Source organism: Manis pentadactyla, chromosome 4 (assembly GCF_030020395.1).
Source record: "Manis pentadactyla isolate mManPen7 chromosome 4, mManPen7.hap1, whole genome shotgun sequence".
Taxonomy (NCBI): Eukaryota; Metazoa; Chordata; class Mammalia; order Pholidota; family Manidae; genus Manis; species Manis pentadactyla.
In genome coordinates this window covers 168,890,466-169,174,348 of record NC_080022.1, presented here as the reverse complement: position 1 = coordinate 169,174,348, position 283,883 = coordinate 168,890,466, and the positions used below count along the sequence as shown (strand labels likewise).

At 47.8% G+C, this 283,883-nt stretch overlaps 8 protein-coding genes and 1 long non-coding RNA gene across 26 annotated transcripts; 4 read left to right on the top strand and 5 right to left on the bottom strand.

The window, feature by feature from the left end:
* The first annotated feature begins 39,171 nt into the window (after nucleotides 1-39,171).
* Nucleotides 39,172-59,765, top strand: TNS4 (tensin 4). Of its 3 annotated transcripts, XM_036930459.2 has the most exons (13): nucleotides 39,172-39,321; nucleotides 42,911-43,437; nucleotides 48,828-49,251; nucleotides 50,384-50,808; nucleotides 52,828-52,914; nucleotides 53,233-53,358; nucleotides 54,446-54,538; nucleotides 54,641-54,718; nucleotides 55,650-55,721; nucleotides 56,504-56,672; nucleotides 57,348-57,416; nucleotides 57,668-57,694; nucleotides 58,200-59,765. In XM_036930459.2, exons 2-13 carry the CDS (start codon nucleotides 43,005-43,007, stop codon nucleotides 58,339-58,341), a joined length of 2,145 nt encoding a protein of 714 aa, XP_036786354.2. In that variant the 5' UTR covers nucleotides 39,172-39,321; nucleotides 42,911-43,004; the 3' UTR covers nucleotides 58,342-59,765. The 3 variants fall into 3 exon arrangements, with proteins under 3 accessions (XP_036786354.2, XP_036786357.2, XP_057357451.1); XM_036930462.2 differs by lacking the exon at nucleotides 55,650-55,721; XM_057501468.1 differs by lacking the exons at nucleotides 57,348-57,416; nucleotides 57,668-57,694; nucleotides 58,200-59,765 and having other exon boundaries at nucleotides 55,855-56,553.
* A 10,684-nt stretch (nucleotides 59,766-70,449) lies between these two features.
* Nucleotides 70,450-81,566, bottom strand: IGFBP4 (insulin like growth factor binding protein 4). The gene is made up of 4 exons (XM_036930358.2): nucleotides 80,961-81,566; nucleotides 73,995-74,149; nucleotides 73,129-73,263; nucleotides 70,450-71,704 (listed from the first exon to the last, which is right to left on the bottom strand). Exons 1-4 carry the CDS (start codon nucleotides 81,307-81,309, stop codon nucleotides 71,570-71,572), a joined length of 774 nt encoding a protein of 257 aa, XP_036786253.1. The 5' UTR covers nucleotides 81,310-81,566; the 3' UTR covers nucleotides 70,450-71,569.
* Nucleotides 81,567-108,479: 26,913 nt separating this feature from the next.
* TOP2A (DNA topoisomerase II alpha) lies at nucleotides 108,480-132,762 on the top strand. 5 transcript variants are annotated; one of them, XM_036930512.2, is made up of 36 exons: nucleotides 108,480-108,603; nucleotides 109,449-109,604; nucleotides 109,827-109,917; nucleotides 110,208-110,271; nucleotides 112,617-112,762; nucleotides 113,004-113,101; nucleotides 113,322-113,534; nucleotides 113,869-114,042; nucleotides 114,227-114,328; nucleotides 114,437-114,574; nucleotides 115,831-115,969; nucleotides 117,020-117,177; nucleotides 117,477-117,602; nucleotides 117,910-118,020; nucleotides 118,145-118,250; nucleotides 118,337-118,446; nucleotides 118,677-118,769; nucleotides 119,169-119,283; nucleotides 119,385-119,506; nucleotides 120,693-120,841; nucleotides 122,105-122,336; nucleotides 122,532-122,666; nucleotides 122,774-122,974; nucleotides 123,158-123,353; nucleotides 124,657-124,748; nucleotides 124,850-125,014; nucleotides 125,135-125,218; nucleotides 125,962-126,144; nucleotides 126,440-126,530; nucleotides 129,733-129,882; nucleotides 130,100-130,226; nucleotides 130,341-130,384; nucleotides 130,796-130,933; nucleotides 131,350-131,549; nucleotides 131,862-131,993; nucleotides 132,505-132,762. In XM_036930512.2, the coding sequence occupies exons 1-35, from the start codon at nucleotides 108,583-108,585 to the stop codon at nucleotides 131,988-131,990; spliced, it is 4,599 nt and encodes a 1,532-aa protein (XP_036786407.2). In that variant the 5' UTR covers nucleotides 108,480-108,582; the 3' UTR covers nucleotides 131,991-131,993; nucleotides 132,505-132,762. The 5 variants fall into 5 exon arrangements, with proteins under 5 accessions (XP_036786407.2, XP_036786408.2, XP_057357449.1 ...); XM_036930513.2 differs by having other exon boundaries at nucleotides 131,862-131,998; XM_057501466.1 differs by having other exon boundaries at nucleotides 130,799-130,933; nucleotides 131,862-132,762.
* An 8,518-nt stretch (nucleotides 132,763-141,280) lies between these two features.
* GJD3 (gap junction protein delta 3) lies at nucleotides 141,281-146,245 on the top strand. Its single transcript, XM_036930366.2, has 2 exons — nucleotides 141,281-141,522; nucleotides 142,274-146,245. Exon 2 carries the CDS (start codon nucleotides 142,278-142,280, stop codon nucleotides 143,169-143,171), a length of 894 nt encoding a protein of 297 aa, XP_036786261.1. The 5' UTR covers nucleotides 141,281-141,522; nucleotides 142,274-142,277; the 3' UTR covers nucleotides 143,172-146,245.
* Nucleotides 146,246-146,908: 663 nt separating this feature from the next.
* Nucleotides 146,909-189,579, bottom strand: RARA (retinoic acid receptor alpha). Of its 7 annotated transcripts, none has more exons than XM_036930360.2 (9): nucleotides 189,443-189,579; nucleotides 168,535-169,087; nucleotides 154,505-154,653; nucleotides 153,145-153,286; nucleotides 150,963-151,123; nucleotides 150,552-150,728; nucleotides 149,963-150,167; nucleotides 149,024-149,182; nucleotides 146,909-148,439 (listed from the first exon to the last, which is right to left on the bottom strand). In XM_036930360.2, the coding sequence occupies exons 2-9, from the start codon at nucleotides 168,710-168,712 to the stop codon at nucleotides 148,222-148,224; spliced, it is 1,389 nt and encodes a 462-aa protein (XP_036786255.1). In that variant the 5' UTR covers nucleotides 168,713-169,087; nucleotides 189,443-189,579; the 3' UTR covers nucleotides 146,909-148,221. The 7 variants fall into 7 exon arrangements, with proteins under 7 accessions (XP_036786255.1, XP_036786254.1, XP_036786257.1 ...); XM_036930359.2 differs by lacking the exon at nucleotides 189,443-189,579 and adding an exon at nucleotides 180,348-180,515; XM_036930362.2 differs by lacking the exons at nucleotides 168,535-169,087; nucleotides 189,443-189,579 and adding an exon at nucleotides 180,348-180,480.
* On the top strand, nucleotides 178,332-193,510 carry LOC118934693 (uncharacterized). 2 transcript variants are annotated; one of them, XR_005033559.2, is made up of 3 exons: nucleotides 178,332-179,260; nucleotides 180,997-181,736; nucleotides 193,337-193,510. It is a non-coding gene; the product is annotated as an uncharacterized LOC118934693 (long non-coding RNA). The 2 variants fall into 2 exon arrangements; XR_008997378.1 differs by lacking the exon at nucleotides 178,332-179,260 and having other exon boundaries at nucleotides 180,669-181,736.
* A 906-nt stretch (nucleotides 193,511-194,416) lies between these two features.
* Nucleotides 194,417-204,083, bottom strand: CDC6 (cell division cycle 6). Of its 2 annotated transcripts, none has more exons than XM_036930541.2 (12): nucleotides 203,858-204,083; nucleotides 202,877-203,067; nucleotides 201,792-202,073; nucleotides 201,468-201,667; nucleotides 201,043-201,218; nucleotides 200,531-200,637; nucleotides 199,932-200,071; nucleotides 199,313-199,413; nucleotides 198,119-198,183; nucleotides 195,965-196,167; nucleotides 195,394-195,534; nucleotides 194,417-195,084 (listed from the first exon to the last, which is right to left on the bottom strand). In XM_036930541.2, exons 2-12 carry the CDS (start codon nucleotides 203,052-203,054, stop codon nucleotides 194,995-194,997), a joined length of 1,683 nt encoding a protein of 560 aa, XP_036786436.1. In that variant the 5' UTR covers nucleotides 203,055-203,067; nucleotides 203,858-204,083; the 3' UTR covers nucleotides 194,417-194,994. The 2 variants fall into 2 exon arrangements, with proteins under 2 accessions (XP_036786436.1, XP_036786435.1); XM_036930540.2 differs by having other exon boundaries at nucleotides 203,855-204,082.
* Nucleotides 204,084-207,849: 3,766 nt separating this feature from the next.
* Nucleotides 207,850-256,351, bottom strand: WIPF2 (WAS/WASL interacting protein family member 2). Of its 3 annotated transcripts, none has more exons than XM_036930401.2 (8): nucleotides 255,784-256,340; nucleotides 237,823-237,954; nucleotides 232,686-232,818; nucleotides 231,881-231,997; nucleotides 230,871-231,527; nucleotides 212,506-212,715; nucleotides 211,695-211,796; nucleotides 207,850-211,446 (listed from the first exon to the last, which is right to left on the bottom strand). In XM_036930401.2, exons 2-8 carry the CDS (start codon nucleotides 237,883-237,885, stop codon nucleotides 211,406-211,408), a joined length of 1,323 nt encoding a protein of 440 aa, XP_036786296.1. In that variant the 5' UTR covers nucleotides 237,886-237,954; nucleotides 255,784-256,340; the 3' UTR covers nucleotides 207,850-211,405. The 3 variants fall into 3 exon arrangements, with proteins under 3 accessions (XP_036786296.1, XP_036786297.1, XP_057357447.1); XM_036930402.2 differs by lacking the exon at nucleotides 255,784-256,340 and adding an exon at nucleotides 255,484-255,608; XM_057501464.1 differs by lacking the exon at nucleotides 231,881-231,997 and having other exon boundaries at nucleotides 255,784-256,351.
* An 11,801-nt stretch (nucleotides 256,352-268,152) lies between these two features.
* On the bottom strand, nucleotides 268,153-281,428 carry RAPGEFL1 (Rap guanine nucleotide exchange factor like 1). 2 transcript variants are annotated; one of them, XM_036930463.2, is made up of 15 exons: nucleotides 280,519-281,427; nucleotides 277,620-277,698; nucleotides 276,593-276,728; nucleotides 276,267-276,364; nucleotides 274,521-274,633; nucleotides 274,102-274,269; nucleotides 273,148-273,245; nucleotides 272,916-273,038; nucleotides 272,179-272,357; nucleotides 271,992-272,082; nucleotides 271,400-271,450; nucleotides 270,960-271,047; nucleotides 270,696-270,760; nucleotides 270,284-270,338; nucleotides 268,153-270,051 (listed from the first exon to the last, which is right to left on the bottom strand). In XM_036930463.2, exons 1-15 carry the CDS (start codon nucleotides 281,036-281,038, stop codon nucleotides 269,927-269,929), a joined length of 1,989 nt encoding a protein of 662 aa, XP_036786358.1. In that variant the 5' UTR covers nucleotides 281,039-281,427; the 3' UTR covers nucleotides 268,153-269,926. The 2 variants fall into 2 exon arrangements, with proteins under 2 accessions (XP_036786358.1, XP_036786359.1); XM_036930464.2 differs by lacking the exon at nucleotides 274,102-274,269 and having other exon boundaries at nucleotides 280,519-281,428.
* Between the last annotated feature and the right edge of the window lie 2,455 nt (nucleotides 281,429-283,883).

Sequence of the window (283,883 nt, the reverse complement as noted above, 5' to 3'; positions counted from 1 at the left end):
GTGAGCCTCCAAGAGGCTCCTTGGAAGAGACTACAGGAATCACAGAGCCTTGGGGTGGAAGAGACCTTGAGGAGGTGGAGGGGAGCTGAGCCCAGGCGGGAAGATGGGCTCACATTCACTGGGTGCCTATGACCAGCCAGGAACGGTGTTAGGTGTATGGCCTCTCACTGGATTCTTATGACAACAGGTGAGGAAACAGGTTTGTGTGACCTACCTGATGTAACACAATTAGCAAGAATAACTACCACATTATTAGGATTTTATGATATACTTCACACTGCACTACATATTGCATCTTACCCCCTTGAATCATCACAGGAACCCTACTACAGTCCCATTTTACAGATGAGGAAACTGAGGCTCACAGAGGTTAAGTAACTTTGCCAAGTCACACAGCTACTACATGATTAAGCTACTAAGAGTTCTGCCCAGTTCTTGCTGGCTTCCAAAGCCCATGCTCTTGCTATTCCATTACACAGGCCAAAGAAATTGCCAAATCTATATGGGTCCCCTAGTTTGTGCCAGGCATTGTGCCAACACTCTCAAAATGTGCTGGCCAACATTTCTCAAAACTTACTGATGCAGTGTCTGACCTGGGAGTAGGGAGAATCAAATAACAAAGACACAGCCCCCCACCCACCAGGAGGAGTGACCCCACAGGGCAGCAACCAAGGCTCTGCTGCTTCCTGAGAGCTTGGTCTCCCCTTCTCTCCTACAGGCCCTTCTTTCCACCCATCCTATGGCTTTCCCCATAGGCCAGCCCTGCCGGGCTGTACGCCCTGGGAGGCAGGGGTCCAGGCTCCGCCACAGACTCACTGGACAACGTGGGTGGGTCCCTTTCCTTCTCTTCCCTAGCTGTGAACGAAGGGAGCTGGGCCAAACATCCTTCCTGCTCTGCTGGGCTGCAGGCACCTTGCTGGGTGGGGTCAGCCAGGCAGGGCTCCAGGCATGTCTGATGCCTGAAAGGGTACAGGGTGAGTGGGTGAGGGGCTGAGGAAGCTGCCCCACCCCCAGCTGTGGTTTCTGGTGAGGCCATGGTGGCAGCAGGTGGAGGGAGGTGTTTGTCACACTGCCAACAAAGGCAATAAAACAAAACCCTCCCAGGGCACCATGGGAGCCGACAGCAAAGGCGCCAAAAATAAAGCACACCTTTCCTTTGATAGGCACCAGCAGCCACAGAGGCGCCTGGCCTGGGGGTTGTGAGGACAGCTCAGATTTCATGCCCGAGTGCACGCACACGCACACCAGTCACACAACCCATGCACACATACACAAAAGTAGCTCACTCACCTACACAACTGACTTCATGGGTCTGAGACCTGTGCGGTCACAAGGGCCTGCTCTCAGAGGGGGCCTCACTTAGTTTAATGCTTGGCTCTGTCTTGAAATTCTTGGTAATTTTTTAACAAGAAGCCCAGCATTTTCATTTTGAGCTGAATCCTGCAAGTTCTGCCGCTGGTCCTGCTGGAATGCATTCCTAAGTACAGATCTTTGCAATATGTTAAGAAACACATGAAGGTGTGTGCACAAGAGTGCATACACTGCACACATACACAGAAGTACAAACATATGCACACACACCCACATACAGCAATAGCCCCTTCATCCCTCATGCACACTCACTGTAGCACACACATGACCCAGAGGACCCCAGATGCTCACAAGTAAAACTCAGACCCCTGCAGCTCACCTGCAGCCCAGTGGCACAGGTGGAAGGACTTAGCATTGGGGGGCAGCGGCACAGAGCACTGGGGAAGGTGCATGGAAACAGATTCACCCCCTCCCGTATCCCTCCATATACTCTACCGCCCCCATATCCCCAACAGCTAGAGAGGCTTCTCTCATCAGCCTGGGACCTGCAGCTGGGAGGTGGAGGGAACCATGGGAAGTGGGCAGGGCATGGGATGGGGAGGGAGAGACAGCAAGAAAGAACGAGAAGCACAGGGACAAAGTTTCCAGGTGAGTCAGCCTGAGCAGTGGTCCCATAGAGTTTAGGTCTTAGACTCAAAGAAAAAAAAAGTAAGAACAATGGGCCATCCTCCCCCAAATGCACAGGACCCCCCACCCTGTCCCTGGAGAGGTGGTCATAACAGCCCCACGTCTGCTTCTTACTAGCTATGTGGCCTTGGGCAAGCCCCTTAAATCCTCAGCCTCAGCTTTCTCCTCTGCAGAATGGGGGTAATAGTATCCACGTGGCAGGGTTGTGGGGTACACTGTGGCCTCACCTTCTGGATCATCCCTAACATTCGCTGTCACGTCTCCTTGTCAGGACTGGCAATCCGATCCTCAGTTCAGAAATTCAGACCCTCTCATTAACTCCAGATGTGTTTATTTTTGGTCTTTTCCTCCCATCCCTTCCCAGCCAGATGTAAACTTGAGAGGTGGACACGGTCTATCACCCACCACCCCTTCGAGGCCCTTCAGGGCCCTGAGGCCCCTTCTGATCCCATCACACACACACCCTCAGGCCAAATGGGACCCCAAGGCCTGGAACCTTTCCTTGCTCCCCTATTTTCTACCCCCAACCCAAACCTTCCCTATTTAAAACTGTTCCAGGCTCTGCCCCTTGCCTGAGGGCCCCATAGTCCATTTGGGAGTACCAGACACTCAGGAGTTCCTCAGGAAACAGATCGGCTCCATGGGGTGTCTATCATGCCGTCAGGCCCAGTCCCCATTACTGCCCCTCACATGGAGAAAGAAATGCCACCTGAGAAACAGCCAACTAAACCTTGGTTTTATTGAGTTCTTACAAGGGCACACGTCACTCAGATCCCTCCCCTCACACACACACACACACCCTTGATGTGCTGAGAAGGAAACTGAGGCACTGAAGAGTGGTATGACCCGGACAAGAGCTGGAGCCTGTGATCTTCCTGACATTCAGCCCCTAGGAGATGAGATACAGAGCCTTCTTCCCCACCCGCCCCATCTCCCCAGCACACAGCGGGTTCCTATTTCCCCAGCCCTTTGGCGGCCAGCCAGGTGGGAGATCTGGTCCCCCGTAGGCCTCTGTGACAGAGGAGGGGGCAAAGCAAGGGATCTGGGACCAGCTTTGCCGTTTGCCATCTGTATGACCTTGACAAGTGCCTTATCGTCCCCAGCCTCAATTTCCCCATCTGAAAATGGGCATGAGGTTATTTCAACAACTTTCTTAGAGCTCCTGGGAGAATACAGTACGTGAGAGAGTGGATGAAGGAGCTCTTTGTAAAGTGATTGAAAATAAAAACTTTTTTATTGGCTTGCTTAATGATATCCAACTGGGGAAAAAACATTTTGGTGGTGACTAGACAAAAAGGCCTCCAGCCTAAATAACATCTTTGGGGAGGGTAACAATAGACACCCTTCCTATGACACCGACTGGAAGAATCCCCTCTGATGTGTGTACCTGCTATGACAGTTTAGGGGTAATTTCTCCCCAGGAGATGTAGGAATTAGCTCCCTTGATGTGTGAGAAGAGAAGTCACTTGCTCTGGCTGCAGCGTGAGGGGAGTGGTCCTGCTGTGTCATGTGGTCCCCAGCAGATTCTCTCCTGTACCTTCCCGACCACAGCTCCTTCCAGGAAGGGAAGCTTCAGCCACCAAACTTAGCAGGTACAGACCAACTCCTGATTGGCTGGCCTGGCCCAGTGCCTGGCACAGAATAGCTCAAAACGTTCATGGAATAAATGTGTCAATGGTGAATTTGGGGTCTTCCCGCACCCTTGACTCATAAGTTTAAAATCTACCCAAAAACCCCTGCATTGTAGAGAGAAGGCCGAGGCAGACAGGTCCCTCTATGCCAAGGGCTGTAAGCCTGGCTAATGGCAAGGGTGTCCTTTCTGATATGCTGTCCTGGAAGAGTCCCAGACAGTAACAGCTGACCTTGCCCTCTGATGCCCACCCCCAGCCCCCCAAGCACAGGTCCAGGCTTTGACTCAGGCTCCTCTGCAAATAGATGTTGTTTCCATGGGAACTGAAACCCCAGTTTGTTTTTCCCTCCAAGGCGTTTCCAGCACAGTGCAACGTCAGCACCACCGTAACCTCACAGCACGCTGCTCCTCGGAGTCTGCATCCCGTGCAGGGCAGCTGAGCTGACCCAGGGTCACAAGCCTCCTGTCCCTCAAGGGCCTCCCGGGGCCACCAGCTCTGTCTGTCTCCCTGCTGCAGCGAGGTGCCTGGCAAAGGGGTGAAGCCAGAGAAGAGTCCTCAGACCTCCACAGGGGGGCCTGGGTGGTGGAGCAGGGGGAGGGGCTCATTTCCCACAAGAAGTGAGAGGGAGGAAAAAGGCCTTTGTCTGGCAGCCTGGGCCCAGTGATGGGCAACAGATGATTTCTGGCTGCATTGTGGGGGAGATTGTGCCCTCGGCAGTCAGATCATCAGCCTCTATTGTCTGAGCCTCTGAAGAAACAGCCACGGAAGCAAAAGCTGAGTGGAGAAGGCCTTGGGGCGCTGGGGAAGGGGTGACTGGTGGACAACGCCACGGTGAGCTGCAAGGGTGGGAGGAGAGGACAGAGGGGCTGCCCGCCCTGGCAGGCGCTCTGCTGTGGCCCGCAGCCCATTAAGCATGGGCCTGCAGAGGCAGGCCCTTCCCCAATCGAGCCCTGAAGTGACAGCAGCCCTCAAGAGACCCAGAGCCGAAGGACCCAGCTCAGTCCCCGTGGCTTCCTGGCCCATGGCGGCCATGGGCTCCGCGTCCCTCCGCCCGCAAGGGCAAGAGGACTCTTCTCCCTGTGGCCCCTGGAGTGGCAGGGCCCAGGTCCTCAGGGGCCCCAGATGGGGAGTGTGAGGCCAGGGCTGGGGTTTGGATGCCTTTGAACTAGGTCCCTGACCTCACTTTCTCTCTGAACACCCTTGTCAGCAGCCTGGGGCATAATAATAACACCCACTCTCGCCCCTTCCAAGGGTACCGTGGGCGAGGTGAGGAAGCTGGTGTGAAAGCGCTGGGCAGCTGGAGCCTCGCTGCTGTTACTGTTACCTGGGGGAGAGTCCCGCTCCGCGGTTTAGCCCCAGAGCCCTCTCCATCCCCAGTCAGCCACTCCCTGCCTTCCTTTCCTTGGGGCCAGTCCCCTGTCACTCAACAGCGCCCAGCAGGCAGGCCTCAGGCCCTAGGGAAAGGGAGAGGAATGCTGAAAGGAAAAGGGATGTGGCCAGCGAGGTCCTCTCCCCAGACTGACAGTGCTGCCACTGCTTTCTGGGGACCCTGGCGCCCAGAGGGCCAAGCGGTGGAGGCCTGAGGGCCCCAGACCCCAGCCCTCGCCCTCCTGCCCGCAGCCATCAGCACCTGGAGGCAATTGCAGTTCAGGCCACATCCCCACAGCACCAGCACCTTGCGGTTAACAACAGCAGTCAAACCATGACCTGATTTCTGCAAAAAAAGGAAAAGATAATAGGGCACTTCCATGTGGGCGGTGGCACACACATACACACTCACACACAGACGCGTGCACCCGCACAATGGAAACTTTCTCTGTCTCTTTGACAGGAACCCAGCCCTAAGAGAAGAGGGAGAGGCTACAGTCTATGCCAGGAGCTTCCTGGGGTACAGCACAGTGTTTACGTGCAGTGGGGGGCCTGAGTTCCTGAGCCTTCTTGCAGAGGTGTGGCCAGTCCCACGTGCCTCCCCTGCAGAGGGACAGCGGCTCTAATGGCACCTGAATCTCTGTGATGTGTCTGCTTTCCCACGGGGGCAATAAGCTCAGGCAGGTGGGGTTGTGTCCTATGTCTCCAAAGACCCCCCGGCTCTGGCCCTGTGCTGGGCCCCGACAAAGGGACTGATTACTAAGGCCCTTGACCCTAACAGGGTCTGAGCAGTGCTGGGTGGAAATGTTTGCCAAATAAGAGTCTCCTGTCTCTCCCACACTTTCTCCAAACCCAGGGTCCCACAGGCATCAAAAATATCTTGGGGCCAGATTTTGCCACATATGAGTGATGAGGCCTCCTCTCAGGAAGTCCTCAGTGGTGGGTAAGTGTTCTTATCATTAACCATCATCAAAGGGCAGCAGCCATCCTCTTCCCACCTGGACAGCACCCATGGGAGCAGCTGGGGGATGCGCTGAGCACTCTGGCTGCCCCAACAGGTGGTGATCTTAGAGACGCAGAGGGTCAGAGCAGGACAGCAGAGGTCACAGGCCAGCCCCTTAGGGATGTGCCTGAGGCCTGGCATGTCCTCAGCCCCCACCCCCAGCTACCCACCCTCGCTCCTGAAGCATGGTCCTGAGCCCCCAGCACCAGCAGCACCTGGGAGCTTTAAGAAATGCAGGTGCTTGGACCCAGAGCTTCAGAATCAGAATCTACATGTTGACAAGCTCTCTGGTCAATTCCTCAGCCCAGGCCTAGGCCTCTAGGAACTATGTTCTGCCCAAAGAGCTGCTCAGCCACGCCTAAGAGAGGCTGCAGCCAGCCCACATCAGTCACAACTGTCTCCTTTCCCCGAAGAGTCAGGCGAGGTTGACATGGTCACGACCTCAGAGGATTCTAGCTGCCTGTGCTGGCGACGGGCAAGATCCATCAGCTCCGTCCTGGGTGTGGAGGAGCTCCATGCCTCTCACCCCACCTCCTCTCCACCTTCCAGACTCTGCCCTTCTTGAGGCAAGAGGCAGTGGTGAGAGGGGCCCCACGCAAGGTCTCATCTGGTCTGACCTAAACTGTTAAGGCCTTCAGGCTCACCCACTCTCTAGCAGCTGATAGCCACAAACGTGACCCATGCTCCAGGTGCTTGTGCCCCCGGTTAGCCCTGGTCAGGCCCCCCTTGGTCAGTTGCCCAACTGCAGACTAGAGGCAAAACTTGAGCCTCCACTCCCTACAGGCAATCAGCACCCAAGCTGAGCCCCAGCCTGCTTCAGGGAGGGGAGCTATGTTGGTAAGAAGACAGTTGGGCTGAACCCAAAAGCCCTGAACAGCAATCAACACCCCTAGGGTGTGACTATCATTGATTCATTTATTGCTATTAACATCTTAATGTGAATTCGCTACCGGCTGTTTTTCAATTGGCTGGCAAAGAGTGGGATGGGACGTCTGGACTGTTGGGTTTTGAGGGGAGATATTGGTCTCAGAAAGGAGAAAGCTTGGGTCCAGCTGTGTCCACCCCGCCTGTCCTGCTCCAGCTGGACACTCCCGCTTAGGGCCAATGTCAAGGGATGCCGGAGGAGCCTTCACCCAAGAGGTCTGCACCTGGGGGTGGAATCGCCGGTTTGCTGTTTTCCCCGGTCTTCTGGTCTGGGATTTTGAGGGGTTCTGGGAGGAGGGGGCTACCTCCACCTACGCACGGGTCTCCTCCATTCCAGAGCTCTGCCTTCAAAGCCACCATAATATTCCTCAGAACGGAAGATTGGGAGGGAGGGAGGCAGGGAGGAGAAATGAGAGGAGGGGAGAATGGAAGAAGTAAGGGGAAAAACTGATATTTAACGTCCCCTGATATGTGTTGTCCACTGTGCTATGTTCCCACAACACTGTGAGTTGGTATTGTCATTATTCCCACTTTACAGGCAAAGAAACTGAGACTGGAAGAGATCAATAATGTGCACAAAGTCACCCAGCTAATGGGTGGCACAGCCAGGATTGGGGCCAAGATCTGTCCGATTCTCCCAGTACTTGCCAGGCCCAGAGAGGTGAGGCCGTGAGTCCACCTCTCCCTCTGAAACCTGCTAACGGAGGCAGGCAGCTCCAACATGTCTCTCCTCATGGACTTGGGACAAAAACAGGCAAAATGAACCTCCATCCTGAAAGTTCTTCCCCACTCTCTCTCCTCCTGGAGAAAGCTAACAATAGGTAAGGGAGATGGCGGAGCCAGCCTGGGTAGCATCTGCTGGTGACCTGGTTTCCTGCCCCTTTCCTGGACCCAGAGGCTGTGCCAGCTTGGGCATAGGGCCCAAAGACCCTGACCCCCAGGGCCCCCTGGGAATTCCTATTCCCAAGAGACTCCAGGCCCTGGCACTACAGAGCTCCTGCTGGCCTGATGTAGTAACGGCCAGAATGGCACAGACCCCAGGGCCCTAACCATCCTACCAGGTAGGGAGGAGGGCAGTTGTGCGTGCCAGCTAGGCCAGGAAAGGGGCGGGATCTCAGCTGCCTGCTTCTTCCCGCAGCCTGGGCAGCACAGGGTGGAAAGGAACAGGAACAGCCTCTGAGCAGTCAGAAGCACTAGGTATCTGATCCTTTCCCCCTCCTATGCTCATGCCAATCCCAGTATTTCAGAACCTAATATCTAGTGAAGTAAGCCAGGGTTTTATCTCATTTTACCATGAGCGGTTATCCCATGTCACTTTCAGGAAACAGGGCCAGAGGGGTTTGCCAATGTGCCCAAAGACCCACAGCTAGTGGCTGCTGAAGCTGAGAGGAAGCCCAGGCCTCTCCACTCTGGCCTGACACTTCCTCGAGGACCTCAGTCCTTTAAAAGGGAGCTTGACTTGATTCTTGAGACCAGAGGCAGAATCTCCTGCTCCCAAGTCCTCTGGCCTCTTGATGTGGTCCATGCCCCTCTGGGCCTGACTCTGCCCTGCCCTGAAGGCCGGGGATCTCACTACAGGGTGAGGGCAGGTGGGGAGGAATGTCCCACAGACAGATCAGCCACCAGTTACCTCATTACCCTTCTGCTCAAAAGCCTCCCGAAGCTCCATGAAACACAAACTTCCCACACCAGAAGCCCCCTAGAAGGTCTCCGTCTAACCCCAGCTGCGCCCCCCACCCCCGGCCCTGGCGCCCCCATGACTTCCTCTCATTCCTTTTTTGTAGCTAAACTGGACTGGCCTGTGTTCCACCAGTGAGGCCTGCATTCCCTTTCCTCTCTACCTCTGCTCCTTCTTCCCCTGAAATCCCCTCCCAGCCGGCTTCACCTGCAGGGTCCCAGGTCTCCCTCATGACCCACTACTAACGGAGGCCACTTCTACGAGTCACGTTTTAATGTGGCCTCTTAGTTCCCCATACACCCAGGTCACAGGGGTTTTCACTCTAAAGAATATCTCATCCCTCCAGTCTTTTGTGAGCTCCTGATGCAGGGGTCTGTCTCGTTTCTCCGTGTGTCTTGCCTGGTGCCTGCACGGGCTACACATGTGGCGGCGCCTGGCAGCCTAGGGAGCTGCCACAGCAACTCTCTGGAGGCAGATCTTGCACCTAGAGGGCTGGGGCGGCTCAGAAAGAGATTCAGATTTCCTGGGGTGCAGGGTGTTCGTGAGCAAAGCTCTACCCGTCTCCAAGGCTGCTTAAAGGTGCCAGCTCTGTCACCAGGAATTATGAGAAATCTGGGAACAGTGAGGAGAGCCAAGGAATGTCCCACCCACGGCATCTGGAACCATTTCCTTCCTGGAAGGAGAACAAAGGAGAAAGCGGAGATAAAACCTCCCCCTGTGTGGAGGGTGTGGAGGGCGGGGCCCCAAGTGGGCAGACCTCCTGGAAAGGAGGCTGCCGGGTGACATCTGGGGCCCCGGGGGACCTAGGGGGCCCAGGAGAAGGAGCGGGTTGGTGCCAGTCAAAGACCCCTTCCCTTTCCCCTCTGCTCTGCTCCTCTGTGAATCCCACTCTCCTCCCTGGCCCCTTCTCTTTCTCTTTCCTTCCCTTGTCCTCCCCCATATCTCACTCCTTCATCTCCATGACCACCTACTCCCCTGGACTACATGCAGTAAGACCACATGTGACTCCAAATTTCCACCTCCTTATCTTGACATTCCAGGCCTTCCCAGCAGGCTGCCAACACACCTCTCCGCCCCTTCCCACCTCCAGCTCCCCGCCTCCCTGAGTTTTCCTGCCTCATGACTGTTCGTGTGATGCCCTCCACCCACATGACCTTCCCATCCTGCCCTCTCCACCTCACCTGTAGAAATCCTGCCTCTCCCGCAAGGTCCCCTCTGATTGCAGTCCCTGACCACCTTCCTCAGGATACATGGTGCCCTTTTCTGGACTCCCACCGTGCTCTCACCTTCCATCCGGTGCTTACCACACTCTGCCCTGGACGGAAATAGCAACAAGAACAGTAATAGAAATCTTCATTTACAGGAGCCCTGCTTCTCCTTCCATAGTGTATAGAGTGGGCATTGGGAAGTGACCGCCCAGAGGAGCACTCTATTTCCCAGCTCCCATGGCATTAAGACGGGGCCCTGTGACTTCTCAGCAATAGAATGTTCTCAACAATAGAATATGAGCAGGTGTGGCCCTCTTGGGCTGAGGCAGTTGAGAAGCTGATGTGCCTTCTCTACACGCTCTTCCCCATCCATTGCCTGGAAGCTAATGGCTGATGATCTTGGAAGACCCTGTGGAAGATGGCAGAAGCGTCAGCAACCCGGTGTCTGAATGAGCCCTGTGGCCAACCTGGTATCTCCTGAGACCAAATAGGAGCAAGAGACAAATTTCTATAATCTCTAATCCAATCCACTACACATTCTTGGGTCTATTTGTTATACTCGTTAGTCTATCCTGACCAATACAAGTAGCTAACACTTTATTGTGCACTTACTATTTGCCAGGAACTATATTAAGTGCTTTTACATTCATTATCTCAGTTAATCCTCACAGCATGTCTATGAGGGAGCTACTGTGGAATACTCACTTTATAGATGAAAAAACTGAGGCTTAGAAAAGTGAAATGACTTGACCGTAATTACCCAGCTGATAAGCTGCTTTCTAACTGGGGCCAGAGTGCAGAGCCACCTCGTGGGAGTTGGTGAGCATCCTCCCCTAGAGAATTGTCACTGGGAAGGTCAGAGTGGTGTTTGAGTCATGCCCCTCCCTTCTGCAGAGACAAGTGCCTGACCCACACTAGATATTTTTTAATGTAATTGCTTTTTAGCTCCCATTTTCCAAAAGCCTGCTAGGTCCCCCACAAAGTCAGAGACATTTCACATATGCCAACTCTGACCACCAGAGAAATCTTGCCAGGTGGGTACTTACTTGGCTGATCCAGAATCCGGCTCTGGAAAGCTAAGTGACCCAAGGGGCAGCGGTAGGAACTGGGTCTGTTGAACCCTCACCTTCATTCCATCCCTCCTTTGTCAGGTCACTTCTGACCCAGGAGTCCACGGGGTTTCCATCAGGACTAGTGAGAATGGAGGGGCACATGCGTGTGTGTGTGCACACATGGCCTACATGAGTTTATCAGTGTTTTACTGCTTTCCGTTACTTGGTCTGGTTTTCATTTCTTTTAGGAGGGAGGTGGGGTATGATAGAAGAGTAAAAGAAAAGACAATTCCTCAAGCTAAGGGAATAAAAGATCAGAAACCATCGAAGTCAATAGGAACTGTAGGTACCGTGGCCAACCCACTGGCTTAACCTAGGAGGCAATAGGCCCAAAGAAAGGGACTTGCTCAGTGAGTTTTGGTAAAAACTATACTTCTAAAACCCTCCCCATGCTCTTTGTACCAAGCCCCCTGCCCCAAAGCTGTGCAGGAACTAGGGCACCCATGGTTTGATGGTGCAGCTCAAGTGTCACCTCCTCCAGGCAGCCTCCCTCTGCATCTGTGCCTCCTGGGACTGCAATGTTTTATTCACTTGTCTGCTCACCCACTAGACTGGGAAAAGGCAGGAAAAGAGTTTGCCTTTGTCACTGTTCTCTCCCCAGACTTCAGGAGACCGACCTGACACTTGATAAATATCCATAGAACTGAATGTCCAAATGAGTAAATGGATAAACTGTGTGATTACATATGCTATTATACATAATAATGGCCTCCTGTCTGCAGAGTACTTCCATTTCTCACCCATGTAATCTCAGCGGAACCCCATGGGACCCATATAATAAGTATACACACACGGACACACGTGCACAAGTACACACATGCAAACCAGCACATGCAGCTCCCATCTGTGCATGTGTAAGTGTGTAGAGACATGGAGACCCAGCCCCTTCCTAGCCAGAGAGGAGGATGCTATAACGTGCTATTTCCTGTTTTATCTGCAGAAACGGAGGCCTCCCCAACCCTGAGACACACAGACACACACACACACACACACACACACACAATCTTGTCCCTCACAACTGCAGAGCGGGCTTTTCTCCTTAGCTGGGGGAGAACAAAAGGAAGCCAGCTGTCCGCAAGGGGGCGTCCAGAGACCATCCGACTCGGTGTCTACGTACTACTTGGCCTCAGAGAGACAAGGAGACTGGCAGGAAACACCGAGCCTTGGTGGGATTCTCCGGCAGAAGCCCAAAGGAAGAGATGGTTAACCACTGGAGAAACAGGACCGAGAGATGGAAACCGAGGCTCAGGCACTAAGTAATAGACGTGGTGATAATGATGGCTCACAATACTGATTCAGCTTTTACCGCATGCTCTCCCACGTGTTGATCTCATCACTTAACACGTAGTAACTCATTGAATCCTCATCTCACTTCTGTGATGTTCAGTTAGACTATAGTTCTTACTTTACAGATGACAAAACAAATGTCTCAAAGAGATTAAGTAACAAAGTCAAAATTTGAACTCAGGACTTGTTATCCACATTTGAAGCTGTTAACTGCTCACGCTGCCCCTTGGCATTAGACCTTCAGACCTCCTCCTTCTCAACCGAGGACTCCACACTGGACTGCACTTGCCTCATCTCCCACCCGTTTCGGGTAGTTTTGGAAGGATCTGGAAGCTGATTTCCTAGGAATGCATAACTGGTTGCCCTGAAGCTACCCCCCTCATATGCTCTAAACTGTTGATGTTGAGTTGGCAGAGCTCCTTTGAAAGCAATAAAGCAATTCTAGCAACACCCATAAAGCTGTTTCTCTCCCTTTGACCCAATAATCTCATTCTTGGGAATTTATTCCAAGGAAATAACTCAAACGGAAGCCAAGAGTTATCTGCATAAATGCATACACTGAAGTCTTTCTTTAAAGGTCAAAAACTGGGAACCAGACTAGGGAAGTGGCTTAGTAAACTGTGACATCAACACAATGGGCAAACAGGCCAGGAAAACCACAGCTGTACGACTGTGATGGGAATTGGGAAAGGCTTTTACTCTACAATGTGTCACCATCATACTCCCCCAACTAGCTAACTCAACTAACCATGCTTATCAGAGGGAGAGAGAAAAACTTCTGTTCGTGTTTAAAATAGAATCTTAGCTTCCACTGCCACCAAAGAAATGGAAAAGAGGCTGAAATGCAACAATATCAAACTAAATAATTCTTTGCTTCTGAGTTACCAAGGCACCAGATCCTGATGATCTACGGGATTTTCTGAGAGTGATTTTGATTATTGGTTATTGGCAATTTTCACCTTTCACACTGTACTGATAAAATTCTTCATATAAAATCCTTTGAAGAGAACTGGTGTGGTTTCTGTTTTCTGACTGGATTCTGATGGACACAAACCTAGACCATGGACCCTGACGTATGACACCTCTCCCATATTAGTAAGTGAAAAAAGAAGACTTTAGAATGAGTGTGCACACCATGATTTCAGCTGATGTGAATATATATGTTAGGATGATGACAGGCACGGCTGGCCTTTTCCACATTATACTTAGATACCTATTGCTGTAGCTTAACCTAAAGTTTAAGGGTGTTAAAACAATGTTTACTATTCCACAGGTGAATTCAGGTGCCACTGAGCTGAGTCCTCTATTAGGTTCTCTTCCCAGCTGCAGCCAAGGTGCTGTCCAGGGCTGTAGTTGGCTCAAGGCTCCACTGGGGAAGGAACCACTTCCAAGCTCCCTCCCGTGGTCGCTGGCAGGATTCAGCTCCTCATGGGCTGTTGGACTGAAGGCCTTGATTTCCTTGCCCCCTGTTGGCCGGAGGTCACCCTTACTCAGTTCCCTTGCCCACAGACCTCTCCGTAGGGCAGCGCCCAACATGGACACTGGCTTCATCAGTGCAAATAAGAGAGAAGAATCATGGAGAGTGAATGCAAGCAAGATGGAAGGCACGTTCTGTAATAGCCTGATTCCAATAGTGACATTCTCTCATTCTTGCCATATTTTATTCATGAAAAGCAAGTCACTGGGTCCAGACCACCCTCAGAGGGGACTACCCAGGATGTGTGGCATGTCTACCACATACTTGAACACTTGTAGCATTTTCTCAATAATAAAGTATTTTGGAATGTTACTTGTCTTAACAGAGATTTTCTAAATCTGTTGGAGAACTCCCACACCCATTTCTCACAAGCCACAGTCCTACTGTCCCCTGCCCCCAAGGAGCTGATGTCCATGGCACCATGGCTTCTTATTTCCACCAGACTTGGCCAGGTGCATGTGCCAGACCAGTGGCAGCTGTGTGAAGATAGGGGCAATGTTGACAGTTGCAGAAGCCAACCGTCAGGGGAGGTAGGCAACCCAGGGCTGACCTTTGGAAAAGGCTCATATAGTCCCTGCCCAGGCTCAACTCACCCCTTTCTTTTCAGCTCTGAGTGCACCACACTGTCTGGTCTCTGACAGGCAAGGCTCTCATCCTCACTACACCAGATTTCCCAGACTCACCTCTGTCCCCAAAGCCTCACCTGCCTAATGCCTACAGAGCATTCAGCATCAGCTTGGACATCACCTCCTTGCAGAGGCGTTCCCCAAGCCTCCAGAACAAGCCATGTCCCCTCCCTGAAGATTTCTGACTCGGACCAGAAATAGCATTTTCAACAAATCTGAGTGATTTTTCAAATAGTGCAGATTTGCAAGCCCCTGCCCACCACTGTCACAAACCCTTACAACATCTTCTGGCCTCATCTCACCCAGCACACTGGGGACTGGTCAGTTGGTTCCCTATGGGCCAGGTTGTCGTCTGCCTTGTCCAGGGGAGGTGAGGAGGAAAGAGAGACGGCAAGCTGGCAGGAGACGGACATGACCTGCCGGTGTGGAGGTGGGGTGGAGCTGTTGCTTCTATGTGGGCAGGACAGAGGTTCAGCTTGGTTCTGGGGCAGGTGGGCACTAGGACATCTAAGTCCTCTGAGAACAATCAGGATGCTGGGGGAGGGTCTTCCAGAGATCCTGCAGGAAATGAGGGTCTCTAGGCTCCTTCAGTTACAGTGTGGGTTGCCCACGGCTCCCCCTTTTGGGAAGTAACTGGGAGCCTGAGATTTAGGGTTGCCAGATTTAGCAAATAAAAATACAGGTGTTGCATTAAACTTGAATTTCAGAAAAGCAACCAACAATATTTTAGAATAGGTATGTTCCCAAATATGACATGGGTGTCTTATATCTTACCAACAACATACCAGCGTATGACCTGAGACTGAGGCATCAAGGCTGGGGTCCGTGATAGTTCAAAGGGGTTTCTGGAGATGAGAACAAATCCTAGGATTCTGCTCTCCAAACAGGCCAGGCCCCAGCCATACTTCTCGGAGAATGGCAACAGTTACCACTACTATACTAGCTCAACATTGGGAGCAGCCCAAATATCCTTCAAGAGGAGTATATTCGCTTCCTAGGGCTTCTGTTACAAATACCACAAACTGGACGGCTTAAAATAACAGAAATTTATTATTTCACAATTCTGGAGGCCAGAAATCCAAAATGAAGGTGTCAGCAGGGCGATGCTTCCTCTGAGACTCTAGGCAGAATCCTCTTTGCCTCTTCCTAGTTTCTCTGGGAGGCCACCAGTCTTTGGTGCTCCGTGGCTTGTAGCTGCATCATACCTTTCTCTGCCCCTTTCGTCACACGGCAGTTCTCCCTGGGTCCCTGTCTCTGGTCTTATAAAGACAACAGTCGTACTGGATGAGGGCCCACACTAATCAAAAATGACCTCATTTGAACTCAATTACATCTGCAAAGATCCTATTTCCAAATAAGGTCACATTCATAGGCAACAGGGATTAGGACTCTACCATATCTTCTGGAGGGATGTAAGTCAACCCATAACAAGGGGAATGGATAAATTAGGAATCAATACATTGGTAGATGTCCATTTTAGACTTTTGAAAATCCAATTTTAAAAAAAAAGCAAGAGGCAAGAAAAAAAAATAGTATGACCCCCTTTTCGCTCTTCTAAAAAAAACTATATAGAAGACTTTATGTACAATTATTACTTATTTATTAATTCATTCAACAAATATTTACTGAACACCCATCAGAGATACTACAGTGAATAAGGCAGGTCCCATCCCTGCCCTCCTGGAGACTATAAGTATTTGGCTCACTGGAAGGATACGTATCTACCCATTGTTTCTATTTCCAAATGAGCTTGGAGGGGGAAGGCAAAAATGTTTTCTCTTTATTTTTTTCTATATTGCTGGAATTTTCAAAACAAACATGTTACTGATTTGTAACTTTTTTTAAATGTTTAACCTTTCTTTAATCTGAAGGGCCAGCCCTTTGGAACCTTCTTTGTTATATCTTCCTGAGCACAGTGGTTCTGACAGAGTTGCATAATTTAGTGGCACCATAATTTAGTGGCTGATGGACTGACTAGCAAGTCTTTTCCTGAGTGTAGGCAAGCAAGATCTAGTAGGAATATTGTACACATCCAGTCATTCATTTATTAAAATGTTATGTATTAAGACAGTGAAATACTTCTAATTATACATTGATTTATGTGTTTATTTGATAGCCTCTCTCTTCTACTAGACTCGAAACCCCAAGATGGCGAGCCATATTAAACATCAGCACAACATTCAACTCATATTAGGTACTCAGTAAAAGTGTGTTGACTGTTTGAAGGAATATCAAAGCTTGGGTTGTCTCCTATCCACCATCTGGTCTAACCCACTCATTTTACAACTGATAAAAGTGAAGCCCAAAAATGTCAAGCCACAGAGCAAGTTGGTGGTAACCAAGCCTAGAAGAATCTTACTGCTCTCAACCCAGCCAGGCTCTTACCTCGAAAAATAACATGAGACGTATTTTATAGTATGATCAAAAGACATATAACCAATTAAGTATAGAGAGGCACTGTCTAATAATTCTCAAAATTTTAAACTATCGTTTTCTTCTCACCATGGCTTTTCCCACTGGGGCTAAGTATTCAACAGATGTTGGGTTTTGCGGGTGCTAGTTAATTACACCCTTCCCTTCTCTAAGTTCTGATCCAGTTGAAAAATAGTCACAGGAGACAAGTAGGGATTAAAATGTCAGCTTTATTGCTGGTCCAGATGGATTAGAGGATGTGGCTTAGACCCAAGGCCCAAATGCGCTTTCTTTTCCTTCTCCCCTGATTTGACCTTACCCACCCACTCACAGCAGAGCAGCTGGACTATTGAAGTCCTCCCTGGCCGTGGCTAGGTCTGCCCTGGTCCTCATAGCCTGGAGGAGGCAGGAGCAGGGAGAGAACATGCTGCTTGTAGTTAGGTCAGTCCCAGAGAGAGAGCCAGGAACAGGCTGAGCAATACATACTTGATACCTTTTTCCAGCCCCACCAACCCAAGAGGTCACTCCTCCTGTCACAGTGCAAAGCCAGAAAGGAGGTGCCAACCAAGTTGAAAGGTTTCTTCCCAATACTTGCAAGATAATGTAAATTCCTATTTTATGGGCTGATAGGAGAATGAGGAGAAGAGAAAATTGCCCCTTGTAATGACAGCCCTCAATTCACTCAACATCTTTTCATAGAATCTAAAAACCCCTGTGTTACAGAAAGCAGTTCTGAGGTTGCAGGTTGTATCAACTGAAGGTGGATTTACTGGAAAAAAAAAAAAAAAACTCAGAAAATTGAACAATTGGCAACTTAAACTAATAAGGGACATATTTTTCTTATGCAACAGGAAGTGCAGAGGTAGGCAGCCCTGGGCTGGTGTGAGGCTCCATGACACCACCCGGAACAAGGCTCCTTCTGTCTTTCTGCTGCACCATCTTTAGCAAGTGGCTTTTGTCCTCATGCTCATGGGATTTCTTCTCCACTTCCAGGCATCCTATCTACATTCCAAGCAGGAGGAAGGGAGAAGGGCAAAGAGACAGCTAAGTCTGTCTCTTTTACCAAGAAAGCAATAGCTTTTCTGAAAACCCCATTCAGTACATGTGTGCTTTCTCATTGGCCAGAAATGTGTCCCATGCCCTACCCCTCTGTAAGGGGACCTATGAAATTTAATTTCTAAGTTGGCAAAATTGAATTATTTCAAATAAAGGAAGAATAAGAATGAATATTGGATGGCCACAAATATCACAATGACGAAAGAAAACAGAAAATATTGTACAGAATAAGAAATACTGCCTAGACAAAGAATTCCTTTTAAAAAAATATATAAAGAAAGAGGGCATTACGATTAGCATGTATAGTGCGTGGGGGGCACGGGGAGGGCTGTGCAACACAGAGAAGACAAGTAGTGATTTTACAGCATCTTACTACGCTGATGGACAGTGACTGTGAAGGAGTATGTGGGGGGGACTTGGTGAAGGGGGGAGCCTAGTACACATAATGTTCTTCATGTAATTGTAGATTAATGATACCAAAATTTTTTTTTAATTTTTTAAATAAATAAATAAATAAATAAAAGTATCTAAATGAGTTGAGCTTTTTTTCAGGGGAGGGGCAAACATTCAAGAAAGAGATTGTTCCCTGTGTAAACACTTTCAGAGCATAAAAAGATAGAAAACTTAGTTCATTTTACAGAGCTGGCATGACCCTGATACCTAAATTTAACAAAGAGAAAACACATATGAAATGAACAAATTAGTGAAGTAGTTTTAGTTAAAACTGCATTCCAAGCTAATTTGCAAGTTGACAGAAATCCCACGTTTTTCCCCTTCTTGGTTTCTCCCTTCTCCCTTGTTCAATTATGCACATCCTCAAATCACTTCCTAAGAAAGAGTATGTGGGAGGTAAACTTTCTTAGTCCTTATGTGTCTACAAATGTCTTTGATCTGCCTTGATATCTAATAGACAGTTTAGCTAGGTGTTGAATTCTAAATTGAAAGTCATTTTTCCTGAGAATTTTGAAGATCTTGCTCCATTGTCTTTTGGCATCCAGCACTGCTGGTGAGAGATCCAGTGACTTTCTGGCTTTCACTCATTTGTAGGTGACTTCTTGCCCTCTCCAGAAACTTTTAGAATATGTCTTCTCATTTTCCTTGGTATTCTGAAATTTCAAAATCCTACGTGCTCTTTATGCTGGGGTCTCAGTAAGCTCTGTTAGTCTGAAGGGTTGAGTCTTTTTGGTCTGGGAAATTCTGTCCTGTTATTTATTTGAAAATCCTCTCCCCTTCTTTCTCTCTTCCTGAAATACTTATTAATCAACCATGACCCTCCTCAAGTGTTGGTTTTGTTTTTTGTTTTTGTCTATCTTTTCCTCTAATAAAATTCTTTCTTTCTTTTCTGCTTTACTTTCTGAGAGATTACTTGACCTTAACTTTCAACATTTCCACTGAATTTTATATTTTTATGTCCAGGGGCTTTTTTGTTCTCTGATTATTCCTTTTTCGTAGAACTACTCCTGTTTATAGATATAGAGTCTTCTTGAATTCCCTTTTTAAGTTCTCTTCTACCTATAAATTGTTTCTGTTTCCTCAGAGGTCTTATTTTCAGCTTGTTATTTTTTAGTCTCTCTATTTCATATTTAAGGTTTCCTGAAATAGCTTCTGGCTTAGGGTTACCCATTCATATTTAAGAATAAAACAGTAGAACAGCCTCCTGGAAGATTTGTGTGTATGGATAAGAGATGAATGGCAAGCTTTGTTTCAGGATGATCTGGTCTTTGTGCTTTGGGACTTCTAAATGTCAGCCCACAATGCACTTTATTCTAGGAAGCCACCTTAAAACCTAGCTCTCCTAGTCTTTCTCAGACTGTTTAATTTCTTTAAAGAAGACCCTCCATTTTAGGGGGGAGGAGCAATAGGGGTGCAGGAGGGCTGAGCACTGCGCATATCTGGTGAAGTACTCTGCAAACAAGAGTCAGGGAAGTTTATTGTCCCATTTGTGGACTTTCAATTAAGCCCCCATTTTCAGCCACATATCCCTTTCCCACCCTCTCTTGCACCCAGCATACCAAGTCCCAGATTTCTTCAGGCTTCTGTGGACAGGTCAGATCCCATCATTGCTGCAGACCCTGCCGTGCACATTTCAGATTGCAGCTTCCTCTGTCCGATTCCTCAGTCCCTACTCCTCCACCAAACCACTCCTCCAAAATGTATTGAGAGTTTTCTTGTCCACAGGTGCCCTTTCCCCAGTTCCTTTCTTTGGAAAGATTTATATGTTTGTTATTTATTTCTAAGACATTTCTGGAGGAAGAAGAGATAATCCCATATGCATTTCGTTAGCCATCATAGACTAAAGACCCATCTGCTTCGTAATGGAGGGTGGGGGACATGAGAGTATATTCTCTTTTACAGTTTTACGCAGACAGACCTGAGCAGACTGTGCAGTCTCTCTAATCAATGACACATTTACAAGAAATTTTTAAAAATCACAGGAATGAAAGGAAAATTTTTTCTTATTATATAACACATTTGAATATGTGTTGATGAAAATATATTTTAACTATGAAACTAAAATCAGACATGTCCCTAAACTACCTCCTCAGAATCCTAAAAGTTTCATAGAATGCACCCAAGAAACCACTAACCTGGTTAAAAAGAGCACGGAATTTGGAGTCAGACAAACATGATCCAGATTATGGCTCAGTCAAGTGTTCTTTTCAAACGTTAGTTCCCTTATCAGTACCTACCTGCTAGATTATGGGAAGATTAAATGAGATGATTAAGTGCAAAGCGCCTAGCATAAAACCTGGTAACTAGTAGGTGTTTAATAAGTGCTGATTACTATTCCTCCTCCCTACTTCATACTGAACTACTCACCAAGCCCCACTTTGTTCATACTATTTCCATCTTCCCCCTTCTCCACCTCTTGAGTGCCTGCTCAGTCTCCAAAGTTCAGATCAGATATTCCTGTGTTTACAAAGTCTTCTCCAACCCTCCAGAAGATCCAGTATTCTGTCTTCAGTGCCCCCTCGTCCATTCACACCTCTGCAGTAGCTCCAGTCTCTCTGCAACAGAGAGAGCTATGCAGACATCTGTCCCTCTGGTGAAGAAGGATTCCTAAAAGGCAGCATCCTGATCTGTTCTTAAGACCGCCCCCCAGCACCCAGTACTGTAGCTGGCACATAGTAGACACTCAGTAAGTGTTGCAATCTAACTGAATTGCAACAAACTAAACTGGATTGCAGAGGGCCTTAAACAAGTACCAGGATGAGATGAAAAAAACAAGCCATGACCCAGACAGACAAATTCTAACTTGTCCACAATGCAAATACCTTGTTCCTTTTTTGCAGGAGTTCCTGAGCTCTTGTCATAATGACCTCCACCCCCAACCCTGCCACACTGCCAAACACAAGTAAACACTTTCAACTGCACAAGACAGAACCTTGCCACTCCCTGTGAGACAGAGTCAGGAGGACCAGACAGAGCTTACCTGGACTTATGGGAACCCACTGGGTGGGGATAGGATTTTTTCATTCTCAAGAACATGTTTAGCTCTGGGGCTGGGCAGGAGCAAGATGTTTTCTCTGTTATTCTTCTCTTTACTGTTTTGGGCAGCACACAGCAGAAGAATACACCTTGAGCCCTGACCTCTCTCCTCCTCCTTCCTCTACATTCACTTTCCACCCAGGCAAGGTCAGGCTGCCAGTCAGGCAAAATAAAGATATGGCACAATCTGTGAACAAGACCCTATTCTGAGACCTCACGCAGAGCCTACGGGTTGGAAGAACACAGCCCACACTGGGAGTCACTAGTCCAATGAAGAATGCAAAGTCCCTGTCCTCAAGGAGTCCCTAGTCCAATGGGGGACAGGGAAGCAGAGTCGAGTCCCAGTCCTTGAAACACTCCCAGGCTGATGTAGTCACACCCACACTCAGGAAACACCTAGTCCAATGTGGGGAGACAGGGCACACAGCTTCACCCAAAATTGAGTGGGTACAGCACTGGTCATGGAGTCTGTTGGGTCTGTACTGTGTTCCAAGCATTTGACACATATCACTTACAAGGTCATTACCCAGGTTGTCCAGCCTCAAAGCTGTGTTATCATCAAAGACGGCAACCAAAAAATAATAATTTCAAAATGATTGCGTTTACTTGAATTCCTTAGCCCTCACACAGGGGTTCGTAGATCACAGCAGGGCTTCGAAATCTCCTTATTTCGCCCGCCCTCCTCCCTCACACGTTGCAGCTACTCTCAAGCCTCCCAACACCCTTAGTTCTTGCCCCTGATCCTTCCTCCTCTCTGTTCCCCCCAAGTCTACACTGTATTTGCCTAAGGATGGTTCTGACAAATCAGCACCAACCTAAGAGGTGGACGGAGGTAAAGACACTGAGTAAGCCAAGCAGGAATTTTCTCTAACAGGCAGGGAAAAGGGAACACCTGGGAAGGAACACTCATGCACTAATAATTTCCATCCTGCCACCCACATATTATCTCATTTAAGCCTCACAACCGCTTTATAAGGTTGACACTATTATCCCTTCTCTATACATGGAAAAACTGAGTGTAGTAAGTAACATGTGATCAATGGCATGTCATTGGTAGGTGGTATAACAGGGACTTGAGCCCATGACTGCTGGCTTCTGGGCACAGGGTGATATGACCACTGCAAGGACAAATATCAGTTAGCAGGGTGCCCAGAGCAAAGGAGCCGGGTGACTCAGGGCTTCGAGGGAATGCTTCGTGAAGAGCATTCTCCAGGGTGTGGCAAATTCCTCCTCAATACCTCAGAATATGTATGTGTTTGTGTCTGTTTGTGTCTGGGGGGTAGACAAGGCGACCACAGGGAGCTCCCCTCAGCCACAGTCCACCTCCTACACCTCACAGTGTGGGAGGACATTCCATGCACAGCCATTCATACTGGGGAGGTTCTGGAAGGATAGTAAGGACTCCCTACAGCGCCTCTCACCGAGGGTCAGAGGTCGCCAAGGGACTCCTGGGGGCCAGGCTGAGAGTATAATTCATTCGGGGTTTCTTGCTACAGAATGTACATGAGGCTTCTCAGGCAGACAGTGCTGCCCCATTTTACAAGGGATGAAACAGGCCCAAAGACGGTTCACCACTATAGGAGTCATGACCAGACTTACAGGCAGCCCTTCTGATGCCCACCCAACCCCGCAGCCAACCTGGGCTGCCAGGGAGGAGGAGACAGCTCTGAACTCCACTCCCGCGTCCCACAGCTCACTCGAAAAACGTGCCATGGATGGGGCTTTCTTTTTTTCTTATTTCTTTTACTTTCTTTTTCTCTTTGCCCTTTTTTTTTTCTCTTTTCTTGGAGCCACCAAGTGACCGTGAACATGAGCTCCTTGGGGCAGGCCCAGGGAACTTGTCCTGCTGGTCTGGCAAGAGAAGGCACTCAGAGAATGGAGGGATGAGGGAGACCATGGCAGACTGTGTAAGGCAAAGAGCCCGGGGCAGGAGCCCTTCGGGGACTGACTGCTTCCGGTTCCCCACCTCGAGCCAACAGCCAGGACAGCCTTCCTTCACTTCCCAGGAGGATGTGGGACCATATCACGCTGCACAGAAGCCTGGGGGACAGGGCAGGAAGTGCAGGAGGACGGAGGGGCCTGAACACTTGGGGTGCTTACCCCTTCCCTCAGTGCCTACCTCCCTTCAACTGGATTAGCTTTGATTTATCTGTTTTATTTGTCTGTACTTACTGGTGAGCTTCTGTGTGAAGAAAGTGTTCTGGCATCCTATGTTCTTTCTGAGGAATATCTTTGTATGAGAGTTGTTTGCAATCCTTCTCTGTTATGTTTAAATCAAGATTCCTCTCTCCCTCTAGGAGGATGTTCCTAGGTGGGGCTTGGGGATGGGCCAGGGGAGTTTTCCCACCTTCACTGTTTGTGCGTTCCCCTGCTATTGACCTACTGACCTCCCCACTTCAGTGCATGAACATTCTGAACCTTCTCTCCCTTTTACCCCCAGTGGTTCTGCCCTGCCTAGTTTGGAGGCTGCCCCAAGAGTTTTTCCCTCAGTCCTTCTAGAAGGGAGTTTGTATGGGATATTTCTGAGGCCCTCAAAAACATATGTGCCTGTAACCTCTGGTTGCCCCACAGCCCCTGGTGCATTTCATCTGAAGACCAAGTGTGCTGGAATAAAGTGGGGCAGAAAGCAGCAGTTATCCTATTCTGCTGAGCACCTCTCTCTGTGATCTGAGGGGCTTGGGTGGATGTACAAAGGTGGTAAGACCAGAGCAGGGACTGGAGGCCATTTCAGTTCACAGCTCACTTTGGAGAGAATCCTTCCCCAGGAGGAAGGCAGGGACCTGGGGTGGGTGACCTTGAGCACTTAGCCGTGGGGACTGAGAGTGGGGCTGCCCAGAGACCCTGGCACTGAGCAGCAGAGTCCCTTCTCCAGCTGACCTTCCAGAAGGCAGCTTTTCCCCACCCTGTGCAGGCTTATTGCCTGGTCTGTGACGCAGTCCCATGAGGCCAGGTGGGGGGCAGAGGAGGGAGGGCGTACTGTCAGCACACCAGGGCAGACAGAAAACCCAGCCCCGAGATCAGAAGCCTGAACCCCACACATTCCCAGCAGCCGCGTGAATCCCAAGCCAATTCCCAGCCACAGCGGGAACTTTATGGATGAAGTGGGCAGAGTGGGGAAGCACCTGGAGGTCTGCAAATGCTGCCCACAGCCCAGGGCCCCAAGCCCTGCTAGAACCACCAACAGTGCAGACCTCTGCACCAGGACATGGGGAGGCAACAGCTGCAGCCCCACAAACCCCACCCCACTCCTTACCCTTCCATACATGGGACGGTTCCAGAGCCTTTTGGGGGGAATGGGGATGATGGGAAGGTTACTGGCAATGAGGCCTCTGGGAGGGAACACTCTTGAAGGCCTTGCAGGAGCCCCAGTTTCAAAGAAAAGAAACATCCCTGCTCTCGGGAAGCTCCCACTTCAAGGGGAGACCTAGGCCTTACTTGGGGGAGGGGGTCAGGCTTGCTCACTGAGGCACCTCAGGGCTCCTCCACGACTCCCTCCCCCAGGGAAGGGCAGGCCAAGGGTGGAAGGTGAGACTGCATGAGTAAGCAGGGTTACAGAGGACTGTACTGCCAAGGAAAGTGAGTCAGGCAGGAAGAAAGAGTGGGAGCCTGGCTGGACAAGCACCCGCACCTGGCCCGGTGGGCTCAGCTGCCCCGGGCACCAGGGTAGACCCCTATGCCCTCCCACACCCACAGGCTCCACTACTCCCCAAAAAGGGCCTTCGCAGGGGAGACAGGGGCCAAGAGTCCTGTAAATGACAGAAGGGTAGGGGAGGAGACCTTCATGGATTCCTCTCCCAGAGCCCTGACTTCTCTTTTCCTGGAGCTCAGCTATTGCTTGCAGGAGAGCACACACTCCAGGTGCCCGTTCTCCCTCTGGACATGTGCCTTGAGGCATGTGCCAGCTGAATCTTCCAGAAGGGCTGATCTGCCTCTAGCTTATAAATCTTAGAAGAGATTTAGAAGCCACCCAAAGGCAGGGCACAGCCTGACTCTGGCCTCCTCTGGGCACTTGGCGCAGAGCAGACTCATGGCAGGTATTTAAAAGCATTGAATGTACAAATGAACCTACTAAGGACAGTATTTCTAAAGCCTGATCCCGTGCCTGCATCTCCACCACCACCAGCCTAAAGCTGCTCACTCTCTGGAACTGGTCTTTGAGCTTCCTCACTTGACTACCACCCTCCTCCTTCAGCCATGCTATAGCCAGAAGGTCTTTCAAAACAGGTGTCACCATACTTCTTCACCTTCCCACTGCTCTAGGGATAAATCCAAAATCTCTAACCTGGCCCCTAGCTTCCACTCCCTCATCGCCATTGTAAGCCCCTCTTTCTTTGTGCATCAGCTGCTCAGAGTTGTCTTTGGCACTTCAAGTGGACCACTGTCCCTCCTACCTCAGGACCTTTGCACTTACAGTTCCCTCCACCTGCCAGTTCTTTCTTTCACTCTCTTTGCCTAGGCTAAACCTTATCATCTTCAGGTCTCAGATTAATTGTCTCTTGGGGAAGCCCTCCCTGATCCCCAGAGGCAAGTTCCCCATTACATATTCTCAACTTTTCTTTCATAGCATTCTGAACGGTTGTAGCTATGCATTTGCATGGTTATTTCATCTATGTCTCTCTCCCCTACCCATCCCCTGCCTGCCCCAAAGACCATCAGCAGGATGTGGACCAATGGCTAGACCCACACTTGACCCAGAAATGCCCCGCACCCCAGGGTGATGATATTTGGGAAGTACTTGACCCGAGAGGCCATCCCCACCCTGTACCAAGGGTGTGGGGAGGAGGAACTGGGGGTGTGAATACTCATTCAGAAAGGGAAAGCTGAGGGATATTTGGCGAGAGAGATAAGGTGGCCAAAAAGCAGGAAATGAGCTGCGGGGCGGTGTTGGCGGAGGCAGGGCAGTTGAGAGTGAAGGCCGCAGATCAAAGCTACAGGAAGCGCGCTGGTTTTTTCAGTAACGGAAGAATCTGATCAAAGCCGCACTTTCCTGTCTGGGTGGGATAAGCAATTCATTCACTTATTCATACATATTTGTAAGTTATCATACGGTCATTCAACAAATACCGATGGGGCACCCTGCTCTTTGCCAGGCCCTGTGCTATAGCCTGGGAATGCGGTGGCGAATATAAGTGGATTTGGCCCCTACTCCTCTGAGTCTATGGGTATCTAGCCTGGTGTCCAGCCCAGTTTTCAAACTGTGAGTCTGCAGTCCATTTAGTGAGTTCCAGCCAGCTTTTTTTTAACTGAAATACAAAATGGGATGGAATGGGATGGAATGGAAAATGTCAGGGCCTCCCATATGGTAAGGGTAAGCACTGTTCCATGTATATATGTATTATGGGAACTGGGTCCCAGCATAAAGTGTATCTCTTACCATGGGGTCCCAAGCAGAAAAATGTGGAAAATACCAGTCTAAACATAATATAAGTAATTCCATAAGATCATACATCATGCCTGCGATGGGGAGCAAGCAGAGGTACAGGGCTGTGGCAGGACAGAGCAGTGGTTCTGTCCGTCGGGTCCGGGCTGGTCCTGGGCAGCTGCCCGTGGGAGGAGATGCCGGAGGGAGGAAGAGGAGGGGAAGGGAGGGCTAATCAGGGCTGTGCTGAGAGGCCCCAGGTGGGACAGAGGAGCAGACAAGGCAGAGAGAAGCGCAGTGCCATCGGAGGAAGGGCACAGAAAAATTAAGGGAAGGAGAAGAGAAGAGGCCTGTAGCTTGAGAGCAGAGGGGAGGGCGGCATGCCATGAGGATGGAGAGGGAGGAAGGAGCCTCGTGGGCTTTGCTGGAGAGTTAGGGCTTGATCTTCAAAGCAGTGAGAAGCTGCTGATGGGTGTCATTCATTCATAGCAGCAGCAGCGGCTTGCTGAGCTCCCCCTGGGCCTGGCTGTCCTGCTGCTGGAGGCACAGAGGTGGAGGCACCTGCAGGCCGCTTCTGGGCCAGCTGAGAGTCAAGACACGCAGGGAGCGGTCAGTGCAGACTCTCCTCCTACTCAGGTCAGCTGGTGCCTTGGGTTGGCTTTCCCAGAACCACACTCTAGGATAAGAATGATCATGCAAGTCATTTACTTGGGAGGTGATCCTAGGAAGCACGGGACGGGAAATGGAAGTGACACGGGGAGGGGGAGGATGCCAAAGGTGGGTACTGAGGAGCACCCCAGGGCAACCTAGCTCCAGCCCACCAGGGACGACTAGGAGGCCATGAGGAACATACTCTTCTAAGGGAGAGGAGTGTGGTGTTCATCATCCTGGTCTCCTCTGCCATTGGCTGAGGCTGCTTCCAGGGATACTACTGGCCCGTCCCATGCACAGGCTGGGCCTGGTCTTGCTGCAGAGAGAGCTCTCTGACAGAAAGACAGGGCTGTAATGCCAAAGGAATGTGGACAGGGCACTGACCACTTCTGCCAAAACCATCCTGTACCACTTCCAGTGCCTTCATCTACATTTGATTTGGAGTGATAACCCCAACATCTCTAACTCCAGTCTTAACTTTTCCTCTGGTCTCCAAATCCTTATGTCAACCAACCATTGCCCAGACCTCGCCCTTTGGATGTCTCATGAGCATCTCAAATCATCAGGTCCTATACTTGATTCATATGAAGCCCCATCCCCACCGTCAAACCTACACGTCCAGTTTCCCTATCAGGATGAAAGCACCTCAGTTACCCAGTCACACAAGCCAGAAACTAATCTGTTCTCCCCACCACCCACAGCCGGCCAACCCCAGTCCTCCATCCTGTCGCTCCTCAGTCCCTCCATCACTGCCCAGCCTGAGAGTGCATCGCCCCCTTTCACCCAGATCAGTGCCGTGGCTCCCTGGTACCTACTCTCCCCACCCACACCAGGCTGCCCCTGATGCAGCCCAGGTGAAACTTACAAAACCCAGATCCGGTGTGTCAGTCCCCTGAGTGAAATTCTCTGTGCCTCCCCACCCTCCTGAGGATGCATCTCAAACACCTCTCGATGGTATAAAGGGCATCACCCCCTAACCATCCTAATGTCCCCACACCATCATTACCACCATCCCACCTCCTATGCTCCAACTATTCTAAATTATTCCTAAGTCCCCTACGCTTATCCATTCCTGTGCACTTGCTGAACCCACTTTCTAAACACAGTAACCTCTGCTTTGTCCATCTGGCCAATAACTCTCCTGGTCTCAGCTCTGCCTTGCATCCACTGGAAAGCCCATCCTGACTTCTCCACACTCCCACCATGCCTTAGATGTCCACCTTTAGAGCAAGGACATCATGAAATAGTCATTGTTTAACCACAGATCTGCCTCCCCACTAGACTGTGAGCTCCTTGAGGGCAGGGACATAATGTCATCTTTGTGTCCCCAGTACCTAGTACATAGACTGCTCCCAGAAAACCCTCCATAAATATTGGCCAACCAAGAAGTCACCCAGCTCAGGTGACACTTCTAGACAGTGCTGAGCTGAGATGGGAAGCCATCAACACAGGTGACACACACCTGTTCAGATGAGACAGCATGGAGTAGCACTTCATTTAGTAGCTCAGCACCTGAATCCTGTTGATAGGGAGTTGTCATGATATGGGGGACAGGGGACACAGAGCCACCCATACTCTCTCAGGACCAGAGGTAGGATGAGGCCAACAGATGCGCTTTGAACCTGGCAGAGCAAGGAGTTTCTATCCCACTGGACGCTACAGAGAGCCTTGGTTTCAGGGACACCAGGCTCTACCCATGGGCCAGGTGGCCAGTGAGCACTGAGGGGTAGAGCTGCTATCGGGTGGGCAACTCTGGACAAGTCTCTTCCCCTCTCTGGGCCACAGGTTCCACAACTGTAAAATGGCAACTTGCATCAGGGCCATTCAGCTCAAAAAAAAAAGAAAAAAAGAGTTCAACTGTAATTCCACCCAGAAAGAAGTCTGAGGGCCAAGGCATGGGCCAGTGACATGGCGTGGACAGGACACCATGTTTGGGGACAGCCGCCCTCTGCCCTTGGCGCCTGCTACTCAAGGTAAGTCCCTTTACCTTCCTCAGTTTCCTTATCTGTAAAAGGACAATGGCAGTCATATCCTAATACTGTTGCAAGGAGAAATGCAATGAACTATGTGACGTGCTTAGAGTACTGCCTGACCCACAGTTAATGTCACAATCAACGTGGCTCCCTTCCCGGATCCTAGAAGGTGCCTCTGATTGTCGGGTGCCTTCCCAGCTCAGCCTGCAGAGCCCCAGACTAGAAAATCCGTCCCTCCCTCACCTCCTCCTGTCCCTGCCTCTCCCCACACCCCATATGTGGCTTCCCTCACTGCCAAGCTCAGCTCCTCACCTGAGTCTGACCGGCAGCCGGGGTGGCCAGGTGAGTCTGGTCAGCCACAGCTGTGACCACGCAAGGTCCCAGACCAGAGCGGCAGAGTCTGTGTTGACACTGAGGCCCTGGAGCTCCAAGCCCAGAGCTCCTGTCACAAAGCAGCAGACCCCGATGTGACACAGGCCCAGAGGCTTGCTGCCCACTTCCACTGTCCAGCCACCCTACCTCTGTCCCCAGGTGACCCCACTGCATTGCTATGGTGTGGGGTTTGCTGGTGTGGCAGGAGGCGACCGAAGTCTTGGCACATGCCCACCGCAAGTGGGGGAGGGGGCTCCAGGGGCCAAATTCTTCTTCAGATGAGATTCCCATGGTTTTCTCAGCTGAGGCGTCTGTAGAACAGAGAACAAACAATGTGGAATTAAATTTCTATGGAAAACAGACTCCACAGATGAAGATCTAAGCATCTCTTCGGGCATGCGGCCAACTTCGCCGGTGCCAGGCTGGCCTCCCACTGCCTTCCAGGCTCGGCAGTTGAGCAACCCCAGCCCTGAGGCCATGCACCCCTCTCCACACCAGCAGCCTTCCCCACCATGCCACCAGAGAAGGGCCCCAGCCTTTCCTGGACTCGGCTGAGGTCCCTGACCAGAGAAAGCTGCGAACCCTGAAGCAGAAGCGTCCTCCTGGGGCTGTCCACACCAGCTGCATCTGATGCTGCCACCACCACTGGTGGGATTTCAGGCTCAGGTTGCAAAGACTAGGGGACATGATGAGACTGGCTGTCTCCCTGGGTGTCCAGGCCCCAGCAGCATGTTCTAGAGTGACAGACCCTAAGAGGCACAGAGCAAAGAACAAAGGAGCAGATTCCCCTAATCTCCAGCCCAGCACCATCTTAGGTCCTGGCAAAAAGGGTCCCCTGCACATGTGGTGTAGCCATGCAATGGAATATCACCCAGTCATAAAAAGGTATGAAATACTGATTCATGCTACAACACGGATGAACTGTGAAGTCACTATGCTAAGTGAAAGAAGCCAGTTGCAAAAGACTACATATTGTGTGATCTCATTTATATCAAATATCCAGAAAAGGTAAATCCATAGAGACAGAACACAGATTGGTGGTTGTCAGGGCCTCAGGGAGGAAAGCAGAGGGAGTGACTCTTTAATGAGCACAGAGTTTGCTTTTTGGGTGAAAATTTTCTGGAACTAGATAGAGTGATGGTTGAATATTGTGAATGTACTAAATATGGCTAATGGTAGGTTTCATGTTATATGTATTTTACCATGTTAAAAGGAAAAAAGAAAGGCCCTTGCCCTGTGTGTCCAGCTGAAGAGGGATCCTGCTCTGGCCACCCCTTGGAATGAGGAGTCCAAAGGTCGAAGGGAATGTTCCCCCCAGAGTCACAGCCTCCCTTCCAGCCCACACTTGGCACACTGAGGACAGCTGCATTCCCTACCTATACACCCTGAGACTTCTCCAGTTTCCTCTTCCCAAAGCAAACCGTACCCTGGGCCCAAGGGGTAGGCAAAGAACAGCAGTTAGCAAGGGAGTGAATGGAATTTAGCTTATCTGGCCTGGGCTTGCAGCCCTTCTGGTGCAGTATGGAGCCAGGAATGAGAAGAGAAGAGGAGTGAGACCAGACACCAGGAACTGGGACCCATGGGCCAGCCCTCTCTGGGCAGCTACCTGCTGGCACAGAATTCTAAGTTGTCAGAGAATTATGAATTTGACCTTGGCCTTCAAGATCATTATGAAGGTATATATGTCAAGATAGATGGATAAAACATATTTGATTAACAGTGCGTAAGCTTGACTTACAGCTTTTGAATATTTAGACTTGTGGCATATGAACCTCTGTATTTCTCTTCTATTGCTGCAAATGACCACAGACTCAGTGGTTTAAAACTATACCCATTTATTAACTCACAGCTACATATATCTGAAGTCCAGGCAGCTCAACTGGGTTGTCTTGTTGAGCTCCCACAAGGACAAAATCAAGGGGTCAGCTGGGCTGGGCTCTTATCTGGAGCTACTGGGAAGCATCCACTCTGCAGACTCATTCAGATTGTTGGCAGAATCCAGTTTTGTGTGGTTGTAGAAATGAGGTCACCATTTCCTTGCTGGCTGTAGCCTGAGGTCACTCTTGAGTCAAGTCCTTCTTATGCTTTGAATCTAACTTCCTATTCTGCTACCAAATGGGAGAAAACTCTCTTCTTATTAAGGGCTCATCTAAATAAGTCAAGCCCATCTAATTAATCTCCATATTTTAAGGCCAACTGACAAGAGTTTATATCTGCAAAATCCCTCCATAGATGGCCTAGATTAATATTTGACTGAGTAAGAGAAGATGGGATCTTAGAGGGGCAGGGGACATCTTCAGAATTCTACTACCACTGCCTCCATTTGTAATCTTTTCCCAGGCCTTGAAAATGTTAGGAGGTGCCTGCTCCAGCCAGGCATGTCCAGTTCTGTCTATCTCAGGACTTAACTTGCGGGAATTTTGCTTAACCTAGGGCAACCATGGCCCACCTCTGTGATCTAAGTGCTACCCTTTCTCTTTCAAGGACCTGCTGAAATGGTACATCTTCCATAAAGCCTTTTGACTGAGCTCCAGGCAAAGGCACTTTGTTTGTAGCCCCTCCTCTATGGAATGTCCCAGCCTGACTTGGATGACAACTGGGAGCTCTGAGTCCTCTCTACCCACTAGACCAAGAGAAACCTGGGGCAGAGGCCATGGGTCATCAGTCACTGTGCCAGGCCCATAAGGGATCCAGAGATGAATCAAATGTCCCTGCCTTGAAGGACCCCAAGTCCAGCAGGACCAATGAACCTAATAATAATTACCATTTATGAATGCCTAGTGTGCGGCAATCTGTACACATACTTTCCAAATACCTGTGGCATACAAACATTTACAAACATGAGAAAACTGAGGCTCAGAGACATTAATCAATTTTCCCAGAGTCATGTGGCCCATCTGTGGGGGAAATTGGGAGTTCAACTACAGAGTCTAAACCTGTAACTCTTACACTATGTTGCCTCTCATAATCTTAAAGAATTCAAGTTCCCTGACTTCTCATCCGGGGCCAGACACCGTGTTAATCAGCCTGTCACTGAGTGGAATGTACCCATTCTGAGGATGTGGCGGCTTCACATACAAAGATTTCTTGCACACACAGGTGCAGTGGGCATGGTCTCTGCTCCTCACAGCTCACTCAGCAGGGACCCTCCCAGCCCACTGTAGTGAGGGCTTTGGCGTCCACTCCTGGGTCCTCCACACCCAGCTGTCAGACAGGGAAGAGTGCCCCAAGGTGGGATTTTCAGGAGTCAGACCAGCACGTGGCATGGTTTATATCCCTTTGTCCACATTCCACTGCTCAGAACTCAGTCCATGGCCCCATCTAACTGCAGGGGAGGCTGGGAAATGTAGTCTCACTATGTGCCAAGAGGAAAACAAATTTAAATCTGAGGAAAAGATAGCATGGCTGCCATAGATGCCACACCTTTTGGCCAATTGAACAGACAGCATGGCCCCAGGTGTGTGGAAAGGGCTGCCTGGTATAGCCAGTGACAACAGAGCTGAGCTCAGGAAGTGAAGATGAGAGTGGGCATGCCATGCCAGTGAGGGGCAGGGAGGTGTGAGAGCGCAGAGGGTCCACTCACTCACTCTCCAGGCTCACAAGAGGCCTGCTCATCAGATGGCTCCCTGTGACCAAGGGCTACACAGGATCACACGGCCTCCTCCTCCTCCGTTACTGAGCTGGCCAGGGACCCTCTCCCCCAGGCCAGGCCCCGAGCAGATGGTCCAGCAGCTTAGGTCATTGCTGCTCCTGGTCAAGAGTAGGGCACAGGCACTGATGTCCCTAGGATGGTCCCTTTTCCTCCTTTCCTCCAGGGACAGTGAGAGGCCGAAGCAGGACAGACCTGAGGATGGGAGTGGTGAGCCCCCAGCCTGGCTGATGTTGGATACAGGTGACTGATTTCCTTTCAGATTTAACTCTGAGGTGTAAGAATCAGCAAATTATGTCCCCCAAAGCCAAGCACAAATTATTTGATTCAAAGAGGACACACAACTCATTCCCAGAATGATCCGACTCTCTGTCATGAGAGAGGAAGGGGTAGGCAAGAAGAAAGGTGTTCTAATAAGAAGCATGCCCACACCTGCTCTTGGGGCCCACCCAGTGCTGCTCCCCAGAAAGCACAGAGTAGGAGGTGCCCAGGTTCCCACCCTGGGGCCCAGAAGACAGGTATTCCTGGAGCCGCAGGACCTTGGGCACTGGGGACGAGGGGCTGCACCCACCAGACGTCTCTGTTAGGATCGGGGAAGGGCCCCAGAACGAAAGGCTCTGAGTGTCCGTCTGGCTCTATCACCACTTGCCATGGGCTCCTAAGCAGCCTCCTCCCCTGTCCCTCTTGAAGCTTCAGCTGTCCCATTGGTCCAGTGAGTTCTGACCCCCAAAGCAGTGTGCACATGTCCAGGGGTAACACAGAGTGACCCGCTGACATGTGGTAAGAAAATTTTTAAATTCAATGTATATGTATTTATACATATTTCTATTCACAAGTAAGAAAGAAATACAGCTCTACTAATATTTAACATACAGATGTTATAATACCCCTACCTGGCCAGTTGTGTCCCCTGTACAGGTCAATGCCTGGAGCAAGGTGCAGATGTCGCTCAAGCAGAGACCGTGAGAAAAAATCAGCAAGCTCACTTTTGCTTTTCAACATAGCGTGACACATTGCTGCTCCCATATGCCCAGTTCAGTGGCATTTGTAGATTGTCATGTTTGATTCGATCAAAATGAACCCTCCTAAAAAAGGGACAAGTGACCTAAAAAGATAGATGGCTGCAAAGAAACAGCAAGAAAATAGCAGTGCTTCCCCCAAATCCTAGGACATGATTTCATCTGATATTTCATAAAGGAAAAACAAGGGTTGTCTGTTGAGTGCTTCCGTAGAGAATTCCAAAAATGAAATCTCTTTTCATCAAGGTAAAGGTGAAGTTTAAAAAGTAACTTTTGGGGAAGGAAAACAGTATGACAGAGCATTTAGAAGTAAAGTTTAAAAGTGTCCCCACTGTTATCTGATTTTGTTGCTAAAAATCTTGTGCATTCCCAAAACCTTTCACATCCACTCCTCAAAAGAAAAAAGGTAATTTTTTAACTTGCTTAAAAATCTTCCAAATGAAGAGCTTGAGTGGGTTAAAAATCCATTTGCTGAAAGTATTAAAATGCAGCATATTCCAATTTCTTTGCAAGAACAACTGATTGACACGAGAGAAGTTGGAAATTTGAAAGTCAATTTTGAACAAAACCTTTGCATAATTGGTGGATGGCATTGAACACTGAGAAATGAATGTCGTGATTTAATGAGCCGATCCCACAATGCACCTCATCCATCTGGACCTAGGTATCTTCATGAGGCCTCCTTTTCAGCCGTGACAGCCTTTAAAACTGAATATTGAAATAAACCGAATTTAGTGCCAAACAGTCAAGTCACTGTTCCACAAAGTGTCAAACCAGGATTTTCAAAAATATGGAAACATATTCAATGGTGCTGCTGTCATTGTGAGAGCAGAAAGGGAGTTTTCATTATTAAATGAAATACCATAAAAATTACTTTAAAACCTTGCTTTTATTACATTTTCATTTCTACTCTCCAGTTTTACAATATACATATTTAATTTATACATATATGCATAATGTACATATTTTATAATGTATATTTTTTGTAATGTACATACTAATATATATATATATGCCCTGTATATAATTTATAAAAATGAAGGCCTGCCCCTCTGCTACCCTATATATAATGTATAAAGTTCTTTGTAAATAATTTATAAATAAACAGTTATCAGGGGTGCCTGCTCAATACTTTTCACTGATGGGATATATGAACAATCAAGTTGGAGTCTGAGGATGTTGCAGTGCCAAGGGCCCCTCCAGCTCAGGTTGAAGCATCATATCAAAGATGTTCCTGGATTGGAACATCCTGGCCTGCAGGTGGAGTTTCAGGCAATCTCACTTGTTGGGAAGGAGCCAGAGTTACAGTAGGGTAATACCTGAGACCCACCACCTCATCGTAAAGTGGGCAGCCCCGTCGTAAAGACCAGAAAGCTCTCCTCTGGATAAGAACCTCCACTCCTCTCCTCCTCACCCTTCCCAACGCAACAGAAGAAGGAAAATGAGCCTTTCCTCCTGCTCAGAGGAAATCCAGAGGCCCAGAGAGGGTAACTCTTTCCTGGATCATCACAGCAGATTGGCAATGAAGACTAAGTGTAAATTCATGCTCTCAGGATTCCAGGTCCAGCCTTTTACCTGCTCTGTAATCTCTGGACCTTATGTGGGGCCTGGTTTTTAGTTACCAAAATTCTCCCAATCCTCTCTGTTGGGAAGTCCTTCCTGCTGTTAACTCCAGTCTTGCATGCTGCAAACAAAGCCTAGACTGTTCGGAAGGCTAACTGCCCAGGTCAGTTCTCTCCAGTTTTAACGTCCTTCATGAACCTGGCTCCCTCAGACATGGGTTACCGTAGCCCAAAGCTGTCCAATAGAAATAGAATGCATGCCACACATGTAATTCTAAATTTTCTAGTAGCCGTATAATAGGTTGAATAATGGCCACCCAAAAATATCAAGTCCTAATACCTGAAACTTTTAAATGTTACCTTACTTGGAAAAAGAATTTTTGCAGATGTAACTGAGTCAAGGATTTTGAGATGAGATTACCCTGGATCATCCTGGTGGGCCCTAAATGCCATCACAAATATCCTTATAAGAGAGAGGCACAAAGAGATGGCACAGACAGAGGAAGAGGCAAAGACAGGGCAGAGACTGGAGTGATACGGCCACAAGCCCAGAATTCCAGGCCAGCCACCAAGAAGCAGAGGAAGCAATGAACAGACTCTCCCCTACAACCCAGGCTTCTAGCTTCCAGACTGTGAGAGATTAAATTTTTGACGTTTTAATCGACCCAGTTTGTGGTCATTTGTTACAGCAGCCTCGGGGAACTAATAAAACACATTTCAAAAAGTGAAAGGAAACAGGTGAATTTGTTTCGATAATATATTTTATTCAACCAAATACCTACAAAATTATTATCATTTCAACATGTAATCAATATAAAAAATTATTGAGATTTTTTTTCATACCAAGTCTTTGAAATCTGGATTGTATCTTACACCATAACACATCTCAATTCAGATGTGCTGCATGTGACTGATGGCTACATGATAGGATGGTGCAATAGGCCTCCAGCCTACGTAGGCCTACAGGCTAGCACCAGCCTGGGATTTAGGAGATTTATTTGCCTCTAAGTCATCCTCTCCTCTAGACTGTGCTCTTCAGGGCCAGGAACTTTGTCCATTCATCTCTGTATCCTGAACACGGGGATGCTCAATAAATGTATTTTGAAATGAATGAGTAATAGAGTCCTCTACAAGAAAAAGCCCTGTCATTTTTTTGTTTGATTTTCCTTCTTCTTTCATGAGAGAAGTAGGATATACATCAAAATATATAGGCTAGGGTAAAAAAAATCTCCTTGGAATTCCTTCCTTTGAAAGGATAAGATGCCTCCATCAGCCAGAGAAATACAGTATTTTGAGGTTGGAAAGAAATGCTACACATAGGCCTGGATCTATTGAAGAAGTTGAATCAGTAATTAATAACCTTCCCAAACTGAAAGTACCATACCCAGGAGGGTCACTGGTGAATTCTACCAAAGATTTAAGGAAGAAATTATACTAATTTTTATAATCTCCTTCAGAAGATAGAAGCAGAGGGAACAGTCTCTAACTCATTGAGACTAGCATCACCCAAGTAGCAAAACCAGACAAGACACTGCAAGAGAACTACAGACCAATATCTCCTATAAGCATAGTTGTAAAAACATTAATAATCAACAAAATACTTAGCAAATTAAGTTCAAGAAAGTATAAACAGGTATACAAGGCTGGTTCAACATTCAAAAATCAATGTCATCTATCACACCAACAGGCTGAAGAAGAAAAATCACACAATCATATAGAGAGATGGAGAAAGAAATGCTGTCTCACCCTTTGGGAAGGCTGATCATGTCAGTGGGAGGGAAGGAGAAGGTGGGTGGAACAGAAGTGGGTGGGGGAAGAGGCAGGAGTTGGGGAGGGGTGGGTGGGCAGAGATTGTGAGGGGGCTAAGGCTGGAATCAGTGTTCCTGGGACTAGCTTAAGGTGAAGGAAGTGGCCTAATGTGAGCCAAAAAGCCAAACCTGCCAAGACCATAACCCTCAGACACAGGGTCATAAGGCTAAGCGCGCCCCCACCCTCTGCTCCCCCACATCTGACCCTGAAGAACTGCAGCAAAGCCCATCCTCTGTGCCAGCCCCAGGGAAGCAGCCAGGGCTGATGCCAGAACAACCGTAATCCTGGGCAAGCACATCACCTCACTGTAACCTGACCCTCCCACCACAGATACTCAGCAGCTGCCCCCCAACCCCATCCCCCAATCCTGAGCTGCAGCCTCATGGGTAAGAGGCCACTGTGTGTGGTGCAACCTGGCTTACATCTGAATCCACCCCCAGTGAGAGGCACCACTTTCTTCATTCAAAGACACAACTGTGCTCCAAGCCATGTGTACCAGCTGAGTTGCATGGACGCCCAGAGACACCTTTTAATGCCACCATCATGATGGCGCACCTTTTATAACTTTGCATAGCTTTGCTCTCTGGCCTCCGACCACTGGTTTGTCATGCCTCCCTGAAACCACAGGGCAGCAAAACCTTTAGGGCAAGAAGCCCTTCCCCTGAGCATCATGGGGGCTCTGAGCAGCTCACCCAGCCAGCCCTGAGATTAACCACTGCTGGGGTCACCAGGAGTCCCTGAGCTGGAGATGGCTGGCCCCCTCACCTCAGACCAACCTGCCCAGACCCGCTTGGCTCTGCCACCAGTGCCTTCCCCCACCGTGGCCGGATGCCCCCTCATGACATTCTGGGGCCCCGGGCACAGAACAGGGAGGGAGTTGGGGGCAGGGAGAGGGAATGCCCCAACTTCTGGTCTTCCTGCCATCACAGCAGCTAGAACTTTCACCCTGGGGCACAGACGAAGCTATACAGAGGGACAGCCTGTGAGTGAATGAATGAAGAGAAGCAAGGCCGTTAGGGACACTCAGAGCCTCCTCCCCTTGGGTAAGAAACTCCATTCCCAGGCTACGAGGAAGAAAAGACAAGATCTGTGCCCAGACTTAGTTCCAATGGGCCCCTCCCGGTGCCTGCCACAATGTGACCCAGCACAGAGAGCTTAGTATGGGGCAATCAGAAGGGTCTTCTGCCCACTGGCATCCTGCTTTCCCAAGGCCAAGGCCCTCACTCTCTGCTGTCTCTACCAAACCAAAGTCCCTCCCCTGGCAGGCACATGGTAAGAGGAGCGCCCACAGCACACCTTGGTCCTAACAAACCCCATGTCCCTAGCATATAGTGGGGGTGGAAGGTGAAGGCAGCAAGCAGGAAGCTTGGGAGACACACACACACACCCCTGCTCCAGGCCAGGCCGCCGAGGCTTGCCCTGCCAGTGCCAGCCCCACCTGAGTTTGTCCAGACACAGGAGGGGTGGGGCGGGGCCTGCAGGCTGTCAGGCCACGTGTAGAGCCCTGAGGGGAGGAGGGAGGGCCAGTGGGCGGGCTGCTCTTAAGGCAGGTCTGGAGGTGAACCCGGCCTCCCCTTACACCTCACCTGGACTCAGTTGTCTTGGTCCCAGGAGCCAGAAGTGAACGCAGCAGCCAGCCTGCCCGCCCTGGACACCAGGTAGGTACTGCTGTTCTCTAAAGGAGACTCAGCACCTTCTCTGACCCTAACTCATTTACCCCTTTGTCCTCAGCTTCTCCACCTCTCCTAGGGGCTTGCAGTGAAGGAGGAGAGAAACAGGGATGAGGCTGTGCATGAGAGGGAGAGGTGGTCCAAGGACCACAGACCCAGTAGTTCAACACTTTACGGGAATGAAATCTGTACCCTTCAGATGAGAGAACCGAGGAGGGGAAAGGCTTGCCCGAAGTCACAGAGACTTGGGAAAAGAATGGGCACTGAACCCAGGCTCCCTATCTCCCAGCCCGGAGAACAAAGCCTGGCCCTGTGCCCCCCAGCAGGGTCCTTCAGAGGCTGCCAGGAATCCAGGGGTGGACGGCTGCAGCTGTTCCAGCTCCTACTCCACTGGGCCTGGGTGGAGGGCGTGGGGCAATCAGAAGCCACTCTTCCAGGCTGGGGGTGAAGCAGGGGCTGAGCTGTTGAGGCAAAGTGCTTTTGGGGAGACTCAGGCTTCACCCTGTGCCACCTCTCTTCACTGACCTAGGCTTGCAGGAGGCAGAGCAAGGCAGAAGAGGATGGCAATGAAGCCGAAGAGGGGATTTTCCAAGGCAGAGGGATCCCTGTGCCTCTGGAGCCCTTGGGAACAAAGAAAGAGATTTAAGTCTGAATCTGAAAGGAGTGGGTGGGAGAAGCCTACAAAGAGAGCGGGAGCTGGCTGGAGCCCTCCCTCCCCACTATACACCCACCCCCACCCCTGTGCACGCGCGCGCGCGCGCACACACACACACACACTCACTCCTGAGCCCCAGGCACTCTCCCCTCCCCATGAAAGCAGGAAAGTAAGAGCTAAAGAATTGTGCTGGGTGGAACAGCAAAGAAAGAGTGCAGAGGAAGAAAGGAGTGAGACCCAGCCACTGCCCTGGGCGGTCTGGGGGCTCAGCTCAGAGGCTGTTGACCGTGAGAGGAGTTTGAAGAAGCCTGAGGGGCCGCCTGCTTGTTGCCCAATCCCTGGCCTCTCCCACTGGGTTCCAGAAGCCCAGAAGGGGCAGAGGTGAAAGCGTCACAAATGTGTAAAAGGGTGGCACAGGGTATATGAACGTGGGACTGTGGAGCCAAGACCACGTGGGTTCAAAACCGGGTCCCACCACTGGGTTCTGTGGGTCGTGTGACCTTGGGCGAATCCCTTCACCTCTCCGGACCCAGAGTAAGAGCACCCTTCTCACAGAACCATTGAGAAAATGAAATGAGTAGGCTTGAAGTGTCTGTTATTATTATATTCCCATTATGCAGATGGAACAACGAGGCCCAGAAAGGAAGGGACACTTGCCCGGGGTGGCACAAAAAGCACTTTCCAAATCAGTAGGCAGACATCCTGAGTCCCGGTCCTGGCGGGAGACCCAGCCGGAGACCCAGCCGCCAGCGGGCTCTGCAAAGTCAGTAACCCCGCCTTCCCTTCAGGGCCCAGCTGAAAACCCGGCAGGGTGTGCTAAGGTCCTGCCCCAACAAACCCAGGCTGCTTAGAGCACACGTGAGGGAAAAGCCACAGTGCCGTGTCCTCGGCTGCCCTCTGCAAGGAGTTCGGAGGTCTATTCCCTCCACTGCCATTTATAGACTCGCTTCCCAAGCTGGGATGCACGGTCCCGCTCCAGGACCCAGCCATGGAGATGTCTGGCAGCGGAGCCTACAGGAGCTGTGGGAGAGAAAAGGGGCCTGGCTTTTCTCATTAGCTTACTGTGCCCCCTTGGGCAAATCCCACCCCCTGTCTGGACATCAGATATCCCTTTGTATTTGAGCTTCATATGGTATAAGAAGTGAAGAATTCAAAATCCTACAGCCTGGGTTTGAATCCCAGCTCTGCCGCTTTTCTGGGTTTGCAGATTTCTTAACCATTCTGAGTCTTGGTTTCTTCATCTGAAATGGGCTGGTAATAGAGGTGAGAGGATTAGAAGAACTACCATGTGCAAAGCATGCAGATCAGTGCCTGGCACATGGCAAGTGCTGAATAAACAGGAGCTATAATTATTATGAAGTTGTTATACTCTATATAAGCCCTTTTTTCTAAGGAGTGTTTAGACTTATCCAACTGCTTTCACAAGCAGCACCTCCTTGATTCCCTCCTTGATTCCTGGGAGGGTACAATGCAGAAATTCTTATTCCCATCTCATAGATGAGGAAACTGAGGGTCAAAGTAACACCTTAAGGAGCTGTTTGAGCTGAGATTCAATTCTGAACCTTCAGACTAGAATTCTCATTCATTTCATTTGGCCCAGGCGGGTCTCAATGCCTTTGCCAACACTGGAGGTCTGACCCTAAAGCAGGCTATGAAGGAGGCATCTTAGAGAAAGGGAGAAGCAGAGCTGAGGTGTGTTGGAGGGAGCACGCAGTGAGGCTTGGCCGGCAGTGGTAGTACAGCCAGCATGCCCCAGTTCCTTGGAGTTTTCTTGGCAGTCTCAGCCCCAGAACCTCTTCCTCCTACCCAGCACACCTGTATGAAATTAATAACATGCTACATTGAGGTTAGACAACAAGAACTTTCTACAGTAAGGGAAATGAGGAAGTTGAGACATCTCTTTCCCTGATGAGCCCCTGGGGAATGAACATCATCTGATGATGTTCATTCTCCAGCTCAAAACTGTTTGTGGCTTCCCATTGCCCTCAGGGCTCAGTTAGCACTACTGAGCCCAGCCTGCAAGGCTCTGTAGAGTCTGGCCAGCTTGCCTCCCCAAACACATCTTTCCTTCCATCCACCCTAGGTGACCTCCGTTTCCCAGATTCTCAATAATGCCTTGTATTTTCCCCTTTCTGTCAGGCCTCTGAACACACCCTCCTCCTCGGCCCTACCTGCCTTATCCAGTTAGCTCCTTCTTCTTATCTCCCTTTTACATGCCCCTTCCTCCAAGAAGTCCTCCCTGACCTCCCCTCCAGTGCCTACAGAGTCTCCTCTGCTTCCACTAGGTCCTGGTGACAGTTTATGGTTGTTCACCTGCTTACTTTGTTTCACCAACTGGCCCACATCGAATAGCAGCCAAGTTCAGGGGCCCTGAAATCAGGCAGCCTGGGGTTCAGTCCTGCTCTGAAACTTGATGGTAGTATGACTATTGGGCAAGTTACTTACCTCTCTGTGTCTATGTTCTCACATTGTAAAATGAAATAATAACATCTTTCACATAGGGTTATTAGGAGGATTTTTAAAGGCTTTATGTGTAGATACAGTGCCTCTGTATGTAGTAATTACTCAGTAGAAAACAGCTTATTTAATAACTAGACTGGGACATAGTAGATATTCAAAACTTCTATCGAAGTTATTTTATTTAACAATCACTTGCCTAATGCTTATTATGTGCCAGGCACTGTTCTAAGCATGTTACAAATATTAACTCATTTCGTAGAAAAGGAAACCGAGGCACAGAGAAGTTAATTAACTTGCCTAAAACACAGCTAGTAAGGAGTGGAGCCAGGATGCAAACCCAGGCAGTCTGACTCCAGCTCCCATGCTTCTAGAGGAAAGAGTAAATATGCCTCTGCTCAGGGAGAGGGAGGCAGGGGCTGCCACTCTGAAAGTTACTCAGTCCCAACCCCTGGCCTCTTTCAGGTCCTGGGAGTTCCTGGTTGGCAAGTGACGTCTCTGGGATGTAAGTAAGGCTGGTTGCAAGTCAGAAGTAAACCGCTGGGTCACTGCCCCCACCATGTCACAGGTGATGTCCAGCCCTCTGTTGTCAGGAGGCCATCCAGTCAGCCTGGCTCCCTGTGAGGAAGCCAGGAGGGCTCTGCATCCAACACCCAGCCCCAGCCTGCCACCTCAGTGTCCTTACTATACCACAGAAGGTTGGGGAGCCCAGGCCCTGCTGGCCCCCATGCCCTGCAAAGGACCCCCCAGTAGGCTCCCACAGGCACCCCCAGCTGGGGGCAAAGACAGCTGCCTCCTACCTGGTGAGCAGTCCTTGGGGGCCCTGGAGGAACTTGACTCCTATGTTGACTTCTCACTGGAGAGCCTCAACCAGATGATTCTGGAACTGGACCCCACCTTCCAGCTGCTCCCATCCGGGGCTGGTGGCCCCTGGGCAGAACCCACCCAGAGCACTACCTCAAGAAGAAAGAAAGAGGAGCCCGAAGCCTTGGGTAAGAACCTGGGGCACAATACCAGGAAGGGGGCTTGGGGACTAGGCCTCATGAGAAAGACAGACTTCCCATCAAAGCAGAGGAGCAGGGTACAATGTCCTGTTGGGAGGTGCTGTGTAGGCCTAAACAAGGTACTTAACCTCTCTGTTTTCTCTGCTATATAAACAAGGATAAATGCAAGTTTCCTCACTACCCAATTCAATTTGTTTCCTAAAGTTTTGAGCAATGCCATAATATAAATAAGAGCTTGATACACGTGGACTCTCTGAACCTCACTGTTCTATGGTGTCTCTCTTTAGGTCCTGAACTGGGCCCCCTGAAATTTTTGTAGGATTGCTATCTGGGCCCCTGTCCTTATTTATAGGAGTATCTTTCTGGAGATGTCCAAGCTGGAAGTAGTGGGGCTGGAGAGACACAGAATTTAGTCTATTTAAGGTGGGAACCCCGTTGTGCTTAAGCAGTGGTGTGCTAGTAAATGTGTAACAACTGGCTCCATGGTTGGGTCAGGAAGAACCCTGATTTGAAGCCAATTTGTCTTCCAATTTCCATGGTGTAAATTCTCCCACCATGGCCACTTTCAAGCTACCAGCATGATGTCACTGAAGAAGGCATTGTTAAGAGATACAAAGTAGCAGGTCATTATATAGTATTTCCATCGTACCAATAAAATAGATGTAAATAACTTCAAGAGTACAGATAATAGTAAAGTAATTAGATGTGATGAACTCTGAGTATTTAGTACTTTTGTTTTGAATGTAAGTTATTTCACTGTAAGTTTATGTAATTTTTAATAATGGCTGAGTTTAGCAACCAACTGGATAAAATCCTAAAAATTTAACAATCAACTCTCACCAGTGAGTTCAAGCCAACTCCAATGTACCACTACAAACAAGGGAATCTAGAAATCCCTATATCTGGCTTCAGGTTCCCAAACAAAGAGTTTCGAATATACTCTGATGACGGTCAATGAACAGCAGGCCCATATACAGACTGGAGACTGAGGCGTCCAGGAGTTTAAACAATCAGCATGAATTAAGGGCTACAATTGGATTGGAAATAGGATCCTTGAGAATTTCTGTTATATTACTCAATATTTCCAGGCACTGTGCTGACTATTTTATAATAGAACCTTTAACCCTTCCAATCCACCCCCATGAGAGATGAATGTTTTATCCCCACTTTACAGATGAAAACACTCAAGTTGATGGACTTGGGTCAGGACCTAGTCTAGCCTAATCAACTGGAGTTGTGCAAGTCTTACATAAGATGATTACTTCATTTCTTTGTCTCACATTCCTCATTTGTGAAATAGAGATGAGTTCTTCCCTCAAAGGGTGTTGCTGAGATTAAAAGAAATAATATTTGTTGGGTGTTTATCACCCATCCTGGCACACTATTAGTCGTTATAAATGGTGGCTGTTTTTATTAAGCACTGGGAAAGCATTTAGGAGCAGCCCAAGGTTAGGTTCAGGCTCTGGGGTGGAGGTGAGTACGGCACCCAGGTCCTGCGGTGCCCAGGTTCCTGGTCTCCCGCCTGCCTTCTGCTCCTCCCACTGAGCATTGCCTGCCAGGCCTGTTAAAATAATCACCTCTATCTCTCAAGTCTTCCTGCTTCATAAGGCCAGTCGTGGGCATATCTCTGCTGGGAAGGTGGCTTGGGCCCAATTACCATTGGCAGGAGCAAGTCCAGGACTTTAATGTTTATGCCCCAAGGCAGGGTTTCCAGACACTTAAGGCCAGCTAGGCCGAGACCAGTCCCTGTGGGGCATCCCCATGTATGGGGTGGGGACGTTGACAACCAGACCCTTACTCCAAGGGGCTGATAGGCAGGAGTCTGTGTTCTTAGAGGCCCTGGGCACAACCTCCCACCGTGATGATGTGTCCACCCAACTTTGGGCAAAACGGAGTGTGGGGGAGTGGCAGGCTCAGAGGGTCCTGGTAAAGATGTCTAGCTCTGCCCTAGTCCCTTCTGGTGGGATTTTTTAAAATCCTCTCCTCTAACCTCTGGACATCTCTAACCTGCCTGGACACCTGCGATACCTGGGAGCTCACTGCCCCAAACCGCCAGTGGGTTGGCTCCCCTTTAGAAAGTGCTCTGCAATCACTGAGACTACCCAGTGCCTGCATGTCGCTGTGGTGGAAGGCATCTTTCCCATGGCATCCCAAGCTCCACCACCACCACCAAACCCAAGTGACAGAGCTCTCACTGTCCCGTGACAGTGTATCTAATCTCGGGCACCGTGTTGAGTATTCATCCAGCCAAATGTATCCAAATGTGCAGGACGTCCCTCCATTTACCTCTCTTCCTTCCTACTTCTGGGGTATTGAAGGGAAAATGTTCTGCAATTGTGGTGGGTGTTCACTATTTCTCTTTGTCCTATCTTGGCAAAATTAAAAGTTAAACATTGGTGATCCAATGTTGATCCCTCCCCTAAATACACGTGGATAGATTTTGTAATACACAATCCTGTGAAGGAAATAATGGTAGCCTCATTTTACAGATGAGGAAAACAGAGGCTCAGGGAGTGGAAGGCCCACGGTCCGTGAGTGAGTAGTAAGCCAGGCCGCAACGCCCAGTCTTACGGGCTTCACAGTCCCTGTTCTTGCCCTCCTGTCTTCCTTGGAGCTAGTTACCTGCCCTCTAGGGCTTCGCAGAATCAATGTCTGGAGGCAGCCTCCAGCCTCCTTTTCTGAGGCCCCATCTCCCCAGTGCTTGCAAACTGCCCCTTGCTTCTCTGCCTCTGCCTCTTAATTACCTTCCTTCAAACTAAGCCTGGTTGGGGTGGGTCCCCGTCACACAGGGAACATGGATCCCAAAAGCAAGCACCATATCCCTTTACCGTCTCTGCCACTGCTCCCCATCTTTGGAACAGGCTCCCACATTTCATTTTCCAGCAATTTCTGCCAGGCAAGGCTGTTTGCCAATCCCAAGGGAAGGGTGTTTAATAACTGTCTCTCCACCCTCACCCACATGCTCTCCCTCCATACGCCTGGCCTGCTGCTGGCACCTGCATCCACCCTGCCCTGCTCAGACTTGCCCTGCGGGCAAGTTTCCTGCCTGTAAACAGTGTAAACAGTGACTGCACCCAGTTGATGGGTGGGAGCCTCCATCTCCCCCAGCCACATCCACCTCGGGGCAGCAGGGAGCTGACTCACAGCTCCAGGACTCCATCTGCCCTTCACACCTACTCTGCTTGCTCAGCCCCCAAGCAAGGCCTTTGGTAGGTGTTTGAATGACCCAGTGAATAGAGGGCTCAGAGCTTCACCAGCCCCAGAGACCCTCCCCAAAGCAGCCAAAACACCTTCTCACAGGGCAAGGCCTTGGGAAAGAGTCCAGAGGAGCCCCTCGTCCTGGAAGAGGCCCCCCAGACAGAGCGTAGGGGCAGGAGTCAGGCTCCTCCACCCGCTAGGTGTGCAGCATCAGACGACTCAGCCTTGCAGAACCTTGATTTCTCATCTTTTATATGGAATTAATAATATTTCCCACTTCAATAAAGTAGTGAGGGTTAAATGTGCTAACACAGGTAACATGTTTGTAACAGTGCTGGCACACAGTACTTGATAAATACCAACCTTTATGAAAAATTGTGCAATAAATGTTAGCTCCACTCCCACATTTCTCTGAGCCTCAGTTTCTTCTGTATAAGAAATGCCTGCTGGAATTGGGCATGAGGGCTGTGTGAGGCTTGAGAGGATTATAGGTATAAACACAATAAGTCCTATAAAAATAGGAGTTGTGCTTGCCAACCTTCCAGAAGAATCTACCCCATTCCAAGACTTTTTCTCTTTCAGAGGCCATAACACATTGTGCCAAATAGTCCCCTCTTGCCCTTAGCAGTGGAACCCCCCCACCTTAGTAGACCCATACTGGCCCCAAAATGCAGACAGGTAGGAGATGCTTCTCAAAGCCCACCATGGGCCAAGCTCCAGGCACCATTAATCAGTGTGTTGCATCATCACCACAACCTTAGGAGGCTGGTTTTAGATCCCCACTTTGCAGATGAGGAAACTGAGAATCAGAGCAATTAGGAAAGTTACCCAGTGCCTCTTGGCAGAAAAGTGGCAAACCCAGGACTCACACCCAGGTTCATCTGACGACAAAGTGAAGCCTATTTCTGCAACTCCCGGAACAGCATGCCCAGGTCAGCCCACTAATTCCCCTCTTCTGATGTAATTCTCCACCCCCACCCTGGCTCCAACAGGCTCAGACAGAGGCAGTAACCATGAGCAGGACCAGAAGGTCCTACCTGGGGCGGGCTGGGGCAGGCAGGGCCTCCACAGTCATGGTGAATAGCGGTTGGTGCATGTGCCAGAGCCCAAGGAGGTGGGAGGCTGGCAGAGGGGAGCTGAGGGTGCAGTTTCTTGGTAACTGTGCCCCAGTTGCCACCCTGGGAAGCCCTCCAGAAGGGAGCAGCTCAGGAACCAACCTGGGGCATGTTTAATAACCAATCTCTGCCACAGCTCAATAATGCAGTAAACCCTGCCCTCGGGGTGCTCCTGTTCTAACAGAGCCCTCAGACTCCAAAGTGCACCCAGAACCCCAGGGCTCTCTCTAAGATGCAGGTTCTGATTCAGCAGGCCTGGGGTGGAGCCTATGATTCTGCACATCTGCCCAGCTGCCAGCTGAGCCAGAAACCACAGTAGTACAGCTCAACGTACCTTGGAAATCACCTGCGGAACTGAATGAATAACCTGAGACCAGGGTCCACCCCAGAGATTCTTATCTATCTGGCATGGGGTGTAGCCTGCGGATTAGGACTTTAAAAAGCTCATCGGTGATTCTAGTGTGCAGCCAAGCCTGAGACCCCCTGGCTTCCTTGTAGGCAGACATAGAACCGGCCTTCACATGCCCTGCGTAATAGAGGCGCTAGAAAGGGTGACCAGCACACTCCGTTACACAGTTGTTTCAACAGGGACCTACACAAAGGAGAGGATTTCCCAGTTTTAAAAGACTTCCTGTGTTCCAGGAGCAGTGCTGTGTTGCCTGCATTCATCCCGTTTCATCCTCACTGTAACACTGAAAGTGGGTGTGGTCACCCAATTTGACAAGGATGGAAGCTGAGGCTGTGGGTGGTGAGTCGTTCGGCTGCGCTCTCCCAGGCAGTAGGAGGCAGAGCCAGATCTGAAACCCAGGTCTTCTGCCTCCAAGGCCTGTGTCATTCCACTGCACTTCCCCCCTGCAAAGGAAGACATCACCAAGAGGGTGACTTTGGAACAGAGCCCGGAAGGTGGAGCCAGGTGCTAATCTGAATCCACTGAGCTTCTCTCTGAGCCTCAGTTTCCTCATCTGTATAAAAGAGGGCCAGATGGTCTTGAGGACACTTCCAGCATTCCCATCCTGGGAGTCCAGGCCCCTGGGTTTAACCAATGCTTTGCTCTTCTCCCCAAAGATATAAAGTACATCGAGGTGACCTCTACCAGATCAAGGTGTCATGATGGCCCCCAGCGCTGCTCCAGCCCGTCCGTCACCCCGCCCTTGGGGTCCCCACGCAGCGGTGGCCTCCTCCTTTCCAGAGACATCCCCAGAGAGACTCGAAGCAGCAGCGAGAGCCTCATCTTCTCTGGGAGCCAGGGAAGGGGGCACCAGCGCCCACCTCCCCACTCAGTGGCCCCCTCCTCGTGTCCCTCACCCTCTCCCAGCATCTCCATCCCTTGCATGGGAAGCAAGGCCTCGAGCCCCCATGGCTTGGGCTCCCCACTGGTGGCATCTCCAGGCTTGGAGAAGGGGCTGGGGGGCCTGACCCCACAGCAAGGCAGCAGGGTCTCCATACTGTCAGCCAGCCCAACATCTGAAGTCAGCTACGTGTTTGGAAGGTAGGTCACTCTCACTCTAGCTTCTGACATAGCCTCCACAGCACATGCACGCACATGCACACATACACACACACAAACAGATCTAAAATCACAGATGGACACCCTGCTCTGTCTGAGCAAACTCTAGGATGCACCAAAAATAAGAGTGAATATTCTCTTTTATACCATCATTTGGGTCTCAAGCTTTCCTCAGCCATTTAAACTATGATTCAATATACAAGAATTTGTATTTATGACTCTCTCTTGGGAAAAGAACTATTGCATTAATGAGGTTCACCTGTATCCTTTCCAGCCCTTATACAACCCATCTCAAGGAAGGTGTTTTTTTAAACCTCAAGACACAGAGGTGTAAATAGAATTTGGTGGAATGGGTGAACCACTTAGGGAAGTAAAGCCTCCTTCCTCTTTGCTGCTGACAAAACTTAGCAGGAGGAAAGCAAACCTCCCTGGGCGTTGTTATTTTATTTTTCATTTTATTTTTATTTTTATTATTGCCCAGCCCGGTTCTCTGCAGCCTCACAGTGGAGCTGCACGCACACACACACATCCTGCCCGGGAAGACCAAACCACGGGGCCTCTGTCCCCCGCCCCTGACTCCAAAGCTGCTGCGCCAAGGCAGCTCCCTGGCAGGGAGGCTGGGGCCTGCAGCCGTGCGTGTTGGTGGGCCTCCGAGCTCAGAGAGAAGTCTGGCTGGAGGCAGAGCTGACCGCCTCCTCTTCCTCCAGCTGGGAATTCTCTCCTCATCAGCCATGGACATGGTCCAGCCTAGGTCCAGCCTGTGTGCCGGGCTCTTGGGGGTTTTCAGGAGCTGGTGTGACAGCTCAGTAACACCTGCCTGGCTGGGGAGGCAGAGGGAACCCTGTCCAGCCTAAGCCCACATGACCTACAGGGGCTCAGCTCATTGACTACTTTAAATGACCAGAGACTCCAATGCAGGGACATTTCTATATCCTTTGGCATTCTTTGGGGATCAGTGGGTATGTCCCTTGCTCTGGGCTGTGGGGGATGGAGTAAACAGTTCTATTTAACCAAAGCAATGGGCACCTAGATAGTAGATTCTAGAGTCTGGCTCTGGCCCCTGAGTGTCCACCCTAACACCCACCTGTCTGGTCTGGCGCTCTCTCCTCTGCAGCAGCCAGTCCCTCCTCCACTCCAGCATTTCCAGCCATCAGTCATCTTCTAGATCTTTGGAAAGCCCAGCCAGCTCTTCCTCCAGCCTCCACAGCCTCAGCCCAGTGTCCCTGTGTACAAGAGCCAGTGACTTCCAGGTCCCCAGAAACCCCATCCCAAGCATGAGCCAGTTCAGAGCAACCCACTCCCCACCACTGGCCGAGGAGCATGCCAGCAGCTGCCCCCCATCAATCGCCAACTCCATGGTGGACATACCCATCGTGCTGATCAACGGCTGCCCGGAACCTGGGTGTCCCCCATCCCCACAGACCGCAGGACACCAGGACTTTGTCCAGCCGGAAATGGCTTCTTCCAGCAACCCATATCCAGCTGCCAGGAGCCAAAGCCAGACCCTGACAGATGCCCCTCTCACCACATCCCCAGAGGGTATGTTGTAATCCCACACCTCAAATATTGGATGGTTTGGCTAGGGGGAAATAGATAAAACACAGTGGGTTTCTGCAAAGGCAGATCAATACATTGAGTGCCAAACACTGTCCCCAGGTCGTAGGTATACAGAGATGTACAAACAGTCTAGAAAGACAGAAACAAGGATCACTATATAGAGTATGATAAACACAGGGGTAAAGAGATGTCCTAAGTGTCATGGGGCAACAGAGGAAGGAATGATCTTTTAGTCTGGAGAACTAGGAAGACTCCTCAGAGGAAGTGACAGCTGAACAGTATCTGGAAAGAGGATCAAAAGTCCAAGGCCAGAGCAGGAAAAGAAGGGCCTTCCCAGGAAGAGTGAGTCTGTAGTCATGAAGGTGTGGAAGGCCACTGAGTGTTTAGGAAATGACTGGGGTATTGGGTGTGGAGTGAGGTCATTAAGAGTAACCTGGGACCAGATTGTGCAAGGCTTTGAACACCAAGCTAAGGAGTAGGTTTTACCCTTTAGGCAATGGGGTGCCATCAGAGTCTCAAACTGGAAATTGATGGGATCAGAGATGCACATTCACTAGTTCAGCCTGGCAGACTGACGGCAGCTGAGTTGCAGTGCCTGGCCTGCGCAGGGGAGCAGTCTTTATTTGGTCTTATGTGGATTTTCATCATTAAGTGGTCAGGGCAAGCTGTAGTGGGGGCCTGAACCAGGGCAGGACAGGGTGGAGGAGGGAGTTCAGAGCCAGGAGACCCTCAGGATACGCAAGCGGCAGGCTTGATGACTGACCCAGAAGAGGGAGAGTCAGTCGTACCTCTGACGTTCGTGAATGACGAGCACACAGAGGGGAGGACAGGGCAACGGAGACAATGCATTCCAGTTCAGACAGTTAAAAACCACAAAACAGCAAACACCCTCCTTCCCGTAGTCTGTGGCTACAGGCGTCCAAAAAGAACAAAAGCAACCAGAACTGAAGCAGTAAACACAGAAGCTGAGCCTTGGCACCCACGGGGAGCACCTCTCCTGGGAGTAGAGCCCCTGCCTACCCTGGCACTTCTCAGAACCTCAGTCAGCCGCAGGCATCAAGGTGACCCTGGAGGGTGTGCAATGTACACTCCAATCCACTGCTCACTCCCGCTCGTGCAGCCATGTCATTATCTGCAAGGGAAAATGGCCTGACCGGTATGCCTTTGAATCTACTCAGATAGTTTTCCTAGGATAAATCATTTGCAGATGTTATTACATTTTTCACAATGAGTTACTCTAAACTGGCCACAACACACCTTTTCAAGATGCCAAAATTGAAGACCACTGCTTTCTGCCTTTGAGACCCAGGAAAATGGCCATTATTGGCTTCTCAAAGAGCACATTGACTTAGCCTGGTGATATTCCCATCCTGGCTATCACTAGTTATAGCCTAGGATCTTATCAAATTCTGCAAAATTTCTCAAATTAATATTCACTTTAATCTCCTGGGCTATTGGGGTGCTATAGACCCTCAGAGGTTTTTTTAGTTCACTCAGTCCCCTCTGGACTTCAGGAATCAGAGTCAAGAACCCTGTCTCCTGATCTCCAAGTGCAGGCGCTACCCAAATCTATGGTGTTCCTTTCCTCCACCTTTTCTCTCATTTTCTTTTCTGAACTGAATATACTCCCAAGGACCTTATAGGATTTTTAAGGGAGAAGAGGGTATGAAATCAAACAAATGATGTATCTCAGAATCCCTTATTTATCCTTTATTTCAGCCCACACCAGGCAACACTGGATTTGAGAAACTGGTTCTCATTAAACTGAGATTTTATCTCCTTGTTTGTGACCCGTTACCAAGGACACAAGGGGAGACTCCTAAGGTCCTAGATGTGCCAAGCTCTGGATTCTTCTATTGGATTTCACCTCTTGCAGTTGAAGATACAATGGGGTCACAGTAGGGTAGATCGGGCTGAATGGGACCTGTGGGTAGAGGAGTAGGAGAGGGTCTCTCGGGTCCCCTCTGTCCAGTCTACGGCATCCCCCTCCTCTGTCTCCAGGTCCCACCAGGGACATCCAGCCTACCATGAAGTTTGTGATGGACACATCTAAGTACTGGTTTAAGCCAAGCATCACCCGGGAACAAGGTAAAAGGAAGCACTGTGTTTCAGGGGATCCGGGACCAGGAATCAAGTTTGGGTCCTGCACCCCACTTTGGGAGATTGGGACCATGGGTCATACATAGTAGAGGAAGGAATGGCAAATGGCAGTCCAAGAGAGGGTGTCCCGCAACCCTCACAACCCAAGGAAATAGGGACTGAGCAGGAATGGTGGAGATTAGACAACAGAAAGGGCTTCCTGGGAACGAAAGGGATTCTGTTCTATGAAGACTGGTGGGGCTAGGGACAAAGAGGGTCCAGGGGACAAAGGGAGGGTAACTGTCTCTGACCCAAGGCTTGTTCCAGCAATTGAGCTGCTGAAGAAGGAGGAGCCAGGGGCTTTCGTCGTGAGGGACAGTTCCTCCTACCGGGGCTCCTTCGGCCTTGCCTTGAAGGTGCAGGAGGCCCCCGGACCTGCCCAGAATCAACCAGGTATGCACCTGTCCCTGTCCACAGGCTGTGGCTGTGGTGGGCTCTAGTCTCAGCTCTTCCACTAGCTTGCAGGGTGACCTTGGGCCAGGCCTGTAGAGACTCCTGGAAGGAGGGTCCAGCTCCGCGCCCTCCCAGCTGCCCTCCAGCACCAGCGCTCGCTGAGATTCTCCTTTCATGGCAAGCATGAGCCGCCTCTGCCTCTGCCTCCCTGAGTCCCCAAACTCCCCATTCTACTGTCACGGTGGGAAGAAGAGGAGGAGGTCCCAGCCCTTCTCCAGGCTGCTGTCATCTGGGTGCCCACCCCTGTCCAGACCAGGTTTATCATGAGAGAGCCTGTGTGTGTTATCTTAATCACATGTGTGTGCTCATTTATCATGTGTGTGCTGGCTTATCTTATCACATGGTTTCCCATGTCTCACACACGCAACACACATCTATCTATAGAGCATCACCCTGCACCAGGGTTCCTCACTGGGACACCTCCCCAGGGAGACAGATGAAAGCACGTCATTACAGTACAAGGTACTTAGGTAATAGCCCACACTAAATTAACAAACAGAGAAGGTAACTGAGCACTACACCTCTCTGTTGAAATAAGCACGTGACCTCTGGGGTGGTGTTGGTTATCAAGGAAACCTTGCCAACAAGCCCAAAGAGAAGCAGAAGCTGTGGGCTGGTGAGAAGGGACAGAGGAGCATTGCTCAGCCTCCCAGGGCCAGCCTGGCTCCAGCAGGAACACTGGTGGGGAATAGCTCCTGGGAAGGAGTGGTTAGGGGGAGAGAGAAATCAAGCTGAAGAGTCGATCAACAGTCGTCAGGAACCATCCCTGGTAGCTCTCAAGACCTAGAGAAAAGTCTCCTGAAAGGAGAATTATTGGGCATGGAAGCCTTGAGCAAAGGCATTGGCACCCCCTTTGTGGGAGGCCTGGAAGATAAGACTCTATCTGCAGCCCCACCCAGAGGCAGCGATACGGACAAGCTAACCGCTGGAGGGACCAAGAGGAGGCGGGTCAGGGAATGAGTTGGTCAGTGTTTCATAACAGGGCTCTGGAACTCCCACATACACTCCTTCTTCTTTCTGTGACCAGCTGAGGACAGCAGTGACCTTATCCGCCACTTCCTCATCGAGTCTTCTGCCAAAGGGGTGCATCTCAAAGGAGCGGATGAGGAGCCCTACTTTGGTGAGCCTCTCGGCCTGCAGGCCCCCGAGGGACCTTGCCTTTCTGGGCTGGGAGGGTGGCCGGGGAAGGCCTTCTCACACAGGGCTGCCTGTCGCCTTGTAGGAAGCCTCTCTGCCTTCGTGTGCCAACATTCCATCATGGCGCTGGCCCTGCCCTGCAAACTCACCATCCCACAGAAAGGTGGGTCTGGGCCCCGAGGAGGCAGCACTGAGGCCCTGGCCCCGTTTGTTCTTATTAGAAAGGTTCCTGGTGGTCACATCTCACCTTATTTATGGATTATTTTGGTGTCACAGTTGAAAGTGCATGCTGTAGGGTCCATCAACATCTCCACTTCCTAGCTGTGAGAATTTAAGAGTGTTGACCTCTGTGAGCCTCAGTTTCTTCATCTGTGAAATGGGGACAGTCATATCATGCAGGATTGGCATGGAGATTAATGGAGAGAGCTAGGCAGGGCTCTTAGCACAATGCCTGTAGGTGTTTGATAAATAATAGCTTTGTCTGGGAGGATGAAAGCTGGTTTGGAGAGGTTTGTTTTTTTCTTCCAGGTTCAGCACTTATTGAGCATTCCCTCCTTTATTCAAACCCACTACAACCCTGAGAAGCAGATGTTGTGGTTGCCCCCTTTCGAAGATAAGACAAGGAGGGTGTGAGGCAATAAGTAATTCACCCACAGGCACTGACAGACCTCGAACCCAGGTCAGGAAGCCCCATTCAGAGCTTATAGCCCAGCTGCACCCCCAGACGGAGCTGGTCATCTCTAGGTGTGCAGGGGGAGTAGCCGCAGAGAGGCGGCCCTTGGAGAGGGGTCAGCGGCAGGGAGGCCCGCAGTGGAGTCTGAAAGAAGCCAGTAGGTCAGGAGCCTCCCAGGACCCGGCCACTGCAACAGCCCAAGGGCTGGAGGAGTGAAGACAGAAAGGAGGGATCAAAAGGCTTGCAAGTTAGGCGTTTGAGCCCTATTTGCCTAGTTACTCACACCTGGTTTCTCAGCCTAGTCACTTCCTGAAGGTGGGGGCGGAGGTGGGAGATGTTCAAAGGGATTAATGTTCCTGTGAGAAGGGTCCATTCACTCTGCTCCTGCCCCTTGGGGGCCTGTTCCTTTGCTTTGGCTCAGAGTTGGGAGGTGGAGATGGGGCCTCAGACCTCTCTACAGACAGCCGAGCCTCCTGCCTGAAGAGTTCTGCAGGTGAGTGGTATGGGGCCGGCTCCACACCCGGCTGGGCCCCGAGGGCACCTCCCAGCCCTGCGGCACACACCCGCACACACAGGTCCACACGTGTTTCCCATCACAGGTTTTTTATTTCTTCATCTTTAACAAGGTGCCACATTCCTCCCCTTCCTGTAAGCCAGGATATGAGAGGCTTCAGGCGGTGGGCCAGGAGGAAGAGGGGCAGGAGAGCAGGGGTGTTGAGGAGGCTTACATCCCATCCCGCAGGCATGCTGGGGTCCATCTAGATCTGGGTCTAAAGTACCTGAATGTGGTCTCTGGGTCTGGGATCCTCTGTTGGGGTGTCAGGTCCAAGTCCTGGGGGTTTCTACAGGAGAAATATCCCCCTTCCTCATGTCCAGAGGCCAGCACAGATCAGCACTTTTCTGAGTGACAGCTCCTACTCCTGAGGACTAGGGCAGCTCCCCATTCTTGTCTTCTCTCTCTTCTCTCACCAATGAACCAGAGCCCCAGGGTGGGTGCAGGTGGAGGCAGCCATGCATCTGGACAGACGAAAGGTTTGCCTGGACGCCCTATAAGGCAACATCCCCTCCCTTGCCTGGCCAGAACAGTGCAAAGCAACAAACGACCCCAAAGTCCTCTGGGATTGGCCTCAGTTGCGGTCACCCACACAGTCCCTGCCTGCCTGGTGGCTCAAAGAGGAGCCCCATTGCCTTCCTGCAGAAGGAGGAGTCCTACCCCCTGACCCCACACACCCGTAGGTCCTGGCAGGGCCCTAGCACAGCATCTCCCTCCCACAGGCTGCCACGCCCTCTACCTGAGCTCCGTGAGTGTGGAGACCCTGACCGGAGCCCTGGCTATGCAGAAGGCCATCTCCACCACCTTGGAGAGGGACGTCCTCCCCACGCCCACTGTGGTCCATTTCAAAGTCACTGAGCAGGGCATCACCCTGACCGACATCCAGAGAAAGTAAGGGACTCCCCTTGTCCTGGATTTTTGGGGCTGGGCAAAGTGAACTGGAGGGGATGGCTGGGCCAGCCGGGGGTCACTGAAGGTAGGGTTCAAGATCCTGGACCCAGCAGGGTTGAAGACATGCTGAGTAAGCCCAAGCAAGTTCTCTGCCTTCTCTGGGCCTATTCCAATGACCTCCTGCCAAAGACCCCCTTCACTGTGACTGATGGAGATGGACTTGACCAGTATTCATTGGGTGCTGATTGAATCTGCACCCACTGATGGCGCATCTGTAGGCCAGACTCTGGCTGGCCAGTGGGACCCAGTGGGATGAGATCCTCCTTCCCAGGGTCAAGGATTCAGTCAGGCAGGAGCCTGGCCCTGGGCTGCAGGAGCTGGAGATAACCAAGACATCATTCCTGTCCTCAAGTAGTTTAAGTGACATGGTTCGGGGGAGTTAGAAAACCCAATACATAGAACACAGGGCAGATGCCTTCCATAAAAATAGGAAAGTGCAAACATGTGCCCCAGGGCCCGGTGGTGGGAAAGGCCACAGCAGGCTGTAAGGGTCTAACTGACGATCTCCTTGGAAGGAAAGGGCATCTGAACTTCAGAGAAGCTGGAGACAATGGAGGTGGAACATGACACGAACGGGCTCTCACCAGCTCCCCTTCTCTTCCCCCTTCCTCACAGGGTGTTTTTCCGGCGCCATTACCCCCTCACCACCCTCCGCTTCTGTGGCACGGACCCCGAACAACAGAAGTAAGTTCAAAGCTGGGCCAGACTAAGAAGGCCATCCCTGGCCTAGCTGCCCACCGAGGCCTCCTGCAGACGCTGGGACTGGGGTCCCAGACAGAGCCTGCGACCTCACGGGGCCAGGAGCAGCAGAATGAGGAGGGCGGGGCATCCGGGGGTGGGGGGCAAAGCTGGCCACTCTCCCCCGCCGCCCAGCCAGAGCCCGTGGACGGAGCAAAGCCCCGGTGCTCACTGCTGCTCTTGGTCCTTTCCCACAGGTGGCAGAAGAACTGCAAGCCCTCCCGGTAAGGCCTTCCTGGCGCAGTCAGGTGCCATCAGAGTCCCCCTGGGGCAACCGCATAAGGAGGGAGCTGGGGAAGGAGGGCCTTTCTGACCTTAAGAGCCTATGGTTTTGATGGGGGAAGCACAGGCCCCCACCCTCAGGGAGCCTCCAGACTGAGAGGGAGACATGGACCTAGGAGACCTCAGTTTTATGTGGGAGGCACAGACTCTAACCCCAAGTAGCCTTAATACTGGGGGCGCCCCAATCAAGGCCCATCCTTGCCCTCAGGAAGCATCTACTCTAATGGAAATACACAGGTCTGTAGGGAGCCCCCTTTCAAAATGAGAAACCCAGATCTTGAACTCATGGCCCTCCCAGCCTGACAGAGGAGGCAGGTCCTACTCCCATCATGAGGTGCTGGAGCCCCTGGGCTGGGGAAGGGGCAGGGAGGAAGGCTGTACAGGCTGAGCTCCCCTCCCAGGCCTCCCCGGGCCCCACTCTTCACTCGGGCTGCCCTGTCCCACCAGGATCTTTGGATTTGTGGCCAAGAACCAGACGGAGGCACAGGAGAATGTATGCCACCTCTTCGCGGAGTATGACGCAGTCCAGCCAGCCTCACAGGTCATCAGCCTGGTGGGCACCCTGCTGCAGGACACAGACAGGATGTAGGGAGGGAGCTGCTCCCTGGGCCCCTTCCCAGACATCCAAGGGGCTGGAGCCCCTGAACAAGGGCTGGTGGCCACATGCATACATTGGACTGGAGGAGAACGGTAAAAAGTTGAAATCTTTGGACTCCTGTGACCTTCAGCAGTGAACTTCATCCAGAACCCCCCCAACCAGGCCTCAGTTTCCTCAACCATAAAAGGGAGCCAATAGACAGGATCAGCTGTTCTCCTCAGACTTTGGTGAGCATCTTAACAAGTTCCCTGTGATTCTGAAGCACACCACATCTGAGGACCCCCACAGGGGACAAGCTGAGGACCCCTGCCTCCATCAGCCTGGACACTACTGGCACAGCAGCCTGAGCTAGAGCCCTGTGACTCTGTATGCCGGGTCAGGACCCACAGGGCCCTGGAACCTGGCCAGCCTGGGCGCACATGGTACCCAAGGAATGAGGAGCAAAGGGGAAACAGACTGACCAGACCTCTCTCCATATCTTCTTTTCCCACATCCCTGACAGCTTCTTAGGCAACTCTTGCCAGGACAAAGTTGTCCTGGGTTCTTTAGGCTGACACGGCCACAGTGGAGGGGGCAGCTTGGCAAAAGGAAACCTGCCCCCATGGTCAGAGACCTCCTACTGTCCTCACGTTCTTGACATCAAATCTCCACCATTACAAATGAGTATAATGAGCCCTATCTTTTCTTTCAATTTTTTGGCAAACAAGTGTCCTTCAGCTGGTGTCACAACTGCCTTAGTGTTACTTGTGGAACCCACACATCAGGAGTAGGGGCAGGAGAGAAGACACAAGGGCCAGATTTCTCTGGTTCTGTCTCAGCTCCAGTCCTGCTAAGTGCGCGCGCACGCACGCGCGCACACACACGCACACACGCCCTGTACAGTGGTGTGGCATCAGCGGGCCCCATAGCCACACGAGGGCAGCAGAGAGTCAAGACTGCAAACAGGCAGCCACCCCAAGAGGCTGGCAGAAGCTGCACGGACTTTCCTCCCCGACCCCCATCAAGACTCCCAAGAAGCTGGAATAGTTTGTCAAGCAAGCCTGGGGTCCTAAGGAAACCACACCATGAGGGTGGAAGAGAAGACTCGGAGAAGAAGCCGACTTCTGCTCGACGAGCAACAAGGGCCTCCCCCTCCCAGCTGTGGGCCTTGCCAGAGCATCATTATCTTTGGCCAGCGATGGGCCTGAGGAGTTATGATTTCAACCCAGAAAATTAAACCGGACTAAAGCGGCCCTGAGCTGGTAGGACCGGCTAAAACCAGCCCACCAGGCCTGTGGTTAGGCCCCACCCCAGAGACTACAGAATGCTAGACAAGGTTCTCAAGGTCATAGCCTGGAGGCTGGCACAGAGCTCCCCTTGTATCCATGGGGGCCTGTGTAGCCCCCGTCACAGAAAATAAAGTGTCTGTCTGCACAGCAGTTGGTTCTGAGGCTTTTGGGGCTGTCCCCTCAGAGATGGAGACCGGAACAGGGACGGGGATCTGAGCAGGCAGGTGACCGACGGCTGGGTCTTAGAGAAGACCAGGTGTGCCGCACCCCCTCCCACACACCTGGCCAAAGCAGTACGATCCCCATTGGCTTTCCGTTGACAAACTGTTGCTCACACTGTTCCATGTCCCCCACGTGGCTGACCCTCCTGTGCTTCTTCTTTATGACCTCTTTCCTGCTACCCTGCCCAGAGGACACAGGGATCTCCCCGGTGTCCCAGAGCCAAAAGTGAGTTATGTGTGCCACCCGTGATGGGTTCCAAGGGCTCACTGAGGTTCCCTGAGGGACTAGAATTGGTGGGTGAAATGTGGGCAGCTCAAGGGGAGTCTGGCAGAGTCCCTGAACCCAGATCAGGCCTAGAGAACTAGACAGTTGCCTCTCATCCCACCCTGGCCTGCTGAGTTCTACCTCTGGCTTCTGCCAGCTGCTCGTCTAAGTCTCGCCAAGTGGTGCAGGAGGAGGCCAAAGGGGCTATCTGCTTTCCTGAAGAGCCTCAGGAAGGGAAGAACTGCTTTGTTTAGGCTGAGCTATGCGGCCCAGGGGCAGGCGCTGCCCTGGAGGGCCTGTGAAAGGGCCCTCCCAGTGACCTTGAACCACTGTTGAGTAGCCCCTGCCTCCTCTCTCACTACCAAACTGCAGCTCCGGCCACCCCACCCTCCAGGCCCACGTTCACCTGGCCACGGACAGAATCCATGGCAGGTAATATCTCTGATGCATTTGCCACAGCTCATCTTTCCTCCAGGAAGACTTAACAGAGAATTTGACTTGGACTTTTGCTGATGGGCAGAGCAGGCATATCAGTAAGGGTAAGAGGGCTGGGGGGCAGAAAGGAGGAGGGGGCAGCCACCGAGCCAGGAGCCAGGAAGGGAGGGGGCTTCACACCCAACAGGGACACCCAGTTTTCTCTCCAAGAGCGTCCAGGCCTCGTAGCCCTTGAAGCCCACCTCCCCAGCACCCTCCCCCAATGTCACTTCTCCCAGATTTCCGTCCCATTCTCCATCCTTCTTTCTATACACATACACTGCCTACCCATCCCTCCCTCACTCCCCTCTCCCAATGTCTCTCCCTCCTTCCTCACCTTTCTCCTCCTCATACCTTCTCGACCCACCCCCCTCAACCCACCTTCTCCGTCTTTACAGAAAAGCCTTCTCTTTCAGTCTTGTCCCATTTAATCCCCTCACCCCTTTGTCCCACGTGACCGGAGCCCAGCTGCTGCTAGAGCTGATGGGAAGGGAGAAGGGCAGCCCCCTGCACTGCCAATCATCTTTCAAGATGCAGATCCCCCTCCCCACAAACCCTGCCTCCTACCTGACCACAGAGCGGCCTCCCCACAAGGGTGATGCACCCTCACCCCAAGCCCCACCTGACTAGCCGCCTCCCCACACTCTTCTCCCGCTGAGGCTGAGGCTGTTCACCTCTGCTCTTTCATCCTTGGCCTCCTGTCCTTAATTCTCATGCCATTCAATAGGCTGAGGGCTTGGAATGAGGACAGCACTGGGGGGTTAAGTGCTCCCAACCCAGAGATAGGTACCTTGATGTGTGCAACAAATGTTTTCTGTCTGTATGCTTTCTCATGTGAGCCAGGAAAACAGATAAATACAATAGCGTTAAAATAGTTTTTTAAGTGCCATGTAGGGCTGGCAAGAAGGGTAGAAACAGGGAAGATAAACTTTACCCATTTGGAGGGAAGAAGGGCAGTGTTACCAAGGAGGTAACATTCAAGTTGGGTCTTCAAGGATGACTAGGAGTTTAGCATGCAAAGAAGGAGGGAAAAGCTATCTATAATGTGAGGCTCCTAGGTGCTAAGTGCAGTGTGAGACATATTATACGTGTTTAATCCCACTTTACAGATTAGAAAACTGAGATTCAGTTAATTTTCCCACATTCACTGAGCTAGTAAATGGCAGAAGAAATAGGATTTTGAATATGTGCCTCAGCATTCTCAAACAAGCAGATGAGTGAATTTTTATGTGAAGCACACAGATATGAGAAGGTACCATGTTCAGTGTGGCTAAAGTATATGATACCTAAGGGAATAGGTAGGAGAGTAAACAGAGGAAAGAGGCAAAAACTGGATTATCAAGAGCCTTGGGAGCTAAACTGAAAATCCTAGGGGATGAATACCTGCTGAATGCATGAATGAATGAACCAACAAACAAATGAGGTTGGACTCAGGACCACTGTGTACAGTTGTGCAGGTTGCACAATGCACAATCATACATGGCAGTCTGCTAGGACTTCATCCTGTAGGTAATGGAGGAGGCAGGGTTTATGGGGAGGGGGATCTGCTTCATCCTGTAGCCAGAGAGTAAGTGACCAGATTTGTACATTAGAAATAGGATTTAGGGGCAGGAGATGGGTCTGAGGTCTGGGTTGGAGAGAAGGATCGGAAGAATGGGAAGAGGAGGCTGTGAGGACTTGGAGCTCAAGTCAGGAAAGGAATAAGAGCCTAAGAAAGGCTCTTGTCTGAGACAAGCTGGGGCAGGAGCCCACTTGATCCAGGCCTGGGTCCTTGGTCTCTCTGAGCTTGCAAGGCCCACATGGGAAAGAGCAGGACCAGGAACCTTCTTCCCCCTTGTACTAGTCTGCTCAGGCTGCCGTAACAAAACACCATAGACTGGGTAGTTAAAACAACAGGCATTTATTTTCTCACAGTTCTGAAGCCTGAAGTCTGGCATCAGAGTGCCAGTGTGGTGAGAGCTCTCCTCTTAGCTTGCAGACGGCCGCCTTCCTGCTCTCCGCGAACACACCTGGAGAGAAAGATCTCTCTCCTCTTCTTACAAAACCGCCAAGCCTACCAGATTAGGACCCCATCCATATGACCTCAGTTAACCTTTATTCCCTCCTAAAAGTCCTATCTCCAACTACAGTCACACTGGGAATTAGTGCTTCAACATGTGAATGTTGGAGGGAACAATTCAATCCATAGCCCCCTCCCTGGAGTCCCCCCAGCACTGGCCAGGTGGGGCACTCAGCCCATCTGCTTCCTAACTGTGCCTTTGGAACCAGCCAGGAGCTTGTATTGAAACTCTCTGTGTCCTAGAAGGCATCTCAGCCTTTACCTCTCTGCAGTCGAATCTTGTCAGGGTAGGCAAGTGGAGCTGGGCCTAGAGCAGGCCTGAGGAACAAAGAGGGAACCAGAGAGAGAATGAGGAAGGGAAGGAGAAGGGAGAATGCCTTGCTTGCTCATTGACTCAGTCTCCAAATATGTGCTGAGCTCCCCCGGGAGCCAAGCAGAATTAGGCACACCAGGATTGGCCAGGGGGTGGGCAGAGGCCTGCATATGCCCCAGGAGAGATGTTCTGTCCTTCACAGCATCAGATTTGACACCCCTGAACACTGAGAAGGGATATATCCTTTCCCTAGTTCACCCTACTCCTACCTACACACACATACAACGTCCCTCCTCTGCAACAGGAGTTAGAAACCTGGATGGTCAGACAGATGTGGGTGGCAGGTCCCCTCTGCCATTGACTAGCCACATCATTCAGGACGAGTTACTTCTCTGGGCATTGAGCTTCTGCCTCACCAACTGTGATACCCACCTCACAAAATTAAGGTTGTGGGAAGCCTGAAAACATACTGGACGCGAATGCCGTCTGTAGCCTGTGAAGTACAAACGGTCATCGTGAGGGCAGCACCCCGAACAGCCTTTCACTGAGCCCTCAGCGCACGCCAGTCACACCACCGCAGCAGGGCCTCTCAGGACAAAACGACCCGTCTTACTCACTGGTGAATCCTCAACAACTGATACAGTGCCTGGCACACATCAGGCCTGCAGTGTTTGTTGGTTGCTTTGCTCTATGTTATCTCAGTTAATCATGAAAACAGTATTAGTAAGTACTAGTATTTATCCTCATTTGATGGATGCAGTTAAACCCATGGATTAGGAGGCTAAGTCGATTCCCAGGGTCCAACCGTAATCAATGGTGAAATGAGATTTGAACCCCAGCAATCTGGATCCAAACGCATGGTGACAATGATAAAAACGATGACCTTTGGAGTTTACTGGGCCAGAGATCATCAAGTCTAATCCCCAGCTTCCATGTACACCGAGATGGGGTTGTCTGTCTCTCCTCCCAGTGTCTCTGCCAGATCTTTCTTCTCCCATCAGGGATTAGGTGCGCCCCACCACCACTCCTAGTCCCTAGCACCAGGCTGCTCAGGATATTGACAAAGTCACGCTTCTCTCTTTCTGCCTGGAAGGTGGCATATCTCCCCCTATAATCTCTAGATTCATCTCCCCCAGAATATTCCATCGGGGCCTCCTTCCTTCCTCCCAGACAATAGCCCTTAGCTTCCCCTTTCTGGTGCTTGAAAAGTCCCTTCCTCTGCAGGTGCCCACAGACCCCCTTCCCCTGGCTCCACGAAGAGATGGTGTGAAAAGAACATTGCCCTGAATTCCAGTACCCTTTGCCAGCAGCTCATTTATGCCTTTGGCAAGTCACAGACCCACCTAGGCCTCAGTTTCCCATCTGTGTGATGGATAAGCTGGAGAACAACTTGAAGGCCGCTACAAGCCCTGGTCTTCCTGGGAGTGGCCTTTCTCAGCCACCAGGCTGGAGCCATTCCCTCTCCCCCAAAAGCACCCCTCTCCAGCCTGAGCGCTACCCTGCCCTCCCCAAAGCTTCCTGTGTGGTCTCACCCTCTCCTGCCTCCCACCCTAGAACTTTGGGATCCGCCTCTTGGCAGCCTCTGCTCCCCGCCCCCAGCTCCAGGCCTGCCCTCCACTTTGGGTTGTGCGGACCCTCCCTGCCTTTGCCAGTGCCCAGAGGCCCCCACAAGGCCACCAGAATCCTCCGCAAGGCCACCGGAATCCCCCGCAAGGCCACCATCTGCAGAGCACAACTGGAGGGGGGGCCCTTTCCCGGCCTGCAAGGCCGGCTCCCCTCACAGTCCCAGGAATATCCTGCTGCAGCTTTTACGAGATGCATTTGCATTTTAAAGGCAACCTCCCCCACCTCTCTCCCAAAAAAGAAAACTTTTCAAAACTCTTAAGGTTGAGTTTATATTTTAATATAAACTCCTCCTCTGGGCCAGTTGCCTAGAATTTAGGACTCACCAGCCCCTAAATTTGAAATTTCTTTTGGGGAGGGTTTTTGTTTTCACTACAGCCCCCACCCCACCCCACCCCTCATTGCAGGGGCTGGGCCTACTCAGGGCTTTTGAAAGTGGGGGTGGTCACATTCGGGCTGGCCTGGCCTGGCCTGACCCCTCACGTGGCCAGTGATCAGGCCAGGGTCACCAAGCAGTCACATGTCACTTTGAATGAGAAGCCTTGAACAGAGGCTGGGAATGAAGCTGAGAAACAGCTCAGCCAAAGGCAATAGGACTTTTTCTTCTTACGTTTTCTTGGGAGGGGGAAATACTCTATTGTCCGACTAACCTTCCATGATGCTGGAAAATTGAATTTATTTCCTGAGTAGTCTGGTCCAATTTCCCCTGAGTGGGGACAAGACCCAGCTTCCCTCCCTACTGCTCCAACTTAGACGCTTCTGGCTTTGCTCAGAGCCCAGGACCCAGAAGGGAGCAGCACCTTACCCCCACCCCCTAAACGCAATCCTTCCTCAAGAAGCCCCCATTCCAGCCCCCACATGTCTGGGATGCTTTTTCTGGAGCCTCGGTTGTCCATTCTTACTCTCTGTGACCTGTGCTGGGCAGCTGTCTTGGCCTATCCCCCACGCACCCAGATCTCCATATGTGCCCTTCTGTGTCCCCCAGCTCCCTGCCTCTGTCTCTAGACTCTCCAACGCAAGCTGATAAAGGTACAGCTGTGAAGCATTTGTGCTGGCCGCCAGGCTGGCAGCAGAGCCATCTGCAGCCAGCCAGGTAGCTGCCAGGCCTACAGTGACGGGAAGACTGGGTCTCAGTCCCAGCCCCAGACTTTCCACCCCAAACCCCAGTGCGGGATCCCCTCTGGCTTCCACGGCCAAGGAGGACAGGGGTGAGGGGAATGACCTTGAGGCCACCCCAGGAGACAGGACAGGCGGCTCAGGCCCTACTTGACAACCTGCAGCTGACCTTTGCTGCAGGGGTGGGGGAAGGGATGCTGCTCCCAGCGGAGGCTGTCATAAAGTCAAGGACTGCCCACCCAAGCTTCAGTGAAAGGCTTGTCCTCTGCTGGCCACCACCCCACCACCACCCTCCCTGGGCGAATAGAAAAGTTCCCAGACCATTAGCCTAGAGAATAGAGAGAAGGGGAAGGATTCTCTGTCCCAGCCCCAGGAAGAGGACCCCCCACACATCGACTGCCCCTTAGTCTATTCCCCCTCTCCCTTCCTGGGGGAGGACGTCAAGTAAGCAGGCTTCTGAGACAGGCCTCCAGCCACAGCAGACCCACCTGGCTCCAATCAGGAGAGCAGGTTCCAGATCATAGAGGGCACATGGGGGAGGGAGACCACAACCTCAATGTCCACCCCCCCATACCCCTCCCCAGAGGGTACCTCCCAGATGAACCTCAGAGCCACGGGAAGACTAGATGAGGCCGGGAAACTAAGGCGGGCCTGGGTCTGCCTTTTCGTACCCAACAGTCTAAGTACAGGCCCCGCACCTCTCTCCATAGCTAGAAACCAACCAGACCACAGAGAAGAGAAGGGAAACAGGAAAAAAAAGGCTGCAAGCAGAGAGCGTGAGAGTAAGAGGTTCTGAAAACTACGAGGTCCCAGCTGGATGTTATTTGAATGGGGAAGGAGCCGTCCAGAGAAGGAAGTCTAATAGGTCTGCTTCCTGAACTCAGTGCCAGCCTTTTCATGCATTCTGCACACCAGTCTCCACAGGAACTCTAAAGTTAGGAATTATAATCCCCATTTGACAGATGAGAAGACTGAGGCTCATAAGAGTGGGGGGTCTCACCTACCTAACCTCACCCAAGAGGTACATAACCAGGTCTGTCTGACTCCAGAGTCTGGGAAGTCAAGGTCACCTCAGTAGCCCACGCCCCAGGGCCATCATTTGAACTTCCCTGATGTCTCCAGCCTTGGATGAGGTGAGAGCCCAGTTCTAGAGAAATCTACCCTCCCTGACCAGGGCCTACTCTTGCTTCCCAGCCCTCACCTGCCTAGCCCCCAAATCTGTGTCCAGGCCCAAGGTGAAGATACAAGCCTGAAAAAACAGCCTCCCTGGCCAAGGCTTGGTGCCAGGGTTCTAATCTAGATGACTTTGGTAATTGGGCCTTAATTTCCTCATCAATAAAATGGACTGGGTTGTCTAAAACTGGGTTGGACAGCAATTCTGTGATTCCCCAACCCTCCATTCCTATCACCCTGAACAAATCTAGAGGCTTCCCCTTGGATTGGGTGGTCTTTAGGAAGAGGGTTCTGATTCCAATTTCAGAATTTAGAGCTGGCAAGGGGGCCAGCTCTAAAGAGAATGAGTGGACCCAGCCAGCCATGGAAGATGCTAATCTCCATCTCTCCCTGGGGGGACTTCACTGCCGCCTCCACTGAAAGCAATTTGTCATGCTCTGAATTAAGTGATTCCAACAAGGGTTTAATTTCAGTTTAATGGCTCTGTTTTTATGTGTAATTAAATACCATTGCATGGCGAAAATATGTTGTTTGCACTTTAGAGACAGTGTAAGGGCCCAGAAAGCCAATCCCACTGGGTTTCTACTCCCAGGCTCCACCAGCCCCTCCCCTCGTCTGTCTAGAATTGTGCAGGTCATGGGGAAGGGGGTTGGGGACCTGAGGAAGCAGGAGGGGGCCGTGAGGGGAGCGGTGGTCCTGGTGGCGCCTGCTCACTTAATAGAGCATGTTTCTAATTATCTGCAGCACCCCCCTTCTACTCCCTGACCCCAACCCTCCCCAGCCCCTGGGGCCTCAGACACAGAGGGAACAGGTCACTCTGACAGGATCTAATTAAACCCTTGGCTGGCTCCCCCATGATGGCTGTTCCCAAAGGTCTGCCCCACTGTCTCCTCCCCTCATTGTACCCATTAACTCCCTCCTCCCCCTTGAATATGCATCCTCCCCATTGACCCTCTCCCCTGACTCACAAACTGCCCCTTTCCTCCCCTCTTCCCTGTGACCACCCAACATCCCAGCTGCCAGCCTGTCTCCCAGCTCCAACCAATCACATCATCTTCACTTTCTCTTTTTAGGTCAAAGGTGACATTGCCATAAGGGCCTGGAATGCAGGGGGAGTTTCTCTGGGGGAGGATGTTTCAGGATCACTTACCACCCTGCCAAATCACCCCCAGGAAGGGGGCGTGGAACAGGCACCCCATGTCCTTCGTGCCTCATAACATTACTGGAGCAGCTTGGTGGCAGAATCTGGCCCATAGGGCAGAGGGCTTGGGACAAGCGGCCTTCTCCTGGCAGGAGCTGAAGGGACGGCAGTAGCTGGAACCTCAGGGTCCTGATAGGAGGAGGGACCGGGAGGCTTGGCTAGTTCTCCAGAGTCCCCCCACTTCATCCAATACTGGAGTCAGTCCAAAGCTCCATTTTTCTCCCTACTCCCACCTTGTTTTCTTGCCAGTGGAGAACCCAGCCCCCAACCCTCAGCCAGTATCAGTGCTTGGTAACTAAATGTCTGATGTTGATCAGCACTAATGGACTAAGGGGAGTTCTGGTGGGAGTGCCCCCCAACTCCGTGCTGCAAGCCAGTATAGAGGGAATGACTTTACTTGGTGAGGAAGGACAGAGCCATCAACAACTTCACTTCCAAGCTCATCTAGGTTTGATGGCCCCATAGGACACAGGAGCTTGGTCCTTGCCACTTCCTCCCTCTCATCTTTGCCAGAGATGCTGATGCCTCTGCGGCAACTAGAGCGATTATTCAAGGGTATTTGGAGGCCACAGTGGGAGGGCCCGGCTGCAAACTTGACCACATTCCTCTCTGGAGCCTGGTTCTCCCCACTGTGACACTGCCCAGGCGGGTCACTTCCTCTGGCCTGCATCTCTTTAATTAAAGGGTATACACAACGACATGGAGCTGCTTTTATTTCCTTTTCTGACAGCTAGGACCTGCCTGCCGGATCATGGGGCCAAGCACCAGGGGTGAGGAGCAGTGTTTCTGTGGGATGTAGAATTCCCTCTCGCAGAGTACATGTCCTCTATTCCCTGGTGCTAGACAGCTCCCCACAAGCCCTGCAGCTGAGACCCGTCGTTCACGGCAAGGAGGGAAGTACATACATACCCCGTGAATCTCTCATTCCTTCTGTCCTCACTCGCATCATGCACATTCCCATTCAGATTCATACAGCCCACCTAGACACACCCCTCAAATGCACATCTCTACACACTCCCAGACCAGGTATACATGCCCTGTAAAATCCCATATTCCCACTCAATTTCAGGTATCACTTTGCTGTATTCACTATGTACACACACATACACACACACAAACACACCTGTATCACAAAGGCACATCTCAGGCCATACATGCAGCTACTTTCCAAGGAGACCCAGTTGTTTTGGAGACTCAGGAGAAGAAAAGGAGCTCTTACCAACCACTGCCAAGGGTGCAAGAGTGGAGCATTGGGAAGAGGGGTGGCTGGAGAAAAAGGGGGATTTAAACATGCTTTAAGAAAGAGATACTCTCCCTACATTTGGCTTAGAGACCTAAAACTTAATCAACAGCCTGCACCCATCTCCTATCCCAACAGAAACAGGGGCCTCTATGAAGAGTGGCCAGGGAGCTGAAGCAACCTTCAGTGTCACTTTGTTCTTTATCTTCTGCTGCTGGCAGCAAACCATGGTGCCTGAGACCAGATGGCTGCAGGATGCGGCAACCAAGGCAGAGCTGGAAGATGAGGATCACAGCCTCAGGGGCCAGTGAAATAGAGAAGCCTGGACCTGAGCGGGGGAGCAAGGTATCCAGGAGACAGGCAGACAGGAGGGAATTCCCCTAGAGTGTAGCAGAGGGTCTCTGGGCTACCGGTGACCTCCCATGAAGGGGTTCTCACTCAGGAGATCTCTCTCTCTCTCTCTCTCTCTCTCTCTCTCACACACACACACACACACACACACACACAGCAGCATGGAGGTCGGGGAGGGGTGTTGGGAAATGACCAAGAATGCAATCATATCACAGGGGCACAAATTCTGGGGCTGTCACCAAGAACCCACAGTCTGGTGAGCCCAGGACAGCAAGATCAAAGATGCCCCCACTCCCCCCAGTCAGAATCAAATCTCAGCATAACCCTCCGGTCAGGCATCGAGGCAGTCAGAACTGGAATGTGTTGGAGAGTTACCCCCTTTCCCCAATGTCAGGACAAGTGCCTCCCCCACCACTAAATACATCAAATCCAGATGCAAACTCCATCTGCCTAATGCGCCAGGAAATGCCCCAGGTTCGTACACCAGCTGAGCCCAGAAATAGCTCTGGCCCAGCAGGGTTGTCCTTGCTTGCCTCCCTTCAGAAGCCATTATTTGCCCACCAGGAGTCTCAACACAGACTTTGGGGATAGGAGACCCCCTAGGAAAAGGCTGCAGGGAAGGGGCGGGTGACCTGGCTGACCCTTTGCAGTCCTTTTACCATGTAGAACAGGACTGAGGACCACACAGTGCCCCCCACCTTTCCCCACTGCTGTTAAATCCCTGTCCCTAATTGTAAATAAACCAGCCAAACACAATTGTCTAAATTTTTTGTTTTGTTTTGTTCTGTTTTGTTATAAAAAAAAAAAAAGACATGACATCATGGCCAACTGGTAGGTCCCTAAGTCTCCTTCCATCCAGTCGTGCCAGAAATGCCCGAAGAGTAGGAGGTGTGGGGAAGGAGGCAGAGCCACATGCAGGGAGTCACCAGAAGGCAGAGTCATCCTGGTGACTTCACAGCTGTGACCACAAATGCGGGAGGACACATGACCCCCAGCACGCCCCTCATCCTCCCAGCACGTGGGTCCTCTTCTCCATCAGGCACACGCAGTCCAATGGTGCATTCTTTCTTCCCACCCTGACTGCTCAGAGATGGGCCCCAGCTCCCCAGCCCTCTGTCCTGCAGGCCTTCTTGTGACCCTCTTCCCTCCTCTGTAGCAGGGTCTCGGTTGCCAGTAAACCAAGCAGATGGCACAACACCCAAACCAAAGGTGGGCTTGTCTCTGTAGGTCCTTCTCCTCAGAGGGACCTGAGGAAGAAGAGAAAGGGAGCCCAGCAGCCTAAGCTTTGAGAGCATGTCTGGGTCTCCTGTGCATTGAGCCACCTGCCACTGCACACCTTCCCTAAGGCCTCCACCCTCTGACTAGATTGAGGAGGGACAATGGTACAAGGGACAATGGTCAAGATATATGTCTGTGTTCCTCCACTGATTCTGGGAATGGGACTTCTCTTCTCACACAGGCTTGTGCTCACCTTACAGAAGGTGGCCCCATGTGCCCAAATCAGAGATAGTCAGTATAAGAGCCCCCAGGGCTGAAAACTAGAACTGGCATGTAGTATGTTGTCAGTAAATGTTTTTAGATGGCTAAATGGCTGAATGGCTGAATGAATGAATGAATGAATGAAAGGATGGATGAATGAATGAATGAATCCCAGATCAATTTAGAAACACACCAGTGCTCCCCATTGCCACTCTCAGCCCTCTCAGGCTATCTAAGGCCAAAGGGAACACCTCTAGGCTTCAGCTAACCCCAAGGGCATACCCATGCTCATTAACACACACACACACACACACACAGAGGGAACTTCTGGGCCAGAGGCAGAGACAGGACTTAGACCCAGGCTCCAGGTCAGCTCTACAGCCTCCAGGGGATGGGGATAGCAGGGGGCACTGAGCCCCCTGCCTGCTCGCAGGGTTCACTTGCGGAAGCTGTCAGCCAACTGGTGGCAGTCCAGCTCCCCCTTTGGCTCCAGGCCCCCCGGAAGCTTCACTCCGGTCTTCCGGTCCACACACCAGCACTTGCCACGCTGCCCGTCCAGGGCCGGATGGCACTGCCAAGACAAGAGCATAAGAGGTCAGTTCCCAGGAGAGCCTGCCCCAATCCCAGCCCAGCCTCCAAGTCAGACAGCTGATTCAAGATGGCCTCTGCGGGTGGAGGCTGTTTTATGAGCAAGAGCCCTCTGAGCTCCCAGAGTAGAGAAAACGTGGCCAAGAAGGAAAGGCCAAGCAGAGAGAACTTAGCCAAGAAGTGAAGGTTGCCTCAAGAGTCAACACTGGTCTGGAGATAGAGGCTCAAGTGTCATAACTTCCAGTGGGATAAAAAATAGGGAGAGGAGATGCACAGAACTACAACACAGGACATGCAGGGAATAGGGGGACTGGGGTGGGACAGCACATGGGAACTCTGTACTTCCTGCTCAATCTTTCTGTAAACCTAAAACTGCTCTAAAAAAAGTTAAGTCTATTAATTTTTCTCATTTAGGTAAAAGAGTTTTTAAAAATTGAGACAAGGATAAAATGGATGTAGGGATAAAGGTTGGAAATAGCTTTGGCACTGGTTTAGGAGGCCCTTTTGAGTCCTCGATTCATTTCATACCACCTCATAACCTCCTCACACTGTTCTGGGATTTGCAGAGCCGGGGGCAGCCTTTCTCCTAGCTAGGTCTCCGCTGGCTGAGTGGCAGCTTTCGTGGATTTGTCTTAAGAGCATGGAGTGGGAGAATGTACGTATCTATACCTACAAAGAACTAGAGGAAATCCCAGCCAGGGCTCCCCAGTGCCCTGTCCAGACAATGCCACCTTTCCAAGCCAGAGATGGGCTGGAGCTTCCTAGCCTCCTGGGGGCTTGTCAGAGAGGAATGCAAGGACACCAGAGGTTTTTGCCTTCCTGTCCTCTCTCCTACCCCCTCCTTTCTCGGCATCCACTCAAAGCGCCTGTCTCCAGCTGTCAGATCCAGCTTCATCTGCATCCTGGCTGTGCCCTAGGTGGTACGGCTGCTCAGCTCAGGGGAAGGGGCATACTGAGTTTCCTCCTTAACCCCCCATGACTTAGCCTCTCCACTCCCAGGTGAAACCTCAGACGTTCCATGACAAAAGAGAAGTACTCCTAGGAATGGAGCTGGGTGACAAGAGTATTACCAGGAAGCAGCAATCGGCAGGGGTGCTAAGTCTACATAACAGACAGGGCATCCAGAGGTGAGAGAAATGGTCCTGGTTGGGGACACAGGAGAGCTGGCCTGCCATTAACTTGCTCTGTGACTCTGGGCCTCAGTCTCCTCATCTCCAAAATGAGTGAGGTGGGCGAATCAGCTGATGTTCCCAGGTTGGGGGACAGTTTGGGGAGGGCCTGTGGGGTGAGGTTTTGTTTGGGACATCTCCTCTATCCTGAGATCTCCATCCTGGACTATCCTGTGGAGAGGTGGGGAATGCCCCGAAAGCTGAGGCCGGCGCTGAGCCAGTGGAGATGGAAACCCACCTGCTTGGGATGGAAGTTGCCATTGCGGTCGCAGTTGGGGATGGGGATGATATAGAGGTCCTCGTGGGTGCGGCCCTGTGAGGCGGCCAGCCGCTCCAGGGCCCGATGCAACTCACTCTGGCAGGAGCCTTGGGGCTGGAGGAGGGGAGAAAGAAATTGTTCAGCAGGAGGGAGAGAGGCAGGCAGGAGTCAGATCAAGACTAAAGGCCCTGAAAGGAGGTTGAAGGCCTGCCTGGTGGCTGGGCAGGGCCCAGTGTGGTGAAGGGAGGGGCTTGGGTTCAGGGAACACTGGTGGGCAGAGCACGAGGACATTAAAGAAAGGCTCTTGAGCCAGAGCTTCTAAAAAGGAGGGGTAAGGGGCCCTTGTGAGAAAAGGGGCTGTGGAAACCTATGGAGGACAGGAAGGGGGCGATTTCTGTGCAGGAGGGATGGATGAAATCATCAGTAACAATTTGTAAGACCCAGGCACGGATCCATCAGAACCACCCATCAGAAAACAGTTAGCCAGACCCCAGAGCAGGGTCCCAAGACCCCTGCTATGGCCAACATTAGCCCTGTAATTATTGAGAAGGAATCCAAGAGAAGGGCCAAGAATCACCAGGTGGCTTGGGGCAACTATTTAACAAGCAGTACTGACATATTTCAGTTTTTAACAATCACTTCAACTATACCAATGTATATCACTGATGAACAGAAAAGGAATTTCAAAGAAAGGAATGAGGGCTCTCATAGGTCCTCAGACTAAATGCATCTTGCACACAGTAGGCATCCAAAGAACATTTGCTGAATGAACACTGTCCAGATCTGGTGGCAGTGGTGGTGTATGTGCCGATGCACATGTGTATTTGTGGGTCAGAGGTCCTCACCACAGGCCGGGCTTCTTCCCGGGGCACCCCGACCTTCATCTTGCCCCCACTGGTGCTCCGGTCTCGAATTTTGGCAAAGTGCTTCTGCAGGCACCTGCGGTCATGGGCACTGCAGGGACTGAAGCTGTTGTTGGGGTGGTCACCCTCATCCTTGTCTGCAGTCAGACCGAGATAGGGAGAGGTCAGCACCGGGAAAGGGCAGGGCAGCACACCAACCCCGCCTCCCACCTGCTCTGTTCTTCTTGAGAGCTCCAGCCTGCTGCTCTGAAGAACAGGGGGCCTGGGGGTGGGAAGGAACGAGAGCAGCGCCCCCATCTCCTCCCCACTCCCCTGGACCTCCTCAGGAGAATATTCCTCTTACAGTCCTTGACTTGTCCCTCACCCCACCCAGTCCACCCCTCAGATGAGTCACCAGCTGCAGCTGCCCAAAGAGCAGGAGGGTCCCCTGGGCCCTGCAGGGAGGTCTAAGGCAGACAGGGGGGCCCCCTCACTGGATTCTGCCCCCCTACATTCAGCTCCTCCTACCATCCCCCTTTCTGTCTGCTCTCTCTTCTTGTCCCTTCTCCTGCTCTCTGCAGCATCCGGCTGAGCAAGCCAGGGGATCCCTAGGGCTGCTGGCTCTAGTGACCCTCTTTCAAATGGCCAGAACCACAGTGTCCTTTCTCATGATGAGAAAGCTGGCCCAAAAGGCTCTCCACATTGGCTGGACAGGAGAAAAGAAGGAGTGGATATGTATGCCCACATGGGAAAGTGTGTGTGTGTGTGTGTGTGTGTGTGTGTGCGCACACATGTGTATGTGTGTAACACTCTATGTCACCCCAGGACCAAGAGAATACCCACACACATCCCTTCAGTCCCCCATCCCAACACCTCCCATCCTTGGACTTCAGACCCCATCCAAAGTCCATGTCTATTGCCCAGAGCCAGGGCACTGAGGACCCAAAGATGGGGGTGGTGAAGCTGGACCCACACTCCCACCTTGGGGTCTCCTGAAGATTCTATCTGAACTCAAGAAAAATGCCATCCAGAGGTCCCAGATTTGTAAATGCTGCCCCTCCCTCCAGCAAGCCAAAACCAAACTACAGGGCTGAGCTGGGGAAAGAGGTTGCAGGACTTTGCTGCAGATCAGAGCCACCTCTGAAGTGCTTGGGCTTGGCGGTTCACTGCCGGCCTGAATGCAAAGCCCCAGCCAGCATTCCAGATGTTGGCAGCCAGACAGAAGGTTACATCTGGTTTGCGTCAGGACTTTTTTCCTGAGGAGTTAGCAGGTTCCTCCATGCATGGCAGCCGTCCCAGAGCTGCCTCTGGGTCAAATGGTATTTTTCTGCCTCGCCAAAGTTAGTTGGGGGCTTAGCTGGCTTTTTTATTCTCCCAGTTCTGGGAATGTGGAGGAAAGCACATGGATAAAAGGACACCAGGCAAGGAGGAATCTAGACCCTCAGAAAGTCTTTGTCAAGATTCTGCACCAAAGGTTATTTATAAAATTGAGTCACCAAGGTTGGGAAGAATATTTTGTCATGGGTGGAGGGCTGGCTTAGAAAAAAGAATCAAGAGGGAAGGATAAACGGAGCAGATGGATATAATCCATCCTTCTGCATATTTAATATCCCAAGAAGGACAGTCCAGAAGGAACTCTAGTCCCAGAGACATGAAGGTCCCAAGGGTCAACCCAGGAGAAGACATTAGAGCAACACCTCTCAGCTGGTAGGCAGCAAAAGAAGGGGCAGATGCCTTTCCGAAGACCGTGATTGTGCCAAGGGAGCCATAAGAAGATGGCCTCCGCACTCTTGGTCAGAACCAGAGACAAGATCTGGATACAGATTTTTCCCTGAACAACCTCCTAAGGAAACTTTCTGGCCAATGACCCGGGCTGGCCTCTGACCCCTCCTCCTGCATCCACCTTGCAAAAAGCCACACAATTTTTAGATGAGATCACAGTGTTTTCAGAGATATAGGTTGGAAGTGGGAAACAGAGAGAAACAGGACATGGAAGACCTAAAGGAATAGGAGCTGAATCTTGGAACGACAGAGGCTGGGCTGAGATGTGAGCAAAGGCACCATCGCTTCACGTGGGAAAGGCTGCTGGGGCTCCCAGGCACTTGTTGGCCATAGCCCACAACCCTAATTTGAGGAGAACCCTTCGAACCCGGAAAGATTTTGTTGTCTTTCCTTTGAATTTGTTTTCTTTTCATGGCCATATAAGAAAGCACTACTTTGCCCAATAACACTTGTTCCTGTTGATAGATGGGCAGAATATCCTGAGGTTTGAGGAATAAGGAAGAGTTTTCTAATAAATGGAGCTGCCTTGGGAGGAAGAAATTCCCCTGCCCTGGAAGTGTGGCATGTCAGAGTGATAGAGACCTCAAGACCCTGAAGAGATCTGGAAAAGAGGTTCAACTGCAACTAGGCTTTCCAATGTTGAGGTTCTATGAGTAGAGTTCACAAATGACTAACACTCAGGGGATTATTAATGGATATTTGGAATGTTTATCCCTTAGCTTAGGAGGTACCATTAAGGAGGACAACCGGGTCTGCTCACTAAAACCTGGGGCTGCTTGGGGCACAGGGCAAGCCTGGAAACATAGCTTAGTTCTTGTGTTGGTAGGGCCCCGTGGCACCTAGAGGGGGCTACCTGGGGAAAGCTGAGCGGGTAGCCTGCCTGGCCTCCCCCTCCTTGGCTTCCGCACTGCCCAGAACATGTGTCCTAGCTCATATCTAACACACCAGATAGAGCAGCTCCTTACTGATTTTCATGGGGACACAGCCACACAGAGTATGTCCAGTCTGCACACTCAAACACAGACAGGTCAGGACTCAAGAATCACAAACATATATATGAACAATCACGTGTCCAGGCACACATTCGTCCACACGCGCACACCCACATGCACTCAGGCACTCTGACCCTGCTCCAGGCAGAGATACAGATACAGATGTGGGGCAGGGCACACTGACCGCACCATGGCTTGTTGACTTTCCATTTAATCTGTAACTTTTCTTTTGCTTGTAACTAAGCCTCGCTTAACAGGCAGACTGAGTATCCACCCCAGGATCCTCCCCTAGACACTGGGGGTTTGGGAGGGAAAAGGTCATAGCCTTGGGTTTCTGAAAAACGTTAACCTTCCCATCTCCAAAACTGGCTAATTACTCACTACTTCCCTCCTCACTCGGGAGTTCCAGCCACCTGGTACCGCTCACCCAGGAGTAACCCCAACCGCCATGGGTTCCCTATGAGCGGAAGCCAGTCAGACCTCCCGACCTCTGCAAGGCTTGTTTGGGAGGTGGGGCTCCCGAGGTTGGCCAGGTCATCTCCTCCAGCCCCCACCTGGAGCTGGGCCAATGACATGCAGCCACAGGGGGAAAAGTGGTCTTTGCTTCAGCAACAAAGGAAGAGAAGGCACCCAAAAAGAAAAGAGGCTTCACAGTTTTAACACCACTGGCTGCAAAGTTCATGGTCAAGCTAGAGGATTTCCTCTGTCTTGCTGCCTGATTTCATACCCAGATTTCTCCTCCACCCCAGTCTCTGCTCCCCTTAAAACACCCTAAGGCTGTGAGGTAGGTGGACCCTGCCACCAGGACACAGAAGTCTCAGCCACCATTTGGAAGGTCACCCACCTACCCTGCAAGACCTTTTCCTGTCTGTCCTGGACTCTGGCTGGAGAAGCCAAGACCACGCATGCCAGGTGCTGTGCTCTTTCTTTGAGATCTGGCTCATGGGGCGTCCTCCTCACCATTATGCCAGGCTGCCAGCCTCAGAACAAAGAGTCAGAGACAGCTGGCTCGTTCTTCTCAGGTTTACAGCAGCAAAAGGCACCAATGTCCACCTTACTCCTCTCAACTCCTCTGAATATCCCCACACTTTGCTCACTTGTCCTACTCACTGTTCCCCAAAGTCCCAGGATCAGAGGAGGATATAAGCTTCAGCTTAAATCCTCTCAGCTTCTTCTCCATCACCATCCCCGTCACTGCTCCAGTGTATTGAGCTCTTCCTCCATCAGATACCCCAACCCTATGAGGCAGGTCCTACTGTCATCCCCATTTTGCAGAGGAGGAAATGAAGCTAACTGGGTGAGGGAAAGGAGGAGAGAATTATCTGTGTAGCTCCTACATCTCTAAATGGTAAAACTCCTGATACCCAGAGCACCAATAATTCTGGCTTTGCCAATACTAAGGAAAAAATGTTGAGCAGCCATGCTCCTCCTTCCCCCACCCCCAAGGCACAGAATTTCTGGGAAGGCGCTGTTCCCATGACATGACTAGATTCCCAGTACTGAAGTAGGGGGGACAGTATTTGCTGCGTTGACTAAAAATTAACCCAGCCTGCATGTTCCCTAACCCTGTCCCAGAGGGACCCAAAAGCATAGTTTAGGAACTCCCCAGTCCAAACACTGATCTTCCCACTGTCCACTCCCCCAGATTCCATGAGTCAAGGGTCAGTACGCTGATGCACAATTGTGAACTTCTGACGCACACATCCCACTCCACCCCCGCCTCTGGTGGCCTAAGCAGTGTTATCCACAGCCTTTTCTGGCTCAGAAAGCTGGGACAGGAGGGCCATGTGGGGATGGGGGGGATGGAGGGAGACCTTAAAATGGAAGGGGGAGACCTGCCCCTGGGGCAGAGAGGCAGCTGGACCACAGCAGGCCAAGGCAGGGGACATGCCACGTGGCTGCCCTCCCCCAGTCACCTGCTCAAAGCTCAGCCCCAAAAGGAAAAGACAGAAACAGAGCCTGGCAAACTGTTGCCCAGACAAGAGGGCCCAATACTTGGGACTTACAAGGGACACTGGCCTATTGACAGTGGAAGACTAAAGAGAATAGCAGGGATAGAGGCTGGACCCTGGCCATGTCTCACCAGAGACCCTGTAGGGCTGCTACACAACTCTAGTGGCACCATTCACATGGCCCAAAGTGGCCCAGGCTGTGGCAGGGGGTGATTCCAGGATGAGTGGGAAGTAAGAAGGCATGGACACAGCTTGCCAAGTAGGTACCTAGTTTCTCCAGGGTCCTCCAGGCTTGCCCTTTCCCTCTCCAGATACCTGCATGTGCTGCCTAGGTGGAAGACGGGGAAGGAGGAGGGGGAGGAGCATTAGAGACCCGGGCCCTGTAATCCAAAGTGGACCTAGAGCTGCCTTCTGAGGCGGGTTTGCATTATGTCCACAGGGCCATCACAAGCTTTCATGCCATGTGCCCCTCAAAGCCTCTAGGGGGTCAGATATTCCTCTGCTACAAGATGGGTGTTCCTACTTAGCCAGGGTGGAAGGGGCATGCAAGACCCTCTGAGGGCTCTTCTGCCCTGAGTTCAAGAAGGTGAAAGAGGAAGAGGCTCCCTGCCACCCTAATCTGATGCCAGGTACCCACGGGCAGGTGGAGGATGGAGACTTAAAGGAAAGAGGTCCCATTATACCCAGAGGAGCCAGGGACTCAGCCCTCAGTCCTGGTCCGGTCTGGTACAGTACTTCTCTCCTACTGGCACAGCTCTGCCCCAGGACTAGTGCCCTACTCCGCAGGACTCCCCCTTCCCAGATGTGCTGGGTGAACGCTGGCATTTCTCCTAGAAAGTTTTCTGCTGACCCATCTCTCACTGCCTAGGGACAGGAAGGGCAGAGAGGCCCAAGGCCCAGACCCCTGGGGTCCACCTCCTTCCTGTTTTCCCTGCATCCTGCTCTCCTCCTGCTAACAGGCTGCACAGGATTGAGGAAGTGGATAGGTCTGGGACCCAGGGCAGGAAGCTTGGGGCTGGAGTCCCAGCATCCGGACCGCAACAATGGAAGCTTCAAGCACCAGGAAAAGAGACAGACACAGACAGAGGCACAGGGAGAGTAACCAGAGAGTCACAGAGAGAACAAGAAACAGAGGCAAATACAGAAAGGCAGAGGTTCCACAAGTAACAGAGAAAAGACAGAATAAAGAAAAACAATGAGAGAAAGAGCAACAGAAAGGCACTGAGATGAATGTGAGAGAAGTAGGCAACAGAAACAAAAAGGGAATAAAAAAGAACGAAACTGATCATGAGCAGAAGATATCGAGGAAAGGAGAACTCGAGAATGCTGTTAGTGAAACTAGAGGTTGAAAGAACAAAAGAGTAAGAGAAAGAAGGAAAAAGAGAATGATAAGAAGGAGAAACTGAGAGGCTCACTAAATGGTAAAAGAGAAAGCGTAAGAATGAGTTTAGGGCAAAGGGCCTTCACAGTCTCTCGCTCTTCCTGACTGCTCTTGTCTACTCCCTACCCCAACACCCGCTAGGCTTCTGCATCTCTAGATGGGCAGCCAAGACTTGCTTCTCTTCTGCCACCTCAAATGATACCTGCCAGGAGAAAGGGGCAGAGCATACCGGGCAGGAGGAGGTACCAGGCCTGGCAGACAGACACTGGCCTTCCCAGTACCTCTCAAACAGCTAGGTGAGCTGGCCTGCGGCTACAGGGAAAGGCAACTCTGATGCCCCTCACTGCCAAAGCCCCTCTCATTGACAAGTCCCACTCCACCCCACTTCAATGTCTAAAGGGCCAAGACCTGGCCAAACCGTCGGGTTTAGCCTGTGGCCAGGGAGAGGGGAGGTCCCTGGATCAGGGCCAGAAAGCCGCCACCACCACCATCCCTATTCTCCAGTTATCTGGCTGTAGGCAGTTCACTGCAGCCTGCAGGCAGGACCAAGTCACTTGATTTTCTGCTCTTGCACCAGCAGCTGGGACTGCTACCACTGAGACCTCTTCCCAAATAGATACCCTTGGGAGGTTTGAGACGGAGGGATCAGGCAGAGCCCTCCTTGGTGGGGGCAACATGCTGCTAGGGACTCGAGAGCAGTTTTCTCGGCCGGGCCTGTCCCAAGCCAGTCTGGCCCAGCCATGTACCTGCCTTCTCAACTCACAGGGGATTCTCAAAGGCCTCCCAGGACAGCCTTAATGGGGAAGGGGCTTCTGGGAGGCGAGCCCACCAGGGAGGGTGTGCAAGAGCAGGGGCATCTTACCAGAGGGCTGCAGGCTTTCCTGGATAGCCTCGATCTCTGCTAGCTCCATGCACACGCCTTGCCCGTGCATCAGTGTGTGCAGGGGCTTCTCCACTCCCCGGGGCGGGTAGCAGCGCAGGCCTGAGCCGCAGCGGGGGGTGTACACTCCGCAGGGCATCCCCTTGCCCAGGGCGCAAGTGGCACAACAGCCGCAGCCAGGCTCGCGCACCAGCTCCTCGCAGCCCACGGGGGGGCGGCAGCGCGCCAGCTTCTCCTCGGAGCAGGGAGGGCAGTGGATGGCTTCGTCGCCCAGGCTCGGCCCGGGCCCGGCGGCCAGCAGCAGCGCGGCCACGAGGCAGAGGGGCAGCATGACCGGACGAGGACGGGGCGCGGCCAGGGGGCACAGGCGCGGGCGCGCGGGCGGGCAGCAGGGGACAAGGCGGCAGCGCCTGGCACGCCTGAAGGATCCGACCCGGAGGGCGCGGGAAGACGGGGCGGTCCCTCTGGCGGACAGGGACCGAGCTCGGGAAGTTAGCACTCCGGCTGGAGCGGAGCGAGTCTGGCCGCCAAGGCGCTGCGCCGCATCCTCGGCCCGGCCCAGGCGGCGGGCAGCGGGGGCGCAGGGGGCTGAGCGGCTGTCCCGGACCGGCTCCCCGGGACTTTATACCAGCCCCTGGCCACACCCCCAGCGCCTTCCCAGAGGTGGGGGAGAGGCGGTGGGGGTGGGGGAAGCGAGGGGAGAAGGAGAGGCGGCGGTTAGGGGGAGGGGGCGCTGTCCTGAGTCGCCGGCGCTGCAGCCGCTGCAACAGCTGAAAGTCCTTCTCTGCCGCAGAAGGAAGCAGCGCGGTTTGGAAACCGTGGCAGGAGCCTAGCGCGCCTCTGAACCGGAGCCTAGGAGGGGAGAGAAGTGAGAGCAGAAGCGAAGGGGCTGCTCCTCGGCCCCCTTCGCCGACCTCGGAAGATACTTCCCCGACCCCACCAAGCCAGCCCTCAGTCCCCACACGAACACCACCTTCTAGCCTGGATTCTCAGCTCCGTGGATTCAGTCTTCCTGGCCACAGTCCCTTCCACCCCACCTCAGTGCTTCCAGTTTCAACAGCTGGAGACCAAGTCCAGTGAGGTGGGGAAAAGGGGTACAGATGCCCAACGTAGGGGCCCAGGAGGGCCTGGTGGCCCTAAGATGTTAGTAGGCCCCCTTCCCACTTGCCCCTTCCAACCTCTGCCCTCTCCCCAGTCTCCTTAGGGCCCATGTGGGTCCTGGCCCACCCTGCCTTCCCAGGATGCAATCAACTGAACACCCAGGAAGGGAGGTGCCAAGCTTCTTCCTCTTGCCTGGAAGTTTGTTTCTACTGCGCAGACCCACTCCGAGAGGGAGATTGGCTGAGGAGATTGCTGCTGTGGGTGTGCAAATTGTGCATTGCACAACTCCAGAGGGCACCATTTCCCCTGTAGTCATTGTAAATTTATATGGCTGTTGTGACAGTTTTCCAGCAGATGGCAGTCAAGCATTTTGAGGAAGGGTGCCTTTTCTAATTCACCCAGTGTTGCTCTTTGGGCTAGTGGCTAGGCTGGCTCGGACCTCTCTGAGATCTTATTGGTGTGTGAACACCCTACCCTTGCCTCAGTCCTGCTGGGATCGGGAGGGCCTTAGAGTAACGTCTGAGCTAGGACCCACCTCCTCGGTTCTCTCTCAGGTCCTCCTAGTACTCACCCTCCTCCCTAATGAAGGCTCGGCTATCTCAGGGGGTAAAGCTCCTGCACAGGCATAATCAGTGATCCACTGTGGATATTTTGGCTTGACCTAGAAAGCTACAGGGCAGCCAAGCTGAAGTGCAGCGCGGAGACCCTCTTCCTGCTTCCTCTCTGAGGACAGGGATCTCAGTTTCACAGGGATTGGGCCTGCCGCCACCTTCTGCAAGTGCAGGCTGTCCAGGTGTTAGAAGGAAGAAGGGCGATAAGCTGGACGTGTAGGGACACAACCAAAAAGTTGCAAACTGACGGCACCTACTGGCAACCATGGAGACTGCAGAAGGGGTGGCAGATTATGGCCAGGGACAATCCTGGGGTTCTCTCCATACCATCTCACAGGAGAACTGGGATCTCCTCTTTCCCATCTTACTTCGAAAAGGGCAAACAGACCCAGGTTCCTCAAGTCCTTGGGAAAATCCCAGGCTGTCCTGATTCAGAAAACTGCCCCCAGCCCTATCTCCCTTCTTCATCATCATTGGACCCAACTCTGCCACCGAATTATTGTGTGAACTTGGCCACCACCCCTTGGAGCTTAAGTGTCCTTAACAGTAAAATGGAGGTAGGTCTTCTCCACCTATCCTACCTCTTAAGGCTCTTGTGAGAATAAAACGAGACCAGGAAAGATCATTCTGATCCCAATGCCAGACTTGTCCCCTGCAGAGCAAACCTGGGATATGTAAAGTTGCTGGGATGTGGAAGGAGCCGCAGCACTGCAGCTGCTACAACAGCTGAAGTCCTGCTGAAAGCCCAGCAGGAGAGGCTGGGCTGAAAACAAAAGTACCTGGGGATTAAGCATGAGTGCAGATGAGTGTGGGAAATCCAGAAAGCCTTCCAGGTGAGACAGATGTGCACACCTCTACTCCAGCACCCCGAACGCCATCCATCCCCAGGTACCCTCTCCCCAACATCACTGTCTGGAATAATTCCAGGGAGGCAAGAAAATAGACATGAGGAGACCTTCCAAGCACCTCCCCCGCCATACATGCAACACATATTTAAGTGAACACCTGTTATTGTTTGCAGACTTTGTGCTATATACAGGGGATACTGAGATGGCTGAGACCACTCTGCCCTCAAAGAGCTCACTGCCTAGTAAGAAAAGAAGGGGAGACAGGCATATAAATAAAGTAAGTCTAAGAACTGTACAGGTACCCTGGGGGACATTTATATGGGGCACTGTGAGGAGCCAGAGGCACAAGTGGTTAGTTCTACATCCAGGACACAGAAAGACCCTGTGGAGATGATCCTTGTGCCAGCCATCTTCTCTGCTAGAGATTAAGCACAGGTGTTAGCATCAGGCTGACCTGGCTTCTCTTCCAAGCTTTGCCACTGGACTCACTGGGGAACTTGAAATAAGTTACTTAAGCTCTCTGAGCTTCACTGGCCTTACCTGGAAATTGGGACCTTGCAGTAAGAAAGAAAGATGAGGAGAGGAGAAAGAGAAAGAAAATGGCCTGTGCAAATTGCACAGCATACAGTAGTCACCGAGTGTGTGCTCCCTCTATCTCACCCTGCTGGAAACTGTAACTTCTCCACAGGGCTGGAGAGCCCTTCATGGTAGGACCTGTGGACCTCCCCAACAGTCTGGAGGCTCTCAGAGGACTGAGTTTAGTGTCCCCCAGGGCCTGCTGGTATCTGGGAAAGGCTGTTTAAAGGGCATAGGACTTGGAGTCAGAGGACCTGGATGCAAGTTGCAACACAGCCACTTAGGAGGTGTGTTACCTTGGACATGCGCTTTATGTCTTGAAGGATCATTTTCTTCCTTTATTTGAAAAAAAGAGAGAGAGAGAGAGAGAGAGATAATGATTGGGCTTACCCCACAGCATAGTTGCAAGAAAAAATGAGATAATGAGGGTCAGGAAAGGGCTTTGGAACCTGAGGCATGGGGTGCAGATGCTGCTAATTGGTTTTCTCCACTTGATTGCTGCCTCCTTGAAGACTGGGAGCAACAGTTGGAGCTCCAAGAAGCAGAAACTCCGCCTTCCTGCCCTGCCATCTTTCCCAGCCCAGGGCTCTATCAGAAAAAGAACCCCTGCTTCCCCCTCCACATCCTTGTCTGTCCCTAAACTCCTGGGAACCTGGGGTGCCAGGAAGATGTTCCTGATGGAGGGGAGATGTCTCCCAGCCTCTTTCACCCCACACCCTCACTGGCTTGTTGCTTGGAGTCTCACTAGCTCCCTTGCTGGTTCAGTTTCAAACCTCTACTGGGCTTAGGCTGGGCTTCTTAGAGAATCAATAGGAAAAACACAGGGAACCCCCAGTCTGATGCCCTCAGGTAATCCCCCGTCTGCTGGGCTTGTTCTCTCTTGCCTGATGGAATAGGCAAAATACACATAATAATGAAAGTTAACACTTGATGAGCATGGGCCATATACTGGACATGGTTCTAAGTGCTTCACTCATGTGCATTTCACAATAATCTCATGGAGTAGGTGCTATCATCTCCTTTTTAAGATAGGGACACTGCAGCACAGAGAATCATGTAACTTACTCAAGGTCAACAGCAAGTCAATGAGAACACACGTATGAACCCAGGCAGTCTGGCTCCAGAGTCTGCATGATTAACCCTGTGTTTTACAGCCTTCTAAATGCACTGCCAGAAGCATTCTAAACAAATGCCAAAGACAAAAGACGATATGATCAGACTGCAAACTAGGTGTAGGGGATCAGTTGGAGGTGGCATTGGCATGGGACTGGACCCCAGGCCTCTCCATAACTTCGGCTTCCCAGACACTCCCTGGCTGCACTGGAATGCCCACTGTGCTCACATTGAGTAAGAGGCTGTCTTGCCAGTGGGTTTCAGCCCTGGGCAAGTTCGCTATGGATTCAATGTGACCAAAGAAAATGACAGCAAACGTTCTTTGGGGTGAAAGGGTTTATTATCTGGCAGGTCGAACACTAGTGTCTCTGCCCCTGCCCAGAGCACTGGGCCGAGCTCTCTATATAGAGCAATAATAGCTTATTGCCTAAAGGTGTGGAAGCGGTAGCCTAGCAACAGGCCCGTTACATCATCACGTGGTTTAAGTTCAGTGAGGATCCTGACCATAGGAACCCCAACTTCCCCACAGAGGCTCAGCTGCCCGCCATGTGGCTCATGTCTCACCCCCAGGTAGAGAGCATCCTCGGCAGTGGTCCCAGATATGAGTTGAGCAAAGGCACAGCAGTACAGCTGCCTCCCTGCCCAGCAGGGCCCCCCCCGTACTTGGAGAGACCAGGTCAGGAAAGTGAGGATCTCCACAGAGACCCCACAGTGCAGAGGGAAGTCTGGTCCAGAGGATAAAGCCTGGGTCCTTGCCTCGGGGTGTGCAGCTCCAGAAGTGAATACCCAGGCTGGGGAAGGAGAGGGGAGAGGAGAGCCCATCTGCTATTGGTCTGGCCAGGATCCAGTTTCCTATCTCCAGTCCAACCACTCTGCTACTTGCCAACTTTATGGCCACTTCCCCTTCCTCAGCTTCAGTTTTACCCCCTGTAAAACAGAGAAGGGGAACTCATTGAACTGTGAAGTCCCTTCCAGCTCAGGCAGTCTAGGAATCTAGAACCTCTGGAGACTCTTTGCATGGTCCTGGGCCCTGTGCCAGCCTGGCTCCCAACTCTCCAGTTTGCACTGTTCCCAGGCTGATTGGCACTGACAGAATCTGCTTCTCATTGGCCGAAGCCTGCATAGGAGACAAGCCAAGTGAATGATGTTGGGTCCTGTGAAGGCTTTGTCACTGCCCAGAGAGGTGACAAGGCTCACCCAAAGGCACACAGCTGGAAAATATCTGAGCCAAGACTTAAGTCAAATATATTTACTGCCTGTTATGGACTTGGCCCCCTAAGCCATGGCTGCCTCTGCTGCCAGAGCATCACCAGTGAGCCGTGGGCTCAGGACTCTAAGAAGATGGGGGTGGGAGGAGAAGAAGGGGAAACCTGGGAGAATCTATGCAGACGACACTTGGGAAAGTAGAGACACAGAGGGTACTCTGAGCAGAGAGAGACAGATATTAGGATGGGGAATTTATTTGCCCTGCTTCCCCTGACACCTGGTCAGTCAAAGGTCAGGGTGCCTGCTTGCCAAGACACCTCCTGGCCTGACAAATCAGAAGTTCAGAATCAAAGCAGATCTGTGCCCTTCCACCATACTCCTCCCATACTCCCTGGAGAGCCTCCAGGCCCTGCCTCCTACTCCCCCAGCCCTGAGGAACAGAATGCTACCCACCCCTTAGAAAATCCCAAAGACACTCTACCAAGGGAACTCTGAACCCAGAGTGATCCCCTAAAAGGGCTCTAAGCTTAGAGAGAACCCACAGAGGAGTTCTCAGATTTAGCAAAGCCCCAGAAAGAGGGCCTGGGATCCAGAGAGAGCCCCAACACCCATACATACAGATTCCCTGGCTACATGCCTCCCACTTTCCCGACCAGCACTAGGAGTTCACAGATAGCCCTAGTCATGCCTTCTGTGCATTCCCGGACCTCTCCTCTGGCGCCATCATCCCATGCCCAGAGCCACAATCTGGTCCCTGTGTCACACCAGCCTTTATGCCTCATCCTTTGCGTTCTCCACACCTCTGCCCACTTCATCCAGCCTTCTTCTTCTCCCTACCCAGGGGAACATCCTGGCCTGGGGGGTTCTCCCAATCTTGGTGGTAACCAGACATCCCAACTCCACTGGGGAAAAGTGGGGAGGAAACCCTAGGAAAAGCAGGTGGGTTGCCAGAGAAGAAGAGAAAAGGGAATAGCTGTGGCCTCCATTTCCTCATCTGCAAAATGGAGATGAAAACCACACTTACCTCATAGGATTATTATGAAAAGCTACACAGAGTAGGTGTTAAGTGCTTGCTTCTAGTTGTGCTTCATTTAATAAATATATATGGAAAAATGTAACGGGATACCACTACATACCACTAGATTGGTAAAAATTTTAAATACTGAAAAGTATTAGGATGTGGAGTATAGGGCCTCGAATGTAATGCTGGTAAGAAAACAAATTTGTACAACCACATGGAATTCCACCCCAAGATATACATCCAATAGAAATGTGTGTGTATATATATATGTTCCAAAATATATGTATACGAGTGTTCATAGCAGCATTATTCACAATAGCCAAATGTTGGGATCAATATTTACAGAGTAGATAAATAGGAGAATGGATAAATCTACTATTGAATAAAACACTGCTACATCCAGCAATATAGATGAATCACATAATGAACAAAAGATTACTACTATATGATTCTATTTATATAAAATTCAAAAATAGGCAAAACTAATCTTTGGTTTTAGAAATCAGGATTGAGGTTACTTTTGGAGAGAAGGATGGGAGTACTTACTTGAAAAGTTTTTATGGGGTACAGTAATATTTATTATTTAACTACACAGTCTTCTAACTATATGGACATTCATTTAGCTTGACATTTTTTAATTTATGCACTTTTCTGTATATATGTTATACTTCAATTTTTTTTAAGAAAAAACTTTGTTCTTTGAAAGAGTACTGGCTCTCATCAGCCTGCCTGGACTGGATTCCTGGCAATAGATTTAGGATAAATTAGCACAACTCTTTGTACTTTCTTATTAAGTGATCATTATACAAGATGGCTATAACGATTAAATGAATGAATCTGTGTGAAATGCTTACAGTGGTGCCTGCTACATATTAACTGCCAGGGAGTGCTAGCCATGATCAGCAAAGTGAGTGAGTTTAAGAGCCTAGAGCCAAAATGCCTGCACTGAAACCTGGATTTACCATTAACTAGCTCTGTGACTTTGACCAAGAGACATCCTCCACCTTATCCTTAAAAGCCCTCAGTTGTAAAAGAGGGATAATGCCAGCCCAGCCTAATAGAGCTGTGCCAAAACCAAGAGAGAATGTGAATAAAGCACTTAGCACAGAGTAGGTCTTAATACATGTTAGCCCTTATTATTAATGATTACCATGGTAACCCTATAAACCCATTTTATAGATGGAGTTCCAGGTAGTAAAAAGAATGGCTTAAGGTCATATGCAAGTTAACATGGTTTAAAACCCAGTTGTGGGATGATGGAACCCAGGCTCCCCTGACACCCAGCCCCACCTCCACAGGTGCCACAGCCTTAGTGAGTTTCACCCAAATTCAGGAAGCACCCATTTCTGCTGCCAGCCAGCCCTGCTGCCGCTAAAGCCCTTGTCTTCCCATCTCCAGTTGTCAGGGTTCTCTGTGCCCAGAGACTGCTGTGTCTTCCCTGTTTGCCCAGCTCTAGCAGCAGTCTGATAGTTCTGGGACCCTCAGTCAGGGTGCCGGGGATGCAGCCCAGATATAGGCCCAGCTGTGTGAAGAGAGGGTTTCTGAGAGCAACCGCAGTGCCCACCAGGCTTTCCATGCCAGTGGCCTCTTCTGCTGCCGTCTCCAATAGTCCTTGTCCTGAGAGAGGTAGGGGGTAGTCCTGAGGATGTCTGGGAGGGCTGCAGGGAGCATGAGGGCAAAAGCCCAGAAACAAGGCCCATCCTGCCTGAAGCCTCTAGTTCACACAGCCCCCACTGTCTTCTGTCCTGAAGTCTCGATTCCTCTGACCCTCACCCCCTCAGCCCTTGGTTTCCAAAAAACTGATGTTTAGAGCCAGTAATCCTCAAGGTCTGTGCAGCCTGTTCCTCACTCCCACCCAGTCAAGATGATCTAAAAAAGATTCAAGATGGTGGCGTGAGAGGTGAAACAGAGAACTCCTCCCAAAACCACAGATAGTGCAAAAATATAGTTAATATAACTAACCCTAAAACAGCAACAGGAAAGAAAGCTGCACCACACTGCATACAGACCTTACAAACAGAGTAGATCTCATGAAACAGGGTAACGTACCAAAGCCTTGATCCAGCAGGATCCAAGCCCTACACTCACCCCAGCTCACCGGCAGAAGGAAAAGAAATGGAGCGGGGAGGGGGTGGAAGCCTAGGATTGCTGAACACCCAGCCCTGGAGGTCTGCTTTGCGAGCAGAAACCCACATTGTGTGGTGCTCTGGAGGATGGGGAGCTGGGACAGGCAGAGTGCTTGAGAGACAGATTCCAACCGTTTGTGGAGGACAGGATCCACACCCAGCCGCTCTGGGACAAGGGAAAGGCAGGTGGTCTGAGAGGCTTCCTAGCAGCAAAAGTCTGCTGAAGGGGCAGGGTTTGCACAGAGTTTGCTGCAGAGAGCTGGACAAGATTGTCTGGGCATGCTCTGCCCAGAAGATTGGGAACTTTGAGGAGCTTCAGGCGCTCCATTCCCCTGGCTGGCTGCTCAGCTCCGAGGCCCCCCACTGTGACACGCAGCCTGATGAGCCTGCCTCCTGGCCTGATGGCACCAGCTCACAAACCAGCAGTCACTGCGCTGGCATCAGGCCAGTCAGAGGGAGGCCCTGCCTACAACAGCTAGAGACACAAAGCACAGAGGCTTACACCTGTGTGCTCAGCCTTCTGCCTCTGATACTGGAGACAGTCACCACAGACTGGAATCAGGAAACAGATCTTTCCTCCCCCCAGGCACTAGCTCTGCTCCCCTATGACCCCCAACCTCATTCTAGAGGCTGAGCAGCTCCAGAGACTGGAGCTTCTGGGCACTAGAGGGCACCACAAAGAAATACGAAACGTCAAAAGAATATGGTTCAGACCAAAATCTCACAAACCCCAGAAAAAGGGCCAAATGAATCTGAACTCACCAATCTTCCTGAAAGAGAGTTCAAAATAAAAATCATAAACATGCTTATGGAGATACAGAAAAATATTCAAGAACTCAGGAACAAATTTAAGATGGAGATTCAATCATTAAGAAATTTCATATCTGAAAAGAAACATACAATGGAGGGATTTAAAAGCAGATTAAATGTAATAGAAGAGACAGTAAATGGAATAGAAATTAGAGAAGAGGAATACAAAGAAGCTGAGGCACAGAGAGAAAAAAGAATCTCTAAGAATGAAAGAATATTGAGAGAACTGTGTGACCAATCCAAATGGAACAATATTCGCATTATAGGGGTAACCAGAAGAAGAAGAGAGAGAAAAAAGGGATATAAACTGTCATTGAGGAGGTAATTGCTGAAAACTTTCCCAATCTGGGGAAAGAGATAGTTTCTCAGACCATGGAGGTGCACAGATCTCCCAACACAAGGGACCCAAGGAAGACAACATCAAGACATATAATAATTAAAATGGCAAAGATAAAGGATAAAGAAAGACTTTTAAAAGCAGCTAGAGAGAGAAAAAAGATCACAAAGGAAAACCCATCAGGCTGTCATCATATTTCTCAACAGAAACCTTACAAGCCAGAAAGGAGTGGCAAGATATATTAAATGCAATGAAGCAGAAGAACCAAGGATACTCTACCCAGCAAGGTTATCATTTAAATTTGAAGGAGGGATTAAACAATTTTCAGATAAGCAAAAACTGAGAGAATTTACCTCCCATAAACCACCTCTACAGTGCATTTTGGAGGGACTGCTATAGATGGAAGTATTCCTAAGGTTAAGTAGATGTCACCCAAGGGATAGACAAAGAGTACAGAATATGATTCATAACATACAAAGAATAGAGGAGGAAGAAAAAGGAGGAAAAAATAATAGTCTTTAGGTTGTGTTTATAAAAGCACACGAAGTAAGTTAAATTAGACTGTTAGATAATAAAGGAATTACCCTTGAACCTTTGGTAACCACGAATCTAAAGCCTACAATGGCAATAAGTACATACCTATCGATAATCACCCTAAATGTAAATGGTCTGAATGCACCAATCAAAATATGTAGAGTCACTGAATGGATAAAAAACAAGACCCATCTATATGCTGCCTACAAGAGACTCACTTCAAACCCAAAATCATACACAGACTGAAAGTAAAGGGATGGAGAAAGATATTTGATGCAACTAATAGGGAGAAAAAAGTAGGAGTTGCAGTACTTGTATCAGACAAAATAGACTTCAAAACAAAGAAAGTCACAAGAGACAAAGAAGGACATTACATAATGATAAAGGGTCAGTCCAACAAGAGGATATAACTATTATAAATATCTATGCACCCAACACAGGATCACCTACATATGTGAAACAAACACTAACAGAATTAAAGGAGGAAATAGAATGCAATGCTTTCATTTTAGGAGACTTCAACACACCACTCACTCCAAAGGACAGATCAACCAAACAGAAAATAAGTAAAGAGACAGAGGCACTGAACAACGTATTAGAACAGATGGACCTAACCCCTGTTTGCAGATTACATGATATTGTAAATAAAAAACCCTAAAGAATCCACTCCAAAACTACTAGATCTAACATCTGAATTCAGCAAAGTTGCAGGATACAAAATTAACACACAGAAATCTGTAGCATTCCTATACACTAACAATGAAGTAGCAGAAAGAGAAATCAGGAAAACAATTCCATTCACAGTTGCATCAAAAAAGAATAAAATACCTAGGAATAAACCTAACCAAGGAAATGAAAGACCTATACTCTGAAAACTACAAGACACTCATGAGAGAAAGTAAAGAAGATACCAATAAATGGAAACACATCCTGTGCTCATGGATAGGAAGAATTAATATTGTCAAAATGGCCATCCTGCCTAAAGCAATCTACAGATTCAATGCAATCCCTATCAAAATACCAACAGCATTCTTCAATGAACTAGAGCAAATTGTTCTAAAATTGATATGGAACCACAAAAGACCCCGAATAACCATAGCATTCCTGAGAAGGAAGAATAAAGTGGGGGGAATTATGCTCCCCAACTTCAAGCTCTACTACAAAGCCACAGTAATGAAGACAATTTGGTACTGGCACAAGAACAGACCCATAGACCACTGGAACAGACTAGAGAGCCCAGATATAAACCCAAGCATATATGGTCAATTAATATATGATAAAGGAGCCATGGATATACAATGGAGAAATGACAGTCTCTTCAACAGCTGGTGTTGGCAAAACTGGATAGCTACATGTAAGAGAATAAAACTGGATCATTGTCTAACCCCATACACAAAAGTAAACTCAAAATGGATCAAAGACCTGAATGTTAGTCATGAAACCATAAAACTTTTAGAAAAAAACATAGGCAAAAATCTCTTGGACATAAACATGAGCAGCTTCTTCATGAATATATCTGCCAGGCAAGGGAAACAAAAGCAAAAATGAACAAGTGGGACTATATCAAACTGAAAAGCTACTGTACAGCAAAGGACACTAGCAGTAGAACAAAAAGATATCCTACAGTATGGAAGAATATATTCATAAATGACATATCTGATAAGGGGTTGACATCCAAATTATATAAAGAGCTCATGCACCTCAACAAACAAAAAGCAAATAAGCCAATTAAAAAATGGGCAGAGGAGCTGTACAGACACTTCTCCAAAGAAGAAATTCAGATGACCAACAGGCACATGAAAAGATGCTCCACATTGCTAATCATCAGAGAAATTCAAATTAAAACCACAATGAGATATCACCTCACACCAGTTAGGATGGCCAACATCCAAAAGACAAACAACAACAAATGTTGGCAAGGTTGTGGAGAAAGGGAAACCCTCCTACACTGCTGGTGGGAATGTAAATTAGTTCAACCATTGTGGAAAGCAGTATGGAGGTTCCTCAAAATAGAAATACCATTTGACCCAGGAATCCAACTTCTAGGAATTTACCCTAAGAATGCAGGAGCCCAGTTTGAAAAAGACAGATGCACCGCTATGTTTATTGCAGCACTATTTACAATAGACAAGAAATGGAATCAACCTAAGTGTCCATCAGTAGATGAATGGATAAAGAAGATGTGGTACATATACACAATGGAATATTATTCAGCCATAAGAAGAAAACAAATCCTACCATTTGCAACAACATGGATGGAGCTAGAGGGTATTATGCTCAGTGAAACAAACCAGGCAGAAAAAGACAAGTATCAAATGATTTCACTCATCTGTGGAATATAAGAACAAAGAAAAAACTGAAGGAACAAAACAGCAACAGAATCACAGAACCCAAGAATGGACTAACAGTTACCAAAGGAAAAGAGACTGGGGAGGATGGGTGGGAAGGGAGGGATAAGGGAGAAAAAGGGGTATTACGATTAACACACATAATGTAGTGGGGGGGGGGCATGGGGAAGGCAGTACAACACAGAGAAGACAAGTAGTGACTCTATAGCATCTTACTACGCTGATTGACAGTGACTGAGATGGGGTATGTGGTGGGGACTTGATAATAGGGGGAGTCTAGTAACCATAATGTTGCTCATATAATTGTACATTAATAACACCAAAAGAAAAAATTAAAAAAGAAAGATGATCTTATGAGCAGCAGAGTTGGGCCCCAAGCCAGAAGAAAGCCAGACAGCCCAAAATGGAGATTTTCGCCCTCAGGTTGGAGTTCAAAGGCTATGGGGCCGAGACCTCTGGTCTTGCAGTCAGAGCCAAGGGTTCAAATCCCAGTTCTGTCCTGATTAACCAATTACTATAGGCTTGTCTGTTCACCATAGTACACCTCAGTTTCCTTATCTGTAAAAATGACAGTCCCTACTTCACTCCATAGGGCTGTGAAGGAAGATCAAATGAAGCTATCTATGTAAGTGAAAGGACATATATACCAGAAAGCAGGTTACCAGTTAGTGCCATCATTACTGTGACCTTTTTTGATTGCAAGATTCTATGATGCTTTGGCATGGAAGGATAAAGAAAAGGAGAGTGGGAAACCAAGAGGGAGACCGAGTAGGACCGAGAGATGGAAGGCAGAGAAGGATGGGGAGATGTGATGAAATGAAGATCTTAGAGAGATGAGCCAGATTTAGAGACAGATACAAAACCAAAGTTCCCAGTCCAGACAGCCCACCTCCATTCATTTATTCCTTCCTTCCTTCATTCATTCATCCATTCATTCTTCAGAGGAAGGAATGAGGCAGTAGCTACCAAACTGGACCATCTGCCCACGAGACCTGCTCCCAGCAGCACCCAAGCACTCTCAGGGTGATGGGCTGGCTGGAGGATGGGTTTCTGCAGCTAATGGTACCCTCTTCCTCAGATCAGACTCCTGGGTTCACAGGCTAAAATCAGAGGTGCCCACCCCTCTTCCACCCTGACTCCCTCTAAGGAATGGGACAGGGATCCAAAAGGATGGAGTTCAGAGAGCTTCTGGGTTGGTGAAGACAGGGAACTACTGGGAGAGGGCATGGAGGCTCCACACCCCTTTCCCCATATCTTGCCCTATCTATCTCTTTCTTTTGGCTGTTCTTGAGTTATCGCCTTTTATAATAAACTGATAATCTAGTAACTAAATGTTTTTCTGAGTTCTATGGGCTACTCTAGCAAATTAATCAAACCCGAGGAGAGGGTCATTAAAACCCCCAGTCTATAGTAGTCAGTGAGAAACCCAGTGACAATGTGGACCTGTATTTGGCATCTGAAGTGTGGGGGTGGGGGAGGGAGCCCTCTTGTAGAAACCGAGCCCTTAACCTATGGGATCTGACGCTAACTCCAGGTAGATAGCGTCAGAACTGAGTTAAATTGTAGGACACCCAGCAGGGTGCTGGAGAATTGCTTGATGGCGTTGAAAAACCCACAGGTCAGACTTAGTGTCAGAATCATAGTAGGCATCAGGGTGGGACCCAAAGAGGAGGAACCCCGTCTTTCATGGAGACTTCATTACATAAGCATGATTGATTAGATCACTGCCATTGGTGGTTGAACTCCATCTCCAGCGCTTCTCCCCCCTCTGGAGGTGGTGGGGTGGGAGTGGGATTGAAATTTCCAACCCTTTAATCACATGGTTGGCTCCACTGGCAACCGGGGGGTTTTCAAAAAATCACCTCATTAACATAACAAAAGACAAGGCGCCTTTACAGCTCTCATCACTTTGGAAATCCAAGAGCCCCAGGAGTTCTGTGCCAGGCCCAGGACAAAGACTGAATACATATTTCTAATTATAAATCACAGTATCACACCTCCGAAGAACTTTATCTGGGATTTCTGCCAATTTCAGAGCTGGGGAGAAAGTGACAGGTCCAGAAAGAACTGGCTCCTCACCTCATGCCCCAGGCTAACTTGCTCTCCCGTTACAGTAACCTGCGGTTACACCTCTCTTGGGGCCTCAGTTTTCCCATCTGTACAAGAGGAGGTTGGATTTAGTGATCCAAGAGGCAGACTAGTTCTAATCTTCTCTCTTCCATGGAGATATAAGCTTGCTCCTGACTCACTTTCTGTATGTGCACCTGCCCTGCTTGAATGTCAGGTAGTGCCAGTCAGGGTGAAAAATTTCAGGGCCTTTGGGACCCTCTGGGATGGCAGTGGGAGTGGAGTAGGGCAACAGAGGGACGATTAAAGGACTGGAGACAGAAAGCCCTCCCGTCTCTGCTTCCACCTCTACTACATGCCGTACCTTCTCTAACAAGGAAAGCAAGGGGAGAGGAGCGCTCCAGGACTGGGCCCCTGGCTTTCCTGGGAGAGGGGGCCTATGGGGAGCCCAGGACCCCCTGGTTCTCAGGGTCCCCAGGGATCCCTGGCCTCTCAGTATGCCCTGTAGCCCCAGAGCAGCCCTACCTTTTCAGGCCAGAGGTAAGGGGTAGATGGTGTGTGGGTGGTGGGAGGTAGAAGGTGTGGGTAGATGGTGGGTGGAAAAATGGGTGGATGGTGAGTGGGAGGGTGTGGTGGGTGGGGCTGGCTGGATGGTAGGTGGGAGGAATGGGTAATGGGTAAGTGGGGGATGGATGACAGATGATAACCGTCTTTGGGTATAAGTGTGACTGAGGATCCTCTGAACCAGGGGTCTGGGGCAAAAGTGGTAACAGGAGTCTCAAATGAAGAACCCAGATCCGTCCTGAGACAGTCTCTTTATGTATATATACCCAATGCTATAACAGAGCCCTGACTCCAGTAGTCAATTCATGATTCTATGGGTGATTCAATTAATGCCTCACCCCAGACTATCCTACATTTCCCTAGTGATCTTAGGGCTGTGGGCACTTTCCTATGCACACATTCTGCTCCCATAAGGGCTCCTGGCGTGGCCCCATTTCCTTCTTCTACCAAACCACCCCACCTCCATATACACCACTGCCTCTGTGATTCACCTCCACCTCTCCTGTCTCTCCTTCCAGGGCAGGATGGAATTGGACCTCCTGGTGCCCCTGGCTGGCAGTGGTTTCCAGAACCCCCAGGACCTCAGGGGTACACTGGCCATGAAGACTCCCAGAGCCACCCTGGATTCCTGGGCAGTGGGACCAATGGGCTTCCACGTCTTCCTGGACCCAAGAGCTAGCTACCCTGGCCCTCCGAGGCTGCTGGGCCCAGATGGGCTCCCACGGAGCTCAGGGGCCAGTGGGGCCCTCTGAGCAGCAGTCTCCTCCAGGCCAGCCAAGCCAGGCTAGTCCACAGTGAGAAGAAGGCCTCCACTCTGGTCCCCCGACTCCTCTAGCCCAAGCCCTCCTGAAACCTCCCTCAACACTCTTTTGAACTTCTTTCTGGGGACTGCTCGCTTGCCACTGAGCTTTTTAGCCAGTCTTTCTCTAGCTGTGCTTTTGCCACAAACTAGCATGTAAATTATTGGACGTCGACGGCTCTGCCTTTCATTCTTCCTCCTCCCTTTATTTCTCCATTCTCTCCCTCCCTCCTTTTCTTTAGCAATACCCATGCCCAATCCTTCCCTACACCCTTTCCTACAACAAATGCTGCTTACAGGTAAGACTTTGTGTCCCACATACCCCTGTGTGGTCTTGGACTGGCACATAATAGATGTTCAGCTGCACTTGGCTCACTGACCCTCACCCCACCTCCCTGGTATCTCTCTCCCCTTGGGGGTCTTCTCCTAGGGCTGGAGAGCTTGTCTCATCCTGTGTCCTTCCCCACCTCCTTCCCTATACAGGACCAAAAGTGAGAGGCTCCCTGGGTGTCCTAGGTGAGAAGCTAGGAGGGGCCTCCTGGAGCCCCAGGTCCATGTGGAAAGGGTACCTATGCTCGTATGGATCTCCCTCGGAGAACAGGCCAGAGCACCTCTCCTCCAGGGCTGCTCCCTTTCTCTTCCACTCTTTCTTCCTCCCTGGAGCAATGTCTTCAAATATGCCTCTTAAATCTTACCTTCCTCCATTAAAGATTAATTCCCTTGGCTTTGCGGAGGCAGTGTGAGTAGTAGAATGTCAAAAGACTGGGAATTGTGCATGATCTTGGACATGCCACTTCTTACATGTCAGTGCAGCCAATGAAAATATCTTTTCTCTTGAGAAATGATTCCAGATGCTTCCCTTATCTCCCTTATCTGTTTGCTCAAAGCTTAAGTCGTTGGCAGTACCTTGCCATTCCCCATTCCTTCATCTGCTCCTCATTCAAAGCACTCTGGCACAAGTAGATGTTCTCCTCCCTCTTCATTACTGCCTCCAGTACCACCATCACAACCCTACAATACACACCTTCTGCCTCCAGGTAGTTCCAGGTAAAAGAAGTAGGAGGATGTCTACAGAGACGGGTTTTGTCCTTCAGACTTAACCTGGTTCCCACCTCTGTGCCAAGCTCAGGAGAGGCATGTGAACGTAGGAGCACCTCACCCATCTGCACCCAGATCACCCCGCCCTTAGACTGTGACCTGGGAAGAGCAGAATGTCTGAGAAGGGTTGGAGAAAAGGGGCTTATGAATGAGATTGCTTGGGTTGCTGACTCTTGATCCACTTCCCAGGTAGGAGTAAGGGTTCATTAGCACAAGAGGATAATTCTCCTCCTCCCCCTTTCACTTCATGGGATGTAGCCTCACTCAGAAAAAGCCTCCCATGAGACTCTTGCAGCTGACCCCTTCTGTCCTTATTGGGTTTTCATTCCTGCAGTTCCCTCAGTGGGTCTTTGAGTTCAAGGTGTAGCCCCAGTGTCCCCAAGGGCAGCCTAGCCAATGCCAGCAATGTGTACTGAGGCTTCTATTGAATCCCCAAAGGATGGAGCAAACTTGGCACAATGAGCTCCTGCTTCCAGCGGGGGAATAAACAGAGACGTGTGAGGATCTTTCCCTTCACTTTGAAGTTTGACTTTGCCCAGCCATCCCTCCAGGGGCCGTGCACTCCTTCACGGGGGGAGAAGGTCTGCCACTGAGTACGATGCCCCCAGGTGGACAATGATAGTACTGATAGTACCATTCTTGAAGGACCCTCTAGGGAGTGGCCTTTGTACTAAGTGCTGAGGGTTCCAAAGGAACAGGCAAATCCCTGCCTTCAGAAGAGCTTGTAGTCTGAAGAGGGAGACCTGCAGGCAAACACACCATTATCAGTGCTACGAAATAGAGAGAGAAATGCACTGGATGCCAAGAATACAGAGAGGAGCCTGGTATAGTTAGGAAGAGCTTAAAAGTTGGATCTGAATCTTGAAAGAAATAGAAATTTGCAATCTTGAGGAAATTACCTAACCCCCCACAAGCCTCATTTTCCTTGGTATAAAAGGTTTTTGTAAAGATGAAGGGGGAAATTACGTAAAATACTTATTATAGTGTCTTATACACACCCTGAAAATATATATATATATATATATATATGATCTGTTTTCAGGAATTGGCTCTGATTGTGGAGGCTGGCAAGCCTGCAGTCTGTAGGGCAGACCCAGCAGGCTGGACACTCCTGCAAGATTTCTGTTACAGTCCTGAGACAGAATTCTTTCTTTTCAGAGAAACCTCAGGCTTTTTTGCTCTTAAGGCCTTCAACTGATTGGATGAGGCCCACCTGCACTACAAAGGGTAATTCTTTTAGTCAAATTATTGTAGATTCTAATTACATCTACAAAATATCTCACTGCAACATCTGACTAGTGTTTAACCAAACAATTGAACATCACAGCCTAGACAAGTTGGCACAGAAAATTAACCACTGCAGAGGTCATTCATGTAGAGGCCACTCCAGACAGGGACTACATTACATTTTCCTGCTTAATTACGCTTTTCAAAAAATCACTGTTAAACTAAAAAAAAAGTTAGTATTAAATATGACTATGTTTAAATATGATAATTTATAGAACTGTAAACTCCCAGGTAAAATCACCATAATATTTTAAAGTTAGAAGGGAGGGATCTCATAGCTCTTTTGAGTCCAGCCCTTACTCTGAAGAGATCCCTCTTGCAGCGCACCAGAAAAATGGTCACCTAGACTCTCCTCAAGCATTTCAGTGGCGGTAAAAGTCCCTATCTCCTAACAATATCCATTCTTCAACAGTTCTAATTGGAAACTTTTTCTTTACATGGTAGTTTCTTACACTAGCACCTCTCGTATTTATTGTTCCTTCTTATCTGTCAAAGACTAATGTTATCCTGGATTTTTCCCATCCTTACCCATTTTTCCCATTCCCACTAAGAATCCTTATAGAATCCTTCCTTACACTTGCCCTGAATGTTAATCTATCAGGTCAAACCTCTTTCTTAGACATTCAGAGGGTTTCAAGGCAGCTTGATTTCAAAAGCCCATGGAGGCTTTCTCCCATTGCAGCTTTTAGTTCCTCTAGTAAGAAAAGGACTAACTGCCCACTCCAACTGACAGTCTTTTCTGTATTCTATAAAATTCCCACCTTTCTGCTTCTGTAGTTTCTTTCCTTTCATGATCAAAAGAGAAGAGATAAAAATGTGTGGGCAGCATTTAGCTGCAGGCCTTGGGAAACACCATGATTTTCTTCAATCCCATACAGAAACGTACAGTTTTTATTTTCTTCAGGTGAATAACTTGCCCCTAGCTCCACTCCACCCCTTTCCAACCTGCCTTATCTCTCAGATCATCCATGAAGAGGACGCTGTAGATCTAATCTGGCCAGGAAGTATCAGCAGGAGGGACAGCTGTCAGATTACTGTCAGAGAGAAGACACCTCAGAGATGTACTTTTTTATTCTTCTTCCTAGATAGAGGATTCTGATATTGAGTTCCTCAGTGACGACCTTCCATGCTCCAGAGTGACCAGGTAAACTGTACCAAGGTGAGAATTCAGGTAGCCTGACCATCAAGATACTTAGTCCAGCTCTGCGTCCCCTTCTTGGTCTGAGAAATCAAGAAAGCAGAGACCCAGCCTGGGCCCTTGTCAGATGGGAGGCCTCCCTGATTGACTCCATTTACCAATTCTACTCTGTGGGGTATATAAGAAGGATGTGGGGAGCTGGAGAGTCTGCGGGTGAGAGAACAGGGAGGGGATCATGGCTGTTTTTGCCCAGGTTTCACTGACCAAGACTCCAGCAGGTATAGAAGCAAGTGCAAATTCCAGTTCCAGCAGCTCCCATCAACAGCCACTGTTGCTAGAGAGGGCCAGAAGGGAGGCTTGGAGCCCTGGCTGATATCTAAGCTCAGATCAGCCATGCCACTAGGCCAGGAGGTGGTGGGGAGGGATGTCACACAAAAAGTGGAAAATATCAGACACCATTCTCCTCCCCAGACACCACGGCCTAGCTCCAGTGGGGTTGAACTACTGTGCAGCACTGGGCTGGGCACTGGCAAGGAAGGGAAAGACAAAGATAGAGGCATACCCTGATTTAAACCAATTCAATGCACAAAAAGTCATTTGGAATTACACAGTATTAGACCTGGAAGAAACCTTAAAAAAGCATTTGCCCAGGATTGTTTTATTTTATTTTGTTTTGAATGTAAGTAGTGTATGTGATCCTAAGTACGATCACATGCCCAAGTGGGAAAAGGCTCTAGAGATGGAAGGAAAGACCTGGAGATGCCATGAGACATGAGGGCCTACCTACAGGGAGTCCAGGAGCAGCCAGCTGGGTGAAGTTGCACACTGTTATTGTGGACAGGGAAAGAAATGCCTTTATGAGGTGAAGGGACAAAACCTATGTGTGTGCTGGGAGTGAGGGGACAAAGACTCTGTGCTGTGCAAGAGAGATAATTCTTGTGTGACCAGAGCCCCAAGGAATAAAACCTGGGTCAGAGGGGTCTGCCTCCCAGCAAACTGTTCCCATCAATAAGGCGAGCTTAGATTTGGCCAGCCCCAGGCCACTAACATACTTAGCATACCTCCCAAAGGAGGGGACCATGTGGACACAAGGTTATTCTGAGACAAAAGACGACAAGTGGCCAGTGCTTGTCTCCAAAAGGGGATCCTCATTTTCAAATGAAATCTTACACAGAACATAAGAAGGCGAAAGTGGAGCTGCACTGGCTTGGAGGACCCTGGGTTCACCTCCTCTAGCTGCTCTCCTCACCCCCACCATCATCACCTTAAGACTTTGCTGAGCTAGCTAGGCTTTTCACAGGTGGCGAAACTGGGACCTAGGGAGGAGGAGGACTTACCCAAGGTCATGCAACTACCAACAGCAGAGCTGGCCTATGACTTCCCACCACAACATACTGTTTCTCAGTTTGGCCAGAGATTTTTTTCTACAGAGTCCTCACCACTGGGTTTACTTAAACTTTAAGTTCCCCTGGTATTTTGAAAAATCTATCTCTATCTACAAAACATATATACTCACACAAACTTGTACAGACAGGTATGTCTTGCCTTCAGTGAGAGGGGGAAAGGACAGGGGTGAGAAGGGGGTAAGGCATGAATAAAAACAAATAGTCACATGGCAAAAGATAATGAACACAACATTATCAAGACCCATGATTACTGAGGGAAATCTTTTAAAATTCTGTTTATTTAAGCTAACTTTTTACATGAAAAAACAATACACGTCTATAATTTTTAAATTTTCAAATTGAAGGGAAAATATTAAAAGTTTTTTTCCCTTTCCAACTATTTATTATTCCTTCCAGATGTTTTCAATGCATGAACATTTACCCAAATGGAATCCTACTTTACATACAATTCTTCATCTCACATTTTAAAGACTTAACGATATTTTCCTATCAGTACATCTAGATCAACTTCATTCTCTTTAATAATTGCTTGTCATCCCATTTCATTAGATTGTCACCAGTTCTTTTCTAATAAAAACAGTATTGCACGTGATCAAAACTGAAAGTTTCTGTGATGACTGCCCTTGCACTGTTCACCATGTAAGAACTTATTCACTATGTAAGAACTTGTTCTCCATGTAAGAACTTGTTCGTTATGCTTCAGAAGATTGGAGACTGTTGAGAATTAGGCTTGGGGTTGATTAATGATTGTGCATTGAGTCCCCTATACAGAATTTTATTGTTGTTAACAACCATTTGATCAATAAATATGAGAGATGCCATCTCAAAAAAAAAAATTCACTCTTTCGGTATATGCACTGTGATTCATTGATTTTTACAGCTGCTTTCCATTCTATTATATCAATATGCCACAGGGGGCCTTCAATTGTGTTGTTAATGTTTTACTTCTCAAACTGTGTGTGAGTGCACAGACGTTAACTGTATTATTATGCCTTTCTGTAAGTGATAAATATTTTCTAAAAAGCTAAAAGAAAAAAAAAAAAGAATACTCTTGGTCTTAAATCAAAGTAAACATCACTCATCCCAAGCCTTCTTCAAATTTTTTTTTTAGGCTAATGTATAGATTCAAAATTGGAAAAGATAATTAAATTGTAGCATATCAGGTGTTTTCACGTATTTTTTTAATCCAAATTTGAAAAGACTTCAGAGTATGTACTGGCTTTTAAGCTATGCTTTTGTGCATCATATTTTAGTGATTGCTTTTGAATCACAATATACCCCTTTAACTTTTCACAGTCTTCTGAGAGTTAATATTGTGCCATTCCACACGAAATGCAGGAATTTTCAATACATAGGTCCATTCACCACTTTCCCCTGTTCTTTATAATTGTCATATCCATTACATCTTCATACAGTAAAAATCTCATAAACAATATTGTATCTTTTCCTTTAGTCATGTTTTAAAGAAATTATGAATTTAAAAAATTGTCCCTAAAAAAAAAAAAAACAATATTGCAATAATGAGAGTATTGCAATAAATAACCATTTTTGCACAACTGTGGGAATGTATTGGTATTCCTAGAAGTTAAATTGCTGAGTCAAAAGGTGTGTACAATTTTTAAATTTTGGTAGATTCTGGACTGCTAGCCCGCTGAGGGAACCCACTGAGTGTACTTGGGGACTAATTTCTGGTCCTGAGCTGCTCCCTCAGGAACCTCCCTTGCTCTCCTCCCAGCTCTGTCTGATGGCTCTCATTGTCCCTTTGTCTTGGACCCCTAACAACCTGAGGAGCAAACCTGCAGTGCCACCAGCAGGGAAAGGCTGAGTTCTATGGGACATTTTGGGCTTTCCTGGCCGCCTCCAACCCAAGGCTGGTATCCTGGTAAAAAGGACTAATCAGGCCTTGCCAGTCATTAACCTCAAGGTAAACAAGACCTGTTAGCCCAGCCCTAACCATCCCAGTACCCTGGTGCTGGCCCAGCCTCATTGAGGAATTCCCAGTAGACTCGTCTAGCCTAGCTTCATCCCCCAAATCCAGAGCCACACTTTCAGCCCAGCCCCCTTCACTCTCAGCCAAGGGAAGAAACAATACCCTCTCTAGGGGAGCTCCCAGGTGGAGGGCGGAGACATTGCTTTTTTAGGACCTCGGTCCTCCCCCACCGCCTTTGAGTGAAGAAACAGGAAATGGATAACATTCATTAGAAAACAACCAAGGAATACTTATCCAATGAACTCATCCGCATATGCAAATATACTCCAAAGGATTTGAGGAAGTCTCAACAAAAAAAAAAATCTGAGCAGACTCCCTGGATGAGAATTTCGAGTTGGTTTTGGAGGAAAGGGACTTGGCAAATTGATGGAAGGGGGAGAAAGGTCTTGAAAAGTGGAGGTAATAACCGCTAACATGTTTTGAGCACTTACTATATGCCAAGCAATTTTCATTAAGCACTTCACATGTATTCACCCTATGCAGGGGTATCATCCCATTATCCCTATTCTAGTTGAAGAAATGGAAGCACATAAGACTGTGTGACTTGCCTAAGGTCATACACCCAGCAAGTACTATAGGGAGGAGTCTGACTCAAGTATTTTCAACTTCAGTACTACAAGCAGGAGCAAGAATGGGGGCAAGGTCCAGAATAGCTAGTTTGCAGAGTTGGGAAAAGGTGAAATGGGGGTGGAGACGGGAGGGGTCAGTGAGTGTGACACTCACTGGTCCATTCAGTTAAGTGGACACGGAGACAGAGAACAGAGGAGCAAGGCTTTAATGACGGTCTTGCAAGATCGGGTGTCTGGTGGGCAGGCACACCTGGGGAGTTCGGCGCCAATAATTTATCTCCTAGTACCCGAGTCCCTCCCCTGGTTCCTCATTGGCTGAGTTCTACAGGGTTCACATTCTTTCCCGGACGTCGCCTAAGCTAGTTATATCTTTCCTTTACATTTGTCTTAATTTTATTGGTAGGTTTAAAAAACTTAAACAGGTATTGCCAGGCCCTTATCAATTCCCCCACCCCCACTCTCAGCCTGAGCAGCTTCCACCACGCGGCCCTTTGTTAATACCTTACTGTTAAAATGTTTAAACATCCTAGTGGGAATAAATCACATTTAGGTTTTATACTCTTTCCTAACAGTGAGGATGATGGCTGCCCCCACTCCGCACAACTCCCAGGCCCTTCTTAAGTCCCAGAACTAGTGGCTTGGCAGGCACCTGGAATTCCCTCTGTGGACAGTGCCTCCCAAGGCCCACCCATCCCAGGTTTCCTTTAGCGGCCCCCACACAAGTGCTGCAGGACTCCCTGTGATAGGCTCAGGAAAGAGGAGGGGCTGACAGAAACAGCTTATGCCCGGAAGAGAAGCCACACCCACACCTACCCCACTAGTGTCCCACCCCCTCTTCCCCAACCCTTCACTGCAAGCCCATCCTGTGCTAGAGGTCTGGAAGACTGGGTTCTTCCATACATCACTTATCCCTCAGTACCTTTAATGACATGGGGAAACTGAGGTTCAGGGAGATTTCTGACTCAGGCATATGTGACTCCAAAGTCCTTTTGACTCCGCAATTGTGTTTCTGGCTTTTGGGAACAGAAACCCACAGTCAAGATCAAGCTAAATCACATGGGAGAGTTAAAACTGAGTGCCAGAAAATAGAACTGGAGCTACTTATTTTAAATTCCTGTTGTTTCATCAGGAATGGGTATTGCTGGGTACTGCAGGCTGGGATGAGCTACAGGACGGAGGCCAAGAGAGGCAGAGGCTAGACTGCCATCCTGTGGAAGCATACCCACCCACCCCTACCACATGGGACCTCTGTGTTCTAGGAGGTAGAAAGTAGTGAGACAGGGACCATGGGCTTAGACAGAGTAGGGTGAGGGCCTCTGGAAAAAACAAAGCAAGATAATCCATTGTGGGATTTGCTTTAGGCTGCTGAGGGGCCCAGCTTGTTTTTCTAACTTTACCCAGGTGCTGCTTTTCTTCCTCCAGCCCTAAACAAATGATTTGCAACTTGGGCAATGTAGCATGCAAGCCCAAAACGACATAGTAAAAACAGGAAGGATTCCATCTTGAAAATAAGATTGCATCTTAAAACCCATTTAGTTAAAAAGTAAGTTTCTTAACAGACAATAACTCTGTCCACCTTGGGAGCAAAGCAGGCAGTCTTGAGTGATATGCTCCCAGACCAGGAAGCTGCTATCCTGCGAAGAAATCAGAGCAGTAAAATTCTTGTAAATAACCAGGAAGACTAGTAAGAAACTTAATGTCTCTTCAAAGATGAACATTTTGGGACCACTTAGCAGGTGTACATCCCTAGCCCTTTGCCTCTCAACTGCCTACAGGGACTTTAAGTTCCCTTTAAACTTTAAGTTCCCCTGGTATATTGAAAATCTATCTCTATCTACAAAACATATATACTCACACAAACTTGTACAGACAGGTATGCCTTACCTTCAGTGAGAGGGGGAAAGGACAGGGGTGAGAAGGGGGTAAGGCATGAATAAAAATGATTCAAAATTATCATTTTTGAATGATATTTGTCATGCTTGAGGAGAGTCTAGGTGACCATTTTCCTGGTGCACTGCAAGAGGGATCTCTTCAGAGTAAGGACTGGACTCAAAGAGCATCACCCCGGGGCTCTCTTGTTCCCCTCCTGGCCTGAGCCAAGAGTTCTGTCCTCTCACTTTATCTCTATTAATAAAAGCCTCTGCCTTGCTCGCCTACCTTGAGTGTTTGAAGTTCATTCTTCGACTCCGTGAACGAGAACCCCAGCATCAGACCAGCAGCAGGGCAGGTCTCTGTCAGGGTTATCTTTTGTCCTAGGGAAGCTACAGAGAGTGACAGGATGGCCCTGGAGTCCAGGGCCTACTCAGTCTTCTAGATGGGCACCTACAGGATGGGCTTCCCTACAACTGCACTGAGACCTGGTGGTCTTGCACATTGAGGTTGCATAGCAATCATAGCAACAAACATGGTAAGCAGAGTAGAGCTTAAAGTTCTTGGGAACTGCTGGAGACCAGAGAACAGGGACCAAAGCAGTGTCAAAGCTCCATTCTTTCGGCTTTCCCAGTCACCCTAGTTTATGGGCTACTTCCATCCCTGAACGCCTGTCAAAACACACCCCCTTCTCACTGGCCCTCCCTGGCGCTTTGCCAGCAGAGTGGAGTTGTTTATGCTGGGGTGATTTCACAGTTGGCTGTCTCCTGATTTCTTTTAGAAGAAAAAAAAAAAGAATTAAATCCACAAATTGTCTTGCCAGTTTAAGGAAAATTCCTGCTTCCTGATTCTGACAATTAGCCTATTGTTGTAAACACCTTGCATTTATCTCCTGTAATCCTCACACAACTCTGAGGTAATACCGTTATTTTCAGTCCTTTTTAGCAGAGGAAACCAAAGTACTGAGAGACTGCCTCCTCCATCAAGACTACACAACAGGCAGATTGCAGAGCTGAGACTGAAACTCAGGGAATAATGATCCCAAGAGGGTGGTTCCGATGGAATTAGCAGTCCTTCAAATTGTGCAGTAATTTTTCTAGCATCTAGTAAGGGCAACTTTTTTGGTCATTTTAAACATCGCAGATTGACAAGGACAGAACAAATATCAAAGAATTTTTGTTTTTTATTCGGTCTTCGGCATTTCCTTGTCACATCTTAACAGCTCTTTCTGGACCCAATTCAGGGAACTTAACACAAGGAGCAAGTTACAAGCAGTAGGGCATCCTACTGGTAGTCTGAGGGAGGGGTTTCAGTCCTAGTAAGGCCCCTAAACCATTCTCAGCTCCTCAGACGCTAACTATAAATTATTCCTTTTAGTACACCGGTTGCAGCCCAAAGCCCTACTGAGGGACTTGAATGCAGCCATTTTGGGTGGCCTCTACACCACTCCGTACACAAAACACAAAACCACAACTATAGCGACGTTTGTTTCTTAGAAAATAAACTCCTGAAGGGTGGGGAAGGTTGAGGAAGACGCCAGGAACTGTTCACCTAACCACATCGCCAGGCTGCCTGTCCAGAAAGCCCGCGGTCCGTTTCCTCAGGAAAACCGGAGCTGAGACTCCCGTTTCTCTCAAGTTAACACCTCAGGACGGAGGATGGCTTTTGGATTTCAAGGATCTGGAATACGCTAGCAACTCCTGGGAAATAAATATCCTTCTCTTTGCTCCCTCTGTCCCAGCTCGAAAATAAGGAAGTCTTTTCCCGCTCCCACAGCCCTCTTCACAGTTTTCTTCAGAGATCTGCGCTCTCAGAGAACAAAAGAACTCGCCGCGTTGGCCAGATTCTCTGTCGATCTCTCTGCTACGACTCCGAGTGATGCTTTTCGAAAGCCCTCTAGTCCCGCCTCTCTTGTGTAAATGGTTCATTCGAACAGTCCCAACGCAGCGGTTTTTTGGTGGATATGAAAGACTATCTACGGTTGGTTCTTCGAGACAGAACCGGTGAAAGCGAGTCGAGGATTGGCTGATCTGGTTTGGGCGGGCTTGAGGAAGGTCCAAATAGGACTCTGGTCGCATTCTTAACCGACTACCGTCTGGGTAGAGGCGCATCGTTTCTCAGCGGTCTCGTGAGTCCTACTGGTTTAGTCGCTTGCGGAGTTCTCGAGTCCCCTCACGGCAGTCACCATGGAGGTGTCACCACTGCAGGTACAGCTCGCTCACGGAAGAGGCGGGTTGCGGAGCCTCAGCGCAGCCCGGCATCTCTCTGGCCGCCGGTGAGGCGTGAGGCTCCTGGGCTGTGATCCGGCCGCAGCCGGCGGGGAGGCCGTATCCCCCCGAGTCTCCTGGGCTCGGCGTAATTGTGAAGATGGTGAAAGCCCGTTATGATGTTAATATTGAAGTATTTTCGGCTAATCTGGCTTCTAGGGTGTCACGTGTTGCTTTCCTGTTTCTAGGGACAGGATTCAGTTGGTCCTGAGGTAGTAGATCTGTGTTATAAAGGCCCGCGTGTGACTTTTAGCAGCAAATATTGATGCTTTCCTTTCCTACACTTGTGGAAAATGGGATTGAATGTCCCTGACCTTGGGAGGTGCAGAGCATGGCACTGGTTCCCCCAGAGGAGCCGCCAGGCTCGAGCCTCCTCAAAAGAGGACCTTCCGTTGTTCAAAAGGTTAACGTGGCCAGAGGATCGAATCGGTAGCCTCCCTATCGGCTACTGAACTAAAGTCTGTTATGTACCTGGGACAATATAGACACTCAGTAAATATTTATGGAATACGTGAAAGAAGTGGGCGCATTTTATCAATGACAAAACATTCAAGCAATATATGTCCATGTCAGATACACGTGGTGAGATAACGTATATTCAAACCGACACCTGGGACCTGGTTGCAGTTAAGTTGCCTTCTTTGCAAAAAAACCATGTAAACTCCACGAATACCTACTAAAAAATTGTAATTTGTTTTAAGGTGTTCAGTCATGTTTTGTTTAGGTTCTGATAAACCTGATTCTGGTTAAAAGTCCCTTTTCTTCAATTTTTTAAAAATTGCTAGCCTGTGAATGAAAATATGCAAATCAACAAAACAAAGAAAAATGAAGATTCTAAGAAAAGACTGTCTATTGAAAGAATCTATCAAAAGAAAACACAACTGGAACATATTTTGCTCCGCCCAGATACCTACATTGGCTCTGTGGAATTAGTGACCCAGGTAAAAACCCAGCTAATTAAATTTCAGTTACCAAGAAGTTAAAATGAATACTTACCAGGTTAATTTTCTATACATCATGAGCTTAGTGTGTCATGTGTCGCTGAAACTGGTCTAAGTTATATATATATAGTAGTATTTAATCCAGAAGGCTCACAGTAATCGTGCTAATAAAACAATACAAATAAGGGGAAAAGTAATTGTATTTCTTTGCCTTATTTCTAGCAAATGTGGGTTTATGATGAAGATGTTGGCATTAACTGTAGAGAAATCACATTTGTTCCTGGTTTGTACAAAATCTTCGATGAGATTCTAGGTGAGTAAACTCCTCATATAAAGATCTAGTCAAATCCTTCATAAGTATCCTTGATAACAAACCTTCTGTAGCCAAAGCTCCTATTGTTCTCAACAATAGCTGGCAGAAGTGACAGCAGTCTACTGGAATCTTAAGAAGTAAATTCTTTCCTACAAACAGTACTATGAATAAAAATTGATAAATTAATACCTTGTTAATGCCACTCCTGTCATGTTTGAGATTATTTTCTTTCTATATCTTAATGTTTTTAAAAATAATTTCTTACAAAAGTGTATTTTATTTTCTTTTAGTCAATGCTGCAGACAACAAACAAAGGGACCCAAAAATGTCTTGTATTAGAGTCACAATTGACCCGTAAGTCTCTTGCTTAGTCTTCTGTTATATAGCTTACTGTTACTGATAGTTGCAGTTATTTTGATTTATAGTAAAGTTGGCTTTTTTTAAAATAAAAGTTTGCAAAAATACAGGAAGGCAGAATGCTAAAATGAACAATCTATGATACTTTCCACCTAGGTCCAACAATTATCAACATGTTGCCATATTTGCTCCATCTATTTTTTAATCATTTCAAAATAAATTGCCTTATGACATTTTAGTACTATATACTTCAGTTAGCAATTACAATAATTGTATTCTGGAATCTGGAGCTTTAACATTTTCTCATGATGCTATTCAAATAGTGAACCAGCAGGTGGTGACAGAATAATTTGGTCTGATATTACTGGTTATAAATACTGGGTGTCCCTTTGTGGATAGTCAGGGTGCTTGTTTCACCTTTTTATTAGCCTGACCTGTTATGACATATGCTATACTTCAGTCTCTTTTCTAAGTGTTAAGTGTTAATGATGTATGTACTTGAATGCTCCTAAAGACTTGATATCATAGTCTTTAAAAAAAATGTTGAGCTTAGGGTTAGTCTCATTTTGTAGATAATACTAAGTACTACTGTTTGAATAAGAGCTATAGCATGTGTCCATTTATAACTAAAATGTGTTATCTTCTGAGACTTAACTTAAAATAACTAAGATAAGTCCAAATAAATTTTTAGCATTTTTTTGGTGAGCCAGGAAGTTTACAGTTGATGTTTTTTTCCTTTCATATTTGTTTTGCAGTTGCTTTGTTGGGTGGGAAAACTATGGGAGCTAGTGTTGTGGGGCAGCAGTGTCTGGGGAGGTCTCTCCCAGCATACTAAGTGAAACCTCAACCTGGGTGGAGGAGGGTTCTTGACTCTGACTGAGGACGAATTCTTGAAGAGGTTGGACAAGTGTAGGTAAGGAAAGGAATTCATTAGAGCAAGAGTAGTAGTGAATGGTAATAAAGAGCAAGGGAGAGGGAGGAGGGTTCATTGAACTCCTGCTCAGCATAGGGCAAATTCCTTGCCAACTTCTGAAGGCAGAGTCACCTGGTGTCAGTATCCCCTCGAACTGCATGCTGTGGAAACTAAGCCCCTACTACTGGATTTGGGGGAGCCACAGAGTACTGGATGGAGTGAGATTATGTTCTGAGAATTTCCCAAAGCAAAAGAAAGGAGATTTTCAGGCAGGCTACTAAAGAGCATGATCGTACAGCTGCAGTCCAGTCTTTGTCACCCAGGTTATGGGAACTTGCAATCCCAAATCAGAGATCTTCCCTACGTGTCTGAAGCTGGACAGAGAGAGTGAAGTGAAGTCTTGTGCTTATGTCTAGAAAACTGAATGAAATAGCAAAGTAACAAAGACACTTACCACTGGAAAAAGAGGTCTCTTATTAACCTCCCAAAAGGCTTGGAAGGGTACAGAGACAAAACACACTAAATTGAGCATCAAGAAGGCTTTATTTAAAGCAAAGTACACACCCAAAGGAAGGGGAGTTCAGGCAGCCTCAGAGGAGGACTGCTTAAAGGCTTAGGATTCTGTCTTTAAAGGATTCAAGAATGGGGCAAAGGGCCAGGGGGGCATCTGCTTGACTGTGGTCTCATGATGTCTATCTCTGGTGAGAGACATTATGTCACCATCCATAGTCAGTCCTCTAGATATTCTGTAAGATAAACTTAACCCAAGGAATTTCTTGGTCCTGTTTTTCTCCAAGGTAGTAGTTACCCTCAAGCAGTGGGGACATATTTAGGACTACTTGTCCTGCCTTGAGATAGGGACAGTTGTTGGCTGATTTCCATAAAATATGTTAGGAATAACTCCCTGGTTATTAAAATAGAATCTTAGCCTTAAGATAGAGTCCCTTCTGTCCTTACTGTATTACACTATTTATATCGGCATTTTTCATCATAGGCAGGGAAAGCGAACCATGATGCTTGTCCTACACCAGGACAGTACAGATGATCCTCTTAAAAGCGGTATAATAATATTGTTTATAAATATTGTCCTTTTCTTTCCATTGGGCATAAATTATTTCCCTTTATCCAAACATTTTTAAATTTCATGTTTTTCAACATTATCAGTGTCTGCCCAGGTGTTGGAAAAGGGTTATTTTTTTTCCCTCTTGGCTCCTATTTCAGGAGTGTCAGGGACTAAGCATGATGGGAAAGGTAGTTAATGTTGAATTTCAGAAGGTATATATGAAAAGGAATCCTAAAGAAATTGAGACTTGTGGATTTATATATTTTGTATATTTATATGTTCTGGTAATAATGATATTTAAATATAAAAAATATTAAGCACTAGTTTAACATTTGTTTTACAATACAAATTTCAATCTTTTCTTAGGGAAAACAATTTAATTAGTATATGGAATAATGGAAAAGGTATTCCTGTTGTTGAACACAAAGTTGAGAAGGTGTATGTCCCAGCTCTCATCTTTGGACAGCTCCTAACTTCTAGTAACTATGATGATGATGAAAAGAAAGTAACAGGTACAGTATTGAGAAAAATAAAGAACACGCTTATTGCTGATATAAATACATCTTTTAAATGACTGTCTCCGGCATCAAGGTTAAAAATATGGAAATCTATAATTGAATAGTATCACTAGTGATTAAGAAATAAAGGTGTCTGAAACCAATATAAGATTGTATATCAATACTTCAATTAAAAAAAAAGAAAGAAAGCTGTTAAAGAGATAACAGTTAAGTAGTATTATTTTTATTTGCTCAGGTGGTCGAAATGGTTACGGAGCCAAATTGTGTAACATATTCAGTACCAAATTTACTGTGGAAACTGCTAGTAGAGAATACAAGAAAATGTTTAAACAGGCAAGTAAATCAGTATTTCATGCCTTGATTACAGATTGTGCTATAGCAATTTATAGTTACATTTATGGTTGGTTTAATATAATTTATAAGCTATTAAATCATGGAAAATATTCATGAACATATATTAGGTAATTTTTTAGGAATTACAGATTTGTGTTACTTAGTTGTAGTTTGTGAGATTATTTGAATTTTTCATCTTTTCAATTCTTTGCTTCCATAGACATGGATGGATAACATGGGGAAAGCTGGTCAGATGGAACTCAAGCCCTTTAATGGGGAAGATTATACATGTATTACCTTCCACCCTGATTTATCTAAGTTTAAAATGCAGAGCCTAGACAAAGATATTGTTGCACTGATGCTCAGAAGAGCATATGATATTGCTGGATCTACTAAAGATGTCAAAGTCTTTCTCAATGGAAATAAGCTGCCAGTAAGTATTTTCCTGAATGTTAAGGACAATGAGGGATTTGTGATCATTATCAATGGCAAAGTTGACTTTTTATTCTCCCATGTTCTTACTACTTCTCAGATATGTTCCTGAAAAGAAAACAGTATACCTCATTTTTTTAGTTAGCTCATTTTAAATTCACTTACCTTTCTCAAAAGAATCTCCTAAATAAATTCTTTTGTGCCCTTTAATGACCTTTGTCTTATGCTCATCAGTGAACAACCATTTTATTAGTCTTGAAAAATCCTTATGGTCTATTATTGAATTTACTTTTTTAAAACTTTCTTTAATACCGTTACTGTTAATTCCTATACAGGTAAAGGGATTCCGTAGTTATGTAGATATGTATTTGAAGGACAAGGTAGATGAAACTGGCAATCCATTGAAAATTATCCATGAACAAGTAAACCACAGATGGGAAGTATGTTTAACCATGAGTGAAAAAGGCTTCCAGCAAATCAGCTTTGTCAATAGCATTGCTACTTCCAAGGTAATTTTATTTTTGAATTACTAATCATGATTTATCTAAACATGTGTTAATTGATTTTATAAAATGAACTTGAGTATTTGATTAGCATGGCATAAAGGAAGCTAAATTAGTTTTTTAAATGTTTGATTATTATTAATAATTTTGAGGATACTGAGCTTTGGAGTTTGGTATTTTTCCTCATTAGGGTGGCAGACATGTTGACTATGTAGCTGATCAGATTGTGACTAAACTTGTTGATGTTGTGAAGAAGAAGAACAAGGGTGGTGTTGCAGTAAAAGCACATCAGGTATGGTATTTTAACAGTTTTCATTTTCTAAAGTCAAGGGAGAAGGAAAAGGCTATATATAAAGCATGAGTAAGTTTTAGGTGATTTTAATATCAACTTTTACTGCAGGTGAAAAATCACATGTGGATTTTTGTGAACGCCTTAATTGAAAACCCAACCTTTGACTCTCAAACAAAAGAAAACATGACTTTACAAGTCAAGAACTTTGGATCAACATGCCAATTAAGTGAAAAATTCATTAAAGCTGTGAGTACTTAGAGGGAAATTAGAAGTACCTTGCTTTATTTTCCATTGCCCTTCTCACTTCGGCAGGAATAAAGATTCTTCCCACATGTATTGTCACTCTAAAAGGCAATCTGAAAAACAGCATTTACCTCCCTGGTATTACCAGGGCCTAAATTACCATCTACGTGCCTGTGTTTCCACATTACATATCAACATTCAGTTTAGGATCACTTCTGAATTCAGACCATTTAACTGTTTACCAAACTTTGAATACCTAAAGTTGCTCTCAGTCTGCACATCCAAAACTGTGTTGGTTCACTCCATATTCACTGACCTCCATACAAAGAAATCCCCCACCCCGCCCAAAACAAAACTATTTCCTGTCTTGATAAAAGGCCCCCATCAACTACTAGGTTGCATTGCATAAACAAGAAAGTTGTGGGGCTTGAGGGGTGTGGTTCATATCCAACCAATAAGAATCGTATCTTGGGTCCCTCAGTTGCCTCCCACTATTCTTTATGTATTACTATAATAGGTTCTTAATATTCATACCTATTCAGTCCTTTCTTTACAATGCTCGGCATAATCTTTTTGTGTTGAGACACATTTTTGTCTTCCATTTTCTTTTGAAGTCTCAGTGACTACTTTTAGAAAATATCCAAGTTCTTTAATTTGTCCTATAAAAACCCGGCCATCTCCAGCCTTATTTCAGTACCCCCTTTTCCTTTTCAGTCTTACTGGCTTTAAGTTACTCAAGCACTGTATAGTCTTCCCCTCCTTAGAGCTTATTCACGTGCTAAGCCCTCTGCTTTAAATGCTTTTCACCTGGCTAAACTGCTAGAGGTCTTAAATGTCATTTCCTCAGGAAAACCTTTACTTTTCTATCACTCTCCCCAAATAGGTTGGTTCCAACACTGATCATATACATTTATATGTAGCACTTTTCACTTATCCATACCACTTACCTCTTGTAATTTCTCACCATATTTCTTTCTTCCTTGTGTCTTAAACTCTATGAGGACAAGAACCGTGTCTAACTTGTTTTAACCACTGGAGGTTAGTGTCTGGCATAATATAAATATGCAGTCAGTAAATATTTGTTGAATGAATGAACCCAAAGGAACCTCAGTAGTGATAAGCTGAGACAGGAAGATGTGCCACTTTCTGTCCAGAAATTACTTATCTACCTCTTTTCAATCTTTGAATTTTTTTTTATAGGAGTTCATTTGTATTCTAGATTTCTAACAGAACTCTTCTTAACATAATCTCATTTTCAGGCAACTGGCTGTGGTATTGTAGAAAGCATACTGAACTGGGTGAAGTTTAAGGCCCAAGTCCAATTAAACAAGAAATGTTCAGCTGTAAAACATAACAGAATCAAGGGAATTCCGAAACTTGATGATGCTAATGATGCAGGTACACATTTAATAAAGTTTCCAAACCTTTAATCTTGTAGCTTAGTTATTTGTTTTATTTGTTAACATGCTCTAGATATTTTCCCCTTCACTCTTAATACTTTAATAGAGTATTTCTACTTTGGTAAAAGTCAACTGATTACCTCTTACTGAACATTTAGGTCATTTTCAATTTTTGTGTATAAAGAATACCAAAATGATTATTGTATTGGGGTATAAAACAAGAATGTTTATATAATGATCTCTTATTAAAGTAGGGAAGGAAAGTTTTTCTCAACCCTCTTTGGTCCCTGGCTGGATCTGAAAGTTAACTGACAAAGACAGATTAACAAGAAAAAAAGATATATATTTATTTAATTTAAATTTTACATGACACAAGAGCTTTTATAAGGAAATGAAGGCCCAAAGAAATGGTTAAATTAAACCTGGGTGTTTTGATACTAGGTTTGATGACAAGTGGAAAGTTGTAAAAGATACGCTGGGGCAGAGTATCAGCTAAGTATAGTGAACTTGGGGAAGCTCCGCAAGGCCTCTTTGTTCAGATTCTTCTTTGTGTCCCTCTGTACTAGAGATAGGAATGTTCCTTTCCTCTGGGTGTACAGAGGGCCCCTCTCACATGAGGGTCTTATGACCTGCTTCAGGGGAGAAGGTTGGGGGACAAGGTCAGAGATCTTCCTGCTTCTACCATTTTCTCAAACTTCTGCAGCTTAAAATATCAATATGCTAGGGTGCCATATTTTGGGTTAGCATGTTCTAAACCCTAACACTAATATATTTTTTAATAAAATATGATCAAATGAATGTGCAGCAGCAGTATAAATAGAAATTAGCCAAGAAACTTAAGATTTTTTTTATTTACAATGAACTTCAGCTAAAATACATAACCGAATTAACATGACCGAATTATTAGCTCCATTTTGATTCCTAAGCTAACTTGTTATGAATTGTAAATTGTTTCTGTTTTATCACAAAACTTTTAACAGCATGTCTGATTAGTGTATTTGAGGTTGAACTAAATATGTCAATATTAATCTGTGTCTTTTTATTTTAGGGGGCCGAAACTCCACTGAGTGTACTCTTATCCTAACTGAGGGAGACTCAGCTAAAACTTTGGCTGTTTCAGGCCTTGGTGTGGTCGGGAGAGACAAATACGGGGTTTTTCCTCTCAGAGGAAAAATGCTCAATGTTCGAGAAGCTTCTCATAAACAGGTAGAATATAAAACTGTCTTTAGAATCTAAATCTAGTTTTATAATAATACAAGACTTCATGCTTATATTTCACGCCTTCATTGGGCACTTTGAAATGTATTTTAGTTCTTGTTTTAAGAAATTGGGTACATTACAGTGTATCTTAACATATTTCTGACTTATTAAAGTATAGGTTAATAACTCAAAAAATTCTGGTCTGGAACTCAAGAAAACCCAAGCAACATATACTGTTATATTTCTTTGTTCTTTTCAAATTTGTAAACAGAATAATGCATTTTGGGGGTTTTTGTCCATTTCAGATAATGGAAAATGCTGAAATTAACAGTATCATCAAAATTGTGGGTCTTCAGTACAAGAAAAACTATGAAGACGAAGATTCGTTGAAGACTCTTCGTTATGGGAAAATAATGATTATGACAGATCAGGTCAGATTTGCTTTCAAATATTTTAGATTGTTACACAATCTAAATTTAAAATGTCTTATTATTATATTGCTTCCCTTCAATGAAAGGAAATTACCCAACTTGGAGGTTTATTCATTATCTCTAATCGACATCTAATCAGGTATTATGCTTATATCATGTGTATTACATATACGCATTGAGTGAGTGGATTTGAATAGCCTTTCAATGCCCATAGAAAAATTCTGAGAAATTACCAGTAGGTGAATCATAATTTTTTTTTAAGTTTCTAAATAGTTGTTTGTGCTTTTGGTTTTCCAAATATTTCTAGGATCAAGACGGTTCCCATATCAAAGGCTTGCTGATAAATTTTATTCATCACAACTGGCCCTCTCTTCTGCGACATCGTTTTCTAGAGGAATTTATCACTCCCATTGTAAAGGTATGTTAACTTCTTAGATACCAAAATGGATATTTTAAAGCTATAATCCTCAACCTTGATATGCATATAATCCCAGTGATGTATGTGGAATATAGGGGACCCAGCAATGTGTCCTTTACCACAGGTGTCTAAAAATAAGCAAGAAATGGCATTCTATAGCCTTCCTGAATTTGAAGAATGGAAGAATTCTACTCCAAATCATAAAAAATGGAAAGTCAAGTATTACAAAGGTTTGTAATGAAAGCCTACAGAACATTTTTGTTATATACCACTATACAAGATGATATGGAGTAACTTGGTGTTCTTGGTTCTGTAGGTCTGGGCACTAGCACTTCGAAAGAAGCCAAAGAATACTTTGCAGATATGAAAAGACATCGTGTCCAATTCAAATATTCTGGTCCCGAAGATGATGCTGCAATCAGCCTGGTGAGTTTGAGTTGTATTTCATATATCTCCTAGTTTTATAAATCACTGCTTTATCTAATCAATTGAAACATTTAAATTTTTATGTAATGAATGGAATATTTTCAGTAAGCATATTCTAGAGGAAAGAACTAGATATTTTAGAAAACTGAGTTTTTGTTTTTTAGTTTTTATATGAGATATTTTGGAACCTATTAGTACCAGTGACCTCTTTTTCATCTTCTAATTTTTAGGCCTTCAGTAAAAAGCATACAGATGATCGAAAGGAATGGTTAACTCATTTCATGGAGGATAGAAGGCAACGGAAATTACTTGGCCTTCCTGAGGTAAAATTTTTAATATATCCCACAAAATGTACTATTTACAGACTTTCTAGGGTTGATATAGCAAAGTGAAGTTACTGGGTAGTCATTTCAGTAAAAAAAAATTAATAATAGATAACTATACAAATATTCTTATTTAGACTGCTGCATAAATGTATTGGGCCTAAAATTACACAGGCAGTTCACTCTTTCTAATTGTGCAGCAATTAAATTTGCTTTATCTTTAAAACATATAAAATACTTCTGCATAATTTTATGTTTTTTAAGGGATTTGAAGAATTATAGGAATGATAGATATACTGAGGTTTCTTTGCTATATTTTTGGTATTAATAAGCATTGTTAAGACCAGTTACCTTCTTTATTTTAAACTAAATCATGTAATACTCTCTTTCGTCCCTCAGGATTACTTATATGGACAAACTACTACATATCTCACATACAATGACTTCATTAACAAGGAACTTATCCTGTTCTCAAATTCTGATAATGAGAGATCTATCCCATCTATGGTGGATGGTGAGTTCCAGTTGATTAGTCTGTTTTTACCATGACAGGAATCAAAGCCCAGAAATAGTTAAATTGAGGATACTAATATTTGCAATCGTTTTGTTTTGAAGGTTTGAAACCAGGTCAGAGAAAGGTTTTATTTACATGTTTCAAACGGAATGACAAGCGAGAGGTGAAGGTTGCCCAGTTAGCTGGGTCAGTGGCTGAGATGTCCTCATATCATCATGGTGAGGTAAACACACAATCCATACTTTTCCAGAAAGCATTATTGCAGAAATACCTGCAAAATCATTCTCCAAATACTTGGTGAAAATGTAAGTTGGTACATAGTAGAGAACAATTTGATAAAGTCTATCAAACTACAAATTACCCTTTCACCTAACAAGTGTATTTCTAAAAATAATATTCCTGTAAGAATAATCATAAGTCTACAAGGATCTGTGTTCAAAGAAATTTACTGATCTTTATTATTATAACTTTGTGATGCCAAAATTGAGACATAAAGATGTCCATCAATTGGAAAATTGTTACAGATTTGTGACACCATCTATACATGGAATCAGTGATAAAACTGAAGTAAATATGTATGTACTAACACTGAAGAATGTCTATGTTCTATTGTCAGATGGGGAGAAAAAGAGGCAGAATAATACTAAAGCAAATTGTCTAGTAGGATGTGCTCCATATTGTTAACTTTGGTTTATCCCTGGCAATGGGAAAGCACAACTTAGATTTTCTTATCCCTAGAAATTGGAAAGGGAAGCTTTCCAAGTTTTTATATATGTCTGAATTGTTTGACTTTACACAAACATATTCCTTATTTATTTTGATAAATTGCTTTTTTTTATTATGTTTTAAAGAATTAGATTGCCTGTAAGTTTCTAGAACTTTAAATGTAATGATTGTCTTGCTTGTTGATTTCAATCAAAATATAGTGGGTACTCAGTAAATGTTCACACAACAAACATTTTTTGAATGCCTACCGTGTATTAGGTATACAAAGATAAATCAATTATGTTCCTTACCTTAAAGGTGTAATCACAGTTTAACATGAGGGCCAACATAGACACACACACACACACTCAAAACTCAAAACTATACTGTCTAGCAATGCGTATTTGAAAAGAAATGAGCAAAGTGTTGTAAACAAAGGAGGAAATATTTCATTCTGCTGAGGGTGAAGAGAGGAGCTATTTTCAAGGTTGAGTAGGACTTGATAGATTATTGGAAGGCAAGAACCCTGAACTTGGTAGAGGTTGGGTTTAGGTACCACATCTGGTGTGTATTTATCTGGGAAAAGTCAGTAACATCTGTACCTCATAGAACCTTAGATTATTGTAAGGCTTAAGTCATAATAATGGGTATATATTATTAAAAGCCTACAGATCAGATTAACGAATCTTCCCCTCCCTCCCCAGATGTCACTAATGATGACCATTATCAATTTGGCTCAGAATTTTGTGGGTAGCAATAATCTGAACCTCTTGCAGCCCATTGGTCAGTTTGGTACCAGGCTGCATGGTGGCAAGGATTCTGCTAGTCCTCGATACATCTTCACAATGCTCAGGTGGGTGTGCTTTCAGTTTCTAGGGCATTGCTGTTTTCCAATTTTGAAATAATGTTGAGATTTAGTTGACTAAAAATTTAAAAGTTCAGTTAGTCAGAAAATGTACTTTTGATGCAGGTGCTTAGACTATTAATTTTTTTTTAACTAGTTCATTAAAGCTTAACAATGCTACTGCTACTCTTTGTAATAAGCAGAAAGTCAAAATTCTGTTTCACTTTGATAGCCATCACCACTGTGCCTCAGAAGTATTGTTTCCTTGCCAAACTATAAATGTTTTTACTTCCAGTTCTTACATTTTCTTTCTGTTCTTTGTATAAAGCAATGGTTCTTAACCAGGGTAGAAATTTGCTTCCCAGGAGATGTGTAGCAATACTTGGAGACATTTTTTATTGTCATGACTAGGGGAGCTGTACTGACATCCAGTGGGCAGTAGCCAGGAATGACTGCTAACACCCTACAATTACAATACCCAGGACATCTCCTGACAGCAGAGAATTATCTGACCCAAACCATCAATAGTGCCAAGGTTGAGAAACCCTGCTGTAGAGTTTGGGTCAGAATAAGAGGAGCTTGATTCTTCCTAAATACCACAGTTAAAATTTTTACTTCCTATACAATTATATGGAAAGTACATTATGAATGGTCAACTTTCAGCTGTCATCTTATTCAACCTTACAGCAACATTGGGTACAGTTTAGTAAAAGCTAAAGCCCTGTTTCTGCTAAGCAAACTCTGTATGATCTGTGTGCCTGCTTCTCATATCTTTTGATTCCATCTTAAACCATCTCTACTCCAGACACACCTGGCCTCTTTTCCTATATGCAAAAATGCCAAGTACACTCCCTCTTCAGGGGCTTTTACTTACCGGTTCCCCTGTTGCAGTGCTCTTTCTCCAGGTAACCACATGGCTCATTCCCTCAGACTCCTCTCTGCTCAAGTTTTAGCCTTTTAGAAAGTGCTGCCATCCCTTAGCACCTCCTCAATCACTCTTACCTACTTTATTCTTAGCATTTATCCCATCACCTGACAAAATGTATATGTTCATTATATATCCCCCAGTAGTAGAATAGTGAGCTCCTTGGGGCCGGAGACTGTCTTCAGTGCCTAGCACATAGAAAGCACTCAAAAATATTGTTAAATGAACATTATCAGTAAAGCCAACATAATTTTCATGTGTAGGTATGAGAACACATGTTCTTTTCACAAATTAAGTATCAAAGCCAGTATTTTTGTAAAATAACATTCTTTGATTGTTTTCTTTAGCCCTTTGACTCGGTTGTTATTTCCACCAAAAGATGATCACACATTAAAATTCTTATACGATGACAACCAACGTGTTGAGCCTGAATGGTACATTCCTATTATACCCATGGTGCTCGTAAATGGTGCTGAAGGAATCGGTACTGGGTGGTCTTGCAAAATCCCCAACTTTGATGTTCGTGAAGTTGTGAATAACATCAGGTGTTTGATGGATGGAGAAGAACCTTTGCCAATGGTAACTATTCTGTGTGTATTAGGAACCTTAGTTTTCTTCTGGTTTCAATTCAGTTGATTATATGGTTAAAGGAGACACAAGTAGAAAATTTATTTCATACTTTAAAGCTTGTTAGATTTACTATTCAATGCTATCGTTATTTCTGTTTTCAGTATCACATTCAGAAAACATTCTTTTTTAAAATAACCAATTTAGCTTCCAAGTTACAAGAATTTCAAGGGTACTATTGAAGAGCTGGCTCCAAATCAATATGTGATTAGTGGTGAAGTTGCCATTCTCAATTCCACAACCATTGAAATCTCAGAGCTGCCCATCAGAACATGGACTCAGGTAATTTCTTAAGATTTTTGTGATGGGACAGTTTTTGTTCTAATGCTTGTTGAGTATTCAGGACCCTGTGTTGTACAGACTTACAAAAGTCTTCTTTCTTTCTTTAGACATACAAAGAGCAGGTCCTGGAACCCATGCTGAATGGCACTGAGAAGACGCCGCCACTCATCACAGATTACAGGGAGTACCACACAGACACCACCGTGCGGTTCGTGGTGAAGATGACGGAAGAAAAGCTGGCAGAGGCAGAGAGAGCTGGACTACACAAAGTCTTCAAACTCCAGACTAGTCTCACATGCAACTCTATGGTATGTCTTGTTTAATGAAAGATGTGTTTCCATTTGTAGTAAAGATTAGTACCAATTTTAAAAGGCTATCTCAAGTCACTTTTACATTTAAAAGTCATATCTACATTAAAGTCATATCTCTAAAACTATTGAAGTTTAGCCAATCTGCCTATTCTTGGCTCTAATCTTGTTTTTCTCTTTCAGGTGCTTTTTGACCATGTAGGTTGCTTAAAGAAATATGACACAGTGTTGGATATTCTAAGAGATTTCTTTGAACTCAGGCTTAAATATTATGGATTAAGAAAAGAATGGCTTCTAGGAATGCTTGGTGCTGAATCTGCTAAACTGAATAATCAGGCTCGCTTTATCCTAGAGAAAATAGATGGCAAAATAATCATTGGTATGTTTTTGGAATAATATCTACCTGTACTAAAACTTCCTTTAAACATTTTTGGTAAGAGTAGTGGTGTGAGCAGGACAGGGGGTGCAAAATCCATTTAGTTCAGCTGGCTCCAAGCATTTCATTCAAATACCTATTAGGTATTTATAGTTTGAAAGATACAGCTTTTTCTAGATTAAGCATCTTGAGAAATTAAGATTTAGTTAATGTTTAGAGAGCTGAAAGAGGTCCCTGTGTATACTGATTGATCAAGAGAAGTGATACTAAGTCTCATGGGAGAGAAAAAAAGGCTACAAGGAAGATAAAAAAAATAAACTGTGTACTTGAGACTGGAAGAGTCTTAGGGATTTTTTTTTTTTCTAAGACATTCTGGGAGCAACTAAATCAGGGTTTAAGTAACCAGAAAGAAAAGCTTTAACCAAAGCCACAGAATAAGGAAGGTTAAAAGAAAGCTCAACTCTGTTCAGAGCTAACTAGGAAAACTAGATTACTAACTAATAAGTTACAGTAGCAAGTCCCACATGTGGCAACATAAGTTCCTGGTGATTAAAGGATAATTTTCAGGTGGCACGCAATAATGTTTAACAGTTACATGTTCAGTTTTTTGAATATTTAAAAAAATAGTAACACTAACATAGCAGCCTCTTCATTTCACCAATATTATTGCTTAGGGCAAGGCTAAAATGAGTAATATGAATATGGCTTGAAGAAAAACAAAAAGTAAAGGTTGTGTTTAGTTAACCGGAACTTATAAAATAATAGGGACTGCCCAGTCTTAAGGAATATGTAGAGGGCCTAAACATGTATCAATGTCAAGTAAATTGATGAAATATGGTACCCTGAAACTCATTCTGCAATATCTATAGCTAATGACTCAAAAGTTTAACTGCAGTAGACATTGGAAGAGAAGTATTCTAGAAAAGGGGAAAAGATGTAACTTTGGAGAAATCAGTGTTTGGGTGGGTGGCACTAGAAACTTGCCGAATCAAATGTTGAAAATTTTTTTAAAATGGAGTGTACTTGAGGTTAGAGGCTTATCAGAAAGAAATAAAGGTTTTGATTGTCTTGTTCTTTTTAAGAGTTACTATGACTAGCTCACCACCTCATACATGATTTGACTGCCCCCTTGTGGTAATTTACATTTGTCAGTGGTTTAGGGGGACTTGATCTCTGTACAGATTTTTGCAAGACAAAAACAACTGATTTCCAATTTTAATCTTTTGAATTAATATAGCAAACCTTATCCTTTTCCTAAAATGTTGCTCAAAAACCACCATCTCTGTATACATTTTTTTTTTAATAGAAAATAAGCCTAAGAAGGAGTTAATTAAAGTTCTGATTCAGAGGGGATATGATTCAGATCCTGTGAAGGCTTGGAAAGAAGCCCAGCAAAAGGTAATTTGTTGGTTAGCATTTTTCTGTATTAAAGGTTGTGTATGATCTGATGTCTGTGTTTTGTGTTTCCTATTAAAGCTACATTTTAATTTTTCCTTTAGATTCCGGAAGAAGAAGAAAATCAAGACAGTGATAATGAGAAGGAAACTGAAAGGAGTGACTCTATAACAGATTCTGGACCAACCTTCAACTACCTCCTTGAAATGCCTCTCTGGTATCTCACCAAGGAAAAGAAAGATGAGCTGTGCAGACTAAGAAATGAGAAAGTGAGTTAATGGGATGTTACATGTTGCTTAGTTATGTTCTAATGGTCAGAGTAAAAACTGTGCTTCATGAAAATGGTGGTTGCTCACATAAACTGACTCCTAATTTTCTATTTTATGAAGGAGCAAGAGCTAGAAACATTAAAGAGAAAGAGTCCATCGGATTTGTGGAAAGAAGACTTGGCTGCTTTTATTGAGGAGCTGGAGGTATCTAGTTTATAATACCCATGTTAGAATTTATTAATGAAGTAACATACGCCAGCAATATACCTCTTTGTCAAGAAATTTCATAATTAGCAATAGAAAGAAGACAGGCTTACAGAAAGATTCCAAGATAACACAGAAAAGCTTTTAAAAACTAGTTAGAATAAAGTAAATGATGCCAGGAAACATACTACCTAGTTTTTTGAACAAAGACAGGAAAGGGTTGGAATTGATTTTTGACTTATTAGGACTGAGAAAATAAAGAATTTAAATATAGAAGATGACACATCCCATCCACCTAGTCAACTAAAGAGGACAAAAACAATTTACCTTCAGGGCTAGCTAATCAGTAGTTTCAGAAGAGCCTTTGTTACCTAAATCTCACTAATATGGTTTATTTTGTAACATTTTAACATACAAAGCATTTCATAAGTTAAGCTAAAGGTTAACATGCAAACGTATATTATTGAACTTCAGTGTGAATATCCAACTTATAATCAATTGATTGGATAAATATGTAAGTGGAATCACATCCTCTTATCTTCTCAAGTTTTTCAGAGTGTACCTTAAATCTTCACTGTCAGTGGTATACTTAGTTATAGAACAGCTTATCACAAATCTATATTAAGACAACAAATTAAAATCAGTTTTACTGTTGCCATTTATTCTATCCCTATAAAGTAACATAAATGTAATTAGTATCTTTGTTAGCTTAAAAACTTGGTTTCTTCTATTCCTTTTGGTAGGCTATTGAAGCAAAGGAGAAACAAGATGAACAAGTAGGACTTCCTAGGAAAGGGGGGAAAGGAAAGGGGAAGAAAACACAAATGGCTGAAGTGTTGCCTTCTCCGTGTGGAAGAAGAGTCATCCCCCAAGTGACAGTAGAGATGAAAGCAGAGGCAGAAAAGAAAATTAAAAAGAAAATTAAGGTAATCTAGAAAACCTACACATAAAATACTTTAAGCATATTTCCACTTAAAATTAACAAATTATAAAATTTCAGATCTGTAGTTTGGGATTTATCCTATATCTAATCATAATTTCTTATGAGACTGATTTTTTTTTTAATGTTTATGTATCTTGAAAAAGTCATACCTATATTTTTATTCAGAGCTCTTAACTAAAACACAAAGAAAAAAATCACTCTTGGACTAGATAATATATTTATATATTTGATCTTACATTATTCCAAATAATAACAGTTTTCGTTTTGCTATCTTTTAGAATGAAAATAATGAAGGAAGCTCACAAGAGGATGGTATGGAAGTAGAAGGCCTGAAACAAAGATTAGAAAAGAAACCGAAAAGAGAACCAGGTATTAAATTTTAAGGAAAATGGTATAGGGTTAAGATTAAAGTTGTGTTTGTTACCAAGTACATTCCATATGGATTGTTCCGTAGGTTCTTTTTGAGTAACATGAAGGAGGCCTATGTCTGAAGTATACTTGAACCACCTAATAGTGTGCTTGGGATTTGATTTATTTTTTAAGAGATCATTTTATAATGAAATAGTTTGTTAATTTAGCAACTTGAATTCCTTAGTTGGGGTAAAGAAAACACTAATTTATTAAATCTCACTTTCTATCTAGTTTTGAGGTTCTAATATAGGTAATATTAAATAATATATAGTATATATTATAAAGCTTCCTGAGGTCAGTGACCATATCTTAGGCATGTTTGTTTTATCCCTAGAGCTTAATACCATGCCGGGATATAGTTACTCACTCAGTAAATTAAATAAAATTAACAATTCTATTAACCATTTGATTATGCCTTTACTGAGTATCTATATCTACCTTTTTCTAACTTCTTCATTGAGATAATCACATACCAAAATCACCCATTTAAAGTGTACCGTTCAGTGGTTTTAGTATACTCACAACATTTTAAAACAATGATCTTGTCCCAGAAAGAAACACTGTGCTCATTAATTGTCACTCCCCAGTTCTCCCATCTTCCTCTCTCTCTGGGCAACTACTACTAATCTACTTTCTGTCTCTGGATTTGCCTGTTCTGGACAGACCATGTGAATGGAATCATGTGATTTTAGAATGTGACCAAATCATATTCTGGCTTCTTAGACTTAGCATAATGTTTTCAATTGTTGTCCATGTAGTAATATGAATCAATACTTTATTTTTCCCCCCAAAAAACAGTATTTCATTCTATGGATCTACCACATTTATTTATTAGTTGATAGGTTTGGGGCTTGTTTCCACTTTTTGGCAATTGTGAATAATGCTGCTATGAACATTTGTGTACCAAGTTTTTGCGTGGACTTGTTTTCATTTCTCTTGCCTAGGTACCTAGGAGTAGAATTGCTGGGTATATTGTTTTTCTGTTTAACCTTCTGAGGAACTGCCACACTGTTTTGCAAAGCAGGTGTACCATTTTACATTCCCACCAGCAAAAGGTGAAGGTTCCAGTTTCTCCACATAACAACACTTGCTAATTGTCTCTTCCATTCTAGTCGTCCTCATGGGTCTGCAGTGGCATCTCAGTGTGGTTTTGGTTTGCAATTCCCTATTAGCGAATGATGTTGATCATCTTTTCACATGCTTATTGGCCATTTATATTTCTTGGGATAAATGTCTATTCAGCACCTTTGCCATTTTTTAATTGGGTTATTTGTCTCTTTATTATTGAGTTAGTTGTAAGAGCTTTTTTAATATATTTTAGGCACCTTCCCTTATATATGATTCTCAAATATTTTCTGCCATTCTGTGGATTATTTTTTGTGTTATCTTTGTGTCCTTTGATGCATAAGTTTTTACTTCTGATGAAGCTTAATATATCTATCTTTTTTTCCCTTTGATTGCATGTGCTTTGGGTGATATAGCTAATCTTGTGACAAATCCAAGGTCATGAAGATTTACCCCTATGTTTTCTTCTAAGGGTTTTAGTTTTAGCTCTTACATTTAAGTCTGTGATCCATTTTGAAATTAATTTTTGTGTATGACATAGGAAGGGAGTCCAACTGCATTCTTTTGCATATGGATATCTAGTTGTCCCAGAACCTTATGTTGAGAAAACTTCTTGCCCCACTGAACCGTCTTCACCTTTGTCAAAAATAAATTGACCATGTCGATTATAATTCCAAAAAAGTAATCGATCGTAAATATTACTGTTTATTCATGGATTCTCAACTCTTCCATTGATCTCTATGTCTACTTCGGTATCTGCCTTTGATAGATAATGTGTGCTCAGTTCTGTTGGGAGTACAAAGATGAATTGGACAAGTGGAAACATCTTAGCACTAAATAAACATGTTGTATGTGCCCTACTGTATAAAATAATTTATGAGTCTTATACTGCAGCACACATTTAACTTTAAACCTAGTTAGCAATCATTTAGCATATAAAACCAATGAATCAGTTAAGTATTTTGAGCACTCATGTTCCTATCACTGTTTCAAATATTGTGAGGGACACAAGTGGGCGTTCCCCCCAAGAGGTTCACCAGGGAAGTAAAAAGCATAGTAGATGCTAGCCATAGATTATCACATAGACTATGGCAGCTTTGTGAAAGTGGGTTAGAGTTTTGAAGACTGGGTAAGATTTATGTATTCTAGATTGAGAGAAGGAAAATGGACATGAGATAATGAAAGGCCCACTTAACAGTGGGGGTTTTATACTGGGAAATAGTAGAAAATAGTTAAACCAGATTACAGAACTAGAAAACCAGGTTGTTGGTGGAATATAGATAAGATTAGATTCAACTAGGAAATATGGAATTGATAGGTATACTGACAAGAATATGAAGAAGGACTAATTCAGACTGATAAGGAGACAGCCTGTGTAATCTTTGGGCCAAGATGAGGGAAATAACGAGCAATAGATGATTATGAGAGACATTTAAGGAAATTAACAAGACTTAGTGACTAAACCTCCTTACTCGACCATTCATTAAATGCCCCTCAAGGTTTGGTCCTAGCCATTCTTTTCCCTTTTAATTGTCTCCCCTGTCTTGAATTCAGCAATAACCTGATGATTTCCTTGATCCATTCTTACCCTTTTATGATCTCCACACTACAACCAGAGAGCTTTTAAAAATACAAATCTGGTCATATTTGTTCCCTGCTTAAAACAAAATCCTTAACAAGACCAGCCACTGTATCCCTGACTTCTGCTTTCCACCATAAGGGATTTCCCAGTTTCCCGAAGGCACTGTGTTTTCTCACAGGGCCCTGGTACATGCTATTCCCTGAACTGGAGTGTTTCATCACTCACCTCCCTGCAACTAGTTAACAATTTTTTAACCTTCAGATCTCAGATCAAGTATCTCTTTCTTAGAGAAGCTTCATATTATAAATACACACACCTATACCACTTACTTATGGGATTAGATGGCCAAGCTATAAGATCCACAGGAAGAAGGACTACATGTCTTTCTGTTCACTGTTGTAGTCCCAGTGTTAGCACAGAGCTCAATAAATATGTGAAAGGTGGATGGATGACAGAAGGAGAAAAGTGTGTCTAAGAATATATAAAGGTGGTTAATAACTATCTCCCTTCTAGGTACCAAGACAAAGAAACAAACTACATTGCCATTTAAACCAGTCAAAAAAGGAAAGAAGAGAAACCCCTGGTCTGATTCAGAATCAGATATGAGCAGTAATGAAAGTAATTTTGATGTCCCTCCACGAGAAACAGAGCCTCGGAGAGCAAGTAAGGAAACCTGAGAAACATGCGAGATGTGCTGGAAGATTTGAATGGCCAATACATTTCAGGGCATGTAAGCCCAGAAATTTTATCTTAAGAGCAGTAAATTTAATACAATTTTTGAAAAACTAAGGTATCTTTTAGGAAACAGAGTTGAAGTTTAAATCTTCACGAAATGTTTCTGAAATGGATTAACTATTTCTCTTTGATTCTTTGTTTTTAGAAGCAAAAACCAAATTCACAGTGGAGTTGGATTCAGATGAAGATTTCTCAGATTTTGATGAAAAAGATCAAGACGAAGATTTTGTCCCATCAGATGCTAGTCCACCTAAGACCAAAACTTCCCCAAAGTAATTATTTTCTCTAATACGGATTTTATCATGATTCCTTTTAAGTAGTCAGTGTATTCTTTGTCGTTTGACACATTTAGAATTTGCTTGTCAGGATGTTATTTTTTATTCTAGACATAGCAACAAAGAACTGAAGCCGCAGAAAAGTGCCACATCAGGTATGTATTTAAGTAAAAATAGTGAGACATTTGCTTTACTGGGTCAGTGGGGTCCAACTGGGTTCTAATCTGGACTACATTATCCAGGGCCTGCTTTTGAAAATACATGTGGGTTCTTACTTAGATTTACATTGATATTCTTCATTAGGTTTTAGTTTTGCACATAAATAGGTTCTACATTTAACACACAAAAAGTAATCGTGTGCTTTCCAGATACTGTGCTTGGTGCTAGAGATACAAAAAATAACATTTTTTGTTTATGAGTAATCAAGAAATTAGAACAAAGTTATAAGTGTGTTTTAAAATATTCCAGGAAAGTCACAGCCTTGGTGTTTAAGTAGGAATCTGTAGCAGGGACAAAGCAGGAAACAGTTCCCTGTGTTGCTCATGTGCAGTTTTCCTTTCCACTAGAAGAACTGGAGGTAGCAGACCTTGATGCTGGTGAGGCCGAGGTCAGTCCTGCAGGCTCTCCTGCTGCCGGTTTCCCGGCTGAAACTAAAGCTTTAAACCCTGTTTCTAAAAAGAATGTGAAGAAGACAGCAGCAAAAAGTGAGCCTAAATCTTTGAGATGGGTTAATATTAGAATTAACTCACCAGCTGCCACATGTCAATTTTAATTTTTTATTACCAAAGTTTACTATTGATACTGAAAAATCTTTTCCAAATGAAAGCAAATCTTTAGATGTTTATAACCAAAACTGTGGTCAAAAGGTTTTTAAAATCACATTTCTCAAAATTCCAGACATTTATAATTCATTTCTATGTTGGGGATAGGATTTATACACAGTTGCAAATGTTAATGTATATACCATACCTATAAAAAAACTGAATGCTTAAGAATACTCGATTCCCTAATGTATTTTCAGCTATATTAGATGCCTTTTCCTATGTTAAGCAGTCAACGGGTTGCTAAAGAAAGTCCCCAGTGTAGGAGTGACCATAATGGAATCTGCATTGATTTGCAGGTCAGTCTTCCACCTCCACTGCAGGGGCGAAGAAACGGGCTGCACCAAAAGGAACCAAGAAGGATCTGGGCTTAAATTCTGATACCTCTCAAAAGCCTGATCCTCCCAAAGCCAAGAATCGCCGCAAAAGGAAGCCATCCACTTCTGATGATTCTGACTCTAATTTTGAGAAAATGATTTCTAAAGCAGCCACAAACAAGGTGAGTATCCTAGTCAGTCTTTTTGCTGTAGGTGTTTTGAAACACATCGACCAAACTTTGCTTTGAATAATTTGGCACACTTTTAAGAAAATAAATTTAAATTCCATATCATCAGTTTTGACTGTATATAGTTGTAACAGCTAAATTAATGCCACTAATTAATTAGTCAATGAGATGGTTGCCTTAGATCTATTTCTTACTGCCTATTAGGAGGTGGAAAACTTCTTGAATTATAATCTGTTGATATATTTTTTTACATTGAAATCTTGCTGTCAGGCTGGCATTGTTCAAATTACTTGGGCTTTCTCTTAGAAATCCAAGGGAGAGAGTGATGACCTCCATCTGGACTTAAACTCAGCTTTGGCTCCTCGGGCAAAATCTGGACGGGCAAAGAAACCTATAAAGTACCTCGAAGAATCAGATGAAGATGATCTGTTTTAAAATGTGAGGTGATAATTTTAAGTAACGATCTTACGGAGCCCAAGACTGTTTTAAAGTTACCTGGATATCTTCATTTCCTCCCCTCTGAATTTAGTTTGGGGAAGGTAGTTTTAATCCAGAACCATCAAAGTGAAGCGTGTAGAGCCCAAATGTCCCTCATCTTTTTATAACACTGTCTAAATAGTGACCATCTCATGGGCACTGTTTTCTCCTCTGCTTTGTGTTTTGTGTTTTCTTTTGTCTTTAAAATCTGATTTTAAAGTTCTTCTGAGTTAGTAGTATTGTCACTCAGCATAACGTAGTTTATTGACCATTTAAGCTAAAATTAGAGCACTTTAATATGAATGAAAGTGTCTACTTTGCCTTCTTTCCTACTTTTAGTAAATATAAGATAGGGCATGATTAATTATGTTTTATCTTAGTTTATAAGTAATTTCCCATCAGATAGAACTTTATATTTCTAGTACAAATACTCCCCTCTCTGACTTTTTTATGTGCTGAATTTTTGTTCCAGCAATGAGAAATTGCCCATATTCTTCATCAGCTTTTAAGTATCAGCAGAGGCTGAAGAAAAACTCCCCAGCTCTGTCTGTAGCCTCACCAGTCAATAGGATGAAGTTAACTTGTAAACTTTTTAAGACTTTCCTGCATTGTTACATGTGTGTGACCTTGAGTAGTGTTATTAATGTTTTTGTAAATATTTACTGTGTTTTTTCAGTTTCACTTAATTCTAACAGTTTTGTACTTTAATAAAATGTTCTAAACATTTCAACCCATTGGTTGTCCTTTTTACCCCTTGTACTACATCCTTTTTCTTGTTCTAATATATATATCCCTCTTCACTTGCTCTTGAGAAGGAATCTGACCATATCCTGATGTGCCTAACAGCCCTTGGCCATGGTGATAATGTCTGAGAGATAGGCACCATGACCTAATCAAGGCCCATCAAATTTTTTCCTGCAATTTTGTACATGAGTACTAAGTTCTTCATCTTCACACTAAAAAGGCCTTGACCCTATATCAGGAAATAGTTTTAAATATGCTTGTCCTTTTCAAAATGATTACCTACTTTTAACAACTATTTTGATAACCAGGTCAACTACTTGATCATATCAGTAAATTACATTGTGGCAACTGACTAATCATTAGAAGAAAAACAAAAGTTAGATAAATCATACTAAAAAGACTCCAAGAGAACACATTGATTTCATTCTTTAAGCCACTGGCATTCTAGGAGATAATTCTAGTGCTGATAAACGTGGAGGTTATATACATTTAGACCCTTATAAAATGTTATTTCCTATGCATATGAACATTGCTTAAATGTGCATTAAGTCAATTATGAATTACGAAAGAATGGTTATTAAGAAAACCAGGGATTCAAAAATTGTAATAGTTCATAAACGATACAATGAGCTGACCAAGGCTTTTTGTTTTAGAAGATTCATTGCATCCCACCATTACACTGGAATTTTTTTTTAGTGACTTCTGGCCATTTTCCCTAAAACCCAAACAAAGGTTTTTAATTAACTTTTCTTCTAGAGTAATAGACATATATCTGTTCTTGCCTGCCCAGTATCTCTTTCCTCAGTAATTCCACTCTTGGAAAATTATTGTGAAGTCTGAAAAATAAAAAGTTGTGTCCAAAAGCATTTATTTTACTTGCATTGGTGAGAAACTGGGGACAGCATAGATGTCCTGCAGTAGAAGAACTGGTTAAACTGGTACATCTTTAACACATTAACACATATTACACAACCATTAAAAGCATATCTTCATAAAATGTTTAATAGTATAGGAAAGTCCTTATTTTGTGTTGAGTAGCTGGGGGAAAAAGACAAACTATGCTATGTAACGTCAAAATTCACTAAATCATATAAAATGGTACAATTTACTATGAATTGTACCACAAAAAAGGGCTGGGGTGGGACCTGACACTGCATTTACTAATAAGTTTACAAATGATGTCAGTATGACTGGAGACCCTACTTGGAATATTAAGGTGTAAACTTCATACCAGGGCTTCTGTGTGGCCCCTGGACCAGTAGACCCAACATGATGTGAGAGCTTGTTAGAAATTAAAATTATCAGACCCACCCCAGAACTATGGGGTAAAAGCAGTTGTTTTTCACACATGCTCTAGTTAATTCCAATGCATGCCTACTGCACATGTCAGCTGCTCTTCCCCTGGAATAGATTTGGGTGATTTTTGTTTTCTTTGCATTTTCCATTCACTCGTGCTGCTCCACTGCAAATCTGAGCAGGATATCTGCAAACTTGAAAAAATGATGGTTAATTGTATGTGTCAACTTGACTGGGCTAAGGGATGCCCAGATGATAGCTAGTGATACACTGTTCTAAGTGCATCTGTGGGGATGTCTTCAGAAGAAACATCAGTAGACCAAAGATAACCCTCACCAAGGAGGACAGAGAGGGCAGATAACCAATCTGTAGAGGACCTGAACAGGACAAAAAGGTGGAGGAAGGGTGAATTTGTTCTCTCTAAACTGAGGCATGTATGTTCTGCCCTCAGACGTCTGGGCTCCTGTACCTTAGGCCTTGGGATTCAGATTTATATCATCGATTCCCCTGATTTTCCAGCTTGCAGAGGGCAGATCATGGGACTTTTCGGTCTCCTTCAGCCTCCACAGATAAGTAATCTCTTACATGCATACAACTATACCTATATGTATACACACAGACACACACTACATATATCTTATTGGCTCTGCTTTTTTCTGGAGAGCCCTAATAGAAACTCCAAAGTCCATTTTTGGTACCTAAAGAACCCAGAGGACCCCAGATAGTGGATATGCTGGCCCTATTCTAAATGCTGCAGATAAGGTCCCATGGAATTGCTCCTTTCTTAGGAATCATTCACTTGATTCCCTTTCATTAGGAGGACTGACTTCTGATGTGGTCCTGAAGATAGTAATAGAATACAGTCATGTCCATCACAATGAGAAGAGATAGATCCTAAGTATGCCGTGTCTTTACTGGAATCATTAAAACTCTTGAACAAAGAGCAGTTCCTTGCTGGCACAGTGTTTGCTGCTGAAGGCAATTTGAACTCTCATAAGGTGGTTCTTGCAATGTGTAATTCTTAAGTCAAGCCGTGCTCATGCATGAATTAGAGCAGACACGCATACAGGAAACGTTGGTGTAACTACCCTGCCTTCTAGATAAGAATGACTTATGTACACACCAACTGGCAATAATTGACAGCACTGTAGATCAGTTCAATGAAACAACGTGCTTCCTAGAAGTAGAAGATGTGTTGCAACAATGTCAAAAATATTTAATCAAAAAATAATAAATGCAGAGAATTGTTGAGTTTTGCCAATCTTCAGTTGTGGGGAATTCAAACGCTATAAGATTGGTGGGCACTGGTTCACTTCTGGGTACCACCAGGAAGTTTTCCTGCAGCTGCCACATGACCTGATAGTTGTTCTCAGTAGTGACAATTTACCTGTGAAAAATGCAACAGTTTGTGAAGCTGCTGAGCTGTGGCCTGGAGTTCAGTCCAGAATCACCTTAACAATATTCCTCAACCACATCAAAGTGGATGCTCTTGGAATGACTAAAGCAGATGATGATTTTCCATTAAAGCATCTTCTGAAGAGCGTTGTAGTCTTTACGTTTCTGTTTGTACAACCCCTGGGTACAAGAATTCACAAACTGTGCAGCCCACCAGCTGATGCACATGAAGTTGGATGGTTGCAACTCAATACTGACATCTCCAGAGCAGGTGACCAAGCTGCTCTGAAAACTTAGATAGGAATCAGTAAAAACAAGCCAACTTCAAGCTGCCTTCAGATCTGAAATTACTTTTACTGGTCCAATGCACAACAGGATTTCCAAAGGCCCAGATGCTGCTTTTCCACATAAAGCCATCTTTTCTTTGTGAAGGATACAACTATAAGCTGGAGGAGAATGTGTGGACAGAGCTGAACAGATGGCCGCTGAAAGGTTTGACACTGAGGAGAATAAGCAGACAAGGATGCGCCTGTTGTCTTGTGCTCAGCTGTCGCAGTCTACACTGCAGTTATCTGATGATACTGTTGTAGAGTTATTTTCCAGGGTCTGAAACAGTGGCCATGAGACAGACTACCTGGTCCTTTGGTTGGGCTTCAGCTTTTGGAAGAACCATATTGTATAGTTTGTATATGAAACTCCCATCTGGCCCAGTATATGGATCTTCAGTAATTGAGGAAACCAGTGTGAACTAAAGTGAGTAGGAAATAGTGGCCAATATTTCTGCTAAGTGATACTTTGAATCCTGTGTGGGAGCTGTTGTGATCTCAGATTCTGTGTTTTTAATGCAAGAAATGCACTCATCTGGAACTGACCAGAACTTAGAATGTGGTTATCGGAGAGAGATTTTCAATGCATCAGGGGGAAACGATTGATCTTGCCTTGAAGAATCTCCATGAAAACCGCTAATGTAACTTTTCTTGCCAGATGGAACATAGGTACTTGAACTAGACGAAAAAATGGTTGCATTACCACCTGTATGGTTGTAGAATTCAGGGAGTACATACTCAAATGATGTTATTTGTAACTGCCTTCCTAAACAAGAGACATAAAGCAACGAATGTGTAAAGGCTAACAATGAGAATGTAAACAACTACCTTTAATAAATTCCAAAGCAAAAAGTTACCTATACAATGCAGAGCTCTGGCAGACACCACATGAACTAAGGGATCAAATTTTGAGCTCCAATAATGAGAGAAAATGACATACTCCTGACGTGAAGCAATGGGAAGCATGTCGTCACCTATGTAGTCATCTCATGAAAAAGACCTGGACCTAATCATGAGCAAACAGATGAATTCTAAAGCAAATTCCCACTGAAATGGGTAAATCTGGGGATTCTGCTGATGAAGAAGACAAGGTTCAACCACAGGAAGCATCACCCCAAATCTCAGTCTTGAATCTTAACCCCTAAATCTCAGTCTTGATGTTTTTGATTTAGAAAGTTTTCAGTCCACCTGACGTGATTTAACAGTTCCAAGCTGGATAAAATGACTCTATAACCTTGATGGTAAAGATAAAACTGAAGAAGTGATGAAGTAATCTAACCCACAGCATTTATAACTTTGTGATAAATTTAGGAATAAGTTAATCATTTAGGATAATGTGTTTGTATTACATATTTTGAATGTCCCTAATGTTTAAGAGAATTTGACATTAAGGAATCTGACAGATTAGCTTTGTAATATCTACTTAAATATAGAATTTATCCTTAGGTGTGATTTTTAACTAAAAGGTTTAAGAAATTTAATTAAATGTATAAACACTGCTGTGAAATTGAAAAGAACTTGAATTACTATGTGTGTTCATTTGCTTTATCAAGTTTATAGGAGTTGTTTTAATGCATATGAAGATATTACTTATTAGAGTTTTCAGTCCCAGGAGGCATTGCAAATGTTTGGAAATTTAATTAATCAGGTTTGTAATTAGTGCTCATTGTTTAGCAAAGTTAACTTCCCAAAATTATGAGATAATTGAATATTAACTAACAAGTAAAAGTGATTATTCATATTTTATATGCAAATTATATGTATATAATAACAAAATGTAAGTTGAATTTTGAAGGCTTAAAAGGAAAAAGATAGACTTTTTTTAAAATTTAAAGTTGCAATAAATTGAATATAAATTCAGACCCAAGGATACTGGTTTTATGCACAAAAATCCCCTTCAGCCATCAAACTCAAATCAATAGGGCAGGTCAAATTACTCTATTTCATAAAAAATGGGAAAGAGGCAGGTGGCACAGGAGGGCAGGGTGATCAGGGTGGAGGGTGGGAGGATGAGAGGTTGAAGGAAAGAGGGAGAAGCTGCCGGGAGAGCTGGAGAGACACATGACAATGACTCAGAGTCCTGCTCTCTGTCCTCAGCTCCTCAAAAGGATTTCAGTACAGAGCCAACATTTCTCTTTTCTTTTTAAATCAATTTTATTGAGACATAATTAACATACATAAAATGCAACTATTCTAAATGTACAGATTGATGACTTTTGAGAAACGGACACTCCTGCATAACCATCATCACACTCAACACACAAAACATTTCCATCACCCCAAAGTGTGCTTATGTGTCTCATCAACCCCAGACAAACACTGATCTGATTTCTACCATTATAGGTTAGCTTCACCTTTTCCAGACCTTCATATAACTGGAATCCTACGGTATGTATACTTTTTTTTGTTGTTTGTTTGTTTTTCCATCTCCCTCCCTTTATATATATATATATATATATATATATATAAAGGACATTATGTTTACTAGGCTCCCTATTTATACTTCTGTGTCTGGCTTCTTTCATTTGGCATGTTTTTGAAATCCATCCATGTTGTTGCATGTATCAATAGTTCCTTCTTTTCCTAATTGCTGACTATTATTCCATTGTATGGATTTGTTTATCCAGTCATCTGTTGATGGACATTTGGATGGTTTCCAGTTGGGGCCTATTTTAAATCAAGCTGTTATGAACATTATAGTGCAAATCCTTTTCATAGACATATTCTTTCCTTTCTCTCGGGTAGATACCACAAGTGGAACTGTTCAGACATTCATTAAGTATATGTTTGCCTTTATAAGAAACTGCCAAACTTTTTCAAAGCAGTTGTATCATTTGACAGTCCCCTTTACATTTTTCTTCCGTACTTTCTAAAATCAGATTTGTTTCTTGAAAAAAAACAGATTTTTACTGGCCTCAGGGTGGCTCCAATACATCCTGGTAGGTGCAAAAAGATACACCATAAAATGTTATTTTAGCTGAAGGAAAGGAAGCCCAATGTGTAAGTGACTTTGCCATCTGACTCTAGTAGCTTTCCATGACTTTCCAGGCCTTGTCCAACGGCAGTCCTTTGGACCCAGGAGATTGCTTTCAGGGAGGGAGTTACAGTGGTCTGCCCATCCACTAATCTTGAGTTAACTTGATCCCCCTTCTGACCCTCGATAACTCAAACCCTTCCCCTTCCCCACCGCAGTCCCAAAGTTTCTCTCATCTGTCAGTTCACTCTGGGCTTTCAAGGGAAGGAAGAGAGGCCCTCTTAAGCCCCTGGATTGTTCAGGTGAGGCTGCCTGCAGGCCCAGCCACCTTCAGGTTCAGCTATTGTCCTTACTGAGCAAGAATCTCTCGTTTAAGCTACTGTTTTAGTATTTTGCTCTTACAGCTGAACCTAACCGTAAAGAATTACAGAGCCAAGGAAGGAGGTAAAGCCTCAGAGGGAAGTACGCCCCAGTCGGTGACAAAAGGGCAGAGGGAGAGCAATTACAGTCACGTTTGATGCACTTACTAGGTACAAACATGTATGTGCCTGCATATGTATATGTGTGCCACAGCTGCGAGGAGCGGCTCCACAGCCCCACGTGTGTCTGGGCAGAGACTGAATGTGGAGCAGAGCAGGAGGGGCCTCTCAGCCCAGCCCCGCGTATGGCCAAGGCGGGGCCACGTGCCACCACCTCCTCACAGGCTGGACAGCACATCTGGGGAGGATGTGCCCTGCAGACTGGGGGGTCTCCTGCATCTGGCCCTGCGGCATCAGGGGCTGGGGACGGTGTGCGGCGACCATGGGCTCTCCACCTCCCACCCACCCAGCCCACTGCCTCTGCCATTTTCCACTCCCCACAGACAGATGGGTCTGACGGGGTTTTTCCAGGCTGGGCTGGCATCCTGACCCAGCATGGGACATGGGGACAGGGCAGGGACCGTTCCTGGACAGCCAGGAGAGATGAGGTGTGTCCCTGGGCCCCCATGGCTGGGGCTGGAGGTCAGGGTCAGAGAACAGGTTTGCCAGGAGCAGGTGTAGGTGGGGGATGGGGAGGTCAGCAGCGTCCCCACCCTACATCCTGTTTTTTGGAATCTGGGGCCCCAGCATGTACTTTCCTTGGACTTTGTCCAGGACAGTGTCTCCCCGCCCGGACCCACTCCCAAGGGAGCCCTGCACGTGGTGGGGGCTCCCCAGAACGCCCAAGCATTAACCTAGGTTTTTTCCACCCTGGCCTGGGCCCCTGAGCCAGTGAGGGTGAAGGACACATTTCCCACCCCTTCCTGAAATCAGATCGGGGCTGGGGCGTCAACATGGGAAAAAAACTGTACAGGCTCCCTGGCTGAAGGGGAGAGGAAATGTCACCTAGGTGCGTCCTGGCACCCTTCCCCCCCAGGGATGGACAGGCATGGCCTGCCCCCAGCGTCTGTGCCCACCAGCTCCCACCAAAGCCCTGGGGACTGACAGGCCCTGGGACACCACCTGGGAAGCCCAGCCAGGCTGGAGGGAGGACAGTTCTGTGACGGGCTTAAGAGCATGTGCTCCAGACCAGTCGGGCCAGGCACGAGGGCAGGGCCTGCTGTTCACTTGCTGCAAGATTGCCCGCAGGTGGCTTAGGCCCTCTGAGTCTCAGCTTCCCCGAGGATTAAATGAGCTAATTTGTGTAATGAGCTCAGAAGAGGGCCTGGCCCAGAGCAGGTACACAGGTCCGGGGGGATGGTGTGCCGGTTGGGCAGACTCCTCGGAAGGCAGACCGACAGACAAAGCATCTCAGCCTGAGAGTGCCCCCTCCTTGGCAGCCCAAGTCACCACAGGTCATCCTATGGGACAGCATCTCCTTCCACCTACAGCTGCAGGAGGTGATTCAGTTCAGAGCCTTACAGGGGAAGAGAAGCCTTCTCTCTATTGATTCTCACATAATAAACTAATTTACTCATTATTGCAAATCTGGAAATTACAGAAAAGTGGGAAGGAAACAGAAGCTTTTACTTGATGACCAAAACCAGCCACTCTTGATCCCTTAATGTTTCCCATATGGGGTTTTTTTCTGGGTACAGGTTTTTTGTTCTCTGGAACATGGTTGGGCCTTAGCATTAAGATGTAGAGCTAGAAAGAAACTTGGGGGTCAGCTGGCCTGGCATCCTCAGCTGGCCTGGCATCCTCAGCTGACAAGCCAGGAGACTCTGGCCCAGAAGAGCTCAGAGGCTTGTCCAAGGTCAGTAGCAGCAGAGCTAGAACCAGACCCACTAGGTGTTTGCTGCCTCTTAAAATACCAGTGCCCCCAACACCAGCACCACGCCCTGCAAACTGCCTCCAAAGGGGCCAGTCAGGTGGTAGCAGGTCTAGGCCTTCCAGTTTTGGGGTACGTGTCCAGGACAAACTTCCATGAGCCCTCCCGGTTCCCTGAAAAGGGGTGTGGCCCTGGCTACCCACTCCCCCTATTTCCAGATGGAGGCACAGCTGTGGGCTGGGGCCAGGGCCTGGGTCTGGAGGTGGTAGGTGAGTGATGGGAAGGGAAGGCAGAGCCCAGCAAGGGGCGTGGCCCCGTCTGTCCCCAAGGGTGGAGCCAACCAACAGGGTCACCTGCCCCTTTAAGAGAAGGGGGAGAGCTAGCCCCTCTCAGCCATCCCATCCTGTCCTGTCATCCATCCCGGCCAAATCCGAAAGGGAAAATGAAAGAGGGACCAGGAGGAACAGGTCCCAGTCACCTACCCAACTCCCTCTCTCAGCTCTAACACCTCAGCTCTGGCCACCGGGTGAGTGGGGCTGGGTGAGGGTCAGGGGGCATCAGGGGCCTGCAGGACCTGTGAGTGCTGGCGGGGCTCTCCGGAGATGAGGGATGCTGGAAGCAGAGGGATACCAGCGAGGAGATGGGAGAGGGCTGGACCCGAATTCCAGCCAGCCAGCTGGCAGTAGACAGCCAGAATGGAGGGTCCTAATAGAGTTATTCTGGAAGTGGGGCGACTTTTGTGTCCACCCCGCAATTCTGAGAGGAGTTCACTGCAGTCAAAAGGGCAAGAGATATGGTGGGCAGAGAAGGAAGGAGGGGGGTCCCTCAGGGTCCATGGCTCCCCCTTTCCCAGAGGTACCAAACTGTGTGTGGAGTCCTGGGTTGGAGGCACCACTCTCGCCCATGGAAAGCATCCTTGGGCGCGCCCTTGGGACCCCTCTGGGTTTCACCAATGCAGCCAGGGGTGGTCTGGCGAACCTTCAAGTTCCCTTCCTACACACCTGGACTCTGGGGGAGCACCAAGGAAGCCCATGGGTGTCTGGCTGGAGCATCAGGGTGGGATCCTCCCCAGCAGCCCCTGGCCGCAAGGAGAAGGGCACCGGTGGTTGAAAATCACCTAACTCCTCTCGCCCCCGCCCCCTTTGCTAACGCCTTTGTTCCCACAAAACCCCTGCTAAACCTAGGCCTAGCGGACCCCGACTCAGGTGAGCTCACCCATGGGTGTGGAGGGGTGGGGGGCCCTGACGTCCGCCTCTGACTCCCGCCTGCGTCCGCAGCGCCATGGGGGAGTGGGCGTTCCTCGGCTCGTTGCTGGACGCCGTGCAGCTGCAGTCGCCGCTGGTGGGCCGCCTGTGGCTGGTGGTCATGCTGATCTTCCGCATCCTGGTGCTGGCCACCGTGGGCGGCGCCGTGTTCGAGGACGAGCAGGAGGAGTTCGTGTGCAACACGTTGCAGCCGGGCTGTCGCCAGACCTGCTACGACCGCGCCTTCCCAGTCTCCCACTACCGCTTCTGGCTCTTCCACATCCTGGGGCTCTCAGCGCCACCGGTGCTGTTCGTCATCTACTCCATGCACCAAGCCAGCAAGGCGCCGGGCGGCGCGGACGCCGAGGCGGCGGCGCGCTGTGCCCGGGCGCGCCCCGAGGGCCCGTGCGCGCCCTGCGCCCTGCGCGCCCGCCGCGCGCGCCTCTGCTACCTGCTCAGCGTGGCGCTGCGCCTGCTGGCCGAGCTGGCCTTCCTGGCCGGCCAGACGCTGCTCTACGGCTTCCGCGTGGCCCCGCACTTCGCGTGCGCCGGCCCGCCGTGCCCGCACACCGTGGACTGCTTCGTGAGCCGGCCCACCGAGAAGACCGTCTTCGTGGTCTTCTACTTCGCGGTGGGTCTGCTCTCGGCGCTGCTCAGCGTGGCCGAGCTGGGCCACCTGCTCTGGAAGGGCCGCCCGCGCGCTGGGGGCTCTGACCCCGCAGTCCAGCGCGACAACCTCTGCAACCTCGCGCACGAGGAGGCGGAGAAGCTGCTCCCGCCGCCGCCGCCAGCCCTGCCCTCCCGATGCCCGGGCCCCGAGCCCGACGGCCCGCCAGCCTATGCGCACCGGGCCCCGGCCGGCGACAGCGAGGGCGGCAGCAGCCGCAGCAAGACGTCTCTGGCCACTGTCCGCCAGGACCTGGCCATCTAGAAGCAGGCATGCCTTGGGAGGAAGGTGAGGTCAGAGGCCGGACCCTACCCGCCCTGCTCACGGCAGAAGGCAGAAGTGGCTTCTGCAAGGACAGTATGCAGCCCCTGCCCGAACAGCACAGCATCGGGTAGCATCCTCACTTCCCGGATGCTCCCAGTTGAGCTGGAGCCATAGAATGAACTAAGGCAGGTCCTTGGCACGGGGATCCAGGGAGAAAGGAAGGAGGCCATGGGGCTAGAGCAGGTGGAGAGGACAGAGCAGAGTAGAAAGCAGAAGTTCAGGTGGTGACTTGGGTACAGACAACTGTGATGCCAGCATCCCAAGATTCTCCTGGTTCAAACTGTGTCCTCTGTGCAGGCTATGTATGTGCATGCATGTACACACATGTGGTATGTTCTGTGTGCGTGTGCACATGCAAACCAGTGTGAGTTCTTTATGGGCATGCACACACTCATATCATATATGCCGTGAGCTTTAGGTGTGCACGAGTACACACGTGTGCACCCTGTGTGAGCTGTGTGTGCACATGCACACCCTGTGTGAATTCTGCACATGAATGCATCTGTGTGCATGTGTGAGCTGTGTGTGTATATGAAAGAGAAAGAGAGAGAGAGAGAGTTCTCTGATAGGCATTGTGTGGGTGGCCAGGGCCCAGTGCCAGCAGCAGCCACAGTGGTTCCCAACCTCCCTGCAGAGGCATCACAGGAAGGGGGGAGGCACCCTTCTCCCTGGGCAGCCTCAGTATGGTAGGGCTTGTGGGCATCGCCCACACTCAACCTGGTGGCCTGGGCACGGTGGCTGGGCCCTTTCATAGGGTAGAGTAGGGGTGGGCCGTGGGGTCAGAGGGCAGGACTCTTCTCTAGCTTCACGCTCCTCACTCTGCTGCTATTCCCCGCCATAAACATGCTTTAAGTCCTTTCCATCCTCAGAAGAAACACCCCCAAATTATGCTCCTGGCCCTGCATTTCCTTGCAGCCACCAACCTTTTTCCTCCTGGGCTAATACAGAATACAAAGAGCTGTCTGCATGACATCCAGGGGTCACCGCTGTAGAGTACCCTGGGCCTTATAGACCCTGCTGAGCAGACTGCCGTGACCCACGCCTTCAGATTTCCTCCTATGTCCCTGGCCCTTTGTCCACTGTCTTCCTTCTTGCGCCTCTATTCCTCAGCTTTCCTGTCTGCACTCCGCGGGCAGCTGGAGGGCTCATTCGGAATGGCCCAGCTACCTGTGCCCATAGGTGCTCCCTTTTCCTCAGTCACCACACGTGGCTAGTGACAGCTGCATTGAACAGGCAGATCCAGGTGTGAGACTACAGTGGTGAACAGAACCTGCCCTGTGGAGCTTATGTGCTGGTGGGGAAGGCAGAAGACAAAGACAGACTATACCCCGGATAGTGGGAGGCATGGGGAGAGAGAGGGGCATCCCCGAGAAGTGACACTGGAACAGAATGTAGCAAGGGGCTAGCCCTGAAGCCATCTCCAGGAAGAACATTCCAGATGGAGGGAATGGCGAGGGCAAAGGCCCTGAGGCAAGAAAATGCTGGGAGTGTTTGAAACCAGCAGGGAGCCAGTGTGGCTGGAGTGGGGTGAGGAACAGGGGTTGGGGGGCAGTGTCACGAGCACCTCAGAGGCAACCCCAAGCTCTTCTCTCAGTTGCTGGTGGCCCCCTCTACCCAAGCCACCTCCATCTGCTGTTGCCATAGCCTGTCACCCGCCCACTTCCCACACACCATCAGTCACCTGGTCTCCCAGTCACCACCTAAGCATCTCCTCCTTTTGTGCCCCTTCACCCCTTCAGGGGCTGCCCAGGGCCAGCCAGCTTGCTGATGGCGGGCAGTACCCCCACAGCCTCTGCTCCTGCCCCCTGCACTTCCACTCACTGGCTTAAACTCCTTCACCCCCATCACCCTCAGGATCAAGTCCAGCTCCTGGACCAGCCTTGTCCTCACTGGTCCAGCCTCTAGAGCCTTGCCTCTTCCATCATTCCAACCAAAACCCAAAAGGGTTAAAACACAGAGCTGGTGACAGTTTCTGATCACACAAAGCTATTTATCACCTCTGTGCCCCACCTAGTTAAATCTCCTGCTTTGAAGCACCTCTTCCAGGAAGCCCTCCAAGCCTTGCCCCAGCCTGGTTATCTCTGGGACCCCAAGCAAACCCCAGTTTCTGCCCACGCCAAGTTGTGTCCCAGTCACCATGCTTGTGTCAGTCTGCCCCATGGAGCAGAGTAAAGCTCATAGCTCTCAGTGACCAGCCTCCAGAGTAATGGTGCTAACTGGGGGCAGTTTTGCCCCCAGGGGACGTATGGCAAGGTCTGCAGATATATTTGGTTGCTACAGCCAGTGGGAAGGAGTGACTAGCGCCTAGTAGGCAGAGGCCAGGTGTGCAGCTAAGCATTCTGCAGCACACAGGGCGGCCACCACCACAAACATTGCTGGGCCTAAAACGTCACGTTCATGGTTGAGAAACTGCTCTTCAGTGATGAACTGTGAACCCGAGGGGCAACCTCAAGCCCAGACGGTCCCAGCAGCACAGGCGCTGCGCACTTTGTGAACGTGAGGGACGGCGGGTTCGCTCTCACCGTGAGGAGAGCCCTGTTGGCATTTGGTGGGCAGGCGCTAAAAGTGCCAAGATGTCCTCCCACAACAAAGAATGGTCACACAGGACTTCAGAATGTGCCGCTAGACCTTCATATATAGTGAAAAACCTCTCCATAATTAGCTGAGCCCAAAACCTGTTTTACACATAAAACATTAAGGTTTCATGTGGCAGATTTTGCATGGTTTTCTTACACATTCTCAGTTGTTCTTTCAACATCCATCCATACTCGGATCTTCCTGAGCTTTTTGTAAAGAATGGCTTCCAACCTACTTCTTTTAAACCCAAATGTATTCATTAAAAATAGAGTTAAGCTTAGGACTATGTCATATCTGCTGTGGGGGTTGTGCCCAAGCATTAACATACTTGGGCACTTAACATACTTCATAGCACCTTCCATTCATTCCTCTTTGACAATACAATGTGACAGTATAATGATTTCTTAAAAGCATGTGCGTAGGTATGTTAAATTTCTATCAGAGCATAAAGAGTTAGAAAATAACTGTCAGAGGAAACTGTCCACCCTGGCTCCCCCCTGGGCCAGACAGTGAGATAAGTGAAGTGCTGCTGCCACCTTGTGGCTAAAGTGGAAATGGCAGGCAGACCCAAGTAGAAGGAACCTTTCCTGCCCAGGAAGCCCTTCCAGCCCCGGTTCCGTTAACCCTCCCAAGACACCTCCTCCACTGCCACCTCCCCAGACCTCAGTACTTGAAATTTCAGGGGCTTCGGGGATCCAGGAAAAAGCCTTGGCCGAGAGGTGGGAGCCTGAATACTAGTCCCCAATCTGCTACCAATTTGCTATGTGACCCTGGACAAGGACACTGGCCTCTCTGGGCCTTGATTATATATACATATAGTCTAAGGGGTGGGAAAAATTGGTCTCTGAGGACCCTGGAGGCCTGCCGCACTCAATCCTCTCACCCACCCAGGAGTGTCCAGATTCCCCTGCAACTCGTCCTCTGTGCCTCCTGCCCACAGTGACTGTAGGGGTGGGCAGGACAGCCCTTCCTGGATGCAGAGGGATGGATGGGCTACACAAGGCAGCTTGGCCCCCAGGGCCTGTACCTGACCCCCGGCCACAGCCCCCTGGCCAGACACCGAGAGGAGGCAGCAAGGCAGCAAGGCTCTGAGGCATGTGTAGAATAAATATAACTTTATTCTTTATCCAGTAGATCTCAGTGGAAAGTCCGACAGTAACAGGTGCACCAGCGGGCTCTGGAGGCATGAGACCCCAACCCCGGGGCAAGGAAGGCAGGGCAGAACCAGCTCCCCCAGGCCGGGGGTGCAGGGAAGGAGGGGAAGGGACCCCCTGTAGGCCCGTCCTGCGGGGCAAGGAGGGGGCATGGGTGTGAGGTGAGGGGCAGCCCAGGGAAATGGAGGAACTTAGGCCAAGTGTGTCTATCAGCCCATCTGTCCGCTGGGGGTGTGTGTGTGTGTGTGTGTGTCAGGGGCCCTGTGGGAGGTGCTGGTGGCTGTGAGGCTGGGGGGCAGGGCCATGTGGACCCCTTGGCTGGCCCCTTCACAGTGGGGGCAACAGAGCCTAGATGATGTGGGCCCTGATGGGGAGGCGGCTCCACCAGGACACAGGGCTGAGAAACACACTTGCTCTGAGGGCCCCTTGCTTTGCCCCTGCCCCGTCTCTTAGGGGGAGCCCCCTCCTTTTGGGGCTGCCTGGAACTATCCACACCCAGTGGTTAGGCAGAGGGAGAAGAGGAGGGCAGGCCTCACAAAGTTAGTACTTCACAGTTTTAAAGAGAAAACTGAGGAGAAAAGGCTGGGGAGGAGGGCCAGGGGGCGCAGGGGCGCGGAGAGGGAGTGGGAGCCCCTCTGAGCCCCTCCCCTCCCGAGGCCCCACCCTCTCCAGCTCTGGATCCAGCTCCCCCCGATACACAGCACAGATTCCTTCAGTATAAATGTGCTTAAAATGAAAATTCTTATTAAAAAAAAAAATCAAAACAAAAAAATTAAAATAAAAACAAACCAGCGAGAATACCTGGGGGTTGGTATGGCAGGGTATGTACAGGGAGAACCCCCAGCCCTGGCCCACCCCCTCTGTCACCAACCGAGGCAGGGGGGGATCCCCAACCGGGGGGCAATGGCTTGTGAGTTCTGAGGATGGGGGAGCCAGGTCCTGGCATTTGCTGGTGATGAAGATGTGGAGACATGGGCAGGATGTCTTGATGAACAGAGGCCCCCAGGCCCCATCCAAGGCCCAGAACCGGGGGTCCTCACTCAGTTCACAGCCCTGCCCCTGACGGCAGCCGGGCTGCAGGGGCAGGCAGTTCATCTCAGGCCCAGGCCTCTGTCCCGAAGAGTCGCCGCCTCCTCCCTCCTGTCCCCCCAGGGAAGGAAGGACGGGCGGGGGCAGGGCTGGTGGGGGTCGCATCGTTGGTAGAAAGGCAGAGAAAAACCAGGGCGTGGGCCAAGGGCTGTGTCCATGGGCACGGGCAGTCACGGGGAGTGGGTGGCCGGGCTACTTCTGTTTGAGCTGGGGCTGAGGCTGGGGCTACAGCTGCCAGGTGGGGGGGCCAGGCCACCCCCATCCCGCCCCCCGCCCCCCGGCTGTCCGCTCAGAGTGTCCAGGCCCTCGGAGTTCTCCAGCATTTCCTGGATGAGAGGTGGCATGGAGCCTGGGATCTCCATCTTCAGCGTGATTACCCGCTCGGCCCCTGCGGGAAAGAAGGCAGAGGTCAGCACGCCTGCAGGCACAGCCTGGGAGGGCAGGCGGAGGGCAGGGACGATCCACCCTACCCATACCAGCATGCACTGGGCACTGAATGTGGGGCTCAGTTCTTGGACATAAGCCAGCTCTCTCAAGGCCCCAAGGCTGAGGGACAGCAGGACAAAGGGGTTCCAAACTCAACTTTGGGGTTAGACTGCCTGGGCTTGACACTGGGCCCTTCCTGTGTGCTGTGGGCTCCGGACTCTGCTACTGACACCTCAAAACTTTGTTGACACCATCACTATCCTCACTCCAGTGGGAAACTGAGGCTCAGAAACCGCTCAAGGACACACACTCCCACGGTCTAGTTCCAGAGCCACACTCCTTGCAACCACCATGCAAAGGTGACCCTGACAGCTTGGAGCTCACAAGCAGGGGGTGGGTCCAGGCATGAGGGGAGTCCAAGTGGGGCATCGTCCTGGCCACAAAGATGTAGGATGTTGGCCTGGCTGTAGGGGCTTGGCCCTGGGTAGGGGCAGTGGGCCCTGGGCCAGGTGTTGGGGTCCAGCCCACCCGGTGTGGGAGCCTCACCCTTGGCGCTGATGCTCCGCAGGTCTGTGATCTTCATCAGCATCTTGGGGAACATGTGGGGACGGCTGGGCCTCCGTTTCCGCACGTAGACCTTCAGCGCCTCAAGCAGCGGCTCCTGCAGCATGTCCACCCTGTCGGGCTGCTCCAGGTCCTGCCGGTCTGAGGAAGCAGAGACGCCCCCTGAGCAGGGGTCCGACCAAGCGAGGAACACAGCTGCACTCCCAGCCTTGGTCACTGGAGGGCGCGCCTGCCCAGGCTGCGGGCTGCGCATCTCTGCTCCTGGGGCCTCCCCATACAGGGCAGCGGAGGGAGTCAGTGGACTCCAAGAAAGGCCCTAAGAGGCTCTCAAAATGTGAGCAAACAGCGGGGGACTGGGGTTGCCCACAGCCCACCCTCACAGCCCAGTTCATGAGGACAGGCCCCCTGAACACAGGCAGGGCCGTTCTCAGGCAGAGGGAGGCTGTCCAGGTACTCTCCCACTCCCACCATTATTGTAGACACCAGCACAACAGAACTCATAACAATAAAATAGTAACAGCAGCCAGCATTTACTGGGTCGTACGCCGGGCACACTGTGCCTTATTTATTACTGCCAATCAGCTTTATGGGGTGGAGACCATTATTGCCCCTCTCTCCCCCCATACAGAAACAGGCACTCAGAGAAGTTTGGAAATCTGCTGAAGGTCACAAGCTGGCCAGGATTTAAACATGGAAGGCCTGACCCTCTAACCCCCCAGAAGGAGCACCTAGACCAGGGTTCAGGTCTCCACCGCCACTCCCTTTCTGCATAGCTGCACACAAGGGACTTGGTTTCCCCCTCCAAGAGCAGTCTGACACGGGCCAAGGTCCCTTTCTGATCTGATGGTCCCCGAGCTGCTCCCTGGAAGAGGCTCCAGGGGCTGCACCCAGACCCTGGCCCTGGCCCCGGCCCCTGCCCACCTCCACAGATGAGGCAGATGGCACTGAGCAGCCCAGTCTCAGCATCATCCATCTCCAGGGGCAGCAGCTGGTTGGCAAAAGCAAAGACCAGGTCTGTGAGGGGGCCAAAGCCGGCATTGTGCATCTGGGTCCGATTCAGGGTCAGCCCATCTGAGAAGGTCATTGTGTCCTGTTCGGGTGTGTACCGCGTACAGATCCGCAGGATCTGGGTGCAGAGGATGCACTGAGTCAAGAACTCGGTCCATCCTCCCAACAACCCTGGAGCCAGCATCCCCACCTGGCAGGTGGCCAGACCAGATGAAAGATTCAGTGGGGAGATGGAGAGAAGGCCGGGTAGAGGGCTGGCAGAGAAGGGGGGCATGATGGGTGGACAGGTGCACAGGTGAATGGGCGAACCAGTGCTCATCAGGTGCCAAGTGGCTAACTGGACAGGTGGACACACGGGAGAGAGGAAGCGGGGATGTCTGTGAGGGTGGGCATGTGGGCAGGTCAACAGCAGACTGGTATTTGGGAAGGTGGCTATTTGAGCAGCAGGACATCCTCCAAGGCCATGGGGCAGCGCCCAGGTGGGCAGGGCGAGGACCCTCACCAAGATGTCCAGGCAGGCAGCCTTGAGAAGGGTGATCTGGTCAGCAATGGTGAGGGTGGTGAAGCCGGGCAGCTGCTTGGCGAACTCCACAGTCTTAATGATGCACTTGGTGGAGAGTTCACTGAACTTGTCCCAGAGGTCAATGTCCAGAGAAACACGCTGCTCCGAGCTGTTGTTCTGGGAGGACGGGAGAGTGAGGGCTTCTCCTCATGCCCCCCTTCTCAGCCAGTCCTCTACCCGCCCTTCACTCCCTGAGAGGGGGCCACAGGATGAGGTAGAAGAGAAGGAGCGGGGACAGGGAGGACTGGGCTGGGGCGAGGGGAGGCGAGCCTAGCAGAAGGGATGCCCTGGGCCCAATCTGGGCGCTGTGGCACTGGCCCCCCTGCACCTGGCCCAGGAAGCCATACCTACCGTAGTGTATTTGCCCAGCTGGCAGAGAGCGGGGAAGGTTTCCTGGTGCGCCTTGCGCACCTTCTCGATGAGCTCCCCCGCCTCGGGCGTCAGCGTGTAGCTCTCAGAGCACTCTGGCCTAGGGGCTTCCTTCTTCTTCTTGTTCCGGTCATTCCTCACAGCTGTGGGAGCACAGGCGAGCAGTTAGGGAACAGGGGTCAGCAGCCACCCCCAGCCCGAGGTCCTCCCACAGAGCACTGTGGGGGAGGTCACTGGCAGGGTGTGCACATGCAGGGGCGCACACACGAATGTGCACACGTATACATGCACAGGCAGGCAAGGGGTCAGCACATGGCCCATCCCTCCATTCCCACCTAATTCCCACACCCAGCCCAGCCCCAGGGCCCCATGCCACAGCACACACGCCCTGTGGCCAGGCTGCGGTGCCCCACACACCCCATGCATCTGTGCCAGCCCACACTCAGCTGTGCCAGTGCTCAGGGCTGAAAGCTGGTGTGCAGGGTCCCACCTCTGCACGCTGCCTCCCCTGCCCCCTATCCCTCTGCTTCCAGGAAGGGCCAGCTCCTGCATCCGCTTGCCCCCAGCCCTTCTGACAGCAGCCTCCCTGGGGTCCCTGGGACTAGCTCGGAGCAGCTCCTGGGCAGGCAGGAGAGGAGTAGGGCTCCCCAGTCTGAGTGGGGGCCCGGGTGAGAGAATCTCTCGGCCCATTAGCCGGGGGAGCTGACAAATCACCGGGGGCGCTGAGCCGCACACACCACTCGGCTTTAAAGAAGCGATGGGGTCGTTACCAGCCGATTATCCCAGACACACAATCACTCACAGGGCCAGTGGTAGCGGCTGCTGACGCTGGAGGAAGAGAGGGTGGGGGTGGGGGGCCTGGGGAGGGGGCAGCGGGTGGGGCGGGGGTGGGGGGAGCTGGCATAATTTGGAGATCACTCATGTCGATTCTGCAAATTCAATAAAGTGCAAGGGGTAGAATGGAGAGGGAGAGGGAGAGTGGGGGGATAATTTGGGAAGAGAAAATTGCAGCTGTGACAAGACGTTTATCATTCGGAAGCTTTAATTCTATTGAAATGGCAGCTGCTCAGCTCCGGGGCACAGAGCAGTGGAGAGGAGGAGGGAGGGAAAGGGGGAGCTCGTGGTGGGAGGGAGAGGGGGTCCCCACCCTGGTCCTTCTGTGCTGCAAAGCTCTGGGAGCAGAAGGTGGCAGAAGCAGAGGAAGGCAGAGCTGCGGGGCCCCAAAGGGAAGGGTCCCAGGCCCTCGGGTCCCAAGTTGTCACCCGCTCTACAATGTGCGGCCGCCACTTCCCAGCTCTGGACACCACAGCCCCTGCCTCCTGTGGCGGGAAGTGGCGGGATGATGCAGGGCCCTCTGCTCCCATCTGGGGTGCCTCACATCCCTCCAAGACCCCTCCCCTTCCCTCTTCCACTGCCCTCCCCACAAAGGGCTAGGGGGTCCTGCGACACCCTCCCAAAACCCATCCCCCAAGGCTCAGGCTCCATAGCAACGGCCACGCAGACAAGGAGGCGTCTGTCAGCATCATTTATCTCTGACATCATCAATCACTGGTCACCACAGCAACACACATGATTCAACACAAGAGGGTCTCCCTGTCCAGCCCTCCCTCCCTCCCTCCACTGGGCCTCAGCTGAGCCCAAACTGGAAACCCTCATTCCGCTGGGATCTGAGAAGTCCCAATTCTCTCTTCCAACTCTAGGACCCAGGATTCACCAGACAATGGCTTTTAGATGGCACCCTGAATGGCCAGCCGCACCCTCCCCTCACACAAAAACACCAACCGAGACCCCTCTGTGTGGGCCTCCCTTGAGAGGCACCACCGGGAGGTCTCAGGTATGCCTGAGCCCTGCCCCAGAACCAAGCAGGGCCTGGAAGCAAGCTGGCTGGAAGGAGACACAGCCACACACAGACAGGAGCAGCTGTCCACACACAGACAGACACACACAGACAGACACACAGCTGGCTAGACGCACAGACAAACACAGGTCCTTGCCGCTATGCACAAACTGCCCTTAGCCCCAAGCCTGTACACTGCACCGCGGGCATGCTCTGTGTCCATACACACACACACACACACACACACACACACACACACACACAGCCCTGCTCCCCTGGCCCTGTGAAGCACTGAGGCCCTGCCAGGGCCGTGGCTGTGGCACTCACACTCCTTGGACATGCCCACTTCGAAGCACTTCTGCAGCCGGCAATACTGGCAGCGGTTCCGGGTCACCTTGTTGATGATGCAGTTCTTGTCCCGGTGACATGTGTACACCATGTTCTTCTGGATGCTGCGGCGGAAGAAGCCCTGGGTACAGAGGGGAGGGAGCCAGGTCAGCTACATCCACAGATTGGTTGCACAGCTGGGCCAGCTACTGTCCCCACGCCTGTGGTGGTCACCTACCTGTGTAGGCCAGGTAAGATGGGAGAAAGGTCCACCCACAGGATGTCCCCCGAAGAATCCCAGTATCTAGGGTTCTCAACCCACACCTATAGACCTAGCTTCCTCCCTCCTGATAAGTGATGGATCAGGAAAAGGGGGAGATGGAGCTTAACGTGAGAGGCAGAGCTCTGGAACCAGCAGCCCTGGGCTCAGAGCACAGGAAGAGAAGGCAGGCAGGAAGGCAAGCAGGGAGAGGCGACAGACGGACACACACAGGTCAGCCAAAGCGACGGGACGCGCACACACGCTCAGGAGCAAGACATGTTCACCAACCAGGCAGATGTGCATATGCTGATCACAGGTAGACCCAGGCTGCCCAGGGACTGCAACCCAGACTAACCAGACAGACCAGGGACAAACTGGGAACAACCAGACAGGACAGGCAGACACACACAGCCAAGGCCTTTGTTTTGCCCTTGACCTTGGTCCCACACCTGGGGAACAGTTATTCCATGTGCCCCCAGCCCCAAAGCTGTGCAGCTTCTGAGCCCCCATCTCTGGGGAAGAAACAGGTACAGAGGCTCAGGCCCTGGGGAGAGGCCATGCCCACAGCTGCTGGGAAGGTGGCAGCTATATATCTGCACCCTGGAGCCTAACATGGGCAGAAGGCAATCCAGTCAGACACTGGGGAGCCCACAGACTGGGCACCTGAAGGAGGCCGAGGCAGGGTGCCTGCTCCTCACTGCCTTCTGCCAGGCTTCCATGGCGAGGTTCAGGCAGGGCCACGGGGGGCGGGGGGCAGGCCTCCTGGGTCCCCAGCCAAGAGCCAGTCGGCAGCCAGCTCACTATGGCAACCTGGGCAGCGGTAGCAGAGCAGGCAAACGCCCTGCCAGCTGGAGGATGGAGACGGGGACAGAAGCTCAGGCAGGAGAGGGACCTCTGGCTTGGGGACCCCTACTAATCTATGGGGGAGCTCTACTACAGGCGTCCTCTTCGCCAAGGCTGCTGCCACCTTCTGCAGAGAAGCACGAGCAGCAGCTTCACGGACATCCCCCCACGGGGACCTGACACTCGGGACCTGGCAGTGGGGACGTCCTATTTGTCTAACCAGGGCTGTCTTTCCCAATGACCCCCTCAACTCACCTTGCAGCCCTCACAGGCGCTGACCCCATAGTGGTAGCCTGAGGATTTGTCTTGACAGACAAAGCAAGGCTTGTAGATGCGGGGGAGGGGGGGCGGTGAGGGAGGGCTGGGCACTATCTCCTCGGAACTGCTGCTCTGGGTCTCAATGGCTAGAGAGAGAAGAGGGGAGGGGCGGTTAGAGACCCAGGTCGCCACCCTTAATTCCGTGCCCATCCTGCCTCAGGATCTCTCTGGGGAGCCTCTCCCAGCCTCACCACTGCTGCCAGGATTCACCCTCGGGGGCAGGGACAGGGCCTCAGGAAAGCTCTGACTGCCCAGCCAGTCTCTGGGGACGAGGCTGCCAGTGAAGCCTCCAGCACTTCATCACTCCTGCCTATTTCCCCAGGACCCCAGCTTCAAACCAGAAAGACCAGATGACAAGCCATCAGATTTGTATGTGACGTGACTATACATGGGGGGTGGCGGGGGTTAGCTGGGTCCTAAATCCCCAGCCCCTGGGTGGCCTGGCCCCCATCTCCCCCAAGTCAGGAAGGAGTTAAGGCCTGGTGAAGAGGGAGGGAAGAGGACACAAGCTGGGGGCAGAGGAAACTGGGGTCAACAGGATATTCAAAGCCAGCCACTCCCCTACCCCCGCTGCTTCCGCTACCCCCTCCACCCCCGCTGCCAGGAGCCACAGGCCCTCCTCCACCCAAACAATCCAATCCCCTGGCCAGAGACCCAAGGCAGGGCGCACAAACAAGAGTTCCAAGTGTTGAATCAGAGCAGGCAGGGACTCCCTGAGATAAGCAGGGGACCCCCTTGGGACTTAGGGAGAGGAGTCCCTATGGGCTCCAGAAGCCCACTGCTCTGGGTGCCCCGTGTCTGAGGGGAGCAGGGTGACAAAGGGGGTCTGTTCCCATCAATGAACTGTCTGTCTAGCTTCAATACTATGTCCGGGTTACTGTCCCCTCCCCTCCTGTTATTCAGCTCCAAGAGGGCAGCCAGGAGGGGTGACCCAGCCTGCAGGGGCAGTTCCCGCTAGCCAAATTCTCACCAGCACCTGGCCTGTGCCCATCACCCCAGGCAAGACAGGGCTGGGAACTGTGGGGGCTGTCGGTGCCCGAAGCCTGGGGCTGTGTCTTGCTAGATGAGAACTATGACCCAGGCAATCCCAGATTCCCAAGAGGCCATTCAGCATCCCCCTGACCCTTGCCAACGCTATTTGTCCAGGGCCAAGGAGAGGGGCAAGGATGCCTCCCTGAGGAGGTAGATCCCTGCTTTTTCCCATACCCCAGAATCCTACCTAGTCTCGCCCCAAACTCCAGCACACAAGGTTCTGGAATTCAAAAGGGCCTAGAGCTTCTGGCCCAAGCCCCTGCTAGCTATGAGTCACGTGGCCCACAAGGACCAGGCAGAGTTGAAGAAGGGCCTGGACACAGGCTGGCTGTGCTCCACCCTTTGGTTACCTGCAACACACGAGGGGCTGCCAGGTGGTTAATGACAGGAAACCAGGCCGACACCCTTGGCAGAATTTTCCTGGCTCTTAGTAGGGCCTGGACACTATCTCCCTGGTCAGCATGGCTGACCAGCACTGCTGTGACCCCACGTCCCTGTCCCCATGCAGAGACCGCTGGCCTTGCAGCAAAGGACCAGTGGATACCCACACCCCGACCAGCCCACAGACTCTTCACTGACCACCCCCCAACCCCAGCCCTCTGCTCTTCACCCCAACACTGAACTGCCCTGGCCTGGTTTTCCCCTACCTCACTCTCCCCAAAGCCAGACAAGCCAATCAGACCGGCAAGAGGCCTGAGAACAGCTGCTGGGGGGGGGCGGGGTTGGGGGGCCTGGGTGAGGCTGGGAGGCAGAGGGGTGAGCCACAAAGGAGCCCTTTGTTGTGCTAACTTTTTCCAAGACGTAAAAGGAGTAACAATAGACAATCCAGACTGGGGGGGGTGTCAAGGACAAGGCGGTGTGGGGGGACCATGGCCTAGAATCTGTCAGTGTTCCAACGAGCAGAAGATGAAGGCCCTGACCTCCCCGCCTCTCTCCTCCCCATCCACCCTTTGCCCTGAGCCCACATCCCCCAAGGCTCCACCTCCAAAATGGACCAGACAGGAGGGGGACTAAGAACAGAGGGAGCTTTGGGGTACAGAGTGGGGTGGAGGGAAGGGAGGCGAGCGTGGGGAGACACACAGAATACCAGGATGAAGGAAAGAGAGCTCTAAGGCCAGGGACTGGCTAAAGGGGCAAAAGCCCGGAGAAATTTGGAGCTAAGGCAAAGTCCAGGAGGGTATTTCTGGAACTGAAAGAATATACTTAAAAAAATTTTTTTTGGCAGGATGGGGCTGACCCCAGACCAGGGCTAGTTTGGGCTGGGTGAGGCCTCCTTTCCACCCACCTGGCAGCAGCTGGCTGCCTCTAAGGCTCAAACACCGTCTGCACCCCCGCCCCCAGCACGTCCCCACCTGTCACCAAGGTAACAGCTCTAAGGTTTCCCACTGCGCCCTTTGAACCCAGAGCTCTGGCCCAGTCCACACCTCCCTAGGCCTCCAGCCAGCAGCCTAGGGAAGCACGGGGCATTCTGGGACCCTCGCAGCCACTGCAAGAGTCAGGACTCTGCTTTAACTCTACACGCCAGACGTACGGCGGAAGGGCTGCCGCGGCCAGGTCCCTCCCCACCCGCCTTCCTCCCCAGAGTCCCCAGCCCACAAATCTCTTTTTCCTGCAGGACCGGGCTGGAGAAGCACCACACCTCAGCTCCAGCAGAGGGCTGGAACCGGCCCAGAAGGCCAGGCGTCCCCTCTCGCCTGCGCAGCGCTGCGCTGCCAGGGTGCCCCTCCCCCGCCCGCTCCCCCTCCCCTGCGGGCAGAAGGCGGGAGGCGCTGGGCGCTCCGGATTCCCCACGCCCCGGGGCCGCTCGCAGGCTCGCACTAGGGGCCGGTTTCCTGGAGGAGATCAGCAGGAAATAAGCCGGGCCCCCGGCCAGCGGCTCCCCTCCCAGTCCAGCTGGCGCCCGCTCCTCCGCGGCTCCCCTCGCAGCCCCTGGGGAGGGCTGGGGAGGGGGCTCAATGCTCTCGGCGCCGCCCTTCTTCCTCCTTGGGGTAGGGTGGGGGTGGCTCTGGGTGTAGCCCGGAGAAAGAAGGCCCCTAGCTCAGCAGCCCCCGATAAGCATCGCTCCCCTCCCCCCACTACGGGCATCCACGTGCTTCACATTCTTGGATGTCTGGGAGCGGGCGGCGCAAGAGGCCAGATTGGTGGGGGACAGATGGGGAGCCACATCCTGTACAGCCCCCGACACCAGTGCCCTGAAACTGGGGGCTCTGGGGAGAGGCATGGTGCCCAGGGCCGTGCAGGATGAGGTCTCCACTCACAGCCAACCTGCTGTGTCTTTCCACCTTTGGTGGAGGTGGCAGGAGGTTGTGCAGAACTTGGCATGACAGGCCAGAAGGCTCCTGCCGTCAGAGAACCTTCACACACACACAAGGACCCCGTGCACACCAGCAGGGTCAGGTCGCCCCCACCCCCAGCCTCCAGGTCTTTCCTATGCCTCAGAGCAGCCCGCACAGCCAGGACTCGCAGTCCAGTCCACAGCCTTGGGGCTGACACCCACTGGCATCCCACCCACATATACATAGCTCTTGGTGTGGGCGATGGGAACAGGGGAGCCCAGACCTCTCGCTCTACCCCACCCTAGACAGCATAGGGAATAGGCCTACTTCCCCATCTCCTGCCCCACCAAACCCACCTGGCTGCCGGACTCCACACCTCTCTACCAGTTTGTGGCTAGAAACAGCGAAGCTGCCCCCACCTCGAAGGAAGAGGTGGGGCTGGAGCCCAAGGTCTCAGAATCCAGCTTCCCCGCAGTACTCTGGAAAAGGCAGCCAAGGTGGTGGAGGGGGGCACCCTGACAGCTGTGCTCCAATTATCCCATTTGGGGGGACATCCTCCAGCTCTGGGAGGATGGGAAGAAGGGCCCAGGTGTCACACCTCTCACCTCTCTCCTTTTCTGCCAAAGTCAACCAACGCTCACACCCCCCTCCTTTCCACCGTGAGCAGCCCGCAGCCTCCCGGCCAATCTGCCCCAGAGGCAAAGGTCAGGGGGCAGGACAAAAGGAAAGGCCTGGGGTGAGGCAGCTCTGGGAGGGGCAGGGGCACGGTGTCTCTCCACTGCAGGTCTCTCTTCTTAGAGCAAAGGGGTACGGGGTTGTCCTTCAACCTTCTCCAACCTGCCAGGCCCCCGGAGACCCATTCCACTCCTCCTCCTAGGCAGGCTGAAGGGAGGCAGCCGGTCCGGGAGGGTGGGAGAAGCCCTGGGGAAGAGTGGAGCCCAGAGCAGTGTAGGGGAAGAAACCCGAGCCCTGTAACAATAACCCCCTAGCGCCGGCTCTCTCCCACCCAAGTACACCGCCCCACAGCTGGGTACGAGCAGGCCCAGGTGTGCACCCCAGGCGCTCAAAGCTCCCACTGGTACACTGATCAGATCACCTCCCTTCCAGAGAGATGATTCCAGACAGCAGTGAGGAGAGGTGAGCTGGCTGCCAGGACTCTGGGGTTCTCAACAGTGCCCCTCTTAGGAAGGGATTATCCAGTGCCTGCCCCTACCCCCAAGTGAAAGCAGGGTAACAAAAGGACACAGCTGGGCTGGGAGGGGATGCACCCCTCATTTGCAGAGTATCCCTGGACCCACATAAAACAAACTCATGCCCCAGAGAACAAACTAGATTAGGATTACGGGGAAGGGGATTCTTCCCACCAGAGCAGTTCCCCCACCCCATTTCTGGGACAGAAGCCTTAAGAGATGCCAGCCAAGTGTCTAAAGCCAAAGCAATCCTCAGATGGATAGATGTAATCCCAGATGTAAGGGGCAGGTAGGATGGCAGAGGGGTGTCTGGTGAAGTTGCCCCTTCCGGCCACACCCCACTGCCAACACCAAGAACGTGGAGTGCTCCCCGACACCCACTCTAATGGCATAGGGGCAAGGACTGGGGGCTGCAGCTGCCGCACAGGAGGGGGCTCTCCCGTAGGCTTTGGCAAGGGTAGGATCTGGGGAGGAGGCCCCCCCTCCTCCACGCAGACAAGCCCACAGATAGTACCACTACCGCACCCTCCAGGGTGGGAGAAAGGGCCACTCTACTGTAAAGCTACTAGATTCCAAGTAAGAAGATGGAAAGTGGGGGGCAAGAAGCTTTATTTCCCCTTCAAGAAGTAGACGGTGAGATGAACAAATGTTTCCTGGAGGAACCCCCAAAGTTCCTCAGCGCTAACGTAACAGAATTAACACCCAGGGTTACTCGAGGGAGTCCATTTGTCCAGCAAGAGCATTCGAGTGTCATCAAGAAAGACAAGGGAAAGTGAAGGGTAGAGACAAGAACCCCACCACCACGCCCCCAGACCCGAAACCCCCAGTTGGAGTGGAAGCCCCGCCGCCCGCCGCCCCCAGCTCCTACAATAGATGAGGAGAGGCCGGTACCTACAGTGGTTTGAGCCATTCCAAAGCGGAGTCCGGAGCGGGGTGGAGTAGGGACCCGGGGCAGGGAGCCCCTTCTCCGGGAGCAAACAGGCCCGGTTCTGGTTATAAAAATCCACCACCAGGAAGGGATTGGGGGTGGGGGTGAGCCCCCCCACATCCACACTCTCGTACATCTTCCCCGCGAAGACGAGAGGTCCGGGCGGGCAAGTCCTGCGCGCCGCCTCCCTCACTCAGCCGGTGGCGCCATCCGAAGACAGCAGCTGGGGACGAGGGGCACGTCCCCCCACCCCGACTGGCGACCGGGGCGGGGGGCCGCCCTCGGTCCGAAGTCCCTCGTCTAAGTCGGCCGGCCGCTGCGCCAGTCCCAGGTGAAAAGCTGGGAAGTTGTGTGTTCCAGGAGTGGGGGGGTCCTGGGCTCGCCCCTGCAACGCCCGGACGAGGCCCGAGAACTCGGGGGCTTCACCTCGAGGGGGCTCCCGTCTCGAGTCTCACGGTGTCCGAGGCAGAGTCCCACGGCTCCCCAAGTGCGCCGGCCGGGGGCGGGATCGGCGCGGGGCGGGGGGGGTGCTCACCGAGCACTTCCTCCTCCCAGCCGGGGCTCCCGGGCTTCTCCGGGGCGAGGATTCCGGGTGGGGGTGGGGGTGGGGACCCCGCCGGCTCCGCCTCCGCCAGGCCCCGGGCGGCCGGCCGTCGCTCGGCCTCCGGCGGTGCGCGCCGCGGCCCCCCCGCCCCGAGCTAGCGCGCCCCCTCTCCTGCAACCCCACCCCCTTTCCTCCGCCCCGTTCCGTCCAAGCACCGCCCCTGGTTTAACCCTTGCCGGGCGGGTCTAACTGCCACCAGTGAAACGCCGGGGACGTGGAAGGAGCAGCGGGACGTGCAGAGGCGAGTGGGGGTAGTGGGGGGAGCCTGGGAAGGGTTGAAGAGAAGAGGGGAACGGAGGGAGGAAAAGGCTCAAGAGGAGGAGTACGCAGCAGACAGACGGAGGCCGGGTACAGGAGAGGAGGGGGCTGCGCGCGGAGGCAGGGACGGAAGAGGGGCGGGTGTCTCTCCCATCCCAGTTCCGGCTCCCAGCAACCCCCCACCCCGCTGCAGTTTGGTCAGTCCCCGGCTTGGCGATGCAGTAGCTGGGGAGTTGATGGGGCAAGGAGGAGGGGGTGGTCCCGGTGTCCTCCCTTAACACCCTCCCTACTCCGCCCCCGACACCCAGCCCAGGCCTCATTTGCCTAATGCAATGCGGCTGAACTCTCCCTGAACTCGCCTGGCGGCGCCTCACCTCCGGGTGACCCACCCACCGCTGCCCGTGACATCACCCGTTCGCCTGCCCGCCCGCGGGGCTCGCCCTCCGGCCCCTTGCCGGGCCGGGCCGGGCCAGCTACCCCGAGACGCGGAGGGTGGACGCAGGAGGCAAAGGGCCGCGGTGTATGTAGCCAAGTGCTCGCGCCACGAACGCGGAGTGCCGGGTGTCCCGGGTGTGACATCGTGCGCTTCGGGCGCTGTGAGGGAATGAGATACCCGGCTGGTGTCATTGTCTGTGACATCATGTGCGACTCCGGCAGCCCGCCCGCCGGAACCCGATGCAGCAGCGTGGGTGCTCTGGCACAAACGCGCGCGCCGAGAGGGCTTTCCTTCCCAAGCTTTGCGTGCTTCCGGCGAGCAAAACCCCGCCCAGGGTGTCCCCCCGGCCGCGGAACCAGGATGGGCCCCCCACCGCGCAGTCCGGCTCCAGAGAAGGAAAAGGAGGGGCTGGTGCCTTCCAGCTGACCACTTCCTCCCAGAAGCCCTCAGGGATGCCTGTTTCGTTGGAAGAAAGGTCTGAACTGAGCAGGTCTTGCAAGGAGGGGGATGCCCCTGGAGGATACTCCCTCTGACGCTGCAGCATAGCTCCCTCACTCTAAAAAGGGATAGAAATGTACATGCTTCCCTAGGATATTCTCCCGAAGCCAGGTTCTTAACATGCTGTCATTTAGTCCTCACAGCAACTCCAAGAGATAAGTGGGCATTATTCCCACTTTACAAATAAAGAAACAGGTCTCTGCAATGCTACATGGGATGTCCAAGATCACACTGCTAATAAAGGTTAGAGCTAACTTTGCTGCCAAAGCCCAAATTCCCACCACACCAAGCCAATTCAAGAAAAACTATTTTCTGAGTATCCTATGTGGAAACCCTGATAAGCCTGACCTTGCAGACCTTATGGAGCAATAGCTATTAAGCAAATAATTACATATATGTAATTGAAAACTGAGATAATTGGTATTATAATACAAATATAATGTATTTGAAGGAAAATTAATGTAGATACCTAATTTAGGTTGAAGGGTTAGGGAGGACCTCAAAACAAAGACCTAAAGAGTAGCAGTTTAGAAGTCAGGCAGAGTAGAAAGGAGTGCAGTCCCAGTAAAAGAAAGAGCCTGTGCAACGGCCTTGGGGTTACAGAAGTTGGCATGTTCATTCGAGGAACTGACAGGGGATTAAGGTAGATGGAGCATAAAATTCAAGAGGAAAAGGGACATAAGACCAGGCTGGAAAGGTGGTCTGAGGCCAGACCAGGTGAGCTTGTTGATCTCAGTAAGACTTCTGGATTTTATCCTAGATGGAAGGAGAAATCACGGAATGGTTCCAAGCAGCGGAGAGGCAAAATATGATTCACAGTGTTATAAGATCTTTTTAGTAGCTATGTGAAGAACGGATTGTAGGAAAGCAAGAGAGACCAGTTAGAAGCTACTGCAACGTCCAGGCAGCACACAATGGTAGCACAGCCTAGGAAACTGGCAGTGGTGATGGACAGAGGAAGGTAAATTCTTAAGACATTTTGAGGGGATGGGGTGAGAAAGGAGATAGCAGAGGATTCTGGTGCGTCGCTTGTGCAACAGCAAATTTCCCAAGACTGCAAAGTAGAGAAGTCTACTGGGCTGGCGGACAGGTGGGTGTAGGGCTCTGAAATGAAGTCCTACCTAAAAGAGGTCTGGGTTGCAGATATCCAAGCCTTGGGAGTGGGTAAGACTGCCAGGGAAGAGCATGGACTTGGTTCTACATCCCTTGGTATCTTTCCTCCCAAATGATGTAGCTCTTGTGCACTAGTTATGTGCTAGGCTCTGTGTTCACAGCTGCAAGGTACTAAGGGATCTGAGACTGTCATCAAAGACCTGGTGATTGGGGAACGAGCTCCCAAATGATTACAGCTCCCAGTAGAAACTAGTCACTGTGGTGGAGAGAAATGTTGTAAGAGAAAAAAAAAGTAAGGACCCACAGTCATTCAGAGGAGGGAGGGAGAGTGTAGCAAGGAAGGGATAACATCAGTGAAGGTTTCTGGGAAGAGGCGACATTCATGATGTTCCCTGAAGGATGGATAGGATTTCTGGAGTTGGAGAGGGGGAAAAGTCAGGATGAGATGCCTGTTCTGGGCAACGGCAAGGTCAGGGTTGTGGGGCAGGTCAGAGCAGAACAGTGTCCTTGGGCAGTGGGAGAAGGGGGAAAAAGACAGGCTTTGGCCAGCTGCAGGGCTGGGTGGAAGGGACTCCAGCGGCAGCTGCCAGCCAGCCTGAGGCTTCATCCTCCTGTGCTCTATCCCCCACAGCTCCTGTGTGCTTCACAGCCCCTCAACAGTGGTGAGCTAAACTGAACTGGCCCAGGACTGCTGGGCTTCCCCCCAGCCCCAGCCCCATCTGGAGTTGATAACAAACAGGAAATGAGGCATGGAACCAGAGGGACATGGGGTCCCAGTGCACGGTGATCATCCCCCAAGACAATGCCGGGCTCCAAGCTCACCCAGGCCCTCACCAAAAGCAGGTCACTGTGGCCTCACAGCAACTCACCCAGCCAAGGACAAATTAGGAGTCTTGCTTTAAAGAGGAGGAAACAGACTCAGAGAGAGGTTGGGTGACCTGCCCAAGGCCACACAGGAAGATGTCCTTTATGACTTCTGCCAGGGAACCTTGGTCTGTGGGCTGCTTTGAGGTTCATAGCAACCCAGAAGTCAAAATGGGGAGGAGAGGGCTTCTATTTCTGATCTAGCCAGGGCTGAGGGCTTCTAGTCTGTCCTGAGAGACCTGGCCCCACTTGCCCCAACTCCATGAGAAAGGAAGAGGAAAGGAGTGTGGGCACCGCCCCAAAGTGATCTGGAGAAGGGAAGCACTTCCTCTTTCCACAGACGCTACCCCCAAAGGGTAGTCAAGTCCTGCACTGGCACATCCCCATGGGCTCAGGGCCGTTGGCATAACGTGCACACAATGTCTTAGGTCCTGGCCAGCCTAAGAGAACAGGCTTCCTTCTGTGAGTCCCCTCCCCCAGCCATTGCTGGGATCATGCCCTGACGCATTCTGTGAATTATCAATGCTGTGAGATAAAAGGTGAGGGGGTCTCCTTTTCATTCAAAGCTCCATCCAACAGTCTTTGGCTGGCTCCGCATTTTGGGACCCAGGAAAGGCATGGCTTAGCAGTACCTGTTCCCCCTGGGCTGGCTCTCCTATTGTTCAGGGAAAGAGTGGGCAGAAGGGAGGCATGGAGGACCCAGACTGTAAAGGGGAAGGAGTGGCCGAGAGGAAGAGGAGAGCACACCCCCTCCTCTGTCTCCTCTGGGTCCCCCAGACCCTGGGGCCATTCCCCAGTCTCCAGGCACACACAATGAATATGGAGACAGAAAGGAAAAGTCTGGAGCCAGTCTTTCAGGGGCTCCCATCCACTGTGGCTCCTCTACTAATTGCTTTCAACTTCCCTGCCCCCCACCACACCACACAAACTGAAACAAAATAAGAGTAAGAACTTTAGCCCTTACACTCCGTTCCTAGGGTGCCTGCTGAGCTCTGCAAACTCCTGTGAGCTGCAGCGGGCGGATTCGGGGGTGGGGATGGGCGTGAACAGATTGTATCCGCAGCTTCCACGACAGGACGGAGATCTGGCCTACATCTCTTATTACCGCTCTTTCCCTCCAGCCTTCAGCATCCAAAACACAGAAGAGGGGGCGTGGCTTGGGTGTTTCCTACGCCCCCTACTGGGAGAAGGCAGGAGGTCCTAAGGCAGAAGCAGGGCCTCAGCCACGGTGGAGGGGGTTTCAGCATTGACATTGACCCTCCCAGGGCTCTCCACACCCAAGAGTAACCCCCACAGTACCCTCCTGCAGCTGTCTATTGGATAGTGGAAAACAGACCAGCTTTAGTCACTTAACCCAGTCACTTAACGTCCACCAGTGTTTCCTCATGTGTAAACGGGGATAATGTCCTTTTCCCAGGATCATAGGGATTAAGATTTGTAAAACAGAGATAAAGCCTCAGGCACACAGTAGGTGCTCCACAGACGTTAGCATCCTATTATCTCCAAGTACTACCTAGAAAAGTCTGGGGTGGCTTTTCACTGTCATAACAGTGGGTGCCACACGACGAGACAGCAGTGATCACATGTAAGGCGCAAAGCTGAGTGAGTCACGTCAATGATCTTACCTAATCTCATCCCTTTGAGGGAGGTTCTGGTAATAGCCCTGTTTTACAGACAAAGAAACATGCTCAGAGAAGTTATCAGACGTAGTAAGTGGCAAAGCCAGAACTATACTGCCTAATCCATAGCCCGCCCCACGGAATTCCTGGGTGAGCAACAAAAAAAGGCAGGTTAGTTTCCCCTCCAGTGATAAGAAATAGATACTCCTCTCCCTACACACACAACACAATCCCCCTTAACCACCCTATGTCCTAAGTCACGGCCCCCTGCCCCCCACCTAAGCACACAACAAACTACCTCACATCCCCTCCCTGGCTCTGGATTTGATTCTCCCAAAACACACCCCACTCTCTGACCCTCTCACCCAATATACACAAGCCATTAACCCCCTTCCCAGCACACACCCAGCCTTGTCCCCCCAAAAAACACACACAACCCTGACCCTCCCCACAATGCACACAGAATCCCAACCCTCCTCAGTTAAATACCTGACCTCAGAGACCAAGCCCCAGGGGCCCATTTTGTGGGGTGGCCAGGATCCTGTACCATCTCTGGGACCTCCCACTCTGGCTCCTTGAGGAACTATAGCAGGACAAATACCCATCCCTCCCCACAGTGATCTGGAGAATATTTCTGTCACTCCACAGACCACAGGGTCTCTGAAGGGTCCACCTAAGACACCCAAGGTCCAGCCTCCTTCCCACTTGGGGAAAGGGGGCTAGCAGAACACTTTTGTTGGTGGGAAGTGGGGGGAAGGAGCCTCACTGTAAGGTTTCCTACAAAAAAGGTGACAAAGGACCAGAGCATATCATTGCTCCCTGCAGGAATGTGGGCCATGGATGTCTACCTCTCCTAGGAACTGCCTGGCCCTCAGCCCCAGCCCCAAGGCAGAGAGAGCAGGAAAGGTGAGACTGCCTCCATCTCCAGCACCTGTGAACATCTGTCTGCCGTGCTTCGCCATCCAGAGCGGAGCACCTTGGCTCACCAGGCCCACCAGCCCCGCATGAGGATGGAAGTGACCACTCCCCCAGGCCCATGGCCGCACGTCTGGTCCCAGAGAAGGGGAAGGTCAGGGAGAAGCTCAGAAATTGGGGGTCTGGGTGGGAAGAGAAGTTGTTGTTTACTAGTAAGGGGGGAGGGGCAGGGCAACCCACAGGCTCACAGAGGGAGGGGGCAGGAAGGGGGCATTGCCTAACCTGGGTGGGGAAAGCCAGAGAAGGTTTTACTTGCCTGAAATGTGGGCACCTCACCCTGGGGGTTGAAAGTTACCAGGATGGGAAGTGGGGGACCCAGAAGCTCTCCCCACCCACCTCTAAGAAAGAGGAAGAGGCTTGCAACATTCAGAGGAGGGCAAAGCATTCGCTCCTCTGGCACAGGGTGGGCAAGGACCAGGGGCCAGGCCCCAGGCCCTCTCCAGCCCTCCATGAGTCCAGGTGCCAAGTGAGCAGAGTATCTGGGGCTCTGTTCCATCACTTGGGGAAGGACGGGTTGTCCACAGGCACCAGGTTGCAGGCCCCTGACTTCTTCCTCCCTAAAAATCCTACCCTGGCAGAAAGCAGGCACTCCCATCACCCAAGCTGAGAATAGGAGTTACAGTCCTTGTCACAGTAGCAACAGTCAACTGCACACAGAAGCTAGGAACCACAGACACCCACCCATTCCCCAGAGACGGGCCTCCCTCACCACCCAGCACAGACTGGAAGGCGAGAGTCGGAGTTCCTGACCTCTGGTCACTGTGCTGCCTGCCTCACACTCCCTGTACGAGGACAGAAGAGAGGGAGGAAACTGAGATGGAGGTGAGAGGAGGGGTGGCAGTGGAAACCGAGGCAGCATCTGCCTGCCTGTGGCCCCTAGGCCTACAGGGTGGGGGTCGAAAGGAACACAGACATGGAGGCCCTGCTCCCAGCAGCTGGTGGGGCCTGGGAGGGAGGGGGTCATGGTGGAGCCAGAGGAGGCGATCCAGGAAGCAGTGGTGGCGGTGGGCAGCTGGCCAGTGCGGGCAGTGAGGCGTCCAGCCAGGGCCTGCCCCAGGGACAAAGAGACTCCCTGGCTCCCGGGGAGAGTGTGCTGCCCCCACACTGAGAAGGGGGCACTGCTGACCCCGCCCAGCCAGGCGCGCAGGGCAACGGTGCCAGGCAGCTTGCCAGTGGCTGTGAGAGGGCAGTGGGTGCCCGGGGCAGGGTGTTCAGTCCCTGCCTGCCAGAAGAAGTGGGACAAGTTTCCCAGGTCAGCAGCTGGCCGGCCAGCCAGCGGCCCATGGCCCGTTCTGCTGCTTCCACCCCCTCCTGCCCAGGCCAGGCTCCGGCTCCCTCCTCCCCTCGCCCTGGCCTGGCGCCCAGCTGGGCCCTGGGGGCCAGAGTTACTGTAAGCGGCCTGGCAGGCCCGAGACCTGGACTCTGCCAGCTGGCCGTAGCTGCCGCCACCTCCCACTACCTGGCTCAGCCAGCCAGGGAAGGGTACTGAGACCCCCGCCCAGCCAAAAGGCGACCCCTACGGCAGAGGGCAGAGGCAGAGAGAAGACACAGGCCCTGCCAAGAGCGCGTGTGCGTCCAGTTAGAATCCAGGCTGAGCGACCTTCTGGGACACTTGCCCTGGCCACCAAGCTGCCCATGGGTCCCTCCTCTCCCTCTCCCTCTCCCCTCAAAGGAAAGCACATCCCAGCCTGGCGGGTAGAGTTGGCAAGGGGAAGGAGGGGTTCCAGCAGGCCTGCTTGTCTACTCCCTCAAGCCCTCTCTCTCCCTCAGGCCCTGGACGGGGTGGGATGGAGGCGGGATGCCGCTCTCGGCAGAACTGCCATTTCCACCAAATGTTGAGAGGTTTGTTTGCCCACCTCCAGTCTCTGTGTCCAGTCCTTGTAGCTATTTATAAGGCCCTCACAGCGGCAGAACACAGGAGGGGCTCGAGGGGCCCTGAGGGGCGGCCCTGCCTCCTCTCTCCCTCTGCCACCCCCAACATCAAACACCCCTCCCCCCCCCCCGCCATCAGCCGACAGGGTTTGCATCCTTGAGCCTCCCAAACAATGGTCTCTCCCTTGTCTGGAGAAGACCTAACCACTGCGGCGAGCAGATGTGCCAGAGACGAGGCCCTGAGGCCCACTGCCTTCTGCAGTCCCCTCCCCTCCCACCGTGCCTCCCGCCACTCCACTTACTGGCTGGGGACGGCGTGCTATAGCCGCTAACTGGAAGCTGGTGCTGGAGAGAGGTCAGAGCTCCTGGCGGGGAGAGTCCACCCAGCATAGGAGGAAAGAAGAAGGCGTAGGGGGGCACTGGGTACCCACTGAGGTGCCCTCCCCCAGGTGTTGGGCAGGAGCTGCTGTTACTGGCCATGCCAAGCAGCAGAGTCAGAAGCAGGCAGACAGTCTGGCGGGAAGCTCCGGCGGGAAGCTCCGTAGGGCTTCAGGCCGCCCCTCCTCGAGGCATAGGGCCTGGGCCCAGAGGGGGTTTGGGTGGTCAGCCCACCCCCCCTTCTGTCCTGGAGCTGCTGTCCAAGACCAGCAGGCTAACCACAGCCTCCTGGAGACCCCACTCTAGCTGGGGGCCAGGTTGGTTTGGGGCCGTCCCAAGAGCTGGTCCTTTGGTCAAGCTGTTCTGTGAGCTGGCACTTTCCTGGGAAGGTCCAGAGCTGGCCTTCAGGACGCTGAAAAGGATGCCTCTCCTAGATGGGCCCCGGCTAGGCGGCTGGGGGGGCCATGTCCTGCGATGCTGCAGAAAGAGGAAAGACAGTTGAGTGGGCACTGAGGGGCGGGCACACAGGCATTCCCTGTGGAGCTCCCCAACCTGGGCGGCCGGAGATTTTCCCGTGGCACCCAGCTGAGCAGACAGCTGGCACCATGCCTGGCTGGCAGAGACAGCCTGGGAGCAGGGCCCAGACACTGCTGGGGGTGGCAGGATAGTACAGCCAGGCTGGGGAGATGGGGATAGAGCCCAGAGCTGCAGAAGGCCTCTCACCCACAATTCTGAGGGGAAAGGGTCCTCGATGCCACCCCAGAGGATCCCTGCAGCAGAGGAAGGCAGCTGGCCCTCCTTCCTCCAATGCGGGTTACCTGAGGTCAAGATGCACAGAACATGTGCTTGAGGGAAGGGGGAGGAAAAGCCGCTTCCCTAAACCACTGGCACTTCTCAGAAAAATGACTCCTAAGCCAGGGGGTTCTTTTATACCACTTCCCCCCAAATCCAAGCCCCAGCACCCCATATGGGTCTGTCCCACAGGCCGGAGGAGGAGGCCCATCTACATACACACAGACAGGGAAATGAGAACTGAGGATTCCTGCACATTTCCTCCAGTGCAGAACAGCATGCCAGGCTAGGGGAGCGCAGTGTGTCAGGAAGGCAAGGACTGCCCAGAGCAGAAGCCTCCTGTCCCCGGCAAAGGAGCCAGGAAGACTGATCTCAGAGTTTACCCACATACTCTGTCTGCAGAAATGAAAAGCCCCGCTACCAGTGTGGACATAGACCCATACCCTGTTTGAACAGCTGGGACCAGAGGACATGCACAGATAACACCATGGGGTAGAGACAGGGATGAACTCAGATTCCCCAACACACTGAGACAGGCAGCGACGAGCAAAGTTAGAGACGAAAAAGAGAAGCAACCACAAGAGGATGCTTCAAATCCACTTGAGGTATAGGAGGTTATGCATAAATACATTTGCCTGTATTTATATATGTGTGCACACACACACAACATATATATATATATATGTGAGAGACGAAAGAAAAGACGGACAAAAAGAAATATGGCCAGTCAAAACCAGAGTGAACTACTTCACTTCCACTAGGATGGCTATAGTCACAAAGACTGGTAAAAACAAGTGTTGACAAGGATGTGGAGAAACTGGAACCCTTGTACACTGCTGATGGGAATGTAAAGTAGTATAGCTGCTTTGGTAAATAGTGTGGCAGTTCCTCAAAAGGTTAAACACAGAGTTACCATATGACCCAGCAATTCCACTCCTTGGTATCTACCCAAGAATAGGAAAACGTAAGTCCACACAAAAACCTGCACATGGATGTTCATACCAGCATTATTCATAAGCCAAAAAGCAGAACTGACTCAAATATCCATCAACTGACAAACATAAATAAAATGTTGTAGATCCATACAATGGAATATTATTTGCCCATAAAAAGGAACAAAGTACTGATATACACTGCAACATGGATAAACCTTGAAAACACTACGCTCATTCTAAAAGGCCATATATTGTATGATTCCATTCATATGAAATGTCCAGGATAGGCAAATTGATAAAGACAGAAAGTACATTGTGGTTATCAGGGCTGGAGCAGGGGTTTGAGGGAAATGGGAGGTGACTGTTGATGGAAATGGGGGTTCTTCAGAATGATGAAAATTTTCTAAAGTTGATTGTGTTGATAGTTGTACAATTCCATGAATGTACTAAAACCACTGGATTATACACATTAATGGATAAATTTTATGGTATATGAATTACATCTCAACAAAATTGTTAAAAAGAAGAAATTTAAAAAAGGAGGGGAGAAGACAAGTAGTGATTCTATAGCATCTTACTACGCTGATGGACAGTGACTGTAATGGGGTATGTGGGGGGGACTTGGTAATGGGGAGAGTCTAGTAAGCATAATGTTGCTCATGTAATTGTACATTAATGATACCAAAATAAAAAATTTTTAAAAAGGAGGGGAGAAAGGAAAGGAAAGGAAAGGAAAGGAAAGGAAAGGAAAGGAAAGGAAAGGAAATGAGAAAAGACAAACAGGGCCACAGAGATAAGGCCTACCTCCATTCCCAACCCTTTCCCCGGAAACTCAAGCCATACCAGAGTCCAGGCTCCCGGCTGCAGGCTCAGACCTGGAGTCCAGGGGACACGCACGTGGCCATCACACTTGAGATGGGGGAGTTCCTGCCAAGGCCACTGTAGATGAGGCCAGGACTTCTGGTCCCAGCTGGGCCAGGCTTAAGGCAGAGGGAAGCAGAGACAGGTACTTGCTAGGGAGGGGACAGTTTTCCCAGAAGTGAAATCTGGACCTTGTTAGTGACCAGGATTTTTACTGTTACTAATTATGACAGCCACAGGGCCTCTCTCCTTACTCCTCCTGAATGAGGTGCCCCCTTCCCACCCCAGGCCCCTGCCAATTCCCTCCCAGGCTGACAGGACTGACGTCAGAGGAACATCAGCCCCACCTATTGAGCCAGCTGTCTCCCCTGGCCACCCCCCCAACACCCTTGTGGGGCCCCACACAACTGGAACTTGAGCTGGGGGAGCCAGGCGAGGGAGGGAGGGGTTGGCTCGCCTCAGCAGCATTGACAGACACACACACACACACACTGCAGAAACGCATGCAGGTCTATGGAAAGCATCCGGGTGGGCAAGAACACGCTTGCGTGCCCCAGCCTGTGTGTGTGCGGGCATGCACGTGAGGAGAGGGAACCTGGAGATACCATCTCTCCACACCTGGGCTCTACCACACAATGAACACAGTTCAGGGCTTGTGTGCACAGATGGCCCTGGGACACGACTCCCGTAGACACACAACCACAGCCCCACCATTTCCCAAACTGTACATTTCCTGGCCCTCACACAGCCAGGCTGGCTTCTACCAGCCTCCCTAGGGGTCCAGCTCCCAACACACGCACAGAGGTGCATCTTCCAAGAGGTACTCCAGTGGGTTCACGTCTGAGGCCCAGAAAGCCAATCACTATAGACCCCAAGTGCACTGATACAGCTTTTGCAGGGTAGGGGGCCACATTCAGTCAGTCCAGTCTGGCCTCCCTGGAGCCTACCCTTGCTCCCAGAAGTCACATAAATACAGCCAACTTACTGCCTCAACCCTGTCCCTGAGGAGTCTGAAACTGGACCAATATTCAAGACCCCCTCCCACCCCTGACACAGATACACACTGGTGGGAGAGACTGGAAGGCCTCCCGCCCCCTCGGAGCCTCACTACTCTAACCCAGCTCAGCCTGCAAACTTTGGTGCAAAGTTACTCAGCTCCCCCAGGGAGGGCCAAGGGAGGAGTAAAGGTCACAGAAATGGGCCAAGGGCCAGGCTGGCTGGGGAACAGGGAAGGGCAAGGTCAGGGATGTGGGGGCGGGGCCGAAGAGCACAGGCCCTGCTTCAGACTGTCCCTCTGAAGCTATGACTCTCAGGGAGAGGCCTGAGCCCCAGCCCCCTGCACCCAGAGGTGGAGAAGACACCGTCAGAGAATTGAAACCAGCACCAAAGAAAGGGAAAACAAACTACCACATCCAACCTCCACCCTATGCCCGCCAGCTCCACGGCCACAGGCACCCTCCCCCTAGGGAGAGAAAACCGCAGGCCCACACCTTCAGCACAACCAGCCTAGCCTTGGCACAGCAGAAGTGGGTGCGGGCCAGAGTCCTGCCACCAGCCACCCACTCCTGCCCACTGGGACCTTGCTCACTCCCCAAATGTGCCAGGATCCCTTCCTCAGTGTCACGCACCGCAGCTGGCTGGGCTGTGAAGATGATACAAAAAACCAAAGGTTTGAAGGGTCAAATCTCAGCTCTGCCACTCTAGGTGACCTTAGCAAGTCACTTAACCTCCCTAAGCCTCTGTTTACTCTCCTGTGAGCTGCCCAGCTCAACAACTGGTTGTGTGATTTAAGAGACAAAAGTCTGCAAAGCGCATTGCCCAGCCCCAGGCACATGGAGGTGCTGGGCAGCTGGGCCCTCCCTGCACCTCTCACCACACCCGGCGCCACCCTGAGCTCTGTCTCTGCTCCCCTTCTCTCTCCCCACCCAGGGCCAGCACCTGTGAACTGGGCTCCGGGAGAGGGGTGCAGATGACGGATATTCGGGGTATGGGTGGAGGCCCAATCACAACCCTTTCCCAAATTCCTTTCTTTCATTTCACAAATGAAAAAAGGGAAACCTTTGGATTTGGGGGTGGGGGATAGAGAATTGGACCATTTCCTCCCCATCCTCAGGGGAGAGGAGCCAGGGGTCCCCAAACCCACCTGGCTCACCCCCCTTCTTCATTCATGCCCTCCTTCATTCTGCTCCTCGGGCTCCCAAGGAGTAGAAGTCAGACAGTCCTGGAGGAGCTGAGAAGGGGACCAGGACTGGGGGGCGGAGAAGAAGGGGAGACAGCAGGTTTCCTAAGCATTCTAGTCAGTCAATGAATCATAGGCAAATGACACCCAACGCTCAAGCTCTCCTTGGGGACTTGGGGGTCAGGGACACCAGTCCTGGCAGAAACAAAGACCTGGCCCCTTTGGACCCCCTACCCTGCCAGGAGCTGGCAGGGCAGGGCAGGGCGGGAGAGGGCATATTTCAAACCAGAACAAGTGGGCTGGAACTATTTATAAACTTTCCAGGAAAACACAAGCAAGCACACACACACAAAGCCACAACCTCTCCCCTCCCCCGTGCTTCTCAGATCTGCGGGCAAAGGTTGGAGCAATGCTGACCACTGCTCCTCTTTCCCCTTTTTCCAGGCATGGCCAAGACTCTCACCCCTCTCCTCCCTGGCAGGCCCACTATCCAGCCACTCTGGTCCTCTGTCTACCTTTTGCTCACCAGGGCTAGGGCTGCAGGAAGCTTTCAAGACCAGTCTCATGTTGAAAAAGACCACCCCAGGAGGGCCTGAGAAGGGTGACCGGAAGGAGGCTGGCACAGGAGGAGGGCACCTCTTCCCCACCTGCCCCAAGGAACCCTAGGCCTGCCTCGCCAGAGCTAGGGCTTGTTTGAACACCTGTCCCAAGCATGGGCAGGCCCTGAGCACATCCTCAGGGGGGGTCAGGGAGGGCCGAAGTCCAGTATCTTTCTCTGGATGCTGTCACTGCCCCAGCGCCTCAAGAGCAGTGCCTAGTCCCAGAAGAGTGGGTCCACTGTCTCCCCAGCTGATGCTTCATCCGGCCCAAGTTTCTCCCCCACCACACAGGGCTGCCTGATCACCACGTGCCAGTCTCAGTGGGGACAGAATACCTGGCAGAGAAGGCAACTGGACTAGCCCACGCCCTGGACAGGACAGGTTCTTGGAGGACGAAAAGAGGACCTCTGCCAGGCAGGGCAGTGTCTCCAATTGCTGCACCTCCAGGGACCAAACCTCAAAGACCCGTGGGTGACTTGCTCAGGACCTCCAAGGCCCAGGGTGGCTGAGGACCCACACAGAACCAGAGCTGAAGACTCCCACCTGATCTTCTTTAGGGGCAGAGAGAGTAGGTGAAAGGGCAGGGGGCAGCTCAGGCCTCAGGGAGAGGGAGCAACCCGTGGGGAAGGAAGAAAACAGGAAGAGGAAGAGATGAGCCTGCAGAGGCCACAGCCAGACCACAAGAGTGTGTGGACCAAACAAAGGCACCTCTGTCCGAGTGAGGGACCAAAGGGGCACGGACAAAAGGGGACCCCCCAGCTTGGAAACCACCGGCCTCACACCCAGCCTGGTATGGGGCTTTCCCCACCCTCAGCTTAGCAGCTGCCCGCTCACCACTGTCTCCCCACTCCACTGTGCAGGAAGCACACCACTCTCACACTGGGGGCACACAGCAAGTGTGTGTGTGTGTGTGTGTGTGTGTGTGTGTGTGTGTAAGGCTACAGCAATCCTCCCATCCCCTCAGCTCTGTCCCAACCCTGAGACTGCCAGATTGGAATCCTAGGACAGACAGATTGCCAGCAGGACACAGTGTTCACCAGCCCCCTCCCAGGACCCCTCCCTGGACACCCCAGCTACAGGGAAGCCAGGAACGCAGCGCCCCCTCTCCGGCCTCAGGATATCCTTTTGGCTCTGACCCCAGACCAGGCCTGAGTCAGGCGGGGTCCCACCCCATGCCCCCTGTCTATTGACACCACCCCCACCAAACTTTCTAACCCACACCCACCTACTCAGGGCTAGAACTAGGGGGAATCTCTTCCCCTACCCATCCTCAGCTGAACAGGGTGGGGGGAGAATGGGTCACAAAGTCCCATGGCCTGCCCGTTAAAGCACAGGCCTGCAGGATCAGGGAGCAGCTCATGCAGGCTGTGTGTTGTTGGGGAGGGTCTGCAGACCACCACCTCCCCATCCTCAAAAACATACACAACCAGGGATCCTGCCCAGAGCCCCTCCCACTCCAGCCTGGGCCCCAGGAAGTCACAGAAACTCCCTGGGGAAGGTAGTTTCCATGAGGACACAGTATGGGAGAAGCCTCCCAAAATATAAAAGGAGATAGGGAGCAGAGGTTCCATGAACTGGCGTAGTTATGAGGCAGCATGGCTTCGGCTAGAAGGAAAAGGGTCTGCACAGTCAGACTCCCACCATCAGTCACAGTCAAGCACAGCCAGATGCGGTCACAGTCTCCCCAACCCTCAGTCTGAGTAGGTGGCTGTGACTCCTTCCCACAGACAGAAGTCTGGGGGGGCCCTGGGGAAACTGGGGCATCGGAGACCACACACACTCAGCCTGAAATGGCCCTCCAGGCAGGTCCCTCAAGTCCCGCCCCCAACCGTGGGCCTGGAGGAAGGGGCAGCTCCCTCCCCACAAGAACAAGGGTAGTGCCCACGGCAGCCATCTCCATGGCAACCAACAACAAACATCCCGGGAACCACAGTGGGACAGGAAGTGACGGCCACGTGACAGGAAGACTTTTTTTTTCAGTGTTGGGAGGGTGATGAAGATTGAGCCCCTGGGGAATCAGCTGTCCCCTGAGTTTCCCCCACTTGGGGCTGGAGGAAAGGTGGGTGGCTGGGAGAGTGGCCACCCCCTACCGCAGTCGCACAGTTGGTCATAGGGCTGACGGGCCCTCCCTCCCTGCCTGCCACTCACGCTTCCCCCCCCTTGGTCCCCCTCCCCTCCACTTCCTGCCGTGACTGGAGATCAGAGAACTCCCCACCGCAGCTTCCCCTTCTCAAGTCTCGATTCCTGGGCTGAAGGTTTCACTGTGGGGCGAGGGACAGAAGGAAGGAGGGCTGGGGACCTTGCAGTGGGACCCAAGGGACAGAGGCTCCGGGGAGGGGCAAGGATGGAGCCATTCCAAGGTAGGTGTGTACACACAGGCACACAGCGAGCAGGTCATGGTGACACACTGCCGGGCGAAGTGACACGAGGAGACTGCCTGAGGTCAGGCAGCTCTTGGGGGAAAGGGAGCAGAGCCACTGGACCCAGCCTGGGCGCGCCCGCTCCAGCCCTGTCCTGAGCCTCCGGGTTCATCTCAGGCATCTAGTGGCCTCCAGGCAGGCGATGTCCCAACGGTGACCAGACCCCGTCGCCTCTCCCCTGCCTTTTGTGCTACGGAATACCCCTCCCTGCTCCAAGGTGCCCGCCCAGACGAGGGCACCTTGGCTGGAGGTAGGGGGAATGGAACCTCCGTCTGCCCCCTCCCCTTCTCTGCAGATGTCCCAGGCTATATTTAGCCCAAACCGGGCGGCCAGCCAGACCCAGACTCCCCACTGGCCCGGAGCTGAGCTCCCAGTTTTTATGCAATTAAAACACTGACAGAGAACCACCCCCATTCCCACCCTGCAAGGCCCCCCAGCCCTGTCAGAGCAACAGAGCTCAGAAAACTTGAACAAGGGCAGCCCAGCTCTGCAGCCAGTGATGGAGGTGGGAGTCACTGGGCAAACTGCAGCAAACTCATCTCCATGCTGTCTCCCAGGTCCTGCCCCCACAGGCAGGACAGGGACATCATCCACGAGATCAAGTTGACACTTGGAGAGGGGAGGCAGGCTTTCCTTGTTCCGGCCCGGAAGGGAAAGGCATATCCAGTGGGTGAGGGGGTTGCCTGGTTGCAGAAATTCCACCTGTCATTTGCAGCCCCCTCCCTGACCAGCTCCAGTTACAAGGCTGGGGATTGGCAACAGGTGCTGGCCAGACTGGCAGCAGTCTAATCCCCCACCAGCTCCCCAGGCTGACAGTGGTGCCTGGAGGTCCCAGAAGGGGCCCTATAGGGCAGGACGCTAGGTATAAGAAGGAAGCATCACTGCCCCAGCAGGGTAGAGGGCAACCCATGGTCTTTCTATAAGACCTGGCCCCCTGGACTCCATGATGTGTGTTGGAGGGACTGGGGAATGCAGGGAAACCTTAGTTCCATAGCACCTATTTGATTTCCCCCTGATGCAGGGCGGGCAAGCTAGAATGTGGGAGGTCTGTCTGCCTGCCTCTTCCTCCTCCTCCTCTCCAAATTCCAGGAACAGGCAAGGGAGGCTCCAGTTGTGGGCAGAGAGAGCAAGCAGGCGTTCACAGCTGGTGGGGGGCGGGGGGAGAGTGGCGTGGGAGGCAAGATCCAGACAAAGCAAGAGACACCCACACCAGAGCCAGACTGGGGACAGACACACCGACGCTGACACATTCTCACACTCCGAGTCTGATCCCTGCACACCGCCCACCCTGCAGGGACACCCAGACACCCTCAGCCTATCCTGCCAATCCTCAGAACACTCCCTGGACACACACGGAGATCCAGGCCCTTGCCCCCATCCCACATCCCCCCACAAACCGTGTGGGTTCCAGGCAGCAGCCGGAGGGTGGAGAGAAGAGGGAGGGAGACAGCAGGCCTCAGAGAGGATGTGCAGCCAAAGCCCTAGGAGCTGGGGTATCAGTTGCCACACTGCTTTCCCAAAACCCAGTAAGTCAAGACAACCCTGGTCATCTCACTAGGGGCCCTGCCAGCTTCGCACACTCCCAAACCACCACCACCAGAAAGAGGCACAGGGTGTTCAGCAGGTAGAGATTACCCCACTTATTTGTCACAGGGATAGGTTTGCCTTCCCCAGATGCCCATTATGCCAGATCCCAGACAGTGCTCCTGAACAGATCCCACAGAAGCCCAAGCACACCCACACCGCCAGCCTGGCTTAGGTCCTGCCCTGCCCTGCCCATGCTACCCAGAGGACAGGAGCTGAGCATTGAGGTCTATATTCTGGGGCAGGCCCCACCCTGTCACACAGTTCTGAGGACCACCTCACCAAAGACCCTAAAATCTGAGCAAGGAGTGGCCTGGGGGTAAAGTTTCCAGAGGGCAGAGCTAGCTTCCAAGACAAAAATGACTTAGGGGAAGGGGAGCTAATTAACTGGGTCTGAGCCAATGCCCCCAAAACAGACCTGAAGGGCCACTCAGACAATGTCCTCTCCAAGACACTACATGGGGTGGCAGGAACCACGTCATGGCACATGTGGGTGACTATGCCTAGCAGGGGAGGCATGGGGGTGATCAGGATGGGGTTGCCCACAGCTAGCTTCCTGCCAGGCTGCCACATGGTTGAGAGTAGGAAGGGGACCAGAGAGGTGGCAGCAGGGGCAAACAGAAGGACAGAGATTTAGGGCCCCTAGAAGGAAGTGGCCAGGACTAAGCCATTCCAAGCCCAGGGACACCTCACTGCATGTGCACTGGCCTTGCAGTCTGGTGGGTACACTCCTACACTCACCACCTCATCCAGGATCACTCACACCCTCAAATTCCCTCCAAATCCAAGATGCTCAGTTCCCAACGGCCTACTGAGTCTGACCCCAGTGACCGCTTGGTCTCAGGACCGACATGACCCAGACTACCAGCAAGAAATGATGTCCTAACACCTCCCAGTGCACCAACATCTTTCATAGCCACAAACTCCTTGACTCCACAGCCACCCCCCCTTCCTCCAGCTCCAAATACTCTTTGTCTTGTTCCCTCCCCCAGACTCATCTCCACCCCCTGCCACAGGGGGAAGCCCCAAGTCTCCAAGCCACCCCGACTCCAACCTGGGGCTTCCCCGGTGCAGCCTCCCCATCAAGTACAAGGCCCTGGAGGGGTTTGGGGCTTGAGCCTGTTTCCCAGCAAGACCTGGTGTCCTTACTGAACAGTTCCCCAGAACAACCCTGCCCTGTGACCACTGGAGCCAGGGAAGAGGACAAGAGACATCCCTGAATCTCCTAACCAGGAAACTAGAGGAGGGATGGTGGTCAGGAGCAGAAGAAAGGGCTGGAGGTGAGGAGCAGGGGGTGGGAGATTGAGGGAGTGCTCCCAGGAACAAGTCCTCTGAGAACATATCATACACACATGTGCACAGCCCACAGGCACAAAGCCATCTGGTTACTGAAGAGGGAGCTGGCACCAGGTAAGGGCCAAGGGTACCCCTCCATGCCAGCCTGTGCGCATCCTATCCAAGATAGGATGGACGGTGAGGAAGTGGCCAAGGCTGAAGAGCTCTTCTTGTGTGATTTCCATATGAGTCGGTCCTCATTCCCAGCTTAGTACACTCAGGGCCTGTCTCCCTTTCCACAGCGCAGCCTGACAATAGGGCAATCCCCAGAGAGAAGAGAGGGCATAGCCAAGCTGATTCTCCAGCACCCGCTTCCCACAGTCACATCTGGCTAGCAGCTTCCCCACCTCGTGGGTGGCAGGTCCCAGACACCCTCGACGCCCTCATCAGAGGAAGACGACCAGTCTGTTCCATCCTCCCTTCACCCTGAAAAGCTTTCACAACCCCATGGAAGCACCAGACCTAGAGACATCCCTCCCCCGACTGCACTGGCTCCCGCACCCAATTCTGTCTGCTCCCCTCACTCTACGGGGGACACCAGCTGAGCGGGCCCCGCCCCCCAGCCGGCTGCCTCTGGTCGGGGTGGGCCCCCGAGCTGATTCTCCCCAAACCACAGGGCGGCTCAGATAACAGGAGGGAGAGGAGGGGGCTAGTCCGTTGGGCATCCGATCTCTCCCAAACAGGTTTGGAAGTCTTTTTGTTTTGCTTGTTTTTGAAGAGAAAAAAAGAGACAGGGAGCAGAAGTTCCCAGCGGCTGTTCTGCCACAGCTCGGGCGCTGGGGACACGCGCTGCAGACGGCCCCGGCTGCCTCACGGCTGCGCGCGAAGACACGGGCGCAGACAGACGCACAGCCCCGACTCCCCCACCCTGGGCACGGCGGCGGCGGGCTGGGAAGCCCAGGAAATCCCGGGTTCCCGTATGAACCCGCCTGGCTCCCCGTCCCCACGCTCAGCTCCCAACAGCAGCAGGCCAGGGGGCCCCATTGCCTGAATGAGTTGGGGGCTCTCCAAACCCCCCAGGGGAGAGGGTACCTCGCATCCGGGGGTAGCAATCCTTCCGGGGAGCCCGCGAGCACGGCTTCTGCCCAGACCCTGAGCCTTGGTGCTGCTCGGCGTCAAGGGTGGGGGTCCCAGAGAGGAGCCGTCTGGGGGGCCGCGGCTCAGGGGCGCGGGGCGAAGGCAGCGGCCATAGCGAGTCACGTGCGGAGGCTGAAACTTTACCCGGAGCCCCAGACTGGAGGGGTGGAGGGTACAGAGCATGGAAGGGAGGCCCTCTCCCTCAGGCCCGCCCCCCGGCCTATCACCAGCTAGGGGTGGACCCGGGGCTCACGCACCCGCCCCTTACAGACCCAGAGACGGGCGAGTCTTAAAGGAGCCGCGTCTAGCAGAAGGCAGGACCGTGGGAATCTGGGAGATCCCTCCCTCCGCCCCAAAACGCGATTCAGAGCAAGGAGGGGGTGAAGTTCTGCGGAAAGAATGGAAAAAGAGCTCGGCGGAGAAAGGACTGCAGTGTGTAGTATCGCACTCCCTTCCTCCCACACTCACAGGGGGGGCACAGATCACACACACACACCACTCCCAAACGGGAGAAGAGAGGCTGTGGCATAACATGGAAGTGAATACAGTGACTTCTGCCCTAGTTGTCAAGCCCCTAACTCCAATAATTATAATCCTCTTCCAGGGACCACTTGGAACTGAGAACTGTGTGACCTCCAACAAGTATCTTTCTTTCTCCGAATCTTTATATTCTCATCTGCAAAAGAGTTCAAGAGTAGGTAGAACTACCTCATATACACCTCCTCTCCTCTTCCTCCAAAGACCTCTTCAGCTCGAGTGGATCGGAGGAACTCTGGCCCAACCCAACCCACTCAGCAACACCCTCCAAAAGGGATCTTGGAAGATCCAAGAGCCGAGTAGGGGGCGCCCAGGAGCACCCCTGCAGGCTAAAAGATTCTCAGGCTCAGTTTCCCTCTCCCGGCCCAGGCTGGAGGACCCCGCAAAGCTTGCATTCCTGTTCCAGCAGGGCAGGACCTGAACCACTCTCCATCTGCAGAGACTCCAGTCCGCACAAAGCCAGAGCCCCCTCGCATTCTGCTCCGTTTGCGAGGATCATGTCTCCACCTCTAGTAGCCAAAAGCGGGGGTGGGAGACGGGGACAAGAGCAGAATTATCAGGGAACACGCCCCGCTCCCCGTTCCGGGTCAGAGAAGTGGCCAAAAGTGTCCCCACAGGACTTCCCACCGGAAGGGGAAGTGCCACATTCCCAGGCCTCCACCCAGTGGGGAGACTCGCAGCCTGACCCAGCTGGCAGATCTCTCAAACCCACCGGCCCGACGCCCCCCGACGAGGAACCAGAGGCCAGAACAGACACCGGGTTTTGTCCACGCTCAAACCGGTTGCCCCGCGGGGTCTAGAACTGAGGTATCTGATTGTCTCTCTCCAGCTTTAGTCCCCCAGCCTTGAAAGAGAGGACAAGCCGGGTAGGAGGGACTCTCAGCCCCGAGATCCGGCGCAGGGGAATGGTGCCCAGCAGCACCGGGCAGCGCTTCCCAGACCCCTTCCCGCCCGCTGGGCCGGGCTGTCTCTAGCTCCCGTCTGGATTTCCGTCCGCCGGTGCGAACCGCCCGCCTACCCCCTCCTGCCCTGCCCTGTCCCGTCCAGATCCATCCGCAAACATGCGCTCAGCGGGCAGGAATGCGCCAATGGCTCCCAGATGTGGACGCCGACGCTTAACCCCTTCTCCACCAGCCCCCCTCCTCCCCCAAAAGCCTTCCATTCTAAGCCCAGCCAGCAGCAGGCGGCGCTGCCCAGGTGAGGAACTAGCCTGGGAGGGGACTCAGCGCCATTTACCCCCAGCCCGCAGAGGCTCTTCCCGGCCTAGATTCAGTCAATCTTCCTTCCAGGCGAGGCTGGATGGGAAGGATCATGGACATAAAAATGCAAGCGTGCATAAACACAGCTACACTTCCACCCACAATGGGTGGCCTTCACATACACCTGCCAGCATGTAGAGTCAGGTACACTCGTGCACGCCAAGATTCAGGTGTGTAAATGCACACCCAGGACACCCATATATGCACACTCACATGCACATTCAGAGCACACAATTGTACACCTCCACATGCACACCCAGGGCATGTATTTGTCCACATCCATGAACACACAGAACAAGCACATACCAGAAAGGCATTTGTGCACGTACAAGGTCATGAAACAGAGGGTGGGGCACACTCCTGACCAAACATAGTAGTAGGCCTATGTGCATATGAGTGAAGAAGTTCATGCACCCACAAATCTGCTCCCCACAGGGCGTCAGGCACTCATGCACTGCAAACTGGAATCCAGGAGTATAAACGCAGGGCCTGCACACCTTTGGGGCACTCCCTCCCTGCCCAGAGCACCCAGTACTGCCTGTCCAATATCTAGCCCTACCCAAGCTTGACCCAAGCAGGACAGGTCCCCAGGTGGGGGGCCAGGAGTCTTCAATCTACAGCAGTAGTTGAACTCCAGCTGGGCTGGACCCACAACAGGGTCCCCACCCTCCAGGGACCCTCATTCAGGGGTAGAGAAGAGTGCAGGAGGCAGCAGGAGGCTAGCAGAGGCTAGCCCCAGGGGCTCCTCACTCTAGGAAAGGCACTCCTTCTTGGGGCCTCTCTTTCCCCTCCAGCACACAGAAGGAGATGGGCTGGGGGAGGAGCCTGAGCCCTGGTGTCCCAAGACAGGGCTCCCTCTCCAAACCAAGGAAGCACAAGAGAGAGCCCTGATAGGTGCAGGGCCAGTGACAGCCCCCTTCAGTCAATGAGAGACAAAATAGCTCAGACTCACCCCAGGAGGGCCCACACTTGGAGCAAAACAAGGCCTCCCTCTCCCAGGCTGTGGGGAACTCCTATCCAAGAGTATCAGCAGTAGTCTAAACAGAGATGGGAGACCCTCCAATAAGACCACCTGGATGCAGGTGGGGTGGGACATGCCTGCTGGAACGTGAACTGGCCCCAGCTGACGCCTCTTCCCCCCCCAGCCTCCCAACTCTTCCCCAAAGGAGCTCCGCCCACAAGCAGCCTTAGGGCCCCACCCAATTTGAGTCTTACAGTCCCAAAGGGTAATCTAGGGCAAGGCTCCTGCTCCTTTGTTCAGATGAGAAAACTGAGGCTCAAAAAGGAAATTGCCTTGCCCAAGGTCAAACAGCTTGTCGATGGCAGGGCTAAGATTCAAATACACAGTCCCCTCAAATCCCCTGCTGTTTATTCTAAATCAAACATACTTCTACACAGTTCCTTGCTGCCTCTTCCTTTACCCCCTCAACAGAGACCATGGGAGAAACACCATCCTCACTTGGCTCTGCAGGTTTGTGGGTGGGGCCAGGACATTCCAGAGAGAGATCAGAGAAAACACTGGGGGCTACACACACAGTCCCCTAGCCCCACCCCAAGCAGGGTGCCCACCTGCCCAGCAGGCACGGCTGGGTGACTCAGCTGCATCCGGGGGAGATGCCAGGGCAGTGACTCACCTACCGAGAAGAGCTGAGCCTGGCACATTGCCAGCCCCAGGACAGAAGTGACTTAGTCACCGAGGCTGTGATGCCCAGCAGACACAGCCCAGGAATTGGGGACAGGGACAGGCTGTGTTCTCCATAATTACATGCGCCCCCTGGTGAAGAACAGGCATCCTGGGACAAGCCATGGCTGTATGTACCCCTGCCCCCTCACTGCCTACCCCCCTCATGCCAGGCCCTATTCCAGGGCAAATGTTTTGTGAGACCCCTGGGCTGCCTTGCCCTGCTGCAGCCTGTCCCCTGCCCATCACTCACTACCCACTCTCCCACCAGCCCCACCTCCTCCTGCCACCCAAGTTGTACCCAGGCTGTGAGTCTCCTGTAACATGTCCTGGCAGCACCTCCTGCCCCCACGGCCCCTCTCCCCGCCACCCACACATGCACTCATACACACTTCTGCCAGCCCTGCTGAAGTTGTTGAGCAGGAGGGGAATCGGGAGGGTGGAGTGCAGGGATTGAGTTACCAGAGGCTGACGGGGTGGGCTGTCACCCAATCCCTTCCCCAGCTAGTCTTCCTCCTTGGGTAGAGTCTCCCAGCTCACCTGCTTCCCTCCCACCTCTGGCTGGCAGCTTACTGCCGTCTAAGACCCTCCACCCCCACTTCACCCAAGCTAGAAAATAAATATTCAAGAGTATTTGTCATGCTAAGACCAGCCCAGTCTATGAAAGAAAGAGAGAAAATGAGAGACAGAGACAGAGATGGACAGAAAGAGTAATTCCTGTGCTCCCTGCTCTGGCTACAACCACTAGGTGTGTGTATCTCTGTGTAGGTTGAGCAAGAAGGGGACTGCGTAATTCTCTAAGTCCCAGGAGAGTTGATGGGGCCCAAGGGGAGTCGACAGGCTGAACAACCTCAATCCATTTGCACTATTGATTTCTCACACACTGCAGCAGGCCTGATGGAGGCATGATAAGTCAGCCCCCCAGAGACATGGAAACTGAGTGGAGAGTGGGGAGGGGCTCCTGCAGGCACAATTTGTGGCCCACTGAGACCAGCTTGGTTGGGAGAGGGTCCAGAGCAGAGCAATAGGAGATGTCACATGGCAGGAGGCAGGGTGGGGGAGTGGGTGTTGGATTAAAGCCTGTTTGGAACAACTCCTTCCAACTGGATCTGAAGCTGATCCAAAGAAAGAAAGTGGGGTACAGAAACACTATGTTTGTCTTCATAGGCAGGATTCCGAGCAACTCCAGGGGCACCATACATATTATAGTCTATGGAATGGTTTCGCCTGCCCCTTTTGCAGTGCAGTGGCCCTGGGGATGAGGCTGAGGCAGGAGACCAAATTCTGAGGGACCACCATTCTCCACCAAGCTTTTGCCAGCACACGCCCTGTACCCCTGTGCCCCCCACCCCCCCATACCTCAACCTACTGCCCCTGCTTCCAGGGCTCAGAAGAGGGCTCACTTTGTACTTGGAATTGCAAGCCTGTGGTAATCCCCAATCTTCAGCCCTGTTCCCTTCCATTGTCGGGGAGATTGGCAAACAACCACCATAACCCAGGTGTCCAGGTGTGCCAGGAGGGGGGCTCACAAAGGGCTCTGGGGAGTCTGCAGACCTACATTCTACTCTCTGTCGTCCTGGAACTATGGGCAAATCCCTGGCCCTCTTGGTTCTTTAAAATGGAGTTAGACTGGATGTCCCTTCTCTAAGGTGTCTCCAAGCCCCACAACTCACCAGGCTATGAGCCTGTTGGAAGCTGCCCAGCACCTCGACTCACACCAGTGGCCACAGGCCACCTAAACAAACCCAAACCTGACCTCCTTCCAGCCTGGACACAGACTCTCTCCACATGGTGGAGACTTATAAACAAACCAAGCTGGGGTTTCCCGGGGACTCTGCACAAACAAGCAGAGAGGGAAACAGAGCAAGCGCCCTGGCCTAGGCCGCCCTTGCTGCAGTAGGGGAAGGAGGCACAGCCAGGTGTGGAGAGGGACCGTGAGGAAGGGAAAATGGTGCAAGGAGCCTGGGTTCCGGTCGCCAGCCAATGACCCGCTGAGTGGCTTAGGGCAAATCCGTTCCTTCTCCAGTCTTCAGTTACCCCTCTGCCAGGGGGTGGGGGGAACTGTCTAGATGGCCTCTAAAATCCCTTCCAGTTCTAAGTCTAGTAAGACATGGAGATCCCTGAAGGGTCCCCAGGGCTCCTCTGCCCAGCCAAGCCTACCTGCCTGGGTCAGGACCCTCTCCACAAGGCCCTCCCCCTACCGCACAATCTCCGTGCTCTATCTGCCGCCCCTCTGGCCCTTCCTCACTCCTCCACCCCCGTGTGCTTACTCTCACCTTGGCCAGCCCCTCTGCCTGCCCCGTGCTTTTCTGCACGTCCCTCCTGCCAGGGGACAGACCAACTAAAAATAGTCCCTGCAGCCTTTCTCGCCCACAGCTGCCCAAAGAGCAGGAAATGAGGGGGGCAGGGAGGCCCATGTCCTGCTCTCCCCCCAAGACTCCCAGCTCCGAACCATGTCCAGCACTCCAGCCTGGGGCTATTGCCAACTTGGCCATCAGGGGCATCCCACACCCCTTCCCTAAGGGCAGGCTTGCCCATAAGTGCCTACAATCACAGAGCTGTCCCTACCCTGCCAGAGGAGGAAAAGAGGCAGGCAGTCTAGAGGGAAACCTTCCCAATTTCTGACAAATCAGTGCCAACCACATTGTGGGCACTGAGAGGGCAGGGCCTGGCTCCACCGACTGGTCTTTTGAGGGCAGAGGGAATTGGCATGGGGAAGTTTGTTTCCTTCATCCTGGCCCAGCTGGAGGGAAAACAAAATAGTGCCCCAGCCTCAATTATGCTAATCCCCTGCTCTCCAAGATGTGTGGGTGCAGAACACAGGGGTTTCAATAGCCACCCCCAGATACTATGGGGAAAAAGCTAAAAAGAATAGCGAAAGATTTTGGCTACTCACATGTAAAGATGGAAGCCTGGAGTCAAGACCAGGCCGTGCCTACCAGGCTGGGCATGTGCTGTGCCCCCAAGCTAAGTCAGAGGCTAGGAGCGAAGAGTTGGGGTGCTATGGTGCCAGGGGCCATGGTGTGCCCACCCCATCCTACCTGGGATTCCTGACACCTCCCAGCCCTGGGAGAAGGCCCTCCCCACATGGGAGGAAGGAAGCCAGCTTAGTGACTCTGACTCTGGAGGCCCCCAGAGCAGACCCGCGGAGGCAGGCGGGAAACCTACGAGTCCTGGCACCTGGCCCAGGGAGTGAGTGAGAGAAATACCCTGGAGGGGAGGAAACTGGCCAGAGCAAAGCAGACACATGGTACCCCCAGCAGCTCCCAGATGTGACCCACAAGGAAGAACTGGTCAAAGAAGCTGGACGGGGAAAGCAAACACATTTCTAAACAAGAAGAGAAGACGGTGGGGCCTTGGGGAAGGGGGTGGAGTGGGGCCAGCCTGGCTCTCACATGCTGTACTCTCCTCCTGGTCAGTTGGAGATACTGACACTAAGGCCACCAAATATCAAAGAGGCCCTGGGGTTCTGGGTGTGTTTCCCCCTCCCCTGATCTCTAGACTCCAGCCCTTTCATTCCTAGCTTCCTCTGGCACCCCTTCCCTGGGGCCAAGCCAAGCCAGGAGTCAGCAGGCCCAAGGTGGTGCCTAGGAGGCCTGGGCAGTGCCAAGGGCAGCCCTCATACCATCCTCCCACTGGCTTCCCTCCTGCTTGTTCTCAGTCACCACACATATCTCAGCTGTCGAATCAGATTAGGGCTCCTGCCCAGTGAGCTGGACAAGGAGGCCACTGGGCAGGGGAGAGAAAGGGACAAGGATGCTGAGCAGGAATGGCAGAAGGAAGGCGGAGACAGGGCTCGGGGAGAAGGTGTGGAGCCCCAGAAGAGATGAAGCTGTGGAGGGATGTCTTCTCTAACTACAGGCTTTCTGGCCACCTGTGTTAGGGGACTTTTGTGGCCCCTGGGGCAATAGCCCCACCTGGTTCATTCATCCCCAAGATGGGCAAGGAAAGGGATAGGAAACTGAAGGCAGAGACACTGACCTCGATTTAGGAAGAGAATCCCATCCTAGGACACTCCCCCTCCCAACCATAACTACCATTTGCACTCGGCTTTAGTACACACTGTTTTATGGGGTCTTTATGGCATTATCCCCATCACTGATAGTCATTTTTACAAATGCAGAAACTGAGACTTAGAGACCCATATAAATGCACATAGTTAAATGACCAGGCTGAGTTTCAAATACAGACTTCTGATTCTCTGTCCGCTGCTCACTCTAGAATCTCTACTTGCCTTCTTGGGTCAAGAGCAGAACTAAGTCTGAAGTCACTCCTTTATCCACCCTTTCCTCCAAAACCAACCTTCAGGGGGTCCAGGGAGTCATGGAGGAATGCAAAGCACACTCCCCTTGTAGACAGCTATCAACTAGGGACATGCCACCTATCCTAGCAGAGAGCTAGAGGGGCTCCCCTAAAGTGACCCATCCCTTGCACCACTCTCCCCAGTCCACAAGATGCCCAGAGGTAATATACACACTCTCACACACAGTTACTCAGACAAGTCATACAGCCCTCCTGCAAACCCACCAAACCAGAATGAGAAGCCCTAGATCTTCAGAAAATGGGGACTGTCAGCCCCCACTGAAGGGAAAAATAAGCTGCTGTAAACAATAGGTAGCATCCAGCCATCTCCAGGAGAGCATGCAGAAGGGCAGAAGCTTCAGGGTAACACCAGGAGCCTGAGGTCCTGAAAGCCAAGGAGCCCAGGGAGCTGGCATTGCTCAGCGGCCTCCCTGATCTGGTCCACACCCCCTTCCCCAGCCATCTGGGCTAAGCCTGTTCTGGCCTGGGCGGCACTCTGGGATCTCTCTCCTTCAATGCACACAGCCACCTCAATCCAAAGCTAATAGATCATACAACCACATGGCCTACACACACACACACACACACACACACACACACATACGCGCGCGCCCGCGCGGTGGGAGTGGAGGGCTCTTTGCAGTAGGTGTTGAGGTATTAGCAGGGATGGGGGCTCTACACTGAAAGAACTTTCCTCAGAGGAAAATGTCACCAAAATCCACTCTCGACCTCTACTACCTTCCAGGAAAGCGTTTGGCCACCCAAGTGTGAGATGAGCCTGGAAAGGGACATTAGTTCCCTGACAAGGTGGGGGTGTGTGTGGGTGAAGTCCTGAGCTCTTGGGCTGATGAAGAAAGGAAGCAAGAGAGAAATCCCCCAGAGAGGCTCAGGTCCGTCTCCTGCTCCCTCTGCTATTACCCCAGCACTGCCAGTTCTCCTATCGAGGTGAGGTGGGGGAAGGGGTGTTAGGCAATACTGCAAAGGAGGGTGCAAGGGCGTGGGGCCTGGGGAGACCTTCCCCCCTTTTCATTCTTAGCTGGAGAGCAGTGAATGCCTCCGAGAAGTGCAGGCAGGGCGCTGGAAGGTGCGAGGGTTCTGAGCTTTCGGACACCCCACTGTTCCCAGGCTCCCTCCCAGGACTATAGTGAGCAGTGGGGGAGGAGGGATGAGGAAAGCCTGAACTGGCCAGAGGGAAACGACCAGACCAGAAACAGAGAAGCCCGGTGGAAGGCGACCGCAGGGGAAGTGGGAAGGGGTGTGCATGGTCCTACCTGCTCAGGTGCGTACTGGCAGGGGGGCGATGGGGTTCCCAGGAGAACCGGGGAAGCCCTCTCAGCTCGATTCAGGATTCCCCCCTGCTTCTGGGTTAGGCTGCTGCAAAAGGCACAGGTTCCCGTTGGGTCCTAAAGCCCACACTCCATACAGTGGGCTATCCCCGCCCTCTTTCACCAACCCTTACTGGGTCAGCGGGTGCAGAACTGAGGGCAGATGGGGAGAAAGAACTCACTGGGACAAAGACGAAGGTGTGAGTCATAGGTTGGGGACAGGAACAGTCCCGTCTCAAATACACAGACCATGGATAACTTTAGCTGAGGGTAGGATGAGACAGGAGGGAAGACATTCCTGCCTGCCTGAAGCAGACAGATTCAGGCTTTGGCGCCGAAGACCTGGTTAAGCCCTTGACTTACTACTCCGAAGCTGCTTAACTACTGAGAATTTGGGGGAAGGGGACATTCACTTGCATGGGTGCTCATGTCTACCCTCCCTGTCATAGATATAGCATGGGCTCCCCATCCCCACCTACACCACCCCAGGGTTGGGAAAAACCCTGGTTTCCAGCAAGTATTAAGGGCAGTATGATTGCATGGCAGTTGGAAAGTGGTATTTAATAGATTGAGGCATATGTACAGGGGAGTGTGTTGAGGTGTGCAGATACACATGTAAGGTGAGAATATGAGCAGGTGGAGGCCAGGGGACTTTGTGCTACATCCACCACCAGAAATGGCAAATTGTCAATGGAAGAAAAGGATGCGGAACCTAGGGGTCAATTAGTCTACCCAGCCCTTAATAGGATCCTGAAACTACCAGAATAAGTTAGGAAAGACTATTTACCAGGTATCATTTGGCATAAATACAAGGGGGTAGGGGGCCTCTTAACACAATTAGATCAACTTCAAGGTTACAGACCCAGTTTAGGATAGCCTATCTTCTCAGTAGCTCAAAAGGGACAACTCAGGTTTGGTGGGCCAGGGAAAGGTGGATGAGAAGTCCACAGAGGGCTGGAGGTAAAACATTTTGCAAGGAGAGTTGCACGTATTTCTGGTAGCAGCAGAGCAGGGAAAATGTCATGGGGTAAAGGGCCAGGGCAAGTCAGGGACAGACTTAAAGGCAGGGAGGCACGGCCTCTTCTTGGAAGGGGAGAGGACAGCAGCACTGCCTCCATGTCTTTCTGTCCTATAGGATGAACCCGGGAAAAGAGCTAGATGGTAAGGATGGAGGGCCCCAGGGTGGAGTCCATGGGGTGAGCTCAGGTCAAGCCTTTCACCCTAATGTGCCTCAGTTCTCTCCCAGCTGTTAACCAGGGCTCTTGGTTCTTCCCAGGCAGTTAATGAATGTTTACAAAAGAGCTTGGACATCCTCAGATCTCAGCTGGGCCACCACTAGTTACAAAGCCCAATAGGGCTGAATGTTATTTGGGGAGGGGAGGCCTAAGGGGAGAGCGAAACAGACTACTCCCTTACAAACTAAGGATAAAACCGAGCTCAGAGAGAAGCACAAGCCTCAGCTGCCACAGGATATCCTTGTGCCCAGGGACGGAGGTCACGCACCCCTGTACCTCATAACCACCACCAAAGGCTGGCCTCCAGCTAACTGTAGGCAGAACCCAGACTAACAGCTGGTCTTCATTAACTCCAGCTTTTTTCACCCCCCGCTGTGAACCCGCAGCTTCTACAGGCCTAGCTAGAGGGGGCTGCCCTAGCCTGACCTTGCCGCTGACTATGGGGCTGGGGGCACCACACCAAAGGCCAAGTTACCAGCTGAAAATAAAGTCGAAGCAAGACTCCTTTTTCCCACTGGGAGCAAGGAGAGGAAGGAAAGGAGTGTGGGGGAGAGGGTGGAGGTGGGGGAATTTAAGGCAAACAGCAGTGAAGTCAGCTGGATCGAGGCCCAGAAACCCCCACACCCTGGGGCCAAGTCTTACTCTAGCTTTGCTTTCAGCTTGAGCCTTGGCTAAGCCCCAAACTAGGGAAGGTCTGGCTGCCCCCTTCCACCTCCCTACCCCCACCCTTATTAAATACACATTTTATCTCTCAGCATCTTCATTATCTTAACTGAAGGAGACAAGCAGTGGATGGCGGCAGCAGAGAGCGTCAGGAGCGGAGGGGCGGGTGTGGGGAGCAGGCGCACCCTTGTTATAAAGTGCTGATCTGGCGCTTCCAGGCAGTGTGGGAAACAGAGGAGGGATCAAAGGCAGCCAGGCTGATTCAGAACGCAATTAGAGCTTTTTTAAAAAGGCGCTGGCTTTCTCCTTTCGCCAGTCTTCAGACAGCCTTTACCCAAGCTCCTTGTACCCAATTAGTTTCTGCCAGTGCCTTGGGCCTGGGGTTGGAAATCAAGGGGAAGCCGGAGGGCACGCCTTCTTCCCCTACAGAAAGCACCTCTTCTGAGAACAGGGTACCTGCCGTGTTTGTACCTTAAAAAAAGAATGTCTTAGGGGGCACCTTTTCAGGAGGAACCTGACCTCCCAAGTTAAAGTGGGACATCAAAGGTGGATTCCTCCCCAATCCCTTGCCAACTAGAGGAACAGCTTCTGGCCAGTCTCTGGGGACACTAGATAATACCCCAATAGGCACCCTTCTTCCCAGCCCATAGTAGGACTCTTTCCCCACAGCCTTGGCTTCCTGGGAGCAACATGGAAGTTGCCTCAGGCAAAATACCACTACATCAGAGGGAGTGATTCGAAGGCATCTCTGAGGCCAATAAATGCTCCACTTGTAGCACCCTCTTTTACAGGGGCCTGCTCCACCTCAGTGCAAAGGCACCAGCATGTTTACCTCCAGATTGGAACTGCTCTCAAGTTGGAGGGAAAGGAGCATCTTACTTATTAGCATATTTATATGTTCACTCAACAATTGCTTCTTGAGTATCTACCAGGTACGGGTGCTGGGGAAAGACACCAATGTAAATAAACCTCGGTCTTCCTTGGCATTCTTTTGGTCTTCAGCAGTCAAGGTAACACCTCTCAACAAATTATTTTTAAAACTCCTCAAGTCTTATCTCATTCCTACTTCCCGGTTCTTATTGGTGTACATATCTTAAAAGGGTAGTTAATAAAGGCAGGGAGCAATGGGGGAAGAGAGAATAGAGCTCTGCCAACTTGTTTGATCTCTGGGTAGCTTGGACCTCACACACTCCTGCCAGTTATCCAGCTACAGGCAAGTCTTCATTGAGCCAGAAATGTCAGTGGCAGTTCTGGGGTTGAAACTCATACCAATTTTATTGTCTATTATATTCTTTATATGGCAATGCCCACCAACACTCTATGGAAGCTTAATCTGCTTCTCTGAAGAAAAATAAACAAATCAGGATATAGACAGCCCACCTTCAAGAGGAAGAACGTGGGTCAGCCTCTTTGCCACTATTGTGTGAAACAGCCTATAATCCTGGCAAAAACTAGTAACCACAAGCCCATCCCAGTGCTCTAAAAGCCCACCACCTTCCCATAGCTCTCAGCTTCAGTGAGAACGCCAGCAAGAAAAAGACTTTCTTCCTCCTTTCAATCTGCTCCCTGGCTGTCTGAATTACACTTACGACTTCACTGACAAACATACATCAGCTTTTGCTCCCACAAGGGCAGCGGAAGCCAACCAGGGACTCTTAAGTCAGCTTCACGCATCATTGACAGAACCAACCCTGTTCCAATTGCTGAAATCCTTAAGAGCAGCGGTGACCTAGAAATTGACAGTGGGGGGAGAACTGAAGGAAACAAACAAACCAGTACACAGAAAACCCTACTTCCAGATACCACGGAAAAGGAAAAGGAGGTATAGGGGAAAGAAATTTGGCCCCTTTGAATCTGCAAATGTGACTTTGGCTCAGAGCCACAGAGGATACTTAGCAGCCCCACTGTGAGTCAAGCCATGTTCCTGACTCAATCCCTACAGTTCAGAGGAAGGCGCCAAGCCTCAAACACAACGAGGTGGGGAGGCCACTCCGTTTTGGGCAGGATCCTACTGTGGACACAGAACAGACAGCAGCTGCCCACAGTGTGGAAACAAACTGTAAAGCAGTCACGTCTCTTAAGGCTGCAGCATCCAATAAAATGTAATTTAAATCAAGCCTCGCATCTGTTCTCAATCCCATTCAGTCTCTGCTTTCCATCAGCCTTCGGACAATCTTTGCAATTATGCTTGTTAACCCTTATAGCCCCAGCCACTCTCCCAGCTTCTAGGTACAGAACTGTGTTCCCCACTTGCAAATGGCCCTCAGAGGGAATGAATGTGCTAATAAAGGAGTGTGAGGGTTAGAATGACATTCAGACTCCGGTCAACAGACCATGTATGCTCTGCTACACACACCAATGGGTGGTGTTCATTTCAGAGGGCTCTCTGTGTGCCCTTCTTCTGTCCCATACCACCTGCTGTAGTCTAGATCACATAGCAAGGCTATAGCAGGCAGCATGAATGAAAGAGTGGCCAATAAATAATGTGTACAAAGATCAAGTTCCCAAACTCAAGTCCATGTCAGATAAGCAGAGGGAGCAGAAGCGCTCAAGGGGAAGCAGACTTGGTCATTGGCTCTCAGACCATTCATATCACATAGTTTACACTCAGATGTTTGCTTTAGTTATGAAAATACAGCAATCTCCCAAATGAATCAAACTCACGTCCCCAACCCCTTTTCCTAAAAACTACCTTAGCCCCATCCCTGCACTTTCAAAGCAGTCAGTGTTATAATGGTGCCCTCTGGTGTCCCTGTCACAAAGTGTCATTTAATGCTACTGCAAATTAAATCTAGAAAAGGGGAGACTTGAGTAACCATATAGATTAATATATCCAGTAAGACTGGGAAAAGATGAAGTTTAGATGAAAATCCCACCCCAAACTATCTGGAAACAAATGGCTTCATCTGAGGGCAGCTAAGACTGTGGGACAGTTGAGGAGCAATTTTTCACATTGCCTTCTGAAAGTCTTGGCTCTCTTGAAATGTGATAGCTTAAAAAGACAAAGAATACAACTTGAAAATAAAATATTTCATAATTTATAGGTTACAGTTTCCTTACAACCCCCACAACCTTGGGAATGCTCAGGAAACTCAGTCTTTAAAATGCCACAATAGGGGAGCAACAGCAACACGAACAGAGTGTACTCCAAAAATAAAGAAATTCTTTGATCAAAGTGTCCTCCAAATCTCCATGTGGACGTGCTTATTTTTCTGGATCAACCTTTTTCATTCTTCTTACTCCAGCCCCAAAGTTCTTTAATATATCAGTGTTGGAGGGAAATAAGAGGTAAATGTATAAACATTCCACAACATAAATGTGTATTCTTGCAAGCATATTGGTTAGAGACACACAAGTGATAAGAGGTAGTGAGTATATTTTAAAAGGGTCTATTTGGAATTTTTAATGCAGAAAAATAATAAGACCCAAAGATACTATTCTGTCCTAATATTCATGAATCTATAGATTAAAATTGATCAGTTTCAAGTAAAAAAGGTCAAATTTGTTTTCAGACCTGAATGTGTGAAGTTCTAAAATGAAAACTTCACAGGTCTCTGAGTGCCAGCTGGATACCTCCAAGGGGAGTAGTAGTATAAAAGACTAAGGCAGTCCAGTAGCTAAGATGTTTCCAATTAAAGCTCTGTCCTTCAGAGCACGCTCTATTTCTTTCTCTTCTATCTTCAAAGACACCTGGAAAGAAGAGAAAAGGACTTTTCATGGTGAAGACACACAAAAGCAAACTTTTTATTACATAAGCTTCTACCATGTTAAATTTTTCTCACAAGAGTCAGTCAAGCTCACAACTGCTTCTTCAAGAGCCTGCAAAAAGTAGCTCATTCATACCACAGGCCCATCCTCACAGATCTTAAACCATACCCAACTAGAAACAAACTGTTTATCTAACTGTGGTCATTTAAAAATCTTCACTTTAGCAAAACAGAAGGTCTCTAAAACAGAACAATTAAAAGGATCATCACAAATCAGCGGTTCAGTTGTTACCTTTGTGAAGCGGTTCTCCTTGTTTTTCTTTAATCCTAAAATGCCCCTGGCCTCCAGGAGCCCCGAAAGTGACAAACACTCGGACTGGTCCACAGCTGCCACCTGCTGTTTGCGGCAGACGTTACTATAGGCTTCATATAACTTGGAGGAAATAAGGGAGAGCAAATGTTGCTTAAAAGTTAGACCTCGTGTAACCTTTCAATTTCTTAAAACACATGCGAGTCTGGATTGGTGAAAAAGTTATCTCAACACCCTAATATTCCCTCTTTTCAGTCCAATCCTTGAATAGGCATTCTGTAGATATTGCCAAAAACCTATACCGTAGTGCAGGAAAGGGGCTTTATATATTTCACAGGGAGAGGCTGAAATGAAGGGGAGAAGATTAATGGTAAACTCTCAAAACAACCAAAGGGACAGTCAGCTGCCTTTTACATGGTATTTATTCTTACTGTTAAAAGTCCATTTTTGATTCATATCAGCTGGAGCATGACAGACCTTGTGGAAAGTATCTGCTCTGCAAAGCAGACTCTCATCTCCACCCCAGCTCCACCTGCTGAGATTCCCAACTAACCTTCCCCAGCATGACCTCTTTGATTTTCAACTGTCTGGTCAAAAGCAGCAGAGAGCACACCAAGATCTTCTGCTGAAGAGGGAAGGAATCGTGGGCTCCTTGTTGGCTCAAAGTCATTCTGTTACCGTCAACTTCTGAAATGACTTGGGATACATGAATAAGACCAACCCGCTTGGGAACCGGTGTCTCGGAGGGTGATCTACCTATAGAGTAAACAAATCAAGCTCAGATTTTTAAAATACTGTTTGTGTTGGGACAAATGATACTAAGTTTGAGCTAAAGGAAATTCAAATGAGGTGATGTGGCGGCAAAGCAGAGGTTCCAACTCTCTAGAAGCCAAAGGATGGGAGACAATGCCATCCTCAGAAAGGTGCCAACATAATGAATGACTTGCAAAGTAGGGTTATCCTTTTCCTAGGCACAATGGTGAGCTATTATGTCCTGTAGAATTTAATGTCAGAGGCACAATCCACCTCGTGAAAGAATAAGGACCAGATGGAGAACTATTGTATTCTGCCCTGGCAATTAAAAAAGGGGACAAAGAAGTTGGATAAATTACCTAGTATTTTGAATCAAATGAGTGGCTAAATGTGGACAGTGGAGTCAATCCTACCTAAGTCCTCAAGTAGCTCCCCAATTGACCTTTGAGGTTTGGCTCACTAGCCCAACCCGATCTACAGTAGAGCAACACTTGAGAAAAATGTCATTGGCTGTCTCAGCAGATAAACACCCTCTCAGAAGCAGGAGGCTGGGACACTGTCAACAAGCTGCACCGGACTATGGCCTCACTGTTTGGAGATGCATGAATTGCTAGACAGTGGAGGGATTTGCTCTGTAACAACCTTTGCCTAATGTCACTTCCTGAGACCATGTGTAGTTGCCTCCCAGTAATTTGCTTCTATTTCATTACCACAAAGGGGATGCTGCAGAGGACTGACAGCAGTGGAGAAACCAGAGATCATTGATTAAGCAGCAGATTTTTTTAAATTGAAAGGAATTTAGAAGCCTAGTCTTGCTCTCCACCCAATGGCTGAGTGTCCAGTGAGATAATCCCAACAAGTGATCATCTATAGTTTTTGTTGGAATATCATCAGTGCTAGGGAACCCATTCTATGTCAAACACGCCTAGTTAGTGCTATTTATTAAAAGTGTCTTCTTATATTTAGTTGAAGTCATTCTCCCTATTGCTTTCTACAGCCATTAAAACGAATCATACATACCAGAGGTCAAAAGACAGGAATTAGGTTAGTCTAATAATTTATGCCAGGAATTTACAACCTCTTTTGGCAACACATGTGCCAGTAGTGCTCACAGGGGGCCACTGGCAGGGTATAAAAATGGAGAAGTTGAAGAGTAAGCAGTATCTAGTCTATGCCTTGGCATGTATTACCTACTATCAGCCTAAGCATTAAGTTTGGCTAATTCTGAAATACTTTTATTAATTTTCTTTCAGCAAGTTGATGAAAAAAAAAAAGGGTATTTTGTGGAACTACAGTGCTAGAAACAATTTTAGTAACTCATCCATTGCAGAAGTGAAGGAAGAAACAATCAAATCAGATGGTACTGTTTCTATAGATTGACACTATATTAAACACTGACAAGATATGTAGTTCATGGCCATGTTCCTTCTGCCATAGCTAAGAGAACAAGGCTGAGGGAAAGAAAATTAATTTTGTCCTTTTTGAAACAGGCTGCGGTTTACTGCAGCGATCAATAGCATCTTTGTGCCTCTACCCTCCTAGACTTGTTTAAAGGCTTGAGATGTCCCAAGCTGAACTCAATTCTTTCAGTCTGTCTCTTATTTACCAGGCTTTGCTTTTACTTGTATTGAAAAACCTAAAGTGCACTCAACATAAGCTCCCAGAGAGAAGCTGATCCAACCTTATTGTCTACAGTTTTCATTCCTAGAGTTTGGAAAGAAAGCTTACTAAGTCATTTATGTAACAGCCTAGGGAACTCATTTCCAGTAATGCGTGTATAGTACTGACAGACCAGACTGAAATAAACTAGATGAAATTGACCAAAAACACAGACACACATCAAAAATGTGTGAGTATGGATTTAACTATGTTCATTTTTCATCTTTCTACCTTTTCCTCTGAAAAGTTCAGCTTCCAATTATAAAGGAATACAGGAAGGAGATAAACTACTTACATTCAGACAGTGGTTTGAGGATAGTCTGGCTTTTGACATCTGACTCTACAATTTCAATAGCTCTCCTAGAAAAAAAAATTCTAAAATTAACTTAGGCTGAGCCAAACCAAACACCACAACAAACCATGAAGCTCAAAAACAGACACATTAACGCAAAACATGCTTTATCATTTTAAAGCCCCCAAACAAAACTGGGTTGTCTCAGCAAAAGGGGACTTAATTGCCTTGAAATAATTCATGGACCAGGGAATCTGAGAAACTGCAACACTACATGGTTTCCTCTCACAGATGCCAAGTAGGTCATCATACATTTGGCCAACAGTAACATTTTAGGTGAGGAGAAAATGTCACAGGAGAGAGATGTAGTGTGGGTGACTGACTAAAGAGAGCCAGCACCACCCCATATACCCCTGTGGCATAGGATAAGTGCAGGTACACCAACCAGCCTGCAAGACTATTGATCATGCTCACAGCTGCAGTCTTTATCCAAATACTTCGCTGACTAGGGGAAACTTTCAAATCCAGAACCGTGTCCTCATGCAATAGGAAGAGCTTACTCTCCCATTGCTCTCTCCAAAGTACTTTGCCCACAGGAAGCTATAAGCCAGACCTGGATCTTCCGCATGGCAGTAGGGGGAGGTTGGACCAGCGGGACAGCACAGCAAGTATCATTTTAATGGGCCCAGTGTCCCTACTGGGAAGAAAGAAACTTCATCAGTCAGCACAGAGGCTTTCCCCAGCAGGAGGGGCAGGGGGAAGGGAAAGGAGAGAGAGGTCTGGAGTACAACTGTGCGGGACCACCAACTGGAGGACGGGGTGCTCACAAAAGCAAAGGAAGAAAAAAAAAGTTTGAAGGCAAAGATGGTTCAGGTCCATAAATAAACCTGCTTGAGACCAGCTAATGGAAAAGTAAACTGGAGTCTTTTTTAATACAAATGTAATTAACCAATCTATAATCACCACAGGGAGTGCCGGCAACATCTCATTTGTTTCTCCCTCTGTAGGTAATGGACTGATAATGTTTCAGACATTAACACGGTGGAAATGCAGAGCTCCCCACTGAGAAACAAGTCCTCCTTTCTGTGCGTAAAATGTGGCAGAATGGAGCCTCTTATGCCACATTCACTTGAGTTACATGAGACAATTAACAGCATTTCTTTTTTAATAAAAGCAGCCATCAGTGCCATAACTCACCTGCAAACGTCTAGTGCTTTGCGAACATCTCCTGAAACAGCAGAGATTTTTCGGGCACAGAACTGAATTGCAGCATTGTCCAGAACCTGATCTCTAGATACCTTCAGATGAGATATAGAAGTTGACAGTACAAACTATAAAACTCCCCCCTCTGTAATTTAGGTACCAGACATAAGCATTTTCCCACTTAAGTGTAAAACTAATTGGCTACCCTTTAGGGTCTAAGAGATGCCTTTTCTGCTCATAAGTAAATGGTCATTTCACACATTTAAATATTTCTTAGGAATGTGGTAGAGGTTCATTAATGGAAAAAAAGCAATCAGAGTATGTTAGCAAAACTAAACTAAAACAAAATCTCTTTGACAATTTTCAAAATAGTTTTCTCATAGGTCCTGTTTTTAAAGGCCATTAAAGGAGCTCTTGAGTGACTGTTGTAACTCTGATTTTTATTTCAACACTGAGCCATCCAATAAATGGAGCCAAGGGTGGAAATTCATATACAAATAGTCTCACTATGGCCCATAGTAAAGCAATCAAAGCAAAATATTTTAAAAGTATGGAGTTTCCCCAACACAGGTGACCCAAAAAACAGTAATTTGATGCAATGGTTGGCACTCACCTGATTAAGACGATCCTGCAAGATAGTGGCTATCTGATTTTTGGTATAAGGTGGGAAGTTCAACAGCCGTGGCTTACATTTTTCTCTAGTTTGAAGCCTCGGCAGAATTCTGTCTGTGAGATCCAGGGTATTAGCAATACCTGAGGAGGAGATAAAATAACACTCATCACCTCTGGTCAAAATCATCCTCAAAGGAAAACTCAACCCTCTGAAAGCAGAATAAAATTTCCGGTTATGATCCAGCATTCCAACTGTTGCTTCACACTGGCTGCCTCCCCACCCTACCCCAACACTCAATAAGTGAAGTACAGCTTGTCATCATACAATGCTGTTTTCAACTTAGGCTTAGAATTGCTCACTAAAAGCAGGACCAGGTACTCTAAAAACTAACTGCCTCTGAAATCAGTATTGATATGTCAATTCAGACTTAGCAAAACTGATTTGCCTCAGATTAAAATTACTATCATTTTATAGTAACTTTCTTATTTTGGTAAGAAAGCAGAAAGCTAGTTTAAGATAAAATAATAGGTAATAAACCGAAGAAATTAAAAAAGGAATTCTTTAGAACCACCATGTAGCAATAACAACCGAGCACTAACCGATCAGCACCAATCGAGAATTGCTTAGCCATGGCCATTCGAACAGTGTGTACAATACATCCTGCCCTTTGCTGTCCAGCTGATCCATCTCGTCCAACACCAACACACTATATATAAAGAGAAACAATTAGTATCCATGTTCACTTTCTTAACTCTCCAATCTATTTGATCTGGGCTGATTTCTAGTCACATTCCTACAGCTGTGACCAGTCTGAAGATCTTCATCTGTCCTTTCTCGTCCCTGTTACAATGATATCCCCTAACCATCACAAAAAGTAACACATAGATTCTACAAGCAATTAGTTTAAAAACATTTTTTCCAATTTAAAATTAGAAGGTATGTTTTTTCCTTTCTTCTTTCCCTTTAAGCTCATGCAACTACCTCTCATAGAGCAAATATAGGAAATGTTCTTTTTATGAGCAAACAGATAGATTCAAGGGACTAGACTGTGCATTTATGAACAACAGACTGCAGATGGTGATAGAGCAACACACAGCAGAGCAATACTTACATCATGGGGCCCTTCTCTGCAGTCATATGGTTTTCCAGTTTCCTCATCATCTCCTTTCCAGCTGGTCTGGATACTCCTTCCTGACAAATCTCCTGAGCAATAGCTGGGAACACAGCCTGGGCATTCCTCAAGGACATGCAATTCAGCATGATAGTTTTAAAGCCTTTCAGTTCCTTCTAAAAAAAAAATGCACACAGGAGTTATTTTGGCCACAGATAAAGACTTGATGGAACCTGAACTGACTCTGAGAAGTTAACAGCATGAAAGAGAATAAGCTCTACTTTCACTTGAAAAGATTTAGACAACTGAACTAAGAACATCTTATTTGGGGAAACTTCAATCCCCTAAGCACTTTACTCTTTCTTAACCCTTAATAACCAAGTGTCATTTTAGCAAAAGCATCATAATTCAGACTCTCAATGTACCTTGAAGTCTTGCAGAATTCGGCTTAAGCAGGCAGTTTTTCCAGTTCCAGGAGCACCAGAAAGATAAAGACTTCCAGCTTTTCTCCCACAGATGTGCTCCCGCAGGAAATTCCTGATGATATCCATCTCCTTTTCCCTGGCAGGCAGCCGATCTGGAACAGCTGTATTCAGGACCAGCTTTGCTTGCTGGTAGCAAGTGCCTGTGCCAGACATGAAAGGACAATTAGACACAACAGAGGTGACTGAGAAGACCCACTGGATTTCACTTGGAGTCACCAGCCTTGTTTACAAGACTGCACTAACAGCTGCCATATAAGAACAAACCTTCTTGCTTGAATAGTCTCACACATGCAGATTCTTTCTCCAGCAGACATCTCTGCTCAGAATTTGTTGTTATCTCCTGACCTTTTCGAACTGAGGAACGTATTTTGTTTTGGTGAACTCTGGCTTGTTCCCTTTTGCCAGGAGACTTGACTGTCAGCTGATTGTCAAATACCAATCTGCGCCCCTTAGGTATATGTGAGTGAGGGGGACCATTCTCTTTTTTGCCTTGCTTTGGTGGAGAACAGGGTGGTAAGTAGGGAGTGTTGCACAGGTTGTCATCACCTGAAATATATTAAAATCAGAACATGGTCATTCAAAGCAGTGCATAATAAAAGGACTTGCAAAGATCTCTGCCTGCCCCAGAAAGAGGTGAATTTCAGCCTCAGTCAAAACCACCAAAATAAAATGCTTCTCCGCGAGATGCAAATATTGACCACCAGATGGCACCACTGAATCTTACTACTGTTTGGTAGAAACCAAAGGGGTTTTACTGGAATGAAATTCTAAAATTGTTCTGAAACAGGGTTCCTCAACCCTGGCACCACTGATATCTTGGACCAAACAATTCTTCATTGTACGGGGTTGTCCAGTGCACTGTAGAATGTATAGCAGCACCCCTGGTTTTTATCCACAATGCCAGTCAGTTGTGACAACCAAAAATGTCTCCAGATACTGCCAAATCACTCCTTATTAAAAACAAATGATCTAAAACAAGAAAGAATTACCAACCACTGTTCTAAAATAAGAATGTCACCTGTTTCTATTAATTTCACCACTACTGAGGCAAGTTTCAAAATACCGTATTGCTGACTACAAAGTCATTTAAAACACTGACAAAACCTGGGTCAGTATTCAGGAGTTGAAGACCAGACCTATTAAGCAGTTCACAGAATGATTCCAGTAAGTGGCTTTAACTCTGAAATTCAGTAAGAACAGCAACCATTCTGAAAATAACCAAAGTGAATAAACTGGTCTTAACATAAAAAGCTGTCTCAGTAATAACATAAAAAGGCATCTTATTACTGAGGAAAGAGAGGTTGAGAGCTACCAGTCAAAAAGCTATACTTATATAATGGATAGCTTACCGAGCCGTTTTCTGGGGCTGAGAGGCAGTGTTTTTACACAAGGTGAATGGGGTATGGCCTGCACATTTGTCAGTTCTAGGTTGGTGACACTGTTGTTTTTAGCTTTGTCCAACCTCCGAGACAGCTTCTTTTTTGGAAAAGTGATTGTAGCCTGTGACTGGGATCGGGTTTGAGGCATGATGGCAACACAACTGGGTATGAAAAACAGAACAGGTCAGCCAGTTAATATGTTAAAGTGAAGGAAAAATAAGCAACATGGAATCTATACAGATCATTAACATCCATTTCATAAGTAAACTATGTTATAACAATATTTTAACATTTGGTTCTGCTACACTTCCAAATCTATGCAATAATACCCACTTATTGTCTACCTACTATGTGTAAAACACTATTATAAGCATTTTGGGTATCGACAAATACCATACAGATACCATAGAGAGGTAGGTACTATTATTATCCTTATCTTACAGATGAGAAAACTGAGAAGCAGGGAGCCTACAGTCACAGCAAATTAGGGATTCTGGCTCCAGAACCCAAGTTCAAACCCATTTGTGCGATGCAGTAAGCTTATCTCAATGGGTTTCTATAGTAACTACTAATTCCTTCACTCCATGCACGGGCTATATCTTTATAACCTGCTTAGGCCAGCAGTCTCCCTTCCACATTTACACTTCCGCAAGCCCTCACTGTGCAGCTCAGTCTTCCCTCCGCCCCGCGCTCAGTCCCCGCTCTACACAACTCTTAAACCCTCCCGGAATATCTCTCCCTTACATCAGTCATCCCTTTTACCCCATGCACAACTGCCAGACTGACTACTCCGAGGGCGCACATATCCCTTGCCGTACCCCGACCTAGAGCTCCGGCGAACTAAGCTCTTTTCCCCTCACTTCCCCGAGGGCCACATCGGAACCCCAGGCCTAGGCACAGCCCGCTGCCTCCCAGACCCTAGGCCTCCCCGAGCAACCCTCTCCTCACCACCTCACAGGGCTGCGCCCCCACACTGCCGGCTCTTTCTCACGTCTCTACCACACAGCTTCAGGGACTCTCCACAAGCTCCAGAATAAACTACACACGGAGGCAGCCAAGCCAAGCCAAGCCGCTCTCGCGCCAAATTTGCAGAGCTGCAGTTTTCCCGCCTCCGCAAAAGCCCGGCCAGGTTTCTCATTGGCTGTCACAAGAGCGCTGCGCGCCTTGGCGCACTTCCCTTCTTTGGCGTCCAATCCAGCCGAACGGCCCACAACCAATAAGAAAATCCTAGGCCACAGAGCCACAGTGAGGCCACGCCCACGAGCAGTCCGGCCATCACATCCGGGGCCTCCGCGGAAAGACGCGCGGCTGCGGAGGGAGGGACTCTGGGTAGCGCGAACCCGCCACGCCGCAAAGTGCGGAGGTAGTTTTTGTCGCAGGAAGCTCTGTATTTCCGCGCTCCTCTTTCGACTGGTGGTGTAATGATGTGGTTGCCCTGTCTCACTTCCGCGCGAACCTATTTTCATTATCCTAATGAGCTAAGTTTTCAGTGAGCTATTACATTATACCTACCATTTTGGGGCGGTTCTGGGTGCCAGGCATGATGCTAGGCGCTTTACTTACCTAATGCTCAACCCTGCAAGGCACAGAGCAAATGTGCGGTGTTAATTAGAGATCACAGCATCCTGGTGGCAGAGAAGGGCCTAGTACTCGGATTTCCTGACACGCAAACCAATGTGTTTTTTTAAGTTCTACACATGCATAAATACACTTCATCACAGTACTTCCCTGAATTGTGTTTCAAAGGTGAGAAATAGGGCCTAGCCTTTGCTTTTATTATGTTAAGGGTAAGAATATGATATTCTTGCATCTTCTTATTAATCCCATTAACCCACACATTGTGGGGAGAGAATTTTAGCCCCTTCATTTTATAACCTGTTTTTATGGCTCAACACCAGGGTTTCAGGGCCAGAGAAGACCGTTATATATAAGAAGAGGCAAGCTGAGCTTTTAATGAAAAATATAAATCAGAGCAGTAATTTACAGGCCAGCTTCCAAAACTAGTAACCTAGCTATGCCTCAGGTTCTGTTAAAAGGCCAGAACCCAGTTCTAAGTGATGGTAAGCATTTACCTTTCATCCTTCAATTTCAAATGAAATAGAGCAATAAAGCTGAGAAGTAGGAAAACAATAATATTACAAATGTCACTTAATTTTACTTAGTTCATGTAGAAAAACCAAGTGCTTAAGTGTATGCCACGGACTGAGTTCAAGTATTTTAACCATTATCACCTTATTAATTCTCACAAGCACTCCATTAGGTTGGTATTTCCATTTTACAAATGAGAAAACTGAAATAGGGGTTGTTTGCCCAAGATCACACAATCGGTAAGTGGAAGTGCTGGAATTTGAGCTCAATAAGTCTAACATCATAGTTTTTGACCACTTAAACATGGGGGTAGGATGAGACAGATGTAGGTTCTAAAGTGGCCTTCTAAACAGGAAGAGATGGTGAAACAGCACATTTTGGGGAGGCTTGTAGGAGCTGAAAACTACAAGAGTGGAGAGATTAGGCAGCCCTGAGTGGCAAAACTATTACCACAGAATGAATTTCAACCAGATGGTATTTCTGATCTCTTAATAGGGCATCATTTTTATAACTTAATTGTCCTTAATAACCTGGAATGGTAACATGTGCCTGCCAGCTTAAAGGGATAATGAACCTCCCTCAGCTGCAGTGGAGTAGGGGGAGTAGAGAAGAAGCTATGAGTACTTAATGTGCATAATGGAACCTGTTAAAACACTCACCAGGAAATACAGCACAGGTCCAAGAAAAGCCCCAGGGCAAATGACCACTGTGGAAGCAGGCAGAGAATCACAGGTCTCTTAAGAGATTACCTACTTGAAGCTTCTCCTTTCCAAAACTCCAGTAACATGATGCATTCACTGCCAGACTGTTTCTTATTTCTGTGCCTCTGTCCTTGCTGTTTCCTCTGTCTGGAATGCAGCTCGCCATCCTCCTTCCCTGGCTAATTACCATAAGGCCATTTAATACCCTACATAGGTTTCTTCTGGTAGCTGTCCTGAAGTTTACTAGACTCTTTTGCTCCTTGGAGGCACCATGTCCTATTCATCTTCATATTGTAAGTGCTTGGAACAGGGTAAAATATACAATAAATTTTTGCTGAATGAATGGAAAGACAATTCCTGCCGAATGGACATCCACCTTTTTCAGGAACACTTTTTGTGGCCAGATAGCATATAGTCCTTTAAATCTCACACACACCTGCTAAGAGAATGAATTCAATTGTGTAAGACAATCCAGACTGGGCTCCAGTGACATCAGAGGTGAAGCATTTCCCGTTATCCTCTGGGCTAGTTAGGCTCCTGAGGTTGACATTTGACTTCTCTTACTTCTGTATGCAGAGTAATAGAAGTTAGAGATAGGTAGGTTCCTTGCAGTGAGTTGCAGTTTGTGGTTGGGTTGGGCCAGGAAACACTAAAGCACATTCACAGTAAGCAGCCAAGTCTCAGTAATAATTTTTAGAGTGCGCAAACTAGTGTCCTTATCACCTAATTCACACATAGTTTCATGAGAAAAGGAATCAAATCACACTGGAAGAACCTGTCTGGCATCCCTTTGAGTGAGCACACAGCACACACGTGCACACACACACTAGCAATACCATTCCAATAGGACAAAGTTTATAGGGTTAGGAAGCTGACAGTCATTTAGGCAAGCTCCATTTGAGGCCTATTTAAAGTCACAAGAGGAACAATTAAATCAATAAATAGGTAGTTTTATTAATCATAACAACGATGGATCAAATAACCAGGAATCCAGTCAATCTGGTATGGATGAAAATGAAAGGCCTTTTAATCCCCCTCCCTCCCAGCACCCTTTTAGGTTTTTATATCTAAATTATGTGAGAGTGATTCATAAACACACCCATTATGAATCAGCATGGGAAATAATTTCAAGACTGTTGCTAGTGATGAAAGTGCAAGTTAAGCTCATTAAGTCTCAGTGGTGATTGTCAGCTGACCACAGTAAGCTGAGAATATCTGGTTCAATTTTTACACCTCAAGTCAAAGTTCAGGAAAGGCAGCCAAGATTTCAACTTAAAAAGCAGTGAAGAAAAAAAGCCAACAACACCCACATAAAAATAGATGCACACAGTCTGTATGCTCTGCCTGCACCTTTTCTTCCATGCCTCAGTGTGAGAATCTGTTAGGCAACAGAAAGAATCCTAAAGACTGTAAGAAAAGAACACAAGGCCAGAGCATCTCCTGGGTTCCCTGAAATCCTGGGCAAGGGAGAGGTAGGTGGCAAATATAATGACCAACACATTAGAATAATCACCCAGGCAGCATGACTAACTAGAACTGTGATTTTCAAAACACGGCAGTAGGGAGGAGAGAAAACCCTGGTGATGTTGCAGATGCTCGTACCCAAGTCAGTATAACTACTTTCTCAGAGGACCTGGAGTCAATCCACTACACTAACCTGAGGCAACACATCCCTATATATGCCACCACTCAAAGCAGTATTTCAGATAAGAGTATATGGTTTTGCTTTGTTTTTAAGCAAGGTTTAATTAAACTGCATGGCATCCAGAATAAAGAAATGTACCAAAGAATCCAACTTGAGACCAGATTATATACTGAAGAGTGGAAAAAAAAAATCAATGCTAATTGGGGATGGAAGCACTGCAATCAGAGTATTTAACTCCAAAATATATCATACAATAATAATTGTTTTAAAAGAAACTGATCCACATGGAGAGATGGACATGGACACACACACACTTTCTCCACACACATCACTCTAGTCTTTTATTCAGTGTTGACTATGACTTCCAACCTGGTTACCATGGAAAAGGACAAAGGTATGACATGAGAAAAGAAGGCTTGGCTCCTCTTCCACCAGTGGAGTGAGATTTAAGACAATTAGAGAGGGAACCCAATAACTTGTTAAGAAACAAGAACAGAAAGAAGTAAACAGTAGTTATCAAGGAAGATTTTAATTGCTTCAAATAGAGTGGAAGAAAGCACAGAAATCTAACACAAGTAAAGGCACAATGAACGTGGAGTTGAATGGAACCAAATCCTTCCTTCAGTTAAACAGTTACTCTCTTTTGTGTATGTGTTTTGAAGGTGGTTGTAGTTTTGCTTCATTTTGCTTTTAAGAGATGACTCTTGAAGGCAGAGTTGTAATGCCTCCTATTCCCTAATTAAAGCCACCTTGACCACATAGCCAGGGACTCTTCAATAGGGAAAGATAAGACTACAACTGGAATGTGAAGAATTTGGTTTGTAGTTGATTGTAGGTTGGGTTTCCAGAAGGACAGCTAGCTCTGTGTAGTGCCATCAAAGGGCCTCAGATGCCCTATACTCCACCCCGAGAGCATCGCATAAGGGAGGGACCCTGGAGTCACATTTCTCCCCTACTCCCATATGCCCTCAGCCTACAGATTATTTCAAGTGATCAGGAGAATTAAAATACACCCCCCAAGCCTGAGTTGCTCTGTAGCAAGTCTATTTACAATTTTTTCTCACCTCTCCTTGGAGGTAAATCTGGGTTTCAAGTTGGGAAGCTATGGGGTGAGGGGATGCCCCAGTGCAAAGGCCAATGGCTAGCCTCCCCGTGGCCTGACGAGCGGGGTGGGATGAACTTCTGGAGACAGCAGCCTCCCATCCATCAGGCGGGGCAGCCCTAAGTGCTCTTACTCTGCAGGCCCAGGTTATGAGAGTGATGGGGGCTCTGCAGCTGGAGGCAATCCCCATGATGGAGAAAACCACACCTGGAATATCAAAGTACTTTGATTCAGGTTTGGTTACCAGAGAAGAGGGGGAAGAGGGGCAGTCAGCTCATTTAAAAACTTGGAGGCCACTGCCCTGCTTCCCAGAAACAGTGAAAAAGAAATTACTAAGTTTTTCCCACTAGAGAAAAACATAAAACCAAACCCACACAAGGGCTTTTAACACAGCTTCCTGATCTTTGTTGGGCAATGTCTCTTCCTTCTGGGAGGGGATATGGGGGCTAATGGGACTGGGCGACAGCCTCAACATGAGACCACCCAGTCTTCCTTGAAGAGACGACATTCCCACAAGCAGATAAAAAGAGCAGATTAAAAGGTGAGAAGTTTTAGTGCTCTTGCAGCCAGCCCACCTTAAACCTATTATTACAAGTTTTTTTTACAACATACAAAATAGATCAATAACTATGAGGATCACATTCCCATTCTGCAATAGTAATATACATGATAATAAATCTGTTATTAACAAAGGGACAAAATAATGTATAAGGCAAAGACATTTAAATAGGTACTGTGTCATCAACATGCTCTGAAGAAGAAAATCCATCTGACTAGATTTAGGCCCAGGCCTTTTTTTTCATGAGGCCAACAAAATGAAAATATAATCAATACCCATGTGAAACAGTCCAAACGCTAGAGAATATGAGGGGCAGCAGGACATAGGCAAGGAAGATATCTGCTCCAATGAAAAGCTGGGGTTTGGTTTTTACTCTTGATGCTCTATGTTTGAGTAAAAGACAAAAAAAAAAAAAAGATGCACTTTGATATCATTTACACAAAAGGCATCAACTCCCATTTCAAAAATAAATGGGAAGACTTCACAGTCCAAGTTCAGTAACTGGTCAGCATCTACCCTGGAACTCTGCTGCAATATCAACTCCTGTACTCTCTCCTTTTTCCTCCACTAGCATCCCCTCTCTCAGCTCTAACGGCTTCAGGATGCTGGGGATACTGCTGGAGATAATTGCTAACAGATCTGAAAATAAGAATGATAACGATTAGGGAAAGTCTGGTGACAAACCTAAATATGGGTTTTCCCAACAGTCAATATGGTCCAGGGGATGGCAAAGCACAGCAGACCCCACACAAACAACCCCATGAGAGCTCTCTCATCTAGCACTGGGAAGACAGGTTTCACTAGGCACGATGCACAGATCCTTAGTCTGTGATCCAATAGATTGGAAAGGTCCCTATGACAGTTTAAACCTCTGATGACTCTGGCAAAAAATTTTAACTGACTTTCCCCATCCATTTCAAGAACTGCCATGATCTCTGTGTTCTCATTCCAAGCTTTGAGCAGCCTCTGCCCTTGGCAAGACCTAAAGCAAACCAAACCCTCCTGTGTGTGGAGCTCAAGAGCCTCATCCTGCTGCTGGAAGGGGAAGTCCCTATCCCATCATCCAAGCTCAGTTCCTACCTAGATTGGGAACTCCCATTTGCCCTGTGCTCTTTAAACCAGGACCTGGAAAATGAAGAAATAGCATATTGGTGGCTGCTAAGGAAGATCAACAGGACTGAGGCACCCGTTACCAAAGTCTTCATGCTTCTTGGCACAGAAGAATACCGTTAGCTTCCTCACCCTTCTCTACTCTGCTGTGTTAACCCTGCGCTCTTGGGAAGGCAAGAGTGGTTGAGAAAGGAACAGGAAGAGCCTGCTAGTCAGATGGGCTGTGAACTGTGGAACAAGCAGGCCTTGAAGTCTTTCCTAGCCCACAGAGCTGGTCCCTTCCATGAAGTGCTTCACCTTTCCCTTCTTTGTCATCCTAGAGCACCCATCAGGGGCTAAAGTTTCTGGATAGGGCTGAAAGGGCCAGTCAGAAAAGACTGGAATCACAAAAAAGGGGATGGTATCAAAGCCAAGGCCCTATCTTCCTATCTCCCACTGGAGATTTTTGGAATTTGTGAATCTGCAATGAATGAATAAAAGTGACTTTTCTCTGGAGGGAATGGGTGGTGGGGGGAGGAAAAACATTTCTCGGCCTCAACACCCTGAGGAAGCAGGGGCAGGGAGTTCTTACAGGAATAAATGGCTCCTGGTCCCTTTGGTGCAGAGAAACTGACTAACTCTAAAAGGATCCCCGGTTTATTTCACCTGTTCTTTTTATTAGACACTTAGTATAACTGATTAGTATTTAGTGTTTATATCCAACTTATCCTTTGGGCAGGGACATGAGTTGGGGTGGGAGCAAAACCAAAATACCCCTTAAAGTAAAGCAGACCATTTCCTTGCCCTTTCTCCAAATTTGACCTTTAAAACAGATCACTTCTCTGCAAACCCCTTTCCTGTTTCACTAAAAATACCACCCCCACAGAAGTCCTGGCCATGCCAACCTTCTAAATAATGAAATATACCTGGCCAAGCTCCCCTCACAGTGGGAAGGAGAAAGTAGCAATGCCATTGTCGACCCTGCCCCAACAACGAGCTAGTTCATCACAAGGCACCTTTCCCCCAGAGGAAAGCAGGAGACATGGAAGCTTCTTCCTCATCTGGCTAGTAGGGCTTGCTAGAGGAGGGATGGATGCAGGGGCTGAGACCCTACTGCCAATATAAAGAGCCCAGTCATTAAGTCTAGAGAAAGATGCACAGATGGAGGTGAGCAGGGAGGACGCTTGGAGTCTAGAGGCTGTTGCACTGGAGAAACACATTAGGAGTTCTCATGCAGGTTTCAGGCGACGGAAGGGACCATCTGAGAAGAGGACAGGGTCCATCCTTTTCCTGAGGAACAGGACCAAGTCAGGCTTCACCTGAGAATAGGTGGCAGAGGCGGGGCTCCACGGGCAGCTGAAAAAAAAAAAACAAAAACACCACACACACAAGGTCACCCACCAGACCCTGTATAACCCAAGACTTCCTGAAATGAGAGTCAGGCTTTTAAGCTAAACTTTAAAATTTGGGGACTAGGTCTTGTTGTTGTTTTTTTTGTTTTGTCTTTAAGAAAATGCAGATGAGGAAAAGCAAATTTTAACCAAAGAAAAGCACAATTCTACATTCTATTCAATTAAGAAGAAACTTATGATTGGTCTTCTCACCTCGGGTTGTTTTGCTGGGATATATTCTCTGGAAGTGTTTATATTCTTCTGGAGCAGGAAAGTCTTCTACTGGGTGGAAAGAATACTTTGACTCAAAATCATCTGTGAAGGGAATAGAGCATTAATTCCTATCACCACTCCTCATACCCCCGCGCACACCTCTGTACCACTTCTGGCACCTCCCTTGCTGGTCTCAGGTACATTCTGCTGCGTGGTGACAGCCTGTCTTGCCCACTAGGCCAAAGTTCCCAAGGGCAGCAATACCATCACTCTATGTGCCTTGTCTGCACAGAGCATGGGCTCAAAGGCTCTTATGTCAAGGAGTGAGTTTTTGAACAGATTCTTTAAATCTCTCCGCCAAAAAATCAGGCATAACAAGAAAGGAGCCCAGTTGTTTGCATGGGAAGAGAAAGAAAGAAAGCTTTGTGCTTCAGCAGCACAATTATTCTAGAGACTATTACTATGGAAAACCAACTGAACTGAAGCCACAAACTAGTAGAAATTAACCTAAAATGGGAATATTAATCACCAGCTAGTGAGGATCTCACCAGTTAATTCCTTTTTGGCCCTGGCTACCCTCATTTAGCTCTGCAACAAAGTTGGGAAAACCATCTCGTGGCCCCTGCCCCCACTTTCCATGGCCCCTTTACAAGAAGGCTCAAATTTTCTGCAGGTTTCAATCACATTCCAAAGGATATCTTCAAAGCAAATACCCTAGTCCACCTAACAGAAAGAGACTAGAGCAGGGGCAGAGGAGAGTTGACCCCATAAAAAGAATAGAGTTTTAGGGCTGAAAGGGACTGCTACTCACCCAAAAAAGACCTGACAGTGGTAATAGAATCTCTGTGGCCATTCCTTAGGGGTGGTGGAGGAGGAGGGGGTGGCCCAGCTGGCGTCCTTGAGGGCGGAGGCGGGGGCTTCCCTCGGTTCAGGGGTTCTGAGCCATGCATTCTGTATGGTGGGGGGGGAGGGGGAGCATCCCTGGCACCATTTCGGATCATGGGTGGGGGTGGTGGAGGAGCTGCAATGAAAATCCAAAGCAGTTAGGTTTGGACGTAGAGATGAGAGGGGTAGAGGGAGAGACATGGGCTAAAGAGCGCCTTGGTACTTTCCCAAAGAACAGGCTCTGTGAGCCTCTGGGTTACATGTTAAATATCATTTGCCCTCCTCTCATCCCTATTTCTTTAACAGTACCATCTTTCCAGATACCAAAGTTCAGAATAAATATATGACACTTTTCCATTTCTTATGACAGTTCAGTCAAGAACTCTGCCTATTCTTGGTAGTTTTTCCTGCTTTTCCATGCCTTTCTCCACAGCTCAAACTCCAGGCTTTCTCATATATAGCTTGTTCTACTGCAAAAAGCCTCCCCAATGTTCTCCTTGTTTCCAGTCTCTTGCCCTTCCAATCTATTCTGCACACCACAAACTCACTAATCTCCCCCAAAACACTTGCTCAAATTTTTTCAAGGGCTTCGCATTTCCTACATCATACAGTTTCAAATCCTTAGCTTCTACCCTGATCGGGTCTCACCCAATTTATCCTCCTTTCTTACAGAGTAACCTACAATATCAGTCATCCTAATCTCACCTTCTCTTCTTCCTTCTTGATTCCTAGGCTGGGTTAGGTACCCCTCTTCTGCACTCCCATTGTTGACTTTCTCTATCATGCCACTGTATTTATTGTAATTACTCATGATATGTGCCTCTTTCCCAGTACACAGTATATTCTTAAAAGTCAGAGCAGTATCCATTCATCAGAGTTCCCATCTCAGCTAAATATACAATCATCATTTGCTGGATAAACCAAATTACATATGCTTTGCTCCTGGGACTCCCCCACAACACTCAGAAATGCCACCCTTCTTCCCTTACTGCCAAATTCTACCTGTTCTTTAAAGTTCAATTCAAGCCCCATCTTCTCAAGGCTTTCCCGAAGCAATCCACTCTATTCTGATCCTCTCCTTTGCTCTCCCACAACACTATAGGCTATGTCACTTCTTCTAGCACTTAGTAGTACAGACTAAATTGAATGATTTTCAAAATATGTATACTAGGTTCATCTGTGGAAGTTATGTATCTCTGATAGTCTCATTGCTCAAAAAACAAAACAAAAAAAAAAACTGGGAATGCCTCTGGGAATTACCTCCAAACCCAATTTATCAGACAGACACAGACATATTATCCTATGATGATCACATCTCATTCCTAAGGTCACACCACCACCACCAAGATACCTAGGTCTGCCTACTTTTTGACATTTTAAAAAATCAAGTTCACTCTTAAAAGACAAAAATTTGCCACCAAGGAGAAGGTAACATCAAAAAGCATGCTTAAAGAAATGACAACATCACTGGAATAGGTTCTAATGTGCTTAAGTTATATTACTTCTATGCTTAGCTTTAACTAACAATAACAGCAACTACAATTTATTTGGTATTCATTATGTTCTGGGCACCATCCTGGACACTTTATATGCATTAAATTTTTTAAATTCTTGCAGCCACCCCTACAAAGTATGTAGTATTATCCCCATTTCACAAATGGGGAAACCAGGACTCAGGCTATTTGTCTAAGGTCACAGACCTAATAGACCCAGCACATGTCTGTTCTTTCCACTACCCGTCATGACTGCTTTTCATAACTAGCAAATATTATATATCTTATCTCCCCCCAAAATTTATAACCCAGTGAGGTGGAAGTGTGTCTTTTGGTATCTAGGTCCTATCTAATAAATAGCTATTACCTACACAGTACATGGAGAGACTGTTCAGCTTAACAAACAACACAGTTACAGCAGTAAGAGTGTGCCTTGTTATTTGTCCTGAATTAGCCTCAGAATTTTGGTAGAGTGATGATATTGAAGCATGAAACAGTAATAGAATGGTGTATATAGAAAAACGGTCTTGGACTGTAGGCCCAGTAAATGTTGAGTTTTACTTCCCATAAGACATACTGAGAATGTCAATTCTCTCTCACTCTCTTTTCAAGGTCTGTTTAAGTATGAACAATGGCCATCAAAGGCAATAAAGAGAAATCTCCTTAACACCTCTCAGTAGATCTCCGAACCTTGTTTTCATTCCAAATCTGCCCAGAATGAAGCTCTTTGAAGTTACCCTCAAAATATTTTCGTAAAACCCAGATCTCTCAGAGCCCTAAAAAATCTTTATTCCCAGGGCAGGGGCAGGGAGAGTAAGGTAGACAGGATTACCTGAATGCAAAAGGACACCACCCTGACACTGAGCACACGGTAGTGATTAAAGCCAACCTGGATTGGCAAAACAGAGCAGGACCAAGAACAACTCTCCCTCAGGGACAGTCATCCCCACCAGGTTCTGCTATCTCCAGTAAGTTTCAGAGCTTTTTATCACATCCAGTTTTTTTTTTTTTTGGTATTATTAACATAAAATCACATGGGCTAGGGGTTGCTGTTCTCCCAGGAGAAGAAGGCCACAAACTAGCAAGAAGGGATGTTCTCCCAGCTGACACACACGCCAGCTCCCACAACTACCTGTATTGCAATGAAAAGGCAGAAGAATTTGATCCAGACCAAAATCACAGAGACAACCTCTGAGAAGGAGCTTGGAGAGATAGACCTAACCAATCTTCCTGAAAAAGAATTCAAAATAAAGGTCATAACCATGCTGATGGAGCTGCAGAGAAAAATACAAGAGCTAATGGACAAAGTAGGGAGGGAGACTACAGAAATAAAACAATCTCTGGAAGGATTTAAAAGCAGAATGGATGAGATGCAGGAGGCCATTGATGGAATAGAAACCAGAGAACAGGAACACATAGAAGCTGACATAGAGAGAGATAAAAGGATCTCCAGGAATGAAACAATATTAAGAGAACTGTGTGACCAATCCAAAAGGAACAATATCTGCATTATAGGGGTACCAGAAGAAGAACAAAGAGAAAAAGGAATAGAAAGAGTATGTGAAGAAATAATTGCTGAAAACTTCCCCAAACTGGGGGAGGAAATAATTGATCAGACCACGGAGTACACAGAACTCCCAATAGAAGGGACCTAAGGAGGACAACACCAAGACACATAATAATTAAAATGGCAAGATCAAGGACAACGACAGAGTTTCAAAGGCAGCTAGAGAGAGGAAAAAGGTCACCTACAAAGGAAAACCCATCAGGCTATCATCAGACTTCTCAAGAGAAACCTTACAGGCCAGAAGAGAGTGGCATGATATATTTAATGCAATGAAACAGAAGGGCCCTTGAACCAAGAATACTGTATCCAGCATGATTATCATTTAAATATGAAGGAGAGATTAAACAATTCCCAGACAAGCAAAGTTGAGGGAATTTGCCTCCCACAAACCACCTCTACAGGGTATTTTAGAGGGACTGCTCTAGATGGGAGCACTTCTAAGACTAAATTGATGTCACCAGAGAAAATAAAATCACAACAAAGAAAGCAGACCAACCAAATACTAATGAAAGGCAAAAAATTAACTACCCACAAAAGCAGTTAAAGGAAACGCAAAAGAGCACTGAATAAAACACCCAACATATAAAGAATGGAGGAGGAGGAATAAGAAGGGAGAGAAATAAAGAATCACCAGACAGTGTTTATAATAGCTCAATAAGCGAGTTAAGTTAGACAGTAAGATACTAAAGAAGCTAACCTTGAACCTTTGGTAACCACAAATCTAAAGCCTGCAATGGCAATAAGTACATATCTTTCAATAATTACCCTAAATGTAAATGGACTGAATGCAGCAATCAAAAGACACAGAGTAATAGAATGGATAAAAAAGCAAGACCCATCCATATGCTGCTTACAAGAGACTCACCTCAAACCCAAAGACATGCACAGACTAAAAGTCAAGGGATGGAAAAAGATATTCCATGCAAACAGGGAGAAAAAAGCAGGTGTTGCAGTACTAGAATCAGACAAAATAGACTTCAAAACAAAGAAACGAGATAAAGAAGGACATTACATAGTGATAAAGGGGTCAGTCCAACAAGAGGATATAACCATTATAAATATATATGCACCCAACACAGGAGCACCAGCATATGTGAAACAAATACTAACAGAACTAAAGGAGGAAATAGAACGCAATGCATTCATTTTAGGAGACTTCAAAACACCACTCACCCCAAAGGATAGATCCACTGGGCAGAAAATAAGTAAGGACACGGAAGCACTGAACAACACAGTAGAGCAGATGGACCTAATAGACATCTATAGAACTCTACATCCAAAAGCAACAGGATACACATTCTTCTCAAGCGCACATGGAACATTCTCCAGAATAGACCACATACTAGGCCACAAAAAAGAGCCTCAGTAAATTCAAAAAGATTGAAATTCTACCAACCAACTTTTCAGACCACAAAGGTATAAAACTAGAAATAAATTGTACAAAGAAAGCAAAAAGGCCCACAAACACATGGAGGCTTAACAACATGCTCCTAAATAATCAATGGATCAACAACCAAATTAAAATAGATATCAAGCAATATATGGAAACAAATGACAACAACAACACAAAGCCCCAACTTCTGTGGGACACAGCAAAAGCAGCCTTAAGAGGAAAGTATATAGCAATCCAGGCATATTTAAAGAAGGAAGAACAATCCCAAATGAATAGTCTAACGTCACAATTATCGAAATTGGAAAAAGAAGAACAAATGAGGCCTAAAGTCAGCAGAAGGAGGGATATAATAAAGATGAGAGAAGAAATAAAGTTGAGAAGAATAAAACAACAGAAAAAAACAATGAAACCAAGAGATTGTTCTTTGAGAAAATAAACAAGATAAGCCTCTAGCCAGACTTATTAAGAGAAAAAGAGAATCAACACACATCAACAGAATCAGAAACGAGAAAGGAAATATCAAGAAGGACCCCACAGAAGTACAAAGAATTATTAGAGAATACTATGAAAACCTATGTGATAACAAGCTGGAAAACCTAGAAGAAATGGACAACTTCCTAGAAAAATACAACCTTCCAAGACCGACCAAAGAAGAAACACAAAATCTAAACAAACCAATTACCAGCAACGAAATTGAAGCGGTAATCAAAAAATTACCCAGGAACAAAACCCCCGGGCCAGATGGATTTACGTCAAAATTTTATCAGACATACAGAGAAGACATAATATCCATTCTCCTTAAAGTTTTCCAAAAAATAGAAGAGGAGGGAGTACTCCCAAACTCATCCTATGAAGCCAACATCACCCTAATACCAAAACCAGGCAAAGACACCACCAAAAAAGAAAATTACAGACCAATATCCCTGATGAATGTAGATGCAAAAATACTCAACAAAATATTAGCAAACCGAATTCAAAAATACATCAAAAAGATCATACACCATGACCAAGTGGGATTCATCTCAGGGATGCAAGGATGGTACAACATTCGAAAATCCATCAACATCATCCACCACATAAACAAAAAGAAAGACAAAAACCACATGATCATCTCCATAGATGCTGAAAAAGCATTCGACAAAATTCAACATCCATTCATGATAAAAACTCTCAGCAAAATGGGTATAGAGGGCAAGTACCTCAACATAATAAAGGCCATATATGACAAACCCACAGCCAACATCATACTGAACAGCGAGAAGCTGAAAGCTTTCCTCTGAGATCGGGAACAAGACAGGGATGCCCACTCTCCCCACTGTTATTCAACATAGTACTGGAGGTCCTGGCCATGGCAATTAGACAAAACAAAGAAATACAATGACTCCAAATTGGTAAAGAAGTTAAACTGTCACTATTTGCAGATGACATGATATTGTACAATAAAAAACCCTAAAGACTCCTCTCCAAAACTACTAGAACTGATATCGGAATACAGCAAAGTTGCAGGATACAAAATTAACACACAGAAATATGTGGCTTTCCTATACACTAACAATGAACTAATACAAAGAGAAATCAGGAAAACAATTCCATTCACAATTGCATCAAAAAGAATAAAATGCCTAGGAATAAACCTAATCAAGGAAGTGAAAGACCTATACTCTGAAAAGTATAAGACACTCTTAAGAGAAAGTAAAGAGGTCACTAACAAATGGAAACTCATCCCATGCTCTTGGCTAGGAAGAATTAATATCGTCAAAATGGCCATCCTGCCCAAAGTAATACACAGATTTGATGTAATCCCTATCAAACTACCAACAACATTCTTCAATGAACTGGAACAAATAGTTCAAAAATTCATATGGAAACACCAAAGACCCCAAATAGCCAAAGCGATCCTGAGAAAGAAGAATAAAGTGGGGGGGCTCTCACTCCCCAACTTCAAGCTCTACAACAAAGCCACAGTAATCAAGACAATTTGGTACTGGCACAAGAATAGAGCCACAGACCAATGTAACAGAATAGAGACTCTAGACATTAACCCAAACATATATGGTCAATTAATATATGATAAAGGAGCCATGGACATACAATGAGGAAGTGACAGTCTCTTCAACAGATGGTGCTGGCAAAACTGGACAGCTACATGTAAGAGAATGAAACTGGATCACTGTCTAACCCCATAAACAAAAGTAAATTTGAAATGGATCAAAGACATGAATGTAAGTCATGAAACCATAAAACTCTTAAAAGAAAACATAGACAAAAATCTCTTGGACATAAACATGAGTGACTTCTTCATGAACATATCTCTCCGGGCAAGGGAAACAAAAGCAAAAATGAACAAGTGGGACTATATCAAGCTGAAAAGCTTCTGTACAGCAAAGGAAACCATCAATAGAACAAAAAGGTACCCTACAGTATGGGAGAATATATTCATAAATGACAGATCTGATAAAGGGTTGATATCCAAAATATATAAAGAGCTCATGCACCTCAACAAACAAAAAGTGAACAATCCAATTAAAAAATGGGCAGAGGAGCTGAACAGATAGTTCTCCAAAGAAGAAATTCAGATGGCCAACAGACAAATGAAAAGATGCTCCACATGGGTTGTCATCAGAGAAATGCAAATTAAAACCACAATGACATAGCACCTCACACCAGTAAGGATCACCACCATCCAAAAGACAAACAACAACAAATGCTGGCAAGATTGTGGAGAAAGGGAAACCCTCCTACACTTCTGGTGGGAATGTAAATTAGTTCAACCATTGTGGAAAGCAATGGAGGTTCCTCAAAAAGCTCAAAATAGAAATACCATTTGACCCAGGAATTCCACTTCTAGGAATTTACCCTAAGAATGCAGCAGCCCAGTTTCAAAAAGACAGATGCACCCCTATGTTTATTGCAGCACTATTTACAATAGCCAAGATATGGAAGCAACCTAAGTGTCCATCAGTAGATGAATGGATAAAGAAGATGTGGTACATATACACAATGGAATACTATTCAGCCATAGGAAGAAAACAAATGCTACCATTTGCAACAACATGGATGGAGATAGAAGGTATTATGCTCAGTGAAATAAGCCAGGCGGAGAAAGACAAGTACCAAATGATTTTACTCATATGTGGACTATAAGAACAAAGAAAAACTGAAGGAACAAAACAGCAGCAGAAACACAGAACCCAAGAATGGACTAACAGTTACCAAAGGGAAAGGGACTGGGGAGGATGGGTGGGAAGGGAGGGATAAGGGTGGGGAAAAAGAAAGGGGGCATTATGATTAGCATGTATAATGTTGGGGGGGCATGGGGAGGGCTGTACCACACAGAGAAGACAAGTAGTGATTCTACAGCATCTTACTATGCTGATGGACAGTGACTGTAATGGGGTGTGGGGGGGGACTTGGTGAAGTGGGGAACCTAGTAAACATAATGTTCTTCATGTAATTGTACATTAATGGTAACAAAGTAAAAAAAAAAAAATCACATGGGCAACATTGTGGTTATTAGATTCCCCCCATTACGAAGTCCCCTCCACATGCCCCATTACAGTCACTGTCCATCAGTGTAGTAAGATGCTATACAGTCACTACTTCTCTGTGCTATACTGCCTTCCCCATGCCCACCCCCTACTTTATGTGTGCTAATCGTAATGCCCCTTATTCCCCTTCTCTCTCCCTTCCCAACCCGCTCCCCAGTCCCTTTCCCTTTGGCAACTGTTAGTCCATTCTTGGGTTCTGTGAGTCTGCTGCTGTTTTGTTCCTTCAGTTTTTGCTTTGTTCTCATACTCCACAGATGAGTGAAAGCATTTGGTACTTGTCTTTCCCCGCCTGGCTTATTTCACTGAGCATAATACCTTCTATCACCATCCATGTTGCTGCAAATGGTAGCATTTGTTTTTTTTTTTATGGCTGAATAATATCCCATTGTGTATATGTACCACATCCTCTTTATCCATTCATCTACTTATGGACACGTAGGTTGCTTCCGTATCTTGGCTATTGTAAATAGTGCTGCAATAAACATAGGGGTGCATATGTCTTTTTGAAACTGGGCTGCTACATTCTTAGGGTAAATTCCTAGAAGTGGAATTCCTGGGTCAAATGTATTTCTATTTTGAGTTTTGTGAGGAACCTCCATACTGCTTTCCACAATGGTTGAACTAGTTTACATCCCCACCAGTAGTGTAGAAGGGTTCCCCTTTCTCACATCCTCATATCACATCCAGTTTTAAGACTGCTTCAAGTGACAGAGAGGACCCTAAGAAACTAGGTTTGTAGAAGAACCCTGGGGTGGAAGATCACCTTTTGTAATTCAAGATAAACCCAATTTTGAGGAAAGCATGATGGTATTGATTCTTTTAAAAAGAAAATAAATCCCTTAAAAAGTGTTTTACTCTGCAAAACTCAGGAAACAAACTATGGACCAATAATGTGAGATTTTTTAGTCCCTGAACACCCTGGGAAAGCAAAAGACTCCATTTTCTTTCAAATGTCAATAATTCATGCAGGAAGAGAAGTGCATTATCACATAGTATTGTCATAATATGATTAACAGTGATAAATCCATGAACTAACTACATGGAAGTCCTTTTCATAAAACCACTAACGTTCATCAATCAGCATATTAAGTTATATTACTTCTATGCTTGGCTTTAACTAACAATAGCAGCAACTACTTTCATACACTTTTATTTATAACCACCTCTGACAGTATTGGAAACACTGTTTCACAGATGAGAAAACAGAATCAGAGTGATCTGACCAATGCTGCACAACACAGAGAGCCAGTACCCAAAAAGTCTTGATTAAAATATCTCATTTTTTGTTCACTCTTCATAACTGCTATTCTGGTTACAGACATGGAAAGTGGAGGCCTCAAAGTTGGTGACGGCTACTAGACAGAAGAATAAGGCTCATAACTTCACATTTGTCTAGAGAAACCACAAAGAAAGAACTGAGAAGTGGGACACAAGAAGTCTGTACATATTTAAAGCTTAAATAATTTCAACCCACAGAAATTACATTTTTCTCCACTTCTATTCCTGGATAGCATTCGAAAGATTTGGGCTCTGCTCAGATAAAGTGTTTAAAAAAAAAAAAAAATCCCTAAGTTAAAAAAAAAATTTTTTTTAACCTGAACTTTGTAGAATCAATGGCCACCTTAGGATTACATCCTGATGGCTAAAGCCATAGAGATAACGGGGTTGGGACTGCATCAGGTTACCATACGACTGCCTTATGCTGGACTGCCAGCTCCTACAGTACAAATCTCTATGTACTTGACCAAGCAGCACACAGGGTAAAGGGCTTTTAATACATGCTTCTTGATGGCATAACTTTGTAATCAATGATCTATGTCTGCAGGGACTGTTTAAAACAAAAGCTCCAAAGTTTAAAAGCCTTTATAGAGAGAGTGGTTCAAAGTCCACAGATGCAAAAAATCTCAGGTTTCAGGTGGCCCCAGAGAATGGTCTCGGGTCTCCCTCACTGTCTGTCTACCTTCAGTCATACTGTTTCAGAGATTATACAACTTCTTCTACATTTTCTAGGGTTCCTTCATCTCCTCCTCACTGGGTTTAGGACCATGGCCCATTCTTAGTCACCCCTTACACTCTTAACTCCCTTGCCTCTCTCCCTTATAGTCACACATGCCTCAAAAATGCTAATCCTGGTTAAATACAACTCTGCCCCACTCAGTACCTACAAATGCACAGTTCCACACACCGAGCTGATCATTCTCACTTTAAAGGTATGATCCCTATCTCAAGTGGGCCTTCTTTCTGTACACATCCCTACTTCATACTCTCTCATGCTCCCAGATGACCATTTCATGCCCTTTTCTCTCCTCAAATCTCCCTCCCCGCCCCCGAGCCCATTCACAGATGTCTCTGCTTTGTTTCACTAAGAAAATAAGAAGCAGAGGATTAAAGATGGCGGTGTGAGAGGTGAGACAGAGGCTTCCTCCTAAAACCACATGTAATACAAAAACATAATTACTACAACTAATCCTGAAAGAGCAACAGGAAAGAGGGCTGCGCCAAACTGCATACACCTGGAGAAAAGAATAAACCTCACTGAACAGGGTAACGTACCAAAGCCATGGCTCAGTGGGACCCAAGCCCTTCCCCCACCCCAGCTCACCGGGCAGGAGGAAGAGAAACGGAGCCAGGAGTGAGTGGAGGCCTGGGACTGCTGAATACCTAACTCCGGAGATCTGTTCTGGGAGCTAAAACCTACATTTCATGGTGCTTACATGGTACTCTCATGATTAGGGGGTTGGAAAGCTAAGACAGGCAGAATTCCTGGAGAGACTGAGATTCCAGCCGCTTGTGGAAAGCAGGGATCCATATCCGGCTGCTCCAGGACAAAAGAAAGGTGGGCAGTCTGAGAGACTTCCTAACAGCAAGAGGGCTGCTAAAGGGGCAAGGATTGCACAGAGCTTACTGCTCAGGAGAAAGGACAGGTAGACAAAATTGTCCAGGTGCACTCTGCCCAGCAGGTTGGGCGCTTTCATGATCTTCAGGCATTCCAGCCCCCTGGCTGACTACAGAGCTCCAAGGACCCCCTCTGTGATACGCAGCCTACTGTGCCTTTCTCCCGGCCAGTCCCACCTGGCTCACAAACTGGCAAACCCTACCCTGCCATTAGGCCAGCGAGAGGGAAGACCTGTCTACAGCATCTACAAACGCAAAGATACAAGCTTATGCCTGTGTGCTCGGCCCACTAGTTCAGGCAGTGGAGACAGGCATAGCAGCCGGGAAGCAGGAAACAGCTCTTTCCTCCCCCCACACACCAATACCACTGCCTTGGTACCCTGGACATTACTTCAGGGGCTGAGCAGCTCCAAAGAGTAGAGCTTCTGGACACTAGAGGGCACCAAATACAAATATGAAACACCAAAGGAACCTGGTTCTAAGTAAAATTATGAATACAACTCCTGAGAAAGATTTAAATGACATCGACCTCATGAATCTTCCTGAAAAGGAGTTCAAAATAAAATCATTAACACGGTCATGGAGGTACAGAAAAATATTCAAGAACTCAGGAATGAATTCCGGTCAGAGATCCAATTGTTGAAGGGCACAATGGAGGGTATTAAAAGTAGATTAGATACCATGGAGGAGACAATAAATGAAATAGAAACTAAAGAGGAATACAAAGAAGCTGAGGCACAGAGAGAAAAAAGGATCTCTAAGAATAAAAGAATAATGAGAGAACTGTGTGACCAATTCAAACAGAACAATATTCACATTATAGGGGTACCAGAAGAAGAGAGAGCAAAAGTGATAGAAAGTGTCTTTGAGGAGGCAATTGCTGAAAACTTCCCCAATCTGGGGAAGGAGATAGTCTCTCAGACCATGGAGGTGCACAGATCTCCCAACACAAGGGACCCAAGGAAAACAACACCAAGACATATAGTAATTAAAATGGCAAAGATCAAGGATAAGGACAGACTACTAAAAGCAGCCAGAGAGAGAAATAAGATCACATACAAAGGAAAGTCCATCAGGCTATCATCAGACTTCTCAGCAGAAACCTTACAGGCCAGAAGGGGGTGGCATGATACATTTAATGCAATGAAGCAGAAGGGCCTCAAACCAAGAACGCTTTATTTGGCAAGACTATCATTTAAATTTGAAAGAGGGACTAAACAATTTCCAGATAAGCAAAAGCTGACTGAATTTACCTCCCACAAACCATCTCTACAGTCTATTTTGGAGGGACTGCTATAAATGGAAGTGTTCCTAAGGTTTAACAGCTGTCGCCAGAGGTAATAAAACCACAGTAAAGAAAGTAGAATAGCTAATTACTAAGCAAATGCAAAACTAACAATCCCCAAGGTCAATCAACGGATAGACAAAGATTACAGAATGTGATACCTAATATATAAAGAATGGAGGAGGAAGAAAAAGGAGAAAAAAAAGAACCTTTAGATTGTGTTTGTAATAGCATATTAAGTGAGTTAAGTTAGACTCTTAGATAGTAAGGAAGTTAACCTTGAACCTTTGGTAACCACGAATATAAAGCCTGCAATGGCAGTAAGTACATACCTATTGATAATCACCCTAAATGTAAATGGTCTGAATGCACCAATCAAAAGACATAGAGTCACAGAATGGATAAAAAAAACAAGACCCATCTATATGCTGCCTAGAAGAGACTCACTTTAAACCCACAGACTAAAAGTTAAGGGATGGAAAAAGATATTTCATGCAACTAATAGGGAGAAAAAAGCAGGAGTTGCAGTACTTGTATCAGACAAAATAGACTTCGAAACAAAATCACAAGAGACAAAGAAGGACATTACATAATGATAAAAGGGTCAATCCAACAAGAAGATATAACCGTTATAAATATCTATGCATCCAACACAGGAGCACCTACATATATGGAACAAATACTAACAGAATTAAAGGAGGAAATGGAATGCAGTGCATTCATCTAGGAGACTTCAACACTCCACTCACTCCAAAGGACAGATCCACCAGACAGAAAATAAGTAAGGACACAGAGGCACTGAAAAACACATTAGAAAAGATGGACCTAACAGACATCTACAGAACTCTACACCCAAAAGCAGCAGAATAAACATTCTCTCAAGTGCACATGGAACATTTTCAAGAATAGATCATATACTAGGCCACAAAAAGAGCCTTAGTAAATTCAGAAAGATTGAAATTGTACCAACCAGTTTCTCAGACAACAAAGGTATGAAACTAGAAATAAATTATGCAAAGAAAATGAAAAATTCCACAAACACATGGAGGCTTCACAACATGCTCCTAAATAACCAATGGATCAATGACCAAATAAAAACAGAGATCAAGCAATATATGGAGACAAATGACAACAATAATTCAACACCGCAAAATCTGTGGGATGCAGTGAAGGCCGTGCCAAGAGGAAAGTATATTGCAATACAGGCCTACCTCAGGAAAGAACAATCCCATATGAGGAGTCTAAACTCACAATTAACAAAACTAGAAAAAGAAGAACAAATGAGGCCCAAAGTCAGTAGAAGGAGGGACATAATAAAGATTAGAGCATAAATAAATAAAATCGAGAAGAATAAAACAAAAGAATCAATGAAAGCAAGAGCTGGTTCTTTGAAAAAATAAACAAAATAGATAAACCCCTAGCCAGACTTAATCAAGAAAAAAAGAGAGTCTACTCACATAAACAGAATTAGAAATGAGAAAGGAAAAATCACTACAGACACCACAGAAATACAAAGAATAATTAGAGAGAATACTATGAAAAATTATATGCTAACAAACTGGATAACCTAGAAGAAATGGACAACTTTCTAGAAAAATACAACCTTCCAAGGCTGACCCAGAAACAGAAAATCTGAACAGACCAATTACCAGCAATGAAATTGAACTGGTAATCAAAAACCTACCTAAGAACAAAACGCCAGGACCAGATGGCTTCACGGCTGAATTTTATCAAACATCTAGTAAAGACCTAATACCCATCCTCCTAAAAGTTTTCCAAAGAGTAGAAGAAGAGGGAATATTTCCAAACTCATTCTATGAGGCCAGCATTACTCTGATACCAAAATCAGGCAAAGACACCACAAAAAAAGAAAATTACAGACCAATATCCCTGATGAACATAGATGCAAAAATACTCAACAAAATATTAGCAAACCAAATTCAAAAATACATCAAAAAGATCATCCATTATGATTAAGTAGGATTTACTCCAGGGATGCAAGGATGGTACAACATTAGAAAATCCATCAACATCATCCACCACCACATCAACAAAAAGAAGGACGAAAACCATATGATCATCTCCATAGATGCTGAAAAAGCATTTTACACAATTCAATTATCGATTCATGATAAAAACTCTAAACAAAATGGGTATAGAGGCCAAGTACCTCAACATAATAAAGGTCATAGATGACAAACTCACAGCCAACATTATACTTAACAGCGAGAAGCTGAAAGCTTTTCCTTTAAGATCGGGAACAAGACAAGGATGCCCACTCTCCCCACTTCTATTCAACATAGTGCTGGAGGTCCTAGCCACAGCAATCAGACAACACAAAGAAATAAAAGGCATCCAGATTGGCAAGGAAGTTAAACTGTCCATGTTTGCAGATGACATGATATTGTAAATAAAAAACCATAAAGAATCCACTCCAAAACTACTAGATCTAGTATCTGAATTCAGCAAAGTTGCAGCATACAAAATTAATACACAGAAATCTGTGGCATTCCTATATACTAACAATGAACTAGCAGAAAGAGAAATCAGGAAAACAATTCCATTCACAGTTGCATCAAAAAGAATAAAATACCTAGGAATAAACCTAACCAAGGAAGTGAAAGACCTATACTCTGAAAACTACAAGACACTCATGAGACAAAGTAAAGAAGATACCAGTAAATGGAAACACATCCTGTGCTCATGGATAGGAAGAATTAATATTGTCAAAGTGGCCATCCTGCCTAGCAATCTACAGATTCAATGCAATTCTTATCAAAATACCAACAGCATTCTTCAACAAACTAGAGAAAATCGTTCTAAAATTCATATGGAATCACAAAAGACCCTGAATAGCCAAAGCAATCCTGAGAAGGAAGAATAAAGCTGGGGGGATTATGCTCCCCAACTTCAAGCTCTACTACCAAGCCACAATAATCAAGACAATTTGGTACTGGCACAGGAATAGACCCATAGACCAATGGAACAGACTAGAGAGCCCTGATGTATACCCAACTATATATGGTCAATTAATATATTATAAAGGAGCCATGGACAAACAATAGGGAAATGACAGCCTCTTCAACAGCTGATGTTGGTAAAACTGGACAGCTACATGCAAGAGAATGAAACTGGATTTTAACCCCATACACAAAAGTAAACTCGAAATGGAACAAAGACCTGAATGTAAGTCATGAAACCATAAAACTCTTAGAAGACAACACAGGCAAAAAATCTCCTGAATATAAGCATGAGCAACTTCTTCCTGAATGCGTCTCCTCGAGCAAGGGAAACAAAAGCAAAAATGAACTCATGGGACTACATTAAACTAAAAAGTTTCTGTACCACAAAGGACACCATCAACAGAACAAAAAGGCATCCTACAGTATGGGAGACTATATTTGTAAATGACATATCCAACAAGGGCTTAACAACCAAAATATATAAAGAACTCACACGCCTCAACACCCAAAAAGAAAATAACCCGATCAAAAAATGGGCAGAGGATATGAAGAGACAGTTCTCCAAAGAAGAAATTCAGATTCTTCAGACACATGAAAAGATGCTCCACATCACAAATCATCAGGGAAATGCAAATTAAAACCACAGTGAGATATCACCTCACACCAGTAAGGATGGCCAGCATGGAAAAGACTAAGAACAACAAATGCTGGTGAGGATGAGGAGAAAGGGGACCTACACTGCTGGTGGGAATGTAAGCTAGTTCAACCATTGTGGAAAGCAATATGGAGATTCCTCAAAAAACTAAAAATAGAAATACCATTTGACCCGGGAATCCCACTCCTTGGAATCTACCCAAAGAATACAACTTCTCAGACTCAAAAAGACATATGCACCTCTATGTTTATTGCAGCACTATTTACAATAGCCAAGATATGGAAGCAACCTAAGTGTCCATCAGTAGATGAATGGATAAAGAAGATGTGGTACATTACACAATGGAATACCATTCAGCCATAAGAAAGGAACAAATCCTACCATTTGCAACAACATGGATGGAGCTGGAGGTATTATGCTCAGTGAAATAAGCCAGGCAGAGAAAGACAAGTACCAAATGATTTCCCTCATTTGTGGAGTATAACAATGAAGCAAAACTGAAGGAACAAAATAGCAGCAGACTCAAGAGATTCCAAGAAGGGACTAGAAATTACCAAAGGGAAGGGGTTTCGGGGGGTGTGGGGGGGAGGGAGGGAGAAGGGGATGGAGGGGTATTATGTTTAGTACACATGGTGGCGGGGATCATGGGGAAAACAGTGTAGCACAGAGAAGGCAAATAGTGAATCTGCGGCGTCTTGCTGCACTGATGGACAGTGACTGCATTGGGGTATTGGTGGGCACTTGATAATATGCGTAAATGTAGTAACCACATTGTTTTTTCACGTGAAACCTTCATAAGAGTGTATATCACTAATACCCTTAATAAAAAATTTAAAAAAAAAAAGAAAATAAGAAGCAAATCAGAAGAAAATTGGCACATGCTCCTACCACTACACCCATCTACCCACTTGTTTCTATGCCTTTGTGGTCTCTGCCTTCCCTCCTGTTACCATGGAAGAAATATCTATCTGTGTTCTTATCTAAGGCCAAGTGCTTATCTATGGATCAGATTCCATTCCTTCTTGCCTCCTCCAGGACATTACTCAATTTCCCCACTCTGCTTATTACTTCATCAGCATACAAACAGAAGCTGAAATATCTCCCATCTTGGGGAAAAACCCAACCTTCAATTCTGTATCCTCCTCCAGCAACCATTCCATTTATCTGGGTGTCCCCTACTCCACACACATACAAAGTCCCGCCACCCTTTCCCACAAACTCCTTAAGAGATTCTATGTCAATACCTCCAATTCCTCTCCTCCTATACCTGCCTTCTTGAACCCATTCCAATTAAACTTTCACCTTCACCTTCCACCACGCCACACTAAAACTACTCGAAAGGGTACCTTGTTGTTTGGAGATCCCCAAAAATGACTCCCATGTTGCTAATACCAATGTCAATCTCAGTCTTCAGCATGGGCACAGCTGATCACCCACTATATCCTGGAGTCTCCTTCTAGCAGCTCTTGGTTTTCTTCCTTTCTTCTTCCCTAGGGGCTCTTGCACAGCTTCCTCTCCTTGATACTCTTCATCTCCCAGAACTCTGATGTAGGACAGTCCCAGGCCTCAGACCTTTTCTCCATCTATACTCACCCCCTAGGTGATCTCACCCAGCATGTGGTTTTCACTATCTTTCAAATTTCTCTCTCTAGCCCAGACCTCTCTTGTGAACTTCAGAGTTTGACAACCAATCACCAATTCATTATTTTCTCTAGGATGTCTAACAGGCATTTCAAACTTGACTTGTCCACACTGAATGCCTACCTTCCCCCAAACTGCGCTGTGGTCTAACCCGTCTGCCTGGTTTATGCCAGCAGCCTCCTAAGTGGTGTCCTTTTGCCAACCTTGTGCTCCTGCAGTCTGTTCTCAACACAGGACCTAGTGATCTTTTTAAAAGGTAAATCACTTCTCCTCTGTTCCAAACTCTCCAGGGGCTCTCCATCTCACAGAGTAAAACCCAGAGTCTTTACAAAGTCCTGTGATGTTCTCCCATGGAATTCCAGCTTTGTGACCAGTGCGTCCTGCCACAATGGCCTCCTTGCTCTCCCCAGTCTCAGAGCCTCGGCATTTCCTAAGGCCTGCAATAGCTATTCTCCCAGACCGCCGTTTAGCTTATTCTATTGCTTTCTTCAGGTCTTTGCCATATTGGCACTTTATCAGTAAGGTCTTCCCTGACCCTATCCCCACCCGTGATAGAAAATATCATCACCCCACACCAATATATCCTATTCCCTTTGTCTGCTTCATATTTTCTCTAAAGCATCTACATACTTTGTATTTATATATTTCTTCCTATTTGCTTGACTGTCCAGGAGTTTTTTTGTCTTTTCTATTTACTGCAGTTTCCCTAACAACAGTCTTAGACATCAAAAGGCACTCAATAAACCTGCTGAATGAGTACATGAATTCTTGTTCTCTTCAATCACTGAAGGAGAGCTTTAGGGAAAAGGGTGAAAAGGTAAACTCAAAACAAGGTGCTTCCAGGTACTTACCTGCTCCCCGGCTGGGAGGATCTCGGGCTGGGGGAGGTGGCCTATTACTCTGTAAAGAGGGGGAAGCTGAGGTGGGTGGAGGAGGTGCGAGGCCTCTGACAGGCCCTGCTGTCTTCCTATGCAAAGAATTGTGTCTCTGTGGCAGCTCAGGGGCTGACTCGTTAGTGGGACTGGAGGGTCCATTGGGGACCCCAGGAGGCTGGCGGTAAGGCGGCGGTGGAGGAGCCAGAGTCTGGCCACTTGGTCCCGTTCTGATATTCACAGGGGAAGGAGGTGGCTTGACTGGGGGTGGAGCAGGATGTCCCTCTCGACCAGGGTGAAGCCTTTGTCCAGGTGTGGGTGGCAAAGGTTTCTCTCTGTTGTAGGCTGGGGCTTTGCTGCTATGCATAGGTAGAGGGGTAGCAGGTGCATTGGCACGCCGCCCTGGAGGGGGCGGAGGAGGGGCAGAGGAACTGTGCTTCATGCCTGTACTGCTGGTGGCATTAGGTCGAGAGAGGTCTGGTAATGAGGGTCTCTGCATCCGGGGCAGTTCTGGGAGTGAGGCTCGGCTGCTGTCTGTATCATCTTGAGGGCGCCCACTGGCTGTAGACACTGGCGGCCTTGGTGCAGCAGCTCGAGAACTGGAGACTTGTAGGGATGGCTTACCAGCTAGGTTCTCTACAAATACATCAGACAGCACTGAGTCAACAGAACTAGATATATGCTGTTCACTATCACTACTTCCCCCAACCTCCTTAGTGCGACCTGCCAGGCAGCAGGGTAAGTACCTGTATATTTCTGAGTTGAAACATGGTTTCAGGCTCAGGACCTGTTAACATGTACTGCTGATGTAAGCTAAACACATTTTTATTTAATCCCTCAGCTTTTGCTTTCTTCTACTCTGTACTAATCTCCCTTGCTCCTACTCATCCTTCCTCCACCTCTACGATACTCCTTAACCCCAGATGGCCCACAGGGGACCAGCCAGAAATTCCTGCACTTGGGAAACATCCTAAGTAGCTATCAGATACCTGAACCATCCTTGGCTCCCACGTGTCGGAGCTTCGGCACCCCTCCTTGGAAGAGACCTCCCTTGGACTGCAGGGCAGCTGCTCCAGAGCCATAACCACCACTGCTTCCTTTGGGTTCTGGAAAGCATACCATTAGGGTTTTCATTTCATACACTCTGAGCTGGTGACTATGTCAATCCTGAGGAGAAACCCCTCTTCTTTCTTTAGATAGAAGGGTTTAATCTACAGACAAACCAATCTTGCTTTTGCCTTCCCTTTAAAAGAAAAGCTAGGCCTCTCTGCTCCACAGCTTTGTGAATGGGGATGAAACTCTTTGCTGTGATGAAAAAAAAATAAGAAAAGGAACAAGGAGACAATCTTCCCTTATTTAGGGCAGAGGGATAACCAGGATAAAGTCATGTTAACAGGGCTCTCTGGGCTCTCCTCTCCAGGTTCCAGATGGTAAGGATGCCAATGGCTCAGGGACCCAGGTGTAAGCAAAATCTCCTGAGGCCAATCAGAATGGACACTTGTAGCAATTACCACTGGCTTCGGCTTAGCAGTTTTTAGGAATGTGGTGGTCTCCTCAGAGAGCAGCCAAGGATGTACCATAACAAGCATTAGTTACAGTGAGACAGGGGTCTTAACCCTGAGAATGCTTCCCAAAAGTCTAAGGTATTCAAATGATCAGACGGGAAGATAGCCAAAGAACATCCAAAGAAAACTCTCCCACTCAAGGCCCAACAGTCAAAATGTCAGACCAGCCAAGCCTCCAAATCAATCCTGGATCCTGGTGGTTCACCAGAATATGAAGCTTTAGACTCACTCTCAAGGACGGGAGCACTCCGATCATTAACGTTGGTCACCTTCTTCAGTTTGGTCCCTTTGCAGATGTCCTGTAAGAGGGCACCTCTGCCCCGCTGCTCTTCTCTACTCAGCTTGGGCTGCTCTGTGTTTGCCTGGAGGAAGAGGGAAATGAAAATTCATCTGAAATAGTTCCCTTCATCATAAGCTCAGGATAAATATCCTTAGCCAAAATGGACTCCATGAGATGCCTGTCTAACCAAATCAGATATATGTGCCAAATGACAGTAACAACGTACACTATCATTTCTCTGAGTCCTTTATCTTCTACTGTACCTTCCATGAAGGGTATAGTTCTCCCTTCTATGCAGAAACTTCTGATAGGAGGCCTATGCTAATACTTCTGATAGGAGTATCTACATGCTAGGCATGTGTGCAGATACCTTACATGCATCATCACCATCAAACATTTACTGAGTCCCTTCTATGCCTCAAGCGTGTGCTAATAAGCGCTTTTCTTGTATTATCTCATTTAAATTTGAAATATTCCTATAAGTATTATTATCATTATGCATTTAGAAAGTGTGGGCCAAAGGCCCATGAAGTTTCCTAAGGCCATGCACCCAGTAAATAGTAAAGCAAGCATCAAACCCAGACAGTGACTCTAAAATTCCTATCTTATCCCACCTAATTTATCTTCTTGCCTACCTATTACTTCAATTTATTGTCTAAACAATGTTACAAAACAGATTATTATTCCCATTCCAAAGAGAAGGAAATAAAGGTTTAGGAAAGTTAATGTGACAAATTAGTAAATGCAGAGCTGAGACCTGAATGCTAGTCTGATTGGGTCAAAGCCTGTGCCTTTTCTACTTTCTCTTATCTCTTTCAAAACATGTTTTTTTTAAGTCCTTCATCCTCTACCTACCTCTTCTTAAATGTCACTTCACAGAGTTCTATCCTCAGCCTCCATCTAAATGTCCCTGAGCAAGCTGAACCAGTCCCACGTTTGAATACCACCTGTTAGCCTCAAAATCTCCAACCTTTGTATTTCATACCCACTCAACCTGAGCTCCAATCCATATGTACCGATGCCTATAGGACATCTCCAAATGAATATACTACATGTACCTAAAATGCAATACATCAATACCATGTTCCTTACACAATTTTTAAATGTAGGGCTATTTAAATTAAACACACAACGAAATTTCTTGGGAGCCTTTAAAAAAATGATTCTTAAATCCATCTGGAAGATTAAGCATATGAAAAAAACTAAGAAAATGGGGCTTGTATCACCAAAAGCTAGGACCAGCTACAACAGAAGCACAGGGACAGACAGCTAGATCAACGGAACAAAACACAAAGTCCATAACAACCTCAGGTCTATATAAGAAATAATAAAAGTATGTTTCATCAGTACAGATTACTACCTACCTACCTTACAGACTACTCTTCAACAAATTCTATCTGAATTATAAAACTTAAGTGTAAAAAAATAAAATCAAAGAAATACTACCTGAAAAAAATAGATAAGGGGATGTTGACAACTAAAATACAGGGAAAGACTGACAGACTAATACAAATTATTTATTAGAAATTTGTAAGTGAATGCGTAGATGATCTATTGGAAAGAATAATCATCTGTGACAAATGCAACATATAACAGACATAAAGATAGTGTCCTAAATCTACAGAGTGTTAACATATAAAGATGATTTATGTAAATCAATAGGATAACAACTAAAAGATATGAACAACACTGAAAAAGAAATCAAGAGCCAGCTAACATAAAAAAGAAAATTTCAACTACAGTAAAAAAATAAAAATAAAAATAAAATGCAGGCTAAAACACAGTATCATTGTTTACCAATGAAACTAGTAAAGGTTAAAAGTGTAACTAATGAGACTGCCAGCTTCATAAGGCAGGTTATACTGCTCACTGTTTTACAGTGCCTGGCACATTAAGGATACTCAAAAAATTGTGTAGAATAAATAACTGTCCTACTGTGGTCACAGGATTCAGGGGAACAGGTACTTTTTAATACTACCTGGAGTAAAACAAATTGTTATGATCTTTCTACAAAGTAATTTTTGTATTAAACATCTTTAAAAAGTCTAGCAGACACACACACAAAAGAAGTCTAGCACAAGAATTCTTCTAGGAATTAACTTTGAGAAAACAACTAGGGAAGTGCACAAAGATGTCAATAATAGCAAAAAACAGTTTATAATAGCATAAAACTGAAAATAATCTAAAAGTTCAACCCAAAGGAACAATGATGGTGTAACCATACACTGGGATGCCAATCAAGCTCTTAAAGATGTGAAAGTATCTTTACACAACAGGAAATGTTTAACCAAATCAAATAAAAATTAATATAAAATAATGCATATATAGCATGATTTGTTTCCTCTTCTACAGGACAAGAATACCATAGAACCTATCTCCTGGGGTGATTTTGAGAATTAAACAATACTTTTCAAGAGCTTAGCACCATTCCTGCTGTAAGGAGCTCAATAAACAGTAGTTAGGTTATATTTAGAAAAAAAAGCTATACACATATAGAAATTTTCTGGGAGGATGTACACTGATACTAGCAAAAGTTAATCTGTGGTGTTACTTTATTTGTATTTTCTTGTTTTACTACAATAAATATGTAAACTCTAAAGTGTTAACAAAGGTTTAACACAGTTTAATATTTTCTATTTTTATTGGTATTTTTTCCACATTTTTAGTACAGTAAAAAAATTTTTTAATGATACCACTAGCCATTTAATGATCTAACAAGTCATTCTTCTTACTCATATTGATAAGTAAGAAGAGTGGACTAGAAATCAGTATGAATATTAAGAACAACTTCTTTTTTTAAAAAAGGAGTTGACCCTCGAACAACATGGAGGTTAGGGGTGCCAACCCCTCTCACAATCAAAAATATATATATAACTTTTGACCCCCAAAAACTTAACTACTAATAGCTTTCTGTTGACAAGAAGCCTTAAAATAACATAAACAGCCAATTAACATGTATTTTGTATGTTATATGCATTGAACACTGTATTCTTACAATTAAGCTAGAGAAAAGAAAATGTTTTCAAACTGTCACAGAGCTCAAAAAAATTTTCTAGTATTATCTATTAAAGAAAGTCTGTGTTTAAGTGGACCCACACAGTTCATACCTGTGTTGTTCAAGGGTCAACTGTAGAAGATAAAAGAGAGGGAGGGTAGGAAAGAATATATACAAAACTTGTAAATGGTTGGATTACGGATAATTGCTCTTTTTTGCTTGTTCACAGTTCTTGTTTATTGAACAAATTGCTTCTGTAAAGAGAAAATACTAAACATGTCCAAAATTGAGCCTATCTCCTCCTCCATTAACTGTTTCTCTTTGTAATAACACCATCATTCAATCAATCCTCCAAACTGGAGTCAAATCTCCTTCGTTTTTCTCACTCTACCATCTGTCATGAACTATTTCAAGAGTTTACTTTCTAAGTGTCTCATATTTACTCTCCATCCTCACTGCTTTAGTTCAGACTAGACTCTCAACTGTCAACTGCAACAGGCTTTTGTCTTCAGCCCCAACCCACCATCCACGCTGTTCAGGACCTTTCTGATACAAACGCTACTAGGTTGTTCCTGCTGCTAAAAATACACTACCTCCCTATTATTGCCAGGAGAAAAATCCAAACCCTCAGCCTGCACCTCCAGCTTCATCTCCCACCATATCCCCACGATCAAGAACCTAAACCTCTGTGCTTTCTCGCAAATCAGCATCCTTCCACAACCTACCTCCTCAATGTCGAGTGCCCCCCATTCTTCTTCTCTTTCTGGTTATAACTCTACTCATCTTTTAAGACTCAGCTCAAATATTACCTCCCTGCTTCTCTGACTGCCTCCTCTTCATCCAGCCACTAGGTGAGGGGCCCTGCTTTGTGACCCCATTTCTCTTTGTGGAGCACAGGATTTGCTTGTTGATTTGTGTGTCTCACCCACTGCATTGGAGTTCTTGAAGGCAGAAACTGTCTCAATTCTGGTTGATGGTACTACAGATGATTTTTATTTGTTTCATTTTGCTTATCCATTTTCCTCTTTATTTTATAAATAAGTTCTTCTTGTAAAAGTGCCAAGCAATACAGAGTAAAATTATCTGGATTTTCTGAATTGCATGACTAGTTAAGTCCCCATTACATAGTAAGCCCCCAACAAAAGGCTATTGAGTGAATGACTAAGACAGCACAATGCGGGGCAGTCATCCAAGGGGTTATGGAGATCCAAGGATATACTCTGGATACTTCAACATAACCAGCTCTGCTTTTATCTACTTCATTTATTGGGCTTTCGCACAAAATTTCATCCAAAAAGGGGATTCATACATATCCTCAAATAAAATGTCTGAGAACTAGAAGTTATGGGAGAAAAAGCAAACTGGCAGACCTGAATTCTAGTCCTAATTCTGAAGTAAATTAGCTAGGCAACTCACTTTTCCTCTTTAGGATGCAATTTCTACACACACACACAAACACACACCCTTCTAGGATATTTATTCTCTAAACTTATTTTTGTTTCTAAATTTTACAAAATGAAATAAACACCCATGTTGCTTCTTTCTCATGTGACACCAGACACCACAGTCCAGATACAGCAAAAATAGCTGCCTTTTTGGTTCAGAAGCCACACTGCTTTTTTTCCTCCCATTATCAAACCTTTAAGTATTCTTACTAATCATTCAATAAATTCCTTTTCTTGATGAGGTGTTAGACTTGATAGACTTGGCTTTAAAATGAACTGATCTGAAGTAGAAAAGGAGGAAATAAAATGGAAGCAAGAAATAACCACCAAGAACTGCCATCTCTTTTCTCAAGGATGCCAGACAAATGATGCACTAACCTATGTGGAACGAACAGTTTTAGGGAGAAACACTAGTTCTTACTTTGATGCCACCTGTCCAAATCTCATTTAGACCAAACCAGGACAAGAAAACAAGATAAGCCATTGTGGTCTTAAGAGGACCTCTCATGAATAAGGAGTAGGTGATGAGGACAGACTTTACTTATTTATTCTCCATCTTCTTACACCACACGTCTTTTATGCTATGTCTTATACCAGGAAGCAAAGTATCTGTGAAGGTTTTGAGGTAATTTAATCAGGCACCTACCTGATTAGAAGTGGGAGGTGGAGGAGGACCAGGGGGCGGTGGAGGTGGGGGAGGAATTGGCATCCTTGCCCTGATCGCAGTTGGCACTGCTCTCTCTCCGTTTTAAGTTGCAGCTTTAGGTCACTCATATACCTGCAAATGAAATATAAATTCATGAGAACTTCACCATTAGAGACACTGAGTACCCAGGAGAACTAGAGGACTAGGCATGAAACCACAGAAAAACCAAGTATCTCATCTCCTAGTTCCACTGTGATGACACAGTCCAGGGCTTGGTGAACTTTTTCTGTAAAAGGCCAGATAACAAACATTTTAGGCTTTGTATTCCACATATGGTCACTGTCACATATTATTGGTTTATTTTGACCTTTTTAAAAAATTAATAAACTTTATTTTTTAGAGTAGTTTTAGATTCACAGCAAAACTGAGCAGAAAGTACACAGAACACTCATAAAACTGTTCCCGCCACACACAACCACAGCCTCCCCCACTATCTATATCCTGCAGTGGTACATGTGTTACAACTGATTAACCTACATGGACACTTCATTATTCACCCAAAGTCCATAGTTTACATTAGTCCATAGTTTACATTACATTCTTGGTGTTGTACATTCCATGGGTTTGGATAAAAGACTGCATGCATGGCATGCTCTTATCAGTGACATTTAGTATAATGACAACTACCCACCATTGTAGTATCATACAGAATTGTTCCACTGCTCTAAAAATAATCAGTGCTCTGCCTATTTATCCCTCCTTCCCCCCCAACTCCTGTTTTCTATTGTCTCCACAGTTTTGCCTTTCTAGAATGTCATATAATTGGAACCATATAATATATAGCCTTTTCAGATTAGCTTATTTTACTTAGTAATATGCATTTAAGTTTCTTCCATGTCTTCGCAGAGCTTAACAGCTCATTTCTTTTTAGCTATGAGTAATATTCCATTGTCTGGATGTATCACAATTTGTTGGCTGCTTCCAGGTTTTAGCAATCATGAATAAAGCCGCTATATATCCACATTCAGGTTTTTGTGTCATTTGAGCAAATACAAAGGAGCATGACTGCCGGGTCATAAGAGTAAGTTTTATAATAAACTGCCAAATTGTCTTCCAAATAACAGTTTGCATTCCTACCAGCAATGATTCAGTTACTGCTGCTCCACATCCTTGCAGCATTTGGTGGTGTCAAGTGTTTTAGATTTTGGCCATTCTAATAGGTGTATAATGGTATCTGATTGTTTTAATTTGTAATTCACTGGTGATAATGAATTTGAACATGTTTTCATATGGTTACTTGCCATCTATATATCTTCTCAGGTGAGGTACCTGTTCAGGTTTTTTGACCAGTTTGTAATAGGGTTGTTTGTTTTCTTATTGAGTTTTAAGAGTTCTTTGCATATTTTGGATAACAGTCCTTTATGAGATATGTCTTTTACAAGTATTTTCTCCCAGTCAGTGGCTTGTCTTCTCATTCTCTTGATTTTTGCAACATTTAAAAAATGTAAAAACCATCTTTAGTTTCATGGGCCATATAACAACAGATCACGGTCCTGATCTGACTCAGGGGCTATAGTTTACTCTCCCCTAGTATAAGCACATCCCTGGAATCTGATCAGAGCATAAATGCCAAGTGAGAATTTAGCTACTTAGCAGGTCTCAAAGAACTATACAGCTGTCCCCTATTATAGTCTGTAAGTGATCCTAATTTTATAAATGAGAGTAAAGACAGGGAATTGTCCTCCCCTAAGACACTAAAGCAGGGGGCAAAGATACAGCCAAAACTCAAGGATAATAACTACCCTCAAAAAACTCCCAAAGCCCTACTTCTTGACCTCAAAAAAATCAAAGCCAAAATAACCCAACCTCTGTGAGTACAACTTACAGATGAAAAGAAAAGTTCAAGACAGGGTAATCAACTTTACCAATTAATCAATGGAGTAACTGCTTCCAAGCAAGGGGATTACTGAGATTAGGACACAGGAAAACTCACAGGTACCTCCTAGCAGAGAGAGGAGACCACATGTATCAAGTCAAGCCTAAAAGATCATACCAGCATAGCAGTTCATTGGGGAGGTTTGGTTCTGAAATCTTTGCAGGGTTGATCAAAATCTGTGAATAAAGGAGTCACCACTTAAACATTTCTCTCGATGCCCTAAGAATGATGAAAGGAAAGGGCAAATATTCCAAAGGTTCTATAAAACCAAAGACCTTTGTAGATAGGTAGAATCTGATCAGAAACATGACCGTGAAGGTCTTCAAAATTCCAGCCCTTCTAATGTAATGCCATTATAGGCCAGCTGCCTAACCACAGACTAAGAACTGCATGGTACTTTGGCTATGTGGTTTCCATGGGGAATGGTGTCTGAATTTACTTCAAGAAATTAGCAGCTGACTCCCATCCAAGGGAAAAACCCTACACTTCTCGTTTCAAATCTAAGTCTAGTTTTCTGTGCCAGGATCTAACACACTAGGCTTTAAAAATTGATTAATATAGTGAATCCTCATAAGTAAAACATCTACCATGGGGTGAGAAGGGGAGAATTTAAAATAGAAGAAACATACAGAGTAGAAGAGAACACTTTCTATTTTAATTCCCTGGGTTTACTCTGACCATTTCATTCCAAAATCCCTACAGCATTTTTTTTTAAAGTTAGCAGGAAAAATAATAGTTTATTCAGAAATATTTTCAACTAATTCCAGTCACCTCATTTCCTGCCTTTTCTGGGTATCCAGGTCTACCTTCCTCTGGCCATTGCCAAGGTTGAAAAAGTCTCCTAAAATGACCTGGAAAGGAAATTCAGACAAGTCCCCAATTCTTTCCATATCCACTGGTGATCCAATCCACATGCTATGATTAAAAAAGGACTTCAAGGAACAACCTTATGCCTGAAAGTGAATACCATTTGTTAGGCAAAGTAGTAAATCTTTAGCAAGGTGAATCTTTTTTTTAAAGCAACCCTCTGGAAAAGACCACTACTACATTACACAGAGTATTCTTAAAATAAGCTCAATTAAAACTCCAATTTCAAAACAGAGCCATCAAAAAAAAAAAAAAACACCTTCTTCAAGTGATCAACTGACAGACTTTAATACTGACATTCAGCAGTAGCTCTCAACCTTCCTTCTGCCTCCGTAAGGACTGCATGCATGGCATGCTCTTATCAGTGACATTTAGTATACAGTGATGGTACATAAGTATTACTGCTTCCCATTTTATGAGTAAGGATCCTAAAACTCTGGGAATGGGAATGCATGCATGCATGCACACTAGGGAGAAACAGACTGATCTGTGGGCAACCGCCAAGATCACTCAGGACTAAACTGCTAAGTTAGGACTCAAATCCAGTTCTTCTGATAGCTATTTCACCAATCACTAAAAAAACACCTCTGCTGGAAATTGGTTTGGCCTAGCAATTTTCCATTTTTCCACAAATGAAAATTCAATCCACTCTAAATTTCTACCTTAGTGACAGAATACAAACAGATATATATATATTGTTTTAATGTGGCTAATTTTTTTTAATTAAAGTATCACTGATATACCATCTTATGATTGTTTCAAATACACAACACAGTAGTTCAACATTCACCCATGTTATCAAGTCCTCATCCCCTCTAATGGGGTCACTGTCCATCAACATAGTAAGATGTTACAGAAGCATTAACTGTATTCTTTGTGCTGTACCACCGTCCCTGTGACCAACCTATATGTGATTGTGAAGTATATGAACAGCTGTATTTTACAAAAGCAGCCTAACTTAAGTAAGTTTACATTAATACAACTTTCCTTTCCCTGAAAAATCCCCAACAGAAGCTTTATTCAGAACAATTTAAGATTGATATTTATGATCACTATCCAATGAAAAAAGTCTGATCAGAAAACCACTTTCAGTTAAAAACGTATAAACCAAAAACAATTCATAATGTTTTATGACAGAAAGACAAATTTTAGTGAACAAATATTTTTAATCAAAGGACAAATTCATACCTTCTGGAAGCACAGTCTATTCCAATTTTGAGAAGGCAACATTCCTGAGATTAAACCAAAAAAGGGGGGGTTCTCTACAACATTTTAAGTCTCTTCTTTCTGTTCTACTAAATTAAAACTACAAACCTCATCATCTGTGTTTTTCAGAGTCCTTGGTTTTCAGAAATATTTTGAGGTTGCCTCTAGTTCAGCAATACAGCAATTCTCATTCCCTTCTTAAGCCTTTCCACCTTAAAAACCATGACATAAGCTTTTCATATCCTCAGGAGTCAGTTTCTTTGAAATCAAGATCAGAAGCATCATTTAAAATCTTCCTGATGGCAAATTTATCATACAATTCAGAGATAAGTTTTCATGAAACTCAAACAATGCACTTTTAAAAGGTACTTTCTTCTATTCTTCCGAAGACAAAAACTTATTTTTCTATTTTAATTTCCTAATCTTTCATTCCATTCCCCATTCCAAATATGTATTCCTACATTTCAAGAGCAGGACACTTTCTGTACAAAGACACTGACTTTTGCCTTTCACATTTGAAAATGAATAACCCTAAAATTTAGTTGTTGCTTTTTTCATATATTTAAAATTAATTTTGAGCTATCCTAGTTACCACTATAGTTTGGGTCCTTTATTCAAATGGCATTCTGCTGTTATAAAACTCAGACTTCAACTGCAAGTTATTTTAAAATGAAAAAAAGTAAATTAAAAAAATTACAGATCTTAATGTCATCTACTTTCATGCTATGACACCTCAGGTAACAGCACTTTCCTTTGAACTCAGCTTTGATTACAGAGTAAATCACAGTTTTTTAATCAAAGTTCCCAAGAAAATCCCACAGGTGGAAAAAACTGACCTTAAAGGTAGGCTGCCTCCCTAAGCAAAGTCTCAAGGGCCTTATAAGCAACAGTCATAGGAACAGGAATTTAGGATGTCAAAATTATCTTTCTTAAATACATATTTAATTCTTCAATAGCGTATCAAACTTCTTCCCAACATAAAGACAGAAAGATAGGTAAAAGAGTCACTCCAAGATCTTCTGAAAGACCAATAGCTCTGCCTACTCTGTCTCCAAATAATCTGAAGACAGTTGTGTCTTCAAGAGGAAAAGGTCCAAACATTATCCCCAATGGAATTCTTCTGATCCCATAGTTCAAATCAAAAGAAATCTAACAATATCAGAGATGGAACATAAATGCTCGGCAGAAAAAGAACATCAGCTGCTCTAGGACAAAGAAAGTCATATAATAGAGAATGGGGGTTTTGTTTGGTGTATTTTAATCCCAGCAGGAAGGAACTACAACCTTGCCTATGCGGCTTCAATAACCCAGGTAGACAGGATGGCAGAACCCTCCAAGACTTTCCACTGATGAATGAACTGTTCATAACCATTCAACCAACACTAGAAAACATTCATATCAAATTCAAAATGAGCAATCTACTCTGTGTAATTCTCAATCAGCTTTTAGACAAAGAGAATCAATAGCTAGAAACCAAGGATAATTACAACAAATGAAAATTAGTAAAAATGAATAAGTAGGTTTTGTTAAAATTGGATTCCAAATTCAACAATTTCACCCCATTCTGATGGGAACTTAACTTACTGACTCAGATAACCCTATGACAGCCCATTAGTAACAGTTTAGGCATTACCTTGAAGTAAGAATTAAACCTTAGAGGAACATTTGTCAATGCCCACTTATCCCAATGAGCTCTTAAGCACAGACAGCGCTGTATCTTTTTATAGTTCTTTCCTATTATTTTAAGCACAGAGTAGGGGCTCAAGAGTCACTTGCTGAACTGAACAAAAGTAAGTTGAAGTGTAGCACTGTCTGAAAGAGCAAAGAAGCCTGAGTGGAGGAAAAAGGCAGCAAAGGATGGATCAACATGTAAGAAAGAGAAGACAGAAGAATGGATCTCTGTGAAAAGACAAAGGAAAGAAATATGAGGCTATACACATAGTTTGGTGTTCCACAAATTTTTAACTTGCTGAATTCATTCATTCATGAATTACTCTATCACCCAATAAGTATTTGTTGAACACCCACCACTTAATCCATTCAATATTTATTAAGCACTCACTAGGTGCCAAAGCATTGTTCTATAACAATGGTTCTCAGCCCGGAAGATTTTGTCCCCTAGAAGACATTTTGCAACGTCTACAGATATTTTTGATTGTCATGACAACTGGGCACCTAGTGGAGAGAAAGCAAGGATGCTGCTGAACATTCTATAATGCATAGGACAACCCCCACAGTGAAGAATTATGCAGTCCCAAATAATGGTGTGGTGGAAACCCTTTTCCAGAGCTGACTGTACAGGTTTCTACAACCCTGGTGCTTTACACTCTAGTGGAAGAGATAAACAAGGAAACAAATATAATCTCAGTATCTCGGTTACTGATAAAAAAAAGAGTCATAAAGGGTGAGTACAGAAGTAGGGTGGAGTGTTCTTTTAGATAGGGTTGCAAGGAAGAGAGCCCCAGGGAAAGAGAGCTGACTCTCCGAAGTCTCCCCATGAGAAGAGCAAGCCCTATGAACATCTGGGTGAACAGCATTCCAAACAGATTTAAGGACAGCAAGTGTAAATCCTGAAAAGGGATGAGCTTGATGTGTTAGAGAACTAGTAAGAAAGCCAGGGTAGCTAAAACAGAGTGAGAAGAGTGGTAGGGGCAGTAGAGGTGAAATCTAAGGCCTTACAGGCCATCCTCCAAGTCCAAACACAGTATCCTTCTCCATCCAATATGCCTATAATACCAAAGAAGTTTAACCCAACAACTTCACACCCAAAGTAAACGAGTTCAATCAGATATTTCATTAATCCCACAGACAGGGCTTGATCTCTTGGCTTAAGCACAGCTAGAGACCTATGTAATAACTGGAAGCCTTCCAGGGTTAAAAGTCACCCTGATGGTAATCTGCCTGTCCACCTGTGCTTCAACTTTGCTCCTGAAAAGCAGCACAGTATGGGAAGGTAGAAGCTCATCAACCACAGTAACATACTGGCATCTAGTTCTGAAGCCAAAGAATCCCAATGTGAGAGAAAAGCCAGGAGCTACGTAAGAGTTTTCACATGCGACTCAAGGAGACTAACAGCAGGAGACAAACAGGTTCCTATAATGACGTGGGAACTGATGTCAACACAGAAGAATTAAGAACATGCCTCCATACGTTCCAGGACATAATACAGTAGAGGGTTTCCACTAAAGTACTTTTGGTTTCTCTAAAATACAAGAAAACAGACTATAATACCTTTCATGTTACAGATATTTTACCCTCCCCAAAAGGCTTGTACAGTTTAAAAACAACCCACACTCCTCTTCTCTCAGCGGAGAAGGTGCTACCTCCCTCTTGAAATTCAATTCAGGCACACCTCTGGTGAAAAAGATTTTGACCATGTACAAAGAAGGAGTAATTAGAATTCCATTATTCCATGAAGGGAATAAAATCATTTTTCCAACTGCAGACATTTTCTATCATCGAAACTCAACTATGTAGCAAATACGATTGATCCACCAATAAAAGAGAAATCACATATATATATATACCATGAATATTTAAACTGAAAATCCTAGAACTTCTGTAACTAAGCCTGGATGTTTTACTCTACACATCAATACTTTTTCACTGTACAAGGGACACACAACCCTGGAAGAGAAGAGGAAGGAGGCAGAGGAAATATATGTAACTATATGATGAAATTCTTTCAAATCTAGCTTCTCTAATAAAAATGTAAGTATGTAACCCAACAGTGCAGCTTCCCTCCAATATGATTCTTTCCTCTTGTCCTAGATTATTTTTTAAAAGCCCTAAAAACATAAACTCAATTTATTTATATACTATTTGATGTGGTATATACTAGGTACCATGGGGTTCCTCCCAGATACAGGGCAACCCAGAAGCCAAGACTGCTCATCTAAAATGATGGCAAATCAATGAGCAGTCTACCCTTGTGTTCAATAACACAGAGTTGCAAAGAACAGCTTCATACAAAAGAGGGCTAGAGATGACTGATGCAAGAGCATATGTAAATTAAATGTCTAAAAATCATCCTAAACAGAGATTGGGGGATGACCTCACCGAACATCCTCAGCCCCTACCACACCCCTCAAAGCAAAGAGAAAATTCTGTTATCCTGAAAGCACTTTAGTATTGGGAAGGTGGGGGAGCACATAGAGAAGAGTCAACTGCAGGAAATCAGTAACAGTTCAAAGTAGTGCTTTATAGCATAGCCACTGATCAATAATCAATGAGACAGTAACACTGTAGATTTAACACAGTTTTTGCAACTTTTTTCACCAAAATTGTTTTAGTGGAACTTGTAAAAAGGTGTGAGAGCTGTTTCTACAGAGCTGTTCATCTCAGAATGCAAATTAGTTCTATGTCAGTGATAACATGGCTTTCTCATGCTGTATTTTAGCAATAACAGCCACAAGATTTCCAAGAACTAAGAACTAGGTTACTACACTTCGCCTCTACAACATTACTAAGACAAGTACTATTTGGATCCTGACCTCCAAAAAATTCACAGAAACCAAGAAGCAGCTGCAAACAACTCATTTCCAGATGCTTTACAGACTGGCAATGAAAGACACAGACATTTTTCCTTTGTAAGCCTAGGAATCTGTAATACAAAAAAGGTGAAGAGAATGTGCACTTTTATACTCTCAAAGTTAAAAACAAACTTCAAGTCACAGCCTTTAACATCTCCAAAAATCCAAGGCAGATAGGTAATCAGTACATGTTTTCAAAGCCTGAATTAACTTTTCATTTCACCGAAAAAAATTTAGATTCCTGGATTTGGACAGTGAAATGATGCAGAGAGTAGCTCAATGTTCATAACTAATACTTCCTCCCCACCCACACATCCCAGGAACCAGTGGGTTTAGAAATGCCAGCTAAAAAAATTCAGTCATACAAGGCCAAAGTTATTACCATCAGCCTACATTTCACTAGAGAAGAGAAGAGTTAATCAGATGATTCTAATTTAGAAATCCAGACCAAAGCTAGACAGACTAAAACACAGTCTGAATACAGAAGCAATATTTGGGGAGCTTATGAATTTGCCTCAGAGACTTAAAAATCCTGTTATCCTGAAAGCACTGTATGGTTTAGAGCAATAAATGGTTTAGAAGACCCTTCTAAAACAGTTTTCAAACTTGTCTGAAAATAAGACACATCCTAGGGCATTTGTTTAAAAAACAACAAATAAACACAAAAAGATTCCTGGGCCCTAATCCAGATCTACTAAAATCAGAAATTTTCCAGGAGAGAGATCTGGTGGTCTGTATATTAAACAAGTACCTTAAGTGATTCTTGGGGGTACAGAAGTCCGGACCCCACTGTTTCAAAAGCATATAAGTAATCAACTACACAGACATGATGTCTGAATAGATAGCAGGAAGGAAAAGCCAATTAATATGTTGGTTAAACATGATGTTGCATGCATTTGTCAGTGTTCCCTCATAAAACACCACTAAAATTATAGCAAAGGAATTTTTTTTTAATTTTAGGTGAAAACCTAAAAAAACAAAGAAATAGGAAAGGAGACAGCAGGAAGAGAGATGTCAACAGAATTTTGGCAGCTGGAAAGCAGATGACAGATGAACCCAGTGATAAATAACTTCACAGAGTTAAAAGCTAAACGCTTGCAGTGGCAAACAGATCACACAACAGAATCTCAGAAAAGGCTCAGAAACTGGAGGCATCTGGCACCAATGGAGAAAGGGGTGTAGGAGGGGGTAAAATGGGAGAAGTAACGGAAAGTCTGTATAATAGATCCCTTCTTTCCCCTCCCCAGGCTGCCAAGCAGGTTGGAGAAGTTGAACCAGAGGGCCTCTGAACAGGGACCAGTTATAGCTAAGAGCAGGAGTGCCACACTGAAAACAGAGGGATCAAGTGAAAGTCTAACTTTTACTCAACAATGAGACCTTGCCCCCCTCTCCACCTCTCTTCCTCCACTTGGCTACCAGAACACCTGCTGCTGGGCTTAACCTCTATAGGCAGGAGACTAGAGAGGTCCTCACTGAGGAAACTGACCAGCTGCCAATTGACTCTAAAGTGGTGCCCACCACTTGCTAAGCCAGGGCTCCACACTCAGAGCTTTTTACTGCCTCATTCTTAAAAATGAACAGATAGACAAGACTTACCAGATATGAAGAAAATCTCTAACATGAAAGAGAGGAGTCAAAGTAAAAAAACAATCCCTGACAACGTGCAAAAACATTTTATACAAAATTCTGAGAATAGCAAGAGCTCTCGGAATTCTCTAAAAATGACAGAAATATTAATAATACAAGAGAGGAGTTGAAAGATAAGGCTAAGGGTATCTGAAAATTGAGGGGAAAAAAATTCACAAGGAAAAAAAATTAAGAGGACAAATGTAGGCATTTCACCATTTAGATAATAAGGGTTTCCCAGAAATAGAGAGGAGAGAAATAATTATGAAAGAGGGAATACATTATCCAGGATGCAAGGAAATTTCCCGATATAGATGGAAATGAGATTCAGACTGAAAAGGCCCACTGAATGCTAAGCATGATGAGTTTTAATATATCCACACTAAGGCACAACACTACTGTATTTCAGAATACCAGGGATAAAGACAAGACCCTAAAATCTTTCAGAGAAAAAATAGATTTCATACAAAGAACCAGAATCAGAATAGCATTAAAACTTTATACTACTACTACTACTACTACTACTGAAAAGTTAGAAAATCACAAAGCAAAGCTTAAAATTTCCAAAGAAATATGATCTCCAACGTAACAGTTTATATCTAGTCAAACTACCAACCAGTGTGAGAATAGAAAAGAGATGATTCAGATATACAAGTCAGTCCTTAAAAAATGCACCCCTCCAATGGACTGTTTTCCATTAAGCCCCTGGAAAAAGTTTCCACTAATCTGTACCAAAAAGGGATTTATACCTCTGTCCAAGTTTAATAGAGGTAAATTAGTGGTTGATACTCAATAAACCAAGAAAAAAAGAAATGAATGGCAATTATATTTAGAGGAAAAAATGTGCAAGGAAGGAAATACAGTACACACAGGCATTGTACTGGATGCTAACTCTTTTTTTCTTGTTTTAGTAACATTCACTCTACTCCCTTCTGAACTCACGAAGGGAGGGGAGGGCAGGCTGGAAGCCTGGGAACTACATTTCCCATAATCCTCTGTCAATGAGGTTGTGGTTTAAATTCCACCAAGCTCTGGAAGATGGTAGAAAGGTAGATACCCTTATTGTTCTTCCAGTAGCAGTGAGCAACTGTAGCCTCTGACAGATGACAGACATGTGGTTTCCAATATTTTACAAATTACTTGTTTTGGTGTTTTAAGGCAGCCAAGATGGACAAATAAGGAGAAATGGAGCAACTGTTTTTTAAATTATAAGCTTTGTAGTACTATTTGCCTCTTTAAACTATATATTCTTACTATTTGACAACAACAAAAACCCAAACATTTAATTACTAAAAACCAAAAAATCCTAACACCTGAAAAAACAAAACCAAACTTCAGACTGACCAAAGTTTCAAAAAATAAGGTCGATACTCGATCTGTTACTAATGCAGTTCAGGACAGCAGAAAAGCCCAAACAAACCAAAATAACCACAAGGCCATTATGCTTGATTGTAGAACCTGTGTCTCAGATTCAGCTCTACTGGAAGCAGGCTGCCTAATATGACCTGAATTTCTGCCACAGCCTGGGTGTAACCAAACAATGTTCATCACCCCAGAACTTTACTCTACCACAAGTCAAATATGTGAGGAACTTCCAGGCCACTGTAAGAAGTCATGACCAAAATTCATTGCAAAGGTAAGCACAAAAATAGAGGATAAGTCCTAAAATCCATTACCTTAGTTAGCTCCTTTTTAGGTCTCGTTTTCAATTTAATGCAACTAACTGAAAAACAAAAACATCTGTTGTCAAATCATCCTTACAAGTTCTGTGAAACTGCTAATTAGGTTAAGAAGGTGATTGATTGCAAGGCAGGCTGAAACCTAGCCACTGATGACAAAAAGAGCTCTTCTCACTCTGGGCTAGCCATATCTCATATTACTAGCACTCAACTTCCGTGGGCCATCCTTCATTTGTACACCTCAAATATAAAAGTAGAAGAGCATATACAGAAAACAGAAGTAAGGCAAATCCAGTGATGACAGTCTCCATTAAGAAAAGGCCTGAAAGAAAACTTAAGCAGATGCTCCATAAATATGTTGATCCAGACTTCACATGAAGAGAAGAGTCATGCTTCATTTCAAAGATAATACATTAAATCTCAACTCACCACAGATAATCTAATAACAAGGCTGTGACTTTCAGCTTTGTGACTCGAGGAGTCTCTTCTTTCTCACTCTAATACCAATAAGCCATCACCAGACACACAGATGCTCCTTGCTGAAATGTTAGAAAAATCTGCACATTTTTATTCCTTGATCACTAGTGATGGGCTGTTTAAATCAAGAGTCTACTTAAAGTTATGAAAACAGAGCAAGCTGATCCAATTACACAAGAAAAGTACTAAATCAAACAGGACCATCTGGGCTTTGAAGGAGAATACTGTGATTTCTGACAAGAGTCAATATACTTGCAAATAAAAATGCTTTGGTATATTTAGAGTTATAATGGCCCTTGGGCTACTGATTCATTTGCATGTCCAACAAGAGTTAGGCATTATGTTAAGACATATGGCTAAGATGATGGGTATGACAGAATATTATATTCACTAGTTCATAATAAGAACATCTGTGCTCTCTCTAGACCTATGAGGCTTACAAAAAAAAGTCAATATTTTCTAAAAGTACACAGGTTTTCTTTTTCGTAAATAGCAGGTATGGCAAACTAACAATCCCATCATCCCCCATAATCTAAGAACTGCTCCCAATAATCACTGATCTCCAAATTTCCAAGATCCTAAAATGTTAAGGCCTAATCCAAGCCATACAAGTTTAATCTGTAGGACCTAAAAATAAATCAAGACTATAAAATAGCAGCCTTTATCCAGGAAAATTCTTATAGAAAATATGTTCTACTGTAAAAACATCATCTCTCTTTATGATATTGATGGTTTCAGCATCAACACTAGTAACTAATAATTGTGAAAAGAAATGAGAGATAAAAACCCTACTGCAAAGGTTGAGCTCCAAATTCACTATGCTATTTATGTTTTTTTCTTTTTTGAGAGCTCACACTCTCAAGTCTTGCCTCCTACCTCTCTGCTTCTCACTCCCTGCACTTCAGACACTAAAACGCCCTTCAATTCTTCAAAATCACCATGTTCCTCTCTTCCTCAGGACATTTACCTGTCCTATTCCCTCTACTAGAATGGACTAGTTGTCCACCCCTCATCCTTTAGAGGTTTCAGCCTCAAAAGTCAATTGCTCATAGACCTTCCCTGACTGACCTCCTTCCTTGTCAGCGTGGGTTAGGCTTCTCATTTGCCGTCTCCACAGCATTTATAGCAAAAATAATTGTTTGCTTAATGGATATCTGCTCCACTAGACCCTAACTACATGAGTTCAAGGACTGAGTCAGTTTTGTTCACTGCTGGATCTCCAGCACCTAGCACAGGGCTTGACAAACAGAAAGTCAAAAATTCTTGTCAAATGAATAACAGAGCTAAAAACCATCAGCTTCAGCAATTCTACTTATAATTTACCCTACAGATATAGTCACATGTGCAAAAGGCCAAATATACGTGATTATTCACTGGAGCACAGTTTGTAATTAGCAAAAGACTAGAAACATTTAAAATGTCTACCAGTATAGGGCAGGTGCCAGATCTCTCTATTGCTTATACAAAATGATTGCTAAAATATGTTTTTTAAAAATGCAGATGGTATAGTTAACTGTGTAAATGTATTGTCTATTTAAAAAACAAAATTTGCTAAAGACAGTCCTGTCCTTATTTCTAAGACTGATGGAAAGAGTTTAAATATCTCATACTGGGATCTTTGATGACAAACATCCTGCCTAATAGCTGGGCATTGGGAAGGTAGAAGTGAAAAGAAGGAAAACTCACTTACCCACAAATCTCAGACAGCCTGCCCCATACTAGAGGTACCAATTTCAGAGAAAATTCCATTTTGTTTTTATAGCCAATTGCCCCAATACAGACATATGTAGAATGTTTTCAGTCAGAAGGAATCAGTGGGAGAAAAAAAAGGGATTCAGCATTTCTATAAGCATAGAAAGTAGGTTGATGAATTTGTACTAAATAAATATAAATACTGACTTAAAAAAAAACATCATTTTCACTGAGCGGGCCTCAAAATTTAAATGGAGCTTAATTTGAATCCACTAAGTTTAAGAAACTAAAAAAATTTTTAAACCAATTATAAGAATGAGGGAAAAGCTACACACATTTCTTAGATGCACAGATTTGCCAAACTTTAAGACACTCTTCAGGAAAGAACTATCTGAGACCAAACACAATTCCACTAATTATATTTGTTACCACAATCAAAGCTCTCGACCAAAGTCAAAACCTTTAGATCTGAACCTAAGTTTCCCAAACATGCCTTTCAGGAATGGAATACTCTGGGTTAATGATGACAGGAGAAAGCTGAATCCAAGGCCAGCAAGAGGAGGATCTGTTGTCCTCTTTTTGGGGTTCCTTCTCCTTGTCCTTGGGTTATCTCCAAAGTTACAAGGGCCACCGTCATATTCTGCAAGAAATGGTCTTCATAATCTGTCTCAAGACCTATGGGAGACACAGTTATCTTCAACTAACTATCCCTTGAAAAACCAACGGGTATTTACCAATTAAAACACACTGAAAAGGGCACCTGCTAAACAGAACTAAGTATTTAGAATAGCCATTTTAAATTGTTCTAACTTTGGCAAGCCAGAAGCCAATCCTGGCTCCCCTATTTGATAATTTGCCTCCACAGGCTTTCCACAGGTTTAGTCAAAATCTTAATAGATCTAAGACTGATACCGACACTAGCAAACTTCACCTTTTTTCCCTGTTAACCGTTTTTCTCCATAAAGTTCTAGTCAGCTTTTTATTACAATGCCTGTATAATAATACCAAGAAGTACTCATGAGTTTAGCCTGTGGCTCCCCAGGCAGGCTCAAAGGCTTGGGAGTGAGAATGGGGCAAAAAAAATGTCGGAAATACCCTCTCTTCTTTAATGCCCTGGACTTTCAAAGCTAGGCAAAGGCAATGATCTGAATTTAATCGTCATATGGAGAAGAGTCAGGTCTGAATTGAGAAGGGACATAAAGGAATGCAGGAATATTCAGTCAAGAGTACTGCCTCTATTTCCTTGCAGAGCAGGTCTCAGGATCTGCCAAAGAACCTCATTTTGACGTGCAACACCCCATCCGCTCTAATCTGGGGCATATCCCTCCAGAAACAGTCAGTCAACCGGAACTCTGCCAACTGCTGCTGGGAGTTGTGTGAAGAACAGCAGCAACAAGAGCCTACTTTGAGGAGGAGATCAGCAATCACATTCGAGAAGAAAAGAAGTAATTTGGCAAAGGGAAGCATGTTGCCAAAATGTTAGTCACAGCTTCAAGGTCCCAGTTTGGGTCTCTGAAACTATTCTTTGCCTTGACAAAGTCCATTCTCTGGCCCAGGAAACCCAGCTCAGCTTCTGTCACTCCCCCCATTTGAAGCAGTCAAGAATCCTTTCAATTTGATGGTATCAAACTGTGACACAGGCAAGATGTCTACCAGAGACTTTTTTTTTAAAGGAGGGGGAAAAATGTGTAATTTGCCATTTTCCATTTAGGGCTGGCCCAAGTACGGCGATGGAAAAACGTGACAGGATAGGAAAAATGGAAAATCATTATGTTAAAGGAGGTTATATACCAAAAGCCCAGAGCTCTGAGCCTCCACAACTTATTCCAAAACCATCTTCAAAATAAACCAAAAGGACACACTATCTGCTGAAATGACAGCAAAATATTAAGCAGGTTTTCACCCCTCAATAAGTGTATATACTTCATAGCCTGAAGCTCTTCCAAGGGTTAGCATAAAGACTCTGGTTTGCTAAAAAAGCCTGAACCATCAGCCCATTTCAGAATTACTTCAGAGCAATGGAAAAACAGACTCAAGTACACCAGGTTATTCTCCCAATCAAAGAACACAAAGTCAAGAAAGAACATCTGACGATTTTCTTAACAGGAACGATATTCCTCTCTTCCCTTCCTAAAAGCCATCAGTAAAACCTGAGAACTCTACTGTTCTCAACACCACACCTTCCACCTTCCCCTGCATTTCATCTCTGTGCTGACATCACATAACTAATCGGTACCAACTGAAGTAAACACTAGTCTGATAGCAAGTATGAGGCAGAATTAGGAACTGTCCCGTCTTACGCAAATCCACGTCAGATATCAGCTATGCCAAGACTTTCAGGAACACTCCTTCTAAGCTAAACAAGTTCACCTATTGGCAAAGTGTTGAGAGTATTATGTCCAAAGAAAAAGCTAAAAATGTCAAGATTTCAAAGGATTAACAACAAAGAAGCTAAAATTATCCACAACCACACTGTTCCCCACCAACTGGCAACAGGCCCAAAATGCCTGGACCAAAGCAAAAGGCTCAACTGTCTAAGATACTATTTTGCAGTGAATTCTCTAAGAATTCATGAGGAAAGTCAGTGTTTGTCAAGAGTGAAATACTCTGGCAAACAAAACACTGCATTCTTCAGAATTCTCCATCAACCAACCTCATTCACTCCCAACTCTAACTTCCCTATCTCCATCTTAATGGCAACCAATACAATGTAACACAGAAACTCGAAATTTTGGGCTACTAAAGGTTGACTTTCAGAAAGTTAAAAAAATTGGATATGTATCAAATCAAAACCAACTATTCCCCGGCACAAAAAACGCAGCAACGCTGAGTGGAAGGAACCAAAAAAGCCATGCCCTGTAAGTATCAATCTCTCAATCTTGTTTTCAGAGATCACTTCTTGCATTTCTTTAAAGATCCTATTTGATTAACATACTTTTTTAGAGGCAGAGAAGGACCAAGCCTATATTTCAAAGGAAAAAAGTGACAGTTTAATGATTTGCCTCAAAGTTACTTAGTAAATCCACAGGTGGACAGAATATTTTTATTTCCTGAGGTTCTCTTGTGGTTTGTAAAAAGAAAAAAATCACCAACAACATTCAGTAGCTCGTTCAGAAACTGTAAAGCAAAAATAACATTGTGAAAAAGAAGATGTGGGGTGGGGGGCCCAAAGCAGTAACCGATTATTCAAATCCCTTTAAAAATACGAATTCCAGTACACACCACCTTCTTTCAGCTCCTCACTCCAGTGTTACCTTTTTAGAATTTTCCTTCCTGATCAGTAACTCAACACACACTGCCCACGTTTAACACTAAGATTTTAAACTTCCCTTACTGCCAACCACTCCAACCTGAATCCTCAACTCTAGGCTGCTACCATGCACTTCTCAACGTTTCTCAGTCCAATATTTAACTCAATTCCGAATTCTGCTCAACTAACGCTCTCAAGATTCCTTCCAGTGTAAAGCAGTTTCCCGAACCATCCTCTCAACCACTGGTTTTCACTCAACTCAATCCCCAAAATGTAACAGTGGCCTCCTCACCCATGGCATCTGTTAATTATCCGTTCCCAACAGGTCCTCCCTCCCCATCTCCCTTCCCGCGCTCGGGTACCACGTTCCTCATCCCGGGTGGCCGTCTTACTCACCTTATCCAACCCCTCAGGATCCCTTATTTCCAGTCTCTCAATAACGTTCCTCCCGGTATTCCCAGTCAGAGCTCGCCCCACACCATCCCAGACCACTCCTCCCTACTTACACTCCCCACGCCTCCTCTTCCAGGTTCTGCAAACCCAGCATTCGGTCCCCTTCCCCTCAGACCCCGCCCCCAGGCCCCCCTCCCTCAGGCCCCTCCTCCAATTTCCCCGTCTCTCCTCAAGCCCCGCCCCAGTGCCCCCTCCCCTGGCTCTCCCTCCCACTCAGGTCCGCAGGTCATCTCAGCGACGGACCCAGCCTTCCTGGACTCCTTCCAACCCGGCCACAGCTGCTCCGGGAGCGAATCCTCCGCCACCTCCGCTCCGGCTTCGGCCGGACCTGCTAGCGACCCGGCAAGCTTCCTCTCTCACCGCCGCCGCCCCTTTTGCCAACCCGGAAATGGAAGTGCTCCCACTGTCCCCAGCGTCCGCGAACAAAATGGAGGCGGGGGGAAAAGGAGGAGGGAGCATGGGGCAAAGAGACGCCACACGCATGCGTCTCTTGAAAGCCCGTCCCCTACCGGGCGCACGTAAAGGCGGAAGCAATCCTGTTGCCGCCATCTCTGGGAGGTCGCAAGAATTGCGCTTTGCTGCTGAAACTGCAGCTTGGGCTGCAATTGGAGTCTCCTGGGAAGACTTTTAATAAATAGTGGTTCCTGAGTTCCATCCCCCGAGATTCTGATTTAATTGGTCTTGGGTATGGCCTAGGCATTGGTACTTATAAAATTGCGCAGGTGATTCCAACATGTTGCCGAGGTGGAGAATCATTGAGTTTAACACTCTTGAATATGTTTCTATCTTTATTCCATCCCGCGCGCTCACACATACACACTACCATAACTTCGAGTTAAAGAAGGGTGGGCTTCAGAAAAAGAAGGCTGGGCCTCAGACAACCTAGCAAGGGCCCGGTAGTCAAGCTCCGGTTGTCATAGCAACAGAGAGGCAGGCGTCTGCTAACCAGTCATCTTTAATGCCATCTTAGCCACCTAACCCGACAAACACCCGTGAACACCTTTTTCTTCTTCCGCGGGCGGGGTGTTCTCCAGCTCCCAGGGCTGGAGGATGGTGCTGCGGACCCCTCCAGCTGCTGAAGTCACGGAGAGGAATCCTGTGGCCTCTCTGGTGGGACTGCTGTTAACTCCTTCCCAGCTGAGGATGTCTCCCTAGTCCGCTCACAAAAGCGCTTTCCCACTGCAGCTAACCCCATTGCCTTATATCCTCAAAATACTCTGGGTTTCTCCATCCTTCCTTGTGTTGAATCCGTAGTGAGGGAACAGAATTGTGACTTAGGTCCCACTACTTACTAGCTATGTGCTCTTGGTCCTCAGCTACCCTATGTGTAAAACGGGGCTAATAATGCCTTTCTTAAGTGTTTCATTGAGTAGTTGGAAAGCTCAAATCAGGTAATTAGTGGGAAATCACGTAATAAGCCTTAGTTGTTATTTGTTTTCCTTCTGTACTGCTATGAATAGTGCTGGGCACCACCCACTAGTAAAGTATATGTCACGGTGTTCATCAAGTACCTGCTGTGGGCCAGGCACTGGGCTAGGCACCAGGAGATAGCTGCAGAGTTGACTAAGACAGAACCTATGCCTCAGAGAACCCACTGAGTGGTGGACAGACTGGCATGTAAACAGCTAGCTGAGATGCGAGTCAGCATGTGATTACTGCTGTGGGGACATAGGTGCTATGGGAAGTCAGACAAGGGAATGATTAATTCTTGCTAAGCAATGGGAGAAGTTTTCGCAAATGGGTTTGAACTAAGCCTCTAAAGATGAGTAGAACTTTATTACCAATCAGAGAAGGCAGGGAATACACTCCAGGCATAGGGATCAGTGGGTGCAAAGGTAAAGATTTTCAGGTGTGTCGTCCTGCATGCCTGAAGGTGGGGTGAGTGGGCCAGGGAGATGATGAACCCATTTCTCAGATCCTCAACTGCAGCTCTATTCTGTCCTCTCTTCCCTCACTATACGTTGTATGGACCTGCTTTCTATCGCTGCAGTGCACCAAGTATTTCCTCACAGCCTTTTATTAGTTGTATTCTGTCTCTTCCTAATTTTCCAGGCTTTTCACATGTCTCCTTCCCAGAGGGCACTCCCAGTCCACTGTAGCTAATGTAAGCCCCCCATTCTCTATAACACCACTATGTGGTAAGGGCAGTCACTGGAGTGGAATACAGGAACATTTCACCCAGACTTGGGGATACAGGTGTGTAAGCTTCATGAAAGTAACATTGAAGTGAGGCCTGATGGGTAAGTAGGAATGGGCCAGGGGTGGAGAGGAGAGAAAATCATTCTGGGACAGAGAGAGAGTATATGCAAAAGCAGAAGAATAATGACGCATTCCAAAACCTGAGAGCATTTTGGTGTGGTTAGAGCTAGAACTGATGGGAAAGGCAAGGAATTAGGTCAAGGACGTAATCAGAGCATCTAACATTTATTAGCACCTTGTTACTATGTAACACTGTCATAACTTCACCTGTTGTAACTCACTTAATTTCCACAATAACTTTCTGAAGTAGGTGTTATTACCCCATTTTATAAGTGGACAAACTGAGAAAGCATAGTCATCTTGCCCAAAGTTACATACCTACAAAGTAGCAGAACTGTTTTCAAAGTCTGTGCTCTTCATGCCCATACTTCATGCCAAAGTCTGTGCTCTTCATGGCCCTGCATTTTAATTTGTAATGTGAGTTCCCAATATCGTGAATGATTCTTTATAAAGCTCTGAGCAACACAAAAAATCACAGTAGTTTTATTATTAGCAAATAGAAATTTATAATTCCTAGAAAATAGAATATATTCAATATATGCAAAAATATTTCATATTTGTACTTTCCTTTTCTGATAATATAACAGGCTAAGTCCCTGGGAGGACTTCTCCCTAAAAACAACTGAAATCCTGGATAAAATACAAAAAATACTTTAAAGGTTTTAATGAAAAAGGAAGGAATTTTCAGGGCAAAACAAAGTGAAGGCACGGGTGTAGAGAGAAGTAAATGGAACACTGAAGTAGACTTTTGCTCTGAGGACACTTGCCTAACTAGGTGAATGTCAGTTTTTTTCAGTATCTGTGGGAAAAAGGAAACACCCAGAACCATTTTGACAGGGGAGTTTAACAGGAGATTCACCATCATAAGGATGGAACCCCAAAGGACTACATCCTCATGTAGGATATAGGCATGAGCCAGAAATAAACCTGTCCCCTCTTTGGGGGTGGGGTTAATGGAGGTAGATTCTAGGCTCAGATTATAGATTTGTCACATGGAATATCCAGTAGGACATTGAAAGCCATGTGGAACCCAGGAGCATTCTTGGTTGTGCGGATCCATCCATCATATTACAACACTCCAGCATCCCTGACCCTGCCCACCAAATGCCAGTAGCACATCCTACTCATTGTGATAAACAAAAAGGCCTCCATGATTTCACAAAACGCCCCCTTGGAGAACCACTGTCAAGTTGACAGGAGCCGATTTGCGGAGGGCTTTATTCTGTGCTGTGGGAAGTTATATTTTATCTTGAAAGCAAGAGGGAAACCACTGAAAGGTTTGAGCAGTGAGTGCCATGACCCACTTTGCCTTCTAGAAAGATGCCTCTGACCGCAGCACAGAGGATGGATAGGGCCAGGCTGGAGGCAGGAATACCTGTTGGGAGGCTGCTGTGAACATTGAGAAGTGATGGTTGCCAGCTGAGTGGCAGCTTGGCACCATTTGGACACAGAGCTTTGGAGGAAGGGTTGCCTGTCCGCAGAGCCAAAGGCCTTATTAACTCTCAGTTCTCCCCGCTACTGAAAAGGTGAGACTTCAGGCAAGTTATTCAACCTCTTACCAGTCACAGGCTTCTCATCTGTAAAATGGAGATCAGACTACATGAAATACATCTGAAGTGTGTACACACCTAGAAAGCACTCACTAATCTTAGCCAGGATCACTATTAGGGCATCAGCAGTGGTGATGGAGAAAAGTAATTGTAAAGATATTTAAAAAATGGAATGTGAGGGCTGAGGAGAGGGAGGAGCCAAAGATGATTCCCAAGTGGGAACCTTGGACTCCTGTGTGATGATGCTAACACTTGGCGATGAGGAGGAAGAGGGGCTGAGACCATGAGGGGGCCTGAAGAGCCTGCTGGGGGCTGAAGGGAAGAGGATTCCACTAGGCCCCTGGATGTTTGGGTCTGGAACTTAGAAGAGCAATTCCAGCAATTTTGGACTCAAACTGTGGTAGCTAATCTCCAAAGATAACCCCCATTAACCCAGGACTCTTGTATTCATTGACTCTGGGCTGGCCTGTGACTCCCTTTAATGCAGCAGAAGTGGTGCTGTGCCAGATCCAGAATTAAGCCTTCTGGAAGACCTGTCAGTTTCCACTCACTTTTGGGACTTTTCAACTCCCTTGCAAGAAATCAGCTACTCAATTAGTGCCTCATATCAAAATTACCGGGTATCATAATTCTTCCAAGTGGTAAAGATACCTCAAGACAAATGCTGGGCATAAAAGCCACAGGGCATAAATCTGCAAAGAAGTAAAAAGCTAACCTTTTCAAACAATATTGCTTCTCTCTCACTTACCAACTTTACATTTCCCTGTATGGCCCCGGAAGATGACTGGTTAGCCAGAGACGGGTAAGATTCCTCAAGGGAGGAACAACCTAAGACAGGCACAGTCGCAGGGGGGCCATCAGGTGAGAAATTGGGGATCAACAGAGGTGAGGCCTAGAACCTCACCCCCCCTGTTTTGAGAGAAATCTTCTGCATCCGTGGATGTTTTGTTGCCCTTGTCTAGCTTGGATTAATATTTAGTCTACAGGCACACACCTGATCATCTACATTTGCCCTCTTACAGCACTAAACTGTTTTCTACCTTTATCTTGCATCTACCTACCACTTCAGCATTTTATTAAACATAATAATAATAATAATAATAAGGGAGAAATGTGGGATTCACATATAAATCAAGTATAAAAATCAAACGAATATTCATATTTGACCTGATTGTTTATAGTTCATAATGCATGATCAAAACCGAAAGTTTCTGTGATGACTGCCCTTGTACTGTTCACCATGTAAGAACTTATTCACTATGTAAGAACTTGTTCACCATGTAAGAACTTGTTCGTTATGCTTCAGAAGATTGGAGACTGTTGAGAATTAGGCTTGGGGTTGATTAATGATTGTGCATTGAGTCCCCTATACAGAATTTTATTGTTGTTAACAACCATTTGATCAATAAATATGAGGAAAAAAAAAAGAAATCAGCTACTCTACTGTAGGACCATCTGGAGGGAGAGATCTTGACAGGGAGAAAGAGAGGTCCAGCTGTCCTAGTATTCCAGCTGTCACCATCAGAGTGGGAGGCAAGTGAGCCAGCCCTCTTGGACACTCCAGCTCCAGTTACCTTCTGACTGCAGCCACATGAGACTCCCCAACTGAGACAGAGCTGTCCAGCTGAACCCCCATCTACCAGAGGAACATGAAACATTATGAAATGTTGGCTGTTTTAAGCCACTGAGTTTAGAATAGTTTGTTACGCAGCAAAGGGTCCCCAAAATTATTTATTATATTAAATAGAAAACTTAATGATGAAATCTAAGCTCAGATATATAGAGAGCAAAGAAGAGAGCTTAGGACAGAGCCAAGGAACTCCAAGTGCAAGGACCAAGTGGAGGGGGAAAGCCTGCAAGGGAGAATGAGAGAGAAAGGAGAGGGAGGACCTGAGAGCATAGTGTCCCGGAAGCAGCAGTGACTGTTCAAGAAGGAAGAATGGTCAGAAATAGCAAGTGCCAGAGAGAAGGAACCATGAGATGGGCGTCCCTTGGATTTGGTAACATGGGAGTCAATGTCCTTAACAAGAAAAGTTTCAGTGAGTTGTGAGGGTGGAAGAATGCCAGATGCACTAGGTTGAAGAATGAAAGGGAAACAAAGTTACAAAACCAAACAAACTAGAGTTCCATGTATTTTTTTGGAGTTAGACATATTGACCTGGATGCATCTCACAAGCATAATGTTGCAGGTGGAGGGAAGTTGTTGGACTACATCCAGTATGGCAGTATTTATATAAAGTTGAAAAACATGTAAACATTTAAAAACTCTTAAAAGTCAATAGTAAAAGGACGACCCAATTAAACAATGGGTGAAGGATCTTATGGTGGGTTGAATAGTGTCCCCTAAAATTCACATTCACCCAGAACTTCAGATTTTGACTTTGTTTGAAAATAAGGTTTTTGCAAATATAATTAGTTAAGTTGAAGTCATGCTAGATAAATGTGAGCATCTTGTCAATGGGTTTTAGTCCTGGGCAAGTTCACTATGGATTCAGTGTGACCAAAGAAATGACAGTAGAACGTTCTTGGGGTGAAAGGGTTATACCCAACTTTATTTCCACAGTGGCAGGTCAATCACTAGAATCCCATCCAGTCAGAGCGAGTCTGCATGCAGCAAGCCCGTCTCTATCTCTGGGCCTCTCTGCCCCCACAGCCGTCTCAGTTTCTGTCCTCTGCTCTGCTCTCCTGCAGCCTTGCAGTTGCGCCACTGTGTCATGCAGAGCCCTGGGCAGGTCTCTTTATATAGAGTCAGTAATGACGTATTGCCCACACGTGTGCAGTGAGCCAGCCACCCAGGGCCAGGTGAGAATCCTGGCCACAGGAACCTTCACTTCACCAACAGTGAGTTAACAATGGATGAGAGTGATCCCTAAAACCAATGACTGGTGTCCTTATAAGAACAAGAAACGACCAGAGACTGTGGGAAGTTGGGGTTCCTCACTGAACTTAAACCACCTGATGATGTAACTGGCCTGTTGCTAGGCTACCACTTCCACACCCGTAGGCAATAAGCTATTATTGCGCTATATAAAGAGCTCCGCCCAGTGCTCTGGGTGCAGGCAGAGACACTAGTGCTCGATCTACCACCAGAAGAACAAGCTGGGTAATAAGCCCTTTTGCCCCAAGAACGTTCTACTGTAATTTCTTTGGTCACATTGAATCCATAGCAAAACTGCCCGGGGCTGAAACCCATTGGCAAGACTGAGACACCCAAGCAAGGGAGAATACTGTATAAAGACAGAGGCAGAGATTGGATGATGTATCTACAAGTCAATCAAACAAAATTCACAGGACTTGAAACCATTTTAACCACTTTAAAGTGTACAATCGAGTGGTTTTTAGTATATTCCCAGTGTTGTGCCACCATCACCACTAATTCCAGCACATTTCCATCACTCCAGAAAGAGACCCTGCACCTGTCCTTGCTAATGGTTACTGGGAGTTGGGGGATGGCTCAGCTCTAGGGTAAGATTTCATTTCTTAAGCTGTTTGGTGGAGACACAAGTGTTCCTTATATTCGTCTTTAAACTTTTTGTATGACTGAAAACTTACACATTTAAAAATAACTTTTTAAAAAGAGTGAATGATTGAGATACACAGGATATTTGCAAGATGCAAAAACTTACCACACACTAACAACAAAAACAAGGAAAAAAATATGTCTTTTTAGTGGAGCAATCTCACAGTCCCCCTTTGATTAAGAGGTCAAACTCAGCCATCACTAACGTGGGCCAACCTGACGTTATTCACCTCCTGGTGTAATCTTCCCTAGAATATTTAAGAACTATGCTGTCTGTGGATAAAATGAGAGTTCCTGTGGACAGTTCACCTGGCCCTGGTTGACTGGCTCACTGCACACCTGTGGGCGATTCATGGCTGTTGACTCTATATAAAGAGCTCTGCCCAGTGCTTTGGGCGCAACACGGTGGCAGGGCTGCAAGGCTACAGGAGAGCAGAGCAGAGGCTGAAGTGGTGGCAGCGCCGAGGACAGAGGCCCAGATGGCGGCTGTGTGGGACGACTGTGCAGAGGCCCAGAGGACGGCTGTGTGGGATGACTGTGCGGGATGGCCATGTTGTCCAACAGAGGGGCCCAGAGGCAAAGACTGGCTTGCTGCATACAGACTCGCTCTGAGTGAATGGGATTCTAGTGACTGACCTGCCACCTGGAAATAAAGTTGGGTATAACCCTTTCACCCCAAAGAGCATTCTGCTGTCAATTTTCTTTGGTCACATTGAATCCATAGCAAACTTGCCTGGGGCTGAAACCCATTGGCAAGACACTGTTCAATCTGGGAGCCGGTAGCCACTTGTCACTATTGAATAATTAAAATGTGACTTGTCCAACTTGTGTATACAATGCACACCAGATTTCAAAGACTTACTACAAGAAAAAAGACTGTAAAATATCTCAATGTTTTTATATTGACTGCATGTTGTAATTATTTTGTATACATTGAATTAAATAAAATATTAAAATCAATTCACCTGTTTCTTACTTTTTGAATGTCACCACTAGAAATCATTTAATTACATATGTGGCTCACATTATATTTGTTGGGCAATGCTATTCTAGACAGAAGTTATAGTTTACATTCTACAGAGGGGATGAAGGTACTAGGAAACAAGAGCACAGGGAAACAATGAGACAAGAACTGGAACATTTTATAAGACATCTGTCCTAGACATTGAAAAAAATAAAAGGAGCCATTCCAGATTAAAAGAGACAAGAGATGTAACAACTGAACGCAATTCGAATTTTTTAAGTCTTTTAAAAATATATTTTAAAGACAACCTGGGAAAATGAAATATAGATATGATAGTAGATGATATCATACAACTGTTGATTTTCTTAGGTATGATAATCGTATGGTGGGTATGTAGGAGAATGTCCTTCCTTATTCTTAGATTTCCGCTGAGGCTTTTAGTAGTGAAATGATACTAATATTTGCAACTTACTTTCAAATAGCTTGGCAAAAGAAAAAGTGTGTGTGTGTGTGTGTGTGTGTGAGTGTGGAGAGAGGAAAGAAAGAGCAACTTTCTAGCAAAATGTTAATTATAGAATCTACAAATGTTTAAGAGTAAACATTGTACTAAATCTTTCAACTTCTCTGTTTGAAATCGTTCATGATGAAAGGTTAGGAACAGGAGATTAAAAAAAGAATGAATGGGAGATGCCGAAGTGGGGACAGTAGGTGAAGACAACACTTTGAAATTTAACCTTGAAGTGAGAGGGGGATGGTCGCTACAGTGGTCAGGAAGGGTCAAGGAAGGTGTTTTTTTTAATGGAGCCTTGAAAGGGTCTTTTCCCACTTAGCATTTAATGCTAAGTGGGAAAGAGCCAGCAGAAAGGTAGAGAATGACATATACAAGTTATTCTGGTCAAATTTCTGACTCGTACCTGGGGAGATTCTGCGATATTCAAGATCTCCCCAAGAAATGCTCTATCCCTCTCTCCCTGGCCCACACCTCCTGTCTCCAGGAGCGGTGAGACCGAAATCTTGGTGGTGACACCTAGTGGATTCAGAGGGCGCTGTTTAAATTTGTCACTCAACATTCAGCTCATCAAGTGCGCATCTAATTATGCGGGTATTCCGATCACTCTGAATTATTTTCACACTCTTGTTCATTGCTAGACCAGATTGGTGATGAAACGCTACAAAGTAAGTTCGTCCTCTCCCCACACAGCAGTCTGACCACCTCTCCTGTCTCTTGGCCACTCCCCACAGAGAGGCAGAACCCCGTTGGGGGGGGGGGGCAGGGACCAGAAAGCATAGTCCCCTCAGCTAAAGCCAGGTGGCCACTGCACGTGATAAATGCATAGTGGCCACTTATTCAAGGTCCTGGGGCTGTGTGGAGCTTAAACTGTGGGCTCTAGAGCCACAGTAAGCAGGCTCAAATCCTTGCTATCTGTGAGATCCGGGGCTGGGGTCTTGGCTTCTCTGGACATCTGATGAGAAATCTCTAGACATCAGTTCTCATCTGGAAATTGGAAGTGATAGGGCCAACCTCCTAGGTTTGTTGGGAAGATTAAATGAGAAAATGCACATAGAGCTAAGCTTAGTGAGTGGCAAAGGACAGTCTTCCAAATGTCAGTTATCACCATCATTCCCGAAAGGGAACAGATGACTGATGAATCCAAAGGCAGCTGAGGTGGGGCTAAAGGGAGTAACACCACTTTCTCTGCCCTCCTGGAGGACGGAAACAGGGACAAAAGGACCGGGTCCCCATGATCCTGCTCCAGGACATGGAGCCCTTGATTGAGGGTGTGACCAGCCCCTTTTGAGGAGGGAAGAACCTGTCCAGCCTCCACACTTCTGGCCGCCCGAGTGACCAGTCCAACAGGGCAGGGACAGCTCTCAAGGCTGGGCAATGCCCCCCAGTGCCACAGCCCTGACCTCCCACTTCCACACTTGTATCATCAAACCCTTTGCCTGTGTCAAGTCCTGGCTCATCTCCTCTAAGAAGCTTTCTCCTATTGTTCCGCACCCCCCACCCCCAGCCCAGTAGTGAATCTCCTTGGCTTACTTCCCAGAGTGCTTATCCTCTTGTGTCTTGTCCCACTCACAGGGCTCCTATTTCAATCAACCTAATTTATTCATTCAGCAAATACGTATCGAGTGTCTTCTCTGTGCCAGGTACTGTTTTAGGTACTGGATGGTGAACAAGACAGACTCAGGGAGCTAACATTCTGGTAGGGGAGTAAGCAAATGTACAAAGAACTATGGATGCTGTCAGGTGATGAATGCCTTGAAGAAAATACAGGAGAGTAAGGATACATACAGGATAAAATACAGGAGAGAGAGGGATGGGATGGGGCTGGAGTGGTCAGGAAAGGCTCAGGGAAGAGCAAAAGTGATTCCCTAAGACAAGAGGGGGTGGTTTAGGAGCAGTAAAGTGGTCAGAGTGGCTGGAGTGGAGCATATGAGAGGAGAGGAGGTAGGAGATGGGGTCAGAGAGAGGGTTTTGATTTTGATTTTTAATCTAAGTGTTACTGAAAACGGGAGTGTTATGATCTCATTCTAATTGAGTTTTAACATAATTACGGTAAATGTATAAATCTCACAATTCAGTGCACACACAAACCCATACACACATCTGCATTACTACCTCCAGGTCAAGATGCAGAATATTTCTATCACCACAGGGGACTTCTGCATGCCACTTCCCCATCAACACTCTCTCCTACCCCCTTGAGTAGCAACTATTTTATTTTTTATACTTTTCTTACATTTGTTCCCTGTCGTTTGAAAATGGATATATACACCCATTTGAAATTTTAGTTTGTACATTTTCACTGACATATATGTTCTACACAGAATGCCAAATTTTCCCTTTTTTTGGTGCATATCATCTTTTTTTAGGTACATACAATAAAATGCACAAATTCATGTTCAGCAATAAATTTTGACATGCGTTTGCACTCATGTAATCATCACTCAGATCAAGATACCAAACATTCTCACTAGTTTTCACTATTTTTACTTCTTTGCCAATAGGTTGATTTTGCCTGTTCTTGAACTTCTCTTAAATGAAGTCATACAGTATGTCATTTTATGTGTCTGGCTTCTTTTACCCAATATTATGTCTATGAGTTCATTCATGCAGACAGCAGTCATTTGTTCTTTTTTACTGCTATGTACTATTCCATTGTAAGAATATACCACAATCGATTTGCCCATTCACCTGCTGAAAGACACTTGGATTTTTTTCCAAAGCCTTTATCATGAACAAAAGGCTGTGATTGTTGTGCATGTCTTTTGGTGGACATAAGCACTAATTTCTATACACCCAGGAGTGGTAATTTTAGATCACAGGTCAGGTATACATTTAGTTTGAGGAGATACTGACAGTTTTCCAAAATTGTTGTACCAACTTACACTGTCACCAACAATGTAGAAAGGTACTCATTGCTACATATCCTCACTCATACTTGGTATTGCTGTTCTTTTTAATTGTAGCCATGTATGAGGTGATTCAGGTTTTTAAAAGAGCACAATCGCTGCAATATGAAGAACCATCTGGTGGGGTTAGGAGTGGGTTAGAGAGAGGAAGCCGAGAGACCAGGTAGGAAGCTAGCATAGTCATCCGGGGAATACATGAAAGTGGCTTGGACTAAGTGATAATACAGGAGTCACAGAGAAGTGAACCAATCAGGATATGTTCTAGAATTGTAGCCCAAGGGATGAGAGAAAGACATCAGGGTGAGTCCCAGATTCTTGCCTTGAAAACCTGGGTGAATGAAAGGAACATTTTATGAGATGCCGAAGACTGAGGAAATAACAGATGCATGACAAGGGAAGGCTAAGGGCTCATCTGAGTAGCTGTTTGAGTGTATGATGTCTCCTGGAGCTTGGGCTCTGGATGTCCTACATCTCAGTGTAACAAGTAGGTATGGGCTGTGAGACTAGTACATGCTGTCTGGGTAGTGGCTGGAGCAATGTGGATACTGTCTGCAGCAGGTGGATCTGCATTAGGAGTCCAGGTCTGTCCCCTCACGCACCCTGGAACTTGGACCTTTTGCTGAGACTGCCCAGCTTCCATCTTCCACCTTACGGTTAGACTTAATCGAGATCACATGTCTACGGCACCTGGAACATGGAAGAACTAAAACATTCACTCTTCCTAGTTTCAGGCACTATGTAGCATACTTCATGAGTTTGACACCTTGTCATCTCATCCACGTTTTCAGAGTCACTCCAGAACGGCCCTGCTGAAGGGCCCTGTGTGCTGAGAGGAGGTCCCCTCTCCCCTCCCTCAGCCCTTCCCCAGCCTCAAAGAAACAGAATAGAGAACAGCAGGCATGTTGATTCATAGATTTTATCGGCTTTTTCTCCACCCAGCTGTTTCTGCAAAGACAGCTGAGCCTGTACAGTATACACAGTTCACTTTGTTAAAGCTGTGGGGCACAGGTGGAGTCCAGCAGGCAACCCAGGGCAGATGTCAAGGCTAGGGGCAGGCAGCAGTCAAGACAGGACCAGGGGGTCCCAATGTCTGAGGTGGCTGCAGGAGCTGGAGTGGGAAGGCTGCTGAGCAGGATCAGGAGGAAGGGTGACTGTGGGGGGGATGGGCACATCAGCAGTTGCAGGGAGGGGAGGGAGCAGAGGCCATGGTCACTGTCTGTAAGGGATGCATGGGCAGCACAGGGCGCCTGTGGATGTGGGGTAGGGGTGGGGAGTCCAGAGACAATTGTTGCAGCAGGAACAAGACAGGCCACTGTATAAAAGGGACTATACAACATAACCTATGATACAATGTTTACATATGATACAAGCCTCTTCCTCTTTGAGTTTTAAAAAATAAATTTACAATTCCAGAGCTTTTGGTAAAAACTATGTACACCCTCAGAGCAGGAGCAGCAGCTGCTGCTGCCCCTTCAGAAGGGAAGGAGGTGGTGCCAGAGAGGAGGGCGAGGCTGTGTCAGAAACCCTCGCCCAGTAGCTGCCAGGAGCCCTGGGCCCTCATCCCCGGAGGGTGGGAGAGCGAGGCGAGACAGAGGGGTCAGAAAGGCATCGCCAGGCTCCGGTTCTGCTTTCACAGTCTCTGCCACTCCTAACCCCCTCATCTGGGGGCTGCCTGTCCAGGTAGGAGTCCACCCCACCCCAGGGGGTGTCAAGACAGGGAGAAGGATAGAGAACACATTGCTGGTGTCCCATAGGCATGCCAGAAGGGGGGTGACAACTCCCTTCTTAGCAGTGGGACACTCTAAAATCAGGAGTGTGGGCAGCAGGCACCCCTACCTAACTCCTGATACTGCCACACCCCCAATGACTGCAATGCAGAGGGAGGGTCCTGTAGGCAGCTTAGGCCTGTGTTTCCCTGAGCATCTTTTACCCTCTCAGCAGGGCCCACCAGGGACCTTCCAGAGGCCTGAGTGGAGCCCACACAAGGGCTGATGGACAACCTCTCCCACCTGTTGCCACTCCTTGCCCTTGAGAGCAGTTTGGGGCATGCAGGGCAGCAGGAGGAGCAGAGCAGGGAGCATGCCAGTGGGGAAAGTGCCCTGCACCATCCCAGGGGCAGAGCAGACAAGGGTAGCACCAAACAGAAGGACCCCCCCCACAAAACACATACAACAACTTCCCTCAATTGCTAGATGCACTCCTGCTCCTTTAAAGGGGATACACACACACAAGCAATATAATATTCTAGGGGTCCTAGCCCTGACCACAGAGAAGCTGGACAGGGGCGGAAAGGAAGGTTGCCAATCCCTTTTACAATTCTGCTCTGTGAGACAGGATGGTGGGCAGCTTTCCTTCCTGCTTGAGAAGAAGAGACTAGAAACTCTATCTCCAGAACAGACCCTGGCCAGAGGAGACAGAGGAAGGAACTCTCTGCCCCACTTCCCTGCAAGGGCAGGAATCAGCTGCGTGTGGTTTGGGCTTGAAGGAGTGGGGAGAGAGGACTTCAGCAGGATGAACAGGCTTGTGAGTCTGGGGGTAAGTCCATCCAACTCTTTTTGGTGGGGAGGGAAGTTGCTCCAGGGGGAAAGGTGCCAGAGACGGGTTAGGACATAGTGCAAAGTGCTTGAGTGTCAGGTGCCCAAGGACCCTTGTGGGGGGCCAACCAGAATTCTGTTCTCACTGACTGTTAGCCTCTAGCTTGTAGGAGAGCTCAAAGAGGAGGTTCTGGTTGTCTATGACCTGGAACTGGCGCACATAGGCCTTGGTCTGCAGGTGATGGGGTGAAGCCTCCATGTCCAGGCCTGGAGGTGTCAGGAGAGAGAGGCGGTCAGGTCCCCAGCCTCCCTTCCTCCTCTATACACAAGCCGGCTAGAAGAGAAGGGTGAGGACTGGGACAGACATTGGGCAGGAGGGCCCCTGGGGAGGTCAAGGAGAGAATGGAGAACTGACAAGTTTAAGGAAATAAACATCTGAGCAAGTTGTCCACTCAGTCAAAGCTCTACCTGTAATGCTCTGAGAACTCTGGGTACTCACAAAGGGGTCGGCTCCTGTATTTGCGGATTGTCCTCACTTTTTCAGCCACTGAATGCTGGAAGATGATAGAATGAGCCTTCAGAGGGGCACAAAAAGATGCTCCCCCTCCTCTATTCTCCAACTATGTTGGTTTTACTCCCTCCAGTTCCCAATCCAGGAGGGTCTCCAGAGGACCAAAGGAGGGGGTGTAACAGGGTGATGAGTGAGGGGGAGGTAGAGTGGTCCCCTGAGCTGCCTGTCAGCTTTGCCACCCGTGGGCGGGTTGCCACAGCAATGCCACCAGGGAGACAGTCAGGAGTCTGTCAGGCAAGCTGGGTGCCACAGAGGAAGGCTGCTGTCTTTAAGGGGTGCCAGGAGAGGGGGAGGGATGTCAGCCCCCACTCACGGGACTGGAATTGGCAGTGCCACTCACCAGCTTCTCAATATTCACCAAACCATCTACAAGGGTCCTACTCCCCTCGTGCAGGAAAGTCAGATCTAGGGGACAGGGAGAGAAGCAAGCATGAGGGAAGGATGATAGAGGAGGTCCAAGGGGCCCCTCACCTTCCCCAGGACCCACACAATCTGGGGACTCCTCTCCAGGTGGGCGCTCAGAGCCGAGGTGAGCAGGGATTACAAGTCAGACTGGGTCATGGAGGGTTTGGATAGAAGAGCACAACTTGGGAGTGACTCTTACCTTTGAGGATCAGAGGCACGAAAGGAATCACAGGGGGCTTCATCTTGGAGATCACTTCTCGGTAACTTTTGTGGTTCCTGCAGGGGTCCTAGCATTCCGCAGAAGGGGGTTAAAGGTACAGATAGGCTCGAGTATCACAAAGATGACCCCTACTCCCTCCCTCAACCTCCTGCCCTAGATACATCTTTGATGAGAGAGGGTGTGCCTGGGTGTCTAGCTGGGTGTGTGGTGGGAAGGGGTTTAACTGTTCTCGTCTCCTCCAGGGAAAACAGGGTAGCACCCTCCCACCGTTCTCCTCTCAGTGTGTCTGTGTGTGTGGTTAGGGGGTGGAGGGCAGCACTAAAAACCTTGAAAGGGAAGCTTGAGGAGGAAGGTTTATAGGAACAGAGAATCTCTGGGATGCAAGTCCAGGAGCAGGTAAAAGAGCTGAACCCACTTACTGTCAGGTTCTCAAATTTGCGGAACAAGTTCTTGAATTTTCCTGGCAGCTTCTGAAGAGTTTGAAGGAAGGAGAAGGAATGTCAGAATGGAGCTTCTTGGGTTTCACAGGAGCCTCTGGCTAATCCCCAGGTGTTAGAGGGGGAAAGGGCCTGAGTGCCTTGCAAGTAGATAAGTGGAGAAGCAGGGTGAGGTCTGGGGAGCTTGAAGCAACCAGAGGAATGAATTATTCTAGGGAAATCGAGGCCTCTGCTTATGCATATGCTCTGCACCAAGGTGGCTTCCTGAGTGGTGGTTGAAATCCAATAGCCAAGTCTGCCACCCGGCCTGGGCTGCCTGCCCGGACTCAAGCCAGGATACTAACTTTTAACTAATTTGCACCAGGACAGGTTCCATTAACCAAGCTGTGTGCCCTTGGGCTGATCTGCCAGAAGAGGGCGCCTCCTTCCTATTGGCACGAAGGCCCCCATCTGCTAGCCCGAGTCACAGGAGGCCGCACTGGGGTGAGCCCAGGTCAGGACCGAGGCTGAAGGCCAAGTTCCCTGAAGTAGGTCAGCACAGGTGGGAGGAAAGGTAAGAAAAGAGGTTCCTCACCTCCCAGGTGAGCCGCAGGCGGCTGACCGCAGCGTTGTCCAGCCCCATGACCACGGCGTAGAAGGACAGCAAGTCCTGGTTCTGCTTGCAGCTGCGGGGGTGGGAGGCGGGGTCAGTGCGCAGTCAGGTGGCGGTGCGCGAGCCGCCTGGCCTCTGCACTCAGCGGCCGCGGGCTGACCGCACTCACATGGCCGCGATCTTGATGAACTTCTTGAGCAGCTGCGCGCGCTTGCCCGGGGCCTCACACAGCAGCACCTCGGTGGCTACCCAGTGCGTGACCTCACTGCAGCGCTGCAGGAGCAGCTCCAGGTTGGCGGTCTCCCGGCGGCCGCGCTCCCCGTGGAACACGTAGTCCACGAACTCCAGCTGCACCCACAGTGGCGGAGGGGCCACCAGGGCATGGGGCAGGGGTGTGTGGATGGGAAGATGGCAGAGCAGGGCCGTGAGGACAGAAAGATAGGAGCGTGGGGGCCCAGAGGTGGAAAACAGGAAAAAAAATGGGATAGAACAACATGTGACAGACATGGGGGAAGAAACAACCGACATTAGCCATACTCTACCTTCTATTGGGCACCTATTAAGTGTCAGGCACCTGGGTCATCTAATAGTCATTATTGTGGCTGCCTTGTGTTATTTCTTGAATACTGAATAGTTTTTCAATACCAACCATGGGTCAGGTTCTGGTAAGCAGCATTTGGGCCCAGAGCCACCCTGCTAGGGGGTGTCTCTTTACTGTTTGTTTGGGTTTTTTTCCAATGAGGTAAGAAAGGCTTAAGAAGGTGCTGGCAATGCATTGCCCAAAGGCATGCTACAAGCTCAGCATTTTAATCAGGAAGTTCAGCTGCAGAAGGCACCTGCCCCTAGGACTCTATAATGGCACATTTCTCTCTCAGGCCCCAGCCCAGCAGCAGCCGCAGTCCCCACCTCGTGCACACATCGGAACAGCTCCCAGTGGAAAGAAGTCAGGTGGTTGGCAACATCCTCAGGTTCCACTCGGTGGATCTCCGTGTCTCCAGGGGAGACCTGGATCTCCTCAGGGAGGGGCATCTGGTGGCAGGCAGGGGCATGGGCTGGGCTCCACTCTAGGCTTGTGAGTTCCTGCTCACGGACCCTTTCAGCCCTGTTCCCTGACAAGGCCTTGTGAAGGAGTTCTTACCAGGGCCTCATAGCTGTCCCGCGTGCAGGCAAACAGGTGGCTGTTGATGCCCAGCGTGGTAAAGACACAGTCTTCAGTCGGCTGGAGAAGGACCTTCTCTGCAGGAGAATGAGCTGTTCTGCCTCAGCCCTGGCCACCTGAACCCACACACACCCTAGGCACTGTCACCATCCCATCCAGATCTCCTAACCCCCACAAGGACACATTTTAAACTAAAGGGACTCAAATTATCACCAGTTAATGCCATATTTATCTGAAAATGTTCAAATAATGATTTATTTTGCAGGTATAACCTCCTTTTTACCCACAAGTCTTTCATAGCTCTTCTCTCATTCTGTCATCCCTGTGACAATGGAAATTTTTCGTCCTGCCTTAGAGGAAAATAAGGCTCTGGCTACACTGTAGACATTGCCTTCCCACAGGGATTGGAGGCCCACCTGTGTCTTGAGCCTAAAATATATAGTATCTTAAGATGCTCAAGGAAGTTAAAAGATCATATCCCAAGGTGAGTAAGAGGCAAGCATCCAGGTCAGAATCCAAGTGTCCTGGACCAGTGCTTCCCAAACTTTAATGTGTATAGGAATTGCCTGCAGATCTTGTCAAAATACCCATTCTGATTCAGCAGTTCTAGCGTGGGATCTGAGATACTGCAGTGTTAACAAGCTCCCAGGTGATGCTCATGTGGGTGGGCCCGGGACCACACTTGAAAGTAGCCAGGACCTAGCATTCAGTCTTTACCCTTGCCACTGGGCACTGGGCTCATGAGAGAGATGTGACAGAGATGGGGGAAAACTAATTTGCACAAGGATAGGGCCCATTAGCCAAGCTGTGGGCCCTGGGGCTGGATCTGCCAGAAGCTGAGTTGAGCAGGGATTTCAAGTCAGACTGGGTCATGGAGGGGGACTGTCATGTCTCCACTCCTGGCTCCCTGGCCCAGCTCTTCCTGACCCTCACCTCCAGAGGAGGCCACAGCTACCAGGATGAGGGAATCCTCACGCCCTGCAGGCTCCTCCGAGTACTGCAATTTCTCTGTCACCGAGCCCAGAATGTCCTGCACAGACGCTGAGAGGCGGCTGCGTATGGTCACGTAAGAGTGGTCAGGCATGTAGACCCGGCAGAAAACTGGACAGAGACAGGAAGGTGGCTTTTCATCAGAGGGCAGAATGGCAGAACTGGGATAGTCCCTTCCAGGGCAGCTCTATTCCCCACCCCTTCCCACCCCACCTCTTAATTGGTTGGCCTTTGAAAAAGATGCTGCTAAAGGACAGGTTTTACTACACAGGGAGACTTCACTGAGGGTGCCCAAGATCCAGAGACCCACAGGGCCCCCTGAGCCACTCAGGAAGACCTGCCCCTTTAATGCCCACACTCACTCTCATCGGAGCCCCGGAAGGCCACTCGAGTCTGTAGACAGGAGTCTATCCGGCGGAAGTGGCGGAAGAGTGGCTTCACCTGCTTGCTGGGTGGCTGGCTTTCCTCTGGAACCCTAGCATGGACACTGGGCATCAGGAAGTCCTGCCAGGCATATGGGGCACCAGGCAGGCAGTATCAAGCAGGGATACCAGAAGTGGGTCAAGGATGCACAGCAACAGGCTCAGAAAATGGTGAAGGAGGTCGGAAGAGAGGATAATGACAACAATCCAAAGTGACCCAAATCAAATGCCACCTCTTCCATGAAATCTCTGATTCACCCACCTACCAGGAAAGGTCACTTTTTTGCATCAACCGCTGTAGGACATTGGGCTAGTATTTGTTTATGCTCATGTCTTATATTTTCTATGAGATTGAAAGCTTTTGAAGCTAGGATTAGTTCTTACTGAATTTTTTTTTTCATCCTCCAGGCCTAGCACACTGCTTGGCACATGGTAGGTGTAGGTCATCAGCTGTTTGCTGAATTTTGCCAACAAGGACTTCACAGTCTGGGAGGGAGACAGACATGCATACAGCTACTTCTAACACACGGCGGGAGGTGTTAGATGATATAACAAAGGTACAAAGAGTTATGTTGGCATGGAGGAGGGAGAAAGCTACTCCAGAAAGGAGGATCTAGGAAACATTCATTGAGAAGATGGCATTTGACCTGGGCCTTGAAGGACAACAGGAAGAGAAGGAGTTGGAAATACTTCTAGAATGGACCATATAAACGACAGCAGGAAGTTGGGAATGCACAGGAGTTCAGGCAATGTGGGGTGTGCAGGCAGTGCCGTGGGTGGACAGGATGTGGGAAATGAGATGGGAAGGATCAGCAGAAGGCATTAGGATGTTGCAACTCTGTCTTGTAGGCAGTGGGGAGCCGTGGATGTTTTTGGAACAGGAGCATGATGTCGTCAAGTTGGGAAGATCTTTCTTGTGTCAGTATAAGGAGGGAGAGAAAGACATAAGCCCATAACCTGAAGTCCTGGATAGGAGACTATGCCAAAAATCCAGGTGAGAGACAATGGGGGTTATGATTGAGGGGATGGAGTGGAGAGAAATTGAAAGGGCCAAAGGGATGGATAGATGGATGGCTGTGTAAATAGATGGATGGATGGATGCAGTGGTGTCCTGAAGCTGGTTCACACTGGCTCATAAGAGTGGATTGCTAAATTCTGGGGAATTTTGCCAGCTGGTTTTAAAACAGCTATTAATATATATGTGTGTTTTATAAACTTACAGCCAAACTAATACCTAAAAGTAGTTTTCTGATTGTTTTACTACATTGTACTACAATTTATGCTTCTGAGGTTATTTACATCTATTGTATTTGTATGGTGAAAACACCGTATGTGCCGGCTGCCACACATCTCTTCCCAACTTCACATTCAGGGACGTCATGGTGGTAGCTTGAAATCAGCCATGGTGAAGGAATTTACACCATGCGAGTCAACAAAAGGTACAAATCAGGGCTCTTTTTCCTGAAGCACTGGTTGTTAAATATTTATCAGTACACCATTGGATTGACAAATAAATGGATGAGAAAATGGATAAAAAGGTGACCAGAGACTGTGCTTTGTGATACTCTCCAGTAAAAGAAAAGGCTGAAATAAAACTGTTTGGAGCCAAAAGGCTACAGGCAGCCCCTGTAATGGAGGACCATGGGGGACTTCTTTCCTGTCCCCTCCCCCAGCCCATCCCCTCACTTCAGCTCCGCTGTTTCCACAAGCTGGTGTAGCCTCAGTGTGTCCTCTCGGAGGTCCTGGTAAAGGGATTCATCCTTCATAATCAGCAGGTAGAGATCCTGCAGAGCAGAGGAGAGGGCAGGTGAGAGCAGGGGTCTCATCCTAAGCATCACTCTGCAAGCACTGGGGCAGGGTCTCCCTACCTTTGAGCAGAGAAGAACCATGTAAGCTAAGGCCCACTGGCATCTCTTCCTTCCAGATACCCAGCTTGGGGAGTATGGCTCCTTCAAAAGGGCCCCCTTTCAGAGCTAATAGCTTGCTCACCCACCTTCTCTTCCCAGGCCCACCTTGATGATGCGGCCAGCCCCTTCTTCCTCCTGCAGCAGCCCCTGGTAGGTGTCCAAGAAATGAAGGAGCATGGCTAGACAGGCCTGCTTTCGGCCCAGCCCCTCCGGGCCCTCCATGCCTCCTGCCCAAACAAAGCTGACCCCTTAGTTAAGAAAAAGCCCTTGGCAGGCACACTTGAGGAAACTGGGAAGGTTGCTGGAAGGCGATGGAGGCTTTAAACCACTCCCAGTTTTTGGGGCCTAGAGATTAGGAAGAAAGGAGGTCCAGGGCTTGCAACAGCCAAGACTCCCTCATGCCCCAGCCCAGGTTTTTGCTTAGAGTAGGTAGGGATGACACCTCCTTGACCACACCCAGCTCCCCTCTGTTTGAATTTCACTTGAAGGTACCCTGCCTGGACCCACCCATTCTCTGACAAGCCCATGGCCTGGAGCTCACAGCAGGCTGATAAGGGCCAATGGTGCTTACCACAGACCTGACCATACCTCACTGTAAGTAAGGCCTGATCCTGACATTTGCAATTAGGTCCTAAAGTAACTCAGTGAGAGACCCTATGCTTACATGAGACCCTATGAATAGCCCAGCCAGTGACTTTTCTCCAGCAAACCCCACTAAAGCACAGCCATGACCTGATGTTTACAGCAGACCCTGTAATAACTCACCGGGCAGCCAGATGTTTAGAGCAATAATTCAGTGGGGAGAGATGCACTCTTAATAGATTAATAACACCTTGCATTTGTACAGGGCTCTGTAGTATACAAAGTATGCCCACATCTGCTATCACACAGATCTCCCCAGCAGCCCAATGGGAGGCAGGGCAGATGTTATCTACCCCTTTTTAACAAAAGAGGAAACTGAGGCCCAGGAGGCTAGGTGATCTTCCCAACGTCACACAACTGGTGAGTAAAAAACCTGGAATTGAAACCCAGGTGTGTTTTGTGGGGAAGGGCTTAGGCTCTGACCTCACATGTTGGGTCAGGGAGTTGCTCCCTCCTGACCTCCCCTTTTGCAAGGTCCACAAAAGGATATTACTGGTGTAGCTCCTGCAGGAATTTCTCCGTGGGGAGGAAGAGAGAATGGGTGAGGACGATGTCATCCAACAGGATATCTGTAGAGATCAATTGGTGCCACTGATGTCAGGAGGGGCACTTCTAAGACCCAACTGGACACTCACACTCCCTTGCCTGCCTCTGAGGGCAAGTTCTCATTAGCCAGAATGGAGTCCAGCCACCTGCCCCGTCATGCTCTGCACATGCGGGCACACATGCACGTGAAGGTTCTGGGCAGCCACTGCAGGGGTGGGTTTGTCAGCTGCCAAGACAGCTGGAAGGAAGGAGGAGGTGCTCTTTGATGGCCATGCCCAATTCTCTTCAGTGTGTGTGTGGGAAGCTGGTCAGATAATCAATCAAACTTGAGATCTGCCCGAAAAAAAGAGGTAGACCACAGAAGTGTCTCTATATAAAGAAACTTCCAAACACAGGTTAGGGTCAGGGAGAGAGAGAGAGAGAGAGAGAGAGAGAGAGAGAGAGAGAGAGAGAGAGAGAGAGAGAGAGAGAGAGAGAGTGTGTGTGTGTGTGTTCCTCTTCCTTCCCCACCCACTCCCTACCTAACAGTTTTGAGTTCCAACTAGGCAGGTGAGAACCAGCCCTATTAAAAGGGAGAGGGGAGCAACTGCCATTTCTTTAATCCCAAAGCCTTTGACTAGAAACCCTGTGTTCTCTGGATGCCCAGAGATGGAAGGGTTAATTACGGAAGGGTGGTGGGGAGTGGTTCTTCTCACCACTCTTTTCCCCTCCACACCCCCATCCAGGCCTGGCTCAGCCAGTCAGCCAGGTACAAGGTCGTCCAGACTTGCAGCCAGCCCTGGGGTGGGGCAGGGCACCCTGGCACACAGACAGGCAGAGCGCAGGGATGGAGCCAGGTGTCCTCACCAGGACAGGGTAGGGCCAGGTCTCCAGGCACTGCCCCAGGACAAAAGCAAAGCTTCTGAAGGCCCTTGGTTCACCATCCCCTGGCTTCCAATTCTAGCCATGAAGATAGAGGAGGAGAACCACCAAGATCCTCAACTTAACTATTTCTTTCACAAATGAGAGAAACCAAGGCCAAGAGATGGGAGGGACTTGCCTGAAGCCACAAGAAGAACCCAGACTCTTGAGTCTTTGTTCTTTTCTCAGTATGCCTAAGGCAAGCAGTGTTAGGGTAGAGCACAGTGGTTAGATGAGGTTGCTTAGATATTTGAGAGCCTTTGGCCAGTTTGGGGGTCCCTTCGTAAGTCCCCTCCTCCCACTCACCCTGGGAGGAAACCAAGATGGCTCAAGAACACTGGTTATATTGGGGAATATCAGAGTGGCAGGTTAAACTGTTTCTCATTCACTCTGAAACCAGTAACTCTGGGGATCCAGCTTGCCAGGCCAGATAATATGGTGACAATCCATTCAGGAGTCTTTCCCCAAAGGAGACTGAGCAGAGTCTGTGGTACTAGGCACCTGTGGAAGGAGAAAGACAGTTTCTCCCCCTTTCTCTCTGCCCAGCTACCCTGCTGAGTTCTTAAAGTGAGTCTCAGAGTCCCCCATGCTGACCCCCAGCTCCAGGGATGGGGACTAGGAATAGGGATGTCCAACATCTTTCCAATATTGTTATCTCACAGGAGAGCTAAGCCAGAGCAAAGGAAGAGGAACACAGGGCAGAGTGGGAGAGATGCTGCTATGGGGGCTACTGTTTGGCGTCTGTCTCTTCCAAGGCAGGCTCTGGTCCAAAGCACAGCCTCCCCAGGGAATGTGTCATAGAGACAGGGTGTGTGGTGTAGGCGGGAAATTATGGTTAGGAGAGCTGTGTGTGTCTGATATTTTTTCTAATTAAATCCAAAAGGTGTCAGCTCCCTAGGGCAACTACAGCCTGAGCCAAGGACAGGACCTAGGTCTTAAGAAAAATCTAGGAGAGTGGAGCCCCATTCCACACACTGAGGTTAGGGCTCCCTGCAGAGGTCTGAAACCACAGTGTGAAACCCCCACCTTTAGGCTCTCAGTTGGGGCTCTCAATCCTCAGATGCTGCTGGGCTTAGTGAAATGCCCAGAGCTATGCCTAAAGACTCATGGGTCTTCTACCTCAGCCACTAACCAACAGTTTGGGACCTCAAGTTTCCTCAAAGTCCGCTTTGTAGGGGTGCTGGTGGGGAGTGGTGAAATAGCATTATCGTTTAGGGAATAAACTTTTCAGGGTGTGGTTATTATTATTTTTTTAAGACGCCATGTGCCAAGATCTGCCACAGGAAGGGCAGGGGCTGGGAAGGCTTGGAGCCCCCTGGATGCTGCAAGGCCCTGATATCTGCTCAGCCACCTCTTCTCGACAAACACCTTCTGAGTCAGTCCCCTACTAGAATGCCTCCCTCCCAGCAAGCTGCTAAGGACAATGCATCCCTTTGCCTGAGCCCAAAAGGCAGCTTGGGCCCGGTGCCTGTCTGGCGCTGCCCGGCTGAGTGGGCCAGCCCTGTGCTCCAGGGCTTCTAAACAGAATCAGGGACTCCTGGAAGGTCTTTCAGCGCTTGGAGTGTGGCACAGGCTGCTCTGGGCAGCTTCCACCTTAGTGTGTCAGGCCTTAATTTTGGGCCACAGAAAGAGGCAGTCAACATCAGGGATCCATGAGTCTGTGAATGAAATGACCAGGGTAAAGGAAGCGTGGCTTAAGGAAAGGGAGAGGTTCAGCTTCTCCAGCCAGTGGGTGAGGCTGCTACAGGGAGAAAAGTGGCAGTGCCACTTCTCTACTGCAAAAGGTTCATTCTGTTCCTCCCATAGGCCCCTAACCCACTTCAGCTGACTACTCGGCCCCACACCCAGGCTCCGGCATAGCACCACCCCCACTCTCCAAGGGCGAGGAAAAGGAACCAGTGGCAACCCCTTACCCGAGATGGACGAGCCAGCCCACTGCTTACCTGACGCTGCGCTGTCCCTGGTGGCCCCTCCGGCCAGCCGCTCCAGAACCCGGTTCAGAAGATGCTCCGGCCGCTCGGGGGCGCCCAGGGGGGCCCAGGGCGGGGAAGACAGGGGTTCGCCTGGAGACAGCTCATCTGAAGAGTACGAGGAAGGGGAGCGCAGGGAGCCCCCTCCCCCAAACGGCCCGGGTCCCGGCACCTCCTCTAGCTGCAGCCAGCAGGGCCCCCCGCTGCCTAGCTCCTCCGCGACTCCCGCCGGCTCTCCCCCTTCTTCCTCAGGGGGCGGCTCCAGCCCCGGCTCGGTGGGGGGCTCCCGGAGGAAAGCTGGGAGCAGCAGGCGAGACACGCTCTGACGCCGCTGCAGCGGCCGCAGTCCCCCGGCTGGACCGCCGCCCCCGCCAGGCCCCCCGCCCCCTCCAGGCCCGCCGCAGCTCCCCGGACCTCCGCCCGGACCTCCCGCCACCGTTCGCCCCGCCAGTTGCGATGTCTGCTTCTTCAAAAATTTCTCCAGCGGCTTCATGTCCACCCCCCCCCGCCCCTCTCCTCGGGGCCGCCGGGGGACTCAGGTGTCCCGGGCGCGGGCGGGGGGGGGGGCGGGGACACGATGCTCAGAGCCGAAGGGGCAGAGCGGAGGGCCGTGCCGGGCGCGGAACTGGGGGCCAGAGGTGCTCGAGGTTCGCTGGCAAGGGTCCAGTAGCCAGTGGCCGGGGAGGTGCCAAAGGGAAGGAGCGCCCGCTCTTAGTGACCCCCCATGCCGGCTACAGCCGGCTCGCGGCCCGAAGGGTGGGTAGGCTGCGGGGCCAGTGCCCGCGGCTCTGCGCTCCTGGGCGGGCTGCGGCGGCAGTAGCAGCGGGCGGAGCGCAAGCCTGAGGACGCAGCGGCAGCAGCGGCGGCTGCGCTCCTGACCGGTTGGGGGTAGGTGGCAGGGCTCAGACCGCGCCCCCTCCTCCAGTCCCCGCCCAGTCCCCTCCCTTGGCCCGCCTCCTGGGCCGCGCGAGGCTTAAATTTGGGAGCTGGGGCCGACTGGGAGGGAAACATTAAGGGGCTGAATGGGATTAGGTATACAGCAGACGCAGAAATTAAGGGCCAAGGTGAGGGGGTGATTAAACAATGGAGAGGGGTGGTTCCTGTCTCGACGGTTTACAAGGACTCTTAATATCATTTCAAAGAACCAAGGCAGGTCTGTGGCCTGCATGCCTTGACTCACCTACCTGTACTCAGGTACGGCCTACAAAAGATTGCTGATTTGGGTGTCCATCACTCTTAACCCTGACAGTATGCTCTATGACCATACTCACAAGAATATGTGGTCTTTATCTTCCTTCTCTTAACAGGGGCAGGGAAGGCCTTTCAGTGGACTGGCATTGAAACTGGGAGTGGTGCCCATCTGCCCTTTCTGGTAGGGCACAATACATGGGGAGGGCCTGGGCTGTGACAGACAGGTACTGGCAGGCAGGCAGGAGCCAGGCAGGGAACAGCAGGCTGTGGCAGGTCTAGGTGGGGTGAGGAGAAGACAATAGGTGGGGGGAGGAGACCAGGAACAGAAGGGCTCCTGAGCCCAGCTGGCAGCAGGAAGCAGGGCCATGGAGATGGGTGACAAGTTCCAGAACTGCCAACCAGCATCAGGCATAGCAAGCCCCTCCAGAGTTGACATAGCCATGGAAAGCAGAAAGTGGTGCCAAATTTGCACTCCAAATAATCCTTATTCTTGATGCCTATGTCAAGAGCATTCTCTCTCTTTGGGTACAATACCTCAGAGGGAGGATGGGGGTATAGCATAGAAGCATGCTCAGTGTCAGCACATCAAGGTTAAGGTAACAAGGTGAGGGAATAGCACAAGGTTCGATGGGTTAGGGCTCCTTGGACAATGCCCCACCCCTGTTTACTGTGCACCAACCAGGCAGGGACAGGAATGCTAGTCTGGGAGTGGTGATAGAACTGAACAGGGTGTGTACTACACACATGTCAATGTGTGCATATCTGTTCCTATGTATGCTAGAGCATGTGTTCACAGAAATAAAGCTTTGCACACCCATCTGTATATTTGGAAAGGAAACGGTTTTAGGAAAGAGCAGTTTTGGTTAAGAAGCTGGAACAGACATCTGAGTATCAGTTTCCTGGGCTCTCTTTATTGGATACCCTGATATCCAGGGGTTCAGAGGGGAAACTGGCTGGAGTGGCTTGGAGCTCCCCAGGCATTTTATGAACCAAATAAGAAGAGGAGAGGGCTCTACTCCCAGCACATGCCACAGTTACCAGATTAAGCTGGTTGCCTTGGTAACCTCCTCTCTGGGCAGGATTTGGGATTGTCGGTTAGGAAGGGGGAAGAACTGGGGAGTTGTGAAGGCTAGAAATATAAGGGGCAGAGAGACTTCTGGAAACTGGAAGCTTGGGGAGCAGGACTCTAGCACCCCTCCAACTCCTCAATGATACCAGAGACTAAGTTTTAGACCTTGAATCAGGGAGAAAAGCCAGCATCATGGTCCTCCTAAGACAGCAGTGGTTTTCACCTGACTGTACATTACAATCCAGGGAACTTTTCAAAAATACTGATGCCCAGGCTACACCCAAATCAATTAAATCAGACCTTTGAGGTGGGGCCAAGTTTATGGTATTTTTTAAAAAGGTCCCCAAGTGACTCAAAATAGGCAGCTTTGAAAATCACTGCCCTAGGACAACTCAAGTGGCCTACAGATGCCAGGAGACAACTTGAGGCCTCTTAAGTCCTTGCTGTTCTGAGTCTCCCAAAGGTAGAGGGCCTGTGTGCTTGACCCCAAGGGTAAGGAGGGTTGGCAGGGCATCTACACTCTATCAAGGCAAAAACAGGGAGAGAAGGTGGTATGTTTATTTCCTGTGAGGATATGAAGGCAAAACACTTTGAGTGCCCAGCCCATAGGCTTCTAGAAGGGGATGGGGCAGGGCTACCTACAGAAAGTTGATCTCTCTGCCCCTCTCTTTCTTTCTGCCCATCAAGAGGCAGGATGGTAGGGAAGAGAACCCAAGGGGCTTTGCTGAGCTTGAGTTTCTTCTTGCTGAGTGGTTACCAGGGCAACCAAGAGAGCAATGGGATCTAACTGCAGGCCTGGGGAAGTAAGAGGCCAGGGTGAGGGGGAAACATATTAACACACTCATTCCTCCAGTAGCCCATCCCCAAGGGGGGCTGGCATTCTTTGCATGATCCCAGCAGACTGGGCCCATGGTTACCCATCACTCTATGTGGGAGAAGGGAAGCAAACTGTTATGATTAGTAGTAATTAGCAATGGGGTTCAGGAGAGGCATGGTCCCTCAGCTATAGCAGCAGAACCAAGGTATCTATATACCAGGAGTTCCAACCATCATTTTTCAGATGCACCATTATGCCCAT

What these genes read in the sequence shown, in the direction of transcription:
- RAPGEFL1 (XM_036930463.2), bottom strand. Translation starts at nt 281,038, where the DNA reads ATGAAGCCGCTGGAGAAATTTTTGAAGAAGCAGACATCGCAACTGGCG. An exon ending in CAGGGACAGCGCAGCGTCAG is followed by an intron (nt 277,699 to 280,518) that starts GTAAGCAGTGGG and finishes TGATCTCTACAG; the next exon opens with ATATCCTGTTGGATGACATC. An exon ending in GCCTGCGGCTCACCTGGGAG is followed by an intron (nt 271,451 to 271,991) that starts GTGAGGAACCTC and finishes CAAACTCTTCAG; the next exon opens with AAGCTGCCAGGAAAATTCAA.
- IGFBP4 (XM_036930358.2), bottom strand. Translation starts at nt 81,309, where the DNA reads ATGCTGCCCCTCTGCCTCGTGGCCGCGCTGCTGCTGGCCGCCGGGCCC. An exon ending in GGAAAGCCTGCAGCCCTCTG is followed by an intron (nt 74,150 to 80,960) that starts GTAAGATGCCCC and finishes GTCTGACTGCAG; the next exon opens with ACAAGGATGAGGGTGACCAC. An exon ending in GGGAAGAAGCCCGGCCTGTG is followed by an intron (nt 73,264 to 73,994) that starts GTGAGGACCTCT and finishes CCCCTCCTCCAG; the next exon opens with CCCCAAGGCTCCTGCCAGAG.
- RARA (XM_036930360.2), bottom strand. Translation starts at nt 168,712, where the DNA reads ATGGCCAGTAACAGCAGCTCCTGCCCAACACCTGGGGGAGGGCACCTC. An exon ending in AGTGGGCATGTCCAAGGAGT is followed by an intron (nt 151,124 to 153,144) that starts GTGAGTGCCACA and finishes GTGCTCCCACAG; the next exon opens with CTGTGAGGAATGACCGGAAC. An exon ending in GCGGAGCATCAGCGCCAAGG is followed by an intron (nt 148,440 to 149,023) that starts GTGAGGCTCCCA and finishes TCTTTCCCGCAG; the next exon opens with GGGCCGAGCGGGTAATCACG.
- GJD3 (XM_036930366.2), top strand. Translation starts at nt 142,278, where the DNA reads ATGGGGGAGTGGGCGTTCCTCGGCTCGTTGCTGGACGCCGTGCAGCTG.
- WIPF2 (XM_036930401.2), bottom strand. Translation starts at nt 237,885, where the DNA reads ATGCCAATTCCTCCCCCACCTCCACCGCCCCCTGGTCCTCCTCCACCT. An exon ending in GGGAGCCAAGGATGGTTCAG is followed by an intron (nt 231,528 to 231,880) that starts GTATCTGATAGC and finishes ATGTATTTGTAG; the next exon opens with AGAACCTAGCTGGTAAGCCA. An exon ending in TCCCAGCAAAACAACCCGAG is followed by an intron (nt 211,447 to 211,694) that starts GTGAGAAGACCA and finishes TTTTTTTTTCAG; the next exon opens with CTGCCCGTGGAGCCCCGCCT.
- TNS4 (XM_036930459.2), top strand. Translation starts at nt 43,005, where the DNA reads ATGTCACAGGTGATGTCCAGCCCTCTGTTGTCAGGAGGCCATCCAGTC. An exon ending in GGATGAGGAGCCCTACTTTG is followed by an intron (nt 54,539 to 54,640) that starts GTGAGCCTCTCG and finishes GTCGCCTTGTAG; the next exon opens with GAAGCCTCTCTGCCTTCGTG. An exon ending in ACGGACCCCGAACAACAGAA is followed by an intron (nt 57,417 to 57,667) that starts GTAAGTTCAAAG and finishes CCTTTCCCACAG; the next exon opens with GTGGCAGAAGAACTGCAAGC.
- TOP2A (XM_036930512.2), top strand. Translation starts at nt 108,583, where the DNA reads ATGGAGGTGTCACCACTGCAG. An exon ending in TCAATGGAAATAAGCTGCCA is followed by an intron (nt 113,535 to 113,868) that starts GTAAGTATTTTC and finishes ATTCCTATACAG; the next exon opens with GTAAAGGGATTCCGTAGTTA. An exon ending in TTATCACTCCCATTGTAAAG is followed by an intron (nt 118,021 to 118,144) that starts GTATGTTAACTT and finishes CCTTTACCACAG; the next exon opens with GTGTCTAAAAATAAGCAAGA.
- CDC6 (XM_036930541.2), bottom strand. Translation starts at nt 203,054, where the DNA reads ATGCCTCAAACCCGATCCCAGTCACAGGCTACAATCACTTTTCCAAAA. An exon ending in CAGCCCCAGAAAACGGCTCG is followed by an intron (nt 202,074 to 202,876) that starts GTAAGCTATCCA and finishes AATATATTTCAG; the next exon opens with GTGATGACAACCTGTGCAAC. An exon ending in TTCTCGATTGGTGCTGATCG is followed by an intron (nt 200,072 to 200,530) that starts GTTAGTGCTCGG and finishes TCTCCTCCTCAG; the next exon opens with GTATTGCTAATACCCTGGAT.